This window comes from Talpa occidentalis, unplaced genomic scaffold (assembly GCF_014898055.3).
Source record: "Talpa occidentalis isolate TD23 unplaced genomic scaffold, MPIMG_talOcc4v2.1 talOcc4.14, whole genome shotgun sequence".
Lineage (NCBI taxonomy): Eukaryota > Metazoa > Chordata > Mammalia > Eulipotyphla > Talpidae > Talpa > Talpa occidentalis.
In genome coordinates, this window is record NW_023601433.1 from 80281556 (window position 1) to 80525348 (window position 243793).

At 39.2% G+C, this 243793-nt stretch overlaps 3 protein-coding genes across 6 annotated transcripts; 1 reads left to right on the forward strand and 2 right to left on the reverse strand.

Moving 5' to 3' along the window:
• Positions 1 to 31621: 31621 nt before the first annotated feature.
• SUDS3 (SDS3 homolog, SIN3A corepressor complex component) lies at positions 31622 to 59437 on the reverse strand. Its single transcript, XM_037511081.2, has 13 exons — positions 59296 to 59437; positions 57443 to 57512; positions 54937 to 54992; positions 53077 to 53148; positions 50791 to 50810; positions 49475 to 49631; positions 45238 to 45333; positions 44188 to 44249; positions 44001 to 44022; positions 43142 to 43247; positions 37292 to 37376; positions 34511 to 34596; positions 31622 to 34421 (listed from the first exon to the last, which is right to left on the reverse strand). Exons 1-13 carry the CDS (start codon positions 59435 to 59437, stop codon positions 34406 to 34408), a joined length of 990 nt encoding a protein of 329 aa, XP_037366978.1. The 3' UTR covers positions 31622 to 34405.
• A 4206-nt stretch (positions 59438 to 63643) lies between these two features.
• Positions 63644 to 222563, forward strand: TAOK3 (TAO kinase 3). Of its 4 annotated transcripts, none has more exons than XM_037511084.2 (21): positions 63644 to 63703; positions 141820 to 141920; positions 144455 to 144663; positions 151002 to 151073; positions 151510 to 151611; positions 155175 to 155220; positions 156109 to 156205; positions 158594 to 158707; positions 159810 to 159901; positions 167476 to 167569; positions 168589 to 168670; positions 176848 to 177015; positions 179763 to 179969; positions 190281 to 190415; positions 198495 to 198731; positions 200648 to 200776; positions 205011 to 205214; positions 213238 to 213477; positions 214947 to 215159; positions 221153 to 221335; positions 222370 to 222563. In XM_037511084.2, exons 3-21 carry the CDS (start codon positions 144544 to 144546, stop codon positions 222529 to 222531), a joined length of 2697 nt encoding a protein of 898 aa, XP_037366981.1. In that variant the 5' UTR covers positions 63644 to 63703; positions 141820 to 141920; positions 144455 to 144543; the 3' UTR covers positions 222532 to 222563. The 4 variants fall into 4 exon arrangements, with proteins under 4 accessions (XP_037366981.1, XP_037366982.1, XP_054551280.1 ...); XM_037511085.2 differs by lacking the exon at positions 63644 to 63703 and adding an exon at positions 64606 to 64929; XM_054695305.1 differs by lacking the exon at positions 63644 to 63703 and adding an exon at positions 71325 to 73262.
• A 9024-nt stretch (positions 222564 to 231587) lies between these two features.
• On the reverse strand, positions 231588 to 237843 carry PEBP1 (phosphatidylethanolamine binding protein 1). Its single transcript, XM_037511086.2, has 4 exons — positions 237641 to 237843; positions 236412 to 236521; positions 235625 to 235725; positions 231588 to 232577 (listed from the first exon to the last, which is right to left on the reverse strand). Exons 1-4 carry the CDS (start codon positions 237773 to 237775, stop codon positions 232360 to 232362), a joined length of 564 nt encoding a protein of 187 aa, XP_037366983.1. The 5' UTR covers positions 237776 to 237843; the 3' UTR covers positions 231588 to 232359.
• Between the last annotated feature and the right edge of the window lie 5950 nt (positions 237844 to 243793).

Below are 243793 nucleotides of genomic sequence, written 5' to 3' on the forward strand. Positions count from 1 at the left end.
CTGCTGAGGGGAGCAGCACGCCAGACAGGAGAGGTCTGCTGTGCCACGTGAGTCACCCCACTGGCAGGGGATCGAACTCAGGCTGTAGCAGCGATAGCGCTGAGACTTAACCCCTAGGCCACCAGGGAGGCCCTTTAATGTCTTAACAACCTGTCAGGCATTCCTAAAGGCATGTGCTGACATCTGCACAGAAAAAGTCAGGAAAGTATTTTGAAAGAATAACTGATGTTCTTTTCTCATACCTGAATGGCTGTCATTGGATGCCCCTTCTGTACTTGAGTGGTCAGACCATGAAAGCAGAAAAAGGGGCAAGTTTTAAAAGCCTGAACCTTGAGGAGGCAGAGGAGAATAAACACAGACATAGTCAAGCAGGGTTTCTTGCCTTGATGAAGAAAAAGGAAGAGGAGAAGGCTTGGGAGTACCTGGCCCCACCCCAGTAGGGGCATCATCACCTGAAACCCCACCTGGCGTCTGAGCACTGGGGATCTTGTTCTCAGGGGCTCACCCAAGAAACCAGCAAAAACCCACGAGTGGAAAGAGTAAGTATCTGACGTGTGACAGTCTGTCACACGTCCTTCCACAAAGGGCTCTGTGCCTCCTCTGCCGCCACCCCAACCCCTCCCCAATACACTGATTTTATGGAAACCCCTAGAACTTACAAGAATCAGGCTTTTAGCACCAACAATAAGAGATGTTCTTAGGACAATTTGGGAATTTTGAATATGGACTAGACTTTGGATAATATTATGAAATTATAGTTAATTTCCTTTAATTGTGGTAATGGCATAGAGATTATGTAGGAGAAAGTGCTCACAGATAGGAAAATACACACTTAACAACGAGGAAGTAAAATACCATAATTTCTACAACTTATTTTCAAATAATTCAGCAGGGAAAACATAGAAGCACACTGAGAGAGAGAGAGGAAAGCAAATCCAACAAAATGTTAACAATTGATCTCAAGGGAGGTATACGGGTGTTCACTGTGCTACTGTTTCAACTCTTCCATAGGTTTTAATTTTCCTAAAAATGTGCAAACTTTTAAAATCAAAATGTTCTAATAAAATCTATCAGTGTAGTTATAAATGCCCGAATTCACAAGGGAAAATGTTGATCTAGTGATATTAATTGTAATTTTTTAAGCAGCATAAGGAATGGCTTGCACTACGCATATTCACAAATGTACAAAAAACTTACCAATGAAAAAAATGAAGAAGATGCAAATAATATCATTGCATTAGAACGGTAGGATTATCTGTGACATTTTCTTCTACTTCTCATCCTTCCATGTTTTTATGTTAAAATTTTTCTTTAACGGTAAAAAAAGAAGTGGGGAGAAGAGATCGTAATTGACTGATACCAAGTATCTACCACACACTTGATATATGGTGGAGTTCAGATAAAAATTAAACTGAATTGTGGAAAAATAAGAAAATCACTTTACTCTTATTCCTGGGTTAGCGGCGCAAGAATGCGCACAATTTAGATTTCCTAGTTGCAAGCAACAGAAACCAACACTGTCCCCTTTAAGCATGCTGGGGCTGGCGGGAGACTCACAGAATCACCAGGAAATCTTGAGAGCCAGGCCTGGCAAGTGGGCAGGCACCCAGGCCGACCAGCAGCCAGAACATGGGAAATGATGGCCAGAGCAGTTCTGAGGGGACAGGACTGCAGCCTCACTGAGCCAGGGGTACTTACTACAGCTCAGACGTCAGCCCTGTGGGCCCTGAGCACTGAGTGGTGCCCCTGGCATGTCATTGCCTCTACAAAGCAGACCCACTGCTGCTCCTGCCACCTCCAGAATAGATCCTCTAGTGCCCCACCTCCACTTTGCACCACTGCCATTTTCACATCTCAAATGTGTGCATCTGATTGTCCAAACCCAGGTTACATGCTCAAACCTGGGCTGCAAAGAACACTGGGAAGACAATTACTTCCTCTTTGAAGTGCCTCTGGTGGAAGGAGGGTCCCCCTTTTTAAGTCTCATAAAAGGGGAAATTTTCCAAAGATAGGTTGGAGAGTCTAACACAGAGCCCCCAAAATGACACCTATCACTGCCCAGTTGTTCCTGCCACCACAATTGGACCAGGTCCCATGTAAGAAAAAGCTAGGTCAAGATTTGGCCTTTTCCTGCCAGAAGCTACTTTGAGAATACATATTAAATCTGACTCTTTTTGGTTACTTCCACATGTTTATTCTTGGCAGAGCATAAACACTCAATAAATGTTTGCTAAGTAAATAAAATAAATGAACAATCTGCCCTGGACAAATCAAATGATCTTTTTACAGACAGGGAACTGGACAAAAGAACTCTCCAGAACCTTTCAGCCAGAGAACTCTTGTGATTTATGATGTCCTCTGAGAATGGCTGAGACTCATATTGATCTTCCAGAGAATTTCTATGAACTGGGAGCTAGAAAACAATTAAACTGATACACTAAACCTTAATAAAACCCAAATATTAAGTTTTGAAAATAGATCCACATAGAAAAGCATCTCAAATCAAACCTGAACATCAATCCTAACATCTAAAACAACTGTGGCCTCCCTGGTGGTGCAAGAGTCAGCACTACGAAGGTATCCACAGCCAATGCAACATGAGTTCGATCCCCGGCCTGCCAGGGAGATACCCACATGGCAAAGCAGACCTCCCCTGTCTCGCCTGCTGCTCCCCTCAGCAGTGTATTTCGGTCCTTCTGCCTGTTCTGCTCCCTGCTCTATCTCTGGTGAAACTTCTCACCCTCTGCACATCTGGCCTGTATCCCAGTTCTTGTATGCATAAATAAATATTTTTAAAAACATAAAAAAAAACAACTGAACAAGAATGAAATTTGTTCTGAGTCCCTGCTTAAGGACGGATTTTCTTATCTTGTAAGCAAAAAGCCCAACATCATTCGTTTTGATCCTACACTGGCCCATGGTGCCATGCTGGGCTATGTCACAGCACACATCAGCAATAATTTTATAAATATGTTCTCCCCACCTGCCTACCCCTGAGCTTCAATCGATTTCCGGTCACAGTTTGCACATTTCATGCCAAAAGGCTGCTGCAGGGGCCCTGAGCGTTAGTGTGAAATCACTTGTTCAGCAGATCTTTAGACATAGGTAAGTATCATCTCTCCTCTCAATGGTTTTGGCCTCAGTATCGCCAGATGCAAAGCAGCTACATTCTGTGCAGTCCCTGCACATTTCATCAATTCATTCATTCAACAAATTTATACAGCCTGCTTACTATGGGCCAGGAATTATGCAAGATAGATATATACTGGGGCTATAGCAGTGACCAGAAAAGATATCATCCTTGAGTTCCGGCATTTAAATTCTATCTGGAGACCCACAAATGAAAATGCAATTGCCAAATGGGACTGGTATTCAAAGTGATGGGGGGTAGGGGAGACTGTGTCTATATGAGCATGATGGGAAATCTAATTTAGGTAGAGTAAGAGAATGCCTTCCTGAGGAGGTGACATTTAAGCTACATTCTAACCAATGAGAAGTTCTAATGGGCTGAATTGTGTCTCCCTGTGCTCACCCTCAATTCATAAGTTCAACACTAACCCCCAGTAATTCAGAATGTGACTGTATTTTGGAGGTAGTATCTTTAAAGAGGTAGTTCAGTTAAAATGAGGTCATTGGGTAGGTCCTAAGCCAATATGACAGCGTCCTTATAAAAAGAGGAAACTCACACACACACACACACACACACACACACACACACACCACACACAGATGGCCATGTGAAGACACACAGGGAAACAATGGCCGTCTACCAGCCATGGAGCGAGGCTGCAGAAGAAACCTCCAGAATTGTGAAAAAACAAATGTCTGTTGTTCAAGCCCCCAGCCTGTGGCACTTTGTTAGGACCATCCTAGAAGACTCATACAAGGATTAACCAGGCAAAGGATGGGTGTAGGGGAGAGCATGGTCCAGACAGAGGGAAGGGCAAGAAAGAGCAGAGACCCAGAATTAGAAAGCGCTTTGTCCCCATCAAAGAACTGAAAACACAGAAAACTTACAGGGTGGAAACTGAGTAAAGAAGAGGGAGGCTGGGAAAAAGCAACATGAGAGAGAGAGAGAGGCTGAAGCCAGAACATACAGGACCTGATAGGTGATTTAAGGATCTTGATAGTTTCTACGAAATTATAGAAGGAACTCATGGAATAATTTCGGACAAGGGGAGAAAGTGGGGTTTGATCTGCTTTGTTGAATCTCCTGTTGTCTGGCAGCAGAGAGGGCTTGAATCCAAGGGATATGGTAGGAGATGTCAGTGCTTGGGCCAGGGTGGGAGCAGTACTGATAGAGATTGTAGCAGACACTGATTTGGAAGGAAGAACTGGCATGCTCCAAGCCGAGGGGGCTTCAGGAGAGGCAGTGACAACGGTGGTACCTTGACTTCCAGCTCAAGCATCTGGGAGCTCTTCATAAAATACGTCTTCATGACCTGGAGGGTTGACCTTCCAACCCTGCCATCTTCTGACTCAGCACCAGGTAAGAGTTCAGCCTCTTCAGGCAAAGATGAAGGAAAAGAACAGCAGCCAGCCAAGAAGGTTTCATCTTGCCTTCTCGCACTGCCTCTTCCATCAACCACCCCCACCCATTCCATGCTCTAGACACCAACGTCCTCATCTTTCCCAATACTGCTCCCTTCCCTAAGTGCCTATTCATGCTCCTCCTTGTAGAGCATCCACAGTCCACCTTCCTGGGAACCCTGGCCCATCCTTCCATATGCTGTTCACATGTCACAGCCACCCCTGGCTGCCCTGTGCGCCCACATTGACTCCACCTCTCTCCAGCAGTTATTGTCTATGGCTCCCCACTCTCTCCAGCTTCTTGAAAATGGCAGCTACGCTCTCTGTTGTCAAGACCCTTCTTATTCCACTGCAGTCTCCACTAAAACTAAAACGACATGCAACCCTGATATCTCCTCCCATAACACGGCATCCTATTCTTGTTTTTTTTCCAATCCCCATTCCAATCCATAATTATAGATTCAACTATGGATTTCCTTCAAGAATCTAAGTGCCATGACTTCAAGGCAATAGATCTTGCTATATCCAGTCCATGTTGCTAAATACGATGAACATTTTTGGCTTTTCTCTTTCTTGACCTTGCTGCAGAATTTGACAGTGTACACCACTCCTTTCTTTTTTTTTTTTTTTAACACATTTTACTTTAAATTTTTTCAAACCTGTAGAAAAGTTGTAGGAAGAATACAGTGAATACTCACATGTCCTTCACCCAGATTCAGCACTTAGCATTTTGCTTCGTTTACCTTATGTATTTTTATTTAGCCTTTTTTTCCCCCTGGACCATGGAACATAAGTTGCAGAAATCACAACTCTTCACTCCTAAATACTTCACCACAGGGCCTCCCTGAGGGCACAGGTGTTAAGTCTCAGCTATCTCCAGCCACTGCAGCATGAGTTCAATCCCCAGCCAGGAAGCTGACCCACAAGGCACAGATTTCTCCTGTCTCATTCACTGCTCCTCTCAGCAGTGTATTTCAGTAGATCTGCCTTTTCTGCTCCCCACTCTGTCTCTGGTGAATCCTCTCACCAGCCCCCTCTCCCCTGGCCTATACCACAGTTCTTGTATGCATAAATAAATAAAATAAATCTTAAAAAAAAAAACTTCACCACAGGTTCCCAAGAATGAGGATTTTCTATTACATAGTCACAGCACAATTATTAAATTCATTGACAATTTTCAAATAACATTGATGCAATACCATTGTCTTAGTCTGTTTGGCTGTGATCACAGAATACCAAGATAGCAAGATTTATTGCCTTGCTGTCAAAAGGGTCCATTGTATTTAGCAAATTGAACTGGATTTAGCAAGATTTATTGCCTTGAATTCATGGCACTTAGATTCTCAAAGGAAATCCTAATTGAATCTATAATTATGGATTGGAATAGGGATTGGGAAAAAAAGAGGCATGGTTTATGAACAACAGGAAGGTATGGCCTCACAGTTCTGGAGGCTGGAAAGCCCAAGGTCAAGGTGCCAGCTGATTCGGTGTCTGGTGAGAACACACTTCTTGGTTGAAAGACAGCTGTCGGGCCTCCCTGGTGGCGCACAGGGTTAAAACGCAACCTATAAGGCTGTCCACAGTCTCTGCAGCATGAGTTCAATCCCTGGCCAGGGAGCTACCCACATGGCACAGCAGATCTCTCCTGACGTGCCCACTGTTCCCCTCAGCAGTGTATTTCAGTCAGTCTGCCTGTTCTGTTCCCCGCTCTGTCTCTATGAATCCTCTCACCCGCCGTACCTCTGGCCTGTACCCCAACTCTTGTATGCATAAATAAATAAATCTTAAAAAAAAAAAAAAAGAAAGAAAGACGGCTGTCTCCTCACCATGCCCTCACATTACAGAATGGGGTTCCTTTTATAAATGTGCTTATCCCATTCATGAGGGCTCCACCTTCATTATCTGATCACTTCCAAAAGAAACACAAACACACAGTCCACAGTGAGTCTTATCTAACAGACAACCCTTTTAAAATTTTGTAAACAGTCCCTATAATTCTTTTATATTATTTTTTTTCTGATCTAAGATCAAATCTGGAACCACACGTTGCATTTAGTAGTCATATCTCTTTGGTTTCCTCTTATCTGAACCAGTACTTTAGTCTTTCTTCGTCCTTCAAATATTTTTGAAAAGTAAAGCTCAGTTGTCCCTCAATGGGGTTTGTCTGATGTTCTCATGATTAGATTCTGAACATGTATTTTTTTGGCAGGAATATCACAGACAAGATGTGTCTGCCTCTGCGCAAGGCATCAAATGTCGTGTGACTCTGGCGTAGACCATTGTCAGTGATAAACCTCCCTCCTTGGAGCGCCCTCCTCCTTTGGCTTCTGTGGCTTTCCCCTACCTCCTTGGGGGATGCTACTTGGTCTTTTCTTAGACCCCTCTTCCTCTGGTACCCCATAATGACTGACCACACAGAAACCTATTCTAGGCTCTTCATTCTTTGGACTCCGAGGCAGCTACATGCTCTTTTGTATTCTAAATCGAATCCTCCCTAACTTCAATTATGACCTTTGCACTAACAGTTCTCAGACTCTCTGCTCTCCTCACCTATGATTTCTCTCCTAAACTCCAGACGCAGACCTGTCTGGCAGACACCACACTGTCACTACACCATCCAAGGCCAAATATATCATCTTCCCCCGCGCTTAGCCTTTTTCTCTTCTTCCTATGATGAATGGCAATACCCAGAGCCCCAGCTACTCGTCGGCTTCATAAACATTCATTGGAGCATTTGTACCTTTTCAAATTAAATTATTCAGACTTCCTTCCCAGTTGTCAATTGCTTAAAATCAGAACTATAGCTGTTTTATTGCTATTATTATGTCCCTAGAAATGACTGACACTTGAAAACGGTAGCTATTTCTAATCAGACTCTCAGTTTCCCTATCTCTAAGGTAGAAATAACAATAGGTCTCAAGCTCCACTCCAGGCTGGACCCACCTGCTAAATCAAAAGCTGCATTTTTTTTTTTAAGATTTATTTATTTATTTATTTATTTATACAAGAACCGGGGTATAGGCCAGATGTGCAGGAGGGTGAGAGGACTCACCAGAGACAGAGCGGGGAGCAGAACAGGCAGACTGACAAAATACACTGCTGAGGGGAGCAGCAGGTGCAACAGGAGAGGTCTGCCCTGCCATGTGGGACCCTCGCCAGCTGGGCAGGATCGAACCAGTGCTGCAGAGGCTGTGGACAGCTTCACAGCGCGGTGCTCAACCGCCTGCGCCACCAGGGGAGGCCCAGAGGCCCCAAAAGCTGCATTTTAATAAGATTCCCACGTGATTTGTATATAGGTAGTATTTGAGAAGGACTGCTCAAGCCCAAGCGCAATCCAAATATATATATGTACTGGGCCTCTCTGGTGGCACAGGTTGTTGAGCGCCACACTGTGAAGCTGTCCACAGCCTCTGCAGCCTCTGCAGCACAGGCTCCATCCCAGCCGGCAAGAATCCCACATGGCACAACAGACATCTCCTGTCTCACCCACTGCTCCCCTCAGCAGTGTATTTCATCAGTCTGCCTGTTCTGTTCCCCGCTCTGTCTCTGGTGAGTCCTTTCACCCTCCCGTGCATCTGACCTGTACCCCAGTTCTTGCATTAATAAATCTTTAAAAAAAAAAAAGGTGTGATATATCACACATTTTGTTAACACTTTGTTCATGGTCCTCCTCACATGGGAAGTCTTTCCAAGGAAATGAGAGCATGCCCCATGAATGGCGCAGCACTGTGGAAACAGCTTTCAAATCCTGATTCTCAAAACTTGCTATCTAGTTGACCCTGGGCAAATTGCTTCCACCTTTTTTTTTAAAGATTTATTTATTTATGCATACAAGAGCTGGGGTGTAGGCCTGAGGTGCAGGAGGGTAGGAGGATTCACCAGAGACAGAGTGGGGAGCAGAACAGGCCAATCTACTGAAATATGCTGCTGAGGGGAGCAGAGAGTGAGACAGGAGAGGTCTGCTGTGCCATGTGGGTAGCTCCCTGGCTGGGGATTGAACTCATGCTGCAGTGGCTGGTGATAGATTCATAGTGCTGAGACTTAACCTCTTGTGCCACCAGGGAGTCCCCGCTTCTACTTTTTAAAACTCCACTTCTTCATCTTTACAGTGGGTTTGAGAGTATCCTGGTCATGGATAGCTGTGATGAGTAGGTCACGTACATTAAGGATGACAGACAGAGGATGGCATGTGGCAAACTCAGCAAATTATGCTTGTTTGTTTTTTAAGTAAAGAAACTCTCATGCAGATGGCTTACCATTTGCTATGAATATGTAATGTCTGAGCTTGCGTATGGGCTCTGCTTAGGTTATTAGAGAAGAAAGGGAATCACCCTCCTGTTCTATGTCTGGAACAAATTACCATTTCACAGAGATCTGAATGGGATGCTTTTTTAAAACCACCATTTATCAGATTCCTACTATGTGCCAGACATACGTTGAATGAAATGGAAGTGTCTGGTCTTTACACTCCCATGTTGCTTCCAGGCCTGGAGCACAGAAGGTGAGCGAGCGGAACAGAAGGAGAGGAAGGAACAGGAAATAGAAGAAGAGGGTTGAAGGAGCAGACTGGGTGCTAAGGTTCATTTTACCAAAGTTTTTTTAACCTGCTTGAATATTTTCAAGCTTCAAACCTAAAAAGCTTGAAATAACAACAATTTTCATGGCTGTTCTCTGCGCTCACTCCCTTACCTAAATAAAAGGTGCTTCTTAAATATCAAGGACCTCTCATACTCAAGATGATTGTGGATATTCAAAGGGTAAGACCCACCGGGTAGCAGGCTTCACAAATTACAGACTGACATTCTCTAAAACCTCTTTGAAATTCTGATAAACACTGTACCATGCACCCTCCAGAAAAATAACCACAGATGCAAAGTTTTGCACACAATTTCAGGGGAGAGGGATTGAAATCCCCCAAAAGAGTCTCATGACCTTTCCATTTAAAAATGCCTAGATTGGGGCCTACCTGGTGGCACAAGGGGTTAAGTCACAGCATTATGAAGCTATCCGCAGCCACTGCAGCACAAGTTTGATCCCCAGCCAAGGAACTAAACCACATGGAGCAACAGACCTCTCCTGCCTCCCCCCACTGCTCCCCTCAGCAGTATATTTCAGTAGATCTGTCTTTTCTGCTCCCCACTCTGTCTCTGGTGAATTCTTTCACCCCCAGAACCTCTGGCCTGTACCCCCGTTCTTATATGCATAAATAAATAAATCTTTAAAATAAAAAAATAAAATCCCTAGATTTAAGTCCTATTTACTACCTCATGCACCGACACACACATGATGTGCACATGAACACACACACACACACACACACACACACACTCTGCATCGCCAATCACTTCATTTACCTCTCTAGATCCAGAAGCAGAATAAATTAACATTCTCCTGGCAGCCAAGTGCAGACATGTTTTGTCTAGAGATTACACAGATTAAATCATCAAGTGCATAATCCACCCCCAGTAAGGCAGAAAGATAGACAAGAAAATTTGGATATAAACATCTAAGCCCCAGCAGGAAACTGCCAATTCACATCGAGGGAGCACCCTGGGCCCACTGAAACCCTTCAGCCTTCCTCCTGGGAAAAGCACTCCTCTGATCTAAATGACATTATTCAGGGGGAAACACATCTTCTGCAGAATGTGATTTTTAAAAGTAAATAACTGTAGAGTTTGAAAGATCAGAGTGGCTTGAGAACCACTAACCACCTCATACCTCCTTTATTATCATTCAAGTGAAATACTCAAAAAGGGTTTTTTAATCCAAAGTGTCAAGCTTTTTGGCTCCAAATGTCAGCAGAACAAGAAAAAAAAAAAAATGTGATGGTTTAAAGTTTGGGACGTATCCGGAATCTGCCCATCTGGGTTTGTCTGGCTGCTGGCTCTTCCTCTTCCTCCGAGTCTTGGTTTATTCACATATATTGTGGAGCAATAGGAGCACCTACTTTGCAGGATTCTTGTGAGAGTTGAGAGGTGACCTGTGGGAAGCTCTTAGCACCTGGCTCACATGAGTGCTCCATAGACCCTATCACGACAACACAATGGCTCAGAACTCAGACGTCTCAACTACTGATGGCCGGAACACACCCACCCCTTCACCTCGAATTGTCTGTCATAGCACCCTGGTAATGTACTGCACCAAACACTATTCTGTCCCATTGGCAAAACTTTGTGATTTCAACTCATTTGGGTGACAAAGATAATTTTTTCTATTGTGGTAAAAAAGGTAAGATTTGCTATTGCCAAAATTTCTCATCATCCCAAAATAAGTAATAACTCCCTATTTTCCACTCTCCTCTGCTCCTGGTTACCCTGCTTTACTGTCTGTCTCCAAGAATTTCCTATACTAGATATTTTGTGTAAGTGGAAGTTTATAATACTTGATTTTTTTTGTTGCTGGCTCACTTCACTTAGCACAATGTTTTTTAGGTTCACCATATTGTATGTAGCAAGTATCAGAATTTCATTCTTTTTTATGGGTGAATAATATTCCATTATATATAGAGACTACATTTTGCTTATCCATTTATCTGCAGTAGACATTTGGGTAGCTTCCACCTTTGGTTATTGTGAATAATGCTATGAATATTAATGTTCAAATATCTGTTTGATTTCCTGCCTTCAATTCTTGGAGTAGACACCTAGGAATGGAATTGCTAGATTATGTGGTAATTCTGTTTAACTTTTTAAAGAGATATCAGAAGGCTTTCCACAGAGGCTGCACCATTACATGTTCCCACCAGCAATGTACAAGAGTTCCAGTTTCTCCACATCCTCTTCATCTTATTATTTTCTATAACTCACTAATTTGCTTTAAAGATTTATTTTTGTGTATTTATATATAGAAGAACTGGGGTATACGCCAAAGATGTGGGGGTGACAGGATTCATCAGAGACAGAGTAGGGAGCAAAACAGGCTGATCTATGGAAATACACTGCTGAGGGGAGCATTAGGGAGACAGGAGAGGTCTTCTGTGCCATGTGGGTCAGCTCCCCACCCAGGGATTGAACTCATGCTACAGTGGTTAGCAATAGCTTGATATTGCTGAGACCTTAACCCCTGCACCACCAGCAAGGCCCAACTCACTTATTTTTTAATGGCATCTCAAGACTGTCCCAACAATAGCAAATATATTGTTCTAAAATAGTTGATAACTATCACTAATTCTAGCTTAGTGGTTCTCCACCATGGACCATCTTGCCTGCCTAAGGAGCATTTGGTAATGGCTGAAAGCATTTATAGTTGTTAGGACTGGGGACAGGGTGCTGTTGGCATCTAGAGGACAAAGTAGGGATGCTGCTCATCATCCTACATGCACAAAGAATTATGAAAGTAGCCCCACAAAGAATTATGGGGGTCACAAAGAATTATGATCCAAAGAATTAAGATCCAAGGTTGAGAGATCTTGTTTTAGTTGAAAAGTTAACTTATAGATCTGTTTTCAAACTAGGTTCTATAGTCACAGGTCTCTTGAAGGAACTTGGGACCAGCATAGGAAAAATGTTGGGGTCCAAGTAGGCAAAGTTTCAGCACCCCATCCCTACTTCACTAAGGCATCTCTTCATTTTACATATTAATCTCCCCTGTAAGAATTCATTCAAACTTTTTTCTACTCAAAAAATACATTTTGAGGGGCCTCCCCGGTGGCGCAGCGGTTGAGCGCTGGGTTGCGAAGCTGCCCGCGGCCTCTGCGGCGTTGGTTCAATCCCCGGCTGCTCCCCGGCCACCAGAGGAGGGTCCCACATGGCGCGCAGACCTATCCTGCCGCCCGCTGCTCCCCTCAGCAGTGTACTTCGGTCCTTCTGCCTGCTCTGCTCCCCACTCTGGCTCTGGTGAATTCTCTCACCCTCCCGCGCTTCTGACTGTACCCAGTGCATGTATAAACAAAACAAACAAACAAACAAACAAATAAATAAATAAAATAAAATAAAAAAAAAAATACATTTTGAGGGGCCTCCTTTGTGGCGTAAGGGGTTAAGTCTCAGCACCATGAAGCTATCACCAGCTACTGCAGCACAAGTTCGGTCCCCAGACAGGGAGCTACCCACATGGCACAGCAGACCTCTCCTGTCTAACTTGCTGCTCCCCTCAACAGTGTATTTCAGTAGATCTGCCTGTTCTGCTCCCCACTCTGTCTCTAGTGAATCCTCTCACTGCCCATACCTCGGGCCTGCACCCTAGCTCTTGTTTGCATAAATAAATAAATCGTTAAAAAAATACATTTTGAAAATAATTATTTAAATTGACATTTTTTTTTTTAAAGATCTATTTATTTATTTATTTATTTATTTATTTATTTATTTATTTATTTATTTATTTATACAAGCACTGGGTACAGTCAGAAGCGCGGGAGGGTGAGAGAATTCACCAGAGCCAGAGCGGGGAGCAGGACAGACAGAAGGACCGAAGTACACTGCTGAGGGGAGCAGCGGGCGGCAGGAGAGGTCTGTGCGCGGGACCCTCCTCCGGTGGCCGGGGAGCAGCCGGGGAACGAACCGGTGCCGCAGAGGCTGCGGGCAGCTTCGCAACCCAGTGCTCAACCGCTGCGCCACCAGGGAGGCCCGACATTTTTTTTTTTTGGTTACAAGAAACAGAATGCCAATTGGAAAGCAGCTTAAAAATAATGATATCTCACATTTTTAAGACTTGAAATGGGGAAGTTTAGTGGTTCAGTGGTACCTTCAAGGACACAGGCTTTTCCGTCTCTCTGCTTCAGCACCCATCACATGCAGACTCCTGTTCTCAGACTGTGTCTTCATGGCCTCAAAGTGGTTGCTGCAGATCCTCGCAGCCCATCCTCACACCACCATGTACAAAGGCAGTTTACCTCTTTGTACGCAAGAGGAAAACCTATTCTAGAATCCAGGCAGCAAACGTCCCTCTGGGTCTCAATCACATGCTCATACCTATACTAACCACTGGCAAAGACAATAAAATTGCTAGGTCAAGTTTAGGCTGCTCAAAGTTTACCTCTAAGGCTAGCGAGGAACCATTCTGCCTGAGTTCAGGAGAGGGTGAACATTCAAACAAGAGGGAAGGTTGAAGGCACTAATTTGTAGGTTGTTTCACTAGGACTTCAAAGCTAGTTTACTTGCTATTTGATTCTGATAGAAATGACAATAACCTAACTGGCTTTTAAAAAATGGGATGATCATCTCACATAACTGAAAAATGTTGGGATATACAGAGGCTTCAAACACATTCAAATATTGGTGGTCAAGTGCCATCACCAAAACTTGGCCAGGCTCTCTCCAGCTGTCTGCAATGCCTTCAGTCCCAGTGGCGATAGCACAGCCCCAAATCCCACAAGGAGTTCTCATGATTGGTCTGGCTTGGATCACCTGTCAGTCATTGAACAAATCACTGTGCTTCGGGAAATGGAGTGCTCTGATTGATCAGACCTAGATCACATGGCTCCAACAGTGTGGGAGGGGATATACTATACTATATAGGAACTACATAGGTACTACATAGGAACATGAAAAAAAATTGGGGGCTTCTTTAATCAGGATATAATTTAAAATGCATTGATTTACTCCATAAACATTTGTTGAATGCTACTCATGAGCCAGACATGATGCATTGGGGAGGTAAAGAAGATATAATCTTTCCCACACAGGAAGCTAATCCTCTCCACTAACCCACTGTGTGACCCTGAATGAGCTCCCTAACCTTTCCAATTCCCCATCTCATCATCTGTAACAGGAAGTGGCTAGAATGCTTGGTTTCTAAGTTGCTTTCAAACTCTGTATCCAATTAATTCCATAACTTTCTTCTTGCAAAATGCTTTGAATTTTTTTTTTCTAGGTGTTACCAACCAGACCAATTTGATACTACTCGCAAGGCTTGTTGTCCACAGAGGAACAGATTAAGAGTGAAATCAACTCTGAGGTGAGGCAGCTCAGTTGGGAAATGGATTCTGGCCAAGGGGAGCTAGGAAGTTGTAGGGTAAGGAAAAAAGTATCAGGCTTTTCTGCCCTCCCACCATCAGGATAGATGACGGAATCCTGCAGTCCCGAATGCATGCCTGACAGCGGGCACCTGGAGTAGGGTGTGGGCCTATGTAGATTGGATTCGCCTGGGCTAAGACTGGGCTTTTAGGGGCGGTGGCACGGGGAAGCCAGCAGAAGCCGAGAGAGCAGAAAAGCAAGGCCATGAGAAAACACTGGAGAACCCAGATAGAGTGAAGACTTGTTGGGGGCTGGGAGGCCTGCCAGCCTCCCGGCCCCCCAGCGCCCCTGCCTGCCATGTACCCAGTAATCCCAATAAAAGCTGCAAAAGCCACCAAGGGCTCCAGGACTAGGACTCTTCCTTTATCCGGTCTGCTGGATCAGGATACCTGCTCAGTGTCCTTCCTACCTGTAGGGTAAGGTAAAAGATATCAGGCTTTTCTGCCCTTCCGCCGTTAGGATAGATGAGGGAACCCTGTGATCCTGAATGCATGCCTGATGGCGGGCACCTGAAGTGGGTACACCTGGGCTGAGAGACTGGACTTTTAAGGGCGGCGGCACTGGGATGCCAGCAGCAGCAGAAGCCGAGAGAGAGAGAGAACGCTGGAGAGCCCAGATAGAGTGAAGACTTGCTGGGGGCTGGGAGGCTGGCAGGCCTGCCTGCCATGTGCCTGGTAATCTAAATAAAAACCTGAAAAGCCACTGAGGACTCTGACTCCTCCTTTACCCGGTCTGGTCTGCTGGATCAGAAAACCTGCTCTGTGGTCTTCCTAACCTTACACCGCCCCTACAGAAGTCTACCACTGGGGAGGAAGGTCTGGGCCCAGACAATGCTCTTTCCCTGCTCCCACCCCAACCTGGGTGGGCCATTTCCGGGCCATGTCTGTCAGGGTGCTTAACAAAAGGACTCATTGGTACCTTCTACAGACTGTGAACTAAAATTAGCAGTGGCTGAGAAGCTGACTCCTTGAGTGATTGCAGGGCCCGGGAGGTGCTGGTGTCTGCTGATTACTCATGATGCTGGCTTGCCAGGAAACAGCGTCAGGTGCTGGAAATGCTTAGTGACCCTTAAAAGACAGAATTCTGTAGCTAAGCCTAAGTGAATATGTCTGCTCAAACAACACTTTTCTCTTTCTCTAAGGTGATGAGCACAGGAATGATCAAGAGGGAAGAAGCTGATAGCCCTTGCACGAGAGGTTGTGCAGGTTGAACACTACACAACTTCAGGGTGCCAGGTCTAGTGCAGTCTGTGGAAGCCTAGGCAAGTGGAGGCCCCCAGAGTGATGCAGTGCTCAACCTGTACAACCACAGTAGTCCTTCATGCTGAGGCCAAAACAAGGTGAAAGGCTGCCATGACAGGAATCCAGATGCTTTCAACCAGCACGAGTTTTTTTTTAAAAAGATTTATTTATTCATACAAGAGCTGGGGTGCAGGCCAGAGATGCAGGGGGTAAGAGGATTCACCAGAGACAGAGTAGGGAACAGAACAGATGGATCTACTGAAATACACTGCTAAGAGGAGCAGTGGGTGAGGCAGGAGACGTCTGCTGCACCATGTGAGTCAGCTCCCTGGCTGGGGATCGAACTCGTGCTGCAGTGGCTGTGGATAGCTTCATGGTGCTACGTCTTAACTCCTTGTGTCACCAGGGAATCCCAACACATGAGTTTTATATTGATCTATACTGAAGTGCTATCTTAACATATTGGGTCAAATGAACTTTGTTATTACCGTTCATTTCACCTGTTTCTCTATTTTTTTAATGTGGCTACTGGACAGTTTTTAATGCCATTTGTGGCTTGTATTTGTAGTTTGCATTATATCGTAGTGCTATTTTTTTTTAAAGATTTAATTTATTTATGCAAGCACTGGGCACAGTCAGAAGCATGGGAGGGTGACAGAATTCACCAGAGCCAGAGCGGGGAGCAGAGCAGGCAGAAGGACCGAAGTACACTGCTGAGGGGACCAGCGGGCTGCAGGAGAGGTCTGCGCGCCATGTGGGACCCTCCTCCAGTGGCCGGGGAGCAGCCAGGGATCAAATCGGCACTGCAGAGGCTGCAGGCAGCTTCGCAACCCAGTGCTCAAGCGCTGTGCCACCAGGGAGGCCCCGTAGTGCTATATTAGAAGGTCCCCAGCAAGACTGCCCATGGCCACTCTCTTTCACACCCTTTTCTGTAGATCTTCCTTTGCCTATTTCATTTTCCTGCCCCCTCACCACGTTACTTGGGAATCAGCTCCCAAATAGATTAACTGGACCCAAATCTTGACTCAGGCATGCTTTTGGGGTAACCAAACTAAGAAAGAGAATTAGTCAGTACAGGGAACCATGCTAATATCAACCTTCCTATAAACTCATTTGCATAAGATCCAGTAGAGAGGTAAATCTGGTGAGGAAAGGTGAAACACCAGATTTCGATAACAGAACAAGAGATGTGCATGATTACCTGCCAAGTGAATAGGACAGAGAACAAATGCTAAGAGCTTGAAGGAGAAATATTCACAAAGAGTGATATGGTCAGGGAAGGAAACTTCTGCTTGGCCCTATGAAATCTAACTGCTGTCCAGCTTGCTGCTAGAGAATGCATTGTGAAACGTGATGTCTGAGCAAGGGCCTGATTCAAGGAATGACTTCAGTGCTGATGACATGTGATAGGTGTTTTGTGGGGAGTACACTTTGGTTTTTGTCTTTTAAAAAAAAAAAAGATTTATTTATTTATACAAGAACCAGGGTACAGGCCAGATGTGCAGGAGGGTGAGAGGACCCACCGGAGACAGAGCGGGGAACAGAACAGGCAGACTGATGAAATACACTGCTGAGGGGAGCAGCAGGCAAGACAGGAGAGGTCTGCCAGGCCAGGGAGTACACTTTGGATTGCTTTGTGCATGCGTGTATGGGGTGGGAGGAAATGCTAAATCTGAATGTCCTATTTCACACATTCCCCTTATGAACAAAGCTGGCAAGGGAAGGTAATACAGCTTATTTCAGAAAATCCAAACAAAATACATTTTCCAGAAAGGGATCACACTCTACCCCATTCCCATTAGTACCGTGCTTTTTGTGACTGAGGTAAGCAATTGTAAATGTCACCATTGGAGGGGCAGGCATTCATTCTATGAGCATTACAGACCACTCACTATGTACTAAGCTCTATTGATAGAGCAGTGTGGAAAGCAAAGAGCAAATGATTTGTAGCTTTCAGGAAAAAGAAATAACCCCCTGCCATCATTCAGTCCTTAAAAATAAGCAGTAAACAAGCCCAAAAAGTACATAAAGGAAATAATTAAAATGTCCTCGGGAACAGACATTTTGGCATTACCTACTCTTTTATTTACGGTTCCCCTTCATAGGAATGGCATCCATTATAACAGTAAAGTGTCCAGAGTTACCTGTGCTAAATAATGGCATTTCCCCCATAGAAGTCCAACCAAACTCATGCTAAAGAATTGGTTGGGGGGCGGGGGGGAGTAAAGGGGGAAAGAAAGTGCTGTCCAAGGTACCACCAGGCTTTTCAGTGAAAAGCCTTGCTAGGATTTGAATATGATGATTCTCTCATAACTTCATGGAGGCATCACTTGCCTTCCATAAGTAGGTAGGTGTCACAGTCTATACCTACATGTTTGTGCTTGAAATATTTTTCTTTCATTTATTTTTATTTAAAATGCCCTGTTTTTATTTAAAGAGAACTTCCTTTAAATACAGATGATCAGGGAGTTAAGTGTTTCTTTTGTTGTTGTTGATGTTATTTTCTAGGGAGTTAAGGTTTTCTGTCAGTTCACATTTACAAATGATTGTAAAACACATTTCCTCTCATAGAGGATGTTCTTGTACAGCCAGCTGAAAGCTCTTCTGGTTGGTATGAAAGTTACAAATTCAATTGTCTACAAAAATTAGTGAGCAAAATAAGTGACTAAACTGGGACTTTTTTTTAAATAAATTTTATTTTTATATTCCCCATACAATTGCAACCCCCCCATTTTGACCCCAATCCCTCCCCTCCTTGCCCCTCACCCCCCATAGAGTTTCTCTGGTTCATAGTTGTTCGTTGATTTTGATTTTCACTTTCTTATAGTTATTCTTTTTCCTGATCCCTTATTTAAGTATTCTAGATTCCTGCTATGAGTGAGACCATCCAGTATTTTTCTTTTTCTTTCTGGCTTATTTCGCTGAGCATGATCCCTTCCAGCGCCATCCATGTTGCTGCAAATTGCATGTGTTTATCTTTTTTGAATGCTGAGTAATATTCCATGGTGTATATGGACCACATCTTCTTGATCCAGTCATCTATTTTTGGGCATTTGGGCTGTTTCCAAAGCTTAGCTATTGTAAACAGTGCTGCTATAAACATAGGGGTGCAGTTGCTCTTTGGAATTGATGTTTCTGTGTCCTTTGGGTAAATACCTAGGAGTGGAATTGTTATAGAGCAACCCCGATATTAAACGGGTTCCTGGCTGTGGGTCCTCACTCGCGCGCTTTAAAGGGACTTATGAATACTCTACTACAGACACATGCAAAAGGGTTAATAAAAGGTTTATTTACAAGAGAAAAGGAAATAAGGAAAATGTACAACTCAGGGAGAAAATAGGGAAATAAAGTCTTTAATGCGTCCTACCCGATCCGACGACCTGGAAACCCCAAAGTCACTCTCAGAGCTGACCGGACGCTGCTGCTGGCCAAGAGCCCAAAAATGGAGAGACCCCCAAAGCCCACGTGTCTGCCTTTTGTATCCACCTGGCTGCTTAACCCCACCCTCAGGTCCCAGCCACCTTCCCTTTGGTGGTGATGGGATTTGGAGTTCCCAGTGTCTTTGGCTTTGACCTGGGGTGGGGGTGGAGTCCACAAAGCCTATATGGAATTTGCTTTGGGACATCCTTTTCCCCCTAACAGAATTGCTGGATCCTATGGAAGCTCTATGTTTAGTAGGTCCAGAAATCTCCACACAGCTCTCCATAGTGGTTGGACCAGTTTGCACTCCCACTAGCAGTGCAGGAGAGTTCCTTTTTCTCCACATCCTCGCCAACATTTGTTGTTGCTAGTTTTTTTAGTATGTGCCATTCTCACTGGTGTAAGATGGTATCTCATGGTAGTTTTGATTTGCACTAAAATGGGACATTTTAAGTAGCAATTGACATGGTTTCAGTGCTGGGGAGACAACAGGCCTGGGGGGGACTAATTACTTGGAGAGCGTGTGTGTGGCTATGTTCCTTCTAAATGGAGAAGTTTCTGCTCAGTCCCAGCCATTGTTTCCATGTAGGACAACAAACTCTGTCCATCAGTTACCTAATTACTCAGGAGAAGCTCAAAAATCTCTCAATTAAAATTTTTTTCTGTTAATTTGACTTCTTCACTGTGAAAACCAAAGAGAATCTCTGTGGGTTGGTAGTTCTACCCTCAGACTTCAACTTTGCAGCCTCTGCTTGATGCAAATCCTCTTGTTTGAAATCTCATAAGCTTAGAAAATTGGAAGAGAGAAACACAGGTATTTTCTTTCCCATTTCACAGATGGGAAGACTGGTATAAGACATCTTAGATTTCAAGTTCATTGTAAGAACTGAGAATGCAACCCCAAATGTCTATTACCAGGTACGCTCAATGGAAAGCAAAAATTAGATAACTGAACATTCTGTGGGTACTTGGGAACAAAATGCTCACTGTAAGATAAATCTATCAATGGATCGAGCACAGTGCCTGGTATAGAGTGGGTGCTCTATAAATGTGTATTCCAGTATCTTCTGGGTAAATGTCAACCACATATTATGGCCGTTTCTCATAGCAGTGTGATATAAAGTATTCTGGATTATATCACCTTTGCATTGTACCAATGTTTACTATCTATATGGCATTCTCTGGGCCTCAGTTTCTTCATCTGTAAATGGAAACAATACTTGACCTGTGTGTTTGTTAAGAGGATCTGAGATAACATACTACACCACACACATAAACATATATGTCATTCTATGTATTATATGTTTAACACATTTGACATATTACTCTACTAGTAAGTTAGAAAGATATAGTAGAAACAGACAACAAGCTTTAATGGAAAAGTCACAAGTTTTGGTGTCTGTCTAAATTAAGTTGGAATATAGTTCTGCCACTTACCAGTTAGGCTATCCTAAGTAAGTTCCTTAAACTCTTTAATATTTACTTCTATATATGGCTGTTGGCAACAATTAAAAATAATAATTGAGTACTTAACCTGTGCCAGGCATGATGCCAAGCAATGTGCTTACTTTTATTCACCCAATTTATGCAGTGTGCTAGTACTGCTTTGACTGTGTAAGTGCTCCACAAATAGTAGCAAGTGTTATTATCAGCCTCTCCGAAAGGCAATAGGACACTTAACATTGCTCGGAGGGCCTTGTGAATATAATGGAGAAATGTGCCTTGTAGAAATATAATTAAGTGGGTTAGTAAAAGTGCTGAATATACATGGAGAAAATATTGGATAATAACTGAAAATCCAAAGAAGCTTCAATGATAATTTGGAACCAGGTCAGGAAAATTTTCTGCAAAGGGTAAGATAATAAATATTTTTGGTTTTGTGGTTCAGTCTTTGTTGTAACTACTCAACTCTGCCCTTTCATGCACCAAAGCAGTTAGAGACAATACACAACTTTATGGATGTGGCTGTGTGCCATTAAAACTTTACTTATAAAAACACAAGGCCAACTGTATTTGGCCCGTGGGTCTTGGTTTGCTGATCCTTAAGATGGGTGATAGAATTAAGTGTGCTATTCCATTCAAAAAACCAACTGCACAAACATTTAAGGCCTTAGAAATTAAATTAAAGCTCAGGACAATCACAAAGCCAAAGCTAAAAATTCTACGATAGTCTGTTCTGGATGGACCATGGATAGATTGGTTTAGGTAAAATAATGTGAACTGGCCCATGCTCAACAGAGATCAGTGGTAAAGACCTAAAGAAATGGCTTATGTTTCATCTGGGGTGCCTGCCACCCCACCACACCCCTACACACAGCCCAATCAATCAGTCACTAGTCACTGTAAGGAGCACCATATGGAAAAGGATAGTGAGACCTCACATGTAATTCTAGAGAGAATAAGGCCTCGTTGATTAGTAATGTCTGTCACTGGTACAGGAAGGAAAATAGGAATGACTGTCACATTATTACTATCTCTAAAACTGTATCATATGGAGAAGGATAAGTATTAAATAAAAAGAATTTGTTACACAATAGTTGTTTAACCCCAAATATCATTATCCTCAAGCTGACAAAATACTCCTACATTTTCTAAATATTAATCTGATCTTGGTAATAACGGACATGATGTATCTAAAATTATTTTTATTAAAGTGGGCAGCAGTGAATCGGATAGGTCACTTCCAAATATTCTTCCTACTCCTGCATGAGACTGATTTTTCAAGATGCCTCATTGTACTGTCACAGCTGTGTTCCAGGTGGCTTAGTCTTCCCAACAGTTTTGCTTTGAAGGCATCATGAATATTTAAACATACTCCAGGCTAAACATTTTTCATGTTTCTCAATTCACCCACAGTCCAAAGGTGTGTTTTGTTTGGCAAGAAGGCTCATTTTTGAGATGTGTGTATATGTGCATATACATGCCTATAAACCCACAGGCACTGTGTTATACACACCCCGCCCCGGCCCCCCTCCACCTTTAAGGTGTGTGTATAAAATCTCTCCTCTTAAATCCTGACACTCACCTCTGCAGTCAGAATCTGCAGCTAAAGGCCAATGGCATGTCTTCCCGCACAAACCAGCAGCTCTGTAATATGTATGTACTGACTATTTGGAAATAACCTACTAACGTTCCCACAGCAATTACTCATAGACTGTGACCTCAGGGGCACTGTGACCGTGAGACAGCCGATTTCCCTCGCTGCCCTGATGAACAAGAAGCTGAAGGAGTCTAGGAAGATCCTGAAGAGGTGGGGGTGGGGCAGGCAAGGCATGATGGGGTGAGGTTAAAAGAGTTGGTTAAATACACTTACCTGTTTTACTCTTTTCCATGAATTCCCACCAATACAACTATAAAAGTTGTTTGTTTTTCAGGGCTCAAATCCACGAGAATGGAGAGAAGAGGGGGGAGTGAGGAACAAATTGTAGAAGATAAACAGATGAAAAACACAACTGAATCTTAAGCTAATCAGTTCTCCAAATCTGCTTCCCCATTTCATGCAGCAAGATGGACCACATCCCAACCTGGCAGAAGCCTAGAGACTTCTCTAGAGAGAGTAAAACAAAGTGTGTCTGAAGTAAAGGACTCCAGAACCAGGTATTACTTTTTAAAAAGAGAGGATAAAAAAAATCAAAAAACAGGGCCTCCCTGGTGGCGCAAGGGCTTAAGTCTCAGCACCATAAAGCTATTGCAGCTCTATTAGACCCCCAGCCAGGGAGCTGACCCACATGGCGCAGCAGGCCTCTCCTGTCTTGCCCACTGCTCCCCTCAGCAGTGTATTTCAGTAGATCTGCCTGTTCTGCTCCCCACTCTGTCTCTGGTGAATCCTCTCCCCCCCACACTTCTGGCCTGTACCCGAGTTCTTGTATGCATAAATAAAATAAATCCTTTTTTAAAAATCAAAAAACAGGGCCTCCCCGGTGGCGCAGCGGTTGAGCGCTGGGTTGCGAAGCTGCCCGCAGCCTCTGCAGCGCCGGTTCGATCCCCGGCTGCTCCCCGGCCACCGGAGGAGGGTCCCACAAGGCGCGCAGACCTCTCCTGCCGCCCGCTGCTCCCCTCAGCAGTGTACTTCGATCCTTCTGCCTGCTCTGCTCCCTGCTCTGGCTCTGGTGAATTCTCTCACCCTCCCGCGCTTCTGACTGTACCCAGTGCATGTATAAACAAACAAACAAACAAACAAATAAATAAATAAATAAACATGCCTCTATAAAAATAAATAAATAAATAAATAAATCAAAAAACAAAAAAGCTTTTTTTGTAAATGAAAAAGTAAAACCCAAATAGAAAGGTTGAAGGAGAAAAGTTAAGGAAATCTCTCAGAACAGAGTAAAAAGACAAATTGAAAATGGGAAAGAAAAAAAAAATTTGAAGATTGTTATAAGAAGTCTACAATCTAAGGAAAAATGGAAGGGAAGAGATCATCATTATATTAGTCATCTGTTAGTGCAAAATCAATTACCCCCAGGGTCTCCCTTGGTGGCGCAGTGGTTGAGCACTGGGTTGCGAGGCTGCCCGCAGCCTCTGCAGCGCCGGTTCGATTCCCAGCGACCAGTGAGGGTCCCACCAAAAAAAAAAAAAAATCAATTACCCCAATTAGTCTAGCTTATGACAATGAACTCTTACTCTCTTATCCAGTTTCTGAAGGTCAGGAATCTAGGAGAAGCTTAATTGGGTGGTTAGGGCTCAGGGTCTCCCACAGGTTAAATCAAGCTGTCAGTGGGGGCAGTTTCATTTGAAGGCTGAAGAGGGACTGAAGGGTTTGCTTCCAAAGTCTCAGTTCCTTGCCACCTGGGCCTCTGGGTGTGTAACAGACAGTACAGTGACTAAGGTTAACAATACTGCACTGTGTACCTGAAAGATGCTGTGAGACAGCCATACATACATACACACACACACACACACACACACACACTAACTATTGAGGTGATAGATGTCAACTAACCTTATGTGGTAATTACTTAACAATATATACCTATATCAAATCATACTGTGCACCATAAACTTACACAATGTTGTATGGTGAATTATATTTCAATAAAACTGGGGGAGGATGAATCAAACAAGGAATCAATAATCAGAATAGCTTCAGATTTCAACACTGGAAGCTAGAAAGCAAAACACAAAGCCTTCAAAATTCAAAAAGAAAATGACTTCCAAAATAGAATTAAACCCACCAGAAGCAAAACAGGGGAGAGGGGCTTCCCCGGTGGCGCAGCGGGTTGAGTGCTGTGCTGTGAAGCTGCCCACAGCCTCTGTAGTGCAGGTTCGATTCCCAGCCAGCCAGGGAGCTACCCACATGGCGCAGCAGACCTCTCCTGTCTTGCTCGCTGCTCCCCTCAGCAGTGTATTTCGGTCGTTCTGCTCCCTACTCTGTCTCTGGTGAATCCTCTCACCCCCTGCACCTATGGCCTGTACCCCAGTTCTTGTATAAATAAATAAATCTTTAAAAAAATAAAAACGGGAGAGACGAGCACAAGGGACTATGGTGAAGAGTCACTGGTGAACTGGTGCTGGGAATTTTATGGGGAATACAATGATGTAAAAGATATAAATTTTAAAAAATTAAATAAATAAACCCACCAGAATAGAAAGCATTAAAGACGAAGCAATCGAATTTTAGAAGCTGGAAAGTATATTAAACAACAACAAAAACCTGAAATTTAAAACTGACAGTGAAGAAACCTGAAAATGAGTCAGCAGCATTTCTCTAGAAATGGAGTGCTAGAAGGTGGCGGGGGGTGGTCTGCTAGTTGAAATACTGTTAGCTTAAGTGCTAAGCATTTAGTGGGTCTTTTCAAATCTGGAAATGTATGGGTCTAAACTCTAGGAATTAAAAATGTAACTATACCTGTCAAACCATCAATGAATAAGAAGTCAATCAAGCTGGGAAAGTTACTGCAAGATGTCTCGTATCAAAATGGAGGAGCAGAGAAACAGGAAGATGAGAGAAATGAGCGATTCAGACCCAAAGAGGACAAAGGGCAGCTCCTGTTTGGGAGGAAAAGGAGACCACAGAGGGACAGTTGTGACCCAGGACAGGAGAGAGGAGGCACCCAACCAGAGTGGAACAGGCCAGAGACCCCCAGGCAAGAGGTTTTTGAGTGGCACTGATGGAATGCCAGGTACATCTGAATGTCTTAGAGGGAATTTAGACACTTGGTGAAGGTTCTGAGGTCAAATTTGTAATGAGTACACAGGGAAACCAAGCCAACAACAGAATGAGAGAAAATACAAGACAATTATTAACTCCTGGGGGGAACACTGTCAAGGAAAGAAAAAGCAATCATGGTTTAAAACCTGGCTCAGCTGTGACTAGCATTTACACAGTCGTAATAACGTAAACACTGAATATTGACCTAATCAAAATCACAAAATAACTATACAAGGGGAGCGGAAGATGACTTCCACAGGGGGGATTTAATAGAGAACGACAAACTGAAATATCTAGACTTAGTAAAAAGAAGAGACAGAATTACCAAAATAATCAGCTGAAAGAAGTGAAGTGGTTGATTCTAAGAAGGAAAATAGGGAACTACTAGATTTTGTGGCCAACTTTGTAGAATCCTTTAACTTTCTATATGGCACATGTAACTACTTTGATCTTAGAAAGAGACAGACAGGCTACAATGAGAAACGTTGAGGCAAGAGCCAAGCAGTCACTCATTCAGTAAGCATTTAATGTGTGCCTGTGGAATACAGTCCCTGATGATGTGGGGGGGTGGGGGAAAGAGCCAGTTCCTGTCTGCCCCGACTCATGGATTTCTCCACATCATCAGGGGATAGAAAGTCAGACACTTCTCTAGTGAAGTGCTAATTAAAGCTTAAAGCTAAGAAGCCTGGACATTCACTCTTCTTGAATTTCAAAGTCTGCAAGTAGTGGCTTGTTGGCTTGCCCTGGACCAGGCTGCCTTTGAAAGGCTGCTATGGACTAAGCCTTGTGATATGAAGGGAACTGCATGTTTGAAGGGGGCAGAAGTTGGGGTAGATGACCTGAAATAACAGTGGTACTTAACATTGTTGGCAGTGTGGAATACATTTTCTGAAGCACTGGTGTGACCTAGTTGAAGCACGCTGTTCATTGTCCAGCTGCTCTGCCTGTATAACCTCATTTTATTTTCTGGGGTGGCTATTTATTATAATAATCCCCACTTTCAAAATGACAAAATGAGTCCAGAGAGGTTATGTGATTTGCCTAATGTCACACAGCTAGTAAGCAGCAGAGCTGAAATTCAAACCCAAATCTTAAGTCCGTGAACCTCCATCTCAGGACTAATTTTTCTCCATCATTAGACTGAGAGCTGCAAGATCTAGATCCTAGTTCCTAACCCATCAAGAACCAGCCGTGTGATCTTAGGCAAGTCCCTCCCCTTCTCTGTGTCTGTTTCTGGATCTCAAAAACTGGAAGGGCTGGGGCCTCTCTGGTGGCCTAGAGATTAAGCCTCAGCACTATCACTGCTATGGCTTGAGTTTGATCCCCAGCCAGGGAGGTGACCCACATGGCGCAGCAGACCTCTCCTGTCTCACCCGCTGCTCCCCTCAGCAGTGTATTTCAGTCATTCTGCCTATTCTGCTCCCCACTCTGTCTCTGGTGAACCTGCTCACCCCCTCTGCACCTCTGGCCTATACCCCACTTCTGTGCAAAAAAAAAAATCTGAAAGGGCTGACTCAAATGACAACTAAACTGATCACTTTGGCAGTCACCATATTAGGATGGGAGAAGCCAATGGGAAAAGGAAACGTGTGACTGTGGCATAGAGGTGAACATTTCCTCCTCCGAACCTCAGTTTCTTCATCTGTAAAGAGGGAGCCGTGGAGGCAGACATCATCACACGTTTGCTGAGTGAATTCAATAAGATAACATGGAAAGTACCAGCCCTCGCCCAGGCACACGGCAGGTGCTCAGTTAACATGACCCCTCATTCACTCTTCCGCTTACCTGCTTGGATTCCTGGAAGCTTCCACTTCTGCTAAGCTCAGAGCACCGTGTTTGCAGGAAAAGAGTGATCCAAGTAAGAGAAAGCGTGCCCGACAGCAACTGTCCAACAGGAGTGTGTGCTGTTGCCCTTGGTTGGTTTTACATACCAGTTGGTTTACGAATACTTTCAGGGGCATGTAAGTGTGAAATTGGAAAGCCGCACTGCGGGACTGCCACGAGCCACCGCACTGGCCACAAAAAAGGGGGAGGAGGAGCAAAGGGGTGGGCCAGGGGAAGGGAAAGAGGGAGGCAGATAGGAAAGAAAAAGAAAGGTGAGACCAAGGTGGGGGAAGGACAAAAAGATACCAGGCTGGGAGCAAACTGACTTTCAGGTTCAAAGCTGGTTCATCCAGATTCACTGCTGAAAACACACTCTTGTTTGACTTCTCTCCACCCCCACCTCAGAGGTTTCTCTCCAGCCAGCTGCAGCATGGAATTCCTACTCCGAGCCATGCCACAGCTCAAGGCCTGCTCGCTTTTAGGCAATTTTCTTTTCTTTTGGAAGAAATTGTAAAGCATTCAAGGTTAGTAAGAATATAAGTTCCGGCTCAGCAAGACCAGCTTTGGCATCAAGTTGGGTGAACTTGAAGCAAGTTTCTTGACCTCTCTAAACCTCAGTTTCCCAATCCATACAAGGCAGGTAACCACCTCATAGGGTTACGATAAATAATAAATACAGGAATGCAAGACAAATGCTAAACCCCCCGCTCCATGTCAGCTCATACCTTCTCTCCCCACATTCCTGCCCCAGTGTAGCTCCTATGTTGAATGTGGTTAACAAGTCTGTCTGTCCCCTCTGTCCCAGAGGGAAGGAGCGCTTTTACTTCTGTCTGAAAAGGGTCTAGAACTCTGCCTCCGACACAATAGATGCTCAGTGTCACCTAGATTGAAAGTGATGACTATCGCATTCCTCAAGCCCATGATTATTTCAATTAGAAGGAAAAACATCCCAAACACTTGGCTCCATGGCAAGATTTTCTGCTGATTCCTCCCTCATAGGTTCTGATAAGGACTCCCTATGTCCCTATGTGTAGCATGCTTAGCACAGAGGACGCGCTATCTATGCCAATTCGTTAAGATGCCCCAAACCATAGGGGAGGAAACTTTAAGTTCAGAGATTTAGTTGTCCAAGGTCACGCAGCTTAAACAGCAAAGGTAGATACAAGTATTGTATTGATTCCAAAGCCTCTGCTTTGCCACACTGCATCTCAATAAATACACATTAAAAGAATTGAGGGTGAAATTCAAGTGATTCTTGATTTTCTGTAGGAACGTGCCAACCCGTCACCGTGGGACTCCTTCCTGCCTTAGCTACCTGCTTGTTTCCCACCAGCACCGCTTTCCTTGCCGCCCCTGGAGTATCTCATACAGGCCCCACCCCCACCTCCTCTACCAGCAGAGAGGTGAGGCCCACAGATCTGAGCACCCGCCTGCAGAAAGCCAGAACACAGTCTCGAGCTTCTGAGAGGCAGGGGAGAAATTCTTTTAAGATTCTGAGTCTTGGTCTTCCCATATCAGTAAAGGGAATTTTGTTATTTAAATCTGTCGTTTAGGGAATTGAGCAGACAGATTAGAGAAAATAGGTGAAGGGATTAAGTATCTAGGCACCTATGCTGTGTCTTATCTACCTCACTCCCCCAGGGATCATCCTAAACATATATATCTTTTTGTCTTAATACACAGTTCTTCACAGAAATAGCTACTGGTTCACACCAAATTTCCTAAAACTAATACATTTCTCACCATGCCATGATGTCTAAAGAGAGGGAGCTGGTGCCCACATTTCTGGTGCCTTCCATTTAAGGCCTCTCTTTTTAAAGGGGGAAAAGATGGGGTGTGGAGATTCCCTAATTTTAGCAAAAGAGACAAGAAATTGGTTTTACTCCTGTCTCTGCCCATAGACTGCACCCCCAGGTTTGGCTGTTATCCAGGTCGCTGGCTGGGCTGAGCAAGCCCCTGAAACAAGTGACAGAACTGGTGTGTTCTTCCACTCAGTGACTCCAAATTAGGACACAACATGAAAAGGTTCACTGACATTCAGAGAGCAGCAGGATGGACGATGTTCAGCTCCCTGCCTGTTTTTAGAAATCGGGACAATGTCCCTGCACCCCAGTTTCCCTCCCCTCACCCCCCACACTCCAAGCTGACGAGGAAGAGACAGAAAGAATATGATAGGTATCTGGAAAAATACACACCTTTTCCTCCCAAGGTTCCCACATTGCTTGTTAGGTAAAGTAGACTTTATCACAGCTCTTTACATCCTAAACAGCTCCTCCCCCTCCAGAACTCCTAGGCCCATGGCAGGGTGACTTATTTCAAAGGAAAGCAATCTGTTGGCTGATAACTGACTCTCTCAACTCTATTGCAAGGGAGAAACACAGAGCCCTCCAGCAGGGGAAGGAGTTCTAGCAAATGCTCGTGTTTTCACCTCTAAAATTTGTTCTGTGATGTGTGTCTAAGAGGTGAAAGCAAATAAACACAAACTCCCAGAGACGTGTTCAGGGGAAGGTGGAAATGCTAAACGCCATCGCAGCTGTGTAGCCAGGCAAGGACAGCAAACGAGTCGAGCGGCGGTAGAGACCTGCCTTGGACCTGGAGGGTCTGGACTCCGCCACTGACTGTGTGGCCTTGGAGAAGCTGTGGGACCATCTCCTGCCTGTTTCTGTCTCTGAAAACCAGTGCCCCCTAGGAGGCGGTTAGGAGGGGCCCCCTTCCATGGAGCTATTACAAAGCCTTCGCACATCATTTTACACTAATAAGATTCAGCCACTAACACTTACAGAGCACTGACTAGGACTAGACACAGTGCTGTGGCCTGGGCTTCAGGAGAATTAAGTCTTGGATAGCTTATATTAAGAAGTCAGCCTCAAGTATGAGAGTTGTAGTCGTCTTTTGGATTGCTGCAAAGATAAAACAAGAAAATGCAAGTCCCTTGAAGGACTGGGTGCCGACTACAACGTGAAGGACTCTGGAAAAGACAAATGGCCACATCCTCACTTAGCCACACCCTCTGCTGCCAGCTTTCACATCCATGGTCACCCCTGGCCCACGCCAGGCACCTGGGCCCTTGAGAACTATGGAAGGAACCACAGCAAAGAGCTTGAAGGTTAGGGTGGCTGCAGAGAAAACTAGCTGGATGAGCAGTTACCCTAGTGAAGAGAAGTAACTGCAAGGAAGCCCGAGGACCTGCAGGTGCTGGTAATGCTCTTTTTTTAACCTAGATGCTGGTTACATGGATACGTTCACCTTGAAAAAAATTAACTTCTACAAGACTTGTGCACTTTTATGTATGAACATTGTGTTACAATAAAAAGTGTTTAAATAGGAACCACCCCTTCCCCATGATCCAAAGCATAAAGCAGCCCTTCCCACTGGGTGTGCCAGGACTACACATGCCAGGTCAGCCACCTGAGCAGAAGCAGACTCGGATGGCCCCTCTCCCCTGGAGCTGTACAAATGCTACCGGCCTGGGTAAGACTGCGAAGTAGGCCCTAGAACACCCTCCTCCTCAACCATACATGTTGTTGTCTCAGGTCGATTTATTTAAATTTTTTTTTACATACCTTAATGAATTTATTTTATTCAATTCTTTTTTTATAATAAATTTTATTTTTATATTCCCCATAAAATTGCAACCCCCTTATTTTGACCCCAATCCCTCCCCTCCCGCTCCCTACCCTCCATAGAGTGTCTCTGGTTCATAGTTTTTTGTTGATTTTGATTTTCACTTTCTTATAGTTATTCTTTTTCCTGGTCCCTTATTTAAGTTTTCTAGATTCCTGCTATGAGTGAGACCATTCGGTATTTTTCTTTTTCTTTCTGGCTTATTTCGCTGTTTAATTTTTAATTCGATTTCTTTATCATATCCAACAGGGAAGAAAGGACACTACATGTAAGGTTTAACCCCACCCCGCAGACTGAGCTTTACAAAACTGAGTCAGCTTTTGACATCATTCCAGAGATGACTCTTATACATGAGCAAAGGTCTAGCAAGCATATCCCTCCCTCTGCCCCAACTTCCTTCCTCCAAAACTGCTGGAGGGTTTGGCAACCTAAAATAAATTTTATTCATTTATCAAGTTGATGGATGCAACACAGACTCCATGCTGGCTTTCTCTTCGAAAGTTTATTGTTATTTTAAAAAAACCAAACCAAACCTATACATTTCACATTTATCTCTTACAATATTTAATGGTACCAGTACTGATGTTATAGAAAAAGCTCACCAGCTGCTTGAAATGGCTGCAAATTTTTTATCATGTTTTGGTATGAAAGTGGTTTGAACTCTTTGGAAAAAATTGGTGTAACATTAAGTACCAAGATTTCAAATTCTGAGGTTAGAAACAAAATTTTTCAATTGGGAAGCAATTCAGTATAAATTCAAGGCTAAAGGGAAATGTGAATAGAAAAAACAAAAACAAAAATATTGTAAAAAATAGGATATTCCCCCCCCCCAAAAAAAAATAGGATATCCCCCACCCACCCCCGCCCTGATAGGTAAAAAATGCAACCAGCCCCACCAACCCACACACCACCTTATTTCTCTTAGAAAAGTCACCCTCAGGCCCGAACACAGGGTCTCATTCACAAACAAGTAGCTTCATTTGTAGGTCAGCCTCTGGGGTCTTACGCTGGCCCCAGTTAGAAGTCTTGAAAAAAAACTTAAATTAGATAGTTAAACATCTATAAATACTGGCATCCAAATGAGTGGAAACATCCTGGCTTTGGTATGGCTACAGAAGTCTGGAAGTTTTTCAAAAGCGCACTGGCTTAGGGAGACAAGGAAGCGGGGCTGAAGAAGGGCACATGAACCTCCCAAACAGAGGTAAAATAAATACTGGGACACAGCCACAGAAAACACTGTCTAAGAGCTGAGGTGGCTGCCTCAAATGCAGCACATGTAGAGGGTGTTGATCAGAATAAAACACACAGGTTCTGGATCAGAACAACGCGGACAGGCTCAACCACAGATGAAAACACGTACAGGCTCTAGATCAGAATTGTCCACCCCAACCGCTTCCTAAGTATCAGCTGAAAGAAAGAGTTTGAATTTGAGGATTCATCTGTGCCCTGGGGTTAGGAGGGGCCCACTTCCACAGAGCCTAGTGACAGCTTCTGAACAAAGATTGAGTAACCAGGGCTAAGAGCCAGTCCCCTTATTCGAGGAATCTGGAAGCTGCCTCTGTCCCTCACGAAAGCACCTTTGGCTTCCAACCACAGGGCTCTTCCATACCAGTTACCACAGGGCCTGTCACAGTGGTTCGACTGGGATTTTTTTTATCTCTGAGGTGATGAAATGAAAAATTAAATCTTCTGGGATTAGGTAATTTACACTGTTGTGTCTCAAGTCTGCTTCCCATCTTCCCCAGATCCTGGTAAAGGCCTATGAGGACACTGAGAAGGCAGTGATGGGGCCGTGCCCGTGCCCCAAGGGTGACCTCAAAAACCCTGAAAGTGACAGAAGCCGAAGAGGCCCAAGTGCCCAAACCCCAGTCTTTGTATCAATGAAAGCACAAAAGTGTCACTGGATGAGGAAAAAAAGCCACTTGCTGCTACTCTGACACTGAACCCCGGGTGCTATTTACCCAGTCCTGTCCCCTCTAAACAAACTTGGATGTACCGTTTAGGAGGACGACTAAGATTCGTTAACAAGCCTATCGATGGCAACACACACTAAACATATCTAAAGACATTTCCATCACAGGGCACTAGCTCAAGACCAACCGCTCCCTCACACGACAGGCTGTGACCCAGGCCCGGGACAATTCAAGCAGGAGAAGGCGGCCTCACAGCAAAGGCCATCAAAAAGAAATCTACTGCGCGGTGATTCACCACAGTAACATAATAATGGGGGTATGAGGGGACAGAGGAGAAACACAAGATGCCCCAGCAACTTCTGATAAACAGCATCATTTATCCTGTTTTCTAAATAAGATTTCAACATCAGAAAAAAAAAAAAAGATATAAAAGAATGGGTTGTAAATTAAAACACAAATACATCCATGGATGTCTTGACTAAGTACGGGTTGGTAACTGTTGAAACCAGGATTTTAGAGAAGGGATATACTTATCACCACAGCCCCCCAAGTTGCTCTGGGGTATGCACACCCAGAGACAACATGGGAGCAGTCACTTGAGATCAAAGCAATTGCTTACGAAGATTTCCTAGGCGGTGTAAAGTCTGGGCTTGCCTACAGAGATGCTGACGATGTGCTCTAATCCCAAATTCTTGAAACATCTCAAGAGATGGCAACAGAACAACCCGCTGAAGCCTTCCTCCAATGATGAGAAGGAGGGAGAGGGATCAGGGAAGGCATTCGGTAGAAGTTTAGTGTAAGTTAATGTAAGTTTAGTGACAGCTACGACAGAGTCTGCTTTGTCTTCTGCCTGGGTGAGGTCTCCCGGGAGGCTGGGAAAGCCAACAAGGTTCCAGGGCTGTGCCATGGCCAGTGTGCAATAAAGGCACTGGCAACAAAAGTGCAATTTGAATTGTGGGAGTCTACAGATCACGGATTATTGCACTAGCAATCTGGCCTCCCCACCTACAACAGACAACCCAGATAATGAGCTCGAGCCACCGCTTCACCTACGTGGGAGCAGCAGAGAGGAATGAGGTACCAATGAAAACTTCTGAAATGACCACTTCCTGCTCCAGCTAGAGCTTGAGCTAGAACAAGTGTGTCTGAATAAACCACTCGCATGAAATGATATTTAAAATATGGTACCTTTAGCACATTATGAAAACGAAGTGCCCCTCCCCACACCCTGTTTACTTCAACACACATAAGTCTCCCAGGCACATCTTTCTGTGTTCAGCCAGTGGAATGGATGGCATATGCCAGATGTTACACAGGCATTTATTTCTCCGAGAAGGCCGAGAGCCAGGAGAATTAATCTCCTTCTGCTAGGACCTCTGCCCCAAGCTTCTGGGGAAATGGTGAATTGGACTCAACAAGCAGCTACGTGATCCACCAATCAGATTAAAAACATGAAAATGCTCTGCACAGTGTATCCCTTCCTGCTCTTCTTTATGGGAAAAAGACCTAAAGAGATGTCCTTCCAAATTCAAAGGGAGTTAAAAAACAAAAACAAAAACAAAGTATGAGCAAAAACCAATGAAGTAAGTAGATCCAACTGCCAACACTCCCGGTAATAGTCTCGTGGTGACAGATGGCTGACGGGGTCGAGGCAGCGAAGGAGGACACAAAGATGGAAGTGGCTGGCCACAAACGTTCCGTGCAGAATCCACAACAGTGTTCTCCATTTTCCAAGGCCAATGAGCCAGCTCAAGTTAAAAATTTTCTATTAAGAAGAAAACAAAATAAAACAAAACCAAAACCACTCCAGAAAAGGGTCAAGGGAAGAACCCTGTAGAAAGTCAGGCCGCTGACCTCCGGCGGATCACAAAGAGCCCGCGCTGAAGCTGGCCCAAGTAAATCCTCATCTTGGTGCTGTCACTGGTCTTCCTCACCCAGATCTGCCAGGGAGAAGGAGAGGGAAGCAGATGAGAGGCTGACACTGAGGAGCCACGCCTCCAGAGCATCAAAATGTCTGTGTGAATGGGGGTGGGCACAAGGCCGGCCACCTCTTCCTCAAAGGACCCCTCAACTGGCCACGCCTTAGTCAGCACCTCCTGGGCCTGTGGTCTCCAGTGCAGAGAGCAGGCGTTAGCCCTTGACCTCATTTCACTCAGCCTCCTATCTTACACCTTTGTTAAGAAAATGGAAAGCACAGTGACGTTGGGTTCTGTCTTGGCTTTGGTCTTAAGCACTTTTGCAAATCTGTTTTGATTAGAGTGTTATCAACATTCTAGACACATATTCATGAACATAAACTTCAAGCAAATTTGGAAATACTTTCCTTGCTCCAAGGGAATTCCATATTAAAGCTTTCAGTTCTCTGGTTTCCTGCCAATTAAGGCTAATGGCTGTGACAGGAAAAGCAGGAAAAAATAACAAAAAAAGATGCCCAGGAGTGAGCAAAGGCCCAATTAGGATCACGAGAAGGTGGAATGAGCTCCTCACTAGATCTCTCTCAGAGATGCTATCAGATGTTCTGCATTTTACAGGGTAGATGCATTCTTCCAGAGAACTGAGAATGAACTCCTGCAGCAGGGGGACGCCTGGACTGACGCTAAGAGCTGGCGTCCCCACAGCAGGCTGGAAGGACATCGGCTCCTCCATCCCTCCGGCCTGCCCAACCCAAGCAAGAGGCTCCTGTGCCCTCAGTGTGCCGGACACTGAGCTGAGGCTTTTGTCGCTCAGAACCACCCTACAAAGTAAGTATTCTGGTCACCCCCGTTTTCAGAAAAATAAGGCCCAAAGCACTTGTCCCATTGTGAATCCTGGCACCTCTCAACATCCCTACTCTTCCTGCAACGTGCATCCCTAAGGATCCTTCCCATCAGCTCAATTAACATGCAATTAAATGGAGCCATAGCCTAACTCTTTAAAAACCAGCGACTCACCCATATATGCAACTTTACGATAGATCTCCTCACTCCTCCACTCCGTTTCCAGATTTGAGACAAATTTATTCTCCACTTCACCTCAATTTCTTTAACATGAGTAATGAGAGGCTTCTCAGTCAAATGACTAGTTTAAAATAAAGGTAACGACCTCACATGAAGCTTCTGATGGACCTCGCAGAACCATTTTTAAATAAGTCACGCCAAGGAGAGCCAAACTGATTCACCATCATGTTCAGACCCACCCACCAAATGTGCCTCAAGTCAAGTTATGCACGAGCCAGGTGGCTCTGGCGTCACATAGGATTTGACCTGAAAAATAAGCTGGAATGTTTCCAAGAAGTGAAAAGGTTTTCTATTCCCAGAGTGGTCTGCCCCCAACGCACCGAGGCACCTCCACTCCAGGAGGCATGTCTCAGTGTGAGTTTCCTCGTCAGACCTCCTTGACACTCTATTATGTCAAGAATGACAATCTTCAACAGAGAGCGCGTAAAAATAATCCAACTTGTATTTCTATTTCCCTGAGAAGTCGGAGGTGTCACAGAGAATGCTGCACTGGCTCGGCAGGTAGGCTGGGGTACCAGGAGCCACTAGCACTCTGGACAGCAGCCAGGCACACATGCTCTGCTTGGAAATCCCAAAGCCTCCTGCCTGTGGGACAGCAGGTCTGTCTGTCAGAGGCCCTGCCCTGCTCCTGACATGACTGGAGTGACACACAAACTCTGGGTCCAGAGGAGAATGACAGTCATTTATCTGGAAGGCTCTCCCTAACTTATAAGTAAACAATCATTTTGCAAACTGGTCACATTTAAGGGCATTTTCAATTCAGGAAGCTGGGAGAATAGAAGAGGCTTAAGTTATTTTGTAATCCAGTTTCATTAGATTTACTGTGCACTGGATGAATGAGTTACAGTGGGCAGACACATAAAAATCAATTCCTTTGTGGAGAGTTGTGGGCTGACAGAAGATCAAGCCAGTCCAGCTACTGAAGTTTTAAACTTCCGAGAACTACTAACAATACTGGATACATGCTGCTGACGGCCTCCTAGTGAAGGACCAATTGGAGGACTCGGGCCTGCTGAGTCACCCTTGAGTATCCAAAGCAGTCCCCGCTGCACAGGGTGACTGAGGAGACCAACTCCAAAGGGCGCGAGCCTGGCAGCTAGTTGTTCATCAGGCAACAGGACGTCAGATTAGAGAGAGCAAGCAAGGGGTAGTGTGGCCTATACCCGCTTATTGAGCACTGACTGTGTGCCAGAACCTTGCCAGGTGCCTTATTAAGTCCTCACAGCACAAAACAAATCTATTACTGCATAAGAAGAGTTCTAGAGAAATAATACAACAATGGATTATGCTCCACAGGCCAGCTCCACGCTCAGCAGAGGTAACCTTAAAAAGCAGCAGGACTGCCTGCAGGGGTATCACACGGACTTGTCTTTTGTAGCCTAGTTCAGTAGTTCCCAACGGAGTTACTGTGCCGTGAGGGGCCAAAAATCACGAGGACAGCTAAAGCCCCGTATGTCCTAGGCACGCCGTATAAGGGATTTCTGAGGGTGATCCTGACTGTGTGCAAGTTCTGTCTGCAAGTGCTGGCTTGAGAACCTAACCTCACACAAGACAAGACCTCACGCCCTTTCTGGGAGGCACTGGCAGCTCAGGTTTATCACACTGTGCTTTACCCAAGGATGAGGGGTTCCGTCCCTACCTCGTTGGCTCCAACGGAGCTGATCACACAGCTCAGTTTCTGGTTGTCCTTCGACTCCAAGTAGATGGCTTGGCTCTTGTGGTACCTGCGCAAAACAGTACATGTTCATTTCTTTAACCACTTTATTATGAAATGAGTGACAACTAAATCAATTCAATGAGTCTGGGAATAGGCAAACACCTGTGACACCAAAACTACAGACCTGCCCACCCAGTCCCACAGTTTCCTCCTACCCTTTTAGTGTAGTAACTGTTTTAGTGGGTTCTGGTTTTGTTTTGTTTTGTTCTGGTAAAGAAACTTAATAAAAGATCTTCACTCAAAAATTTTTAAGTATATAATACTGTATCACTAAAGACACAAATTTAAAAAGGAGGAGAAGGAGAAGGAATGATGGATGAAATAAAAAAAAAATTAGAATCTTCATTTATATTTGAAGAAGAGTCTGGATTCCTTGGATTACATTAAAATTACCTTCTAAATCTTCTATATTTAAAACTTTATTCTATGGTCCTCCGCAAAGAGCCAAGAAAAGCATTGGAAAACTATGTATCTAACTTTTTTTTTAAAGATTTGTTTATTTATGCATCCAAGAACTGGGGTACAGGCCAGAGGTGCGGGGGGTGAGAGGATTCACCAGAGACAGAGTGGGGAACAGAACAGGCAGACTGACTGAAATACACTGTTGAGGGGAGCAGCAGGCGAGTCAGGAGAGGTCTGCTGCTCCATGTGGGTAGCTTCCGGGCCAGGGAACAAACTCCTGCTGCAGTGGCTGCGAATAGCTTCAGAGGTTGCGTCTTAACCCCTTGTGCCACCAGGGAGGCCCAAGTATCTTTTTATTTTGACCGTATCCCAGCTCAAAAAGTAAATTAAGATTTTTTTTTTCCAAGTAAAACCTGTTCCCACTTTCAGACGCTACCCTCAAAACACTGAAGAACTAAGAAATGGGCTTGAATTCGTGTTCTGTTATTTCTAAATAATTTGTCCAAGTAAGTTCTCAACAAGGCAGCAGGCCATATTCTGCCCTCTATCACTCCCTGTGTGGCAGTGACCAGTCCGGAGGCTGGAGGGCCCTGCTGTCAGAGCCCCAACGCATTGGCAGTGAAGAACATGAAAGAATCATGCCTGGCAGGAGCTAACCAGGCGAATTCTCAGCGTCGCGACATGAGAACCAAAGGTTATCTGATTCAGCTGATGAGTCAGGAAAGCCACCTGTAATGGAGCAGAGAAGACAGGCGCCCTACCCACACCTTTCAGCCTCTGTATTTCTATTCTCTTAGCCTGTCGTGAAGGACCAACTCCAACCTCTATAAGTTTAAGGATAAGGCCAGAGATGAAAGTTGAAGAAAACCCAGAGGCAAAGCCCACAGAGACAACAGCAACCACAGAATGAAGCAGCAGCTGCTGGATTACAAGAGCTGGACACATCAGCTGAGCTGCTGCCGGCAGCCCTGGCTGGGCCAGGCTGGATCAGTCGAGAACATTCTCCAATGAACTAAAGGTTCATTTGACTGCAAAGATCTGGCAAAACCAGACTTCTAACTCATGTAAACTCCATCAAAACAAATCTCACAGCAAAGCCCAGCATCTTATAATTTGTGTGGGGGAAGAAAGAAGACTGTTTAGCTGATATAATGACATAATCTACTGCCAAGACACCACAGTGAAAGATGGTCTCACTCCCACACAATCTTTTCCAATCTAGGTTCTAGGCGATCTTTAATCTGCTACTTCAGAGCTGAAAACTCAGGTTTCCAAGTCAATTTACTTCCTGAAAACACTGTTACAAGAAATCGAATCATAAATGCAATTAGAACAGCGAGATTGGTTTAGACCCAAGCTTTGAGGTTTCTTTTGGCCAGAGATTAGCTGGTAAACTGGGTCAGGGGAGCTTCGCTATGCTAAATAGGTAATATCTCAAGGTATGAATGGTATATTGCATAAGGAAAGGCTGAACTAGTCCTCAGCAAAACTCAAGTTTCCTGCACATCTAAACCAGCTATCCAATATAAACAGCAACATCTTGAGTAATGGTTAGAATATACAGAAAACAACATTCAGTTATTCTATGAGGGGTGCGAGTTATTAGAGATGAAAACACAAAACAATATGTAACTAGCATTAAGTCATTCTCATACCACTTTCTAAATATTTTAACAAAGAAAGGTCTTGGGTGTGGTGTGGAAGTGCATTATTCATGTGGGAAATGCTCAATATATTGCTAAGTAGAGGGGAAAACTACATCCATTGTGTTTCTGTGTTTATGTTGCATGTGTATCGTACACAAACACCAACTGGGTAAATCTGTTAAAATGTGCACTGGATATGTATTAAAATTTTATAAAACCATAAAATGTAAGACTATTTCTTTACCGAATAGCTTACTTTCCCCCCGGATATTACTTGTATAAAAGAAAACCAAACTTCCTTATAAGTCATGATATTGGAAAACACTTAAATTACAAGCTCAATATCACAGATGACAGTTAGTGCTGGGAGACCTGGAGCAAGTGTCATAAGATGTTTCATTTTCCTTCAGATGTGTTCAGATCCCAAGCCCTGCCTGCCTTCCCTGTGCACAATGGGAGTAAACAATGCAATCTGGTCTACGGCCCTGAGAAGCAATCTGGGACCTGAGCATCTGGCTATCTCCCAAGTCTGTCTGCTCTGGAGTCACCAAACAGTTTGGCTTAAATGTCCACCATAGAGTCCCCATTTGATCCCCAGCAGAGCTGAACATTGTGCTTCCCAATACAGCCCACCTGCAAGCCAGGAGTCCCGGGTACCAGGACTGGGGCTCTCAGGTACTGCACATGGTACTAGGAATCAATATTCCTGGAGAGCAGATCTATTAAATTACCTGAATTCTTCTCTGAAAAAAATAAGAAGGGAATTTCAAGATGAAACCAAAATGTCTAGATTACCTTAACAACATAAAATTTGCTTTTCAATTTCTAAAAACTGATGAAAGAGGGGGAAAGACTTCATAAAAAATGCTCAAAAGCAACATCAACAGAACTTAGTAAATATGTACATTATCACTTTTTTGCCAATTAACCTGCTTTATAAGCTGCAACTCATCTCTGCTGAAAAACTGCTTTAAACAGCTTCAGAGAACAAGGCCCTGAAGTCAAGCTGACTTTATTACATTATTACTAATGGAAATTCTGACCTGGGAATCCCTACAATTAAGCTCTTAAAGCTGTGCCTCCACTATTAAACCCAATGAACTAGAATCACCACTACTATTACGGAAGAAAGCAATTTCTTCAGAAGGTGGGTCAAAAAGTGGGGCAAGGAGAAGGTAGAATTAATTTAATTTGATAACCTACTGGCAATCCTGATATTAATGCCTCCTTTCAAAACATCAAACAAAACAAATGCCATGTTACAGAAATGCAAGGAATTACTTATCAAGTTGCAAATATTCACTGTTTTGCAGCAAGTCCTTTGCGTCAGCCGAAGACTGGAGGGTTAAACCCACTTAAGTAAGGAGGTGACTTCATTTCTGATTCACATTAACAGCCCCAGATTTAAATGAGGAGAGAAAAACAGTCCACCAGCACTATCAGTTAGTTATTTTAAACTATCAGCTACTTTCACAGTAGTTTCTAAGAAGGGTCATTAGTCCAAATCAAAATGTGAGGGAAACTTACAGCAGGGCATAAAATGCCTTAAGAGCTGTAGAAGATCAAGGCCAAGGAAAGATGCTTATCTTTCAAAATGAAATGTAGCTTGATAAGTGTTCATGCCAGAATGGGAAGCCTGAATCACACTCATTTCGCTGAAGTCATTTAAAACTCAATGAAACATGTTTAGCCAGAAATACTGTTTCACCAGCAGACTCCACACCACTGGAAAGAGCATAAAACAATTCAGTTGACCTCTCCTCCACAGACAGGGACTGCTGAAAAAGAAGGAAAAATGAAAACCTCTGAACTGATGGGGAAACAAAAGCCAGACATCGAGGGCCTGAGGAGACATGAGAGGCACATTCTGTGTCGGTGAGAGCAGCAGCCTGGACTCCCACCAACACCTTCCAGTTAGCAGCAGGGAAGGGAGGGAGTCACCTTGCAATGAATGTGTCATGAATGCTGACTCCTAGGGCCAAAGAAGAGAATCACAGAGAACAAGACACCATTCTCAACATTGAACAACAAAACAAGCAAGTTTAAATCCACTGAAAAAGCAGAATGCTCGCAGAGACCTTATTTTCAGAGTTTATGCTGCCGTTGTAGGGAAGATGGGGCAATTCCTTCAAAATCCTTAGGAGATCTAACACCTCAACCAGACCTGTCTGTTCACGTGATGAAACACCGGTCACCGTGGAGCTTTTCTTTAGAAAAACAAGATTTGTATTTTATGCATCTTCACCCCCAAGACACGTCTCATAAAGTCTAAGGATTAAGCCTGAGAAAGAAGATCTGAAGCAACACAATTACAAAATGAACATCATTTGAAATATCACATGGCCTGAAGACTCACGGATCCGTAAAAATGTTAGTGATAAATCTCATCATTTTTGAAGATGGTTCTTATGTGTGGGCTTGATCTTTAAAGGTTATTTGGTTTTCATTATTAGAAACATTTTTCATCTTACTTTACCCAGCGTGTTGCGCTGTGAGGGCCTGCCACCTAGTGGTGATGAGTCCCGAGCAGCAACATTAACACACAGTATATGGGCCTTTCCAAAATACCGAACTGTCAAATGAGAAGGGCAGAAGAGGAGGCTAACACACAAGCCCTCATCATCCACTGGGTGAGACATTCACTGAAACCAAAGGGGTGGAACAGCTTTATTTCAGGCACGACTAGATCTCTAAGCCTTTTTGCCCACTTCAGAAGTACACGGTTATAAAGGTAACCAACTAATACAACGCTGGCTTTTCTAAAGAAAGCTGAGAAAATTCAAAATAACCATTATTCCAATTTTGAAACTTTCAGTTAAATATGTTGAAACTCAAAAGATCACCAGAGAGCCATTATCAAGGACAGCTACAGAACGTGGACAGTAGCCCAGAACAACATTCTCAACAGAACCCATTCTCAAGGCAGAACACAAGCACGTGTCTGCCACGACCGACACTGAGTGAGCGTGTCCAGGCAGAGGGACAAAGCAGAAAGGAAATCCAGCAGAATGAGCACTGTGGAAAGGGGGCTAGCACCCAGCAGAATGCCTAACCCATGGCAGACAGGAAATGAGAGCAAAAATAAGAGCCTACTAAGTGCTCTTATATTGTTTTGCCATTTCTTTCCCAATGAACATGTGGACAGGCTGGGAATTTTCATCTTCCATCTAGAGTAGCGATGTTTTAGGACACCGTTCCCCAAGTATGTTTCATTCGATGCTCGCACAGCAGGATAAGGAAGATAGAATATCAGTAACACCTAACAGCATCTCAAAATCCACAGTGACAATCCAGAGCATATCAGAGGCCCTGAGGAGAGCTACATTTAACTTAACATGACCATCCCACAAGCTTATCTGAACACAAAATCCCTTTTTTTCCAAAGTACCTCTTCACGATGGCACACAGGGGCATAAGAGAAGACGGCACAGGGGGATGGAGACCCGGGCCCGTCTCCAGGGCCACAAAGATGGAGCCTGCCAACTCTAGTATGGTACAGCAGCAGGCCACTTTCAGAAGAACACACTTTGGGGAAATGCTACTTGAGACCCAACAAACAGTATGGATCCAATGCCTACTGATGCACTTTAAAATGGCTTTCTACTCTCCGTACGACATCAGCTGAGCAGCAGCTATGTTTTTAAATAACTATAAATAGAGAGTCCTCTCTTCCAACAGGCTCTTTGAGACTCTCGCAAGCTACCCGTATGTTGGCGTTACCTACCATCTTTTGTCGTAGTACAGTTTGCCATCTTCTATCCGAGCTTCAAATCTCTGGGCTGGAGATTCTGCAGGTGTAGCAGGTAAATGTTCAGGAGAAGATGGAGATGCTGAAGGAACCAAAGAGACATGTCAACACTAAGCAGGAAGCTGCAGGTGAGTCTACCAGCTAACGCTTAACTGAAATGCTTGCAAAGTAGCAACAGTCACAGTCATTAAGCCCTCCCAGTTGTAATAAACAGGAATTCAATGAAATTCTGGGCTTAGGAGGCAATTTCGAGAAAAGCGACTCCCGTTTTCTTCCATAAGATTTGGCGAGTAGAGGGATGTGTGAGTAACCATGGTGCTTAACACAAAACAGTCTTACCCGTTCAGAATTCTATTCTGCAACCTAGCACGGATTCACGAGTGCTGCTCTGGGAGGAACCTTGAACACCGGGCCAGCCTCCTTTCTGGGGCGCCTCAGAGCTGCCCGCTTGTCCCTTCCCAGAGCCAGGTCACACACAGCCACCGGAAAGCCAGCGATACTGCAACATCCCTCTGGTTTCCTTTTCAGAAATGGATGTGTACTTAAACCTTAAGCCTGATGCCTACACTGAAGGAATCCTCTACCAACCAATCAATCAAATGTATCTTTTACTGTAAATTCTAAGGAAAAGACAAATATAACTTTAACACAGCAGGGTTATAAAAAAAATCAGGGGAAGGTGCACGTAAGGTTCCCTTCAGTTTTCATAACTACTCTCAGGCAAATGATGAACATTTTCTTGTGAAAATTGCAACAATTCCCAGCCAGAGAGTCACATACTTTTCCAACATTGATAAAACGATTGCACAAAATGCCAGTTACATCACAGACTTACCTGGTCTCTTGGGTGACTTAAGCTGTAGGAAGAACAACAACAAAAAATCTTAGCGAAAAATCATTTCAGGTACAACTTAAGGTATCAAAGGTATCAAAATGATTTAACAAGTAACAAATGAACAAAGTAAAGCAGACGACCATACCAAGCCTAAACTTTCAAATAAATCAAAAAAATCAAACTGTACCTTATTTAATGTCCTCAGATCCTCCATGATCTGTTCATCGGTTAGCAAATAGTTTAGCTGGGGTGCTGAGAGTTAAAGCAATGTGTTGGCAAAGCATGATTTCCAAATAAATAGAAATCGACAAAATGGTACTTTTTTTTTTTTTTTTTTACAATTTACAACGTGTAACTACGTCATGTGATGGGCTTACAATAATAGCTTGCCTCTTGGAAGCTGACGGTTCTCCCACCAAATGCTGCAGTGCCTAGGAATATAAAAGAATTCATTCATGCCCCACTTCTTACAGGCTTCTTCCGTGTGATGGGGGAATGAGATTAATTAGGAAACTACAATAGCAAAAGCACAGGACAAGGTAAAAGAAGAATTTCATCCTGAATTCATGAAGTGCTATTGTTCCAAAGAGCTGAAGAGATAGACACACAGACGTGCACGCAGAGTTAATCTTCGCTGGCAACTTAAATCTTGAAGTTGTGCCCTTTCTGGTAGCAGAAACATAACAGAGTCTTTTTGGACTCTGAGCAAATGGCTAATTATCTCAAGAAGCTACAGAAACGATGTTCCCATGTCCGCCTCCCATTCCCATTTTTATGATTAAAAGGGCTGCTTGATGTCTGGCTGAAATCTCATTTGCCTTCAGTTAACAACAACTTGCAAGTCACTGTTTTAGGGACACATAACTGAAGTACAAAAGACAAGAAACTACTATCCTAGTTTTTACAGGTGGAAAAATTAATTCACATGGAATTCTGTTACCCTTGTATCCTTAAGTGAGTGTCCCAAGCAGGGTTACCGTACAATGCAAAGTACCTGTCCAAATGACCGCTCTCTAGAAATCCCTCCCCCTAAAAGTAGCCATGGAGGACTCCCACAAAACCAAAAAAAAGGGGGGGGTGACACAGTGACACTCTCTCACAGTGAACTTGGTACATATGCTTTCCAGTCACACATGACTATGGGACAATGGCCATATACAGTCTATCAACTGGAGAGGCAAAGGACTGAACAGGCTTAATTAAGGAAAAGTGATGAAGGCTTGATGCAAACGGATATCAGGCGCCGGCTTCCTCCTCTTGTCCGGGATGGGGACGGGGTCATTCGGTCGCCTCCGCAGCTTCCTGGTCATGATGGGCTTCACTTCCATGGAATCTGCAGCAAAACGGAGTGGGTGACTATCTCCCCCCACATAAAATCATTAAGACTTTCTATAGTGTAAGAGTACCTGACCCTGTCAGAACAGCAGCGATTCCCGCCGCTGGCCTCCCACACATGCCTCTCAGAAACACAGTGCAGCCAGGCCGCTCAGCCCGCAGGCGTCTCCCCGGCACCCTAAAAGCTAGTCTTGGGAGCGTCCTCTCTCCACCCAACATAAGGGGTGTGGGATTGAAGAAGCCTCTGGCTGATGCCAGCTGACTGACTGCTGCTGTTCCCACAGAGGCGGGGGGACTGAGGCCCACTGGTATAAAAGACTCTTTCAGAGACCACTGGCCTCAGTGCCAACGTTTTTATACGAGGTCTTCGTTTACAAACTCTGACTCTTTTCTGACCTTTTGTAGCTACTTGACTATCAAGAATGACATAATGAAGACTTGTAACAAAGGCCCCTTTTCAGTCTTCTTGACTTCTCTCCACAGACCGACCCTGCTGCTGGCTCCTCGCACCTCAAAAGCCTCCCCAGCCGTTGCCACACAAATCTCTCCTTCGCCCCTAACTGGCTTCCTGGGGTTCCGTTTTGCTGGCCTGGTCCGTATAAACTGGTGAGCTCTGGGGTCATTTCATTTCCGCCCGCACCCCAGTGCCTCTCCAATCGCCAACTCCAGCTGCCCTTCAATGGCAACCTCTGCACCCTGCAGCCCCAGCTCTCCAGGCTGAGAGCTCCTCTCCTCACTTCACTTTGCAAGGCTGCCTCCTCTCGCCTCAAGGCAAGAGACATCTCTGACTTGTGTTCCTTCTTGCAGGCACCAGATAATGCAGTTCTGCCTTTTGACCTGCCACACTGACCTCCAAGTCTCTCCCACACCTAGCTGCCCATCCCGCCCTCCGGGGATTCTTCTGGAGACAGGATCCAGGTCATCTGGCACAATACTCTTCCCACCGCACAGTCCAGTGGATCCCCACTCCACGGGACAAAGGCAAAGCTGCAGCTGGACCTCCCTTCCTCCTTCACATGAACCCCCACAGAATACTTCTCATGCCTTTAAGCCTCTACATAGTGCTCCTCTCTGCCTCACCTCCTCCTTCCTGCCCAGTCACTGGAGGCAGCTCAACACTAACCCTCCCAGGAGGCTGCCGGAGACAGGTGCACCATCTCCCAAGAAATTCCGGCATTTCAACAAACCTCACTGCCCATGCCACCCTCTTATGGGATGTCTCCCCAAGTCAGGTACAGGAACCCCACCCCAGCATGCAATCTGCCCACACCTGGCACCACTTCTGGCACATGCCCAGCCAGCCGCTCCTCGAAGCACCTTCAGGCACCATCTCATCTGACCTTTACACCAACACTCCTAGCGGGTTCTATCAGCCCCTTGCCAAACAGGGGAGACCGACCACAGAACTATGCCCTCGAAGGGGCCAGGACTCATCCACATCTGTCAGCCCACGGAGGCAGTTCTCATATTTCTGTGCAATTCAAATATACTCAATATAAGAGCTCGGGAGACAGAGCTTCTATTTTGATATGATAATTATACCTGACTCTGGCTATGAATCCAGTATGTTCTAAAGAAAACTTGTAGGTTTTACTGAGAAGCTTCAACAGGGGCCAAAGGGTTGGAAGATGCCCCTAGTGAGGCAAGAACTTACAAAAGATAATGAAATGGTAGTCAGCGGGCTGCTGGAAGAAAGAAGAGGCAGTGATCACACAGACAGGAAGAGGACACCAATTAAAAAGGACAAAGCCCCCCCCCCACCCCAAGTTTTAAAGCTCATTATATTCTCATTGACTATTTGGGTTATTTATAAACTTGGCCTCAACTTCAGAGAAAACTAACACTCAAGGTAATGAGTGTTAACCTTGCCACTCAAAGTGTGTTCCCTCGGCAGCGGCAGCCGTACCTTGGCAGGTGGTTAGAATGCAGGCCCTTGGGCTCCACTCCAGACCCCCAGGCCAGAATCTGCATTTTATCAAGACAGCCAGGTGAATCTCACACTTCAACTTGGGGGAATGCTGACCGCAACCACCTGTAACCCACCTGAGACCATTCAGCAACACTGCATCTTCCCGCCTGCCCCACCCAGCTGTCCTAATGATCTCCACACCGCCCCGAGCACCCCCAGAGGCCGGTGACCAGATGCCACTGTCTCCAACAGGTTAACTGGACTAAGCATCTCATTAGCCTCTTATTCCACTTGGTTTTTCAAGAGATCTTCAGGTTGAACCAGAAAAGGAGACTTTAGGAAACCACTTTCCCAGGCAGGGCCAGGCAACATGGATACTGGGCATCAATCCACAAAGGTGAAATAAGTCATTCAATTAGACAACTGAAATCAAGGCCTTTAATCCACCACCATAGCAGCGCCATCTGTGGAAATGCTAATTATCCTTCTAGCTCCAGTGCCTTTTCTTCTAACACTCTCTCATTACCTTGGCAGTGCTTTCCCTACCAAGGGTACCAAATGGCTTGAGGAAGGACACTGGTGCCTTTAATGCCCATGGATAGCTTTAAACACTTTTATAATCTATTTTACTGCATTACAAATAATTTCCCTGCCTTTATTTGTCTTTTCTACCCTGGCAAGTTCGGTCTCAAGTCACTGAGGGGGCCGCCTGTTCCAGTTAAGATTCTGGCTGTAAAACTGCCTGGCCAAACAATGTCTATAGCTTGTCAATAATTAGGATGCCAAATCACAGGTAAGGTGATGATATCCTTCCATGCAGATGGAAAGGGAGCAGCTATAAACTGACAATATTTCCCACCAGCCTAATGAAGGCTCACGAACATCTGGTGGCTCTAGCAGAGAGTGCTGAAGCATCAGTGCCAGCCAGAGCCAGGTTCAGAGAAAATGGTGAGCAGGCCAGGAAGCAGGCAGGCAGACTAGTACAGGACAAGGTACCATAGGGTCAGCAGTCTAATTAAAGAAGCATTTCTACGAGAAGAGGACAGTGCTGTCTGACGATACAATATTGGCATCCATCCTCACCAAAAAAGAGAGAAAAAAACAAAAACAAAAAATTTCTGAGTCAAGTCTTTCAATGAAGAACCAACAGAAGATTTTTTCCAGTCAGTCCCCCACTTAAGACACAACCACATGCTCCTAGGTGTACTGTGAGAACAGAGCTAGTTTCATGTCAAGGGCCACCTTGGTTCACAGTGCCAGAACCAAAGGGGGATACATAGCTTTTAAACATACTCTTAGTTCCAAAGTCAGCCTCCAAGACTTACATGGAAACAATGCAATTCTTATGGACCCCTCCTAATGTCACACACCCCAGAGCACCCCACTTCATGAAAATGATCATCAAAGTTAAATTTTGGAGTGTGCAGAAGGCCTTATAATATTTGATGGCAGAAATTTTGCCAAGTTTCAAAGTAGCTACAGTTCAAGCCAATTCCTGGCTACATATGGCAAAAGAGTCGGCCCACATTGCTTCTCCTTTAAGCTTGCCTGCAACCTGCTGGGTCCCCATATGCAGATTACTAAATCCTAGAAAGTCAGGGAGAGCTTGGCTGGGAGTCTAATGTGACCTGACCACCTTTACAGGAAAATATTCAGTGTAGTTACCCCTGCTAAAATCCTAACAACTCTGAGATGTTCCCAGTAAGGTCAGGGGGAGGGCCCTAAAAACAGAGATGAGACAGCCAAAAGCTTTTGTTCTCACATCTAGGTCAAAGGAAGACAATGCCTTTTCTGTAATTAAGGCAGACTGAAAAGAAAACAAAGCAGAGGGATTCCCATCACCACAGAGGGACCTGGGTAAGTAATTCAGGAGCCTAACCAAGGCAGGAATGGCAGCTGACCCAGAAACTAAATAAAGCATAACCGAGAGGCCGCATGGACTATGCAGAGCCTACCGTTACTGAATGCCTTTTATGTGTAGGGCGCATACTGGACACGCCTATGTGTGTTCACAGTCTGGCAAGGTTGGTTGTGATCTGCCCCATTTTATGATCGGGGGAGGCTCAGGGAGGCTAAGCGGCTTGCCGAAAGTCACAGAGTCCACACAGTACAGGATGGCACTAGGTGTCTGACCTGCCCTTGGCTGGCTCCACTCTGCAGAGGCACGGAGACAGTAACAGGGAAGTCTCTGCAGGGCCCTAACGGGGCTCCCAGGACCATGCTTTCCTACCTCCAGTCAGTTCCATCGTCAGTTTTTCATTTTCAATCATTTTCTTCTTTTCTTCTAGCTCAGCAATCAGGTTCTCCTTGAGCTCAACCTTCTTGTCTTCAAATTCTTTCACCGCTGCCTTCTTCTCTTTAATGTAATTTCTCTCGACTTGTTCAGTCTGAGCAAAAGAGAAACACAGGCATGGGGAACGTGGCTCTGGTAGCCAGAGCTCCGACTCCAAGCCCAGCACTGCACACAAGAGCGAAGGAAGTCCCCTCGCTGGGAGGATGAGAGATGTCTGACATGCGCATCTGCAGGACAGGGTATGTGTCCAAGGAACGGATAAAAACCACACCACGTCCGTCCACTCCCCTCTGTGAGCACACCTCACTTGCTACTCAGGTATGTCCTCTCATCCACACCTCTCACTTTATGGCTAGCAAGTTAAAACAGAACATACGTTCCTCAGAAATAGTAAATAAAGCTTTTTCAAGACACCTGTCAAAGAAAAACAGCATGTTCCAGATGAAATATCTACATTTAAAATTAATCACAAGTTACTGAGTCAGGATGGCCTCAGTTACTATATTTTTTGATACTTACAGTAAGATACAGTGCAGCTAGAGCAGATCATTTATTATGTACCTGAAGTACTGAAACGATGAAATTATCATCAAATAAAATTTGCCTTAGCATCCATGTTTTAAATCTCACCACGGACTGCAGTAAGCAGGGAACAGGGCTTAGGGTGGGCTGTGGCCGGGGCTCGCGAGCTGCACTGACCCAGGAGTCCAATGGCTTCAATAGTGTGGCTCTGAAAAACCAGGCCCTCCCACACCCCCATGTCTGTCACTCAGCCCTGCACCTCCTGCAGAACCAGCACGCAGAACCAGCACTCAGGCGTCTGCTGCGTGAAAGGAAAAAATTTTCAATGTGTCTTTTCTACTGACCCCGAGAGTTTCAATAGTAAAACTCAACTGTGGAGGCAATTCAGCGACAAGGCTGCTTTGGGAGCAAGATAACAAACTATTAGGCCATTGTTAAGTCAGGCCCACTCCCAAATGGCATTAATCTGAGAGAAAAGTCAACGAGAGAGCAGTGTGGGGGGGGGGGTGCCCCTTAAGCCCCTGTGATAAGCAGAGGCTGCACCACCAAGTGAAGAGATGGGGTTTCAGAACCGAGACCACTCGTCCTTCAGGCAGACAGAGCAGGGCTAAGGATTCCAGCTGGGGCTTCCCAACAACATGGTGACTGAGGAAAGGTCGCCGACTCGGGAGAGCAAGAATCCAGTCTTGGAAAGAGCCTGCAGACCACCCCAGAAGATCCTCAGTACTTACCTCCAGCTGGAGGAAGAGTTCTGAAAGAGATTAAAAAGTGCAATTAGAATCGCTAGGCAGTGGCGCCCTTCTAGACAGTGATGTTAGGATTCATTTAGAAGCAGTAATTGCTTTCTGAAAGCACGGTTACACAGAGCAAATGTTTTTCATCAGTAAAGTGTTGATATACATGAAGGGAAGGATGCAAGAAGCACTCGTGTCTTGTTAAAATCTGGCCCTCAACAGAATCAGCTCTGGCAGTTCTGCCCAAGGGCAAAACAAGCATCAGGAAGCAAACTACCCTGGCGAAATAAGTCATCCCTTCTTCCACTCAGCACACCTGCCAGCCCGTGTACCCCCAACACACAAACCTTCCAACATCCACCTAATGCTGTGTCGGGCGAGCAGCAACTGATTACCCACCACCAGATCATAATACACTAACCCAGAAAGTGGGAATAAAACAGATCCATGGCTTGGACTCTTTTTCTGGGCGACAGTGTGGTGCCGCAAATGTTCCACAAAATTCATTGGTGACCACCAACTCCAGGAGTGCTGCTCACATTTTATCAGTTTCCTTCGCATACCCCCTAAATCCTACAGATCCATGGCCCAAAAAGTACACGTGCACATTCACACACTTCCGGGGTTCTGAGTTCCAAGGACTCCACGTTAACAGCCCAGATGTCAACGAACAGTTACTGAATGAGGAAATGGCTGAGGAAAAAGACAAGCCAGTGCTTATTTCCTAAGCCCCCAGGATCCCTGATGCTTTGGCACTGCGACTCACTGGGCACAGGAGCCCAACACGATTGCTCCTATGTTCGTTTCAGACGTGAACCACACACACCCGGGCCAGGCAGCTGAGGTCTTGCGCCGTTTCGAGAACTCACACCTGCCCCAACAAGCCAAACTGACAATTAGCATCTATAGTTGATGGTGGCTGTAAAGCAGCCAGACACCAGACACAACTAAAGCAGGTGGATTATCTCTGCACGGAATGTGCTTTTGAAAGCTCTTCTGCATTTGAAGCTAGGGGAAGAAATATTCCTAAAAGAACACACGAGGACAATATTTTTCTTACTGAGAGCACGCAATACTCAGCCTGCAGTTTTCGTTTCAGAAAAACAGCTTACATCAATGTTCTTTCCTTAAACCAATAATTCCCTGAGCTATTCTCCTCCTCTGCAGATGGGGAAACTGAGGCTCCCAGAGAAAATCTGTTTACAGGCACAGACCTCTAAGCACGGATGGGAGAAGACCTCACCCTCCACAGAGCCGCCTGCTACAGGGGACCCAGGAGGAGGGCTTAGGATTTTCAAGAAGTCCCAAGGAGGATCCTCAGGAACTTGAAGTGGAGTAGGCAGGCCTGAGACGGGTGGGCAGGAGGCTAATAGCGACATCATCATTCTACTGGTACCCCATACCCTTCAGCTCCTTTTTGATCTATTGGGGTACACTGGACATCCATTCACTAGGGGAACCAAAAGAAGGGGTGCTAATTTTTGGCACAAAGGTGAAGTCACTGGACCAGAAGCTGAGAGGACAGCAGCCTGAGGAAAGGCCCCCAGGCCTCATTTTCACCCCCAACAGTACTTGGGCCACAGTTGGAACCAGCTCCACGCTGGCGTTCAAAATGCTGGCTGATGAGGACTTTTAAAATCAACACTTAGAGATCTGTCAGCACAGGCAGCTGGGTTTACACACTCTTAACCTGTCATCAACCCTTGGATGTTGTTTGTCAATAAACCAGCGAGTTTCCTAACATCAAGGCCAATGTGTCACAAGATTCTTTATTTCTCAGTGCTCAGATGGAGCAGATGCTCAATAAATGAATGCACTGACTGAGTAAAACACACCAAAGCACATTCTTCTTCTCTAAATGCTTACACTTCAATACCAGAGGGAAACAAACAAGGGGTTGCCCTTCCCTCCCAGAGCATAGAACAGAGATAGAAACAAACTTCAAACAGGAACTAAACAACCTCGCATCCTTTTCTCGAGTCAGCCCCTCTGACTGTCCATGAAGCCAGGCATGCAAGGTAAGAATGTGCAAGACAGTCCTTGGGCCGGGAACATCACCTGACCACCACGAGCCACCCTCCCAGCCTCAACTTCACGATCTCTTCAGCAATGGGGGCAAAGGTGAGCCACTGTACACAACAGTAGCTTGGGAGTCTTTTCTCCCCAAATCTCCTCTCACTGTGGGATGTCTGGGATACATTGTGGAAAAGTTCTTATGGCCAAACCAAAGAGGTGATGAGCAAAAGGAGGGAAATCAGAAGATGATTTATTTCCCAGCCTTACCTGCATTTCGTATCCTCTCTTTGTACTGCTGATCGAGCTTTTTCATCCTCTTCTGATACTCCTGTAATGTACCTGATTTTAAGCATTCACAAAACAAAAAGTTACTTCACAGATGAAATTGCTCCAAACTGTTGCCTGAAACTACTTTCTAGTAGCAAAAGTGATTATTTTAGTAATCTCAAGGTAAAACACAAACCAAGGAAAGCCACACCCAACAGAGCTAACTAGACTCCGGATCTCAAACAAGGCACACAGCAGAAACCACCTGCCCCAGTGGGTGAAGACCCTCTAGGGGTAGCAGAGAGCTGTGGCCAACCTAAGGTCACCCTGATTGCTTCCGGCTATGGGTTGAGGCAAAGGGTGACTTTTTTTCCGGAAAAAGTCATTTTCCTTTAGTAAAGTCTAGAGAGAACTTTCTGGTAGCAGCTAATCACACACAGCTTTTGGGCATTTGCACTGTGATGAGTGCAAATGAGAAACTGAAGTGTTGAACCATCAACTTTGCTTCATTAAAGGTAAACAGCCACATGTGGCTAGTGCCAGTACAGGACAGCTGGGGTAGCAACTCTTCCCAAATCTCTACTCATTTCTTTTTTTTTTTAAAGATTTATTTATTTATGCATACAAGAGCTGGGGCACAGGCCAGAGGTGCGGGAGGTTGAGAAGATTCACCAGAAATAGAGCAGGGAACAGAACAGGCAGATATACCGAAGTAAACTGCTGAGGGGAGCAGCAGGCGAGCCAGGAGAGGTCTGCTGCACCATGTGGGCTGCTCCCTGGCAGGCCAGGGATCAAACCCGCGCTGCAGAGGCCACGGACCACCCCACAGTGTGGTGCCCAACCCCTTGCGCCACCAGGGAGGCCCCACCAAATCTCTACTTATTTCATTGCTCTTTTCCAAAGCAGCAAATTATGAGGGCCCCAACTATTTTAGTAACCTCAGGAACTGTTTCCTGAACATAGGGCTTTAGCAGTAAATGCTAAGGGCATCTTTTTCAAAACATCCTACTCAACCACAGCAGTCAGGCTTACAGATCTGCCAGAGTGGCTTGTATTTCTTTCTCAATAGTTCCATTATCATGGAAAGAAAAAAAATAAAGATATGTGAGTGCAACTCAGGGGAACATTTTTTACTAGTAAGAAGTCAGCCTAAGACGTGCTGACTGGTCCCCGCATCAGAAGTAACCAGTGGAGAAGCAGTTTCCTGCCAAGGAACACCACAAAACGAAGCCCAAGAGTTACTTAGGAGCAGCAGCTGCCCATCACCAAGTGCACGTGAGCACCACGGTGCCAGTCACCCCTCATGGACCATGCAGCTCATCTACTTTAGCTCAAAGACTAAAGAACAAATTAAGCAAGACAAAGTAATGTGTTAAGAGTCAAGTTTCCAGAATGCAGAGAAGATGGGATTCCAACCTGTGACGGCACCCCAGAGCCTGCGCTCTTCACCCCATACAGAGCTGCCTTTGAGAGCAAACAGCGCAGGACCAGACACAATTCACATCTAATTCAGCAGGCCAAAAGACAGCGCTGAGGACGACTTATGGCTACTGAGCATTCAGTTTAGAAAGACAGCTCCCATTTTATTCCTCAGTAACAATCTCCTAAAAATGTCTAGCTTCAGCCACAGTGGTTTTCACAGCATGTTCACACAATGTTCTAAGTGAGATTTTGAAATAATAGTTCAAAAATCATCATTTTACTGACAGCAAAAGAGCAAAATGCATACTGCGTAGCCCAAATCAGCCAGATTGGATCTGGAGTCTCTCCAAAGAGCAGTGAAATAACAGATTTCAGATTTGAAAGGCCGGTAATATCAGGAACTATATTCAGAAGGGAAGGACTAAGTCACACACCAACCTTCCTGCAGCTGTTGCAACTGTCTCTTGAGAGAAGCCAGTTTGTCCTGATACATTCTGTTAAAAAAAAAAAAGAGAGAGAGAGCCACACTGAGAGACAAAAACATTCAATACTCAATTTCACAATAATCTATGAACAGAAATTACCTGGTCATTTTGGGAATGCCAGTAATGTTCTTTGAGGGAGAGAGAAAATTAGTCTGCCGACTGATTTTAAGTGCACCTGCAGTTACGGGAATCAGAAAGGGACAAGGATCCTATGTTCTTGCACCGAACCCCAAATCTGTTGATTCTCCAGTGTTATACCCCAACTTTAGAGAATCAGTCTGAAGTTTACAAATATGACCTGCAGATTTTAATGAGTGGCAATGATAAGCAGAGCTAGGCAAGCACAAAGAAAATCAGAAAATGTTGTGCTCTTCCCCTCTGAATCTCGAAGAAGTAACACACATGAAATTGTAGAAGTGGAATGAAAACACAGCTCTTCTACCGACCCTCCACAATTTGATTACATGTTCCAAAGCAGTAAGATTATGCCTTCAGCACCTTTCCCTACTTAGCACAGCTGTGTAAGCACAAAGTAAATAAACCTGCATGTCAATCTAAAAGCAGGCTCTTTTAGGATCAGAGAAAAAGGAGTAATTCAGTAACAAAAGTTGAAATGCAGGTCTTATTTGCAGCCCCAGCTAGGTAAGAACACGCAACACATGAAACAACAGAATCCAGCACATCACTTTCTTCCCTGACATCCCCTGGGTTAGCAGCTGGGAGACATGCCGGCCATTGTGTTTGAACAGAGATTCCACATGTAGATCACACTGCGGCCATATTTTTGCTGCTACCTGATAAACACCCCCAACTTCACAGTAACAAAAACATTTGCCATCTGAATGAAGAATACTGCCCGACAAACAGGCTTTTGATTGTTCAAGAGCTGCAAATACACCCAACTAGCCACAGGCAAAGGAAAGAATAAAGTGGAATCTGAGATTACACAGGAGGCCTGATGCTTCTGGGAGGATTCTGATGGACCCTTGAGTCACATGAGGCAGTTCATTTTAATCAAAACGATTTTCTCTATAAAACACTGAGGGTCATAGCCAATAAAAAGACCATCGCAAAAGAATGTTTAAACACATCAAGTACAGGGCCTCCCCTGGTGGCACAGGTGGTTGAGCGCCGCGCTGTGAAGCTGTCCGCAGACTCTGCAGCGCCAGTTCGACCCAAGACTCTGCAGCGCCAGTTCGACCCCGGCCAGCCGGCGAGGGTCCCACATGGCGAGTAGACCTCTCCTGTCTCGCCCGCTGTTCCCCTCAGCAGTGAATTTCATCAGTCTGCCTGTTCTGTTCCCCACTCTGTCTCTGGTGAATCCTCTTATCCTCCAGCACATCTGGCCTGTACCCTGGTTCTTGTATAAATAAATAAATAAATCTTTAAAAATAATAGACATATCAAGTACAAGAAGGGATGGATGTGTAAACTGCTTGCAAGAAGTCAATGTTTGGAACACAGTGTATTAAATTTTCTACCACCTAAATTTGCTAGACAATTTGCCTTTGACTTTTAAGTGTCTTTGCAAGGAAATAATAACAGAATGAAGAGGTAAACAGAATAAAAATCAGATTCACTGAGATTTGGGGGAAGAGCAGGTATGTGAAGTTGTATCTCGAATGGCCAAAGGTAAATCAGTAAAAAGCCTGAAGAGGGTAAAATTGAAACAAAAAGCAAGCAGTTTCAGGGATGAAGTGAGAAAAATCTTTTTTCCGCACTGATCAGAATTAGGTCACAATTTTCTGCACTTAGCTGAATTAACCCTTTGGGTACCAAAGCTTGAGAAGGATGACAGAACGCACAGGATGGTCACAAAACATTTGCAAACGGGATCTAGTAGGAAAGGAAGGTACACTGTCCAATTTAAAGATAAAGAAGTTTAAAAGTCAAATCAAGAACATCAAAACAGATGCAATAAATACTTTGTGGATATAGTCTATACTGCCTTGCATCTGTGTTAAAAGTAAGTTGTTTCTTCAGTTTCCCTGGATACATCTAGTGATGGCTCTGCCTGAAGACCAGGGAAGGCCAGGGCAGGAGTCAGGAGCCCTGTTCTCCTGCACCGCGTTCATTGCACTGCCAGCACCCTGTCCAGCTACAGGCAGTGCTGCCTGGGTCTCGCCATCCAAGAGACCAGCAGCCTCAAGCAACATTTATGCTCTCTGAGCAATGGTTTTCACATGTTTGGGGAAAAAAAAAATTAAGGGAGGCACAGTTCTCTCCTGTAATATGGTCTTATTCCCAGGGATCATTTCCCTCAAGGTTCTTTCACGTCTACCCACAAAAGACTCTTCTAACAGGAAGACTGATTAAATGTGGCCAATTTAAAGTGGGGAAATTGTGCACACACATATATGGTCTTTGGAAGCCTGGGGTCAAAACCACATACAAAAGGTCACTGTAAATATTTCTTTGCCAATTCTATATTCCAAAAAAGAAATAAAAATCCTACTCACTGTTCCTTCATTTCAACATAGTCTTCTTCATCATGCTTTGCCAGGTCAGTTTCACTAGCATCTTCTGTGTCTAAGTAAAATTGGGGAAGAAGGGTTTGTTAACATCATGATGCACAGAACTGGTATCACCTGACACAGTGACAATCAACTGTCTCTACTCATTGCAGGCCTACATGTAGTCATCAATGTAAAGTATTATAGTTAATCCAGAAAAGAAAATACCATTGCCAGCTCACACCATTTTTATTATGCAGAGAGCCTGCTTTATCTGACGTGCAGTCAGTGAAAGGGATGAGTCAGAAATAGGCACTCATGGTCAAGGCTGCTACTTCTGCAGAACCCGACAGTTTAGGAAAGGCAACGTGGGTGTGAGAGTGCGAAGCTCCAGGCAGCCAAGCCTTGATCACTATTTCAGACCAACCCAACATGTATATTCTCTTCTGGCATTTGCCTTTAATAGAGACCACTTGCGCTATTCAAAAGAGAACCAAAACAACCAGGTAAACTATTAACTGAAATATTTTCAAAGTTACAACTAAAGGGAGAGGGGAAAAAACACCAGATGCTCGAAGGGACACTTTTTCAGAACATTTTTAACACTGTTCTTAAAATAAGCAAATGGTGGCGAGTCTACAGAATTTCAACAGCCCTTACTTGAGGGGGATAAACCAAATTTAGCTTCACTGCTCCCCCTCGTGGCCACTCAAAGCAGTGCCAGCGAGTCACAGGAAAACACTATCTTAAGCCTGTCTTCAAATGTAGCTTAACCCAACCCACAGTTCTTGCAACTTGATGCTTGCAATTCTCTTTCTAAAGGCTGCTGCAGATCCCGTTCTCCACAAACCTTTCTCCCCTCCTTCAGGCAAGGAGATCCTGACAGATGCCAGCCACTGCACCTGGCACTCGGGGCACAGGGATGAATAATATACCTCATTGCAGGCAGCTGGTCTAGCCTTTGCTCCACAACTTTTCATGTATTGGGGTGTCTCTTCATCCCCTTTTTTTGGTGCCTTGTCCTTGGATGTTTCTTCACCTCTCTCCTCCTCCAGCCAGCTCCTTCCTCAATCCCTCAAAAAAAGCGTTCCTTGCCAAACTACAAAGCCCAGTGTGAAAAGCCAGGCTCCCAAAGGCAGTAACGACATGTAAAGCACATGGTACCTTCCACACAATACCTGGGCATCAGTCAACAAATTCCTCTCTCCCCCCAGGGGTGAAAACAGTAACTGAATATTCAGCAGATACCAGGCAGGCCAAGCACTTTACCCCTATGTCTCATTTACTCCTCACACCTACACAGGAAGCAGGGACTACTCACAGCCAGCTCACACTTGGGGGCACTGAGACGTAGAGGCTCAAGCAAGCTGACTAAGGCCGCAAGGCTGGGTTGAGTGAGCCAAATCCGATCCGCCTGATTCCAGGTCCCGCTCCCTTCCCCCACCCAATCATCCATCTCCCCCCTGCACTGCACTACCCAGAGGAGGGCTGCTTTAAGCATATCCCGGGGGTGCAGGGCAGCTTGGGGACCAGCAAGCCAAACCGGGTTTGCTCTGGTCCTCTCTGAATCTAAAAAGGAAGGGGTGCTCGTTGCACCCCAAGGATGGCACAGACGGTTGAGAAGCGGGGCAGAACCCTAAAGGGAACTCCAGCTCGCAACAGCTCCCAAGGGCCGGTCCCCATCTGGGGGGCACAAGGAGCCAGGGCCTCCCCCCGCTCAGCCGCGCGGAGGCAACTCCAGGGGACCCCCCCGCGGCCCCCAAACCCGGGAGGTGGCCCCGCCCCTCTCCCAGGCGGCCCCACCCCCTCCGGCAGCGGTGCCGCCCCCGCCCCGCGGCCCGGCGAGCGGCCGAGCGCACCTTCGTCGGACTCGCGGCCCCGGCAGCTGCGCTCGTCGTCCTCGGCGCTCTCCAGGTCGTCGTCGTCCTCGGGGTAGTACTCCACGGCCGGCTGCACCCCCGCCGGGGCCGGGGCCGGGGCCAGCAGCCCCGCGGCGCTCATGTCGCCTCTGCCCGCCGCCGCGCTCGCCGCCGGGGGACCAGGCCCGCCCGCCCTGCGGACGGCGCCTCCGCCTGGCAGCGCCCGGGGCGGCCGCGACCTCGAGCAGCGGGAGCCCGGGCAGCCCGGCCGACCCCTTCCCCGTCTCCGCAAGGCTCCGCCCCTCGCGCCCGCGCTCGGCAACGGGGGCCTCGCGCCGGCGGCGGCTTCCGGGTCGCGAGCTGCCCGAGGACCGCCTGACTGCGCCATCCTCGAGGGGGTGGCGCGGCCTCCCGGTGCCCCTCCGCGTTGACCCCGGCCCCTCCATCGCCGTTTTAAAATCCTCGGAGCGGGGGTGGGGGGGTGGGGTGGGGCGGAAACGGGATCTCTTGAGTCAGGCACGTGCTGGGGCAGGCCCGGCCGCGGTCAGGACCCCGCAGCGCAGAGGGGATTTCCGGAAATGACCGCCAGGCGGCGTCTGGAGCCGGAACTCCAGGGAGCTTCCTTGGCGACCCCGGGAGAGGCTTTTGAAGGGTTCTTGGCAGGTGCGGGGTGGGGGGGGGTCTTCTTAAAGGGAGGCGCAGGAGCCCCTCCCCTGCCCCCCTCAGCTTCCATAGCTGCGGTTTGCTTGATCATCCCGAAGAAAAGCAGCCTGGCTCTGACCCCAAAGAATGGATGTTTTATTAAGAAATAATAAAGATGCTGGTATATTCCGTCCTGGAGGTCAGCAAAATGGAATTTTCCCGGTCCGTGGGAGTCCTTTCTGCTTGATTTACTGAATTATGTGTCCTCCCTATTTTACAGCTGAGAATGGAGTGGTCACTTGCCTAAATAAATAAATAAATATGGAGCCTTGCCTTAAAAAAGTATTGAGACTTTCAGACCGAAATCCTCTAATAGGTAAGCTGCCCCATATTTCTTAGAAAGTTAATGTTTCACAACCCAAATGCCCAAAAATAAATGAATGGATCAAGGAGATGAGGTATATATACACAATGGAATATTAGTCAGCAATCAAAAAAGATAAACTTATGCCATTCGCAGCAACGTGGATGAAGCTAGAAGGAATTATGCTCAGTGAAACAAGCCAGAAGGAAAAAAGAAAAATATTGGATGGTCTCACTTATGGCAGGAATATAGGGGAACCAAATAAGACATCAGTGTAAAAAAATAGTAACAGTACAAAACACAACAAAGCAAAAACAATTATAAATCAGAGATATCCTGCAGGAAAGGAGGAGGGAGAGGGATCAGAGAGCAGAGGGGACTGAGGTGATGGTGCATGGGTGCCTTGGGGAAGGAAACTCTATGGGGACTACACTTGAGGGGGGGGGAGGGAAGCAAATATTGTTTAAAAATGAACAATGATGTAAAAAATTTCATTAAAAATTAAAAAAAAGAAAAATGTTTCAAAGGTAGTTTTGTCCAATCCAGTAACTTGATAATCAACTCTGAACTGAGCAAGGGGAGCATTTGCCTACAGGAAGTTAAATAGGCAAACATCAGGAAGGTTCTGTGTGGAAACTTAGAAAACAAGAAAGCTGAATATCTGCATGAATTAATTTATGGGATTCCCCCAGGTAGAAGTGCACAGTGTAAGAAGCTTTGTTTAATGAACAGTTTCAGACAGTCCCTTTTCTAGTTCTGTGTAGCGAGAAAAGGGATAATGCAAAGAACCCAGAGATGTTTAATGATTACTCCTGCAGTTGCATCCAAATCTCCATCTAAAAGGTAACTTACAAGTAGTTGCGTCCAACACATGTAAAAATCTTGAATGGGGCCTACTACACTTATTCTCAGATATTTTATGACCAAATTTATCTCCAAATGATAGCTATTTGAAAGTAAAAAAATCCCATTCTGTGTATTTTAACATTTCTTATTTTCTACTTTGTTTGAATTAAAATCTTTGCTGATTTTTTGAAGCTCCTTCTAAGCTCCTTCTTTGCTGTTTTTTGAAGCTCCTTTGAAGAGTCCTTCTCAGAACTCAGAGTAGGTTCACCATCTATATTTATACAAGGACTTCAGAACTATCTTGTCCAAAGGATGAAGTCATTTTCCTTTTTTATGCTGTTAGATCATGTCTAAATTATTTGCAATCAACTTGTGAATCAGGCAACTTGAGTTCCTGTCGGTAGCAATAATCATACAACAGAAAATTTGAAATGAGAACTCATTGATACAAATGAATTTAAATTTACTTTATTGCTAATTTGTTTTCTTTCAAGATGTTGGGATTTTTATCTTGCTAATGTTTTATTTCTCTCTTGATCACAATTAACATCTGTTATTTTATACATGAATATTTACAACTAAACACTTGGGTGGTGAAATTCCACCCATTTCTTCTATCCATATTGTTAATTCTAAAACTGGTAGGATAAGCTCTTAACTAATAACTACTCATTACAGGGAGACCTAGTCAAGAAAACAAAACAAACAAAAAAAAAAAAAACCACCCCTCTCCTGACAGTTGTTTGATACAATGGTTTTGGATAGTCTGTCCAGGTCTGTAAAAATCAAGTTCCCCAAAAGCCAAGTTCTCTGCATCTTTTTCCAAAATGATTCTCAGACACACTGCTCAGAAAAAATCTACTTCAGAACTCCTCTAAAACAATTCTCCTCTCACCACCTCCCTTTCTGGAGGTGCTCTCTGCATACCTTAACACTCAAACTTTAAAGGGGAGCATCAGAGCTGGAATGAGGTGGGATTTTTTTCAAGCCCAAGAGAAATCATGTTTAAACACACATTTTGTCAGCAGAGGGTTGAAAGTGTCGGAGGATTTACTGAGAACTCTTGTACACATCAGACAAGTTTTAGGATCCAAATGTGTCCCTGAATTTAAACAATTTCTACATAAAATGCAACATTGTGAAAGCCCATAAACTCTGCAGTTTAAGCTTGAGGGTGGCAGTTTTCAGTTTCCGGTATTGATTTGATCAACACACCCAGTTTCACGAAAATATAAGTGGCTCTGAGTAACAAGATGCACTTTCACCCTTGGCAGGCACTTTCAGGCCTGCTCGAGATAGGTCTCTGGTTATTACAGCTTGCATTTGCGTCAAAGTTCATTATACTTTATGGCTAGTTCAGAATCATTAAAACAGGTGGCCCTGAAAAATGTCGAGTGGGCTTATTTAAACTTTGTTAATGCTAACAAGGGTCCCCCTACTGTCATAATAATCAAAACACACACACTGAATACTTGCAAAGCTTTGTCTTCATACTTATAAAACATGTCCTCGTCGGTCGGTGTCCAACCCTTCTTTCTGCAGTTTCTTTATGCCTCTGGTGTTTAGATATTTTCTCCAATAGCATTAAACTGACATCTCTTAACTGCAACGCAAGGACAGGGAACAGGTAACTCCCCAGCTACAGATAGGAGTTTAAATCCAGGAAATACTTACAAGTCCCGCGTGCATAAACACTGTATTCATTATATTTACAAGTCCTGCGTGCATAAACACTGTATTCATTATATTTACAAGTCCTGCGTGCATAAATACTGTATTCATTATATTTACAAGTCCTGCGTGCATAAATACTGTATTCATTTATGGCACAATTATTTCGAAAGCTGTGCAAGGTCCAGAAGAGTGGGATCTCCTCCAAGGCCCTAACACGATGATCCCCGGCAGCCCCAGAGGGCTTTGGCCTCCAGAAGTCTACCTGGAAAAGTAAAAGCACAAGCAGGAAGACCATGAACTTTGACCCTTGCACCGCACAAACAACGCTGACCGCACCCCGGGCAGGCCCGGGGGCAACTGAAGTCGCAAAGTCTTCCGCAATGAGCAAACTCCGCCCCCTCCGTCCCGCCCACCGTCATCTCCGCCAATCCTCAGGCGCTATCGACCGCTCGGTTTCTCAGGCGCCTCCAATCAAGTACCTATATCCGGCCCCAGGCCGGGGACCCGCGATCAGGGAAGGTGAGTGGATGGCCTATCGGAGCCGGGCCGGGGGCGTGGTCCGGGCCAAGGGGCGGGCGGGCCGAGGCGGCGGGGCGGAGCGCGCTCGGCGCAGTCGGGTGCGATTGGCCACCCCTGGCAGCAGCCGCACCTCGGACAGCAGCAGCGGCGGCCGCGGGCGGGTCGGCGAGGCGCGCGGCGCGCGGGTCCTGCGTGACAGAGTGGGACGCGGCGGAGCCCGCGGGCGGCGGCGGCGCGCGGCCGGCCCCGGCACTCGGCGGCCCGCCCCGGGGACCCTCCGGGGACGGGGCAGGAGAGCGACCCGCGAGCAAGTGCGTGAGAGGAAGCGGCGCGCGCGGGCCCCGCGGCGTCCGCGGGTCCGAGGTGAGCGCCCCGGGGCGCGGGCCGGTGACAGCGGGCGCCCGGGCGGGGGGACCCCGGGCGGGGGGGGCGGGGGGCGCGCGAGTGAGGGGCGCCCCGGGAGCGAGTTTGACAGTCCGGCCCGCGGAGGGGAGCCCGGAGAGGAGCCGGCGCCGCGGGCTCGAGGGGACCCGGGAGGACTTGGCTCGTGAGGGGAGCCGGGACGGCGCGCCCGAGAGGGGGTCCCCGAAACGGACGGCGGCGGGACGTCTGCGGAGCGGGGACCTCGAGGGGCGCCGGGCGGCGGATCCCGAGGGGTCGGGGCGGCGAGTCCGAGGGGACCCCCGAGGGGTCGGGCCGGCGGGGCTGGGGCGAGAGCGCGGCCGGGACCGCGGGTCCGAGGCAGAGACCCCAAGAGGGGCCGGGCCCGCGGGTGCGGAGGGCGAGGTCCCCAGAGCGGCCGGGGCGCGGCGGACCCCGAGAGGCTGCGGGGCGAGCGGGGCCCGCGGGCGCGTCCGGGTCGGGGTCCGCGCTCGGGCGCGCGGGGCGGGGGCGGCCCCGGGCTGTGCCCCGCAGGTCGAGCTTCCTAAGGGTGGGGGGCACGCGGGGGACGCGGGGGACGGCGGGCCCCGCGACTCTGGGGGTGACTCCGGGACGAGGTTATGTAATGAAGCCGCTCCCGAGCAGAACGCGGGCTGGAGGGTCCGGCCCGAGCGGGACCGCGCGCGGAGAGGGGAGGCCCCCCGCGCGCCCCTCCGGCTCCCCATTTGTTTCCCAGCATGTGGCGCCCAGGCCCTGAGAGTGAGGGGCTTCCCGACCTCAGTCGCTTCATTAGAAAGTGAAAAATTGGAGAGGGCTTCTTCACCCCATTATGAGCAAGCGGGGAGCGAGAGGGGGCCCCCCGGGAGACCCGTGGTGTGGTCGAGCTGGAAGGTGCATCGTGAGAGACCCGGCGCCTTTTCATTTCAGCTCAGCAAGGACCTAAGAAACTTTTCGGGAGTTGGCAGCCCGTCAGTGTCAGTGTTTACGGCGCAGAGGTCCAGGAACCGTGTGCTGAGCTGGGCTGTTGAACTCTGAATGTGGGAGACGGTCGGAAGGGCGGGAGGCTGCGTTTTGCAAAGAGGTCTCCGAGTCGCAACACCAACTGCATTTTCCAGCGAGATTTCTCCTTCCGAAGGCGCAGGGCTGAGCTGCAGGCACAGTTCCAGGACGAGCTGAGGAAAGAGATAAGCCCAGTTAGACCAGACTCCGTGCGTCCTGGGGGAGGCCAGTGTGTGTCTACTAAAATGCTGAAGCAAATAGTGGAAAGCAATTGGGGGGAGGGGATTATGGAGAGGGGGGTCGGGGGGGGGGGGCAGCCTCCTGCTTCGACGAAAGTAAAAACTAAAATAATGACCCGGCTGGTCGTTCCCTGCACTTAGGCAATGTGCGCGCTGCCCTGACCACCTTTCAGACGTTCCCTGGAATGCGCAGGCTCGTACCCAGCAGTTTGCCTTTGAATTTTTTAATCTCTTTTTCTCTGCATTATGCTTCTCCTTTCAGCCCCCTTTCTTTTTCACTGGTTTCCTTGTTAGAGAAGCAGACGTAGGGAAGAACGGTTTGGGGGGAAAGAATGGGGAATGTAATGACTCTATCACTTACCAGTTATTGTCTCAGGTTGAGAAAGTGGCTTCGTAGGAGCCTTTGCGCAGGTTTAGTAATGGGCAGCGCCAACAGAAAGCGAGAAAGGAATGCTACGTTATTTCCCAAAGACATAATGTAGGAGGCTGCCTGTTTAAATCCAAGAAAAAAAAATACTTGAAGTCATTTTATCAGGCTGATAAGTACAGGACATATGCCACATGGGGATTCAATTTGATATTACCTGATAGGAGACAGTTCTTATGACTTACGTGCGTGAACTTGATGTATTTGTGAGAAGCCCACCAACTTTAACTCCACCCCTAAAGCACAGCACTTACCACGATGAGAGCAACAATAGCAAAAGCAGATTTAAAATACGAGAAACATTCGAATTTACTTAAGAGGTGTTGAGAATAATTTATGTTAAATTGTTTTTTCCAGAACCCTAGGTAGAATTCAAGTAAAAATAAGGTCAGTTAATAGTGGTTATTTACATGATGTAGTGCATGTAACATATGATAAGGTTGGTAGAAGGATTGGGAATCTCTGTAGCAGGAATTCAACAAAGTAATAGAAATGTTTGAGCAGGTAAAGATCTTGCTTTATCATACTTGTTAGGTCATTTCTTTCTGGTGCAAATGATGGTTTCTTTTTTTTTTTTAAGATTTATTTATTTTTATACAAGAGCTGGGGTACAGGCCAGAGGCGCGGGAGGATGAGAGGATTCACCAGAGACAGAGTGGGGAGCAGAACAGGTGGATCTAATGAAATACACTGCTGAGGGGAGCAGCAGGTGAGACAGGAGAGGTCTGCTGCGCCATGTGGGATTCTCGCCAGCTGGCGGGGATTGAACCGGCACTGCAGAGGCTGCAGACAGCTTCACTGGGTGGCGCTCAACCCACTGCGCCACTGGGGAGGCCCGCAAATGATAGTTTCTTAAGACAAAATATTAAATTCCTTGTCAGAAAAGAAAGTATGCTGAGGGCCACCCTGGTGGCGCAAGAGGTTAAGCATCAGCACTATGAAGCTACCTGCAGCCACTGCAGCAGAGTCGGATCCCCGGCCAGGGAGATACCCACAAGGCGCAGCAGACCTCTCCTGTCCTGCCGGCTGCTCCCCTCAGCAGTGTATTTCAATCTGCCTGTTCTGCTCCCCATTCTGTCTCTGGTGAATCCTCTCACCCCTCCTGCCCCCCCCCCCGCACCTCTAGCCTGCATCCCAGCTCTTGTATGCATAAATAAAATAAAATCTTTAAGAAAAATTATAAAAAAAGAAAATATGCTGATATTTCCCTGAGTGCTTGCTGAAGCAGTCATTTGCACATAATTCACATTACCTGATGGTATTGATCCAGAGACAATGAAGAGAGATTCATTATAATAGAATTTTTATCTCTAGGAAGGACCTATAATTTTATTCCTGGGGAAAAAGGGAGAAGAGAGTAGGGTAGGAATTCTGTGGGAATTTAGTTCAACAATTTCATTTACTAAAACTACACTACAAGAAACTGTAAGTATATGAAGTCATTACATAATGCTCATTGAAACTGTTTCTTTTCAATTAAAAACTATAATCAAAAGAAGAGATTAGGAAGGAGGCTAACAATTTCATGTGAATGGTTTTAGCAACCACAGAATACAAGTTCTTTTGGTTTGGAGTTTTAAAGTATTCTGGGTCTTCATGAGCAGGATGCAGGTGCTGCCCAGTAAATACAATAACCCATTTTACACTTTCTTTACCACTTGAGTCATATACACTCAAACTATTGTAATCTCAGATTCTGCCTCGATACCTAATTTGGTTTAATGTTTTAAGTCAGCCTGATTAAAAGTTTTCATCGCTTGCCAGTGTTGATATGCATTGGTGTCAGTAGTATAAGAGAATAAATGAAAATTTTTTTTTTTTTTTAATAGAGGCATGTTTTATTTATTTATTTTATTTATTTGTTTGTTTATACATGCACTGGGTACAGTCAGAAGCGCGGGAGGGTGAGAGAATTCACCAGAGCCAGAGTGGGGAGCAGAGCAGGCAGAAGGACCGAAGTACACTGCTGAGGGGAGCAGCGGGCGGCAGGAGAGGTCTGCGCACCATGTGGGACCTGCCTCCGGTGGCCGGGGAGCAGCCGGGGATCGAACCGGTGCCGCAGAGGCCGAGGGCAGCCTCGCAACCCAGCGCTCAACCGCTGCGCCACCGGGGAGGCCCCTAAATGAAAATTCTTGATACATTTTCCTTTATACGCTTTTCCTCCAGTTTTGTTTCTTCCATCCCTCCAGAAAGAAAGCAAGCTTCTATGTAATAGTGTTCTGTGACTTACCTAAGAGACTTCTTTTCAGTCTACAATGAGAGATCCCTCTCAATCAGAAAGGATATTTTTGAATGAGTAGTTTTGACTTATGGGATATTACACAATTGCATTTCAGCACAGGGAGTTTAGTTTGTGATTACTTGGCATTATATCTACTGAATTTCTTTTTATTATTTGTGTGAGGATATATTGAAAGCTTGTTACTATTTCTGAAACTCACATTCAGCTCAGTAAAAAAAAAAGTTACTTATGCATAACTAATCTTAATTATAGATTAGATATGGTAATTTATTGGTCAAAATATAGTCTCACTCATTTCTGAATTATGAGCATCAAATTAAAAATAGCTATTTAGAATATTTATGATAAACAGTAGGAATTAAATTGATAAATTTTATCATTCTAGCTATCTGTAATTAAATATTCTTTTACCGGAACACTTTATAAATCAAACTAATGCACTTTTTCTTTCTGACCTGAGATTTGTTAGAGACATTGGAGTATATTCAAAGTCATTCTAAATTATTTCTATTTTACAACAGAATGACTTAAGGATCAATTTCTTGATTTGTTAGCACAGGTGGGTCTCCTAATCATTGTCAGCTATCTCACAAATTCATATTTTTTTATCCCTAAATTGAGTTAGAAAAGGAAGATGCCTTGGAATAAACATTTTATACCTACCGAAACCTGCTCCCATTAAACAAAGAACTATGACCAGTGTGGCTTTAACTCCAAACCTGGAAAGTTACATGGTGGAGTCCAGTGTTTTAGTCCCTTCCACTTCACCTCTGACCTCAGTAAAATAACAGCAAAATCAACTTCACATTGTACATTTTGTTGTGCTTCATATTTTAGTCAGTTGTCAAATTACTCCTTGAAAGAGTTCCAATTTAGTTCCATTATTTTTGAATAACTAGATAACCTTTTATTTACACTTCAAACCAGGACTGTTGGCTATTTATTTATTTTTATGTTTTGCTTTCTGTCTATTGACAGGCTCATATCCGTAGCAATCAGCTTATGACAGTTCAAATAGATTTTTTTTAACCCATAGCAATAAAGGGCACCAATCCAGGCAGAAGGCTTACTTAAATAAACTAGTAACCTGGTCTTGGCAGTAGATACACAAAACAGAACTGCAGGTCATGGCCAACTTTCCATTCTGAAGTGAACATTAGCCTTTACTTTTTGAAAGGTGTGTGTGTAAATACACAAATATTTCCAAAAATCACATGAACATAGTTTTTAAATGGTCAAGGTTTATTAGCAGAGATCTAAAATACAACATTATACATCTTATGCCTTTATGCTTCCATTGTTGTGCAAAATTCTATTATTGTATAGTAGTTCCTTATTTACATTTGTTTGTATTTTACTAATTGGGAGCACAGTGAGGGCAGAGATGAGTCTTATTCATCTTTGCATCCCCCATGACCTGTGTAGTACCAGGCATACGGTGTAAAGGATGCTCAATAAATGTGAATGAATTAATGATCAGCACTTATTTGACTTTGTCACTGTGCCAGCTGGCTGACCCTGAGTAAGTTACTTAAGTCTTCTAGTTCTCAATTTTCTCATCTGTAAAGTAAGAATACATTCCTCATAGGAATCTTTTAAGGAGTAAATGAAGCAATATATGTAAAGTGCCAAGCACAGTGGCAAATGCATAGGAAGTGTTTGATAAATGGTAGCTGCTTAATCACTTGAAATAATTTATTATTGCTGTTTTTGCTCTATTCCCAGTATCTAATCATCTGCTGAGTCCCATGGCTCCTAACTCCAAAATAGAATAATTAATAGATTCACACATAGGGAAATTGAAACACAGTGAGGGTGGCTTCCCAAAGTCATACAGCCAAACAGACAGTGGCAAACTTGACTATGACCTGGATCTGGTGTTTCAACTCAGTCGGTACACTTTCCACTTTCTACCTTCAGTGGTCCAAGATGAGCTAATGGGGGCCTACGTGAGGTGCTCGGGAAGGACTTCCTAGACAGTTTTCCAGTCTCTGTCTCTTTTTCATCCTTCCAATATGTGTGGGTACTCCATGACCTACTGACTCAGTACAGATTTAGCAACCTAATTTTAGGTTGCTATCATCTATCTATCTGTTTGTCTGTCTGTCTATCTATCTATCTGTCTGTCTTTCCTTGTGCCCAATCATATCAGCTTGCTCAACGGCAATACTTACTTATTTACTACCTTCATGTCTTTGTTCCTGCCATTTCTGTTCCCTAGATGCCTTCCATCCCTATTTTTCAGACTTACTTCTAATGTTGTTTTTCATGAGGCCTTCTCTGATCATCTTCCTTGCTGTTTTCTCCTTAGAATTCCCTAAGTGTTTGCTTTGTACATTTTTATTTTACACTAATATTCTCCCTGATATTACATCAGAGGACTTGTCTTATCCTTCCTAGAGATCCATCTTCTTGACTTTATTATTTTATTGAGATAAAAATTGACATGGATTAGTTTCAGGTATTAGACAATGATTTGGTATGTGTATACACTGCAAAATGATCACCATGACAAGTCTAGTTGACATCTATCAGCATGTGTAATTGCATTTTTTTTCTTGTGATGGGAACATTTAAGATTTACTTTCTTAGTAACTTTCAAATATACCATACAACATTAACTGTATTTACCATGTTGCATATTACATCCCCAGGACTTGGATATTTTGTAACTGGAAGTTTGTATCTTTTGACTCCCTTCACCCATTATGCCCATCCCTCTGCCCTCATCCACCCCCCAGCGCCAACTCTGACCTCTGGCAACCACCATCTGTTCTTTGTATCTATGTATTCATTTTGTCTTGTTTTGTTCTAGATTCCACATATAAGTGAAGTCATACAGTATTTGTCTCTGTCTTATTTCACTTCGCATAATGTACTCAAAGTCCATCCATGTCACGAATGGCAAATTTTTCTTTATTTTTAATGGGTGAATAATATTTCACCATGCGCTCATGCCTCTGTGTGTGTATTATATTTTCTTTATTCATTCTTCCATCAGTAGACACTTTGTTTGTTTCCATATCTTAGTGAATAATGCTGCAGTGAACATGGAGTGCAGATCTTTTCAAATTAGTGTTTTTATTTTTGTCTGATAAATACCCAGAAGTGTAATTGCTAGATCATATGGTAGTTTATCTTTAGTTTTTTTTTTTGTTTGTTTGTTTGTTTTTTAGGAACCACCCTACAATAAGGGCTGCACCTATTGCCATTCCTATCATCAGTGCACAGTCTCTTTTCTCCACATTCTCACCAACACTTGTTTTGTCACTCTTAGAGGTGTGAGGCGATATCTCATTGTGGTTTTGATTTGTATGCCCCCATGATTACTGGTATTGAGTGTATCGTCTTTGGAAAAATGCCTATTCAGATCTTTTTGCTGATTTTTAAATCAGATTGTTTCATTTTTTGTGCTGTTGGAGTTATATGATTTCTTTATATACTTTGGATAGTAACCCCTTATCAGACATATGATTTGCAAGTGTTTTCTCTTATTCAGTAGGTTGCCCTTCATTCTGTTCATTTCCTTTGCTGTATAGAACCATCTTCTTGATTTTAAAAGAAGTGTATTACACCTATAATCAAATGTCTAGCAACTAGTGTTTGCTCAATAAATAATGTTGAATTGTATTAAATTTAAATACTTATGTTCAAAGATAATATTTAGATGTCATTATTTCTCAGCAAAAAAAAAAAGCAGGAATAATTCTTAAGTAGACAATTTGCTTCTGACCCCAACAGCTGATAAATTCAATGCCACTGGTGATAAGTGTATGGAAATCTGTTTATTCACATTTAATATTCCCTAAAGTGACAGTTGAGTGTTTGGGTTTTGTTGTTTTGTTTCCTTACATGATGTTTTTATTGGGTAAGGATTGGGTTCTAACTTTCCAGCCTTGGAAATTTGTTTTTCTTTCTTTGGATATTAGGAACAATGAAATAAGATTCTGTCATTTGCAATTGAAGGTGGTTACTTACCTGAGTTAGAAGTAGAATTTGTCTAACACTCTGGTCTTCCAAATTAAAGTTCTGTATCTTGTGGTATAAGCAATTTGTTATAAGTGAATAAATAAAACTCTTTGTTATCCCTACCGCTTACTATCTTCTGACATACCAAATACTTATTTGTTTATCTTATATCCCTACAGTAGAATTTAGATTCTATGAAAGCAGAGATTCATTGCTAAAGTATTCCCCAATTCACAGAACAGTGCCTACCATGTAGTAAGTGCTCAATAAATATTTTTTAACAACTAAATGGACAGATTTGGCTTAGAAAGCCCAACAATTTATTGACTAGAAAGGTTTTGTTATTTGAAACATAAGTAAAATCCTAAGAAGTGAAGTATAGCTTAGGTTAGAGAGCACACATTTTAGTCTCTGTATTTTATATTTTTCTTTGAGCAACCTTGAGTTTTTGTTTTACTGAATACAAATACAAGCCATTCCTATCACCACCATTCCATACATCCAAGATATTCTCTCAGTCTTGCTGAAATTTAAGAAAACTGTTCATTGTAACAGAATCTAGTGGAGGCTTGCTGACATGGCCCTTAGGCATTAAAGATTAATAAAACCAAAATTATAATAAGATTCAGGGCAGAGCCATTATCCCATTAAAAGCACTTGTTTTTCTTAGATGCTGATATTAACCCTGAACATTGGTCAAATCAAGCTCCTGATGTTAATTTGGGGTTATCAGTTTTCTGCATGTACAAGTAATTGAGTTTGAAATGTGTTTAAGCCTGAATTAAAGAACTTAGTCATTGGTGACTCATGGTGAGAAGTTTTTCCTTTTCCCTGCTGGAACATATGCCATTGCCTCCAACATGGCCTTTCTGAAAGACTGAAAACAAAAGAATCCTACTTTTAAATACTATAGTTCTGAAAAAGTTCTTGTAAGTTTAAGGTGGTGACCTCCATTGTAATGCTTTTTAGTAGCGAGCACTACAATTGACTTTACAAATTTCTATACAAATTTTTTTCATCTCTGGTATTATGGAAGTTCTCCCATATATGAAGTAGTTAAAAGTCTGCTAGAAGAGTGTATAAATGACCCCAGGGACTTTCTTTGTTTTATTCATTACTGTATTCTTAGTAACTAAAACTGTTTTTGCATGGAGAAAACCATTAATACCTATTCATTAAGTGAAGCCATATGCATTCATAGTAACAGCTCATTTTAGGGAAAGAATGAAAGCCAGTTGAAGTAAATTTCTCGGGTTCCTTTTAATTAGGTAATCATCAATTCACAGTCAACCTACTTTGGGAGGTTCTTGCTATTCACCCAAGGTAGCTCTGCCCTAATAGTTCTTAGGATTGCTTGTCCAAACCTTAAATCCCTTCAGTGGTTCACTTACAAAAAAAAAGGCAAATCGGCAACACCCATAAGCACTTGCACCTGTGGGAACCAATAGGCGTCGTAACAGAGAATACTTCAGCTGGTGGTGCTGATAGTAAAGTGCAGCACTCAAGTCACGCTGTTTTTATCGGCAGTTCCTTTTTAGGATCATGCAAGGTTTCTTAAAGGGTTTGTTTTTTTTTTAATATATTAGTTTAAAAGGAGAATTCACTTTAAATTTGGAAATGAAAGTGTGAGTGGTTATTCGCCTTTTCTTCATCATCAAGGAATCGGTGAGTTGTCCTTTAAATTCTTTTTTTCCCTTCTAATGTGCTCTGTGAAACCTAACTCTAACACACGGGGCAGGAGGATTTGAGGGCTCCATGAATGTGAAATAATTAAATCTAAAGTTGATGTTATTATCAATAATATTTATACAATACTTGATATTGCATGATACCGTGACAGTAGCATTGATAGAACTTCATAGATTTGTTTTTTTAATGTAAGATTTATTTAGGTTGAGTAAGTTTTTCTCTTTTGGAGGGCCTGGGGGGAAATTTCAGGTAAAATTTTTTTGAAAGCTCATTGCAAAATGCCGAAATATAAAGCTATATAAAATGCTGTTGACGATATTGTCGGACCAGGAAGTGCTCTCTAAAGTCTCACTTATAAAGCTGTCTGTTAACAACTTCCTTTCTCGGGATGAAGGTGCTGATAGCATTATGTTCTTACAAAGTACGTTTAGTTTCACCATTCCTAGGCGACTTAGAGGCAGTTTTTAAAAGAACGCCATCTCTGAGGCAAGCTTACTGATTGCTGTAGTCAAAGAAAGAATTTTTAAAGTCTGTAGCATGTTGAATTGGAATGTAGGACATGCATTTGAGAAGATCCACTGTGAGTTTAAGCTTGGTGTTTTACATTTAATGTTTTATTATAAATATGGTTTGTGTTACACATTCTAGTAAACTCTTGAATTTCATGTGACTATAACCTTAATTCAAAGTCCAGAGAAGAGTAATTAACCTCAAAAGCCACTCAATTCATATGCTTTATTTTAATTTACAGTTTGATGTTCAACAAATACATATTAGTGGGATTTTTTTTAATTAACTTTTTCCTTTTCTTGGATAAGTAAGGTAGTTACTGAGCTGCAAATAAGATATCAAAAACTTGCCATGAGTATTTTAAATAAAAATTTTAAATATACCGAAACATCTTTATTAAATGGATAGTTTATGTTAATGAATGACATTATTACTTTAAAGCAACATTTCCAAATTAAGCTAAAATGACCCACTGTTTTAGATGAGAGATCTCAAACAGGCCCACTTCCTATTTTCTTCTTTTAAATAAAGAGAAAATAGGATAGAAAGCACACCAATAGCTTGACTGTAATACGAAATTTAGAGGCAGAAAAGTCAGAAAATTTACTTTGTTTTGTAAATACTTTTGTGTTAATACATAAGATTACTTACTAAAATATTAAAACTATGTGACTACTCTAGTTCATAAAACGAAATTAGATAAGTAGGAAAGTAGATCATTTTTATTTAACATCTCGTAGTATGTATGTTAAAAAGTTAATGCAAAATAGTATAAACCAAGAAAGCTACCTTAATAATTTTTGGTTTTTTACCAAGTTCACCAGGCTCTCAGAACAAGGTTTAAATGAAATATATATAACCCAGACTTCCAAACTCCTAACACTTTACCTGTTAGATGTGTAAATTAAAAACCTACAGTTATACATAGGATGTATTTTTCCTTCAAGGAGTCTTGAAATGGGTATTACTGATTTGGGGACTCTATTTTTCATAGATAAAAAGAAAAAAAATTCTTTTAAATGTGATGTGCTTTTTTCATAAAATTTATGATTGTAAAGATTTAAAAGTAAAAACGGTGTAAATTTCAGTTTTCGTGGACAGAGCACTCCTTTATGATAGTCTGAATGCTATTATTAGCACTCCAGAAGTATTCCAATCATAATTTAGATGGGGGTGGGGAAGAGGAAGTGGGTGGTGCTTCATTATGGTGACAGATTATGGCAGATTATATGGCTACTTGCCAAAGTTCCGTTAGTTGGAGGGAAAAATGGAAGCTACTAACTGCATCCTATTAATTTGTCCGTTATTTAACCATGCGATGCAGCTTGCTGATTTCATACATATATGTCAAGTTTTAAACTTTAAATTACTTGATATGTGCTTAATCTTCTGTAGTTTACTGCAGTCATATTCCTTATCTATAGTCTGCAAAGATCACGCTGACCCTGTTGTGGGAGACCACATGTTAGCGGAAAAAAGGCGAGTAGGACAGACAAAACTTTAAACTATAAAAACTGCTTTTACTTTCTAGTTTAAAGTATTGCAAGGTTAAAATGTAAGACACCCCATCATATTTAGACAATGTATATAAAATACTAATAAAAGTAACCATCTCTTGTGAAGGAGTTTATAGTTCTTGTTCTGGTTCAGCTTAAAATTGAGATTCTTTCTGTTGCAACATAAAAGGAAGCTTTGTGGAGGAAATATGACATCTCCTCCCAGATGCATAAGGAGGGAGTTACAGTGGAGAGTTATTTTTAGAAGTATCTTCTTATGAATACATCTTATGTACTGAGAAGTATCTTGAAAAGGTTAGTTTCCATTTCGGCTGTCACTGGGAAGAGTTGCTCAGGTCACTGGGTGTTCAAAGAAAATACTTTTTAAAGCATTTTGATGTTACCACCCTGCCTGGTTAGTCCTGAGCTAGATGATCTTAGTAGTAGCATTTTTAAAATGTGAACACATTGAAAAGATATTGAGATCTTACGGCTTGATGGTAGTAGTGGAAATGTCCTGCTAATAGAGGGATGGTGAAACTCCCAGTTCATAGCAGGAGTAGAGTGCAGTGTTTCCGGAATAAGGAAAGGTTAGAAGTGAGTCAAAGAATCTGTCCGTTTGTATCACTAGCATAGTTCTTAGAACTGATGCCCCTCCCGAATTCTTTCACAGAGTGAGTAGCAAGTCTGGGTTCCTTATCTCTTTTGGGGGTGGCTGTATAATATAATGATTGAGAGCATGTCAGACGAACGTGGCTGCCACTTAGTAGCTTCTAATTTTGTGCACAAACCCCTTAATTCCCTGAAGCCTCAGCCTCTTCAACTGTAAAGTGGGCATAATCATAGTCCTTACCTCACAGGACTGTTGTGAGGATTAAAATGAGATAATGTTCTGAAAAGTGTAAGTTTGACCACATGTTATAAATGAAGAGCTTAGTGAATGACAGTAGATATGGTTATCTTTGCTTTTTGGCAATCTTTAATCAAAACTCTACCAGAAAATGATCATGGGAAGAGATAGAAAATGGCGCCTGTAATTGTGTATAGATAACAGAATCAGTTTACAATAATAGAAATATTCTGAAAGTACCTTGGGAGCCCATGAGTGAAATCTATAGATCTTATTTACATGCTATTCCTCCTAGCATGCTATGTATATAGTACACATTCTAAGAGGAGAGAGGAAGCAGAGGAAGAGTTAAATCTGAGTAATTATTAGCCAAAAAATTAGATAAGCTGCTGAATTTAGCCTTAGTAACATTTTAGTCCTTGTTTTTCACTTTAGAGATTTTCTTCCAATTTGCTAGCCAACTCAGAAAAGCAACATGTTGATTTCTTAGTTCATTTTCTCAGTACAGCTTGTTTGTATTGACTCTTCGTTAGCCTGTCTCATCCTTGTTTCTGGTAGTTTTACAGTCACAAGGCCCATCACATCTGCTGCTGAAGTACACTGCAGCTCTGTGTACCTAGCCGCTCAAACCCTTGTCGCCTCATTCCTGCGTTATCTCCGATGCCTTTGTTAGTTTTCTTCTGAGTGGATCACTCTCAGATAAAGTTAAAACTAGTTCTCAAGATTTAATATCAACTTTAAAAAAAGGTTGAGTTTTTGAAAGTGTGCATTCTGTTTGTTTTGCTTTCTGAGTCCTTGGGAATTGCTATCCTATATGGGTCAGTTAACTTTGTTGACACATTGAAAAACATAAAAACTAATTTTGATGTAAGCAGATTTTCATGAGCCTGTGTTAGCAAAGTAGGTGTGAAATCCAGGAGCACCTGCAGAAAATTTACTAAACAAAACAAACTACTTACAAGGTACTTGAAAACATCTCGGCTTTGTGAATATAGCTCTAGTGTTTGAAATTTCCACGTCTTAGTACTTCTCCACCTAGTAGCCAACTTCAGTATAGGTCTATGTCTCATCCTTGTTTCTGGTAATTTTACAGTCAAGGCCCATCACATTTGCTGCTAAAATACATTGTATCTCTGTGCACTTCTCCTCAGGCCCTGAACGCCTTGTTCCTAGATTACAGTGGCCTTCCTTCATTTTCATCTGTTTTTCTCCAACTCATCCTGATTAGCCTTCTTTAAATGCTACTTCCAGCATGTCACTCCCCTTTTCAGAAAGCTTCATTGGTACCCTGTTGTCCACCACATTAAATCAAACCTCTTCTGCCTGGTTTTCAATGCCCTTTCGATTCTGTTTCTACACTCCCTATTCATTTCCCATGTTCTTTAACCCATCCTTCCTGCTCTGTACAGCCTGTCTCTCAAACACACCATCCTCATTCAAATCTGCAACTCTGACGCTGTTAATTAATATTTCACTCAAAAAACCTGCCTTCTCTCTTCCCACTCAGATTTTACCATTTCTTTACAAGGCCCTGATAAAGTTTACTTCTCATGTGAGGCTTTTTCCTGACTCTTTTAGCTTATTTTTGCTGCAGATGGGAGTCCCAGGTAATTTTTAAATAAGCAAATCAGTGAACAAAAATGTGCATAGTCTGTCACCTCACTTACAGAAAAACATGAAGCAAATGAAGGTAATTTTGTAACTGGTTATACTCAATAGATTGATTTGTTTGCTTTTCTTATGAAACTGTGTGTGTATATACACATATATTTGTGTGTGTGTGTGTATTCTTCATTCTTAAAATGATATAGCCAGCTATACTTAGAGAAGTTTTGTTTGATATTAACAACTTTCCATCCTATTACTATAGATTAAAGATGATCAATGCATTTTATAAAACTTAAATGTATTCTTACCAAGTATATTTATAACTTAAGTATAAATTCGTGCCCACCATCTGTGAAGGGGTGTTGAAACTAATTATGATTCCTATCCTCAAAAAACTATTGGGGAGTTCCATCAGAGATGACAAAATATATACCCAACCTTAAACATGAACACAATTTTTTTTTACTTCACATGAATGTATATTGTTTCAGTTCTTATTCAGTCATCTGTCTTTTGAAAGAATACCTACCTTTGTATTGATGCCAAAAGCATGTAGGGTGCCCAAATGAAAATTTTCAGAATGCAAAATGTTTTATATGTGTAAGAGTTTGGATATTTCAAAATGTCTGATTAATGCTTTGGATTTTGTGTTGATGCCTGGTTGTGGATGTAACCAGGAGCACCATACCATTTACTTATTTATTCATTCATTCAATAAATATTTACTGAGAATCTACTATTGTCAAACCTGATACTAGTACTGAATAGGACTATGTCTTTTTCTTCATTTATAAGCCAAAAATTAAACTGTATGGCTAATGCAATGCTGTAGAGACACATGGTATGCTAGAAAATAAAAAGGAAGGGCCCTGAATCAATTGCTGTTCTAATTACTTAGAAACTACTCTATAAAATACCTATTCTCTATTCCTGGTTATGTTTCAGATTTTTTCTTGTAAGCTCGCGCCAGTCATTTACACTTATTACTGCACAAGACAGATAATAATGACAATTGCTGGTTATTGAGTGCTTGCTATTTGTGCTTACACATACAATATGTGCTTTAATTAACAAATGTCTCAATGAAGCTTTGTAACTTCTATTGTTATGTAGGTGACACACAGATGCACACATTTTTACAGGGAAATACATCGATACTCAGAGAGGTTAGGTGTCTGCCCATAATCAGTAGAACGTAGACTTAAATCAATTGCATACCTATTTTATGACCACCATGCCATCCTACCTCCTATTGTGAAAGGAAGAATTAACTCTATAAAGTACTGTACTGTCAGTGCCCACAATGCCAAAGCCATAGCAATGCAAGATGCCCTTCATATATGACAATAAAAAATCATTAATTAATGTGCCAGTAATAAAAAGTTGGAGTTACGGACCCATTAATACAGTTTAGGATTTTTAAAAATCATTTAAGTATATAGAATAACAATATGGTTTTTCATTCATAAAAGGCTTTATGGTTTTATAATGATATCACATTATTTCATGACGCTGCTGTCCTCCCTTTGTAGATGAAGCTTTTGCAGCTTAGAGAAATAAAGCAGCGTCCGAAAGGTCAGATAGCTGGTTAGTAGCACAACTGATGTAAGTCTAGGTTTGTTGATTCAAAGGTCAGACCTCTTTTCCATTATATCACAAATCCAAATTGAGTTATTTTGGGGACTAGTCTCTTCACTTTTTTTTTCTATTTGAGGTAAAATTCTCCATTTTAATTTGTGCAGTTGAAGTTTTTAGTATATTCACAATGTCTTCCAACTATTACCACCAATTCCAAATCATTTCCCTTCACCCCAAAAAAGAAACCCTGAACCTGTTTGTAGCCACTGTCAATTACCTCCATCCCCTGGCAACCACCAACTTATTTCTGTCTGGATTTGTCTGTTATAGACATAGTATATAAATGGAATCAAACAATACGTGACCTTTTGTGTCTGACTTCTCCAATTACCATAAATTACCATAGTGCTTTTAGATTCATCCATGTTGCAGAATATAGTGGTTCCTTCTTTATGACTGAATAATAATATTCCATGTATGGATCACATTTATCCATTCATCAGTTTGGACTTTTGAACTGTTTCAACTTTTTGGAGTTGAATACTGTTGCTATGAGCATTTATGTACAAATTTTTGTGTGAACATGTCTTCAGTTCTCTTGGGTGTATCCTGAGGTAGAATTGTTCATAATTTAAATGAAAGTTCTTTGAAACACACATACAGATATTGTTTATTTAGCTGATTTGTTTCCTGCATCTTTTCTTCAGAAGTAAGACAGAAACACATTTTAGCTCAGATCCTAGAGAAGTCATCTCTAATTTTTTGTAATGTGTTTTAAAGTAGTTTCTAATTCAAAATAAATGATGAGTTCAACACTGCCTACAACATTCAAGGGACTATAGAAGACAAATAAGTAAATAGTATTCCTACCAATAGTCATATTCAATTAATGGAATTAAGAAATATCTGTATCCTTAAAAGCAAGACAGATGGCATGAATGCCACACAAAGTTAATGCAGTAGGAAGAGATTGCTTCTGTACCAGGGAGACAGGATAAGTTAAAGATAGAATTTAAGCTGAGTCTTGAATACTGGGTAGCTTTTCAGCAAGTGTGGTGGAATATAATGTATTTTTCAGACTAGTTCAGACATTGTAAACAAGAGTGTGGGATACTTAGGGACAGTGGCAAGTCAAAGATCCTCAAATCACGTAATAAGAAGTTTTGAACTTTGAACCATAGATGGTGGAGAACCATTTAAAGTATTTGAATAGAGGTGACTGATGCAATCAGAGCCTTTGAAAGATTATTTCATCAATAGTTCGTAGAATGACTTAAATGAAGAAAGATATTACAAATGAGAACTTGGACTGCTACTAAGTTTCTGAAACTGGGACAGTCTCAATGGAAAGAAGAAAAGCAGCTTATGAGAGATTTATTGAGGATATTAGCAGCTTGGGAGTGAGAGCTAAAAGCATAAAAATGAATTAGATAAATAGGAGAAAGTATGCAGAAAAGAAAAGAGGCCCAGCACAGATCCTTATGATAAGAGGTAAATAAAGTAGGACAAACCAGGGGGAAAGGTGGTTTGGAAGATGACAGTGCCAAGGACAAATCCAGAAACAACAGCCTTTTAAGGAGATGCTACGTAGAGGTGATGGAAGGATAGGGCCTAAGAAGAATCTTCCTGGGTTGGGAGATTAGGAGTTAGTTTAGTAGTCCCAGGGCATCTTCCTGTCAGGAGTGATCCCTCAATAAATGATACTTTGAGCATATCGTAAGTCAAAAAGAGTTCATGGAAAACAATGGAAGATATAAGAAAAGTGAGAGGGATGAGAAAATGAAATGAGGGGTAATGAAATGAGAAGATATGAGGATACAGAATTGAGACTGTTGTGTTTTTGGTTTGATTTGGTTTGATTTGGTGGTATTGGGGAGAAGTGGTTAACCTGGGAGAAAGATGGAGGGGAACGAGTAAAGAAGACAATTGAGTACAGCAATTCCTCAGTTAATGTTGTCAGTAGGTTCCTGGAAACTTTAAATCAAATTATGCGTAATGAAACAAACTTTACCACAGACTAACTGAGGTAAAGCTTAACTTAACTCTTAATGGGCCTCCCTGGTGGCGCAGCAGTTGAGCGCTGGGTTGCGAAGCTGCCCGCAGCCTCTGCAGCACCGGTTCGATCCCCGGCTGCTCCCCGGCCACCGGAGGAGGGTCCCACATGGCGCGCAGACCTCTCCTGCAGCCCGCTGCTCCCCTCAGCAGTGTACTTCGGTCCTTCTGTCTGCTCTGCTCCCCGCTCTGGCTCTGGTGAATTCTCTCACCCTCCTGCGCTTCTGACTGTACCCAGTGCTTGTATAAATAAATAAATCTTTAAAAAAAAAAAAAAAAAAACTCTTAAGCAAGAGTTATGTTTCTATAGCATATTTCAAACATTTCCAAACTTTCTATATGAAGACTCTGGACACTTCCACCATTAAAAAATAACACTTGTATTCATTCATTCCAACCTTCTTATTGCAGTTTAGGTTTAATGGGTGACCAGAGCACAGTAGGCCCCTCACTACACAACAGGGGGACCCAAGCCTGGACAGGACACCCCTCCCTTGCAGGGCACGTCACACACAGCCACACTCACGCAGAGTGAGAAAATTTCGCCATGACCGTGAGCCTCAACATGCACATCTTTGGGATGAGGGGGGAAACTGGAGAACCAGGAGAAAATACACGCAGACACCATGAGAACATGTAAACCCCACACAGATGGTGGTCCCAAACACTAATTGATTTTTTTTTCTCATCAACATTATAACACAACAATATTGAACAACACAGTGTTGTTTGAAGAGCTGCTGTGGACAGAGAAATTTTAAAGTGGAATGGAGAAAAGTTAATGCAGCATATATTGAATGGCCTCAATGTAGTTGATAGTATTATTACTTAGTCGTAATATGGATTAACTAGTTAGAATTAGATAATACTTTGCATTAACCTCAAGTTTATGAAAAAAGCTCACATTCTACCTTTGCATCTTAAATAGTTGTTTATTCTTTTAGCAGTGTATTGAACATAGCTTTTCTTGTGCTTTTAAATGCATTTCCTTTCCCCAAAGCATAGCTATATGATGTGATATACAGACTACCATTTGGGCCGGTTGAGTCCATTTTTCTTCTAATTATTCAAGCTGTGTATCTTGAGTGCTAATAATAGTGGGAATGAACTCAGATACAGTATTTTGTTTAAAAATTAGTTCATCGGGCCTCCCCTGGTGGCGCAGTGGTTGAGCACTGGGCTGCGAAGCTGCCCGCAGCCTCTGCAGCACCAGTTCGATCCCTGGCCACCTGCGAGGGTCCCACATGGCGCGCAGACCTCTCCTGCCACCTGCTGCTCCCCTCAGCAGTGCATTTTGGTCCTTCTGCCTGTTCTGTCCCCTGCTCTGGCTCTGGTGAATTCTCTCACCCTCCCGCGCTTCTGACTGTACCCAGTGCTTGTATAAATGAATAAATAAAATCTTAAAAAATAAATAAATAAATAAATAAATAAAAATTAGTTCATAATCCTCAGTCTGAATTTTTTCATACTAATGATTTATTCTCTAAAAGATGCCTAAAACAAATATTATTGTATTTCTATAGAGTAGAGATTTGTTAGTGGTCTAGTCAATAGTACAATAAGCGCGGTGGAAAAAGTTTAATCTGTACAATTATTTGGTTAAAAATAATGATGAATATATATCACTTTGAAATTATTAATACCCTGTTATAAGATATTGCAAAATAATTTATTTATTAGTCCTGAAGTTGAGAGAATTCCCAGCAAGACTTTTGGTAAATAAGGTGTAGATCCTCCCTCATTTCTTAAAACATTTTCTTCTCTCTTTTTTTTTTTTAATTAAAGATTTATTTATTTATTTAAACAAGCACTGGGTACAGTCAGAAACGCGGGAGGGTGAGAGAATTCACCAGAGCCAGAGCGGGGAACAGAACAGGCAGACTGATGATACACTGCTGAAGGGAGCAGTGGGCTGCAGGAGAGGTCTGCGCGCAATGTGGGACCCTCGCCCGGCAGCCAGGGATTGAACCAGCGCTGCAGAGCTGCAGGCAGCTTCGCAACCCAGCGTTCAACTGCTCTGCCACCGGGGAGGCCCAAACATTTTCTTCTCTTCCCTACAAAACAGTGGAAGTCCTTGTCCCAGGATAGCTCTTCTTGTATAATTTTTAACAATTATTTAAGTAACGCATTCCATTTTCATAAATAGAAAATACAAATGAGCAATTAGAAGAAAATAAGTTATTTTCTGTCTTCAAATATATCTTGACATATAACTCCCCAAATTTTTTTTCAGATTCTTAAAAAACAGTAATTAGGGAGGTATGTTTTATATATTGTTTTATAAGCCACTTTTTTTTTTTTTTTTTTTTTTTTTAAAGAGGCATGTATTTTTATTTATTTATTTGTTTGTTTGTTTGTACATGCACTGGGTACAGTCAGAAGCGCGGGAGGGTGAGAGAATTCACCAGAGCCAGAGCGGGGAGCAGAGCAGGCAGAAGGACCGAAGTACACTGCTGAGGGGAGCAGCGGGCGGCCGGAGAGGTCTGCGCACCATGTGGGACCCTCCTCCGGATGGCCGGGGAGCAGCCGGGGATCGAACCAGCGCCGCAGAGGCCGCGGGCAGTTTCGCAACCCAGCGCTCAACCGCTGCGCCACCGGGGAGGCCCTTATAAGCCACTTTTTAAAAACTTTAACAGTATATCATTATACCATATCAATAAATAGTCATTTTATAGCTAAATATGCTTCTTCCACATCATTTTCAAGCAAGCATTATTATATGGATATTCAAAGTGGGTTTTGTTCTTTAGTTTTTATTCTAATAAACTTCCAGACAATTTCTTAGTTAATCTATCTCAACTACAACAGGCTTATTTCTAGTCATGGGAGGTCCTATAGAAGACAGAGCATTAGGACTTGGTTTCCAAGAATATGGTTTAATTTTTTTCCCCAAGAAGGGTGAATGAATAGCATTATTATATTGTATGTCCCAACAAAGTTTCAAACATAGGCTCCTTCTCTTCCCCATCCACCAGAAACCCAAGCTATTCATTTCAGTCTATTCTGCCAACCAAAAACAGAGTTTAAAAAGATGCATACTTATCTCCCTAAACACATGGCTTTTTCCTTGGCCTTCATCAGTTCTGGAGGATCGCTAACTCCTCTTCTTCCCTTAGACTATCTCCAGCCTTCCTTCCTCTTATATTCCTGCCTATTCAGGATTTTTTTAGTTTTATGTTCAAACCTCTTGGCTTTGAGGCCTTCGAGATCGTTGTTAAGAGGGGAGAAACTTTGGATTTGTCCAAAGTAGCCAATTACTACAGTCATTTGATTAATGCATATTTTGTCCATTACCGTAAGGCCATAATTCAGCTTCTTTAATTTATTCCTTTATTGTTTAAAAATTTTTGTACTGATCTAACCCTAAAAACTAGATATTTTAATCTCATCTTGCTAAAAATTTGACTTCAGATTATATCACTATAGTAAATATGAGTACAAGTTTTAAAGCTGCATCCAAAAAAATAGACATGGTTTAGTAGCCTTGGTTTTATACATTTTATTTAATGAGTAAGTGATTGAGTAGACTAAGCTTATAAAATTTGCTAAATGATCCTTAACTGGCTAGCACTTTGGAGCATTTAGAGCAAATTAAAGTTCTGGTTTGTTTTTTTTTTTTTTTGGATAAGTTGAAGGGGTGCTTGGTTATTAAGAAGAAGACATTGGCTAGAGAATATATACTGAGTGATTGAATGAAGGTATAAAAAAATAAAGTATAAGTATGACAAGGGACTCCAGACTGAAAATTCATGACAGAAAGAGAATGTTAAGTATGGGAAAGTAAACCTATTACTATCATTTTAAAGCTATACTCTTATTAAAAGTAATAGTAGCAGCATCAACAGTAGTAATAGAAGTATTAGTATTCATTGATCATGATTTATTTTGCAGTTAAGGAGTCTTATTCATTTACTTTTGGCTAAATTATTTCCCTAATTTTTTTGAAAGGTTTTGTTTTTTGTTTTTTGTTTTTTTTTAAAGATTTATTTATTTATTTATACAAGCACTGGGTACAGTCAGAAGCTCCGGAGGGTGAGAGAATTCACCAGGGCCAGAGCGGGGAACAGAACAGACAGACTGACGAAATACACTGCTGAGGGGAGCAGTGGGCGTGGCCGAAAAGGTCTGCATGCCGGGGATCGAACCCACGCTACAGAGGCTGTGGGCAGCTTCACAGCCCAGCACTCAACCACTGCACCACCAGGGGAGGCCCATTATTTCCCTAATTTTTAATATGCATTGAGAGGAGCAAATGAAAGAGAGAGGCATGCAAGTGATAAAAAGCAGAAGTGTGAGATCAGAAAATTCTAATTGCCACATCTTTCATGTTATTAAACACATTGTAAACTGATATGCTGATACATTTCATAGGTGGAATTTCCATTATTGTCACAGTGTGAATAGGTATTGTTAATGTGAACACTGCTTCTCCCTTGCGAGCCAGGTAAGATGGATGGCTGTGTTAGAATGTAGAATGTGGCATTTCATTTGTTCTGTGTGTTAACAGATTTACACTTCACTTTCATATAAAAAAATCAAATTATAATTGCCTTACCTGAATCTACTGGATTGTACTTACTAAGACACCTGCTTTCACTTTGTTTTGAAAGAACAAAGAACCTGAATTTTTGTGAAATCAGGATTAGTTACCATTCCATTGTCAGTGTTCTAAATTTATAAATTCGCACAGGGCTTCTCATATTATGAAACTTGGAACAGTTAGGTTCTAGGCAGTTTTCACAGGACATTCTGAGTTGAAGAGAAAACATTACATCTCAAAAAGTCCTATTTTAAATTTACCATCTTTCATCTACTGCCTTTAAACTAAATCCTTGAATGATTTAATTTGGTATCGTTCTGACTGTTCTATATATGGTTTGCTCATGCATCTTATGCACTTCCCCGCACCTATCAAACACTCAATAGGTATTTTAAATTATTTTACTGAGCAAAATAAGTCCCATGTTTTCTATGCAATGTCACATATTTGGAGTTTACTGAGACTCCTGGATCTCCATAACAAACTTTTGCTTTTGGTTAATGAATTTACTCCATGGTGACATACTATCTAGAATTTTCCAATGAATGTGCAAGGGAACACTATCTAATTTTTTAGATATAAGAAATACTATTATAACTTGATATGCAAATCTCAGAAGACCTAATAAATTCTAATGGGGAGTTATGTCTTACAACAGTGTGTCATCAGATAATTCTATATTGCACAGTTTATTAATTGATAGCATAGAAGTTTATAACTTTGTAATAATATCTAAGTAAAATCTAGCATTTACTATGTCTATTTCTGCAAGCTTCTGTGTAAAAGTTTTTAACCTTTATTTCAAATCTTGAACTAAATGTGTTTCTTTCTTTCTTGTATAACAAGATCTTTTCTACATGTTGAAATATTAATTTTACCAAGCTTTATAAAAAGAAAAATTAAAAGTTATTTCATGTTGTGATAATAAAACTTTGCTGAACATAATTACATAGTAGTGTCTATAAACAACTTAGATCTGTCTGAAACTGTCGGCAGATTGAATCTTCACAGCACCAATATTAAAATACTATCGTAGCTGCCTAGTCTTTGAGATGAGGAAGCCATATGATCCCTCCCAACTTTAAAATCCTGTGATTTCAAGCTAATTTCAAATGAAGGAGGAAGTACTTGGCCAAAGTACAACAGTGACAGTGTTAAAACACACAAGTAAGATTGCAAAAGACTTTAGTGGACTTCCTTGATCAAAATCTTTTTTTTCCCTTTCATTATATTACATTTGCAAAAATCCTACTAAAACTATTCTTATGGGCAGTTTTGTAGTTATAACTGTGAGCAAAGAAGGCAGTGTTTTGAAACAGGCAAAAAATGAAATCAATCTTTTCCCTCTGCTTTTTTTCTAAGATTGCTTAGTTTGCCATGTGCTCATATATTTGTAGCACATATGTCAACACTGCTCTGACAGGGTGACTTAGTGTGCCTATTCACTCCTTTCCTATTAAATATAATTATTTAAATTCATTAAAACTGGTACACTTAATTTTTAAAACACATTGAATGATTGCCATCAAAATAAAATTTGGATAGATCACCTAACTACAATAGTTGGCACTTATTTGGATTCAAATAGAAGACAATAGAATTTAAAAAAAAAATATGAGGCAGTCTGGGAAATTTGAAATTTAACCTTATATTTGATGACATTAAAGTTTTATTGTTGAAGTTTAGATATACTAAATGTATGCTATTACTTGCTTAAAAATAGTTCTTTTACATAGTCTGAAATGTTTTTGAATAGAATAGTATATCTAGGATTTTTTGAAAATAATGGCAGGTGTACCATGAGTCACAATTTGAAGCTGGGCCTGAGGTGGTTCATTAAACTGTTCTATCAACTTTCTTTATGTTTGACATTTTCCATAGTAAAAACAAGTTTAAAAAATAACATTTAGTACCTCTTTGTTAGGTTTTATATGCAAAACTATTTAAATGCCTTTATTCCTTATAAACTGAAAGAAAATACTTTTAGTAAATTCCACACCTTACCATTCTTTCCTCATAGTCCATTTCCTAATCTTTGTCGTTGAAATTGTCACATGGTAGAAAAAGCCACTTCACTATACCCAGGAGGCATTACATTTAACTCCTTTGCTCTTCTTCCCTTTCCAGTTGAATGGAGAGTTTTCTCTTTTGTGAAAGTCTAGGGGGAGATGAGGATGCTGCCAACTTGTCATTACATTAGGGAGATATCATTTGTATCTATATTTTTATCACAAACAAATATATGTATATATGTACAGAAATGTATAGACAGTACATGCAGTTATAATTCAGATTTATTTTCCCCAAAGGTCAATAATTTTAGTCACTGAAGCACTAACTTGTTGGTAAGATAGTCATTTTGTCTTTTTAGAGAAACAGGTATAATTCCTTAATAGCGTGATTGGTTTTGATGGTCAAAATATTAATAAATTGACTGCCAATATACAGGAGTTTGTGAAGTATAAAGAATAGTTTATTATTTTTAAAAAATTTAAATTAGGGAAGAAGGGTCAAATTAGCATTAGCCCCCAAATAGATGAATGGATGAAAAAGTTGTGGTATATTTATAGACAGTGGAACAGTACTCAGCAAACTAAAAAGACAAACTCATGCAATTTGCAGCAACATGGATGGAGCTGGAAGGGATTATGCTAGCCAAAATTAGTCAGTAGGAAAAAGACAAATACCAAATGTTCTCACTTATATGTGGAATATAAAGAAATCAAACAAAAGGTCAAGAAAAAGTCAAAACTACCAGGCTGACCATAGAACTGAAGCATGGGGGGCTGGTTTACAAAACCGGGGAGGGATGAACACAAGGGAATATAGTGATGTTCACAGGTGATATGGTGGTGGGAGAAATACAGGGACTACAATGATATAAGAAAAAAAATAATTAAAAATAATAAAATTGGGAAGGAGGAGTTTCAAATTAAAAACTAATTTTAAATGACTGCTTGTATTGGAAGAATCTGCAGAAATGAGCCACTAAAATGCTCAGTACATGTCTTCACAACCCTATGATGTCATTCATTACACAGATTTAAAGATAAGTCATTCAATGAGTACTTATGAAGACATCCACAGATAGAGTACTCTTGGGAATTAAGTTTTCTGGTAAATTGAATATTGTGAACTGAGAATTTTCATTCACTTGGAGTCCTTGTGCTTGGCTTCTCACCTTTTCTCTTTTCCCTGCTGTGCATCCTCGCCACCACTAGAGCTAACTTTCTAAAAGACAAACCTGATCATCACTCACTGGCTTCAGAAAACTCCAGTATCACAACATTGTTCATATGAAAGCCCAAATTGCATTAGTGTAGAATACACAATCTAACTTCTAGCTTCATCCTTTGCCTTTCCCAGTAGAGAACTATAAATTCAAGTAAACAAGCTCTTTGCTGATCCCAGGGAATTGTGCTTTTCTGATATGATTGTGCTTTGGAATGCTCTATGCCTTTGCTTGAAATGGTTTTTCTCCTATTCCGCCATTTGATCTGTAAGACCCAGCTGATAGATCACCTCTTTGAAGCTTTCCCCCCATTCCTTAAACAGTGGGAGTTTCTCCTCTGTTTTCATGAATGTTTTTCAAGTTGAGGTAGTTCTCTATTTCTAACTTGCTGAGAGTTTCTAATCATAATGAGTGTGGGATTATGTCAGATGCTTTTTCTGCATCACATGATATGATCATATTTTCTCCTTTGGCTTGTTCATAAGGTGGATTACAGTCAAATGTTGAATCATACTTGCATATCTTAAATAAATCCTTCATGGTCATAATACATAATTCTTTTTATACATTGCTAGACTCAATTTGCTAATACTTTGTCGGGGATTTTTATGTATAAGTTCCTGAAAGATACTGGTTCATAGTTGTCTTTTTTGTACTGCCTTTGTTGGTTTTGGTAATGTGGTGGTAATAAGTTGGGAAGTAGATCCTCCTCTTCTATTTTCTGAAAGCGCTGTTGTAAAGTTTGTGTTAATTTTTTTTTAAAGATTTATTTATTTGTTTATTTATATACGCAGTGGGTACAGTCAGAAGCGCAGGAGGGTGAGAGAATTCACCAGAGCGGGGAACAGAACAGGCAGACTGACAAAGGACACTGCTGAGGGAAGAAGCAGGCGTCAGGAGAGGTCTGCGTGCCATGTGGAACTCTCACCGGCAGCCGGGGATCGAACTGGCTCTACTGAGGCTGTGGGCAGCTTCGCAGCCCAGCGCTCAACCGCTGCACCACAGGGGAGGCCTTGGTGTTAATTCTTTTTTAAAGAAGAATTTTCCACTGGCTCTGGTGAATTTTCTCACCCTCCCGCGCTTCTGACTGTACCCAGTGCTTGTAAAAAAAAATAAATAAATCTTTAAAAAAAAAAAAGAATTTTCCAGTGAAACCATCTGAGCCTGTGGGTTTTTTTTCCTTTACAAATTCTTTTTTTCCCCATGGTTATTGAACTATTCAAATTATTTAATTTTGGTGGTACATTATTTTAAGTTGTCAAATTTGTGAACATAAAGTCATAGTATTCCCTTACTACCCTTTCAAGGGCTACATATATATAATGTTATATAATGTTTCAGGTCTAACATTATATAATAATGTCTCATGTCTAACATTAATAATTTATTTCCTCCTTCTTATTTTCTTTGTTGTTCTTGTGAGAGGGTTGTGAATCTTTATGATTTCTCACAAAGAGCCAGCTTTAAATTTCATTCTTTTTGCATATTTTCACTTTTCAATTACATAGACTTCTGCTCATTTTATTATTTCCTGGTTTTACTGATTTTTTCCTAGGTTCTTAAAAGATGTTGATTATTAATTTGAGACTTAGCCTCTTTCCTAATGTAAGCATCTCAAACTATAAATTTCCTTCTCTGCTTTAGCTGTACCCCACAAATTTTGATATCTGTATTTTCTTTTACTTTTGTTGTTTTTTTCTTTTTCTTTGTTATTGTTAGTTTTTTTGTTTATATTTTCATTTAGATCTATTTTTTATTTCCTTTGATTTCCAAATGTTTGAAGATTTGCATGTTCGCGTGATAGTGTTCATTTCTAGTTTGATTTCATTATGGTCAGAAAACATACACATAATATTCTTAGTTCTTTCAGATTTATTGAAATTTGTTTTCAGTCCTAGGATATGGCCACTTCACAAAAATGTATGGTCTGCTGTCCTTGAGTATTCCATAAGTGTCCAATTAGATCTTGTTGTTTGATGATATTTTTCAATTTTTTTGTCTTTGCTACTTTCCCTTTAGTAGTCCTATTAGTTGCTGAGAATAGCATATTAAAGCCCCTGACTTTTTTTTAAAGGAACTTTTAAAGATTTATTTGTTTATGCATACAAGAACTGGGGTATAGGCCAGAGGCATGGAGGTAGGGGGTGAGAGGATTCACCAGAGACAGAGTGAGGAACAGAACAGGCAGATTGACCAAAGTACACTGCTGAGGGGAGCAGTGGGCGAGTCAGAAGAGGTCTGCTGTGCTATGTGGGTTGCTCCCTGGCTGACCGGGAATCAAACTCGTGCTGCAGTGGCTGCGGATAGCTTCGTAGATTGAATCTTTACCCTTGTGCCATGTCGGTTTGTCTGTTTCTCCTTTTTGCACTATCAGTTTTTGTTTTGTGTATTTTAAAGCTATTATTTGGTACATGCACATTTAGGATTGCACTGTCTTCTTGATAGACTGGTCCTTTTATCACTGCATCAACATTAAATCTCAAACATGAAATTATATATATAAATATCCCCAGTAATTTTTTGAAGTCTGTTTTATCTGATATTAATTTAACTACTCCTACTTTAAAAAAGAAGTCAAGTTTGCACAATATATTTTTTCCCATGCTTTTACTTTCATCCTACCTATGATGTTGTATCTGAATTGAGTTTCTTGTAATCATGATATTGTTGGGTGATATGTTTTTAGCCACTCTATCAATCTGTCTTTTATGGTGGTTGCTTTAAAATATTTGCTAATAATTCCAACTTCTGCTTCATCTTAGTGTTAGCGTGAGTTGATTGTCTTTTTTCATCCAAGTTGTGGTGGTTTTCCTGGTTCTTGAAATAAGTAACTTTTTTATAGTAAGTGGAACATGGTAGATATTATCTTTGGAACTAGTGATCCTATTAATGTCTTATTTTATCAGGCAGTTGCCCTGTTTAGGTTTAGCATGTACATTCTGTCTACTTTTGTGGGTGGTAGCTTCAGTGATAAATTAGCTGTTGAATTGTCTTTTCAGTGCTATTTTGGTTTACTTTATTCTTTTGGCACTGCTTGAATTCCCCACTGGATCCCTGCTGATGCCACCTATGGGGCTGGATAACACTTCCCTAGAACTCTCTGGGCTTCCCAGTATTATTAAGCAGGGACTATAAGATGTTGGATTCACAGGATAGAGATCACTTACCCTAATATTTCTATGGTGCTCCTGGGAGAAGGAAGTACCTACCTGGGCCACCTGCTGCTGGTGGTGGAGGGCCACCAAAGTATCTGGGTGGCACTCTGCTGCTGAGCAAAGGGGAGGACACTCTGGACCTGTTCACCTTCTGCTATTGGGAAAAGGGCCAAGAGATGCCCTGCCTGGAATGCCTTCAGCCATTAAGTAGCTGGCCAGAAGCAACCAGATTGGGGTGACTTTCAGCCATTGGCTAGAAGGCTGTAGACATCAAGTCTCCTAGGGTCACTAGGGTGGGGGACATCTGCTACCACTTGTTATTTTTGCTATTAACCACCTCTGTGGCAGGTTGGTCCCACATTTCCACTTTGTGTAAGTCTTCCTGTCAAGTCCCTGATGTGCTTTGCCTTTCCTATCCACTGACTGGAGAATACAGGATTTGTTTTCTGGTTTTGTATGCCTATTGGTGGTTCAGGGCTGCAGTCCTTTCCCATGCCTGGTCTGGGATAGAAGGGAGTAAAACAAAACCTGGGGAACTTAGGGCATCTGCCTTTCTTCTTAAAAGCTTAGAGTCCTTTGTGGTTTTCTATTCAATTATTTGTAGGATATATATAGTTGTATTTAGAGGGGGAAAACAGGGAGAAATGAGCCATCTTGTCCAGTAAACAGAAAATATATGGATTTTTCAGGAAGAGAAATATTATACAACTAAACTAACGCAATACTGAACATAACTAAATTTGTGATGATACATATTGTTGCTTCAGGATTTTGTGTGATTCTGAATCATTATTATGAAAATCTTTTAACCAAAAGAACTTTATTAAAACAAACCCATACAAAGAAAAATTTATAGATTTTTTTTTTTGCAAACAGAAATTGGTGAGTTTATCAAACTTATTTTTCTTATCCCAAGATAACAATGAGTTCTCATCTTTTGTTAATAACAAACCTCTCATTTCTTGGTCTTTAAGCCAAGGTGGAGCAACAGGCTGGCCTGGGGATGTCTCGGGAGGTTGACTTGCTCCAGATCCTCTGCAATCATGAACCCCATGGAAACTCATTTTTAATATGTAGTATAGAGTAGGAGCTTAGTTAAATTCGCGATTGTTAAGTGACATAACCTGCTAGTCTGTAGTATATTTAGCATTTGTCTCAATTTTATAAGAGTAGGTTATATTTTTTTTGAATCTTATTTTGGATTTCCTGGTTATGTGGTTTAGGACAAATGAGAATTTCTTCTACTTTTACATAATTTCAAATATTTAATTTAAATAAACTGATTGCATGATCTAATTCTACCACCTACCCACATGATTGTATGAGATTATGCATGCAGTTCTCTTTATGGAAAATTATCATCAAGCAGAGGGGAATGACTAATTGACTTAATGACAGGACAACAACGTAGTTTCTGTGTATCCTCAAGAAGAAATGCAGAAAAAAGAAATGCTTAATGAAGATACTTTATTCTGATATAACTGTAACCTTATACTGAAAAAGAAGTGCAAAATATGTAAGTGCCACTGAGTTGTCAATTGGCCAACAATTAGAGGAAAAAAATGTATGTAATGGTACTTTTAAAAAGTGATTAATAAAAAACAATAAGGAAAAATGAATCCTACAGGACAGATTGATTAATGGAAAAAAAGTGGAACAAGAGTAGAGTATCTTAGAAAAGAGAGCTGTGTTTCTTCCCAAAGTATGAGAAAATAAAGGCATAATATAAACCAAAGCCTGGATAGTAGTGGAGGGTAGATAATGAAGAAAAATATGAAAAGGTAAACTGTCTTTTGTTCTTAAAAAGTAAACAATTGGGGCCTCCCCGGTGGCGCAGCGGTTGAGCGCTGGGTTGCGAAGCTGCCCGTGGCCTCTGCAGCACCGTTTTATCCCCAGCTGCTCCCCGGCCACCGGAGGAGGGTCCCACATGGCATGCAGACCTCTCCTGCCGCTCCCGCTGCTCCCCTCAGCAGTGTATTTCGTCAGTCTGCCTGTTCTGCTCCCCGCTCTGGCTCTGGTGAATTCTCTCACCCTCCCGCTCTTCTGACTGTACCCAGTGCTTGTATAAATAAATAAATAAATCTTTTAAAAAAATAAAATAAACAATTAGTGTAAACACTGGAAATGCTTTCTAATTTTCTTACTATGAAAAGGTATCATAAATGTTAAAAATATATGCATTTGTTTGTGATGTGATAATAATCACACTTTATCTTTTAGGTTACAAAATGCTTTTACTTACTAACATGCATTACATTTTATAGCAGTTTATAAAGCGTCTTTGCTTACAATATTTTAGATCCTTGAGACTATCATAAGGTCAGCTATTAGTACCCTCATTTTAGAGTAAACTGGCCCAGCATCATAGGACTAGCAAATGGTGCAGCAGAGGTAAAACCTAGCTTTTTACTTCCTGATTTAGCATGGTAGATCATTTCTGTGACCCCATGCTGCCTACCTCTTACATTTATTCCCTCTCTATGCTCACACCCTCTCTATACCAATACAGTAATCAAAGGTTAAAGCATTATTGACTTCCTTCTAAAGGAAATGAAATTGAATTCCAAGTTAATTTAGATTCTCTAGTAATCACTCCCTCTTAAAAAAATGCTAATTATCTATGTGTATGTTTCAAGAAATTCCCTTCCTAACAATAAATGAAACTACAGAGCTGTGTGTATCATTTCTAGAGATTTGTACTGCTTGCTTGTCTTTTGACTGTTTTCAGTAGGTGGCAGTTAGGCATAGTTGAGAGACAGATTCCATATTCTTGTTCTTCACACCAAAGGAAACAGATGTCTCACACTTTCACAAGGTTTATGGCAGTTCCAGGCTCATGAACCCCATAAAGATAAATGAGTAGCGTCAAGCCAACAGATCATCATTCTTCAAGATTGCCTTCTGCGCTCTTCTACCCACTTCTGGTGCTTTCTTCTCCTTTAGTCTTCTCCCTTTCTTTTTTCTTTTTTTCTTGTTCTTCTTCCCTTCCCTCTTTCCCTCTTGCCCTTTTTGGGTTCTTTTTACTTTATTATCAACCAACACATTTAAAGTTTAATTAGCAACAGTTTCTTTTGTAATCCAAAGGAGCTATAGTATACTTCCTCTTTGTGATCATTTCCTGTCTGTTCTGTTATCAACTGGGACCAGATACACAGAGTATCATAACTATCTGGAGAGGGCTTTGTGCCTGAGTTATGCTAACAGAATTTGAGTCCAGAGCCTGAACTTAAAAGTACACAAAGATGGGCCTCCCCGGTGGCGCAGTGGTTGAGCGCTGGGTTGCGAAGCTGCCCGTGGCCTCTGCGGTGCCGGTTCGATCCCCGGCTGCTCCCTGGCCACTGGAGGAGGGTCCCACATGGCGCGCAGACCTCTTCTGCCGCCCGCTGCTCCCCTCAGCAGTGTACTTCGGTCCTTCTGCCTGCTCTGCTCCCCGCTCTGGCTCTGGTGAATTCTCTCACCCTCCCGCGCTTCTGACTGTACCCAGTGCATGTATAAATAAATAAATAAATAAAATAAATCTTTAAAAAAAAAAAAGTACACAAAGATGCTTTGGCTTTTATATATATATATTTGTCAAATATAATATATGCCAAATATATATGTATATATTTATCACCAATGGGTAGATTTTTTTTGCCTATATAAAAATGCATGTAGTTATTCTTGAAAGAACTGTAGTATTCTACTGATACTATAACTTGAGCAAACCACTTTGAAACAATTTCATTCATAGACTTGAATATAATTTTTACATTTATTTTTCAATTTTCATTTTAAAAACCTTTTCTAGTGAGGTTTGTTTTTTCATTTTGTTTCCCATCCTAAAAGTTCTAGATAGAAATAATTGGCAGTGGGTGTGAGGAGGGGGTGAAAGCAGGAAGTGAGAGTTCAGATTTTATTTTCGCACTTTTGTCATTATTTTCTAAAAGCACTTACCATTGAACGCCTAATGTATTTCCCCCTAAACATTGAAAATATCCAGAAAATAATATTTTTCTGCGATGTGGTATTGATAGAGAGCCCTAACTTAATTGTAAAGACTGAAAGTATATTGTCATTTTCTGTCATTATTTATGTGAAATAAAAGGCAAATAACCTATTGCTTTGTTTTATATTTCTGGTCAGCCACATACTAGAGTTCCAATTATTTTTTCTCTTTTGTGTCTGATTCTGTTTCTTGTTTAAAAATTTATGTTGAGATAACATTGGTTTACATTTTTGTTCAGATTTGGAAAGTGTAAGATTACCCTCCCTCCTCTGATGCTGTTACCATTGTGCCCCCTCCCCACTTCATGCTTACCCTTCCTCCTCTGAATCTCTCAGTTCTACAGTCTGTTTTCAAGGACAAGTTTTGGGATTTGACTTTGTCTGACCCTTTGTCTGGTTCCTCTGTGTTCCACATACAAGTGATACCATGAGGTATTTGTCTTTCCCCTTCTAACTTAGTTTGCTTAATTAGCAAATCCATCCATGTCACTGCAAATGGCATGGGTTCATCCTTTTTTATCACTGAGTAGTAAGTATTCCATTGTGTGTATATGCTATATATTGTGTGTATATGCTACATTTTCTTGATTCACTCGTCTATTTGAGGGCACTTCGGTTTTTCTGTAGTTTGGCTATTGTTTAAAAAATGCTACAATGAATATGAGTACAAATTTCACTTCAAAGTAGTATATCAGTGTTCTTCAGAAAGATATCTAGAAGTGGAACTGCTGGGTCATATGATAGATCTATTTTTAATCTGAGAAACCTCCGTACTGCTTTCCATTGGGGCTGGGCCAGTTTATATTTCCATCAACCATGTAAAAGCGTTCCTTTTTCTCCACATCCTCACCAGCACTTACTGCTTTTGGTTAAAGTTCCATTTTTAAGTCTTGAAGAAGTGACTTTATATAATCACTTTATGCAAATCCCAATCACGTTTCTACCAGTATCATGTCAGAGACGTCATCTCACATCCACATTTGAAATACCAGAATTGAGGTGATATATGTCTTTCCACATCCTTTGGTGTTTATTTAGCTCTCCAAAAGATAATTCTCCCATTTAAAAAGGACAAAGAGAATATCTTTCTTTTCTTTCTTTCCTTTTATTCATTATATGCTGAAATGAAGGATAGAATTTTTTTTTATTCTGGTTTTTAAAAGGTTGAGTCTCAATTTGCATTGCATTGGAATTCAAGTCTTTTTGGTACACAGAATCCTATTGTGTTCCATGTTAATTCTGGAAAAAAATAATTCAAATTTTAAGAAACCAAATCTCTATTTTTAGTAAGAAGGGCTACCATAACATTTTTTTAAAGATTTATATATTTAGGGCCTCCCCTGGTGGCCCAGCGGTTGAGTGCTGGGCTGCAAGGCTGCCCACAGCCTCTGCAGCGCTGGTTCAATCCCCGGCTACTGGGTGAGGGTCCCACATGGCGCTACAAACCTCTCCTGCCACGACCGCTGCTCCGCTCAGCGGTGTATTTCATCACTCTGCCTGTTCTGTTCCCCGCTCTGTCTCTGGTGAATTCTCTTACCCTCCCGCACCTCTGACTGTACCCAGTGTTTGTATAAATAAATAAATAAATCTTAAAAAAAATTTATATATACAAGCAGTGGGGTACAGGTCAGAGGCATGGGAGGGTGAGAGAATTCACCAGAGACAGAGCGGGGAGCAGAACAGGCAGACAGACCAAAGACACTGCTGAGGGGAGCAGTGGGCGAGGCAGGAGGAGAGGTCTGCCACACCATGTGGGTATCTCCCTGGCTGGCTGGGCATCAAACCCGCACTGCAGAGGCTGCAGACGGCTTCACAGGGCGGCGCTCAACCTGCTGCGCCACCAGGGAGGCCCCATAACATTTCTTTCGGAAACATCACACAGTGTTTTAAGCAAATTTCAAGGCCCAAACATCAGTATTCGATTTTCCAAGTCTGTTGATTGTGTTTATTAGATATGAACCCATTTCTCTTGCCTCCAGGCCTTCATGTTCACTACCTCTTGCCTCAGATCTTCTGGTTTCTCTGGAACTCACTCCCTTTCCTTAAAAGGCTGGGTTAGATAGCCTTTATGTGTCTACACTGTTCTGTTATTGCCTGTGCTTCCAGCTTTTTTTCTCACTGAATACAATCTCATCCAGGACAGAGATCTTAACATTTTCATGATTATGTTTTTACTACCAGGAAAGAATAGTTAATTGTTGAGTTGTCTTGATTAACACATAGTTCTTTATACAAGTGGAAAGTTTCAATTTGGTTACATTGTAAATTTGGAACTGGCCAAATGGATTGTTTAGTAATAGATCTCCAGTTTCCCTTGCAGAAAAAAAAAAAAAAGTAACTCATCTACCCAGAGGAAATAATAAATATAAAATGCTACCATTAGGGGCCTCCCTGGTGGAGCAAAGGGTTAAGCACCTCCCTGTGAAGCAATCTGCAGCCTCTGCAGCACAAGTTTGATCCCCGGCCAGCCAGGGAGCAACCCACATGGCACAGCAGACCTTTCCTATCTCACCCACAGCAGTGTATTTCAGTCAGCCTGCTGGTTCTGTTCCCCACTCTGTCTCTGGTGAGTCCTCTCACATTCCCCCCTCCGCATCTCTGGCCTGTACCAAGCTCTTGTATGCATCAAATAAATAAAAATTTTAAAAAATAAATAATAAATAAAATGCTACCATTAATAGAAATTTCTGAAATAGTTGGGTTGCTTGGTTTTATTTTTAATAGTAAGCTATTAAGTACAGTTTGCTGTACTCTGTTGTAGAGCTTTGAGTTTGAATGGGGAATAATAGTAGAGCATAAATTAAGTAAATGTTTCTTCCATAGACTCTGCAAGCTCCCTGAAGGCAGGGTTTGTGTCTGTCATATTTCCGTCTGGATCTGGCACAAACTGATAATTTTAAAAATTCAATAAGTATTTAAAAAATTCATAAAAGAGGGGATGTTGCAGTGGAGATAATAGTTCTGTGTGTGAAGTCTATGTGGTAGTACACACAGGTAGCCAATTTATAAGGTAGAACTTGAGTCTAAGTATCATATGCTTTCTGAAAGTAAGGGAAATGGTCCTAGTAGCATTAGGAAAATCACAATTTGGGGTGTATTATAGAATATTGTAACTCTTTCAGGCAAACTGGGTCTAAAATTAATCCATAGGAACAAATGAACTTTTCATATTTTACCTAGCAATACAAATTGAGAAGGATAGTGTTTGTGGCCTCTAAATATATCTTATTCAGGACAACATAAAATAGAAACTCTAAATGTCAATAATACTGAGGCTTATTTGTGAACATTATATTCTAGGATTTTTATAAAAGCACTTCTTCTGCCAGAAAGGAAATTTGAGTTTGAGAACCAGTCTCCAAGGATTTGAAATTGAATGAACTTATTACCTTCTTGGTCTAATACTGATTGATTTCATTATTTTTGGCACAAGATCAAAGTAGCTTAGACATAGCATTTGTATGGATGTTTGGATAATTGTCCTTCACATTATTATTTCTCTACATATATAAGTGCTTCCTTTCAAAGTGATATTTGCTTGCATTATAGAAACAAGTTGTTCAAACTTGTTTATACTTTAGCTTTAATGCTGTTAGAAAGTTAACAAAATGAACTTTGGCTATCCCTGGTTCTTAACCTTTTCAGAATCTATTTCCTCATCTGTAGAATTGGAAAAGTGCCTCTCTCATAAGAGTCTTATAAGAATTAGTTGATATACTAAAACCTCTAGCACAAAGTAAGCATGTCATAAGTAGATGATGATAGGGTGAAGTCAATAATTGTTTCTATAATTAAAGCCAAATGCAGGCATTGAGTTAGATGTTTTGCTTGATTATCTGTTTTTGATAATTGTGGACCCAAATTAACCCAAATGTGTGTGTTTTTTTAAAAGATTATTTATTTATACAAGCACTGGGTACAGTCAGAAGCGCAGGAGGGTGAGAGAATTCACCAGAGCGGGGAGCAGAACAGGCAGACTGACGAAGTACATTGCTGAGGGGAGCAGTAGGTGTGGCAGGAAAGGTCTGCTCGCCATGTGGGACCTTCGCCGGTGGCCGGGGATTGAACCGGCGCTGCAGAGGTTGCAGGCAGCTTCACAGCCCAGTGCCCAACCACTGCACCACCGGGGAGGCCCAAATGTGTCTTTTAAATAAGAAATACCATTGAGAAATATTTTGTAGTAAATAATCTATTTAGATTGCTATGTGAAGATGTGTGTTAGCAAGTTGCAGATAGGTATTATAGTATGATTCCATTCCGTAATTAAAAAGATGATCACTATATATGATCATAGAAGAATTTTGAAGAATACGCAGTCGTTTCCTAGGAGTAGTTACCTTTGAGTATTGAAAATGGGGAGACCAAGTGGAGAGGGAAACCACTTCTTTTTCTGCATCCCTCTGTACAGCTGGAATGTTGTTGAACACATACTACTTTTATAATGAAACATAAAAATGAAAGATCAGTGAATGTTTTGGCAACAATTGGTGGAATGAAGGTTGTGAGTAAAACTAATAAACTGCCTAATGTTCCAGTGAAATCTAAAAACACTTTTTTTAACATTACTTCTGTAAAAATATATCCGTCATTATAAAATTGTAAAATATAAAAATTTATAAAGATGTAGTTATTATAAAAATGAAAATATAGGGGCCTCCCTAGTGGCACAGGGGTTAAGCCTCAGCACTATCAAGCTATCATCAGCCACTGAGCCCTAAGTTTGATCCCCGGCGAGGGAGTGACCCACATGGCACAGCAGACCTCTCCTGTCTCACCTGCTGCACTCTTCAGCAGTGTATTTCAGTAGCTCCACCTGTTCTGCTCCCCACTCTGTCTCGGTCTACACCCTGGTTCTTATATGCATAAGTAAATAGAAATAAATCTTAAAAAATAAAAATATAAAAATGAATGATATATGTAGGTTGCCATTAAAATTATAATTGAATAATCCAAAATACCTGACACAGTTGCTACATACCTTAAAGATATGTTTTGACAGTTTTTAATTCAAAGTATTGTTGACCCTTGGACAACACTGGTTTGAACTGTGCAGTTCTGCTTACAGGCAGATTTTTTTATGATCGCTCATGTGGGTTGTTTGACTCTGAATAAAAAAAACATGTATACAGATGGTTGGCTATAAGTTACATATGAGCTTTTTTTTTTTTAGATGACTTTTTTTTTTTTTTTTAAAGATTTATTTATTTATTTATTTATTTATACAGGCACTGGGTACAGTCAGAAGCGCGGGAGGGTGAGAGAATTCACCAGAGCCAGAGCAGGGAGCAGAGCAGGCAGACTGAAATACACTGCTGAGGGGAGCAGCGGGCAGCAGGAGAGGTCTGCGCGCCATGCAGGACCCTCCACCAGTGGCCGGGGAGCAGCCAGGGATCGAACCTGCACTGCAGAGGCTGCGGGCAGCTTCGCAACCCAGCGCTCAACTGCTGCGCCACCGGGGGAGGCCCACATATGAGCTTTTAACTGCATCACAGGTTGGCACCCTTAGCTTCTATGTTGTTCAAGAGTCAAGTGTAATTTTACTGTAAATAGCATAAAAAAGTTGTAGTGAAATGCCTATATAGTCACACCATCACTGAAATTTATTTATTGATTTGGTGATTTGGTGTATAAGTAGGAATTTTTCCTATGGGCATAGACAGATCCACACACAATAATATGCATATATTTGTAAAAAAATAAAAATGGGTTTTTATTATATGCACTGTGCTGCACCGTGCCTTTTCCACCTAATATTATTACATGTTAATATAACAATGTCAATAACAATATATAACATAATTTTCACAATATAATATATAATTATATGACAAATATGATAACCAGTAATATGTAATAGTTAATAATATATATAGCATAATATATAATTAATGTATTTATACATGTAAAGTTAGTACATATACTCTTATCTTATTCTTTATAACCGCTCATCAGTGTTACTGATGTTGAAGTTGTTTCCATCACCTTGCTACACTGAACATTCCTATTTGACTTGTATATTTTGGTAGAACTAACGTCTAGAAATAGAATTGCTGGATGACAAGTTATGTCATTTTAAAATTTGATAGTGCTGGGCCTCCCCTGGTGGTGCAATGGTTGAGCGTTGAGATGCGAAGCTGCCCGCAGCCTCTGCAGCGCCGGTTTGGCTACCGGCAAGGGTCCCACATGGCACGACAGACCTCTCCTGCCGCGCCCGCTGCTCCCACCAGCAGTGTATTTCGTCTGTCTATCTGTTCTGTTCCCCGCTCTGGCTCTGGTGAATTCTCTCACCCTCCCGCGCTTCTGACTATACCCAGTGCTTGTATAAATAAATAAATAAATCTTTAAAAAAAAAAAAAGATACATTTAAAAAATAAAATAAAATAAAGTAAAATAAAATTTGATAGTGCCAGATTGCCAACCAATGAAGTTCTGTGACTGCACTGATTTGAGTGGCAATGCATGTGTATCTGATCTGTATGATTCTATGGTGATTATTGCCCTAAGGTTTTCCTTCACCATCATCCTAGAGGTTTACTTTTTTTTTAAATGCTTTTTGTTTGCATTTTTATTTAACAAAGTTAATGTGTTTCATTTTGTGTCGTAATTAAAATATGAGATTATAAAATTATAATTTTAGTGGTTTAGTGGTTTTATTTTTTCTGTATAAATCAGATAATGTTGGTGTGAGGTAGACATTTACTTTTTTGTATTTTGAATAACTTGTCACTTGTCCTTATATCATTTTATTGAATAAGTAATTCATCTTCCCACGCTGTTTAAAAAATGCCATCTAAATCATATACTAACCATCTATATGTATTTGATTCTGTTGAGACTACTATGTATCTTTCTGTCAAATTTCAGGGCTAGATCTCAATATTTAATTTGCTATCATTTTACCATTTGTTTTGATACCTGATAGAACAAGTCTCCCTTCATTACTGTTTTTTTCCCTGAATATTCATTAAATGTTTATTCTAGAATAGCCTGCAGACCAAATCTTTCCACTGCTGTTTCTGAATGATCTGCAAACTAAGAGTAGTTTTTAAATTTTTTATTGGTTGGGGGAAAAGAATGAAAAGAAAACTATTTTTTGATATCTGAAAATTACATGATATTTAAATCACAGTATCCCTAAATAAAATTTTATTGGAACACACACAGTTATTATGTGTCATCTCTGGCTACTTTCACACTATGAGACAGAATTGAGAGGTTACATCGGAAAACATATGACCCACAAAGTCTAATGTAATACCAGTTCTTTATAGAAAAAGTTTAATGACTTTGTTCTACATTAAACTTTAAACAGTTTGAAAGGGAAATCTATTGTAATTTCATGTAATGTATGAATTAGTTTGTAGGGGAAATAACATCTTTTCAATGTTGAACTTATCAAGGAAAAGATGTATCTTTTATTTGTTTAGATTTCCCATTATATTTCCTGTTAGAATTTCATAATTATTTTCCACCCATTACTTCTATTAAATTTATTCCTGAATTCTTTGGGTTGTTGTTGTAAATACGGTTGTTAATGGGATCTTTCCTTCCCCCTGTTTTATATATATGTATGTGGATGTATATATATTTTTCATTATAAATATATGGTCATTATAAAAATAATGAAGATATAAGATTCTCACTGATTAAAAGCAAGATTGTCATCTCATCACTTAGGTAAATAAAACAACAAAGATAGAAATTACTTACTTAGTGAAAATATAGGTAATAGTAGAAAAATTATTTTCCTAAACTATGGTGACCACACCTGAGGTGTATTGTGAAAAAACAAATGAGGATATAAAATAATAGTATGTCATTGAAAACAAATTGTTTTCCTAGAAATTTATTTTATCACTTGTTTTGAAATTTCTTCTAATCTGACTTAGTTGCTGTAGCAGATACATTTTATGTCCAAAGCAAAATCACTAATTCTCTTTTTTAAAATTGTTTTAGGTTAAAAGCTTTCTGACTTGTATTTTAAACAGTACGGTAATATACACTATAGAAAGTAGATGGCCCCAATCAAATAAAAGTTGCCTCCATCAGATACAGTCACTGTGAATACTTTTAGTTTTTCCTTTATCTTTTCAAATATTTGTTCATATATTAAAGTTATTTTTAATTGTAATTATATTACATGTATTTCTATTTACTTTTGTAGGGTATCTTTTCTGTAGATGTGCTTCTGGTTGTGTTTAGTTATCCAGTTGATTTTGTGTAATTTTACCAGTTCTTTTTTGATGGACATTTGTTGTTTCTAAATGTTTTCTGTTACAAACCATGCTGAAATTATCATTATAAATAGCAGTATGACTAACTTTTAGTTCATCTACTCTGACTCTGACTCTAAATACTCCAGTTTAGGGAGCCCCTTTTTTTAATGCAGTCCCAGCACCATAAGGGTCCCTTTATTTTATTTTATTTTTTTTTTTTTTTTATAGAGGCATGTTTATTTATTTATTTATTTGTTTGTTTGTTTTTGTTTATACAAGCACTGGGTACAGTCAGAAGCGCGGGAGGGTGAGAGAATTCACCAGAGCCAGAGCGGGGAGCAGAGCAGGCAGAAGGACCGAAGGACACTGCTGAGGGGAGCAGCGGGCGGCAGGAGAGGTCTGCGCGCCATGTGGGACCCTCCTCCGGTGGCTGGGGAGCAGCCGGGGATCGAACCGGCGCCGCAGAGGCCGCGGGCAGCTTCGCAACCCAGCGCTCAACCGCTGCGCCACCGGGGAGGCCCAGGGTCCCTTTATTTTAAAGTAGTGTGCTAACCAAAAGTTCTTTCTGGAGTTGTTTGGTATTGATTTCTTAATAATAAAACAATCCTTGTATCAATGTACTTACAGTCCAGTATGGTTGGCCAACATCTATCCAATCAATCATAATTATTACTAATTATATCATTTGCAAAATGTTAGTCATGACTATGAGATGAATTGATAACTTTATTTGCCTTGAGCTTCCAAGATAGTAGGGAGATGGATTGATAATCAAATACTTGATACTTAATAATTATGTGAAATAAGGTGTATATGAAATGGTAGCAAAATGCTGTTTATCAGTGGGCTTGTGCCAAATCAGGAGATCTCTAATCTCCCAGGCAAAAATACATATTTAACAAGAGGGTGGTGGGAGTATTATATTCCTTGGGTATCCTGGCATTCTGAATATGCTATTTTGTTTCATTATTCATATGTTATTGGTATCAGCTTCAAGAAATGGTTGAAATAATTTATGTTAATTGATTTTTCAAAACATAAATAATAAAATTTTAGAAGATTGCTGGGTTTCACTAGACCCGTGCTCCTGTATTTTTCTACATGTGTGATTAAAAGAGATTACACATAGTTCATAATTAAGTAGAAAAAAGTTAAGCATTATTAATGATGTAAATTAATGTTAAATAAAATTATCACATATCTTTTGACACATCAGTTCCACTTGTAGAAATTTATCCTAAGAAAATAATTATGATATATCATCACTACTGAACATAGGTTCAGTAGGTAAGTTCTTTTGATTGACATAATTCACATTTCCCCAAATGTATTTTCCTGCAGTCTTTCTATACTCTCATTATGATTTTGTTGTGCTAAATCATGATACTACAAGCCTCTGGTTAAAATCTGTGTTACTCAGTTGCCAAAAATAATTTAAGAGTGCAAGGTTGTGACAAAAGCTGTTAGAAGAGATAAAGAACTCAAAGAAGTGATACTCTTCTTTTTCTGTTGATTCAATATCCAAGTTTGGGCAATTAATTTCCGTTACCTTTGCTTTCATCTCTTCATTTGTTAAATGAAGCTAACATAAACTATCTTATGGATTTTGTGAATAATTAAACTGTAAAACTTTAGGGATGATGCTATCGAATTGGATATTAGTAGGAAACCTTCAATAAGTAATTTCTAGTCACTAGTCCCGCTCTACTATATACTTCCTTATCCCAACAAAAATATTTTATTGTAATTGTCCTACACATGACTTAGTTGTAGATTATAAAAACTTGGGTTTTTAACTATTATAATCCAAAATTATGGCATTGTTGTTTATTTTAGAAATCACAATTGCTTATTTAATTTAACCATATTTCTTCTATGGAATTTTAACTAGTCTTAATGTTAAATTATAAATTAAGATACTAGATTTTCTTGAAACTATCAATCCTTAATACTAAAGAATCACTCAGATCTTGACAGTTTTATTTAACGCATCTGTTTTAATTTTCTATAGCTATAATTTTTGTCCGATGTTTCTTGCATGAAATGAGTAGTACACATGAAAAACTATTTTGATGACGAATATTAATTTTTAATCCAGTAATTCAAATAAAATAATATTGAAATTGTGGTAGTATTCACATTGCAAGTATTTTCAGACTTGTTCTTGAGCTTTTCTTGCCCAAATGCCTAAGGTTGTTTTTGTTTTTTTTCTTTTTGTCTTTGGAATTGAATTAGGACGTATTTCAGTGTTTAATTATTCAATGACCATTTTCCCCAGGATACTACGTGCCCTTTCAATCTGTGGCTTAAGTCCTTATTTATTCCTAGAAAGTTTTTTTAATTACACTAATTTTTAAATTGTAATTCTGTTCCTCAAGGATACTAATTATTAATATCTCTTATACTTATGATTTTCTCTAATTTTGTTTTGCTTGTCTGGGCCCTTTTGTTATTCTTCTCAATTCTACCCTCTATATCCCTTACCATGTTTTTGTCAAAATTACAAACTCTTCTTTGTGCTACTTAAGTGCATGTTTCATTTCAGTAGTGGTTTTCTAGTTTCCCATATCTATCAACTTCTGCCAACTCATGTCGCTTTCTCTTTTTTGCTCACGCTGTCTTCCATTAACTTTTTTTTTTTTTTTAATAAATTTTATTGTTATATTCCCCATACAATTGCAGCCCCCCATTCTGACCCCAATCCCTCCCCTCCCACCCCCGCCCCCCTAAAAGTGTCTCTGGTTCATAGTTTTTTGTTGATTTTGATTTTCACTTTCTTATAGTTATTCATTTTCCTGGTCCCTTATTTAAGTTTTCTAGATTCCTGCTATGAGTGAGACCATCCGGTATTTTTCTTTTTCTTTTTGGCTTATTTCGCTGAGCATGATCCTTCCAGCGCCATCCATGTTGCTGCAAATTGCATGTGTTTATCTTTTTTGAATGCTGAGTAATATTCCATGGTATATATGTACCACATCTTCTTGATCCAGTCATCTATTTTTGGGCATTTGGGTTGTTTCCAAAGCTTAGCTATTGTAAACAGTGCTGCTATAAACATAGGGGTGCAGGTGTTCTTTGGAATTGATGTTTCTGTGTCCTTTGGGTAAATACCTAGGAGTGGAATTGCTGGATCATATGGAAGCTCTATGTTTAGTAGGTCCAGAAATCTCCATACAGCTTTCCACAGTGGTTGGACCAGTTTGCACTCCCACCAACAGTGCAGAAGAGTTCCTTTTTCTCCACACCCTCGCCAACATTTGTTGTTGCTAGTTTTTTTAATATGTGCCATTCTCACTGGTGTGAGATGGTATCTCATGGTAGTTTTGATTTGCATTTCCCTGATGACAAGTGATGTTGAACATTTTTTCATATGCCTGTTGGCCATTTGCATTTCCTCTTCAGAGAAGTTTCTTTTAAGCTCTTCTGCCCATTTTTTGACTGGATTATTTTCTTTGTTGTTGTTGAGTCTCATCAGCTCTTTGCAGATTTTTGTGATCAGTCCTTTATCATTAGTGTTGGGTGCAAAAATGTTCTCCCAGTTGGTGGGGTTTCTCTTTGTTTTTGTTATTGTCTCTTTTGCTGTGCAGAAGCTCTTTAATTTGATGTAGTCCCAGCTGTTTATCTTTGCCTTCACTATCACTGCTTTGGGTGATGTGTCTGTAAAGATGTCTTTGGTGTGCAAATCACGTAGTGTTTCGCCTATATTTCCTTCTATATATTTTATGGTTTCAGGTCTTATGTCTAGTTCTTTAATCCATTTTGAGTTGATTTTTGTGTATGGTGTGAGGTGGTGGTCAAGCTTCATTCTTTTGCATGTAGCGACCCAGTTTTCCCAGCACCATTTATTGAACAAACTTTCTTTGCTCCAATGCATATTCTTTGCTCCTTTGTCAAAGATTAGTTGACCATAAATCTGTGGGTTTATTTCTGGATTTTCTATTCGATTCCATTGGTCTGTATGTCTGTTCTTGTTCCAATACCATGCAGTTTTGATGATTATGGCTTTGTAGTATAGTTTGAAGTCTGGGAGTCTGATGCCTCCATTCCCTTCTTTTTTTTTCAGGAGAGCTTTGGCTATTCGGGTTTTTGGTGATTCCATATGAATTTCATCAATAATTGTTCTATTTCTTTGAAGAATGACATTGAAATTTTGATTGGAATAGCATTGAATCTGTATATTGCCTTTGGTAGGATGGCCATTTTAATAATGTTTATTCTTCCAATCCATGAGCAGGGGATGTCTCTCCATTTCTTTGTGTCTTCTTCTATTTCTTTTAACAGTGTTTTATAGTTTTCTTTGTATAGGTCCTTTACCTCTTTTGTTAGATTTATTCCCAAATATTTGATTTTTTTTGTTTCAATAACAAAAGGGATGGTCTTTTTGATTTCTTCTTCTTCAGATTTATTGTTTGTGTATAGGAAGGCTACTGACTTTTGCGTGTTGATTTTGTATCCTGCCACTTTACTGAACTGATTGATGAGTTGAATTAGCTTTTCTGTGGAGTTTTTGGGTTCTCTATGTATAATATCATATCGTCTGCAAATAGTGATAGTTTGACTTCTTCTTTTCCTATTTGGATTCCTTGGATGTCTTTCTCTTGTCTTATTGCCCTGGCTAGGACTTCCAGTATTATATTGAAAAGCAATGGTGAGAGTGGACATCCTTGTCTTGTTCCAGATCTTAATGGAATTGCTTTCAGCTTTTCACCATTGAGAATGATACTGGCTGTTGGCTTGTCATAGATGGCCTTTATGATGTTGAGGTATGTTCCTTGTATCCCCAGAATTTCAAGGGCTTTTATCATGAATGGGTGTTGCACTTTGTCGAAAGCTTTCTCAGCATCTATTGATATTATCATATGGTTTTTATATTTCTTTTTGTTGATGTGTTGGATAACGTTGATTGATTTTCGGATGTTAAACCATCCTTGTGCCCCTGGAATGAATCCAACTTGGTCGTGGTGAATTATCTTATGGATACATTGTTGGATTCTGATAGCTAAAATTTTATTGAGGATTTTTGCATCAGTGTTCATTAGGGAGATTGGCCTGTAGTTTTCCTTTTTTGTGTTGTCCTTGTTCGGTTTTGGTATTAGTGTAATGTTGGCTTCATAAAACGTGTTTGGTATTGTCCCTTCCTTCTCAATTTTTTGGAAGAGTTTGTGAAGGATAGGAACTAATTCGTCTCTGAATGTTTGGTAGAATTCATTTGTAAATCCATCAGGTCCTGGGCTTTTGTTTTTGGGGAGGTTTTTGATTACCATTTCAATTTCGCTAATTGTAATTGGTCTGTTTAGGTGTTCTATTTCTTCTTTATCTAGCTTTGGGTGATTGTAGAGTTGTAGGAATTTGTCCATCTCCTCTAGATTGTTAAACTTGTTTCCATATAACTGTTCATAGTAGTTACTGATTATTCTTTTGATTTCTGCTGTGTCCGTTGTGATTTCTCCTCTTTCATTGATGATCCTGTTTATTTGTGCTTTCTCCCTTTTTTCCTTTGTGAGCCTGGCTAGGGGTTTGTCTATTTTATTGATTTTTTCAAAAAACCAGCTCTTGGTTTCATTGATCTTTTGGATTGTTTTTTTAGTTTCAATTTCATTTATTTCTGCTTTGGTTTTTATTATTTCTTTTCTTCTACTGGTTTTGGGGTTTTTTTGTTGTTCTTTTTCTAGATCTTTGAGCTTCGAGATGAGGTTGTTTCTTTGCGTTCTTTCTTGTTTCTTGATGTGAGCTTCTATTGCTATATATTTTCCTCTTATTACTGCTTTTGCTGCATCCCATACATTTAGGATATTAGTGTCCTCCTTGTCGTTCAATTCAAAAAATTTTTTAATTTCTTCTTTGATCTCCTCATTAGTCCAATGGTCTTCCAGTAGTGTGGTTTTTAATCTCCATGAGGTAGGAAAGTTCCTTGCCTTCTTTTTATGGTTTATTTCTAGTTTGATGCCTTCATGGTCAGAAAAGATGGTTGATATGATTTCAATCTTGGTGTATCTGTTGATGTTTGTCTTGTGCCCCAGTATGTGATCGATCCTGGAGAATGATCCGTGTGCGCTTGAGAAAAATGTGTACTCCGTTTTTTTGGGGTTTAGTGTTCTATAGATGTCTGTTAAGCCTAATTGCTCTAGGTCCTTATTTAGAGCTTTGGTTTCTTTACTTATTTTTTGTCTTGTTGATCTATCCATTGTTGATAGTGGTGTGTTGAAGTCTCCCACTACATATGTGTTTTCTCTGATGTCTGTTTTCAGAGAGGACAACAGTTGTCTGATATATTTTGGTGCTCCTTCGTTTGGTGAGTATATGTTAATGAGTGTTATTTCTTCTTGAAGTATTGTCCCCTTGATCATAATGTAGTGACCATTGGGGTCTCTTTTTATCTTTTTGAGTTTGAAATCTGTTTTATCTGATATAAGTATAGCTGTTCCTGCTTTCTTTTTTGGTCCATTTGCTTGTAGGATTGTTTTCCATCCTTTAACTTTGAGCCTATTTTTATCTTTTGTAGCTAAATGTGTTTCCTGGAGACAGCAAAAGGTTGGGTTTTGTTTCTTAATCCAGGCTGCCACTCTGTGTCTTTTTATTGAAGAGTTTAGTCCATTTACATTTAGAGTTAATATTGATATGTTAACATCTGTATTTGCCATTGTGTTTGTCTTTCCTTTGATTTTATTTATTTATTCTTTAATAACTTTTTTTTTTTTGGCCTTCTTTCATTGTTATTCGTCCCTCTGAGGTTCTGGCTTTAGGACTCCTTGTAGTATTTTTTGGAGTGGGGGTTTAGTTGCAATGAAATTCCGGAGTTTCTGTTTGTCTGGGAAGGTCCATATTCTTTCTTCAAAGAGGAAGGAGAGCTTTGCGGGATAGAGTATTCTTGGTTGGCATTTGTTTTCTTGGAGTCTGTTGACTATGTCCCTCCACTCTCTCCTTGCCCGTAGTGTTTCTTCGGAGAAGTCTGATGTCAGCCTGATTGGTTTTCCTTTGAATGTTATCTGTTTCTTCCCTCTTGCCAGCTTCATTATTTTTTCCTTGTCCTGGATTCTTGGGAGCTTTACTATTATGTGTCTTGCTGTATTTTTCCTTTCGTCGTGGAAGTTTGGTGTTCTTCTTGCTTCTTGTATATCAATTTTCAGCTCCTTCTTCACATTTGGGAAGTTCTTTTCAATTATCTCTTTGAATATTTTCTCTGTTCCTACATCTCTCTCCTCTCCTTCTGGTATTCCTATAACTCTTATATTTCCTTTCCTCATGGAGTCAGATAGTTCCCGAAGTCTTTCTTCGTTCTTTTTCCTTCGTACTTCTCTTTCCTTTTCTGTTTTGGTTCTTTTTATTTCTGTGTCTTCAAGATTACTTATTCGTTCTTCCATTTCATCTATTCTGCTTTCATTGCTTTTCCCAGAATTCTTTAGTTCTTCCATTAATTCTTTGATCTCCTGCATTTCTTTTACTTCCCTCTTTAGGGACTCAATTTCTTTCTTCTGACCATTGTTTTCCCTCTCTAGGGACTCAATTGCATTCTTCTGATCGTTGATTATTTTTCCCTTATCATTGTTTTCCTTTATGACTTCTGTCAGTTTTTTAATCACGGCAATTTTAAATTCTCTTTCTGGAAGGCTCAGAAATTCTTCCAAGTTATTGTCTTTGCAATCTGGGGGCTGGCTTTCTTTTTGTGGTGTGCTTTTTCTCTGGAGAGTTGCTAGGTTGCGTGTGGTTCTTCTCCTCCCTACTGTCTGTTTTCTAATTTGCCGTATGCGTTGGGACACTGTGTTGTTGGGACTGGCCGGCATCTTGGGTGGGCTTCTCTGTTCCCCTCTGGTTCTTCCAGGAGTCATCTGTCAGTTTCAAGCAGCCGGGCGGCCGGGGCTGTGTGCTGGGGCTGGTCTCCTCCTGGGCGGGGCTCTCTTCAATGGTGCCTGGAGCTCACCTCCGCGGTGGATCCTGCAGGGTTCGCCTCAGCTCCCGTTCACGGGGTGTGGTGGCTGCAATAGTTCCTTTCCACGCACAGTCCCGCTTGCTGCGTCCGTTTTTCTTGTTGGCCGTTTTGGTTTGTTGTTTCCTCCTCTCTGCCGGTCGGAGAGTGCCGCCTCTGTCTGTCTTCCATTAACTTTTATTCCCTGTTCTAAGCTTCTGTTTTATATAGCAATTTACTTCATTCATTTTTTTTAATTCATTGGCAGTATATTCTGACACAGATTTCATTTGATGTTTGACATTTTTTTTCTGAAGGATATTCTTTAACTGTCATCTATTTTTCCTATTTGTCTTTTTTAAAATAATATCTTTATATAGATCTGATGCTGTTACCTTTTTATAGTAATTCATTTCTAGATGAGATGAGTTCTCTTTGGTCTTGCGGAACTCCTGTAGGGAAAGATTCAAGGCCATGCTTTAGCCTAGCAAGAGGTTTCCCTACTAAATAGTGAGTATCCTTAGAACAAAATTATTTGTGAATTCTTTTAACCTTTACTTTTCTGAGACAATGGATTTACAGTTTCAGTGCCTTAATTTTGAGGAAAGGCCAATACAGACCTCTTCTAGACACAGTTCATTAATTGTGCTAAGAAAGTTCGTGCACACAAATACCCATAAACATCATAAGAAAAGGTGGAGGGCCTCCCCTGGTGGCACAGGCAGTTGACCCTGTGCTGCGAAGCTCTCCGCAGCCTCTGCAGCGCCGGTTCTATCCTGGCCTGGCAAGCAGACCTCTCCTGTCTAGCCTGCTGCTCCCCTCAGCATTATATTTCTTCAGTCTGCCTGTTCTGTTCCCCGCTCTGTCTCCAGTGAATCCTCTCACCCTCCCGCAAATCTAGCCTGTATCCCAGTTCTTGTATAAATAAATAAATCTTAAAAAAAAAAAAAAGGTGGAACCATAGACACTGCAAATATCTATGCAGATTTTGTGAGCATAACCAGTAATTATTATTTATCGATGGACTATAAATGTAGTTGTAAAATATCTTGTGAATGTGATTTGTTTTCCCACCACATTAAAAACTCTAAATTCAGAACATATTAAGATCTACACATTCTTGATTCCTTTCTTTCCTGTACTTTAAATCCCTCCTCCATGCTTCCTCTTATAACAGGAGAAAAGGGCTACCAATATCAACAAGCAAATATAGGAAACCTATTTATATTACTAGTAATAGTAAAATAGAAGGATGATTAGAAGCATGTAACAGATTATATCAAATATATATTATTATATAGTAAATAGACCAATTACAGAAATCTGCCACATCAGATGTTTGGATTTAAATAACTTTTGTATTTCCATTTTAAAAAAATATACAAAGAAGGGAAAGAAAAAGTTTCAGGGGCTAAATTTGAGAATGTCATTAAGAGCATCCAAGTATCAAATAGAGGTAGGTTATAGACTTTTTCTAGTGTCCAGTTTTTCCCAGAGTCATTTTTGGTAACACTCTTGCCAAGTGTAAGTGTTAGTATGCTGGAAAATATGAGAAACTGGGAGTCAGATACTACTCACAAGAAAATCATTATAATAATATTTTCCTACTTTAATAGGAGGTTAAAAAAATTAACTGTGATTAGGCATGTGAAAGCCCTTTATATAAATATAAACCATTGATGTTGTTATTTGTTAAAATGTAAAAGAAGATCGAATTTGATTCCAGCAACCTCTCTTGAGCAGCTTTTGAGAGCAAGTGCCAGCATCTATCTTGTAGGTACCACGCCTTTTTTACTATGACCAGTGAAGATATTAGAAAGTCTTAAAACTATTCATTGGAACAAAACATTTTTAGTGTTTGAATAATAAGATACATAATCCTTGGGTAGAGAGTTCAGTATTTAGAAATCTCCTAAGTGAGGAACTCACTGAACTTCATTGACAATTCAGGACGGAAACAGTTACCTCTGACTAGTGATGGAATCTACTATCAAGTGCTTGGAAATTTGTCTAACAGCAGGAAGGGGTAGCTATTGTTCTTCTATACCCTTATAAAACACACATATAATACATACTCTCATCCTTCCACTACTATGTGCTAAGTGGATGCAGCAGTTTCTCTTTCTTATTGTGGCTCTCTTTATTCCTATTTAAAACAAAAACAGCTAGTCAAGGGACTAATTAAATGACACTAGTCTGAGAAGGTGAGCGAGAGCAAGACAGTGTCCATGAAGGTGTGCATGCAGCATAGGTGGCAATACCTTCACTCCTCAGAGGTTAGGCCAACAAGGACAATTGAACTCCCATAGCAACCTAACATCAGAGTTAGATTATTGTTAGATGTTAGCTTTCTGTTTTAGAAATGATTTCAAAAAGAGAGCAAAGGCCACTTAATAGGGTGAGGGAGGCTGGTGTAAGGTTGATTCATAAAGCGGTAAACAATGCTGAAACCTCAAAACTTCTTGCATGATTAGTCAAGACGTGTCAGCAGTTCCTGAGGCAATGATACAACTTTTGTAGTTCAGTTATGAGAATCATTATTATTCACGAGCAATACAATTACTGGTGTGTTTTGAGCTATCAATAGCTGTGTTGCCCAACAGGATAGCTGCTAGCCATGAAGCTATTTCAATTAAAATGTGACAGAATTGGAAATTTAATTCCTCAGTCACACTAGCCGCATTTCAAGAGTTCCATCGCTACCTGTGGTTAGTAGCTACCATGTTGGACAGTGCTAAAATAGCATATTTTCATCGTGAGGAAACTTTTTATATGAAAGTGCTGATATAGAACTAACTCTGAGACCAAAAGTTCAAAGTTAAGTATATTTAGTTTATGATTGAGTAGAGTCCAAAGTACATTATATAAAATAATTACATTTTATTTATTTTTTTTAAATATCCATTTTTTTTGAATATTTATTTATACGAGAACCAGGGTACAGCCCAAATGCACAGGAGGTGAGAGGATTCACCAGAGACAGAGCGGGGAACAGAACAGGCAGACTGATTAAATACACTGTTGAGGGAATCAGCAGATGGGACAGGAGAGGTCTGCCACTCCGTGCGGGAATCTCCCTGGCTGGCCGGGAATCGAACCTGCACTGCAGAGGCTGTGGACAGCTTCCCACCTCTGCACTCAACCCACTGAGCCACCAGAGAGGCCCTAAACATGTCTTTTTAATTCAAGGTGTCTTACTTCTAATTTGCGACATGTCTCTCATATCATATGGCATATTTAAAAATACGTGGAAATGGCTCTAATTTTATAATATTTAATGGGAATTCTGGAATCCCTAAAAGCACTTCTCCTAAATTTATTATCAAGATTGGAGAACACTGAACAAATTGCTAAAATGCCACAATTAAAACTAATTGAAATGCAGATTGTACTGATAGGATTTTTTTTAAAATTAAAAGCCTTAAAGCAAGGGATAGGATATTTATTTATCACTGGTTTATTTTAACATTGTCTTAATTCCAGTTATATTTGTTTTTAGAGAACTTTGCAACAATGTAAACATGTTAAAGAATATTTAGGGAGTTCCTTAAAATAAATATGTTATGGTAATTCTCCTCAACTGGGTTATGAAGAAATGATCAAATATCATACCAAAAAGTCTAGGTTGAGGTAATTAATAATTCAACACCAAGAAGTAAAGGCCTCTTTTGGGTTAATATATTTTGTAATTAGCCTAGTCCAAATAGTCCATGTCTATTACTTTACTTCTTAGTGTTCAAGTGCACAGCATGAAAAATATTACCAAGTATGAAATTTTGGAAGAGTAAAAATAAAAAAGAAGTAAGTTCTCTTTACTAGAAGTTCCCTCTGAGTGAATGAAATGTAATTCAACCCATTGAATCATTGAACTGTTTTATTGCACTGGAACTCATAGAATTTCATTTGAAAAACACTCCTTTGCCATTTCAACAATTTAAAACCATTGTCTTTTCAATCACCTCATAACAAAGTGGTATGGAGAATGACTTTGCTGAGCCTATGCCAGATTCTCTTCAGAAAAATGGGGCTGAGTTAAGGCAGCAAAAGGGAAGGACAGAACCAGAAAGAAAAGGAAGAGTTAATTATATTAGTTAGCATTTAAAATACGAGAGTAATAAGGCAATAATTAAGAAATAATTTGTAGAACCGACTTCCAGAAAGTTACTGTCTAATTAACACAAGCCAATTCATGTGAAATAACATGAGATTTGTAAAGCAGCATTAACAGGAAAAATGGACATAGATAAGTCAGTGCAAAAGTGAGTTTTCGTTGAAAGTGATGATGTATACAGTCTTTTATCAAATATTTTTGTACAAATACTGTCATTATTTTAGGCATTCAGAGATGCAATAGTGAACAAAAAACCTGCTCTTGTAGACTTTATCAAAAAAATATGACAGAAAATATAGAAATTAAATACATAGTATGTTAGAAAGTGATAAATGCTATGGAGTAAAGAAAAAACAAAGATGAACAGGAAATGGAGAGGGAGAGATTGCAGTTTTAAGAAGGGTGCTTGGGTATACAATACATCTTGTATTAAAATCCTACCAAACTACAGGAGCCGAAGTTTCTTCAGGCCGAACTCTTTTCTCTACTGATGGGAAGAAGTGAAAAGAACTCAATAAAGTAATAAGAATGGTGTCAGATATATTTGTTTTCCTAATCCTGGATGTGTTCTTTTATTTATTTGAGTGTTTTAGAAGTACTTTTAGTTTTTTGGTAGGGTCAGTTCCAATAAAATGGGAGATGGAGGTACTGAAGATACTATCACTTAAAGTATTGATAAGTTCCAGTCCATGTCTTAAGGAATAGACATGGACTATTTGGACTAGGCTAATTACAAAATATATTAACCCAATAGAGGCCTTCACTTCTTGGTGTTGAATTATTAATTACCTCAACCTAATTTTTGGTATGATAGTTGATCATTTCTTCATAACCCAGTTGAGCACCAAGTGTATGCAGTTATGAGGACTACTTTTATGGAAGGGTGTTTGTAATAATGGGATTTTCACTTGTAGAAAATTTTTTGCTCTATCCTCTTAAAATCTTGAGAAGTCATCAAGTTAAGAAAAAAAAAATCTGTCTCCATTCCCGTATAAGCCAGGTCTACAAAGGTATTGGCATTGAATAGTTGTTCAGCGACAGGTGACTAGTATGTGCGGAGAATGTTCTCTTTTTCAAGTTTGTGAAAATATTTCTTGCTTTGCCACAGTTTTTAAGAATGACTAAGTATTAGCTGTCATGGTCTTTTCCTTTCCACTGACCTCTTCCTTCTTTCCTTCAGGCAAGTACAGAGCTCTACTTATCTACAAAAACCTGTGCTTAACCTTGCTATTCTCCTTTATTTTACGCATGTGTGCCTGTAAAGCTTTTTCCCTGTCTTCATTTCCTTCCTTTTTTTTTTTACTCCCACCAACCTAGTCTAACTCCATTCCAGCTAACTGAATCTTCTCAAAGAGCACTAGTAATTTCCGTTTCGCTGACTTTGATAATCTTTTCTAAATCTTTATTTTAACTTGTTCACTTGAAATTTTTGGAAAATCTCCCACCCTGCTGTACATCCCGACATAAGAGAATTGAAAGCATGTTGTAATGCCTGACACAGAAAGGACTTAGACAAATGTTGATTGAATCTGAACTGAATATGACATTATATTCTCTTGGTTCCATTTCAGCCCAGTGTTTTATACGTTGTAGATACTCAGTGAAATTTGATTTGTTTTGTGAGTAAATTAATGCACGAGCCAATCACTTCTCTCTCCCTTAGTGGTTTTCTCTCTTTTTGGCTTCAAACATATGTTCAGGACTTACATGTTTAAGAACCAAAAGCTTTTTATTATATCATTTCTCACTTCTTGACATGCTAGTTATGTTTTACAGATGAGGAAAATGAAACTTAGAACTCTCTCATAACTTGTCAGAAGCCACCTGTTAAATTAATTGATAGTGTCCCAGAGAACTCAGATATTATAATAGCTATCGCCCTTTCTTTACACCCTTCTCTCCTTTATAAAGTCCATTATTTTCCTCATTTCACTTGGTAGTTGTATGCTAGTGACATTGAAATGGACATCTTTAATAATTAACATTTTATCCTATTTCTTCAACTGCCTGCACTGGGTGATCTTACTATTGTATTAAATTCAACCTGTTTAAAACAGTTCTCATCAGTATTACCTCAAATTGTACTCCCTGATACTAATTTAGTCAGCGACAGTCTTATCCTAATCACTCATACTTAATGCCATCTTTTACTTCTTTCTCTTTTCCACTTTCTGTCCTAACTCAAGTCACCTGTAGAGTTTTATTCCCAAGGGATATACAAATACATGACTAATGCTTACATGTATCTACCACAGGTAGAAAAGTCAATCAGAAAAGTGTCTGTTACTTGCATTTAATTAATAATTTATGTATTTGTCCCCTGTCATTTTAAAAACATGCTGTGAAAAAACTGAGAACTAACTAAAATTTTGCAGTTATTGGAAGCCATTTGACTTACCAATTCTTCCTGCAGGTGAGGAAGATTTTGGTTTTGCTGAGAACTTATTCAGAAGCCTCCAGCAGGTATCCCCTTCCCCTTAAGTTCCGTTGGGCAGAACTGGGTCACACACTAACCCCTAGATGAAGTATTCACAATAGCAATTAAAATATTACCATAACTACCTTATGCCTGTAAAGGCTCAGCAGAAAATTGCTCTGTCAGTAGAATAATGGGAGGAAATGGCTGTTAGGTAGGAAACGAACAGCAGGGTCTACTGCAGCCTTTTGTCTTCATTTTGCAATTATCCAGTGTGAAGCATCCACAGCTTGGCAAGTAAGTCATCTTGTAAAGGAAATATTGTGATTATCTTCTTTTGGAATGGACTACAACATATGGAATATTTAATATAAGAGATACTTCCAAGCATTAGAAAGGTATCAATCTGGCTCTTTAAGAACATTCCATTTATAGGTGTGTCAATATGCATAGGAAACAGGAACACTATTTATTTGTATTAGCAATAATAGCTAACACATTTATTAAATGTGAGTTGATGTGTGACACTCAGCCTTTTCCTTGAAATATCTTGTGTAATCCTCATAACAACTTACAAGGTATGGGTATTTTTACCATCCCTGTTTACCCTTGAAAAAATTGAGGCTTAGAGAGATTCAGTTACTTGACCAATTCTGTGAGTCAGAGGTAGATGCACCATTCAAACAGGTAATCTTGCATCAGTTAATGTTTTTATCTAGCATGCTAAACTGCCTTCAGTGGTTGACAACAGTGATGAGACAGTGCCAAAAGCATCCAGTGCCAAAAGCTTGCCCTGTCATTCATTCTGAGACCTGGGGCTCTTGACCTACTTTTGCTGACACTTTTACCCTGCCTATTGTGGCCTTAGAGTGTGGATATGGTCAGCATTTTGAGAATATCACAGGTCGCTCTTAATTTCCTTCCTTGATCTGTGCAGAAACTCATGCTTTGTTTTATTTTCCTCATTTAGAGATGAATGAATAGGGGGAAAGAATGACAACACCTACTAGGAAAATATCTAAAAGAATATACATACTCTAAAAGAGATAATTTGAATTTAAATTTTGTTCATATGTAATGCAATTCTGTGAGAGTAAGGACCAGATAGTCTGAAAAGACAAAACATGATCATAATACAACTGTCTCTAGCCTTTGTGACTTGCGATGCTCTCATTCTTGTCATGCTTTGAACTTGACATATTCTGACCACAGATTCAGGCTTTAATGACAACAAATTCAAATGGAAAAAAAAGTCTTTGCTGAATCACCACTTACGAATTTTCCTAGCTTTGGGGAGGAGTCTAACTATAAATAAAGCACAAGGTTGCTTGTCCTTAAATTTTCAACAAAACACTTAGGCAGACGCATTACCCAGTTGCACCATCAGGCCAAGGGCTGGGTTTTTATTCACTCATTTGTTTTAGCTTCCATCAGCTATTTTGCTTTTATGTGTCCACCACTCTCCACTTTAATCAAGTCATTCTGTGGTGACATTTGCTGCAGCTACTTGTGGCATTATGCCGGACAACATTTATCATGCACCACAGAAACCCCGGGCAGATGTGAGTAGCCATGCAGAGAACTGACTAAAACATTACTATTGGAGGGGAACTGGATTTGGTCATTTCTGCCTACAAGAGGGGTGAAAAAGCGGAAGGGAGGGTCCTAAGAAAGGCAAAAAAATGAGCAGAAAATGAGGAAATAATTATAACAACGGCCCAAATCATTGTTGAGGAATAGAGTGGCAGAATTAAAGAAGAAAAGAGTACTTTACAAAATATCATCAGTCTACTTAGATTTCTGTTTGTTATTTTAATTTGGTGAGAAATTTGCAAAACTTACTTTGAGTTCAGTTTACTTAGGATGAGTTTTGTGAGCTTTCTCACCTCATTGTTGCTCATCGTTCTCCCCCTATGCTCAGATTTATCTCTTTCATCACTTGATATCCAGCTCACATTTACTTCCTCCGACTTTTGGAAGTTATCACTCAGACAGATGCAAATTCAGTATTCTGCCTGCCAAAATGCTGAGCAGAAAAGAGGCTTTCTTTTACACCTTCTATCTTCTCAGCTTTTGGTCCTGCTCTTTCAATCTTTGCTAAATAGTAAATGGGGAGATTGTTGTTCAGATGAACACAAGGACATTTGCATTACTGAGCTAGCTGTTTCTAGTTCTGAAGAGATTCTTTACAACTTTATCAGCAAAGGAATTGCCTAGATTTCCTTTGATGACATTTCCCAACTGATATTCTAGAACTAGCACAGAAGCAATTCATACCCTGGTGAAATCGCTCTTGCCCAGTAATCCTGTTGGCTTTGTATGTGTTTGTCTTTAATTACAGACAGGGTTAAGGGGATGAATGGAGAAAAAGCAAAAATACCCACTGCCCCCAAGTTGAGCTCTATCAACTCAACCTTCCTTGCTCTCTCAGCACACTTGCAGGAATACATTTTCATCCACAAAGAATAAGCACTTTAAAAAAATAATAACCTTCAATAATTTACACTGAATGCAAATGAACTTTTGTTAATAATAGTTTACAAAATTGTAAAATCTTAAGTACTTTAGGCCTATAAAAATAGATTTTGTGCCTTTTTTGATTTGCATTACAAGCTAAATTTTTTAAAAAGATTTATCTATTTATGCATACAAGAACTGGGGTACAGGCCAGAGGTCCAGAGGGACGAGGGTGAGAGGATTCACCAGAGACAGAGTGGGGAACAGAACAGGCAGGCAGACTGAAATACACTGCTAAGAGGAGCAGCGGGCAAGTCAGGAGATGTCTGCTGCACCATGTGGGTAGCTCCCTGGCAAGGGATCGAACTCGTGCTGCAGTGGCTGTGGATAGCTTCATTGTGCTGAGACTTAGCCCCTTGTGCCACCAGGGAGGCCCAAAACTACATAAATTTTACCACCAAAATTAGTGCCCCCTTTTCAACTTCAGCATTTCCAAGTGTACTGATTTAAATGAAATTATTTGGGGCATTAGGAGGTAGAGAATGATGGAGTTTTAAATAAATGTGATTTTCCTTTACCTAATTAAGAATAAAGAGTTGATTCTGGGGCCTCTCCGGTGGCGCAGCGGTTGAGTGCTGGGTTGCGAAGCTGCCCGCAGCCACTGCAGCGCCGGTTCGATCCCCGGCTGCTCCCCAGCCACCGGATGAGGGTCCCACATGGCGCACAGATTTCTCCTGCCGCCCACTACTCCCCTCAGCAGTGTACTTCAGTCCTTCTGCCTGCTCTGCTCCCCACTCTGGCTCGGTGAATTCTCTCACCCTCCCGCACTTCTGACTGTACCCAGTGCTTGCATAAATAAATAAATAAATCTTTAAAAAAAAAAAAAAAAGAAGAGTTGATTCTGATTAAAGACAATGCCTTGAGAAAAATCTGGTTTTATAGAAGAGGACTTGAATGTATGGGAGGTGAGGGTAAATTACTAGTCATAGCTTTATGAAAAGGTCCCATTCCTTTTGCAGCTTTCTACCATGCTCTTTTCTTTTCCTATGAATGTAAATACACATTTTCAAATCATAAAATTATAATGACATTTATCTGTAAGAAAAGATGAAATATTACCAAATATTCCAGCAAAATAGAAGGAATTTGAGGGAATTATGTGTAGCAAAGCAAGTCAGGATGACAAAAACAAATACTGGACATTATATAGAGGATGATTCAACAAAATAAAGCACTTAATGAAAACCAGCATACACCAACAAATGCAGTGAGATTTCTGAGGTCAAGAAGGGGAGACAAGGGAGAAAGAGTCAAGGAATAGTGATAGGGAAAAAAATTCCCTTTTAAAATTCTTCGTTAAATCTTACATTGGACTTTCAGGATACTATGCTCTTCCCTTTCCTTTCATCTTACTGACTATATCTTTTGTTGGCTCCCCCTCTTCTCCCTGATCTCCTGAGGTTGGGGTATCCCAGGGCACTGGGACTCTCCCTAGTCCAACTGCCCAGGTCTTCTCTTTTATATTCACCTGAAGTCCATAATTTCATCCAGTAACATGACTTGAATACCATGAAGAAAATACTGATCATTCCCAGTTTGACTCTCCGCACCATGTCACTTCTGAACTCCAGATTTATACCCAGCATGAACTCAGCTTCTCCACGTGGTTAATCGGTATATCAAAAGCCTCATTCCTGATTCTCTTGCCCTAGGCTTTCCCTTCTGACCATTCTCCTTATCAGGTGATACCAGCTCCTTTTTTTTTTTCCCATTTGCTGTAACCAAAACTTTGGAATCATCCTAAATTACTGTCTTTCTCTTATGTTCTCGATCCAGTCCATCAGCAAATCTACTACTTGTCATACAACAACATAGATCTGAAGACCATAACAATGAGTGACAAAAAAAAAAAAAAACAGTTACAAAACAGTACATACAGCATATACTATATTATTCATTTATATAACATTCTGGAAACTAACAAACTAACAAAACTCATCAGATTGTACAGTTTAGTATGTAAGTTGCACCTCAATAAAATGCGTACACATATGGATACAGATAAAATCAATTCTCATCACGTCACTGCTCGCTCTCTGAGGTTCGACCCGCCATCATATTTCACCTGGATGATTAGTATAACCTGCTAACTGAACTCCCTCAGTTTACTCTCAACATAGCAGAATTATCCTTTAAATTATAAGTCAGATTGTGATTCTTCGCTCCTCAAAACGCTGCAAGACTCCCTATCATAGAGTATAAACTGAAATCTTTACAATGTCTGCATGGCCCTCTATGACCTGCCTTTTTCCTTTTACCACTCTGGTCTTTATCTCCCACTGCTCACCCTTTCCTCAAGATGCTCCAGGCAAGTCATCCTCCCTCACACTCCTTCCTTAGGATCTCTTCACTAGCCCTTCCCTTTGCCTGGAAAACTCTTTTTTTTTTTTTTTTTTTAATTGAGGCATGTTTTTTTTTTAATTAATTAATTAATTTGTTTGTTTGTTTGTTTTGTTTATACATGCACTGGGTACAGTCAGAAGCGCGGGAGGGTGAGAGAATTCACCAGAGCCAGAGCAGGGAGCAGAGCAGGCAGAAGGATCGAAGTACACTGCTGAGGGGAGCAGCGGGCGGCAGGAGAGGTCTGCGCGCCATATGGGACCCTCCTCCGGTGGCCGGGGAGCAGCCGATCCGAACCGGCGCAGCAGAGGCCGCGGGCAGCTTCGCAACCCAGCGCTCAATCGCTGCGCCACCGGGGAGGCCCTTGCCTGGAAAACTCTTGCCCCAGTTATTAGTACCCTCACCTGCTTTGAAATGAGAATGGTCAAATATCACCTTTTCGGTGAAGTCTAACCTGATCACCCTGTTTATAATTGCAGCTTGAACCCAAAGCCCTGGCATTCCTGAACCCCTGCCTGCTCTATTTTTTCCTTTTTATGCTTTTCAATCTGTTAGCATACTAATGTACTTTATAATGTTTATTGTTAGTTGTCTATTTCTCTTTACTAAAATTTAGGCTTCACAGGATAGGGACCTTTGTTTTGTTTCTCCGAGTGCCTAGGATTTTTTGTTTCCCTAAGTGCTTAGACACATAGTAGATGCCACATAAATATTCTGTTAAATGAGATATGGATTAACTTGATACTTCAACTCAGGTCAGCCTATCTAAACCCAAACATTTAAAATTCGTACTTTGCAAAATGGAAGGACATCCCCTGCTCATAGATTGGAAGAATAAACATTATTAAAATGGCCATCCTACCAAAAGCAATGTACAGATTCAATGCTATTCCAATAAAATTTTCAATGTCATTCTTCAAAGAAATAGAACAATTATTGATGAAATTCATATGGAATCACCAACAACCCCGAATAGCCAAAGCTCTCCTGAAAAAAAAAGAAGGGAATGGAGGCATCACACTCCCAGACTTCAAACTCTACTACAAAGCCATAATCATCAAAACTGCATGGTATTGGAACCAGAACAGACACACAGACCAATGGAATCGAATAGAAAATCCAGAAATAAACCCACAGATTTATGGTCAACTAATCTTTGACAAAGGAGCAAAGAATATGCATTGGAGCAAAGAAAGTTTGTTCAATAAATGGTGCTGGGAAAACTGGGTCGCTACATGCAAAAGAATGAAACTTGACCACTACCTCACACGATACACAAAAATCAACTCAAAATGGATTAAAGAACTAGACATAAGACCTGAAACCATAAAATACATAGAAGGAAATATAGGCGAAACACTACGTGATATGCACATCAAAGACATCTTTACAGACACATCACCCGAAGCAGTGATAGTGAAGGCAAAGATAAACAGCTCGGACTACATCAAATTAAAGAGCTTCTGCACAGCAAAAGAGACAATAGCCAAAACAAAGAGAAACCCCACTGACTGGGAGAACATTTTTGCACATAACACTAATGATAAAGGACTGATCACAAAAATCTGCAAAGAGCTGATGAGACTCAACAACAACAAAGAAATAATCCTGTCAAAAAATGGGCAGAAGAGCTAAAAAGAAACTTCTCTGAAGAGGAAATGCAAATGGCCAACAGGCATATGAAAAAATGTTCAACATCACTTGTCATCAGGGAAATGCAAATCAAAACTACCATGAGATACTATCTTACACCAGTGAGAATGGCACATATTAAAAAAAACTAGCAACAACAAATGTTGGCGAGGATGTGGAGAAAAAGGAACTCTCCTGCACTGTTGGTGGGAGTGCAAACTGGTCCAACCACTATGGAGAGCTGTGTGGAGATTTCTGGTCCTACTAAACATAGAGCTTCCATATGATCCAGCAATTCCACTCTTAGGTATTTACCCAAAGGACACAGAAACATCAATTCCAAAGAGCAACTGCACCCCTATGTTTGTAGCAGCACTGTTTACAATAGCTAAGCTTTGGAAACAATCCAAATGCCCAAAAATAGATGACTGGATCAAGAAGATGTGGTACATATATACCATGGAATATTACTCAGCATTCAAAAAAGATAAACACATGCAATTTGCAGCAACATGGATGGTGCTGGAAGGGATCATGCTCAGTGAAATAAGCCAGAAAGAAAAAGAAAAATACCGGATGGTCTCACTCATAGCAGGAATCTAGAAAACTTAAATAAGGGACCAGGAAAAAGAATAACTATAAGAAAGTAAAAATCAAAATCAGCTAACAACTATGAGCCAGAGACACTCTATGGGGGGTGGGGGTGGGGAGGGGAGGGATTGGGTGAAAATAAGGGGGTTGCAATTGTATGGGGAATATAAAAATAAAATTTATTTTAAAATAAAATAAAATAAAATTTGTACTTTGCTGCTTGCTGCTGAAGTACAAAACAAGGGCCACTTCCATATGGAGGAAAAGATCAAGGAACTTACTTTCCAGTTGAGGAAGTAAATGTTCATAGTAACTGCTAATATAATACTAGGTATAGGTAATAAGAATATAAATAAAGTGCCACAAATTTAATTTTATTTAAGTTGCTCCTTACCAAAATTGAGGTAAGGAAAAGAGAGAGAATTTAACTGGTTCTTAAAGAGTTTTGACTTATAAATAAGTGAAAAACTATTCCAAGCTAAGTAAAGGGTACAAGCAATGCCAGTTGATGCCAGAGCCCTGGGTTTAAAAACTAAGAACTTCAAACTGTATAACACTACCCAAGTTATGCGACAACTTTTAACCTATGTTTTCTGACCAAGAAAGTAGGAATAATGATAATATCCTACAATATCTCTGACAGTGAGAAAATGTATATATTCTGCTTAGCGCTTACCATTTCATTCAATAAGTAATAATTCCCCTCGCTCCTTTTTATAAGCTAATATGTCTGGGTTTGTGTATCTGATGTTGGGGTTTTACAAAGACTAAAACAGAATCTTTTAAGGCCTTTCATTGTAGTCAGTAATAATAAAGCATTTATACTCATGTTTTAAGAAAAGGATTTAGGAGGTGATTGAATTTACTGTAGGTATCATTATATGCTTATGTGACTCATCTCTCCTCCTACGTTTTAAGTACCTTGAGATAAAACTACTATGTATTGAAGGCATTCTTTAGGACAGTAATTGAATTCAGTTTCTTTCACACATTGCTCCTCCCCACAAATTTAATTTAAGAACTTAAAGATATCCCAAGTCACTTGTTCTAGGATTGTTTACTTTTTTAAAGTAGTTTAATATTGATTTTATGTATTTACTTGTATATTAGGTAGAGCACATAGGGATTCATATACTTTTTTTTAAAAAAAGATAGTTCCTATGAGAGAATTGCTGAAACACTGTAAGACAACTTTCATCTGGAATAAACTGCACTGACATGTATTCTGTTGGCATACATGGATGCTTGCCCTGTCTGCCAGTGGCAAAGCAAAATTAAAAGTGACTAAGAATGCTGAGTTATCCTTTCAACATTGGAAATTAGGCAAGAGTTTCAAGTTTTAAATGCTAACTTTCTGGGGGATAAAGTCATCTCTGAAAGTCCCAGGACAAGATTGCTTAGGAAAATTTACAAGTTCTTAGACCTCCCTTGTTTTAAATTGCCACACTGCTCTACAATGAACAGAAATTCTCAATGGTGACGTTGCGTTTTTTTGTTTTTTCTAAACATCAAAAGGAAAAAAAAAAGTTTTGAATGGAGGGGCTTGACTATAAAGTAAATCCAAATAACTAGCAGTAAATATTTAGGAATATTGTAGGCTAGATGTAGGAATGCTGTAGGAATATTATCAAGTCATTACTTTCTGAAGACTTTCATATAATGATTTAACTGAAAACAATACCATGATGGTTAAGAGACTGGGCTTGATTGAAGTTAGACTGCCCAAATGTGAAATCCAGCTCTTTAATTGCTCTGTAAAGTTGGGCCTCAGATACTTATCTGTAAAGAAGATGAGTAATAGTCCCTCTTTCATCGTGTGGTGGGAAGGGTTAAATGAGGTAATAATGTACAGTGCCTGGCACATGGTGAACACTGAAAAATGTTAGTGTGGTGATGATGGTGTTGGTTATATTTAATTAGGTCTGGGTAATAAAAGTAACTCTTTTCTTTTTTAGTGCTCATAATAATCTAAAAGAAATGTATGTTGATTTTTTCCTATTATATTTGTTCTAAGATTAATCATCTATCACAGGCAAGAATGAATGAATATTCCAAAAAAACTTTGTGAAAGACTGAATGAAGTCTGTATACCAATATAAGGGATAATGTAGCCTTGCTGACTGATGGCACACCTAAGTAATGGATTCTAAACTATTTAATGCAAGGATACCATGCATTATGACTGTCCATGCAGGAAAAAATTTGTGTAGTTGCTTAAATTTTCATTTAACATGTTATATAGATTTTATTTCACTTTTTTAAAAATGAGTAGACTTAGACTTCAAAGGGGTTTCTTGATGATGATATTAAATGCCATCATAGGTTATTGAACAAGTAAGTTGAGAGTGCTGATAATTCTGAAATTACTAACATTTGGGGCCCAATAGTCATTAAATAGTAAGTTTTCAAAATAAGAGTAAAGTTTATTCTAGTAAAGCAACTTGTGGAAACAGCAGTTCAAAGAACACATGAAGGATGATGGATACTTGCTTAACAAAAATATTTACCATAATATACCTTAAAATCATATATGTCTTAATATGTTTGATACATTAATTAAAATAACTCAAGAGTAATTGTTTGCCACATGGAGTGTACCAACCACCATGCTAGATGCTGATGATAAAAACATGACCCCTGCCTCCTACTGCTTATGGTCCTAATATGGAGACATGTACCTAAGATAACCTGAATCTTGTGTTTATACTAAGTATATAAAAAATGTCTGTAGCCCCCTTCTGCAAAAACATAAAGGGAAAACCCATCCCAGCTTCAGGGAGAGTCAGGACATTTTCCCTGAAATGGTGCTATATAAGCAGACTCTTGAGCAAATTCTATTTATCTTGGATAACTAGATATCCCACGTAAGTCATTTGAGATAGTGGGGTATCCAGTGTGAGGCCCCGGAGTTACCAAGGACAAGGTTCAAGAGCAAACAAGAGGGCCTCCCCGGTGGCGCAGCGGTTGAGCGCTGGGTTGCGAAGCTGCCCGCAGCCTCTGCAGCGCGTTCAATCCCCGGCTGCTCCCCGGTCACCGGAGGAGGGTCCCGTATGGCGCACAGACCTCTCCTGCCGCCCGCTGCTCCCCTCAGCAGTGTACTTCGGTCCTTCTGCCTGCTCTGCTCCCCGCTCTGGCTCTGGTGAATCCTCTCACCCTCCCGCGCTTCTGACTGTACCCAGTGCATGTATAAACAAAGCAAACAAACAAATAAATAAATAAAACATGCCTCTATAAAAAAAAATCTTAAAAAAAGAGAAAAAAGAGCAAACAAGAAATACATCACAGAGGATTTCATTTTCTAGCTACAAGGAGCTTGGATTTTATATCCAGTACCTCATGGGATTAAAGGGTTTTAAGTTGGACAATGGCATGGTCAGATTTTACTTTCAGACTGAAAATGCTGGCAGTAGCATAGTGGATGGATCCCATTCATAAACAATTTTAAAGAGTTTCTAATATCAGACGGTAGCTGTAGCTAAAGATTTAATAAGTTTCATTCAGTTTCTAAATTTCAAGTAAATCACGCAAAGATGGAGAAATTGCTTTAAACACTTGAGCAAGAAAAATACTTGTAATCACTTCTGTGTTCCAGAATTTATACAATTTAGGTTCATATTCAGAGGCAGTATTGTTGAAAGACCAAATAAATGTAGAGTTTAGAAACATGTTAGGTCAAGGTTTTACACTTAATCATATATTTTTATGCTATACCTTACCTGTGCATTATTTTATAAGTCATTGAGTGAAGACTTAATGAAATAATTATAAATTTGTTGTTCTTGTTCAGAGAATCCTATATCTATCCAATTCTTTGAACTATTAATATATTTGAAAGGCAAAGGATAATCAAAAGATTGCATTTTTTTCCTAGCTACATGAAAACAAATACATTTTGACTGCTAATTTAGTAACCATTTGAAAATTGTCTAAATCTTAGTCCAAAAATTCTTAAAGAGGCTGTCTTAGTCTACTGGCACTGCTATAACAAAATACCACTGAGTGGGTGGCTTAAACAGTGAAGTTTATTTTCTGACATTTCTGCAGGTTGGGAAGTCCAAGGTCAAGTTGCCAACCAATTACATTTATGGTGTGGGTTCTCTTCCTGGTTTGCAGACTGTGACTGCCTTCCCAAGTGTGCTTATTAGGCCTTTTTTTTTTTTTGACTGGGGTAGGGGGTGGGAGGGAGGGACTGGGACAGTGCTTTCTCTCTCCCTCTTCTTATAACATTACTAATCTTACTGAATTAGGATCACACCTTTATGTCTCATTTAACCTTAGTTACCTCCTACAGGACCTATCACCAAATACAGTCACACTTGGGGGTTGGAATTTCAAAATATGAATGGGGTGGAGGGTGGGGAAAATACAATCTAGGCAATAGCAGTAGCCAAGCAGATCATTTTCCAATGAAGTACATTCAAATTTAAATATATACAATTTAATTTTGAAGTTTTGGGACCTGTAAATCTGATTGTGCTTAAGGGAAATTTTTATTTTCAGGGCAGCCAAATGGAGACAGGAGAAAAACAGTCCAGGAAAAAAAAAAAAAAGAACTTGCTAATAGCTGTGACATTTTAGAAAAATTGCATGCCAGATAATCCTTCATTAGCTGTAAGAAGGTTTATTTTCAAAGCCCTTATTTCGGCATGTTGTATTATCTCCAGTGCCTGGCATTGTAGTCCTGTAGCAGGGAGTCAAAAGTTATAAATACAGGGTTCTCACAGGGCCTTCATTTATTTGGTGATCAGTGGCAGGTAAAATTTGTGGAGGCTAAAGGTGTTTATATCTTAGGATTTTCTTTTATTTGACTTTAGAACATTTAGAGTAAAGATTGCTGGGAATTTTAGTTATAGGGCATTTTTTTGTGTGTTTGTATCTGATAAAAGATTTTAAAACTAAGCAACTTGCCAAATGGTAGACTTTTAGAGTTGAAATGGAACTTGGAAATTGTCTCAACAAACCCTAACACCATTAAACTGAGGCTTAAAGAAATTAATCTCTTCCTTGCCATAAAGGAGCTTAAAGAACAATATGAGGCTAGGAACCAAAGCTTGTCTTCCAGTTTAGGGTTCTTTCCTTAAACCCTGATGCTACCCAACTGGCAAGTACCTTTACATCAGGAATTCAATCTAGGATTTAAAGACACAAGTACTGAGTGAGTAATTGCTATTAATTACTCAGAAGCAAGTTAACTTCGTGAACCCTTCTTAGATCTACTCTAAATTTAAAATTCTAATTCTAAAGAAAATATTTTTAAATAAAATATATAGATTAACAATTTAAAGTTCACTTGTTTCATTTTAATGTTATACTGCACATTTTTTAAAATTACATTTTCAAAGAGAAATACAGTGGACTGTGTATGTGTATACACAGACACATACACACATCTGACTTGAAACAAAGTCAGAGTCGAGTCATAGAAAGATCTAAATTTTATTTCTGATAGTATTATTTTGATTATTCACCTCAATTTAATAGCCTTAGGGAAGTCATTTTAACCCTTCGAACATATATATATATATATATATATATATGACTAATTATATATATAATATATATAATTATATATATATTATATATATAATTATATATATTATTGTATTTAACACTAAGAATTCAACTTTGGAATATTTATTCAATATCTTATTCTGTCTTCAGCATTCTTTTCCTGAGTTACCATGGTTCCTACTTGAGTATCTTACCTATTTTATACAAATAATACCAGATATACATCTCTGTCTCCATCAGTTTTCCTGAATTCCAACCTTCATTTCTTTGTACTTGTTGTATAGCTCTACCTGGATGCCAATCTAGCACTTCAAAGTCAGTCTGGCTAGACAACAGTTGTCCTCTTTCTCTCTTTAAATTGTTCCTTCTGCTAACTTCCTACTTTTGTTTATAGAATAAGTATCTTTCCTGTCACTTGTTCTTAGAGTCTCATAGCTAATTTTGACTTCCATATCTTTTTCCAGGTGATATAGCCAGTCAAAATCTGACTCTAAACCATGTTATTAACATGTGGTTGTTGTTGTTATTTTATGTATCAGAGTGGAGAAATATCCTTGATTTGGGGGCAGAATTTTCTTGTCCATAGCTTTCTCATCAGCCTTGTGCTGTTCCATAATCTTATATTCCTCTTCCTCCTTATATTCCTCTTATATTCCTCTTCCTCCTTATATTCCTCTTCCATCCACAGCTGCTACTTCTTGAAGTCAGTTCGGTGAGACGTTTAGAGATGTTTACACCACTGATAGCAATTTTGATGAAGATGTGATGATGACAAATTTCTGGTGTGTTCTACACAGAGAAACATGATTGAGAGACAGATGTCCAGTCATAAAGAGCAGGGCAGTGCTCGGCTGCTTTGGAAAATTTCCCCTTGGCCTCTGTGGCACCCAGTGCGGATGATCAGAATGGCCTAGGAGTTCTCTCTTGTGCTGACTGAAGGGTTTTTCCCTTTGGTTCAACAGCTTTCAAAGCCCTTCTTCGGTGGACATATCTGAACATTTTGCAGTTTGACCACTTGGATACTGCCTCCTTATCACTACCAACTGGTTTTGCGACAGTAGCAAGAGCATTCTCCTTTCTTTTCAATTCTGAATTTAGCTGCTGAATGCTGTTTCTTGTACATGGCCTTTCTGGAGTACATAGTAGATAGGGATTATCTGCCCAGTCCTCTGACTAGGACGGGGTTTCAACTGCAGTGGGGCATCCCCTTCTTAAGTGTTGACCTTGGAGTTACCATCTTAACCTTGCCACCAGTGTCAACCTTCTCGGCTTCAGGTTTCTTCTCTATAATAGCCAGCTTCTTTCATCATCTTACCATCTTGCAAGATAGAAAAGACTATTATTATGTTATTTTTTCATCCGGATTCATGAAACCATGGCATGATATTTGCCTTCTGCTTTCAATTTTATTGCCAACATTCTTAGAATAAGACTATTCATTGATCTTTCTTCATTGTAGCCCTAACCTGCCCTCCCGGTTCTAGACTCCTATTCAAATTCAACCCTTTGAAAACATTTTAACTTTTTTTATTACAATGTGATATATATTCCAAGCAGAAAATAGAGAAAGATAAAAAGAAAGCAGAAGATACTTGTATCCTCAATACCCAAGGTTTACCAGTACTAACATTTTGATCTATTCTTCCAATTTTTTCTTGATTAAAAGTGGGCAAATTTTTAAGAGTTTCAGTCCAGCCTGTATATTACTGCTAGACAACTAAAGTATTCTTGAAGCTTGATTCTAATTTAAAATAGTTTTCATCATTTGCAGAAAGAAGCTTAGAATCCTTTGTATAGTGTTCAAACTCCTTGACAATCTAGACCCAATTGACCCTTTCATTCTTCCAAAGGATTTTGTACCAACACTTAGAGTAATCACTTAAGTTATTTGCTATTTCCTGACATGCCACAACCTCCAGTAGTTTGCTCTAACCATACCTCTTATTAAAGTCATTAAACAAATAAGTCTAGAACAAACTTAAACAATAAAAATTTACTCAGATTAGAAGAAATTGATTGAGGACACAGAATTAGAAACTGGAATGTTCCAAATCCAAGTTCATCTGCTATCCTCTGAGCTATGATGCCTCTTGATCATTGAAAAATAGGTATTTATAGTATGGGTAGCCCATCACCTGAACATTTTCCTGGTTTTTGTGGGGTATTTGTTTGTTTGTTTGCCTTTCACTATGGAGACAGAACAAGTGCAGGTACACTCCTTTCTTAGTTGCCTTGCAAGCTAGCATGTGGGCATGTGACTCTGGTCAGTCAGATGTTCCCACCCAGTATTTGAGAGCTCCAGGCACAATGAGAGGTGACGCATGGCAGTTGTGGAGGTTCTAGGGATCCAGTCGAGCAGAATCATGTGGCAATGGTACGTACCCGCTGACAGTTCTGTTTACCAGCTTATTATAAAGGATTAGAGATGAATAGCCGGATGAAGAGATACATAGGGCTAGATCCAAAATGTCCCAAGCACGAGAACTTCTGTCCCTGTGGAACTGAACTATCCCCTTGTGAAAGCCAGGTGATGTCCCAGGAATGTAGTCAGAGAGAAGTGATAGAAGAATTAAGCCATTGCTGGCAAATAAGCTTGCCATACTAAAGACCTGAAACAAATATATTTGTTTGGGTAGCTGTTGTCTCAATAAAATAATAATTATCACATTAAATCAGTGTTGTTAGCTTTCATTTAGTGGGATGTTGTTTTTTTTTTAAGATTTATTTATTTATACAAGCACTGGGCACAGTCAGAAGCGCAGGAGGGTGAGAGGATTCACCAGAGACAGAGCGGGGAGCAGAACAGGCAGACTGACGAAATACACTGCTGAGGGGAGCAGCGGGCACGGCAGGAAAGGTCTGCGCGCCATGTGGGACCCTCCCTGGTGGCCGGGGATCGAACCTGCGCTGCAGAGGCTGCGGGCAGCTTCGCAGCCCAGCGCTCAACCGCTGCGCCACCAGGGGAGGCCCTAATGGGGTGTTTTTTATGAGTAGTGTAAAAGCTGTAAGAAATTGATTACAGTTTTGTAAATGGGCACTTCCGTCTTTCTGCTGCTGAGGCTTTCAAGTGACCTTTGACTCCTCTCTTATCCTTCTGTCAAAGTAGTGGTGCCCATGACTGTTCCTCAGTTATTCAGCCCCCTCTTATTGCTGCCACCACCTGGTACCATCATTTCCTGTCTGGACTTTTGCCACGGCTTTTTCCAGGTCTATCTCCCTGTTTTCAACCTTCCTTCCATACAATCTGTTTTTCCAGAGTAGTCAGACCGAGCCTTTTAAATATGTCACTTCTGTCCCAAAAAGCTTCAGTGGTTCCCCAGCTTACTAATAATAAAATCCAAAGTCTTAATCATGTCTGTAAGGCCTTTATCTCCTCTTCTATCACTTTTCTCATTTTCTCACTCTGTTCTAGTCACACTGGCCTGGTTTTTCCTGGAATCCACCAAGGAATCTTGCCTCTGCCTGTACCTCTTTACTGGTTCTATCTTCAGTGCTTCTTCACTTCCTTTAGCCTTTAGGTCTCTGCTCAACTGCCAATTATCAGAAAGGTCTGTCCTGACCACTGACCCTACTGAATGAAATAATAGGAATTTACATAGGCTAATTTACTGGAAGCTTATGTTTCTTTTTTTCTGAATAATGTTTATTACTAGTACCTAGACACATAAACATTAATATTTACGTGTCCCTCTGCACTAGAAGTTCTATAAGAGTAGGGGACAACCTAAAGCCTCTCATTGCCGGATATATACTAGGCATTTATAAGTATTTGATGAATGAATAGTTGAATGAAAAAAATGACTGAAAATTATTTAAGAGAGTGTTAGGGATCTATATGAATTTTTTTTTTTTAAGATTTATTTATGCATACAAAGAGCTGGGATGCAGGCCAGAGGTGCAGGGAGTGAGAGGATTTACCACAGATAGAATGGGGAGCAGAACAGGCATATTGACTGAAATACACTGCTGAGGGGAGCAGCAGGCAAGACAGGAGAGGTCTGCTGCACCATCTGGGTCAGCTCCCTGGTGGGGGATCGAACTCATGCTGCAGTAGCTTCAGATTGCTTCATTGTGCTAAGACTTAACCCCTTGCGCCACCAGGGAGGCCTTGTGTGAATTTTTTATAAGGATTTTGAATATTAGTCACGTTTGAGAAACTTAAAGAGTAAGTTATTATATATTTATTTGAGATTTTTGTACCATACATATAATTACTTTATAGTACAAAATGAATACTTCAAAATTCTGGTGAATTCTATTACAATTGCTTGGAATTTATGTAGACATATTAGCATCACTTTTGAACTGGTCTTAATGTTAAGACACATAAAATTCCATTTTTCCTGAAATGGATGGCTATTTAATTTCAGGCTGCTAGCCTCATATTCAAAGTAGCAGACAGAACAAACTTTTCAGTGGTCATTTTAAGAAATCCAAATTTCCTTTCCCATTCATCACTCAACCTAAACATCTTTTCTTTAATGGAGGGAGAAAATAATAATCTTTAAGAAACCAAAATAATTGATATTTTTACTTTTTAGTACACATAGTTAAAGTCTTAAAGGGCAACTAGTAGAGTCTGCATATAATTTAATGTAAGTTGACTCAGGAGTAGTCTCAAGATGGTCATTATTATGATAGTCAATAAAACCCAAGCCACTTCTGCATTATTTGCTAAGTAGAAATGAGATGATCATTAGGGTACCTTTCCTAGTCTCAAATGCTATGACAGATAATCATAATGGGCTAGACAATCATAGTGGCATTCAAAGCAACTGTCTTCTGGTTTCATTTTCACCATGAAAGTTTCATAGTAGTGGTTTCTTACCTCAGAATAACAGTAAAATATTATTGGCAGACAATAGCAACAACTAACTAAAGCAGTTTTCTTATTTTTAAAAACAATTCTGTTCATGTCTATATGGAAAGTTGTTTTATAGGAATGGTGAAGGAATAAAACTGTACTAGTCCTGACTTTGAAAAATGTAATTCATTTTTCGTTGCTATAAAATAAAGATTTTAGGGCCTCCCCGGTGGCGCAGCAGTTGAGCGCTGGGTTGCGAAGCTGCCCGCGGCCTCTGCGGCGCCGGTTCGATCCCCAGCTGCTCCCCGGCCACCGGAGGAGGGTCCCACATGGCGCGCAGACCTCTCCTGCCGCCCGCTGCTCCCCTCAGCAGTGTACTTCGGTCCTTCTGCCTGCTCTGCTCCCGGCTCTGGCTCTGGTGAATTCTCTCACCCTCCCGCGCTTCTGACTGTACCCAGTGCATGTATAAACAAAACAAATAAACAAACAAATAAATAAATAAAACATGCCTCTATAAAAAAAAAAAAAAAATTAAAAAAAAAAAATTAAAAAAAAAAAAAAAAATAAAGATTTTACCTACCTCTGTCTACCCTCTGCAGCAAGAAAATGAATGAAATAATAGAAATTTACTTAGGCTAATTTGCTGGAAGCTTATGTTTCCGAGCACCGTATTTGTACCAGCCCCCTCTAAAGCCCTATAACTATTTTCCTGTGGGAACTTTGCAATTTTTTTCTTAAAGAGAGCCCCAAATTGGGCCTCCCTGGTAGCGCAGGCAGTTGAGCGCCGCACTGTGAAGCTGTCCCCAGCCTCTGCAGCGTGGGTTCTATCCCGGCCGGCCAAGAATCCCACATGGTGCAGCAGACCTCTCCTGTCTCGCCCACTGCTTCCCTCAGCAGTGTATTTCGTCAGTCTGCCTGTTCTGTTCCCCACTCGTCTCTGGTGAATCCTCTCACCCTTCCGTGGATCTGGCCTGTAACCCCATTCTTGTATAAATAAATAAATCTTTAAAAAAAAGAGAACCCCAAATTTGTTTACACTTCAGTCATCATAAGAACCTGGATCCACCACTGTATGTGTGTTATGAGATCCTTTAGAGAAAAAAAAAAAATGACACAAAAGTCCAATCTTATGTTAAGGTTTTGATTACCCTCCAAATATAGAAAAATAGGAGGACATTTTTATGCTTTGGAATTTGAGTTAGGGAGGTTGATTCAGAAAAACATTTTCTGGTGTGAGAAATCAGAAAACCTTGATTTTAATTTAGAGTAATGCTATTACATGGATATGATTTGACTGTTTTTTAAGATTCATTTTAAAAGAAAGAGTTGAAAATATCTGATCTTTAAAAATTTTTCCAATACGAAACATTCTGATTCTTACTCTCTTTCTTAATGCTGAAATATTATGAGCTTTCAAACTAGTTGGCTCCAGGTATATTGTTGAAGAAGTGTGATGACAACATTGAAAGGCAACTAAAAATCTTCAATGAATCATCATTCTCAAAAGTTTCTGGGAAGAGAGAAAGTTAAAAAAAAAAAAATATATATATATATCTCTATCAAGTGTTCTTTCCTCATTAAGTGAGAATGTTTGTGAAAAATAATTTACTTAATTATTATTGTTGGAAGATTTCCATTTCCTAGGATCAACAGTGAAGAAAATTATTTCAGTTATACATCTCTGATGAAATCTACTCTAAGCAAGCTGGATTGTTTAGTTGGCCCAAGGGCCTAAGACCTGAAATACTACATTCTTGGCTCAATTCTAAGTTCTCATAATAAATGTAACACCTGAGGTTGTAGAAGGTCAAAAAAGAGGGAAAAAATAATTTCATGCATATCATTTCATCTTCAGTTAATGCTTAAAGTGCTGTCCTCTTAGAAGGAAAAATATTCTTGTTCATATTTTGAGGAAATGGTGCATTTAAAAACCATTTTTTTGGTACAAGATTGTAATGAAAAAGGGAAGGAGATTTCATAAGATTTTTATTGAGTATCTGCTATATAAAGATACCACAGGGCTCAGCAGTTCCACTCCTAAGTGTATAATCAAGAGAAATGAAAATGTCTGCACAAAACCTTATACACAAGTGATTATAACAATCTTATTCATAATAGCTAAAAATCAGAAACCTCTCCAAAGTTCATCACCTCATAAATGGATAAACAGGGTGTGGTATATCTATACAGTAGAATATTATTCAGCAATAAAAAGAAATGCTAATTTATGCTACAACATGGATGAACTTGAAACATGCTAAGGGAAGAAAGCTGTCACAAAAGACCACATATTGTAGGATTCTGACTATATAAACTATCCAGAGCAGGGAAATCCACAGTCAAAAAATTAAGATTAGTGGTTGCACAGGGATGAAGGGATGGGTTAGTGGGTGGTAGCTAAGGGATATGAGATTTCTTTTTGTGGAAATGTTTTTAGAACATTTGTGGAAATGTTCTAAAATTGACTGGTGATGGCTACACATATCTGTAAATATACTAAAAAACCTGAATTGTATGTTTTCAATGGGTGAATTATGTAGTATGTGAAGTATATCTCAAACATTTTTAAAGATGCCACGAGAATACAATGATTAATAAAAACATGCATTTGGACGTGTATCCTACTCTGAAGAAGCACTTGTCACCCCATCAGAGTTCTGTTCTGTTAGAATGGAAACAAAAGGGGAGAAATGGTAGATTTATACAAGAAGTGATGGTTAGCTCCACTATGAGTAATTGGGATTTAAATATTCTAGCAGAGGTTGCCAACATAAGCAAAGACAAAGACATGAAAACATAATTGTATAGTAAATCACTTTTTCCTGATTGTAGAATTTAAGAATTTGGGTTCCCAAAGGTTGGGGAACAGGGGTGGGTGGGTGAAAGGGTGAAGGAAGTCAAAAGTAACAAACCTTCAGTCATGAAATAACTAAGTCCTGGGGAACATAATATACAGCATGGTGACTATAGCTAATAATACTGTATTGCATATTTGAAAGTTGCTGGGAGTAGGTCTTAAAAATCTTCAACACAAGAAAAGAAATTGTAACTATGCAGGGGGATGGATATTAATATGTTAATATGTTAGACATATTGTGGTGATCATTTTATAAAATATGCAAATGTAAAATCTTTATGTTGTACACTTGAAACTAATGGAATGTTATATGTCAGCCTCAATAAAAATAAATACATTTTTTTAAAGAAGAATTTTGGCTAGATAGCACTTTAAGAGCAGATGTGAATGCTAGTGAGGTAAAGTTTAGACTGTAGGCAGTAGGAAAATATTGAAGGATTTTGAGCAGAAATCTAGTATTTTCTGAACTGTGCTTCAGGATGACGATTATGGTAATAGTGTTTTTAAGATAAATTCCAGAAAATATAGACCAGAGGCTGAAAGAACAAAAGCTGAGAAAAGAGATAATGACTGCTAAGAGAAATGGAAAGTGAAAAATAGATAAAAAGAAGTACTTTGAAGCAGAATTGTGAATTAATTGATGTTAGGGATTAGGAAAAGAGAAAAGTGAGACTTAATGTGAAGCGCATGTGAGCCATTTAAGGGAGAAATCAAACAGATATTTGAGAATATGGGAGTAGGGCTTAGAATTAAGGCTAGTACTATGTGCTCGTAGTGTTACTTAACACCATTAAATGGACAGAAATTAAGATAGCAGCTTGCAGTAACGCAGAAGACTTCAGGCTTCAGATCAGAGAAGAGAGGAACTGCTGGAGAAATAATTTGGAAAAACAGAAAATACTTTCAGGGAATCTAACAGTCATTTATTTATAAATAAAGAAGGGAGGTGGTGAAATGGAAGAAAAACTCTTGAAGCTTATTCTCGGTTCTCGGCCTGAATAACATGTGCAGTGTTTTAGCAGGAAAAAAAAAATAGTAAGCAAAGAAAATTTAATTCCTAGAAATATTAAAAGTTTATTTTAGAGCATTTATACAGCCATGCCACTGCAAACAGTACATATTCTAAGAAAAATTACATAAAAATGAGTTAAGTACTTAGAGAAAAAAATACTAACCATGCATGTCTATAGCATAAGAAACTATCTTCTAGTAGTGAATGTCTCCATTTGAAATTTATCAGGGTATGAAAAAGCTAGTAAATGCCCTATTTAAAACTACTTTCTTAGAAATATCACAACTAGTCTTCTTTTAATATCAGTAATATTTTAATTCACTGATGCTATGGTCAGATTAATTTAGCAGGGTAGACATAGAGATATTGAAATTATTGATTGATTGATGGTTAAATAAAATGTGATGCCAAATTCAGGCAAGTTTTAGCAACGGCTCAATCTAAAGCATTCCATAGCCATAGTATCAGAGGGAGTAACAAAATAATAGGGGGGAAAGATTAGAAATATAGGGAGATTACAGAGAGGAGATTAGGATATTCTCAATACCAAAAAAAAAAATGTGAAAATGGAGGTTGATACCTTTTGTCTAGTTCCCCCTCCCTTTGTAAGACCTTCCCCTCCAAAGCTAGTCAAGCATTTTGAAGATTATTTCAACATGCATATTGTATATTTTACATTGTTTCATTTTTTTGACCCAGTAATTCTACTTCTAGAAATCTATTCCAAATAAAGCCCTGAAACTTACATGGATAATGTGTACAAAGATCTTCGAAACACCTTAATTTTTAATAGTTCAACAGAGGGTTGACTACAGCAGGTCTTCAAATTGTGGTGAAACAATTGTGAATGAATGTGACTCTTCCATAACATATACATTGAGCATTTCGATGAATGAGCTTTATGATAGTGTTTGATAACATGACTAAAATACTCATAGAGATAAATGAAAGAGGTGGACTATGGAGTTTTACATACCTATATATGTATAATCTCAGCTGTATAATAAAATATATATGAGCATGAAGAAATAATATACATGGAGAAAAGTATGTCACATTATTAATGGGGTTTGTCCTGACCAGGATTATGGATTTTTTTGGTAATAGTATATATTTCCCAGCTTCCTTCATTGGGCATATACTGCTGTAGTAGATAGTAAAGAATAATCGTTGCCCTAAAATGTGGGAGATTGGTTATAGGCATGCCTAGAAAAGGAAAGACAGATGAGTCAGTGTAAATCATCATCCCTATTGGAAAAGCAATTCAAAATATAAGCCTTAGTGACAGGCAATCAGTAGCATCACCATGTGCTGTCAGATCAGTCCTTTATACTGGTAGCTTCTATTGAGTTTCCTTGGACTCAGACAAACCAGTGGAAGCCTCACTATAGATTCTGAAATCTGTTGACACATTTGTTCCCTTGGTATTGCTTGTGAAAGAGTAGTCTGTGTCTTTATTGTGAGAACACTTTCCTTTTACATTGTCACCCATAAGCAGATGAAGATAAAATTTAACGTGATAATATTACATTTATAAATACTTTTAAATGCCACATTACCAATTATTGTTTAATTTTGCCTCTATAATTATATATTTTATTCTTCTTTTCTATAGGTGCACCATAAATACAAAAGACTGATATTATAAGAGGAAAACAAGATTGCTGCTAAAATGAATTTAAGCAATACAGTGTATTTCGTGCCATACACAAAAAGGTATTGTACACAGATCCATGACTTAGCTGTCTCCTATAAAGTGGGAACAAATTCTATTTTCTGGTCTTGCTGTAATGAATTTTTATTATCTTTGTAAGAAAAATAAAGGGGAAAGTAAAAATATTAATAAAATTGGCATAAAATACTCTTATAAAAAGTTTAGTTTCAGATAACTTCCTTATAAATTTTCATTGTTTTCAGTTATATCATATTATGTGGGGAATTATTCGGTTCAAAGGAATGAGCTTATTAAAGTTTCTTTTTCCCTTTTAATTTATTTATGCATACAAAAGGGTGTGTAGGCCACAGGTATAGGTCCGGGGTGTGGGGGTGAGAGAATTCACCATAGACAGTGGGGAGCAGAACAGGAGGATCTACTGAAATACACTGCTGGTGGGGGAGCAGCATGCGAGACAAGAGAGCTCTGCTGCACCATGTGGGTCAGCTTCCTGGCCAGGAATTGAACTCATGCCTCAGTGGCTGGTGGTAGCTTGATAGCGCTGAGACTCTAATCCCTGTGCTACCAGGGCTTCAAGTTTCTTGATTCCTATTTATCAAATTATTGTCTGGAAAATATTACCAATTTTGTGTTGTATTGAAATAACAAATTTTTATAACACTCTGCCACTAATTATAACAGTAATGGGCTTTGCTGAAAATTTAGAAAGTATAGATAAGCAAAAAGAAGGAAATAAAAATTACCTGAATTCCTAGCATGTATATCAAATAAAACACAAAAAAATCCAAACTTGCAAGTGAAAGAAGCCATGTTTCCCAGCTTCACTATTTTATCCCTTCTTGCTTGCATCCTATCCCTTTTGCCCGAAAAGAAGTTGTCTTGTGTAAATTCCTAGAGGGTATTTCTGGTTCAAACTGTGCCCACTGTATCCTTTCAGGAATATATAAAAATGACTGTCCTGAGACCCTCACTAAGAGTTTACTTTATTAATTTGGTGATTGAAATGAGGTGTCTTATTACTTTAACTTTTCTTTCATGACAAGTGAAATTATATGTTTCATTTGATTAATGGCCTCTATTTCTTTTTTAAATAGCTATTTATGTCCTTTGAGCATGGGAATGGGTGTGTATGCATCTGTATGTGTTCATCTCTTTGACATTAAGAATGACTTCTTAAATTTTTGTTGAGGAGAATTGATTTATAACATTACATAGGTAAGATTCATGTTTAACTGGCACATATTTTGCAAGAGCCATCCCCACTTTATTTGCCTATAATTTTGTTTTCTTATTGCTTTTAAAAACAATCTTATTCACTTATAAATGACCTATAATAATTCTACCATATTATGTTTTAACATACATATATGTGAATTCAACATCATGATGAAAATAGTAAACACTCCCCAAAACTTCCTCATATCCCGTTTTAATTCCTCCTCCCACTTTTTATCACCTGCTCCTATCCCTAGTTAAACACTGATATAGTTTCTGTCACTTTAGACTCTTCTGCATTTTTCCAGAGTGTTATATAAATGAAATCATAAAGTATATAGGGTACTTTTTGTCTGACTTTTTTCACTCAGCATAACTATTTTGAGATTCATCCACGTTGTAGTTTTTATTGCTGAGTTGCATTCCGTTGTCTATATGTACTACAGATTGTTTATCCACTCATCTATTGACGTTCTCTATGAATAAAAGCTTCAAGAATATTTTGTATAGTAAAAAATAACTTTTTTAAGTCATCATTTACCATAGCCTCCAAATAATAGCATTTTATTGTAATGGTTTATAAAGAGTATCCAGTTACCTCTATACACATATTAATTGAGCATGTACTTTGCAGTTAGATCCGGATTTGAGTCCCAGTTCTGACTAATATGGCTTCCTGGCCAGGGGAAGTCGTTTTGCTTCTCAGTTGTAGTTTGTTTTGTAAAGTTAAAATAATAATGTCCTACATTATGAAGCTGTTGTGGGGATTAAAGAAAAGAATATATATAAGGTAATTTAGTGTTTCCTGATACGTAATATAGTAATGTAAACTCTTGTTATTTCAATATGTATATAATCTGTATAGCATGTAATTCATCCACTTCAAAGTATATAGTTTGATGGTATTTGGTATATTAATAGGTGTGTGACCATAACCACAATCACTTTTAGAATATTTCCATCAACTTTAAGAGAAAGCCTATACCTTTTAAAACTATCACCTTGAATTACCCCTTCCTCTTAGCCCTAAACAACCACTAATTATTTTCTCTCTATGTAGATTTGTTTGTTCTGGATGTATATAATTGGAATCATGCAATATGTAGTCTTTTGTATTTGACTTCTTTCACTGAGTGGTTTCAGTTTTTATTTCTCTAGTGACTAATAATACAGCGCATCTTTTTATGTGTTAATGGTCACTTATATAAGGAGAAATGTTTATTCAGATCCTTTCTTCATTTTTCTTCTTCTTTTTTTTAATAGTGGAATTGCAAGGCCAGGATGCTTGTTAATATTAATGTTTGTTGCTACGAAACAAAATAAGTTAGAATAGCTGATGTCAAACATTATTTTTCTACAGGTATTAAAAACTGATTCCAAAAAATTTGTCAATGAAAGATAAAACTAACTGGGATATCGAAAGTAAAAGGCTTACAAATTCTGGTCATCATGCGTAAAGGGGTGCCAAAAGACCCAGAGATTGCTGATCTGTTCTACAAAGATGATCCTGAAGAACTTTTTATTGGCTTGCATGAAATTGGACATGGAAGTTTTGGAGCAGTTTATTTTGTAAGTAATTAAAAAGGATCATTTGTATTCAGGTTTTAAAAATTTAAAAATAAACAAAAATTTTAAATTCCTCATATTCTAACTATTGCTTGTAAAAATCCATTTGGTTGTATTGTTTATTCTACAAATTAAATGATGTCAACAATGAAACAAATAGCCATGGCTGAAAAGCCAGTTCCAGAATTCTAGGCATTATTCAAGTCAGTGGCATCTATATCAATTGACTCTGCTATCCAATTAGTACAAAAAATTTAAAAGCCCAGTTGAGCCCTGTGCATTTTCCCTACATGTCAGACTCTTTCCTTCTTCAGCACCTCTCTACCCACTTCAGCGCTACTCCTCCCACCTAGAAAATGCTGCAAATTGCATCCCCATACCTGTCTCTTATTTATGCTGCAGATTTTAACTCGTGTTACTTCTATAAGATAATCTTTCCTACAGCACTTAAGACTTTGATCTCCTAACACCCTGTACTTGTATGTAATTTTATCACAGTTGCAGTTCAATGTGTATAATTTTTTAAAATTCGTATCTGTCCCTCTTTCTAAAGAGTAAGTCCATAAGGTCAAGGGTTGTGCCCATCTTCATTGCTGTATCCTCATTAACTAGTATAATATCTGACAAATGATAGGAGTTCAGGATAAGTGGAGCGATAGATAAGTGGAGATGCATGGATAAGTGAAGAGATAGATGAATGGATGGACAGACAAATGGACAGTTACTCAGATGGACTGGCAAAGACTTTTTATTACAATCATGTCAACCAGTATTTCAGGTTACGTGTACAAGTCTTAGTTCCCTGGAGTTAATATGACTTCCAAGAATGTGATTGTATTTTGATGAGAAGAATGAGAAAAATATGAAATATTAACATAGCTCATTCAAGTGAAATTCTTGGCATAAAATATAGTTCTTTAATTTATGTAGTTAACCTTCCAAGTTTGCTTCATCAAAGTAACAAATACTTCCTTAATAGTATTATTCTATTAAAGTAAGTAATATTTAAGTACTAATTATTACCTATTTCTCTTCCAAAATTGGTATCAATTATTTTTTTTTCTTAATTGAAAGATATTTGATTTTTTTCTGTTATGTGGTCTTTTATGCTCTGCCATCAGGTAGGACTTACCTATAGCTGTGCTTCCAAATGAGATTTTATTAATTTAATCTTTAACTTATCTATTTGTTTCTAACCAAATCTTTTTTTTTTAAGATTTATTTTTTATATTCCCCTTATTTTAACCCCAATCTCTCCTCTACCTCCCCCCCCATAGTGTGTCTCTGGTTTATAGTTGCATGTTGATTTTGATTTTTTCTTTATTGTAGTTATTCTTTTTCCTGGTCCCTTATTTAGGTTTTCTAGATTCCTGCTATGAGTGAGACCATCCAGTATTTTTCTTTTTCTTTCTGGCTTACTTTGCTGAGCATGATCCCTTCCAGCTCCATCCATGTTGCTGCAAATTGCATGTGTTTATCTTTTTTGATTGCTGAGTAATATTCCATTGTGTATATGTACCACATCTTCTTGATCCAGTCATCTACTTTTGGGCATTTGGGTTGTTTCTAAAGCTTAGCTATTTTAAATAGTGCTGCTATAAACATACGGGTGCAGATGCCCTTTGGAATTGATGTTTCTGTGTCATTGCTGGAGTGGAATTGCTGGATCATATGGAAGCTCTATCTTTAGTAGGTTGAGGACTCTCCATACAGCTTTCCATAGTGGTTGGACCAGTTTGCACTCCTTCCAGCAGTGCAGGAAAGTTCCTTTCTCCACAACCTCGCCAACATTTGTTGTTGATAGTTTTTTATTTTTTAATTTTTTTTTTAAATGAGAAGGTACTTTTTTTTTAAAGATTTATTTTTATTTATTTACTTATTTATACAAGCACTGAGTACAGTCAGAAGCGCGGGAGGGTAAGAGAATTCACCAGAGTCAGAGCGGGGAACAGAACAGGCAGATGGACGAAGTACACTGCTGAGGGGAGCAGCGGGCAGCAGGAGAGGTCTGCGCGCCATGTGGGACCCTCCTCTGGTGGCCCGGGAACAGCCGGGGATCAAACCGGCGCTGCAGAGGCTGCGGACAGCTTCGCAACCCAACGCTCAACCGCTGTGCCACCGGGGAGGCCCTGATAGTTTTTTAAATATGTGCCATTCTCACTGGTGTAAGATAGTATCTCATTATAGTTTTGATTTGCATTTCTCTGATTACAAGTGATGTTGAACATTTTTTTACATATGCCTGTTGGCCATTTGCATTTCCTCTTTGGAGAAGTTCCTTTTTGTTCTTCTGCCCATTTTTTGACTGGATTATTTTCTGTTTTTGTTGAGTCTCATCAGCTCTTTGTAGATTTTTGTGATCAATCCTTTGTCATTAGTATTGTGTGCAAAAATTTTCTCCCAGTTGGTGGGGTTTCTCTTTGTTTTGGTTAACCAAATCTTAGACCTAGATTTTCTCTGAATTTTTTCTCATCCTTTGGTGTCTGTACCCAGTACTACCACAACTTCTCTCTCACCCCCTCTAATACTTGTCTCCCACTCAATCCAGCTTATCATTAAGTGACCTTCTGCTGCTAAAGAGGTTGCTTATTTTCTAATTTGTTAGTTTCTGGGGTTAGTACTTAAAAGTCCAGTTGAACTCCTGTCTTCCTCATTCACCAAAATTCTTTTTAAAATTTTTTTTAAATTATAAATAAGCCATACATATTAGAAGTGTGCATAATACATATACACGTATATTTTAAGATATAATTTAAACAGTTACAAGGTAAATCCCTTTATAATCACCACCCAGGCCAAGAAATAGAATATTGGCAGGATTTCAGAAACCCTTCATGTTAGAATCAGCTACAATCCTGAATTCCATGGTAATTATTCTCACAGTTTTCTTTATATGGAGCCCGCTTTCTTCTGCAGCCCTAAAAAATCCAGTTTTGTTTAGTTTTGAACTTTTTAAAAATGGAAGCATTTTGTATATGTGGGTGATCTGTTTGTTCTGCTCAAAGATACATTATTCAATCATCTTATTTTTTTTCTATTACTTTATAACTTAATTCATCTTCTCAGAGTCTTTTGACCTGAGAGAGGACAGTTGTACTAAATCTCTGTTCGATTCTCCTATCTTAAAAGGCAGCCAAACCCCTCTCAAAGTTCTCTTTTAGAATGAATACAATAAATCGAACATGCTTGTATGCTAGGGTGTAAAAGACAAACGTTGTAGGGGACTGCAGAGTACCTCATTTTTATGCTTTTTGGGAAAATACTATCAATTTAGCTAGAGTGTATGCCTTTTGAAAGTAAGGACTTCCTAATACTCTTCTACAACTCTAAGCACCGCACAATGCCATTTACAATAGGTACTAAATAGATATTTGTTGAAAGTGATAGAATAAGAAAAGCATAAAGGCTTAGATCTTGAAATGTAATCATTAACTATACATTGCCTGTATGCAAAACTGAGTAATATAAACCCAGAAAACACTAAAAAAAAATTAAAGGTAAATTAACCAACACTTTAAAAACTTTTACCCTTTTATTTATAGTGGCCACATAGGTGTTACTCTAAAACATGATTTTCTCACTGACCACAGTAATATTTATGTGCTGCTTCTTCCTCTTGTTACTTTTACCATTATCTCTTATGTAGATAATTGCAATAACCTCCCAACTGGTTTCTCAGCATTCACTCTGCTCTTTATACTGTCTACACTGTAGTGAGCTTGGAAAAAAATAAAAATAAAAACAAATTTGAGAACGTCACCTGTGCTCCTTGTCCTGTAAAGCCTGTAGGTGCTCTCCTCTGTTCTTAAGCTAAGATCAAAATCCTTACTGTAACCAGCCTATAAGGACTTTCATGATTTGGTCCCTATTTATAGCTAAGCTATATTCCCTCTCATACTCATTGCTCTAGTTATAATTGCTTTCTTTCATCTCTATCATGGGATCTTTGTATAGTTCTCTCTGGAATGTTTCCCCCTTTCACCTTCACCTTCTTAATGCCTGCTCATCCTTTAGCTCTCAGCTGAAGCCTCATTTCTTCAAGGAAGATTTTTAACTGATCTTCCTAAGTCATATCTTTCCCCTCACCCCCCACCATTTTTGGTTCTCAAAGTCACACATACCCTGCTTTATAGTACATGTCACAGTGGCAATTTTACATCAGTTCAAAAATTTTTTTTTGTTACTGTCTGTCTGCCATAATAGAGGAGAGATAGATACTAGGCAAATTTACTCATTCAATCCTTAATACTTAGGCCAATATCAACAAATTTGGAACACTTAATAAGTGAATATTTGTTGAAGAAATGAAGAACTCAGAGAACATGGTACTGCTAGTTTGTACTTTTCATGAGTCATAGTAATGCTAGCGAGTCATAAAGACAGAGTTAGCAACCAACATTTTTATATCTAAACACCATAATTCTGTTAGACTCTTTATAGTTTATAGCTTTTATACAGAATTATGCCAGGAATATTTGTTTAAAGTGAATTGTAAGTTTGCATAGCTCTTAGAAAATCAATCAACTGAGAGTACATTCAGAAAAAGCAAGCTGAAATTATTAACTTAATAAAATATCTGTTTGGATTTATATAAGTAATTCAGAAATTGGAAGCATTAACAAATGGCATAATAGGAAACTATATTAAAGGGTGGAAATTCATTCACTTTTGAATTTACTTCCAGTTTCTAGGTATCTTGTACTGCCTTGTTAACTGAATATATTATTTATAATTCACCTAAGCAAATAATTTAGTTCTGTTCTTCCGGATATAATTGCCTTTTTAGCTTTAGATGAGACTCAATAACTGAAGCAAAAAGAAAAGCATTTGTTTAATTTTATATTTCTCTAAAATCTAACAAAAAGTTAACAGTAATATAAATGTAGTTAGAAAATAAGAAAATATTAGTAATATTTTTCAGTAAATAATTTTTGAGCCAGTGAGCATGCTAAAAGTTTCTAAGACATTAAGACTATTAGAAATATTAACTATGAATTTGAGTTTCAAGAATAAAACTTGAAGTATTTAGAGAGTTTAACCATTCATAATACAGTACTAGAAAGCTGAAACTCTGTAATAGTTTCCCTGCTCTCTACTAAAACATTAGTTTCTTTTTAAGTTTTGGTTCTGTATTAACATGTAAAATTACATTTGAAATACACATCTGTAGAAAAATAAGATGAAAATATTTCTCAAACTTCAGTTCTCTGCCCTAGGAGATAGTTTCCATGAGCAAGTACACTTACCAGGTTCTAATTAATGATTATTCTGTAAGTATAAAGATATATATATTAATTTTAGGGTGATTCTTTTTTATAACTAGTTCAAGTAAGCATTAATTATAAATAACCTTACTAAGCAATTAGATAACATTATTTGATTCAATTTGTGTATGCTTTGCTTTTTAGAGTTAAGGATTTTTTTAAGTAATAAAAATTAAATTATTGATTAAATTTTAAAATTTTAATTAAAATAGTTAATTAAAATTCCTCAATAGTTGAGCATTTCCCAAATTTTTCCCACATTCCTTAAGCTACACAGTATGTAGATATTTACACAGAATTTCCACTTTTCAGATAAAGTCCTAACCTTTATTATAATACTGAAAATATATATTTTTTGTTGTCATGTAAGAACAGTTTTAGTGTTAAATTTTTTAACTTTAAAATGCTTAATTCTCCACAGAATGTGAGAAATTTTCATTTTTAACAAAAGTCAACCTGTCTTCTAAATTAATAAACTGTCAAAAAATGCCTTTGTATTAGATTCTGGTATAACTTCCTCCATAATTTTTCTACACATATATTCACATTTTGCAATTTAAGATTTGCAAAAATAAGATCATAATCTATTTTGCAAAAAATAAGATCATAATATAAAGTTCTGTTTTTGTCTTTTTTATATCTGTTTGTGTGTATATATATATATATATATATATATATATATAGTTTACTACATTCTTTTAATGGCTTATTCATTATATGACTGCAAATGTTTACCATGTTGCTTCATAACTGATTTCCCCATTAATGGTCATTCTACATGGTGATGCTAGTATGAATGTTGTTGTTTGATTGGTTATATTTTATCAAACCCTAATCCTTGATTGCAAATCCAAAGATAGTAAAGTACAACCTTTGCATGTATATACTGAAAGGGATGAAGAGAAGCTATTTATAAAGTGGGGTGGAATTGTCTCTCTAGCCTATCAGAAGTTCAGTCATCTTTATGCTGTGATAAAAAAAAAAAATAAGAGAATGTTATTTAAAGTCTTTGGTGAAATATTTAAGTTAAACTGGCTGAAACCTTCTTTTTCATTTTTTTTCCTACTCTCACAACAGGCCACAAATGCTCGTACCAATGAGGTGGTGGCCATTAAGAAAATGTCGTACAGTGGGAAGCAGACACATGAGGTAAGCCAAACAGTTGTATACCTGAACAGACATAAGCTTGTTAATATGAAATTGACAAGAGAAGCAAAGTTCTTTAAACATTTCTTGATCACAGTTTTTTTGAAAATTGACAAGAGAAACAAAGTTCTTTAACATTTCTTGATAACAATGTTTTTCCCCTTCTTGTAGAGCATACAATAAATGATCTTAATACTCTAGCTCTATCAATGATTATATGGAATAAACATGGGTTACTATAATGGATTTATTATAATCTATTTAATGATAAATTGATGTCTACATGTACTCAAAGGAATAACATTTAAATGGACAAACTAAGTGTTTAATAAATGAAATATTTGTCCATTTAAAACAATAAAAACAGTATTAGATACTTGATAATAAATTTGCTGCTTTCACTTTAAAGATTAAAATATTTTCTTTCTGAATTCAATAGAAATGGCAAGATATTCTTAAGGAAGTCAAATTTTTACGACAGTTGAAGCATCCTAATACCATTGAGTACAAAGGTTGTTACTTGAAAGAGCATACTGCTTGGGTAAGTCGTAGGCTCGCTCTCTGTTGTCTTGGTTTTTTCCTATTAATTTTTCTAATTTTTTTCTTTTTCCATTTTTTCTATTATATCTTTGATCAGTCTCCCATTCTGTCCCATTTGACTTTTGTTACTGACATTTAACATTTATTTGTTAATATGTCAGCGTGAGCCATTTGTTATACATTCCATAAGATCAAATATGCTCTCTGGCCTATGGGAAATTTCTGTAAGCACTCAACAAAGAGATAGTGAAATGTGGCATCAGTTTATAAAGATTTACTTGTAAAAAAACAGGGCCTTTTATTCTCACCCTAGAATTTTTGTCTTTGAAACATTCCTCATCCCTCACTCTCCCAATATTTGGAATTGTGCTTGGTATTATCATCAGCATCTAATTTTTACCAAACGGAGCCTACCATATGATTAAAATGGCCTTTTGTTGTACTCTGTTTTCTTTGTATATTTTTATGTAACTGTATTTTTGTTTGTAGGTAGACATATTAGGAGCTATTTAGAACATGAAATTGTTATATTTTAATCAACCTGCACATGCCAACTTAAAGTCCAGTTTAACTCGTTTATTGAGTACTTACCATGTAACATCCTTTCCTATACATGATCTCCAATCAGGGTATAGAATTAAGTTCATGGATAGACTATTAAACAGGATACATAAACATTTCTGTTCAAGCATCTCTTAAGATATCTAGAGCCATTACTTCTCTGTTATGACCAGAAGAAATCAGAGGAGTATTACATTGTCTGGAAATCAGTTCTCGGGCAAGAGAGTTAATAAAGGGATTTCTTGATAGAGTCAAAGGAATTTCCAGTAGGTAGAATAAATGTGACAAAATCAAGTGCTAAATCTCATGTGTTTCAAGTCTTCAGAAAATCTTCTAAGCTCTTACTTGAAGCCTGTTTACTCTTAGATTACACTGAATGCTAATAAGTTTGGTTACTGGTCTCTGTCTACAATGGACTTGATAGCCTAAGTGTAAGGAACTCACAAGAAGTGAGTTGCTAGAGACATGCATCCAAACAGCCACAAGACTCGTTGACCATGAGGAAGAAGCTGGGGAAGGTAAAGAGCAGACCTAATAATTAATTGAAAAGCAGAGCAACTAGTACTGTTTAATGTCAAGAGCAAACAACTGGCCACAGATCAGATGCCTTTGTGAAATGGTATAGTTGGGAAAAGAATATTTGCGACAAAGATGTGAAGTTATTTAATACGTGATTTTTAAAATATCAGCTATAAACATTCACTCCATTTGAATTTAAAGTTCTGTGTTCATATTCACTAAGGAGGTTAAACTGAATATATACATATTCATATTCAATTACTCAGTTTAAGAAGCTAGAAAAGCATGTGATGCAATTTGAGAAATGTCTTTATCAAAATTTATCAAAGTGTTTTTATCAAAAGAAAAAAATGTCAGTTATAGTTCATAAAGCTGAAAAAAGAATATGCATAAAAGGTTCATATTCATTATGACAGCATGTGGAATCATTGATTTCCCAATAACACATAAAATTTATATAAATCTGCTTACTTTTATTTATCAAGCAGAAAGCTATAATAAAAGGTCTGAACTTTAAGCTTCAAGGCTTCCTATATTGTCAGTTATTCTAGTAGTACATTAATTTGAACATATTATATATTTATATAAGTTTACATAAATATATAATAAATTTAATAATTCATATATAAATATAAAATTCAACTGCTAATATTTTATATATAATATATATGATGCATAAGCTATACCTTATATCACTAGACTTGTTCAAAGAATATGAAATGTATAAATATATATTATGTAATATATAACAATGATGCATTGTATAATATTATTATATGTGCTGCTGAAGTGAGCACTGTATAATAATATTATGTATAATTCCTATCCTAAATCACTCGAGCAATGCAAAGTATGTAATAAATAATGTCTTCACATGAATTTTTTTGATGAAAGTAATCAATATGTAAATATCAGTTATGTTCAGGTGAAATTTCAATTTCAGTTATGATCAATAGGAAATTTGTATTTCAAAAGGGTATGTGATATCTTTTAGAATAGCAAAATAATAACTGTAAGAGAAGATATTGAGGGGTATGTATATGCATAGATTGGCCACTGAGTTTTCATAATTCTGATGTTGGCTACAAATCAGTCTAGAATACCTAAAATTTTTTTTTTTTTTTTAAATAATAAATTTTATTTTTATATTCCCCATACAATTGCAACCCCCCCCATTCTGACCCCAATCCCTCCCCTCCCCCCCCCACCCCCAAAAGTATCTCTGGTTCATAGTTTTTTGTTGATTTTTGATTTTCACTTTCTTATAGTTATTCATTTTCCTGGTCCCTTATTTAAGTTTTCTAGATTCCTGCTATGAGTGAGACCATCCGGTATTTTTCTTTTTGGCTTATTTCACTGAGCATGATCCCTTCCAGCGCCATCCATGTTGCTGCAAATTGCATGTGTTTATCTTTTTTGAATGCTGAGTAATACTCCATGGTATATATGTACCACATCTTCTTGATCCAGTCATCTATTTTTGGGCATTTGGGCTGTTTCCAAAGCTTAGCTATTGTAAATAGTGCTGCTTTGAATACCTAAAATTTCTAAGAGGAGAGTAAAGAAAATTTTCTCATTTTTGCTTTTAAAATGACACCCATGATTGCACACCCAATAAATATCAATTTTTTAATATTCTAAATATATTTTAAAATATAAAATGTTTCCTGTATCTCTCAGGGAGTCAAACTAATGGTACATATAAGGCTATATCTTAGGCTGAGTTCTAAACAGTATTTTCTTGTTTAGAACTTTTTTTTTTAAAGATTTATTTATTCTTATACAAGAACCAGGGTACAGGCCAGATGCGCGGGAGGGTGAGAAGATTCACCGGAGACAGAGTGGGGAACAGAACAAGCAGACTGACTGACATACACTGCTGAGGGGAGCAGCAGGCGAGACAGGAGAGGTCTGCTGCGCCATATGGGTAGCTCCCTGGCTGGCCAGGGATTGAACTCATGCTGCAGAGGCTGCAGATTGCTTCGTAGTGCCGTGCTTAACCCCTTGCGCCACCAGGGAGGCCCATTTAGAACTTTTCAAATGTGGAAAGGAATAAGGAATTTCCTAATTATTGGTTTAAGTAGTATTTTCCTCTCTGTATAGATTTTTGCTGGCTCATGTATTTGGTTAATTGTTTCTTATTTCCAAATTGCAAAATTTAATTTATATTGCAGCCTAGTCACCTTTAATCTTTTGAAACAAGGTGGTATGAAAATTTTTAAATAAATAACCATCTCAGCATGACATTCACATGAATATTTCCATATTTGGTTCCCTTATTGTCTCATGCCAATTCCAAGTAGGAGATAACAAAACACTTGATTATAATTATAAAAATCAGTTAGTGCTAGATGACCAAATTTAATCCAGATTCAGATAAGTCAAAAAAATTTTTCTTTTAGTAGTCTTAGTTCCTTGGTTTTCTGGTTTTAGCAGTTTTTTATTAACCTTCATTATTCTGGTTTTTATTTTAATCTGTTACAGTTGGTGATGGAATATTGCTTAGGCTCAGCCTCTGATTTGTTAGAAGGTAAGGATAAAAATATTATTCCCTCCTTTTCTGTTTTACTTAGAAAAAATGTTATATCTTATATTAAAGGGCAGTTTGGGCAAACTAAATGGATGATGACTTGTATTTAAGAGCTGTATGAACAAGCTATGCAGACTTTATCTCTTCAGTGTCACTGAGTGTATCTCAGTAATGATTAACAACCCTCTTGCAGTTTTAGTTCACATCCCACCCAGGACAGGTACTACTAAAATGTTTGAGTAATATGATTGTATTTAGTCAAAACCATCAAATTGTTGTGTATATATGAAAAAGAGGTCTATGGTAGCAAATTTTATTGATATTTAACCCTTTCTAATACCTTGGCTGACCCAGTTCTCCATTGTAGTTGCTATTACATAACCAGAAACTGTTAAAAATTTACATTAAAAAAAAGTCATCCTTGATCTTTGAATAGAAATTGCTTATTAGCTGCTTTCACAAATAATGAAAACCTGTAGTTAGAAGGGGTAATTACAGATGGCTTTGTGGCAGAGGAGAATAATGCAACCTAAAACACTCTAGGCATTTAAAATGCCATAAGGGACTGGTAAATTTGGGCCTGGCCATTTGGAATGGGTGTGGCTTTGACTTGCAACTGACAAGTAAATTAGCAATTCATAACAATGAATATCAGGCTTTGCTTTATTTTGAGGGACTTGTTTGTATTTATACTTGGATTTCCTATTAACTGATTATATATAACTCTTCTATAGAAAACATATATCCCATGTATCTGGGTGAATGTGTTTCCAAACTGTCATTTGAGAAAGTATGTAAATTCAGTCTGGTATAGCTGTGTAAGATAAAAAGAGGAATGAAACTGATCATATACTCATCTACTGCTGACCTTTTTTTTTCCTTTCACAGTTCACAAGAAACCACTTCAGGAAGTAGAGATTGCTGCCATTACTCATGGTGCCTTGCAGGGGCTAGCCTATTTGCATTCTCATGCCTTGATTCATAGGTAAGATTAGAGACCAGTTACATATTCATTTCATTTACAGACTGTCTCTTCAAGAAACCTTGAAAATTCGTGTGTTCTCCAGTTGTTAGGAGAATTTATGGGAATCAAATAGATTGCTGCTGCTTCAGGAAGCAAGGAGTAAAGTTGCTAGAATTCAGTTCCTGACTCTCAGTCTTTCCCAGATATCCACAAAAACTCACATCATTTCTGTTCTATAGGTAACTATTCTCCAGACAGGGTAATTTGAAAAGGGGCCCAGCAATTTTTTGATACCCTCTCAAGAAGAAAAGAAAATTGTCCTTCCTTGCATATTTGTATTTCCTAACTGAGTTTCTTCTTCCTTTTCTATTGTAAATAACAAGTCAATCATATATAAGTATATGTTGGCTTATAACTTTAAAATACTTTGCATTTCTATAGTCCATATAGAGATCTCTGAAGGTGTTATTTGTTGTCTTTACTTTGGCAGAGGAAGAAACTGAGACTTGGAAAGATCCAAATAACTTGTCCATAATTTCACAGCATTTATATAATAAAGATTAACATGCAAATTTTCTAACTCCCAATCCAAGGCTGCCTTCTACCTTATATTTTCCTTACCACAATACCACATTCCTCCCTCCAACCTACTTCTCTCCACAAACTTCTCCTAAACAAAGATGTCTTTAGCAATCTTTCCTACTCTCAGTGAAGAACTTCTAATACATTTATTTTAATGAATGGTAGCAGAAGTATTGGAATGTAAGGTAGGTATAAAGAATCTGAGATGACTCAAAAACAAAAGAAAGCCCTCACATTTACTGGGAAGAAATGAAAGTATTAGGTCATAGGTTCCCCTTTTGCTTCAGTTTAATCACCCTTGCTAGAATGGCCTTTACCAGTTACTGGCACAACAAAAGCAGAACTTCCTCAAAATTCCTCTCTTAAATTTGACTTTTAAGGATGAAGAGTGAACTTAGTCATAGCTAATAAATATTGATGAAATAAAATGAACCATAACATCTATAGATTTGACAATAAAAAAGATTTATTTGGTATCAAGATGTCATAATTGAATGTCAACTTGTTTATGATAATTTTGCCTGCGCCTCATGAAAGCCACAGTTCAATTTTTTGTGTCTTTGTTAACTTAATTTGCACACTCATACTTTATTCTGTATTGTAGTTTGTCTTTCATAACCCTTTCACATTTAACCCTTTCAAATATATTGTATTTTTCAGTACCTTGTAAAAAGAAGTTAAAAAGAAAAAAAAAAGACCTTTAAAGAATGCTTTTCACTTAAAAAATAAATACCATTTCTTAGAATTTTGTTGTTTTAAGAAGCAAGTCAGTGTTCTAACTGAAGAAAGAAAAACAAATTTTTCTGTTTTAAGAAAAGTAAATGCTGTTTTAGTTCTCTCTGCCAATGACTAATGTCATCATAAGGACAGAAACGGAATTATTAAGATTTTTGGAAAAGTTGTTTTAGAAACATTTGAACCTTATCATTTTCAACTTTAGCTAAGTTTTCCTCATTCTCTTTGCTTTATCTTTCTACTGCCCATCAACCAATAATTCCTGGTTTCTAGTACTCATTACATCTCATGCCTTTTCAAAAGAAAATAAGGAGTATATCCACATCTTCTCATTCTAAATTATCATACTGAAGAGTGAACTTTTTAAATCCTATTTTAAAAACTTTTTGCTGCATAAAACATCTAATAGCTTTAGTAGTAACCACTTGCAGTCTTTGTAGTAGTACAATAGAAATGCAATTTCCTTTCTAACCCCTAATCCTTGTTTGTTTTGATCTTTCAGGGTCTTCTTTTTACTGTACAGTGTTATTTTTAAAATAACACCTTCTATATAACATGTACCCTCAAATGCCTTAGAGTTGCAGTTACAATTAAAGGCAGAGAGAAAGGGTCGCAGGCAAGAAAAGGTATGTGTGTAGCTGAGGCTTATTGGTAGGTAGTAAATACAGAGTCATCGAAGGTTTCTTTAAACTCCAAAAATGTCATGTAATTTGGAAAAGAAAAAAAAAGCACTTACAATTGGCACCAATTTTCCCAGCACACGGAATACTGGCGGTAACTGGATTTCGCATCCAAGAAAATACTTTCGTAAGTGCAGAAACTGAATAGGTTTCCTTGTCTGCCATGTCTGCCTCTCACTGCATTCCTTGCCTCTGAAGAAAATTCTACCTTTTAGTAATTACTGTGACGAACCTGTAAGTATACCCAGGAATCTGGGCCCTCTTACAACATGCAGTAATAACTAAATCCCCAGAAGACTATCTAAGCAAGGTTTTTTAAAATAAAGTTTTTGTCTTATTAATGGCATGCTCTGACCTATTCCATAATCAAAATTGAAAAGTAATTTTCTAATCCTCTTATTTTTTCCTTTAGGGATATTAAAGCAGGAAATATTCTTCTAACAGAGCCAGGTCAGGTGAAACTAGCTGACTTTGGATCTGCCTCAATGGCTTCTCCTGCCAACTCCTTTGTGGGCACACCTTACTGGTATGTAGAATTAGAAAACATAACATGACTTTAAAAAATGTGTGCATGAACAAAATGAACTTATAGCATTGGTCTTGTTTTGTTATGGTTTTTGACAAGGTATCACCATAAGTCTCAAAATAAGATTTCAATAGAGAACAGAAAACTCACTAGCAAAAAAAGAAGCACTCTGTTTTAGTATAACATTTCCAGTGCCTTCAAATTGCTCAAATAAGATTGATGTCATTGTGTGTAAACTGAGCAGGATTATCAACCCACTGACCAAGCTTAGGTTTTAGATTTCAGTTAAGGTTTCTTTTGAACTTGAGGCAGAGTTTCTAAGCTAGGACAATGTAACTTCTTTAACCTTCTGAACCAGTGAGCACAAATATTTACTTCAAATGAAGGAAATCCAGATTTTTGTCTTTGCTGCATTCTCTGATACTTTACATAGTTTGTCATTTTGACTTAAAGTTTTCCCACATTCCATTCAAGATTTCTTTTCTTCCTTTCATAGATATATTGAAAGTTTACTGTGCCTTGGAATATGACTTAAATCCTTGGAAAATTATTTCCTACTAAAAAAACAATGGCTAATATTTGAATTTTTTCCCATCATCATCAAATAGCATTTACTAAGCAACTACTTAACACACACTAAGAAAGAGCAAAGCTTGTTAAAGATATATGGCCACTGCCTCCCCTAATGAAAATTCCTGACAAAGTAGCATCCATTACCATAACTTCTTTATTTAGTTTCATAAAATATTTTTCATGTTTTTTTATCTACATGTTTCATATACATTCATCCTTTACCAAATCTCTCTGGAGTAGCTACTAGAATTATCTCCATTTTACAAATGAAAAGATTCAAATGCATAAAGTTTAATAACCCAAGATCAACGGATGATAATAGTGGAACCAGGATTTATTAAAATTCATTGTTTTATGTAAATTACCAACTATAGAGAATATATTTTGGAAATTTTTTCCAAATTGTATAGAAAGTAATATATTTATCAGATAAAATTTTAGACTCAAAAGCAGCTCTTTCATTAATTACTATATTAGGTGAATTTTGTTTTCAATTTTCAACTTGAGTTTTGCACATTATGTTTGGCAGGATGGCTCCAGAGGTGATCTTAGCTATGGATGAAGGACAGTATGATGGGAAAGTTGATATTTGGTCACTTGGGATCACCTGTATTGAATTGGGTGAGTAAAACATCATTTTCACTATACTTTTAAGAATCACTTGTTATTATGATTATTTATTTTTTCACCCAACTAGTATTTAATGAAAGACTGCTATTTGTGTGCCTGGCAATGTAAATTTATTAAATTTTCTCCTAGAATTTTGATTAAGATTTAAAGATTACTTTCTCTTCGCTACATTTTCATACTACTAGTTTAAATAAAAGAATCTGAGCATATCTGAAAATTACAAATGTGGGAACACACAATAGTAAGTATTAATATTTGAAAAATATCTATTCTCCATAACATACTCAAAAATAAATTGTAGATTGGTTCAATACCCAAAAGTAAAACAAAAGCTTTTAGGAGAAGCCCTCTTAAGCCTCAGTTTTGTCATCTATGAAATAGAGATAGTACTAGCACTTGTTTTATAGAATTGTTATGAAGATTAATGAACACACATACATAAACACACACATACCTACTTAATATTGATACTTAATACTAAAGACATTGCCTGGCATACATAAGCATTATACAAGTGTAGTTGTTATCATTATTACTCTGGGAGCATTTCTGCACAGGTATAGAAAAGAATTTTTCTAAATAGTATTTTTTTAATGATAGGTATGTACTATAACCTTTACTACTTGATAATATAAAGCTATGTAAAACACAAATTTAAAAACAAGCCATAGACAAGTAGAAAGTAGTTGAAACGTATCTAACCAACAGAGTATTGGTCCAGAATTTATAAAGAACTCTTTTAATTTCTTTATCAAATTTCCCTATCATGTGGTCTCCCTGGTGGCACAGGGGTTAAAGTCTCATTGCTATCAAGGTATCTATCTGCAGCTACTGTGACATGAGTTCAATCCCCAACCACCCACATGACGCAGCAGACCTCTCTTGTCCCGCCCACTGCTCCCCCTTCAGCAGTGTATTTAAGTGGATCCGCCTGTTCTGCTCCCCAACTGTCTCTGGTGAATCCTTTCACCCCCCGCAGCTCTGGCCTACACCCTAGTTCTTGTATGCATAAATAAATATTTTTTAAAAAACTAAAAATAAAATGATTTACTGAATTAAAGAGCTAATGAGCTTCTCCCAAGTTGTTCTTACCCTCCACAGTAGTTATTACTTCAAATTGATAAATGATAAATGATAGTATCAAATAATACTTAAGAGTAGAGATTATGTAGTCAAATAAACTTGAGTTCTAATTCCAGCTCTGTCATTTCTTAGTTGTATGACATTGATCACATTCTTTTAACTTTATGAATCCCTATTTTATATGGATTGTCTGTCTTAAAATAGAAATTTTATTTTAAAATGCATATTACTATATCTTGCACATAGTATGTGCACAATAAATGTTAGCTGCTATTAGCACAAATCCTATATATCATATCCAGATTTTTAATTTACATTTTAACTTCTCTTTAAAACTGGGAGATATTTTGCAAGCAGCTGCATCTTCTAATTGACAGCATTTTTTCTAAGTTATGATCTTAAATAATGCTGCATCTTTTTTTAACATTTATCATTTTTCACATTTTTTTTAGACAATATTTGCTTTCTCCCACCCCTGCAGATTGAGTCCCCATAGAATTTCCTTCCCTAAGACACCCATGCACCATCACCACAGTCCCCTGTGCTCCTCCCTCCCTCCCTTCCTTTCACCCCTCTCCCTCCTCCTCCCCTGCAGTATGTCTCTGGTTTATAATTGTCTGTTTTTGCTTTGTTGTGTTTTGTACTGTTATTATTTTTTTTTTTTACACTGATGTCTTATTTGGTTCCCCTATATTCCTGTTATAAGTGAAACCATCCAATATTTTTCTTTTTCCTTCTGGCTTATTTCACTGAGCAGAATTCCTTCTAGCTCCATCCACGTTGGTGCAAATGGCATGAGTTTATCTTTTTTGATTGCTGAATAATATTCCATTGTGTATATATACCACATCTTCTTGATCCAGTCATCTATTTTTGGGCATTTGGGTTGTTTCCAGGTTTTACCTATTGTAAATAGTGCTGCAATAAACATAGGCATACAGGTGCTCTTTTGAATCACTTTTTTTGTGTCCTTTGGGTAGATCCCTAGTAGTAGAATTGCTGGATCGTATGGTAGCTCCATTTTTAGTAGACTGAGGAACCTCCAGCTTTCCACAATGGTTGGACCAGATTGCACTCCCACCAGCAATGTAGGAGAGTTTCTTTTTCACCACATCCTTGCCAACATTTGTTGTTTTTTTTATATGTGCCATTCTTACTGGTATAAAATGGTATCTCAGTGTGGTTTTGATTTGCATTTCCCTGACAATAAGGGATGTTGAACATTTTTTCATATGCCTGTTAGCCATTTGCATTTCCTCTTTAGAGAAATGTCTTTTGAGTTCTTCTGCCCATTTCTTGACTGGATTGTTTATTTTGTTTTTGTTGAGCCGTGTGAGTTCTTTGTATATCATTGTGATCAGTCCCTTATCAGTTGGATGGAATTAATGCTGCATCTTACAGTTAATATTATCTTAGATTCAGAGAAAATTTTTAGTACATGCTCAGTTAATATTCATAAAATAAAATTGTTACCTTGGACATTCAACTTCTCCACAATTATCCAAACTTATTATATTGGCAATATATTAAACCATAAAATGGCAATATAATAAACCAAGTATCTTCTTGACAGTTTTAACTTACATTTTTATTTCCTGAACATTAATCTTGTTAGTAGATATATAAAAGTATCCAATAATTTTTCTAAGTATTCATTGTGATGTTTAGTGAAATTCCAAGTACAGTGTTGTGCCTTTGAATTGTGCCTTTAATGTTGTAGATAGTGCCTGAATAGTGTGTTGTGGCCTTTCCTAATGACACCTGTTCTATAAAAGTATGTATTTTTAAAAAGCACCCTAATTTGATAGTTGAGTTGCTAAAGTAAGATCACAAAGAGGAAGATGTTAATGTTAATAGTACTGACCCTCTTTTCTGGATCAAGCTCTATAGTTTCTAAGTGTTTAATTTTGAATTTTCTAAAACATCTTGGACATTGAAATTGTCCACGCACCAGATTTTTTTTTAATCAAGATGATTTTAAGAGAAGTTTATTTTATACTCTTCTGCTTAAACTACAGACTCTTATTTCACCAGCAAAGATCATGGTAGAAGCTGGAAAATAACATGTCAGCAATATTAGAGAATTGACTGTATTCAGAAATGAATTACCCAGGGGAAAAAAATGAAAATATAAATGTTATGCAGTTTTTCCGCCCAGAATTTTCTTCTTCCACAATAGTCACTATTTGTCTTTTAATACACAGATATTGTCATGGATATTGGGGAGAGGAGTATATTTACTCTTCTAAAGCTAGTTTTTAAAAAATACTATCGTAAAATGCACAGGGTTGTTGAACAGGCACTGAGACCTCATGAAAAGGACATAAGTATCACATTAGGGGACTGGGTTGAAATCCCAATTTAGCCACTTACCATCAGTATATACAACTTGGTTTCATTATTTAGAGTGGTTGAACCTCAGGTTTCTTCAACTGAGAAATTGGAATACTAATGCTTATCTTGCCAAACTATTCTAAGAATTATGAATAACATATGTAACATACCTAAAGCAGTGAGTGCCCAACATGTAATAGGAACTCAACAAATAGTAGTAATTAATATCACTATTTGTTATATATAGTTTTCAAGTCATTTGTTAATAAGAAATCTGTTGCCTTTCATGAAGTATTTAAAGACGGGGCACTCTTGGATCTTCCTTAGTAAAACAAAGCTCAGTCTAGTTGCTCTAATTTAGTATAATCCTTGCCAAATAGTGTTCATAAGTTTCGCTGAACTGGCCTTCCTGGACCTTGATTTTTGTATAATACATATGATCATCCACAGAAACTTCATTATCTTTAAATAGAAATCACTATTTTTTTCTTTAAATTTAGCCAATTCAACTCTGTCATATGTCTACTGTTTTTCTTTCTTTGAGGAAATGTGGATTACATATCACAAAGGGGCTTCCAAAGCACTGCAGTACCTATTCCACTGCTTGTGTAGAAGCTTCTATGTGGACTATTTTATTATACAGTAAGAATTAACAAACTTTCTATAAAGGACCAGATAATTAGTGTTTTAGGCTTTACCAGCCATACAGTCTCTGGCATACTACTCAACTCTGCTGATTTAGCATGAAAGCAGCCATAGACTTTAATACTTAAATTAAGAAGCATGGCTATGTTCCAATAAAACTTTACAGAAACAGGCTGCTAGTTAAATTTTACCCATAGGCCATAGTTTGCCAATCCTTGTCTATAATATTTTAGCTTAGTAATAAGCCCTGTCACCTGACTTAGAGGATTTATGTTGTACATCTAGCAAAGAACTTGAACGTAGGTAAGACTATCTGAAACTAGTATTAAATGAAATGCTTCTCAGATCTTAAGAGTTGTATGCTATATAAAGATATTGAAATGTCTTTAAAATGTGCTTCTTGACTAGAGTTGATATATTGTGTGGCCAGCTCTCTATTCACAACAGAATGCTTGCTAGTTATAGACCTCACCGTTCCTGCTTTGAATCTAAGCTACGGGTTTTTTTGTTTTTGTTCCTTCATCCTCTTCTTTCTGAATTTCTATTTTCTTCTTCCTTTAGTCCCACTTCCTTATGCAATGCAGTGTCCTAAGCAACTTAGATTATACCTTTAGCCAGTAAGCAAGAGAAGATTCCTGTCTTTTTGATAGTAAATGAAACCAACATGAGCCCTAAGACATAATGAATTTTCATTTTTGTGACTTCTTGCAACGCAAAAATTGTTGTTTTGGCCAAGTTCTTCTTTGCTTTAACTTGCCTTAACTTCATTTATTTATTTTGTAGTATTTTGGGGTCACCAAAAATAAATACCAAGGGCTATGCTCAGCAATGGGAATACAAAAATGACTTAATAGACATTACCCCTCCCCTCATGAAATTTAGCAAAAAGATATACATTAAATAGAAAATTATATAAATAATCGCAGTTGTAAGAGGGGGTAAAAAGGAAAAATATGATTTGTAATGATAAAATCTATTGGAAAACCTAATCTGAGAGGTCAGGGAAGACTTCCTTGGTGAGGTGATTCTAATCATATAATAAGCCTTGAACAGATATATATTAAGTTAATTCAGAAATGAAATTAAGATGAAACAATGAGGCAAAAATTAACCAGATAAAGTTTAAGGGACAAAAGCGAGAGGGGTGTCCAGACAGAGAAAGCAGCCTGTGTCTGATCATTACAGTGAAGCAAAAGATGGCATGGGAAGGGCAGAGAGAGAAATGCTTCTCAGAATTAGATGCTAGAGATGGCCAGGATCATGTTAATAGGCTGTTCAAGGATATGGACCTTGGTCTAAGAATGATGGGAAGCCATTGATAGTTGCTTGATGCACTCCTAGTTCTACATGACTTAAATACTTGAACTGGTCAGAAGGCCAAGCTCTAGAATCTACTCCTGATGAATGAAATAAAATAAACCAGAAGTAGTTTTTCCTCTTCTACATTTGAAAAAGACATAAATCTATTTATCCACACTGCAACTTTCAAATGTTTACTTGTTAACAATGTTTCAGATGTTTACTTGTGCTATTTGTATATATTTGGTACATGTAAAATATATTGTTGATAGGTTAATAAATATATATTGTTGATAGGTTAATAAAAAAATAAAAAATTAATAAAAAATTAATAAAAAAATTCTAGAAATGTAAACTGTCACATTTCCAAAGTATCAGAAATCATTTAATCAAGTTTATAAGAGGACTCTCGTAGGTATCACAGATGATTGAATGTAGTTGCCTTCTGCTTGAGCTCTGCCGATGACAAAGTCAGCTGCTCTCAACTTTGTACATTCTAGGTTTTAGGGAGATTTCCATTTTGTACTGTTTTGTTTACCATTCTGGCTTCTCATAGGTTCTTCCTTCTCTGAGTAAAAATGTCTTCCATATTACTTTTGACCTTAGGTTTTCTTTTCTTTCTTGAATTGCATAGAACAAGCTAACCTCACCATTTTGAAAGTGATTACTAGAAAAATATTTACTTAAAAACCAAAACACTCTGATGAAGCAAGAGATCAGATTGTGAATTGCAAAAAAGGGGCCATATAAAAAAATCTATTAGGATGCAAATAAGGGATCAGGAAAAAAACGTAATTATAATAAAGTAAAGATCAAAATTAACAGGCAACTATAAACCAGAGACATTCTGCAGGGGGAGAGAAGGGAGTAGGTTCAAAAAGGGGTGGGAAGAGTGCAAAGGACTACGGTGATGTTACATGGGTGAATGGTGGTGGGAATTTTACGGGAACTATAACCAAGATGAAAAAGCATGCATTGTACACAAATGAAGAATGATGTAAAAGTAATTAATTAATTTAAAAAATAAAATTAAAAAATCTAGTAGGATAAGCATGGTAGAATGAGACAGTGATTTTCTTCTATGACATAATTGATAAATAATATAAGATTAATAGTGCTCAAAACTAGAACCTTTTTTCTCTCCTTTGGTCAACAAATATAGAACCTAGTGTGTAAATAGCATCTCTTTACATCTCAGAGAGTAAATAAACAAATAGAGTATTAGGATTATAAGAGCTTGCTCTTAGAGCTACCATTTCTTTTGAGAGAAAAGATTTGTATAGTTACATAAATGCAATAGATGAGCACATATCAAATGAGTAGTGTGTTAAGGAAAGCAATCGGAATTCCGAAAAAGAAATCATGGTGAGCTGGGCATGCACTTAGTCTTCCATTAAGAAATACCTGATTCACTGAGTTTTTTAGTGTGGTTCCAACAAGTCTTATTTATTATTTACCTTCTTTCTCTCTCCCATTTTCCTACCTGAACTTTTTCTTTGAACCAAACTCTTCAGTGTTTATTGAATTGAATTATTTTATTTCCTACACTATGTTAATGATGTTTAAGATGTTCCATCCCATAATAATCTTGGCCCCTTTTTTTCATTCTACTGCATCTTTGGGCTTTCTGGATTTTTTTAAAGGATTTTTTTTTTTAATTAAAACACACAAAAATGTTCGTGTCTACTGTGGGAAGATAGACAAACACCAGCCTTTTGAAGATATGTGATAAAAAATCTGTTTCAGGCCTCCCCTGGTGGCGCAGCGGTTGAGCGCTGTGCTGCGAGGCTGCCCGCAGCCTCTGCAGCGCCTGTTTGTTCCCCCGTCACCGGCGAGGGTCCCACAAAATAAATAATTAATTTAAAAAATAAATAAAACTTGGGTCACACCTTTAAAAAAAAAACTTTTTCTTTCACTCTTTTGAAATGGGTTATGGTTTTTTATTTTGTTTTGCTTCCTCACCCCCTACCCCCCTAAAATGGGTTTTGTTAGAAGCTTTGCCAATGTACAGTGAGATGACCAGTAGTACATTCTTCTGAAAGACTATGCTGGGCTGACCTTAGAGATTAAAATAAGTGGATTATGTGGCAAGACAACAGTAACGAGCTGTTGATTTAGCAGCAAAGGCTTTGCTCATAATTCTTTATTTCTCTATTTGCCTGATTTCTTTTAAGAACTGCTTTATCCTGTTTCTTTTCTTTCAGCGGAACGGAAGCCCCCCCTTTTCAACATGAATGCAATGAGTGCCTTATATCACATTGCCCAGAATGATTCACCGACATTACAGTCCAGTGAATGGTAAGACTGCTATCATTTTAGATGTCTAAGAAAATCACCATCTATATAATATATATAGTATATATATAATTATATATATTTGGGATTTCCATAAATTTACATTTTAAATATATCTGACATAGAAAGCATTTCAGTTCTTAATTGTGTGTTGTAATAGGTGACATTGATGCTTTATAGCATGAACTGTGCACATACATTTTTACTTTCTATGGCTGTGTTATGCTCTTAATTTTGTGTAGTCACTAAAATTCTTCAGGGGACATGCCCTGCTACCTTCCTAACAAGTCTAGTCTATTAAGTCATAACTGTCTGATATTGATCATCTCAACTCTTACAATTTCTCAGCAGTAATAAAATACTCTCGATGTCATTACTTTTTCAATTGTCATTTTATTTACCTTGTATGTATTTAAATGTATTGACACACAAAAAAAAAATACTGTCTGTTCAGAAGTAATATTGTCCCTATGATATTTTGATAGCTATTTGGGTCACAAGAGTTATTTTTAAAAGGGGGTAATTTAAAGAAGATTAGACAAAATGGAATTTTCAAGACAGAAAGTATTTTCATCCAGAAAGCATCTTCTAGGCTCTCTGTCCCTTACGCTTTAAGGGACTAACTGGGTATAGGCTATAGGTGATGGAAGAGTTACCAACTAGTAATAAAGAATATAGGCTTGATCCTTAAATAAGAATTATTTTTTGGAGACAAAAGTGTTTGTAAAACAAATACATATAAATACAGTATTTTTATTTTTATGATAAATATTATGATTGATCTTTTTTCTATATTAAGGTATGTTTGTGTGTTAACTGACTTGAAATTGTCCACATTCATAATCCAAAAGAAGTAAATTTAGATACCATAAACTTGGAAATGGTCCAGTTATCTTGATAGTCCAAAATATTTTATTAAAAGTCTCCTAAAATATAAAATAATTGAATGAAAATTATTTTAAATAATTAGTGTTTTCTACAGACCTTGGTTTTATTTCCTTTCAATGTGTTTGCACACACAGGACAGACTCCTTTAGGCGATTTGTTGATTACTGCTTGCAGAAAATACCTCAGGAAAGGCCAACGTCAGCAGAACTATTACGGGTAATTTTTCAAATTTATATTTGAGGAAGGGGATTTAGAGTCATGTTGTAGTGGAATATAGTAAATCATTCTGATGGCAGCTCATCATGACAAACTGGATTAGAACATGCTGCCTTGTCATTTATCCAGAGATAGTAGCTAAGCATAGAAACAGCAAGATTATTGCAATGTATGTGCTATATATTCCCTGTGGATAGTTTTTTTTCCCCTACTTTTTCCTTCCCCCATCCCCTTTCTACCACATAACAAAGAATATTTCTCCTTGCTCTGGTCATCATTTTGATGTCCCAGTGACTAATATCTACAAGAACTTTACATGAATAGAATCTGCAGTGTTTCAAATGCTAACTCTAGGATTTTCAGTCAGTGTATTGCCAAATCATCAAGAGTGAAGATATATCATAAATATATAGCAGATATTTACATGACTTTACATCATGCATGTTGGTGACAAGAGTATCATGTCAATTTCACTCTTGATTTCACTATCATACACCTCTTTTCATGTGACATTTTATTACAGACTTTATATGTAGGCAATGTGTTCTATCAATATCAGTGAATTATATAGAAATCTCGTACAATATAAATAGTTTTTATTCAATCCAAGTTTCTTTAACCTTTTTCTCTATGCATATTTTCCAACTCTGTTGGAAAATAGAGAAAAACTTTAAGAAAAACTCATAAAGATTGTATTGCCTAAATTCGTGACTCTTAAAAATATTAGCTGTCCTTATAATTGAAGAGCATCTTGGCTAGGTCACAAATTCCTGGTTTACATTTTCTTTATCATAGACCTCTATAAACATTATTTTCTGGATTTGAATGTTCCTGAAAAATAGGTCTGAAACTGACTAATTCACTACCCAAATCTTAAGTGTTTTCTACTTGTGAGTAATGGACCACAGATACATGGTGGCCAAAGCAGCAAGGCAGAGGACTCCTTTGGCATGGAGCATTCACATGTTCTGGACTTCCCTGCTCTGTGTGCTCTGAAACAGGTCCACATTTCCAAAAAGAAAAGTGACAATCTGAACAACACACCAGAAGTGGGCAAATATTTTTTAAAAAATCAAAAAGCACTGCTATAAAAGGAAAAAATGATAACTTTGGACTTTAGTAAAATTAATGAGCTCAAAGAAAATGATACTATAAGGATTCAAAGCTGAAATGTTACAGCAACAGACAACAAGTGGTTAAATAACAAGTGGGCAAAGAAAAAGAGAGAAATGAAAGAGAAAAATTAAAATGGATTAATATATTATAAGCAACAAACTAATAAACCAACAAAGCTGGGTGTTTCTACTAGTGGATACTCTTAGGAAAATAAAACGAAATTAAATGCCAAAGGAAAATTCTAAAGATGCTTACAAGCAGAGATGGCACACATGGAAGACAAAGGAGATCTAATATAGGCCAACCTATTATTTCTGAAGAAGAAAACAAACACATGAAGCAGAAGATATCAAAAGATATACTTAGAAATAAGTGTTTGAATCTTGATTTTATTTGATTCAGTCTTTATTTGATGGACCAAATCAAAATAGCCCACCATATATTCAACAAACATTTACTGATTGTCTACTGTGTATCACACACTGTTCTAAGCACAGAAAATAAATAATACGGTGGCGCACAAGGGAAAGGTAGTGCCTACCCTCATGGAACTTACATTCTAATGAAGGAATAGGAAAATGAGTAAATAAATATCTGATACAATGTCAGGTATTGATAAAGTTTTGCAGAAAAAGAAAGCAAGGACAGGGTTAAAGAGTGACAGGAGCCATTGTTTTAGATAAAGAAGTAGGAAAGGCCTTTCTTGGGAGGTGACATTTAAGTGGAGCCCTGAAGAGAAAGACCATGAAACTGAACTTCAGTGATAAACAAATCATATTCTGATAAAGTTCCTGAACTCTAAGAATAAAGAACAAGTCATACTACAGACTGAAAAACTTATTTTTAGTTTTAATTTTGAGATAACCACTTAGCTTTACATCTACCTCTTCAGTAACACTCAAAACCAGAATATAATAGAATAATGTATATAAAGTTCTAAGGAAACAAAAATGGAAATCAAGGATTTGTAACCCAGCTAATGTGCTCTTCAGTTATAAATGCAGCTGAAATTTTCAGACCTCACAGATTTTGGCAATTTCCTTTCCTTAAAAGCTTTTTCTGGAGAAAAATTGCTCAGTGGCTAAATCTAGCCAATCTAGAGATTTAAAAAAAAAAAAAAAAAGGAGAAAGACAAAGGGAGGGAGAGAAGAAAGAATGGGTAAAGAACTACAGAATGGGCCTCCCTGGTGGCGTAGGTGGTTAAGCACAGCGCTGTGAAGCTGTCCGCAGCCTCTGCAGCGTGGGTTCAATCCCGGCTGGCTGGGGAGCTACCCATATGGCGCAGCAGACCTCTCCTGTCTCACCCGCTGCTCCCCTCAGCAGTGTATTTCATTCCGTCTGCCTGGTCTCTTCCCCGCTCTGTCTCTGGTGAATACTCTCACCCTCCCGTACATCTGGCCTGTACTCCAGTTCTTATATGCATGAATAGATAAATCTTAAAAAGAAAAAAAACTACAGAAACCTGGTACAAGAACTGGTAAACACCTCATTTGAATATGAAAAACATCATTTATTTTGCCTGGGAAAAGAGACTGTTTTGAAATAGGTAACACTACAACTTTTGGAAAGTAAAAATACAGTAGAATGTAGAATGGGAAGAATAAATCTTCCCATTCCAGATCTTTCTCTAGATTTAGCAACTGTTGTCTCCAATTTTGTTATATATCCTGAAGATTTTTTTTTACAAATGGAAAGAGATTGTTTTTGCACCAGTGGTAGCAAACTGGAAATCTGATTCTACCTTGATTTTTTTCACTTTATAGTGTTTTGAGTATTGCTCCACACTGCTACATGCAGGGCTACCTCATGACTCTTAATATTCTCAGATGAACTGTAATTTTTTTAAACAACCTGTATGTGTTGGTTGCAATCTTTTTTTGTTCTGTTGCAGGGAATAGACGTGTATGTTTTGTAAATGTCATTTTGTAAATGTATATATGTGTGTGTGTGTGTGTGTGTGTGTGTGTGTGTATATATATATATATATATATATATATATATCTCCAAAGAATAAATTCCTAGAAGTGGAATTGCTAATCAAGAGAAATGTGGATTTTTTTTTATCTGCTGTTTTTTATTTATTTTTTTTAAATAATAAATTTTATTTTTATATTCCCCATACAATTGCAACCCCCCCCATTCTGACCCCAATCCCTCCCCTCCCGCCCCTCACCCCCAAAAAGTGTCTCTGGTTCATAGTTTTTTGTTGATTTTGATTTTCGCTTTCTTATAGTTATTCATTTTCCTGGTCCCTTATTTAAGTTCTCTAGATTCCTGCTATGAGTGAGACCATCCGGTATTTTTCTTTTTCTTTTTGGCTTATTTCGCTGAGCATGATCCCTTCCAGCGCCATCCATGTTGCTGCAAATTGCATGTGTTTATCTTTTTTGAATGCTGAGTAATATTCCATGGTATATATGTACCACATCTTCTTGATCCAGTCATCTATTTTTGGGCATTTGGGCTGTTTCCAAAGCTTAGCTATTGTAAATAGTGCTGCTATAAACATAGGGGTGCAGATGTTCTTTGGAATGGATGTTTCTGTGTCCTTTGGGTAAATACCTAGGAGTGGAATTGCTGGATCCTATGGAAGCTCTATGTTTAGTAGGTCCAGAAATCTCCACACAGCTCTCCATAGTGGTTGGACCAGTTTGCACTCCCACCAACAGTGCAGAAGAGTTCCTTTTTCTCCACACCCTCGCCAACATTTGTTGTTGCTAGTTTTTTTAATATGTGCCATTAAGAGAAATGTGGATTTTAAATTTAAATAGATTTGCCAAATTGTCCTCCAAAGAGGTTGCACCAATGTATAGTCATGAACACATTATGAATACCAAAACTTTTTTAATTTTGTTAGCACTCTGAAGCTATTGGCAGCCACTGCAGCACAAGTAATCCTGGCCAGGGAGCTGACCCACATGGTGCAGCAGACCTTTCCTGTCTTATCTGCTGCTCCTCTCAGCACTGTATTTCACTAGATCTTCCTGTTTTGCTCCCCACTCTGTCCCTGCCCCACTCTGTCCCTGGTGAATCCTCTCACCCCCTGCGCCTCTGGCCTACATCCCAGCTCTTGTATACATAAATAAGTAAACCTTTAAATTTAAAAAAAAAAAAAAAACTTTGCTACTCAGATCAGTGAATTACTTTTCTTACTGTTGTTTTAATTTGTATTTCTTTTGAGTTAGGTAGAGCACCTTTCATATGTTGAAAAGACATTTCTATTTCCTTTTCTGTGAACTCTCTATAATATCTGCCATTTCTCTGTTGGGCTATTGAGTTTTTTCCCTCTTAATTTGTAGTAGATGTTGAAAATACTTGTTTTCCTATTTCCTTTGGCCTTTTTAATTCTGGACTTTGGGATAGGAAGGTCATACAGAAATTCATTTATGAAGAACTTAATATTTTTTCTCCAATTGGCTATCTAGTTGTTCCCAAATGCTTTTAAATAACTCATCTTTTTCTCACATTTTCTTCCTGATGTTAAAATGTCATATTCATTTAAATTTTGAAGTAAGGTAAAGTCATTGGTATAGTTAAAGTACAAAATATAAATATCAAATATATAATTTAAACATGAACATTGACACTGTAAAAATACCAATGTAACTAGGAAAAACTACAAGTAGGAAAGAAATGTGAGTATACTTATTTTTCTACTTTTCTACTGACTATTATTCAAATAGTCAATAATATATAATAAATAAAATATGGGTGTATATATGAAATAAAACTCCAATCTCTTAAAGTTTTTATGATTTTTTTGAGATTTTATTTGTACTATATTTGATTTTATTTTTTGATGGTGGAGAGAGGAGTTTTATTCCCAGGTCCACAATTTCTTTAGGTTCCCTTTCCCTAACAACCCTCTTAAGAATTCCAGGGGTAGATTCTCAACTCTCCTGAAAGGGTTTTCCATCTTCACACTCTCAGCTGCTTCTCCAGTCAGCTTCCAGAAAGTCCTGAACACCAGCTTCCAAGTAGGCAATTTTCTCTTCCAGTCTATAGTTGGTTGGCATAGCGTGGGCCAGCTGAGGGGTGACCAGGTCCTGTAGCTCAAAGGCATATAATCTTTTTTTTTTTAACTTTAAGAAATCTTTTAGGAACTAGTAACTCTTGGTAAAGAAATTATAACTAAATTAAACAAATCAAATATATCTTAATTTAATAGATTATTCTTAAAATTAGCATGTAAAATAGTCTTCCCATGGAAAATTATTTCTAAATATCCATCATTGTAAGAGAAAGAATGTGTAAAATGATATTCCATAATTTAGCAATATTTCTTTATGGATGGTGATGTATCAGGTGATTTTCTTTTATACATCTTTCTGTATTACTTAAATGTAATATAGTTCCAAGAACAATGGAATCAATCTTTTAAAAAAACCTTTCCATTGTAGGAGTTTGGAGAACAATGAGGAGATGGGATTTCAGGCAGAGAGAGCACAAGCAAAGCCCAGTATGAGAAATACCTGACGTAGGGCAAGAATTATCTAGAATATACTATGTGTTGGTTGGGGGCGGGAGAAGTAGGAGTGACTAGATTTGAGCCTAGAAATTCAAACAGGGTCCTGGCTGTAAAAAGCCAGACTTTAGGATGGAGGCAATAAGATTTTTAAGACACTGCGTGTCACTTTTAAAAGGCAGGTAAGGATTCAGCTATTTCATGCAATAAGAAGTCCAGCACTTTGGGAGAGACAAGGTGTTATAAGCAGTCCAGAGCTGGAAACAGTGCAACAATGTCATCATTGATCTAAGCAACTCTGTCCTCCTACTTTACCATCCTTAGCATGTGGCTTTTATCTTCTGGGTCACCAAATGGCTCCTGCATCTCCAGGGTTCCATTCTTTATTCTATGCAGGAGAAAGAAGGAAGGGTGCAGGGCAAACTCCCTTCTCCTCATGTGCCCTGCCTTTTTATTTTTAGTCTAGAAAATCAAGCCTTCCTCAGGGACTTCTGCCTATATTACATTGGCCAGAACTTAGTCACACTGTTATCTCTAACTACAAAGACGGATAGAATTGGACTCTTACTTTTTAGTACTTACACTAAGGGAAAACAAGCAAAAGAGGTTGGAATGGGGACAAGTGGGACACTGCATCTGTCACCATGAATGACATGATAAAATCAGTGTTTTAGAGAGAAAGAAGCTGTAATAGATCACCAGAAATGAACCCCCAAATCAAGAAAGCTGAGTTGTATCCTTACTTTGTCCACTATTTAGCTGTGTAAATCACCAAAACTCTCTGAGCCTAAATTTCCTTAACTTGAAAATAAAAGAATTCCTAGGAGCTATTCCTGCTCTAAAATCCAATGATCCTAAGGTACAGCCTGAAGTTTACTAAAACCTGATTTGCTCTTGTATAATTGCAAGTATTAGAGTAGCAAAATAATTTACATTCTCCCTTTCATTCTTATCCTTGAAATGTTCAGGCTATACTTGGTTCCAGGGGTTGTGTTTCATTTTCCAAAAGGGCTTTTTGCAGAAGAGAGCTTTTGTAAAAGCAGGAGCAAAATCCACAATTCCCCTGACAGCAAATTCATACAGATTATTTTTTTCCCAATGCTCCTGGGCCATCTTTCATGTCTGTTTAACATATAAAGAAATTAAATCCATTCCATCATCTAAGGCTACCACATTATATCTCATTTTCCTAATATCTTCAAATTATAATTTCCCATAAGTGAATTTTCCACATAACTGAACCTTTTCCTTTAAAGAACAAAACTTCCTTCTCCCACTTTTGATCATTTGCTGTGGAATTTTATCAAAATACATGATATGCTTCTCTGCTTTCTTAAAGCATAATGAATATAATTTCACTTCTTGATGACTTTGAAATGCTAGTGTTTCCTGAACTCTTGGAATATAAAAGGTCTATCTAAGGTGCAATTGCCCCTTGCAAAATACCTACAAACCTGTGTTCATTTGTGTAGTTGGTAGGTTAGTCATGGAATCACACGTTCTTCCTCTCTCTCCTGTCAGAGAACTTTCAAAGGTCAATTCTTTTTTATAACAATCCTATCGTTAACATTTCTTTTTTTTTTTTTTTTAAAGATTTATTTATACAAGCACTGGGTACAGTCAGAAGCGCGGGAGGGTGAGAGAATTCACCAGAGCCAGAGCGGGGAGCAGAGCAGGCAGAAGGACCGAAGTACACTGCTGAGGGGAGCAGCGGGCGGCAGGAGAGGTCTGCGCGCCATGTGGGACCCTCCTCCGGTGGCGGGGGAGCAGCTGGGGATCGAACCGGTGCTGCAGAGGCTGCAGGCAGCTTCGCAACCCAGCGCTCAACCGCTGCGCCACTGGGGAGGCTCGTTAACATTTCTTAACTCTTTATTTTCCCACTTCTTATTCCTTCTTTCTAGCCTGTTATAGACTGAAAAGCCAGGAAACCAGAATATGAATTAAAGATTTTTGTTAATATTGAAAACAAAGGCTGCTTATACCAAGAAAACAATGGACTTTGGGGGCCGTGATCTTCACTTTTCAGAAACCCTTTTCCCTTATTTCTGGTTGTACATCTCTAGAATGGGAAGATGAGGTTTCAAGAGTTCTGACCTCTAAAGTGAACAGCTGCCATATTTTGAAGTACACGCTCATGTGGCCACAGAAATAGAAGACAATAATACATGAGTGTGTTTTTGAAAGGGTGGTAGTGTAGGGTGAAAAGGAAGACTGAGAAAGATTGTAACAATAATATTCTATAATCTGTGTTGCTTTTGTTTATTCTAGTTCACATTTGAAAGTTATAAACCTTTCAGTACTTAAAGTTCTAGTCTTTGTAATTACTTGTATGGCGAAGTAAACGTTAAGAACTCTCATGTAAACTCTAGGACAGAGTCCATAAAATGGGGCTTGAGAGGGAAGAGAAAAGTACAGGTTAATCTTTTTATGAGTTTTATAAGATATGATAGACTACAGGAAATGAAAATCATATTTTGTTACTTCTCTAAAATCCATAGAACTATTTTGTGTCTATTTACTTTTATAGCTACATCTTACACCTAAAATTTTTTCCTCATCAGTTTCTGGAGTTTTTTTTCTCTCTTCCCTCAATCAGCATGACTTTGTTCGGCGAGACCAGCCTCTGCGTACCCTAATTGACCTCATACAGAGGACAAAGGATGCCGTCCGTGAGCTGGATAACCTGCAGTACCGAAAAATGAAAAAAATCCTTTTCCAAGAGACACGAAATGGACCCATGAATGAGTCACAGGAGGATGAAGAAGTAGGTTAATTTATTTTACCAGGCACTTATAGAGTACCTACTATGTGACAATTTTCTGGATTGGTCGCTATTGAAAACATTTTCAGGAATAAAAAATGCAATTGTTACTCTCTGCCTTAAGAGAAATGCATGGTTTCAGAAGAGAGGGTCATAAAATAACTTTTATATAAGGCAAAATATGAAAAATGCTATAGAGATCTATCCAGCAAGATTCCACAGTAGAGAGAAAATAAGTTTGCTGGTGGGGTTCGTGAAGGTTGCATGGAGGTTGTGTGGTTTGTTTTGTTTTGTTTTTAAAGATTTGTTTATTTATTTATACAAGCACTGGGTACAGTCAGAAGCGCGGGAGGATGAGACAATTCACCAGAGCGGGGAACAGAACAGGCAGACTGATGAAGTACACTGCTGAGGGGAGCAGCGGGCGGCAGGAGAGGTCTGCGCTCCATGTGGGACCCTTGCCTGTGGCCGGGGATTGAACCGGCGCTGCAGAGGCTGCGGGCAGCTTCACAGCCAGTGCTCAACTGCTGCGCCACCAGGGGAGGCCTGAAGGTTGTGTGTTTTTTGATAGACAGACATGGGACATTTTAGACTCAGAAAAGAGCTGTACTTTGGAAAGATTATCCTGGCAACAGAGTATAAAATAGATTTGAATGGGCCACATTATTGGGAAGAGTACATGCAAGAAGAAGAAGGGTAGTGTCAACAGAAATGAAGAAGAAAGGAACACTTCCTCAAAACATTATAGAGGTAGATTTTCTAATACAACACTCTGACTGAAAGTGACAGTGACATAAGAGGAGTTGTTTACGGTGACTCTGAACCTTTGAGCCTGGGTGACTAAAGTATGTCGACACCAAGAATGGGGCCGGGGCAGGGGAGGAGAAAAAATAGGTTTGAGATGATTTCACTTGGGTACATATTGAATTTAAGTTCTTGGCATTACATATTACTGACATAGTATAAAAGTGGAGTTTTCAAAGGAGAAATGACTTTCTAGTTTCTCAATCAAATAACTCAGGAAGGATTTGTTGAAGGCAAGAGTAAGAACAATTGGGATACCTGAATGTGACACCTAGTCACTGGTTGGCATATATAAACCCAGAATACAGGAAAGAGGGCTACATAAAATGTAGTTGGTTATGGGTCAAGAGCATTAAAATGATAATGAATCAAGGCATTAAATGTAGAATGAAAAAATGCCCTGTATCAGGTAAGAAAAGGGAGCCTTCAGAAATAAAGGTTTTCATGGCAGTTAAGAGAATGAACAACTTCAAGGTAGGAGGGGCCAGTACCACCAGATGCCACGGAACAGTCATGTTAGACAAGGACCCAGGAAAAGATAATGTGTTTTACAAGGGGGGCATTCTTGGCCATCTTAGTAAAAGCAGTTTCACAGGAATCGCTCAGATGAACAGTAGATTGCTGTGGATTAGAGAATAAATGGGAAATGAGAAAGTGGAGACAACAAAAGTAGGTTATTTTAAGAGTCATCCATTTGGCTAAGAAGGGAAAGTGAGAAAGGGCAATATGTAGAGAGGTTCATAAATATGGGCAAGCCTCTTCACATCTGTATGCAGAAGGGAAAGAACCAGGACTGAAGATATAGTGAAATAATTAGGATTTCAGAAAGTGCATAGGTTAGGAGCAGAGCATAGTGCAAGAGAAGTCTTAAATAGAAGAAAGGATTCCTCTTCCTCTAAACTAGATTTAAAGTGAAAAGGAATGCAGGATAGATTTTATTTTAGCTTTTTACTATGAAAGAAAATAAAAGTTATTTTATCAATAATTATAAACATGAAATTCTGAAAGCTGAATTGGACTATAAAATATCTTGATTGCATATATACAAATGGTCACCTTTAATTGGGAAAATAAATCTATCAAAAATATAATGTACTATCTGCCATTTTAAATCACCCCAATTACCTATGCCATGGCTAAGCAACAATTCATTAAAGTTATATATGTACAGCATGGTTCTTTGAAAATAGGTTTTATTTGAAGCTCAGTTGCTTTAATTCTGTTTAATCTTATATTAAAAGATATCCCACTGTGATGGATAAATTATATGTTCTGATTATTTTGCCACTTCTCAAATAGTAGTCTTTGGACTAGTTGTGATGAATACCAGTATTATTTAACAGATATATTTAATCAGATTACAGAGGTAAGCATGATGGAATTGCTTGAGGGAGGAAGAATTTAATTACCTGTCCAGGACAGTAGAATTAATATCCATGCTTAGATATGAAGATGCTCAATAATGACTTGCAAAGGAACATGTTGTCAAAACTCTGAAAACTCTTTTCATTCTATTTTAGTTTCAAGTGGCCACTGTTGTATTTATAAATAGCCTAGAGGTCACCAGTTCAGTAGCTTGTAGTCATTCTCTAGTCTACCAACTTAATTTCTCTGAAGGTCTCTTACAAACCTGGCCTCCTTCTGCTTACTGACTGGCCATACGATAATATGATAGTTGCATATGACAGGGAAAGCCCTGGGATTGCAGCTTTTGGAGCCTTATGACCCATGTCCAGAATGGTCCTTGGGGAAAGCAGAGAAGTGAATTTGAGATCTCTGAAAATGGTGGGGGGAGTAGTGGAGTCACTACATAAAAAGTTTATCTTTGCAAATTTGGCAGAAAAGCAACTTGGCACTGCAAAATTGTGTGTGCTTAATAGCTTAGGCAATGGATTGGCGCTTTATCTCCGGTCATTTTTTTTAACCCCAGTGCCCCATTTTTATAGGACAGCGAACATGGAACCAGCCTGAGCAGGGAAATGGACAGCCTGGGAAGCAACCATTCTATCCCAAGCATGTCTGTAAGCACAGGCAGCCAGAGCAGCAGTGTGAACAGTATGCAGGAGGTCATGGATGAGAGCAGCACTGAACTTGCCATGATGCAGGATGACGAAAGTACAGTCAATTCCAGTTCCTCTGTGGTACACAAGAAGGTAAGTTTCATGGTACCCTCCATAGCTATAGGTTTAAGCAATCATAATGAAACCCGCTCAGGACATTTAGCATCTGGATATTTTAATTACCTTTTTACATCTGAAATGTGGGATTATACTTAACACTTGACAGTTCTTTTACAGTGAACAGATAATGGACAACTATTAAAGCTATTGTCTTTGCCTATTTCATCTTTCTTTCTTGTTACTCTGATGTCTACCACCATCAATAAATAAATATAAATAAATCCATAAATTTCCAAGTCAAAGAAATCATTAAGTTCCTCTCTAAAACAATAACCTTAATACTGTAGACCTTAAAATTTTCCTACATAAAACATATTGGTTGTACCCTCTCAAAAATACCATGCTGATTCGGAACTATGTTTCTTAATGTATATTCCCAACAAACTATTTTTTAGAAACAGTTTCTAATGTTTTTTTGTTCTTTCTTGGATTTATTGCTAGTTTCTTCTAAGGTTCGCTCTCTGACAGCTTAACTATTCTGAGCAATTCTGTTTTTTATTTAGACTTTACTTTTCTAATTAAAGATCTTCATTTCATACAGTCCTATAATCATGGTTGGTTCGTAAATTGAAATATGGGGAAATATTTTTTATGCTTCAATGTCTATTAAAATGAGTATTTCACAGAATTATCAATAATAGTTTGGAGGAATTCCCAAAGTGTTTTAGTGACTTTAGGTAAGCATTCCATATGGAATTGTAGAAGAAAGATTCCATGTAATTTTTTCTTTAATAGGTATAGGTGAGGGATATAGAAAGGTATATTTCTTTATTAGGTGTATTTGTACTTAATAAATGATGGTGACACATTCTAATTCCAATGAGAAGGCATGACTAAGGATTTTTTTCACCTAGACTTCAATTGATTGTGTATTTTTCTTGGGAGTAAAAAGAAATTGAACAGTAAGGGTGAAAGTATACCCATGCCCCATCGTGAATAGTGGAGGAGAGGGATACACATTGTTTTCTAAACTAAACCTCTTCATTTTTTCAACAAATGTTGGTGGAGACCTCTACTATGTACCAGGAACTATGGTAGACCTTGAGAATGCAGAGGAAATAAAAGAGACATGGTGCATTGATGGAGCTATTATCTGTGAGGGAGATTAAGCAAATAATTACACAAATAACAATTATCATGAAATTATGAAGCTCACTCTAGATTAAGGAGGATTTAATCTGGCAGGGAGTACTGGAAAGCCTACCAAATTGAGTGATACTTAATCTAAAACTTCAGAGAAAATTAGGAGTTAGCCAACTTGGTATGAGAAATGGGCATGAGTTAGAAAACAAGCACAAATGCCCTGAGACAAAAAGAACATTGTATGTTTGAGAAGGAAAAAGATGTCGAAGAGGTTAGAACTTGATGAGCTATGTGGCCAGCGAATGACAGAGAGACAGCAAGGATCCAGATTATCAGAAAGCTGTGGAAGCATTTTGAGAAAAGGTGTGATATCAGACAGAGGTAGAAATCTGCTAAGAGATCAGCATTGCCAGCTGGCCTCAAGTCATCATGTGTTTGAAGGGTAGAAAACAAAGCATTGTTGAGCTGTCTTTATAGAAGGAGCTATCATGAATGCTGACAGATCTGACTCTTTGCTTTTTATTCCCTCTGGGGCATCATGGCTATAGGGGACAAAAGAAGAGACGTTCTGTTCCATATAGAGAATAAAAAAAGAGGAATTCTCGAGTAATTCTCTTACTCCAGGGCTTCTCAAATGAGCACCTAGAATTAGGGGGGAAAAATATACTACTGGTATTGTCAACAAGAACGAAGATCCTTAATTTGAACTCAAGGTTTTTAATTTTAATTTTGGCATGCTGATGTAGAGCTGTCATGTAGGAATATACATCTTTCAATACTTTTTTCTTCTTATAATCACTTAAGAAATAGATACTAATTTATATTTTGAAACAAAAAATGTCAGAAAGAATGTACATTACATATTATGAAATATATAGAGGAAATGGGATGGGATGGAATGGAAGAAAATTGAAAAGCACTTGCAAATATAACTTCCATTGTATTTGCTTTAAAATAAAGGCAGAAGACAATATCAACAGAGTAAAAAGTCAAATCACAGAATGGGAGAAACTATTTGCAAATCATTTATCTAACAAGGGATTATTATCAGAATATATAGAGAACTCAAAAGCTCAATAACAAATAGCCCAAATCAAAAATGAGCAAACCATTAAAATAGACATTTCTTCAAAGAAGATCTACAAATGTCAATAAGCATATGAATAGATGCAGAACATCACAATTTGTAAGGAAAATGCAAGTCAAAACTACAATGAGATACACCCATTAGAATGGCTACTATCAGAAAAAAAAATAGAAAACAAGCGTTGGGAAGTATATGGAGAAATGACAACCCTATGTGTAGGAATATAAAATGGTACAGTGCAAACAGCACAGTGATTCCTCAAAATTTTTAAAATAGAATTTCTATATGATCCAGTAATTCTACCTCAGGATATATACCCAAAAGAATTGAAAACAGAATCTCAAGAAGTTATTTGTACACCCATGTTCATAGTGGCATTACCCACAATAGCTAAAACAAGGAAACAGCCCAGATGTCCATCAACAGATGAATAGACAAGCAAAATGTGACGTATATATGCATACAATGAAAAATTATTCAGCCTTACAAAAGAAGTTTTGACATATGCTGCAACAAGGATGAACCATGAAGAATATGCTAAGTAAAATGTACTGGTCCCTAAACAACAAGTACTATCTGGTTTCACTTATATGAGCTACTCAGAGTAGTCAGAATCATGGAGACAGAAAGTAGAATGATGTTTGCCAGGGGCAGGGGAGAGAGGAGTGGAGAACTGTTTCATGAATATGGTGTTTTAGTTTTACAAATTGGAGAGTTGCAGGGATGAATGGTAGTGGTGGTTGCATAAATGATAAATGCATTTAGTAGTATTGAACAGTACACTTAAAAATGGTTTTGTTACAGGGCCGGGAGTGGGCTACCCCAGAATCCCCAAACTTGCCTGTTGTAAATAGGTTCTGCCATTCTGCCATTCATCGCATTAAGACAAAACATGTAGACCTTTAATGGAAAGGAACTTTAATACAATTAGTGTGCAATACAGAAAAGACAAAGAATATAATTTTTAAATTAAGCTCCCAAAGTTATTCATCCCCTTGTGAGTAAAAGTCAATCCAAATAAGATTGGCCCAAAGTAAGGCCCAAAGCCTGTCACAAGTCTAAAGCACCTTCTGGCAGGGAACCAGAAGGGTCAAAAACAGTCAGACAAGTCTGGGAAGAAAAGAGCAAAATCAAATTCAAGATAAAAGCTGCCATTGTTAACCTCCCCACAGATCTCTCCCCTACATCTGCTCAACCAGTCCAGGACCAAGAAACTAGCACAGTTTCTTTACATGTCCGCTCCACATGCCTTCTCCAGGTCTCCTTTTTCTCCATCCTGCTTCCTTCTTTAGTCTCTTCCCCACTTCTCCTCCCTGCTCAGTTCCACTCTCCTTTGGGTGAGGCAGGGAATCTGGAACCTCCCCTTTTCCTGGGGACTACCCTGTTACAATTCTGATGGTAAATATAAGTAAGAGGAAAATAAGCAGGCTAGAAAAATGAATACATTACATATGAAAATTTAATGTTATATAGGGTATCTCTGTGAAACCAATTTAGTCATATACCTGAGCTTAAAATTATATATCTTTAAATAAAATAGAAATTAAAAATTACTCAGAAAGTGTACGTGTATTAACTTACTCAGATTCCTAAGTTTTCCATTTGGGAACATAAATGAAGTAGGATCTTAAACTCTCAATAGAGAATTTTGTATAATGGACTATAAGAATGGGCAAACTAGTTCATAGTTCTGTCTGCCATTGTTAGCCAAGTTGCAAACCTGTCTGGAACTCAGTTTCTGTATCTGTAAAATTAAAAGTTATTCTGTAAGGCATCAAAGGTCTCTTCTAGCTACTGTGCTTCTATTTCTATTATCTTGAAAGAAGCAAATCTCGAATGTGACTATCAAGCTGTTTTGTAAAGCTTTCCTGAGGAGCAGGCCTCATCCACATCTCACCCAGGACAAGGTCTGCTTTTATCTCTTACATTATATATTTGGATTCCACTTATTCCATTTAATGGAATGAAAAGGGGCAGTTTTCTAAAGTTACTGCCCTGATCAGTCCCTTCAGATGGAATGGTAGCAACAATATATATTACACGTAGGTACAGGTAACATTTATGACACAAGTTGGATTCTCTAAGAAGCAGAACTAAGGCAGTTTAGCACAGCAGGAATTTTTTGTTTTGTTTTGGAAAGTTCTTTGGGGATCAGTACCTATGGAAGGGAGCAGCGCTGGGCAGAGGGCAAAACTGGGCAGAGATGCAGGCCTAATGGTAGATTCAGCTGGCCCCCAGGGAGCTCTGGAGCTAAAATGACCCTTCAGAGTTATCCAAACTGGGCCAAAATGGCTTGGCCTTGATATCCCCACCTAGACCAGCCATTGAATATGAGCTACTGAGAAGGGTGTGAACGGGGCAAAGTTGCTCTCTGTAGCCAAGGACAGTTGCTTGTAAGTCCTTTCTTAAAGGGGGATTAGGTGGTTCATTTCTAGGTCTATCATAATTTGTGACCACAAGATTATTTTAGAATAAAAAGCAATCAATATTGTTTTATAAGACATTTACCAATCTTGCATACGTTCATGTCCAGAATCTTAGAAAAGGTTGCATGTCACTAAATTATCATTTTAATGTGTTCTACCCAGTATCTGATTATACTATTTTATTTTTAATACTTGTCACTATCTAAAATAAATTATTATGTATTAATTCGTTGATTACTTCATGACTATAAGTAAATTCTATCAGGGAGATTATACCTGCCTTGTTCTACGCTACCTAGAACAATGCCTGAGATAGCATAGGCACTCAGTGAATAACTATGGAATGAATGAATGAACAATAACAAAACACAGGGAATGAATTAATTACTTAATACTAAAAATCTTGCTATTTTGGTTCATTGAAAATAATGGATTGAAGAGTTAAGTAATCTGTTATCTTTATGGTTTAAAAAAATTAAATGTATAATTTCTCTAGTAATAATGTTCTAGACTAATAAGAACATGCTTAATAAATACCAAAATATAAGAATAAAGGTGGGGAAATTTTCGCTCTCTGTGGTTATTGCAACCAAGTAGACATTACCCTAAATTATCCAGATCATAGATATGAAACAGATTTTATATAAGAACTAAACTCACATTTAAAAGCCACATGTAACTAGTAAGAAACGTGACTTAGAATTAACTGCTCCGCATTCAGAATAAAGATGCCCTGATTTTAGTATGACAATTCACAGATCAAGCCCCAAAATGTGAAGTGGGACAATGAGAATTTTCCTTTGATATCAAAATTTCAGGTTACTTCTTTCTCTCTAGTCTTTGCCTCTACTCTGGTCTTTCCCAGGCCCTGACGGGATCCTAACATAATCTTACTTTTGAGCAAGAATGACATAAAAATTTTTTCTGACAAAATAATCTGTATCTTTAGGCTGGTAGCACCTCAAGGATCTTTACTATCCACCTAGGACAGTGTCTGCCACATAGGAAGCACTCAGCAAATATTGTGTTCAACAAAGATAAACTTTTTATAGGACACAATTCTGTACCTCAATTCTTGATTATTCACGAGTGACTCCAGGGCAAACTTTAAATCAAACTAATTTTTGTTATTACTCTCACCTAGCCTGCTTCTGAGCCTATACCTACTATGGACGCCTTAAAGCATGGTGCAATAGTAGCAAACAGACTTTACTACCATCCTAAGCAGTGGAAGTCTTTTTTTATATTTGTCAATTAAATATTATATCTTTGTTTTATTACAATCTAAGATGAATTATCTTTGCCTAATGCTGCCTTTTATTAACAAAGACCATAATATTTTAATATAGTAAAAGTTTTTGGTTAAAATTTTGTTATTTTAAGGTATTAAGGTATGACACTAGTGAACTGTAGTCATCATGACCCCCTTTTGGAGATTATTTTTTAAAAGATCATTCTATCTTTTTTTTTTTTTTTTTTTTGCTCTTAAAGAACAGCTTTCACCATTTTCGTGGGGGTGAGGGAGAAGAAATGTCTGTGAAGGGGAATGGATGTTCTAGTTTAATTTTCACTTGCTTCAGTGGCCTTTTCTATTATTTTTGCTGAAGAGAGGGGGTTCGTTGACTCTTCAACCCACACTTGGCAAAGTAAAAGTAAATTAACATGTGAAGGTAATGTTTCTTAAACAGCAGTGACACAACCACTTCTTTATAGTAACATCTTTATCCTTAACATCCTACTAGTAATTTTTTTTCTCCCTGTCCTTCCAGGTTAAGATATCCTTTTCCATCTTCTTCCCTTTTCTAACCCCAGCATTTTATAGCTGCACTTGCTTAGGCAATGATTTAATAATTTTGAAGTGAACAAAGCAAAAGAGAAATGGTAGGTTTGCTGATCCTGTGAAAAGTGTGGGTGTCTCTAAAAAGATGTTTATCATTACCATTAAAGTCATTTTTTATTCCCACCCCCCCAACCACAAAATGTATACTTGTATGTATGTGTTTGTGTGTGTTACTATTTTACAACTTTCTTAGAGTACAGGGTGGCAGATTTTTAATGAAATACAAATTTGAATTCTGTTAAATAATATGACAGAAAATGTCATTTTCTCAAAAGGTCCTCCAACCTATGTTCTTGAGCTTATTTATTTAGGAAACATCTACTGAGTGCCTACCAAGTATAAAGTACTATGCTAGGTGCTAGAGAGATTGAGATTTTTTTCAAACCACATTTTGACCTGTTTTCAAGAAGTTCACCCTCTCATGCACAGAGAAGTAAATATGATGTGATAAAGGTATACTCAAAATTGTACAGAGTCCAAAAGACTCTGTTAAGAGTTCTTTCAAGCTAATCTCGAAACTCTAAACAAGTGACTGCACCATGAATTTTTCAGACACTTAGATAAAAACTTTTCTAAATAAAAATAAAGCCTCTTACCTAGGGTTTGATAGCTGCATGTATTTCACTACATTATGTAAAAGTTCTATTCTTTTTACTAAAGCTTTTGATCAAATTTTATAACAGCTTTTTTTTAAATCTGAAGTTTTATTTTTTATTATGAAAGCACACTGTACATTTGCTGAGCTAACATAGGTTTGTTTAAAACTGATCACCAATCATATTGATATTTCAAAGAGCTGTTTCGTTTGAATGATAGTATCTTAAAGATAAATTATAAACCAAGTCATATATATTGTATCTTGATAAAGTAGCATACGATATTTGTTCTTAATCATCCAAAATGATCATTCAACATCAAAGATGTTGGCCCTTTCATTATGCTTCAGAAATAAGATGTATCAGTACCTAACTGCATAAACTAGCAAATTGACCCTTTCCATTATTAATCTTAAAATGCGTTCAGTTTAGAAACTCTGGGAGCCAGATATAATGGTCATTTTCAAAGGGACAGCTACTTAAAAGATAATACAAGCAACATAAAAGATACCTAGGAAAGTTGGTAGTTTGTTTATATTTACTTCTCAAATCCATTCCCCTCATTTTAAAATTGCTTCATTTAAGTTGTCTTCAGGGTTTTGAATTTGTTTGATGCAATGGAATTAAATATTTTAAAATTTGTTTCCCTTTACTTGAAATGGATAGCCACTGTTAGATTAAAATTTTGCCCCACTTTGTGATCTTTTGAAGAATACTTGAAGACTCTTAGTATTGGTGATCTCTGTGATGAAGCTCAAATGGGAAACAGTTCTTTTATAAAAGGAAAAAAAATAGGGTGAAACACAATTATATTTAAAGTGATTAAAATTTGGGACCTATTTTTCAAACTAACTTTTTTTTTCCGTCAAACTTCTAAAATAGCATCATCTTTAAAATACACCTTAGTGGGTTATTTAACTACATGCCAACTAAAAATCACTATGATCTTGAATTTTAACTTTGCCAGTATATTCCAATATCCTTGAGTTTAAAAGCTTAGCAAATATAATGTTATTTTAAACTTCTTGATAAGCAAGGTCCTAACCTAAAAGTTCAAATTTTAATGAGAAAAACAAATTAATAAAATTAAAATAGACATATTTTGGTATGATTTGTTTTATTCTATTAGGTGAACAGTATGAAAAGTCACTGGTTATCTTTGTAAATCAAATTACAATTTGAAGCTTAGCTCCTACCACATCATCTTAGATCTGCCTCTTAAGTCAGTGCCTTTAATATTAGCTAAGTAACACACCCAAACTGTGACTTGTTAAGTCCTCCTGTAAATACACATACCTCTAGATAGTCTTTCCTTTTGATTGCTGGCATTTAAAAATTTTCTCTCTTGGACTGAAGTAAGTAGGGTCAGTTTTGGAGGTAAATGTAATTTGTTAATGAATATCCAGCAATATACATGATAGTAGATCCCAGTCCATTTCTCTTTAGAACCTTAAACCTACTGTATGAATCACATTCCCACACCCAATTTCCCTTTCCACTATGAAGTAAGAGTCCAGATTTCCCAAGAAACGATGCAGAAACTTAATTGCTCTATCAAATACTTTCTAAGTTTCAAAAATATGGGTTGAGATACAACACTGTCTATAGAACTCTGCAATGATGGAAACGATCTCTATCTGGATAGCTCAATATGGTAGTCCTAGTTAGTGGCTAGCTTGAAACTGTTGGTATGACACAAAAACTGAAGTTTACATTTTATTTAAATTAAATATCTAAGAGATTTGTGGCTACCTTATTAATGGGCAGCACAGCAGTAAACATTATATGACCTATGTTCTCAGAGGCACTAAGTGTCCCTTCATTTTTTAAAAACAAAAATAGACCACTATGCAGTAAACTGAAAAAAATGTCTATAGATGTACAATAATAGTAGATACCTTCCCAACAGTCAGAAGCATTCTAAATTTATAAAAGGAAAATTAGCCCAATGATAAATTTAATTTTGGGTCTTGGCTTTTTTCCTGGATATAAGATCTAATTTTCCTTGAGAAATATGTATGTTTGGATTTTTCAAAATTTCAGACTATCTGATAAAATTTTATACCTACTAATCCTCTTTAATTTTGTTTTCTGATGTAAGAAAGAGCAATTATCAAAAATTTCAAATGGTCATGGACAAAATACAAAACTGACTTCTCTCAAATGGTTTCTCCTAAAACCCTAGGGCAATAAGAGAATTAATTTCTCTTTCCCTGTCCTGAACATGTACTATTTAAAAATCCCCCATGGTTGTACATGTTTTTGAACTATTAATTATTATAGTATCTGTTTTCCTGAAGGGCTAGAGCTACTTACTGACTGACCACTCCATCTTTTTAGAGAGAAGCATTGCCCTTTGAAAGCATTTTCCCCTTTAAAAGTCATTTCAGTTGCATTTAAGAAACATCCATTATTATCCTTTCAGGGAATGTTATTTTTCACTGGGTGTTATAATAAGATTAATCATCTTTGCCTATCAAGAAACACAGACTTGATTAAATCAGTCAAGGACATTAAATTCAGCCTTTACACACTCTGGTGACCATACCCAGAGTGAGTTGAGAAAGAATTTGTGAAACTATCATTTGGTTAAAATTGTATGCCTATCTCTTTAAATCTAAAAAAAAATCCTTTCAGAAGCTGTAGAGAGAAGGTGCTAGAACTGTGTACGATCATGACTGGAAAGCAGGATCCCTCAGTGACTGCCGAATCTTCCCAGCACAAGATAGAGAGGCAGTTCAGCACAAGCCTACACTGGTTCTAGGCAGAACGATGATTCTACCGAACAGATCTCAAATAAAATTAAATTGAGAAAGCAGATCTTTCAAGGGAATGAGGCGGAGGCTCGCTTTTATGTTAAAAGCAACCAGCATCCTCCTTGCTAGACATGGACATGACATTTTTAAAGGAATTATTTGGTTACAGCGTTTTAAGCAAACTGTTCTAAGGAGTCTGTACATTGCATTGTTTTTTCTATTCTTTTTTTCTTTTGCATATATGTAATTCTGGAGGTAAAGAAAAAGCCTGCCAGGGATTCAGAAGGCATCCCACTAGCGATCAGCTGACATTCCTAACTGAAGGCTGCAATGTGTTGCTTATTCATTTTGTACCGTGGGAGCTGCGGGGACTAGCAGAGAGCTAAACTATGCATTTCAAACAGCAGTGCTTGTGCAGAAAGAGGGGTGAGAGAGAGGCAGCCGGCGAGGAAAGAGCACAGCTGGACTTTCTCCTTGTTTTTATCCATTTCTGCAGGATCATGTATTCATAAGGGATGAGGCGGGCCACGGCGATCCCAGGCCTGAGCCGCGGCCTACCCAGTCAGTTCAGAGCCAGGCCCTCCACTACCGGAACAGAGAGCGCTTTGCCACGATCAAATCAGCATCTTTGGTAAGCAAACACCCCTCTACCCACCTTCTCTTGCTTCCCCTCCTCCCCATCTGGCAGCCTCTCGCCCTCCCTGAGCCTCTCTCGGCTTCATGGATGGGAGGAAAGGAGTCAAGAATGTTTTCTCCCTCCTAATAATTTTATTCATTTTAGAAAAAAATCTGTTGGCATAGCAACCTGATCTCAGATATTTTAGTATTGTCTACGGCATGGGAAAAAAACCTTTGTGTGTGTGTGTGTGTGTGTGTGTGTATGTTTATATATGCTATATGTGCAAAATAAAAGGCCTTGAGATGAAGTTGTTAACCTATACAATTTTTAAAAGCTTTTTGTCTTTTCATTGAAATAATAATGCTTAAAAATATTGTAAAGGTATTGATGTATGTGTATGCAGGGTACTGTGCTTTTTGTATAGATGTCTGTATGTCTATAATGTATACACATAGCTCAAAGATAAAATAGAATTTTTTTTAAATGTATGGTTGCTGGCTAATGCATGTAATTGTAGAAAATAAGATACTTGCTTCCCAGGGATGGATTGCTGGTTCGTTCTGGTTCATTCATTTATTTATTGCAACAATGGTAGTGGCTGCACTTCCCCATTTAACCCCTGAAGAATTTCCTAGCACCAATAAAGCAAGAAGGGCTTTGTAGGAGAGGGTAGGAATGGTTGTGGAAGAAAAGATACTGTAGGATCCTTCAGCATTTTTACTATTGCAAATGTGATTGCTGGATGCCCTTGTAGTAGCAAAAGGGGTGTGTGCTGGAAGAGTTAGTTTTCATGCCTCCTCCCCTTGGCCCCCCACGCGTGCGCGTGCGCGCTCACACACTCACACACACTCACATCGTTTCATCCCTGACACTCTAAACTCTCTTTAATCTTTTGCTTTAGAACCTCACTTCTCAGCCAAAAAATGATTGAAATATTAGTTGTTTTGCCCAAATTGATGTTAGAGGTCACATGGGCAGGAAGAGTTAGTGTATACTGCCTAGCTATTACATTTAGAACCTATGATGACATCATCCGAGGCCGACCCAGAAATGATTATTTTTCTTGTCCTATTTTTTAAACCCGATTTCCACTTTTATTTCTCAAATCTTTCAAAAGCTTCAGTTATCTTTGGAATTGATATTGCATTAAAATCTTTAAAAATCCAAATAGAAGGAAAATGGAAGTTAAAGCACCTACATATTGCTGTGCTTACTGCTGTATAAAAGCAAGCAATTTAATTTAGACTGCTTATAAATAAACCTGCCTTTAAGTTTCTCTGGATAGAAGTTTCTTGTAACCTCTTTGGTGGACAATTTTTCATTTTAAATGAATGCTGTAGTACATAATGGAGATCTTAAAATGTCCACTATGTATTTGCTAATGATTGTTCAGCATCCAAAAAAAAAAAAATTGCTTCTGAGCCTAAGTAAATCATCAGGAAGTTATTAAATAATAAATATCTGTATGCCTGGTATCTGACAAAAGAAGAAATTTATAGCATATTACTACTTACCACCAACTCTTGTCATACTTGTACCTTTACCAGATCTGTTCATGCTGAAATGAGGAGAAAAATAATGGGCAACCTCTAGGAATTAGAGCACCATAAGCAGGTTTTGAATGTGAAGTAGATATTATACCAAGTGAATTTCCCCCCTCTGGGGCTGGTGTTCTTATCATTTGCCACGCCCTCTTTCCCACATCGTATATTCATGATCTCTCTAGCTGCCAGTGAGATATTACTATTGCCATGCCAGAATGACCTCATGCTCACATTTGTGAACTCACCCAGGACTACTCTGTGCATATCAGCCAACACAGTCTTCCTCTTTGTGGGTCATGAAAGCTGCTTCCCTACTAGGCCTCTGCACAGATATGGGCCAGGTACTCAGCAACCCCTCTGAATCCTACAGGCTTCATAGTGCCCATCCACAGAACAACAGGGATTAGTCTCTTGTATGAACTTTGGATTTGATAAAAGGTGCCTGCCCCTATATTAAATTAAAAACAGAGTAACTGATAGTCTGTTGTCATATCCACAAAATAAGTTGTTTGACATGGCTAACCTTCTCCAAATGTAGTATGTTAGGAGTCATGGTGGGATTGATGGAAGTTTCTCAGAGTTCAGTGGTATTTGTACCCAGTGGCTTTTAGGGAGAAAAAAAATTAAAGGGAAAAGTGGTGTGGCTTCAGGTCTCATTTAGGCAATCTAACTATCAATAGGGGTATTTTAATGCATATTACCAAGTACTGCAGTTCTACTACCCACAGTATAATTTTTAAAGCTAATTCCATAGGAATATATAAATCAGGACACTAGAATATCATAAAGAAATATCTGATTTTAAAGACATGTTTTTTTGTTTTCCATGGAGCCTAACACAAACAAAAAGAACTAAAATTACTTAAGTGACATGAAAGTAGGAAAATGAAGATCCAGTATAATGAATAATCAAATTATGGTTGAAACCTCTCTTTACTTCTCACAGTTGGTAATGATACTATATTGATTTATTTATTTTGGCTTTATTCTTTCCTTACAATCTTCTAGCATAAGCGCTAACAACCCACAGAGCAATCCAAAAGTGAACAGTAAAAAGAGAAAGAGGAATTCAGAAGTTAGTTTTTCAATTACTGGTAAATAAATAATGGGCATATATTTTAAATAGACTTGCAAACTGAAAAAAAAAATTACACTTCCTCAAATTTGTTTGATCAGTCTGACTCTTCTGCACAAATCTTAAGGGAAATCTAGCTCTGTAATGTTTTTCCCCTTGACTTTTTTTTCTACACTGTGCTTTTAAGTGGGGTTACTGACAGGTGTGTGATGCCCATGGGCTAAAGATTTTTACTACCAGATATTTTTATCATTTTTTACTATTTTAGCACCTTGAAATTGAGATTTTTGTTGTTGTTATACACTGCTGCACAATTGCCTTTGTAACAAAGGAAAAACAAGGACAGTGACCCTTGGTACCAGAAGAAATCCTTGAGAAGCTTCAGAATTATAATTATTTTATTGTAAACATTTTTAAGGGCAGAGTTTTTTTTACCTTGTTTTGGAAAATTAGTGAAAGAGACAATTTCACGGATTCATTTTTATTTTAATCTTTTTTTTTTTTTTCTTGTAAAAAAGTTGGACTGACTCATTACCTAGAGAAAGGAGTTACTTCTTCAGAATTACTCATCTGATTTCTTGGGCATTTGAGATGTGCCTCCCTTGAGTTTTTATTGTTGGTAGAGATTTTAATATTTTAATTAAATTAGCAACCCAAGAAGTGTCTTCAGCTGTTATTACATTTGATATCATTTCTTTTTTTTTTTTTTTTTTTTTTTTTTTAATAGAGGCATGTTTTATTTATTTATTTGTTTGTTTGTTTATACAAGCACTGGGTACAGTCAGAAGCGCGGGAGGGTGAGAGAATTCACCAGAGCCAGAGCAGGGAGCAGAGCAGGCAGAAGGACCAAAGTACACTGCTGAGGGGAGCAGCGGGCGGCAGGAGAGGTCTGCGCGCCATGTGGGACCCTCCTCCGGTGGCCGGGGAGCAGCCGGGGATCGAACCGGCGTCCCAGAGGCTGCCGGCAGCTTCGCAACCCAGCGCTCAACCGCTGCGCCACCGGGGAGGCCCTGATGTCATTTCTTTTTAAAGTGTCATTATGTCCTATGTACCCACAGTAGATATTAATACAGAGCCAATATCTATCAGAAAATGGAGTTTTCGGCCTCATGAAGGAATTCTCACTGGAATGCAGTGGTGTTACTGCACAGGTGAATTCATGTTAGAATTCACATTAGGGAGAGGGACATAAAACTCTTAGTTTCTAATCTCCAAGAAAGCACATAGGAGAAATTGATTGTTGACTTATCCATGAAAAATATAGATATTTTACTTTGGTTTTACCAGATATAGTATAAAATCTCATTTAAAAATGGAGTCTGTATTTCAACTTTTAAAAATGCAAGCTAATTATTCAACTAAATGGTAAACTGGGTACCTAAATGCATTTAATAGACAAGAATAAAAATACTAGAGTCTCAGCAGTAAATGCTACAGTTTCACCTCTCATGAGCCCTGCTGTTCTGTTTCTAAATGCTTGAAAATATGTTCACTTCCTGAATAGTGTACCAGAGAACATTTATCAAAATATTGCGTATCTTCTTCTTTTTGTGTGTCTTCTTAATCTCATTGATACCATTACTGATGCTGTTTCTCACTTTTGCTTCCCAATTTATAAGGCCTAGCCTGCATGGCCAAAATCTTTTAATAAACATATGTTGAATGAATGAATGAATGAATGAACTAAAAGTCTCTTGTAGCCCTACTACCACATGAAAATTTGGATTTGTAAGTGTTCATTTCAAAGTTATTCATATCAATTTTTCTGTATAATGTGGAACTGCCTACTATCCATCATTACTTTTAGTAAGAAATTAGAATATTTTTTTCCTTAGGTGTTCTAAAGAGCAGAGTGTCAATTTTCTAATGCCAAAATGTGACTCACTATATTCTTTTTAAGAACTTGCTATAAATTTCATTTGTTCTAAGTGCTGAGGTGGCTAATTTCATCACATGCATTATTTTTGTTATTACACATAATTAATCTTATAAATTGCCTTTTATCACTGAAGAGGTTAACATTATCAGCCACATGTTCCCATTTTATATTCAGTAAGTTGCTTAGTAGCCTTCTAGTCTAGTGTTTTGCACTTGATAGGCATTTAGTACACACTTTGAATGAAGTGGTTGTTACAGGGTCCATTTTTTCTGGAATTAAATAGTGGGGAAATGGAATAGTTGTAAAAACTTACTGAAAAAGTTTAGTCATCCTTAATGGTTCTTAACTTTTTATATATTATGGCAAATATATGTAATGATTAATAATTCAAATTCAGAAATTTTACATACTTGTAATCTACAACCTAGATGCAAGTACTGTTCTGATGTTAAACATCACTTTTCTGTTGGTTTCACAGCTTCCAATATATGTGCCCATCCCCAGAAGGGAAGGGAAAAAGAGATGTGTTACTCAGAGCCTGACAGGAGGAGGAAGGAAATCGACATATATTGAACATTTCCTCTGTGTCAGACAACTTGCTAGGCACAAATGTTATCTCATCTAGTCTTGAGGAAGATCCGGTGGTTCCTCTTTATATATGCACAGAGAACTGAGAGAGTACACAAGGTTAAGTAACTTGCATAAGGTCAGTTATAGAATATGGGGTGGAATGAGGTTTGTCTCCAAACAACATAGTGGATGTGACAAGGTAATACTGCCCTCAACTTTAGTTCATCACATTTTTTAAACTACCATTATGAAAACTACAATCACTATCATGTCTATAACTCACTTATTTTTAGAGTTAGTCATTTTGTAACTTAACCTTACCACTCTCTCCAGTTTGACTCTGTAGGTAGTTGATTTCCTCCATTATTCATAACAGAAAATATTAACTCTTTTCTATCTTGGTGATGTGGATTTTCTCAGGTAATTCAAGAGCCATCGGATCTTAATTCAAACCTCAGGCTTAATAGAAATTAAAGATAAATTACATTTGAAAACATATTGTAAACCATAAGGCATGATAAAAATATGAGCTTTTTTTAATTCCGTTGTCAAATAGTATATTTATAAGGTATGCAATGTAAACTTAAAACACACAGGTATACATAACTGTAGATAACTTATTTTTTATATATTTCACATTTTAGGCTTTATAAATGAAACATCTGGATATACTCTTATTTAGATTCATCTATCTAGTTTAAGCATAGGATTATGAAACTCAGTTTCTTTATATGTATGTACCTAAAAAGACTATTCTTGAAAAGTTTACTTGTAACAAATGGAAGATGATATTAAGAGTTTAAGAAGGTGATTATCCAAATTATGGGAAGCATTCAAAAAGCAAAATGTCTTCTTGGCATTCAATGATGTACAATGATAGCATAGTGAAATTTGTGTTTTTCTGCTATAAATTTGTATGATCTAGTATGCAGTAGATCCACCCCTTCACAGAGACTAGCCCAGCAATTAGGATAGAAAATGTTTTTGACACAGCTCATTTACATTTTATAGTCTATCTGGTATAGGGAATTGGTCATCTTAGAAATATTTTATGGACCACAAGCCAATCAGACATTCTGTTGGCAAGTTTTAAATGTGTCATGGTGACTTTAGAGTGTGCCATGCCTCAGCTCTGGGGATCTGATTAAAGAAGGAATACTAAAATTAGAAAAAAAACATATGAATAAAACATATATTAAATTCATTATCCTAAAAGAGACACTTTACTATCATATTTGTCTGAAAAACAAGTGAATCCAGAAGAACTAAGTGGTATCCTTTCTACTGATTGAAATTGTTTTTTTTTTTTCACCATAGTTGAACTTTAGGGTGGCAGACATGAGCAAGTAAAATACACATATATATTTCAAACCACTTCTTTCCTTCCTTTTATTATGAGCTAAGTTCATTTTTAAAAATGAACTTTTTTTAATTTTGTATAACAAAATAAACTTTGTTCTTTAGAGTGTTATATGCCTTCTTGGTGATGCCATATATATATATATATATATATATATATATATATATATATAGTCTTGCAATATCTTCTGCTTTTATTCCTCATACCTTATAGAGGATTGTCATTTTGAAAAGAGAAATGAATATGTGAGACCCAGTGTTAGTTTCAGCTGGAAAGTTTTCAAAGTTCGGCTAATGTTTAATGGTGTACTTTGATAATACTATCCAGTTACAGAACACTCTTGATAGTAAGAACTTGGTCTAGTAGCAGAGACACCTTCCAAAAAGAACAGAGAAACAAACTGTTCTTTGTACAAGATGCACTTTGCCCCATAAACTGAAATTAGTAGAGAGAATTAATAGCAGCATGAGAATTTCCAGTAAAACTCGTTTGAGGGTTAGGTTGAAAAGTTGCGTGTAATAGATAAGAGTAACTAAATTACTTCATGAAAAAAAAACCCTAAACTCACCATTTTGTAATTAAAATTTTTATTCTAAAATAGGAAGATGAGAGGAAATGACCTAATAGGAAATTAAAGAGGGATAATAACTTGAAAGATGAAAAAGGACAGGAAAACCAGAAAAGGTTTAATAGAAAAAAGGAAGAGATGCCAAAATTTGCATTTGCAATTTCAATTTGTTGTATTCACTTGAGTATAGGTTAAGGAAAAAATTACTATGTAGCCATTCAAACAGTATAGATGTGCTTTCTCTTCTTTAGGAGAATAAATAATTAGATGGTAATTTGTTAACAGCTCTTTTGCAGGAGGGGGAAAAAGATGATTTCAAAAGAAAGTTTCTCACTCTCTCACCTTGCTCTCTCAATTCAATTTAATAGGAAATAAATCTTGTCCAAACTATTTTAAAAGGATATTCAAAATTCCTGTGTCTGTTAGAGACACGATCCTTAAACACAAACAGTATAATATCGTGCACCCAGAGAAATTTTGCCACCAGGGTACATTTGGCAATGCTGCAGACATCTTTGATTATCTTGACTTAGAAGGTACTACTGGCATCTACTGAGTAGGTCAGGTATGCTACTAAGCACCCTACAAATCACAGGAAAGTCCCTCAAAACAGAATTATGTGACCATTGTCACTAGTGCCAATGCTGAGAAATCCTGGCATAAGGGAATACATGGCTCTGGAATCAAACAGAAATGGATCTGAATCTCAGCTCTACTCCTTATAAGCTCTGTGACCTTGAGCATGTGTGTGTGTGTATAAAATATGTACGTATATATATATATATATATCATATGTGTGTATATATAAAAAATGGTATCACCAATATATTATTGAGACAAAAGTCTCAGCTTCTTCATCTGTAAAATGGGGATGATGAATGAATAAAAAGAATAAATGAATGAGATGGTTTTCGGATTAAGAATAAAGTATATAAAGAACACCCAACACAGCGCCCAGCACAGGTGAATGTTCAGGAAATGGTAAGTAGGTTAATGACATTGATAAATAAAATTATGCCAGAGGATTCTTGTACTTTGCCTGAAAGTTTGTCTTCCATGCATCTAGTTACCTTTCTGTTCCCCCACCCAAATCAGGTTACACGGCAGATCCATGAGCATGAGCAGGAGAACGAGTTGCGGGAACAGATGTCAGGTTATAAGCGGATGCGGCGCCAGCACCAGAAGCAGCTGATCGCCCTGGAGAACAAGCTGAAGGCTGAGATGGACGAGCACCGCCTCAAGCTACAGAAAGAGGTGGAGACGCATGCCAACAACTCGTCCATCGAGCTGGAGAAGCTGGCCAAGAAGCAAGTGGCTATCATAGAAAAGGAGGTCAGTATGTACACGATGCCCTTGTGCCACAACCCAGCCCAGCCCAGCCTGTTGCAGTCAGTAGCGCCATGTGGGCAGGAGGTACTGCTTTGGTGATGGGGATAGTTTCCAGATTTTACTTAAAATCATCATTGAAAGCATAAAATAGTAATTCTAAGTGTGTACTACATCTTTTCTTTTCAGACGTATTCTGAGCATCAGTCCCTTAATGGGGGCCTGGGTACATATAAAATGAAGCAAGATCCTTCTGTCTTATGTGAACTTGCAAAATTCAGGTCTTTTGGAGTGTCCACCATACTCACTGTACTCTTCAAAAGAAAACCGTTCCATAAAATACTCCCTTTTAGTGGTGATGAATCCTACCCACAACTGATTAGACTAACAATGGGCTCCTTACCATTGGCAGCAAGTAATTAATCCAGTTATTGCTTGGGTATTCTAAGGACCTCCTCTCTTCTCCATCCAGGTTCTAAACTGATTTAAAAAAAAAAAAAAAAAAAACAGAATAAGAGGGTAAGGCAGATAGAATCAAATTATTATCACCTTTATTATTGATAAATGTTAGCTGGAAGAAGTGATTTATGTTTAAAGGAAACTGACCCTAATATTACTTAACAAAATTAAGACGTGCCTACCCTGACTGGAGCATTGCTAAATCATTTGTCTTCCCTACTGCTAAGACTTACATAATGTGCAAAGCAGGGGTGAACAGGTGCTCCCCGGGGATAGAGTGACTAGGACAAGGTGCCAAAGATGTTTCAATAATTAAGCCTCTCTCTCTCCACATGGAGGACAACATCAGAATTCTAAAAGAAACATTCCCCAGTAGTCTATCATTCCATGAGGCAGCCTGACATGAAAACATCTTCCAAGTAGAGTTGACATTGACTAACTAAACCACATTCTTTCCTGGAAATTTGACTTGGGAAATAAAGAGAGAAAATTGTTCATAATGGAAGACTTGTTGATAATAGAGATAAAGGTGAAAAGTATGAGTGAACTTATCTAGTGTTTGTCCTAGAAACCAGTATTTTTTGGGTTATCTTATATTTGGTCTGTGTTCTATCTGTTTAGGAGCTTCAGAAATGTCCTGGTGTCCCACTGTTGTAGGTGTCTCAGAAAGCAAAATGTCCTTCTCTTTATGTATATACTAAAGTTGACCCCACTAGGAAATCTGATAGTTGAAATAACAAATCAGAGTTTGGTTCTTAGAATAAAACTGTCCAGCTATGTGTTTTTTGTCCATTTTTATAATCAGACTCTTGGGCTACCATCAACAGGATAAAAATATATTATTATAATACTTAATTCACTTTTTTTATAATTTTTTTAAAGATTTATTTATTTATACAAGCACTGGGTACAGTCAGAAGCATGGGAGGGTGACAGAATTCACCACAGCCAGAGCGGGGAGTAGAGCAGGCAGAAGGACAGAAGTACACTGCTGAGGGGAGCAGCGGGCGGCAGGAGAGGTCTGTTGCGCCATGTGGGACCCTCCTCTGGTGGCCGGGGAGCAGCCAGGGATCGAACCAGCCCTGCAGAGGCTGCGGGCAGCTTCACAACCCAGTGCTCAACCACTGTGCCACCAGGGAGGCCCCATATAGTACTTAATTCACTTTTCATTTCATGTGTTTGGTGGGGTTTTTTTGTATTCAACAAAACATGTTTATGGTTTACTTTCATATTTTTCCATAATAGGAAATATTTTTCAATGGTAAAAATTTCATTTTTTTTAAGATACAAGAGAATCAGAAGGCATCTCTTTATTTCTATTTTATTAGTGATTTGTTAAAATTATTCAACACCTAAAATTATTCAGCACTTATGAGTTATTTTAATGCATTAGAGAATACTTCAGACAACTGAATACTGTGTGAAGAATAATTCATCTTAAATGGTATATGTTATTTTATCAGGCAAAGGTAGCTGCAGCAGATGAGAAGAAGTTCCAGCAACAGATCTTGGCCCAGCAGAAAAAAGATTTGACAACTTTCTTAGAAAGTCAGAAGAAGCAGTATAAGATTTGTAAGGAAAAAATAAAAGAGGTAAGGGTATCAATATTTATAGTCACCAAATTGTCAGTAGAATGGTTGGAACTTAAAGTTGATTTTTCTCACAGTGACCAATGATCTAATCCAGAGATTCTCAGACTTTATTTTAGAATCATTTGAAGTATGTATTTTACAATTTGTTTTACATATTGCTAACCCACCCCTAGATTTTCTAATTCAGTGGGTCCATGGTAGAGTTTGAAAATGTGTACTTCTAACACATTCCCAAGAGATGTTGATATCACTGGTCCAGGCACCAACTTCAGGAACCATTAATCTACCCCTAAACTGTTCTTGCCAATTTTCCACACTTCATCTAGTGATCTTTTCAAACTATAAGTCTTGTTACATCACTTCATGGTTTTAACACCCATTGTCTTCCCTTTGCTCTTGGGCTAGATGAGAATACTGCAAGTCCCTGCGTGATGTGCTGCTGCCAGCATCCCATCCAGTCTCATCTGATACCAGTGTCTCCCAGCCTGCTTATCCCACCCCAGTTCTTCTCTGCTCCAGCCACATGCTCACCTTTTCACTCTTAAATAAATGTATCAAGTTACGCCCTTCTCCAAGGTCTTTTGAAACCTCATTTCTTCCTGTCCCTTCCTTCCCTGAGTCCCTCCGTCCCTTCTTTCCTCCCTTCCTTTCTTTTCCTTCCATTAGGAAACGCTTTCAACTCTCTCCACCCAGTCTTTCCCCAAGGACAATTCGGTTGTTAATTCCACATCTTCCTCATAAAATGTAGTTTTGTTTATTAGTGCCTTAACTTAAATACCACTTCCTCAGGAAAGCTTTTCTTGACAGCCTCAACCAAGACTGGTTTCATAACACTTACTTTTCAATTACACATTTTTTTTTTTTTTACTGATTCCATGTTCTTTATTTTTTTTTTAATAATAATTTTTATTTTTATATTCCCCATACAATTGCAGCCCCCCCATTCTGACCCCAATCCCTCCCCTCCCACCCCCGCCCCCCTAAAAGTGTCTCTGGTTCGTAGTTTTTTGTTGATTTTGATTTTCACTTTCTTATAGTTATTCATTTTCCTGGTCCCTTATTTAAGTTTTCTAGATTCCTGCTATGAGTGAGACCATCCGGTATTTTTCTTTTTCTTTTTGGCTTATTTCGCTGAGCATGATCCCTTCCAGCGCCATCCATGTTGCTGCAAATTGCATGTGTTTATCTTTTTTGAATGCTGAGTAATATTCCATGGTATATATGTACCACATCTTCTTGATCCAGTCATCTATTTTTGGGCATTTGGGCTGTTTCCAAAGCTTAGCTATTGTAAACAGTGCTGCTATAAACATAGGGGTGCAGGTGCTCTTTGGAATTGATGTTTCTGTGTCCTTTGGGTAAATACCTAGGAGTGGAATTGCTGGATCATATGGAAGCTCTATGTTTAGTAGGTCCAGAAATCTCCACACAGGGATGTAGTCATGAACCAAAACAAAACAAAACAAACAAACAAACAAACAAAAAAGACACAATCTTTACTCTTATCACTCACCAGTTAGTAGGGTAAGTAGGAATTAGTTCACAAAATCACTTAAAAAAAAAAAAAAATTACACATGACTACATCCCTGTAGCTTGGCGTGTGTGAATATGTGATGAATGAATGAATGATTCTTGAGTGTTTTGTTGAAGACCGCTAGTGGACTTAGAAAGTCCTCCTGAGAAACTGCATTTTGATCTGAAAGCTCAGATTTCTTCAGTTCTTTTTTTACCAGTACTTGCAGGTGAATTGCCTACGATTCCATAGACTTTCCTTCTCAAAGACTTAGGATTTCTTATTTGTAGACTACCAGCGTATTACAGCTTAATAAAATCCAGTTTGGAACATTGTTTTAGTATATAAAATTATTCACTTGAGCTCACATTTTAATTTACAAGTCAACATTATGGGTCTTAGCAAGATTCCTCTCTAATTTTCGTAAGGAAGTGAAAGCAAGTGGGGTGGGGTGTGCCTCAGGATATTTTGCCCTGCCCAGAGGAGCCTCTGCTAATTGTTGGCCCCCAGAAAATTGTACTGGATCCACATTTCCTGAATGGAAAGAATCTCTGACTCTCTTAAGTCTGGAAAACCAACCTGTAGAGAGAAATAGCCCAACTGAGAAGGTTCATGTTCTCCTGTTTTCTTTTTTATTGTTGCTTGAGCCTAATTATTATATCAGAATAGAAAGATGTCACTGGTTTACAAAAATGACCTTGATTTTTCAATAACAACTTTTGAATTTTTCTCACCTGCAAATATGTTCTTATTTTCAGCTCTTTTGTTCTCTCATGCTCTGGACGCCATACTTTTTGACTATTGCCACCATTTTGAGCTTTTGTAACATCAAGGAATTTAGAAATTACATGAACTCTACCTTTAGAAAATTCTATAGAATGGCATTGGAGAGTTCCCACTCAGTCCTCAAGCAATACGCTATTTTTGGTTCACCATACTCAGATTTATCAGCGCAAGAGACAATAGGCCTAAACTTTTAAGTCTTTCAACATACTCATGAGATAAAGAAGCCTAAACCAATTTGAGATGGCCTTTCTGTGGAGAGCTAATATTTAAAATAGCATTCATATTTAGATATTAATATACTTAAAAGTATTGTGTTGGAGTGACAAAATGATATAGTTATCACCGTTGCTGCTAGACAATAAAGATGTGAGCAATACAGAATGATGAATGATTCAGAAATAATTTATTCTTGGCTTGGGGGTAAAATTTTATGACCATATTTAAATTTTGTGTGCAATTTGTGTGGTTAGTGCCAAGCCTAGTAGTAAAGCCATGGCATTAGTGGTGGACCACCATCCTGTTATTTCACAGCTTCCTACAGGCTGGAAACAGCCCTTGCTTTTGATTCTAATATTTCACTTAAAACTCCAGTAGAACAGGAAATCTTAAAATTGATTTCCAAGCACTTGTTGACTAAGTGTAAAAATAGCAAATAGTGATGTCTGCATCCCAAAGCACTGAGGAGAGCAAATGGTAGCAATTAAAGGAAATTTTAACTGAGTGAGTAGTTAGCAAAGGTCAAGCTTGTCAGTATGAAAAAGAGCGTACTTTACTGTCTGTACAAGTGGTCTTATTTCCCTCCATAGATTAACATCTTCTTAATAGTCCTAATTAACTGCTTCGTCCCTTCACCCATATTATCAGAATAATTATGCTCAAATAATTCAAAATAATGAATTTTGTCCTTTTGAAAATATAGGTGGTTTATTTTGGGGCAAATTCCTGCTTTTTCCTGAATTTCAAACTGCTGACATTTGCAAAGCTAATCTCCTGTCTGTGAAATCTGTCCTCTTCTCTTGGCCTAGTCGCCACCTCCTTTGTACAAACTACTATCATCTCTCACCTAGACCTTTGCAGTAGCCTCCCAGCTATCTCTATGTATACACTTTTGCCTTCTTCATTCTCTTCTCCAAATAGCAGAGTCGTCTTTTGTAATGCCTCTCTTCATGACACCCCTGTCATATATAAAGTCATTTTCTCTTATACTCATGAAAACTTAACTTTTTGTTGGCCTTAACTTGTAAGGCCTCTGAACTCTGAAGTTCCTGCCTACCTGTAGCTTCACCTCATGTCACACTGCACCAGCCACTCTGGCCTTCTTTCAGTTCCTTGATCATCATATTTCAGTTAACCCACCCTCAGGCTCTTGCACATGCTATTTCCTCTGCCCAGAGTATTCTTCCTTCTCCTTTTCACTGGTTAGAAGCTAGAAAAATTTTCAAATATCAACTTAGTTGTTACCACAGTCAAATATTTTCTATTAAATATCCTTGTAAAGCCAAATACTTCATCTCCACAGCAGTTATCACGATAATTTCAGTTCATTTTGGTGTCCTTTGATTCTAGACTGTAAAGTCCCACGACGACAGTTATCATGTTCTTTTGCTCATCATTGTATCCTTGTGTCTTTACTGTGCCTGTCACATGACAGAAACTTACTGTGTGTTGATTGAATGAATGAACAAATAATTTCTGAGAATGAGAAGTCAGAGTCATGGAAACTAACAAGTCTCCCTCTCACTTAATACTCAGTCGATAAAAAAAAAATTGTTGGCAGGAGAAAAAAATGGAAGCGGGGGGTACAGATGTGCAACACCAAGTCTTTCCATCCTTACATTCTCATTTGCTTCCTACCGTTAAAATAAACTATTATTGTTTCTTTTTCTTGATATGACCAACATTTTTGTTTTTCTTTTTCTTTTTCTTTTGTGAAGGAGATGAACGAGGACCATAGCACACCCAAGAAAGAAAAGCAAGAGCGGATATCCAAGCATAAAGAGAACTTGCAGCACACACAGGCTGAAGAGGAAGCCCACCTTCTCACTCAGCAGAGACTGTACTATGACAAAAACTGCCGTTTCTTCAAGCGGAAAATAATGATCAAGCGGCATGAGGTGGAGCAGCAGAACATTCGGGAGGTATTTACTATGTTCATAGTTATTCTCATTCACTTGTGAGACAAAAGCTTTGTGGGGATAATGACCATCTCTGTTTTGCCCACTCCTGTATCATTAACCTTCATAATCTTTAGCTCAATGCCCAACATAAAGTAGGTATATAAAATAAGTCAGAGAATGAATTTCCCACTGAAATGAGGGGGGGAGAAGCCCATTAACAAATGAAGGAATCAACTTTTTCTGAATAAATACAATAGAATTTTATTGAACACCTGTTATAAGACATATCATGTAGTCAGGAAGCAAAAGATGTAGAATGGATTTTGTTTTCATCCTGCTTATCAAAGCCTTGTATTTTTGTGACTCTCCTTGAAGCATTTACATAACAGTATGATGCTCTGTGATTGAGTTAATTCACTCAGCCACCCAGCACTTGCAGTGCCTCCTTTGTGCCAGGCACTGTGCAAGAGATGCCAGTGCTGCCAGGTAACTACTCCCTTCCTGCCTTCAGTTAAGTTAGCCTTAAGTCTAAGAGGAGAAGCAGATGTGCATAACAGACTAATTAAAATATATTAGATGGAGCAAACTAGTTACAATATAATAAAATATGGGCCTGTAATCATGAAAGGGCTTGGGGGTTTCAGTGATTGATGAGGAGTTAAGTGTGACTAGAGTTCTGGGTGTGTGGAGTGGGGGGCCAGCTAAAGAGTCACTGAAAGCAGAACACCGAGGGTCTCATTTGTTAAGACTTTAAGATTTTAACCTGAAGGCAGTTGCATGGCCAGCAGAGGTTTTTAAGCAGGGGGTGAGCGACCTGAGAGTTTTCTTTGTTTTGAAAAATTCAAGTGTCATTGTGAGGATAGGCTGGAATAGTGACAGCAACGTACAGGTGGTCAGCCAGGATATTCTTTCTCTAATCCCACCTGGAAGAGGCAATGAAGATAGAGAGAAATCTTTTCTGAAACAGAACTAACAATAAATTGGACCACAGGATGTAAGAATTTCAGGAGAAGGAGGAGTCAAAGAATGACTTCAAAGTTTCTAATTTGAAAAATTGGTTGAATAGGATGTTACTCACTGAGAGAAAGAATATATAGAATCTGAATCAGTAGCAGAATCAAAGTTCAATAGGAAATCATTGTGACCTGGAGTAATCAGAGAAATCCTCATGAATAAGCTGGCACGTTGGCAAAAATATTTGCTTGATCAAAACCTTGTGCTAGCCTGCTTAAGGGAAATAAGCACTTCAAATATATTTAATGGGAATGTGGATTGGTATATGCTTTTTGCAGAGGAGTATTCAAATAGGAAGAAAAAATGGTCAGAGCAAATTAAAATTTATTGAACACATAGTTATGGACAAATTCAGATTCTTTAAGTTATCTCACCTTCCTGGAAGAGGGAGAAACTGCTGAACATTTTTCAGCCAGGCAGTGAGGGATATGACAATTTTTTTTTTACTTTAGAAAGATTAACCCAATTTGATGACGATACACAGACTGATTAAAGCAGATGTTCTTAGTGGAAGCAATATTGCCCCAAGGGGTGAAATGGGTCCTTGTGGGTGAAGGGGTCTTAGATATTACAAGTTTGTGGCCCCCTGAAAGACAGTTCATAGACAGATATATAGTATATCTATGACTAATAGATAGATATTGCAGGGGCAGGAGCAGTGGGGGTGGGGGGAGTCTAAAAAGACACCCCATGGGGACAGTAATGGAAGAGAAGAGCTTGAGAACTGAACTTGTGGGGAAAAAAAACTAGAATCAAAGAGATCACATGGCCAGAATAAAGGATAGACAAGGATGGTAGTGGTAGCTGTTGAAAGAGAGATGGATTTTAAACATTTTGAAGTATAAAATAAACAGGACTTGGCTTACAATAGGATATAAGAAAAGCTGGGGGGTAGAATCAAAATTATTTCAAGGTTTTAAGACTTGGGGAAATGTACATTTGGGCAGGAACAGAAGCTCAGAGAGAGGTGTTGGTAAAAAGTTGATTAATTCAGTACTAGACATGCTGAGTTTGTTAAAAGGCAAAAATTCCAAATGAAATTCCAGTAGCTGGTTGGAAGTAAACTTTTGTCAAATTCAAGTTATATATATAAGCTATAAGCATGTAGACATATGCACAGGAAGAAATCTGGAAGTATATCTCAAGTTAGAGATTGATGAGATGGGAAGTTAGGTATCTTGGATTCTTTTCATTCAGTAATTGCTATGCTTATAGCACAGACTTGGAGAAAGTCTGAGGACAAAGAGACAATTAGTTCTAGTAAAAGCTATAGAAGACAGATATTTCTCAAAAATGTTAGAAATTATATTCATGACTTCCACAGCATCAGATTCTAACCAAGTGAACAAAGAATCACTCTTTAAGCGTACTTTTCTTAAGATTCTAGATTGCCTTTGTTTAGCCTTATTCCAGAATCTTTGTCCTGAAAATGTGGCTGGTTCTTCTATTTATAAATGAAAGAACAGTGAAAAAAAGACAAATACAGAAAAATACAAAGTTGAATAATGAAAGCTCTTCTTAATCCCATCCCACCTGATCTCTACCCTTACACAGTCACCATTAATTTGGCAGATAGAGTTCTGGATTTCTTCCATGCTTATAGTTTATGTAGTGTATATAACTTGAATTTTACAAAACTAAAATTATGTTAATATCAGTGGGTTTATTTGATTTGCAAACAATAGGAAAAAATCTCTGGCTGATTTAGCCTGGAAAGAATTTATTGGAAGAATATGGGGTAGGTATGGAGTAATCAGAGAAGGTTATCAGGTAGGTATCAGGACTGAAGAACCAAACCAGAAAAAGATTAAGAATCAAGCTGGAACAGCAACATCAGTGAACTAAGAGCAAGATCTAATGGGCTTTCATCAAGGCCTTGCCATTTGGAGGTATAGCCTCCAACCATGTTTTAATCTTTGTAACATTTCTGCTTAAAAGTCAAATTCCTAGGAGGGATGCAACTTGATTGAGTATTGTGCTTACTCCCTTACTCTCTCTGATTCCAGGCAGGGTGGAATAATTTCTCATGCAAAAAGAGGAGCCTGTGAACTAAGAAGGGAAAATGGGTACTGAACCCGCAAAAATGTCCACTAGGCTGTTTTGTAACTTTTCTTTCCTCATTTACTATCTGGGACATACAGCTCTGCCTTATTCTTTTTAAACTACTAATAGTACTTTTTGCTTTGGCATAAAAAAATCATTTATTTAATGCGATACTTCTCAGTGACTATTTTGTGAATATTTTATATTACTTACAGTGCTACAGAGAACACCTTTGAGTACATGTCTTTTTTAATAGATGTAACCAAATTGTATCTGCTAAGTGTTTATTCTCCCACCAGCAAAGAGGACGTGTTTTCCAGTGTCTTTGCCAAAACTGAGAGTTAGTAATCCTTTTAATTAATGAAAACATTTAAAGGAGTCGCCACCAACTGGATGGAAACTCTTTCCCTATCATCACTAAACACATATGCTCACTATTTTCTAACCCAATATGAAACAGAACTGAAACTAAGAAAGCATTAAATGTCATAGGCTAACAACATTTCCATTTGAAAGTTTGAATTCTAATTCTTACTCAACCTCAGTGGGCATGAGAATAAAAACTTTGACAAGAAAGATCAGTTGTTGTATAAAGTCATAGCAGTTCCATTGAAACTTGATGGAATGCTTGGAACAGGGGTAGAGACAAGGCATTAGGGAGCATACCCTGGGTCCACTTCTTTCACAGGAGGTAGATTCACATAAAGTATGGTTGTGCTTAGAGGCCATAGTGTATGAAAAGCACATATACTTCAGCACTAAGCTCTACACTCAGCTTGGCGAGATGCCCACAGTGTGTGACGGAGACCATGGTTAAGGGACTGTGGGTTCCCACCTTACCCTCCCTCCAGCGCACATGCACATTGAGTGTGCTGGTGGACAGAATCGCCATTAAATCTGATTTTGTAATTTTTTTCAGCTTCATCTCTTGAATTTTTATAAGTTAAGGGTACACGTGACATGGCTCATTTTGTTTGTAAAAATAAAACCACCATTGCATGGTATCTGGCTAGTGCAGAGGAATTCTTTGGAATATTGCATCACAGACTAAAAAAGTATGAAACATAAGCCATTCATTGGGACATCTTTTAACAGAAAATGTTAATATAAAAGCCTGAGTTTTAGCCTCAGTTCTGTTTTGTAGAAGTTGTATGATCTTACATTAGTCTCTCAATTCCCTGAGGCCTTACTGTCATATATAAAATAGGTAAACCCTTGCAGTCTTAACCACCTCCTGTGTTTGCAGGAAGATTAATGAAATCACTTTTAAGGGGCCTCCCCGGTGGCGTAGCAGGTTGAGCACAGCTCTGTGAAGCTGTCCACAGCCTCTGCAGTGCAGGTTCGATTCCTGGCTGGCCAGGGAGATTCCCACATGGCGACACAGACCTCTCCTGTCTCACCCGCTGCTCCCCTCAGCAGTGTATTTCAGTCAGTCTACCTGTTCTGTTCCCCGCTCTGTCTCTGGTGAATTCTCTTATCCTCCCACCCCTCTGTCCTGTACCCCAGTGCTTGTATAAATAAATAAATCTTTTTAAAAAATCACTTTTAAAAATTGAAAGCACATTACACATTGTTGTGTAGCAGTGAGCTCACAATAAGCAGGATGTTTTTTCTCATGGTATAAAATGTTATAGGCAGTTTACCAGCTTACATGGCAGCAACTCACATGTATGAATTAAAGGCAAAGGAGCAACCTACAATTGTAACAAAAAACCTTTTCATGTCATGTTTCTCTCACCTTTTCAATAGTTTATAAGTTTAAGATATTACGTGCCAGATATTCACTTCTAAATACAGAGAAATGATAATGGTATGTTTATATATTCTAAAGCATGTTTTTATGGTCTTTCACTTCATCTTCACAGAATAGTAGCTCGTGTATCCTCTTTTTACACCTGAGAAAACTACAATGTAGATTCAGAGACGTGTGCAGTATTATACATGATGAATCTATGGGAAAGTTAAATTGACTCACACATTGAATATTTTTCCAGTACTACTCAAACTTGAGTATATGGCAGTTAGCTGGGTGACTTGTTATAACCACTAATCACATGTGCCCTGGGTAATTCTGATGCTAGTTTTCTGGAGAGAGTATCCTGAAGCACACCTTTAAATAGAGATGCAACTGGTTTCTTCTGACTCAAGTCTTGTTTACATTGTGTCTTTTTTTTTTTTTTTTAACTCAAACTCAACTGAAACCTCTCAGTTTAGGAAATGGGATGTTTCAGTGTCTGTTATTGGGAGTCCTGGTACTCACAGGTAAAAAGTGGTGCAATGGCCCAAGAACAGGACCTTACCCATTTAAAGGGCTTTCCTCTTGGCCATTGGCCTGGAATAGCTGTCACCTCTGGAAAGGCCTCACTGTTCTTTGGTGCCACCTAGGGGCTCCTTTTAAAAGAAGCAATTGATCCAGGTAAAGAGGTAAAATAAAACAAGAAAAAGAATTATAGGGGCCTCCCCGGTGGCGCAGCGGTAGAGCGCTGGGTTGCGAAGCTGCCCACGGCCTCTGCGGTGCCGGTTCAATCCCCGGCTGCTCCCCGGCCACCGGAGGAGGGTCCCACATGGCGCGCAGACCTCTCCTGCCGCCCGCTGCTCCCCTCAGCAGTGTACTTCGGTCCTTCTGCCTGCTCTGCTCCCCGCTCTGGCTCTGGTGAATTCTCTCACCCTCCCACGCTTCTGACTGTACCCAGTGCATGTATAAACAAAACAAACAAACAAGCAAACAAATAAATAAAGAAAAACATGCCTCTATTAAAAAAAAAAAAAAAAAAAGGCTCTGGTGAATTCTCTCACCCTCCCACGCTTCTGACTGTACCCAGTGCATGTATAAACAAAACAAACAAACAAGCAAACAAATAAATAAAGAAAAACATGCCTCTATTAAAAAAAAAAAAAAAAAAAAGTATGTGTACTATAAAAAAAAAAAAGAAAAAGAATTATAGGATGGGGTTGGGGAAGATGTTCTAGGAGATCATCTTTTATTCCTTAAAACAAAAATAAATTGCATTTGTAATTCAGATACTCCCCACTAGAAATTATCTATGAGGAAATTTCCTTATTCACGCTTTATCCCTAGTGTTGCAACAATACCAGACTCATAGTAAGTGCTCAACAAATATTTGTTGAATAAATAAATGAATGATTAGTGACTTTGCTCCCAGTAGATACTGGGCTGTTTAAAGGACTTCTCTTCAAGTATGCAAGATGTTCTCCATCACATTAATATACAATTATTTTTGATAATTCTATGAAAATATCTTTTCTCCCATAGTGGATGCTACCAGAGAAGAGAGGTGACCCATTGTTCTAATTTAAAGTCCATCTCAAAAGCTTTCTCCTTGCGTGATCTTTTTCTAGTAGTAATACCACCTTTTTCAGAAATCTTACAGCATACAATTTCCAAGATTTACCTCTTTTGTAGCACCTATTATTTCCAACATTGTTCTCTCTCTTTTTAATTTATACATAAAACATTTCCCAGTGTTTAGGTTCTTTTGTTTTCATATTACTGAAATTACTTGAGCTAACTTAAACCAAAACCTGGGGGGTTTACTACAGAAATATGGTAATTTTCATAAAACCCATAGCAAAAATACCATTGGACCTACAGGAGTACTTAGAACCAGCTAAAAACTTGGGCATTGATATATTCCCTGAATTTCTTCCTGCCTTCTTTTTCATTTCTCTGAAGTCCAGGCTGGACTAAAGTCCAATCTCTAATCCTCAGCCCTCCTAGTATCTGGCTACCACATACATAGTCCCTAAATTCCATCCATATATAAAGATTAACTGTCTCTGAATCCTCATTCCAGATTCCCAAGAAAGAAAATCCAAATCAGTTATGAGCTAAGCATATACTTCAATAACTGTCTATTACAGTTTCCTGCTAGAATGGTAGCTAGTTGAGGGCAGTCCTAGCTTAATAACATTTTTATGTACCCAGAGCACATGGTTCAGATATTTGATAAAGTACTATTTAGGAAATATTCTTGAATTGGAGAATGAAAATACTTCTACTCCCCTTTTATTTTGGTTTCCTTTCTTTCCCCTCTCCTTCAACAACAACAACAAAAAAAAAAAGTGAAAAAGACATGAGTAGAACTGGAAAGAACTGCAGATCTAGAAATGATCAAATAGATTATAATGGAAAAAGATGAAAAGGGAGAGATCTTATCTGCATTTTCTAAGATTTAAAAAAAAAAAATAGGTAGGGCCTCCCTGGTGGCAGAGGGGTTAAAGTCTCAGCTTTATCAAGCTATCTAGCCAGTATGGCATGAGTTCGGTCCGCAGCCAGGGAGCTGACCTACATAGCAGACCTCTCCTGTCTCACCCTCTGCTCCCCTCAGCAGTGTATTTCAGTTCTGTACCCCACTCTGTCTCTGGTGAATCCTCTCACCACCACCCCCCAACACACACACACCTCTGATATGTGCAAATACACAGGATATTTCCCAGAAAAGTAAAAACACTGAAGACATTATCAGTTTAATTCAGTCATTCTCACCTCTTGCCTGAGTATCAGAATCACCTGGAGAACTCTTAAAACTATTGATGATTTGGTCCCATCACAGACAATTATCAGAATTCAAAGCTGTGGATTTAAGCATCTTGTAATTTTAATAGACAGCCAGGGTTGAGAACCACTGACTTAATTAAGGAAAATTTAGACCCATGCATATCACCTAATTAAAGGTCACAGCTCTGTGAGGTAAAAAGGGGTAAGGTACAGCTAATCCCATTTTACAGATACTGTAGTTGTGATGGCTATGAAGTTGCCCAGCCTATAAAAGGTGGACCCACAAAAGGAACCCAAATCTCCAGATATTGTTAATCTAACCTCATTAAATCATGCTGCCAAACACTAATGGGTTTAATTACAAGGTAGTTAATAGTCCCATTCCTTACCACCCCTCACTTAGTTGTGCATTCTGAACAATTCATCTCCATTCATCTCTCTCCATTTATCTTTTGTTCCTGAATGCAGGAACTAAATAAAAAGAGGACCCAGAAGGAAATGGAGCATGCCATGCTAATTCGGCACGATGAGTCCACCCGAGAGTTAGAGTACAGGCAGCTGCACACGTTACAGAAGCTACGCATGGATCTGATCCGGCTACAGCACCAGACTGAACTGGAAAACCAGCTGGAGTATAATAAGAGGCGAGAAAGGGAACTGCACAGAAAGCATGTCATGGAACTTCGGCAACAGCCAAAAAACTTAAAGGTAAGAGGAAATGGAAGAATTTTCCTCTTTGTGCTCCAGGATGGAATTGAATTGCATTGGTGGTTCCTGCATTTTGGTGATTGTCAGAGTCTTCTGGACAACTCTTCAAAACTACAAATTTCTGGGCCCCACCCCTACTGAATCAGACCCTCAAGGTGTGAAGCACATGAATCTGTGTGTAACAGACTCCTGAAGAGCTGCCGCTGGACAAGGTGGTTTGGAAACCATTGTACTGGAGGATCTTTCCATGGAATTTTTTTTTTTTTTGTAACCATTATGCAATTTCTCTGACCCCTTCATGACTTGCCCTCTTTAAAATTGTAATGTGTGGACTAACAGCAGCCCATGTTTCTAATCCCAGTTAATGAGAGAGTTACCTGGCCAGTATGTGGCAGATCAATTTCCTCAGGCATGCCAGAGCATTAGTTGTAGCCCTCACTACCTTGAGTGTTGCTATATTGAAAAAGACTTTAAACCCACATCACATCCAAGGATGGTAAGAAAAGGGTATATGACTTACTAGTAGCATCTGTCACAGGCATAATCAGGACTGAATCTAGTCTACCAGACTCTTACTGTCCCTGTACTTGAGATGTGTAACTCTTTGGGCCCTCACTGCCTCCAGTGACATTTTTGGCCTGACTGCTAATTAACAAACTATATGGACTAAACCATTGCTGTTAAGAGGGACATTGTTAATGTTGACACAGATGTGGGGTCACTCTGGATTATCCTAGTCATGGTCCTCTCTGGCTAAATCTTAACAATGTCTGTTATCACAACTCCTCCAAGTGTTCATGAAATGCATGCGTGACTGAGTCAACCTGACGGCTGCCTTCTAGACATATAACAATACATCCCACCTAATCCTTGCCAAAACGCACACATATTTGTACTGCTGTATGCAAGCATAACCTCTTAGTGAAGGGAAGCCAAAATCTCTTTTCCCTTCCACTTAGGCTAAAATCCAGTGGAAATGGGTTATGATAGGAAGTATCATCTAAATGTTCTCCTTTATTGATTTCTCAAAGACACGCAGATCATTGGGAACTGGCTTATACATTGCCCCTTTCTCACTTGGAAACAAGGAGGTAAAAGGGCGCCCAAATGGGGGAAAAACAGCAACTGATAGAAAACACTAAAGATTTTTGAACAGAAATCATTACAATAATGAACAAAGTTTTTAACTAAGCCTCTTATTCTACAATCTGCTAGAGTTTGATTCCCTTATAACAATTCATTTTTAAAAACCATTCAAATTTGAAATTTTCTATTCATTTAATATAAAACTAAAAAAAGGTAGTTACTCTGAATCTGTGTCATATTATTTTAATTATTATTGACTAGTAATATGGGCCACTGCACTAAAGACAGAGGGTCCCAGCACCTATAGTGTATCATCAGGATGGAAGAGTTTTTTGTATTTACTAATGTGTATTTGTTTTCCTTTTGTCACTTTTTCTACACAGGCCATGGAAATGCAAATTAAAAAACAGTTTCAGGACACTTGCAAAGTACAGACCAAACAGTATAAAGCACTCAAGAATCACCAGTTGGAAGTTACTCCAAAGAATGAGCACAAAACAATCTTAAAGACACTGAAAGATGAGCAGACGAGAAAACTTGCCATTTTGGCAGAGCAGTATGAACAGAGTATAAATGAAATGATGGCCTCTCAAGCGGTAAGTGGTTAGGTTCGGTGCCACGGCTTCAGGAGCTTTGGGAATCAAGAAAATACAAGATCCAGCCTTTTGTTCCCAAGATGATTCTTGCACAAATTTAGGATATTGGTGCTTTTCTGCCCAAAGAACTGAGGAAATGACGACGCTGAATAAAGTCAAGCCAATGCGGATACTTGCTGGAATGTGTCTTATAAGGTGGAACTCAAGGAGTACCGTGCTAAAGCAGCCCTTGGCACATAAGGGCTTTGAGGGCAAGATGTGGTAGATGCCACATATGATATCATGTTTTCGTTCATCAGGAATTGCCCTACTAATGTCTGATACAAATGAATAAGACACACAGATACATTCATTCAAAAAACTTTTACTAAGCATCTGTGTTCAGCACTTTGCTGGACTCAGAGATAGAGTGATGAGCTAGAGAGACAACAGTTGGTCCCTGTCCTCACATTTTTGTCATTCAAGCAGGGAGGCCGGATGATTAAGCAAATAAGCATAATAGGTGCTTTGAAGTGGGAGGTGTTGGGGGCTATGGGAAGATAAGTAGGAACAGTTAATCTGTTCTAGGAAATGCTTCCCAGCAAAAGCCAAAAGGTTTGAAGGAATTCATAGAAATAAACTATGGAAAGGGGCCCTATGTGGGCAAAGGTCCAAAAGATGGAAAATGTGTGTTTGGGAACTAAAAGAACTTTGGTCTGAACCCAAAGTTCAAGGAGGAGGATTGTGGGTACCCAAAATGGAGAGGTCATAAAGGTCTTGGTAAGCCAGTGATGGGAGCCTGTCTGGTAATTCAGTGAAAATCTCACAGGGAGATGAGTCTTAGAGAGTAACAATTCACCAAACAGAAAAGGAAAAATTATTCCTCACAGAAAATATAGGGCATGCAAAGACTCGAAGGCGTATAAGAGGATGGCACATTTGAGAAAGGCTAGTAGTTGATGTGACAGGAGTAGAAAGGGAAGTAAGTGGATAGTCATAGATCAGGTCCTCAGAAGTCAGGAGTTTGGGTATTATTCTGGAAGCACTGAAGCGCTATTGAAGTCAGGTTTGTGTTATTGAAAGATATCAGCAGTCAAGTAGCAAATAAAGGTAAAGAGACCTGATAAGAAGTTGTTATAATAGTCCAGGGGAGAAAGTGATGAAGGCTTGGATATGCTAATGGAGATAGTCAGGATGGAGAAGGATTTGAGAAATATTTGGGAAGTAGAATAGCTAGAACTTAGCAGCCAGTTTTAGAGTTAGGTTTGACAACACTAAAATGGGTCATCATCTTACCAAGAGAGAAAAATAGGAGGACGGGGAGCTTGGATGCTTGAAAGATCATTGCTCAATTGTGAACATCTTATCTGAGCAATGTCCAAGTAGAGAGCTACAGAGATAGAAATCTAGTTTAGTAGGAATGTCAGGGCAGAAGACAAAAAGGTACTGCGTAGATGAGATCATCTGGGGACAGGAGATGGTTCTGGAGATGAAGAGAATTAAGGACAGAGTTGTGGACATCAACATTTGAGGACTAAGTAGAAGTAGACCAAAGAAGATTAATCTATGACATGGGAGGGGGCCAGAGAGAATATGTCACAGAAGACACAACAGAAGGATATAATTGGTTTAATATACTGCAGAGAGACAGGTTGTAGCTTGCGGTCGATTTGTCCATTGACGGTCGCAGACAATCAGTGAAATGGTGAGAATGGAAATATAAAGTGACATAGAAACTGCACATGAGATGGGTCTTCCCAGATCCTCTTCTGTGAAGGAGAAAGCAAGCCATAGCCAGAGGAAGCAGCAGTTACAGAAGGAGTTACAGAAGTCTGTTAACTGAGAAAGGCTTAAATATGTTGTAAACTGAAGATAGGAACCAGTGTATTCCTTCTTCCAACACATAGTTATTGAATGCCTACCTCGCACCTTAGGCATCCTAGGATAGTGTAGTGAATAAAACAGCCAGCAGTCGTGTCTTCATAGAACTTACAGAAGAGGAGAGGTAGCCAATGTTGAAAAAGTCTGCTCAGTGTAATGGCAGAACAAGTGCCGGGTGCCAAGAGAGTGTAAACCAGGAGAGCTAGCCAGGTCTAGAGTGTCAGAAAAGGCCTCTAAAACACGATAATTTAAGCTGAAGGATAGGAAGCCCATTCCACGCAAAAAGAACTGCAGGTGTAAAGATGGAAAAAACAATGGCATTTTTTTTCAAGATTTATTTATTTATACAAGCTCTGGGGTACAGGCTAGAGGCATAGGAGGGTGAGGGAATTCACCAGAGACAGAGCGGGGAGCAGAACAGGCAGAAAGACTAAAGTACACTGCTGAGGGGAGCAGTGGGCGAGACAGGAGAGGTCTGCCTCGCCATGTGGGAATCTCCCTGGCCGGCCAGGAATTGAACCCGCGCTGCAGAGCCTGCGGACAGCTTCACAACCTGCTGTGCCACCGGGGAGGCCCAACAGTGGCATTTTTGAAGAACTCAAGTTCATTATGTTTGGGTAATAGAGAATGAAGAAGATACTATAATGAGAATAAGATGAGGGATAAACATGTGGAAGCTTGCAGGCTTTCTTAAGATTTTTGATCTTTATTCTGAAAGCAATGGAAAGCCACAGAAGAGTATTGAAGAGGGGACTGGCATCAAATTTGCATTTGCATGTCACTCTGGTGATGTGTGGAGATGGCCTGGGAGAAGGCAGGAAGCAGATAGGAGATAATTTATGAAATTGCATTTTTTTACCTGGGCACAAGGAAGTGGTAGCTAGACTAGAGAAGGGGCAGTTAGAATGAAGGAGGAAGTGGTTGACTTTGAGAGAAAGGAAAGGGAATTGAAAGCATTTGGTAACAGATTAAATGTGAAAAGAAGTATGAAGGGTAACTCCCAGTCTCTGGTTTGAACAAAATGGTACATGATAGTGTCACTTACCTATATGATAAACCAGGCAGAGCAGATTGGAAAGTAGGAAGGGAAAGATGATGAGTTAACAACATTAGTCATGTTGAGCCTGAAGAAGTATCAGGGAAACATCCAGTTGAAGATGTCTTTATTAGACTGGATAAGGCGGCCTGGAGCTCAGAAGAGCAGTCTGAAATAAGAGTTAGAGATATGGAGGAGTCTCTTGCAGGTAGTGGTAATTGACGCTTTTAGGATAGGTGAGATTTCTAAAGAAGAGAGGTAGGAGGAAGAAAAGGGTCCACAAATAAGTCCTGAGGAACATCCCATCTAATGGCCACCTCAGCAACTGGAAAAGGACAAGAGGGAGGGGAAAACCGAGAGACTATCCATCTCTCAGAAGAGGAGAAAGGTTCCACGAAGGCAGGGGCAATCTCTATTATCAAATGCTGTTGGGAGCAGGTAAGATACAGACTCCTTCAAGGTGGACATCAGTGACCTTAATGTGAGTAACCTAGGTGGCGGGTAGGATCAGAATGAGGCTTGTTGAAGAAGTTAAAGGAGAGGAGAAGAGCAAATAGTGGACAGTGACGTAAAGGCTGATACCGATAGGGTTTTGTCTGGTTCATCTTTGTATTCTCAGCATCTATAGCAGCTGCTCCAGAATGTTTGTTATGTAAGGTGAGAGAGAATGGGATCAGGAGTGCAGGTTCAGAACACCGCCCTTGAATAAAAGGGAGAGCAATATCGTTCCTTCTGAGTCAGGGGTGGGGGCGTGGGGGGCGGTGCGCTGGGAGTGTGAAAATGGTGATTGCGGCTATCTATTTACTGACTGCTTATCCTGTGTTAACTATATTGTGTTACTCATGTCATTTTTGTCAGACTCCTTTGAAATACTTAATATTTTAACCCTAATTTACCTGTGGGGAAACAGGTTTGTCAAAGTAAAGCTACTTGCTTAGGGCAGGAGTTAGCTAACCCTGCAAAAGGGCAAATCGTATGTATTTTAGGCTTTGTGGAACACAGGGTCTCTGTCACAACTACTCAACTCTGCTATTATAGTGTAAAAGCAGCCAGGGACAATACAAAAAGGAATGAGCAGGTCTGTGTTCCAATAAAATTTTATTTACAAAAATAGACAGCAAGCCAGGACTTGGCTCTTGGGCCAGAGTGTGCCAAGACTATCTAACCCCTGACTGAGGGGGTTAGATAGCAAATTATTGCAGAGCTAGGGTTTGGACCTATTTTCGGGGGAGCCTGTAAGCTTGGCTACTACTACATTATGCTGCTTTTAGCACATCCTTATCTTCATTTTAACCCTCTTTAGAAACAAACTTGGTATTTACCTACACTTTCATAAAACTTTTTAATGGACTTGGTATGTAAAATGTTTGAATGAACAATATGAACTTCTGGAATACCCTCTGATTTCTAGACAGGCACGTTTGTGGAGTCAGCTAATACAGAATAACATGATTACTGGCGTTAATAACAATGCAGAAATAAGAGATGGTGGAAATGTTTCAGTGGCCTAAACTGTCCATAAGATGAGCCTTTCACCCCTTTGGCTGGGGCTCATAGTCATTAATGCAGACAAGTAGCAAAGAACAGATTTTTATTACCTTTATTGGTAAGGGATCACCTATAACAAGAGGGAGTTGATAAGCCTTTGACATTTATCTGTAAGGCTGTTCCTGCTGCAGATTGTTCATTGTATCTAGTATCTCTTCTCCATTTCTTATTGGGAGAATTAGGAGAGGTATTCTCTTAAGAGGATTTCCATTAAAGCTGATTAGGGTTTTAGGATCAATGATTAGAAAGTACCTTGGAAATGTGATTGCATTATTTTTTGTGTATTTGGATGACAGGGAATCGCTCTCTAAAAGTACTCAAAGACACTGTTAGAAATAACTTTCTAAAACTATTCTAATAACATTTAAAAAGGTCATCTCACATTCCAGATATTGATAATTGTCACAAATTGTGCAGAATAGGGAAGGAAGCATAAGTTAAAGAATAAGTTTCATGGCAAAATAGTCTGTATGAAAACATGAAGATATAACTCAGAATAGACAGAGCTGACTAATTCAGGGGTTCTAGTCTCAGTTGACAGCTGAACCAAGGACCTGTGACAGGAAGGTCATCCTAACTAAACATACTCCTGCTAATTGAAAAGTTGGCATTTCTGCCAGCTAGCTTGGCCTATTTCACCCACCCAGTATTGCTATCTTGGTGTTTAATGCAAAGTTCACAGAGCAAAGCAGACTTTTTCCAGGTTGCCTTATAATCTGACTTCACTGCTTCAAGCCAGAATATGGTTGGAAGATTATCAAACCTGCCTTCCATGGGCAAGAGATTTTGAAGCACTTGAGTTTTAGTTTGACAGCCAGACTGGATAAATATGTACAGCCAGCAGTAAAGGCCAGCATTACTTGCTAGAAACATAACGTACTATGGTATATTCTCCAAGTTTTGTGGAAATTAGATCGAGGTTTTTTTAGAGCTAAGTATATCTAGCTGTATGAAGGTTTTGAGGTTAAAAATATCTAAATAGGAAATGGTTAGTAAAACCAAAATAATAACAGCTACTATTTATTGAACAGTTGGTATGCATCAAGAACTATGCCTCGGGGGAAAAAAAAAACAACTATGCCTCAGATTTTATATGAATTCTTTCATTTAATCCTCACACCAGTGTTAAATAGTAGGAACTATAATTATTTTCTTGAGATGAAAAAAAAAAATATGAGACTTGTAGAGATTAAATAACTTGCCAAGGTAACACACCTAAGTGAATGGTGGTTCTGGAGTTCAAGCTCAAGGGTTAACCTGGAAAGCCCACAGGCCTACTCACTGAACTGTGTAGCCTTCCTGACTCCTGCTAGTATGGTTTTCAGAAAACCAAGGCTTTCTTAAGGATATAATGTTTTAAGAAAAGAATGTATGTTTTAGAACTTTGTAGACCATGGGAAGATTATGCTATTGTTTCCTAATTCTGAATGTACCCAGAGCATGTTTTTCTGAGGGGACCTATTTCAATCCAAACAAAGAAACCTCTTCTAGTAGTCACCAGTGCAGTTAAGCTGGGATGAATTACAATGTGTGTCTTCTGTGCCCGCAGTTACGGCTAGACGAGGCTCAAGAAGCAGAATGCCAGGCTTTGAGACTACAGCTCCAGCAGGAAATGGAGCTGCTCAATGCCTACCAGAGCAAAATCAAGATGCAAACAGAGGCACAACATGAACGTGAGCTCCAGAAGCTAGAGCAGAGGGTGTCTCTGCGTAGAGCACATCTTGAGCAGAAGGTATGACATGTTACTACAGGTCCTGCACAGCTGGATGGAAGAAGGGGCACTGCCCAGGGAACTGCTGAGCCCTTCCTATGTCCTGGGGATTAAGTTGGGTACTGTTCACTTAGTACCAGCTGTAGTACTCCTAGTAGCCCTGAGAAGTGAGAGTACTCTCCATTCTATAGGCAGGGTACTAAGGCTCAAAACAGTTGTATTATTTACATAAATCTGATCCCACGGCCTAAGCTTTCTATTACTCTGCTAGGAAACTGTCCATCTTCCCAACCAGAGGAATGACTTAAGTTACGGGTAGTTGATATGACATATGAAAGGTGCTGTGAGCTGATAGCATGACTGCTAAATGGCACAAGGAAGCCGAATGTAGATTTGAGTCTTATTTTCAGTTATTTCTAAACCAAGAGAAATCACTAACAGGGCTCTTTTAAAAAATTTAAATGAAGAGGGGTTGATATTGCCATGCATAATAAATGTTATCAGAGTTGAAATATTCATTGCTTTAGATATTGCTCAGAAATATGAAGTAGAAAAGATTTCATAAAGCATCTCAAAGCTGCTAAGCACTTATTTGCTTAACCAGTTATGTGTGCTTGCTTCTGGTAGCTCCCTGAGACCAGCCTAAGAGACTGTTTTCCTAGCTCCTGTTCTAGAACTAAATTGCTGATGACCCAAGGGGCACTTGGCTCTCCATGGGAAAGCAGCGCAATCTAATTGTGCTTGAGTGTCTTTTAGCTTCTCCTGAGCCATCTCCTGCTGTGACAGGACACTGACCTAGATCAGCCCTGCTGCTTGCCTTGCTAGAATGGTAGTGCTAGCCCCAGGTGGGCCCCTAACATTTTTATTCTTGTGAGCAAGTTTTAAATATAATGGGTTACAGACAAGATGTTTATCCCAGGGTTCTCCCAGCCTTCCCTAGTCTGGTTTACTTTTATTTCCTATGAATTCGTGTATCATATGTGTGCACATATACCTATGTGGGTGCCTGTTGGGAGATCTTTTCCATTAACAGCTGGTTGTTGTGCTTATTTCAGATTGAAGAGGAGCTGGCTGCCCTTCAGAAGGAACGCAGCGAGAGAATAAAGTACCTATTGGAAAGGCAAGAGCGAGAGATTGAAACTTTTGACATGGAGAGCCTCAGAATGGGATTTGGGAATTTGGTTACATTAGATTTTCCTAAGGAGGACTATAGATGAGATTAAATTTTTTTGCCATTTACAAAAAAAAAGAAAACAGAAAAAAATTCAGACCCTGCAAAACCACATTCCCCATTTTAACGGGCGTTGCTCTCACTCTCTCTCTCTCTTACTCTTACTGACATCGTGTCGGACTAGTGCCTGTTTATTCTTACTCCATCAGGGGCCCCCTTCCTCCCCCCGTGTCAACTTTCAGTGCTGGCCAAAACCTGGCCGTCTCTTCTATTCATAGTACACGTCACAGTATCGATGTGATTCAAAATGTTTCAGTGAAAACTTTGGAGACAGTTTTAACAAAACCAATAAACAACAAAAAAGTGGATGTATATTGCTTTAAGCAATCACTCATTACCACCAATCTGCGAAAGTAAAGCAAAAAAAATAATAATAAATGCCAAGGGGGAGAGAGACACAATATCCGCAGCCTTACACCTTAACTAGCTGCTGCATTATTTTATTTTATTTTATTTTTTGGTATTTATTCATCAGGAATTAAAAAAAAACAAAGTTTTATTAAAGATTGAAAATTTGATACATTTTACAGAAACTAATTGTGATGTACATATCAGTGGTGACATATTATTACTTTTTTGGGGATGGGGGGGTGGGTGGGGTGAAGAGATCTTGTGATTTTTAAGAACCTGCTGGCAAGAGTTTAACTTGTCTTCAGCATATTCTGATTGTATCATAATCATTTTCTGCTGTTGCAGAGGATGTGAATACACTTAAGGAGCTCACAGAATCCCAGTAGCACAAATTGGGCTTTGGCAAATCGTGTATTTTGTGTATAGAAGGAATTTAAGGAGAGGTATTACTTATTTTCATATTGTATTTTAACTGTTTCTCTGATCAAATTTTTTTACTTCCTCCTCCTATTCCTCCCACCTCCCTCCTTTTCCAATTCAGTATTTGAAGTTCAACACTGTCTCTCAATCAGATCATCTTGATCTTTTTCTTTATTTCCCTTCCCTGCCCTAAGTCCCATATCTTGGTCATAAATATTGCATTATTCACACTTTCAAACTGTGTATTTTCTTACAATAAAAAATGATGAAAAAAAAAAGGCTTTACTTCTTTTGCATGCACTTTAAAAAAAACATTTTTCAGGTTCCAAGGAAGAGCATGATAACTGTCAGAGCTTTTAATTATATTTGTAAATAAAAGTGTTCATCACATCGCCTTGCTGTGTTATTGTAGCAAGAAGTTTCCCTTCTAGGTTCACCAGTTTGTAATTCAGAGGGACAGCTATCTGCCTGGAACCGTTCTCCCTGACCTTGTTTACTACAAGAAGAACCATTCAAGATTTTAAGGTAAAGCTGTGTCTTCCAAATTCTTTTACAGGGCTGAAGCTAGTATTGCACAGTCTGAAGTGGCCAACCGTACCTTTCTGCCCTTAAGAATAGAAAGAGATATGGACATGTGGGTGTGTGCACCAAAAGTATCAGTTGTTCATAGGAGCACGTATCAGTGAGGAAAGAAGTTGGGTGCCATTAAAGAAAAGCAGACTAAGGAGATGTTATTACAGGATATTTGAAATGACGCCACTGTAACTAGTAGATACCCAGCCCCCTCATATTCTGCTTTTATTAGGATAATTTTTATGTGTTTAACAATGAAGTAGTGAAATATATAGGATTTGGTTTTGTGGTCAAGGCAATCTCAGTAAGATCTTACATTAGGGTTCTGAGTCCTGAACATTGAAAACTGCTCCTCACAATGATGACCCAAAGAATCAAAGATCTTGTATCTCTAAGCTATGCTGCCATCACAGACAAATGTGACTGATCATGCTCACTATGACAGACAAAAGCAAAGGTATACTGAAAAAAATTACAAAATAGTTTTTCCCATGGATTAAGCCCAATCATAAAGTCTGTAATAATTATCACCCAGTATCCTAAGTAGCTTAGGAAGTTTCTATATCAGGTATCTGAAATTAATATTGGAAAGGGCTGGAACTTAAGTCATAATTATCCAAGAAAAACAGATACTGCATTTTACGTGCTTTTACTTACCATGTAATGGGATACTAAGCATTTTAGATGAGGAAACAAGCTCAGATCAGCATAAGTGGTGGCAGGGGATCAAGACCAGTGTGATTTCAGAACCCACACTGCTACTCAGAACCTTAAGTAAAGCAGAAAAAATTCTGTAGTTTGTTTCATCTATTTTTCCCTATAGTGAAAAATGTCTAGCTAGTTTGTGAAAAGGCCTTATGTCTGTGAGATTATGTCTCTGCTAATCTATAGTTTCCTCTCTACAAGTTGTCAGTGACGTATTCAAAGGTAGAGTTACCAGAAAGAAGAAATGTGGGTCCCCACTGCTAACAACTGGTACAGACTGAGTCTTCCAGCTCCTAGCACCTGCATGAAGAGGCAGGAGAATAGACAGGGACCAGAATGGCAGCAAGAGAACAGGTATGAAAGAGGGCCTGGGACCACAGCAGAGCCAGTGTCCTGTACTCTTTAAGCATATACTGAACTCCCTGGGTTGAAAAGTTTATAAGTCTGTCATACATATTAGTAAAGTATATTACCTTTGATTTATAACCAATCAATGATTATTTACTACCATACATACATGCATACCAGTTGCCATGACAGATGCTTAATCAATGTATCTCAAAGAAGTAAAGGTCCTTGCTCTAATGGAACATTACGGGTAAGAGGAAAATGAGAAGACAAATAAATGATCTTTAATGGGTAATAATTGCTACTGAGAAAAAAGAGAGTAAGGGGATGAGAGGGCTGAGGTCAGCATGCCTTAAATAATACGGAAGGGGTAACTGCTGTCAGAGCTCATGGTTTAAATCTTCACCAAAACAAGACACTAGGTTAATCAAAGGTAGAGTAAAGCAATGCAAATGCTGGGTAATATGAGACTTCAAAGGGACTGAAACAATTAGTCATGATTGATTGTCCCTTTGGAGAAAATCTGAACTAGACAAAGATTTCTTAGAAAAAGTAGGAACCCTAAGAGAAAAAAAAAATTGAGTTTCATCAAAATTTAAAATTTTATTCTTCAAAAGATACCATCAAGTCAAAAAGACAAGCTACAGGTTGACCAAGAAGATATTCAGATAGGAACTATCAGAAAATACTTAACCAGTGATGTTAAGTTGGTCACCATTGAGTAAAGAATTTATTTCCTGAAGTCAGAAAGTGAAAAATGGTGGTGGTTTCACTTGTTTACAGAATATTTATAGCCAAAAAAACAAAGTGACAAAACAAAAGTAATTCTTAGACTGAAAAATATATTGATTATTATTAAATATATTGATTATTAGAGGAGATGGGGGAGGGGAGGCCCAGAGTACTGGCACTGGAGCTTTGATGCAGGGCAGGTGAGGTGTGTGCATATGTGGCAGTGTGAAGTTGTACTCCCAAAATTACATAGTTATAAATAACTGGCAAATCAATATAATTTAAAGGAAAAACCTGTTTCTTGAATTTAGTGCCACCTGTAATTATTTGCTTGTATGTTTACTGAAAAAGTATTCTTGGATAACTGGAAACATGTCCCTATCAGAATTCCCTATTTCCCCCTCTGATTTTAATTTAGAAATATATAATGCCATAGAAATGATCATATATTAAAAAAATATGTTTTTATTGTTTCAGTTTGGCATAGAAGTGTAAGTTTTTCACACTGATCACAACTAAAAACTAGAGAAAATGAAAAAGCAGCTGAGGACACTAAAAATAAAAGCAGGTGGATTATGGAGAAGCAATCCAGACAGGAATGAAGGTGATGTAAAACCACTCTCAGATAAGAAAAAATTAAAAGAATGTATTGCCAGCAGACTACTAGAAATTTAAAGAAGTTCCTCATACTGAATGGAAATGATACTAGAATGTAATCTAAATTTCTGATAATGGAGGAAAAGAAAAAAGTAGTAAATATCTAGATAAATGTAAAAGATTTTTTCCTTATATTCTGCTTAATTATATATACACTATATATATAAGCAAATTTATTATATGGGGGGTTGGTTTCAATGTTTATAAGCAGAATCCACAGGACAACTATCACAAAGGTTGGTGGTAAGGACCCATATGGTCACGATGCTTACACATTTTACATCAAGTGATACAATCTTTAAGCATACTGAAAAATTTGTTATGTATATTGTAATGCCTAGAGCAACCACCAAAACAAAAAGAAAAGCCAAATTAGTAATAGACAGTAGTAATATTGTAATATCAATAGTAATAATAATATTTTATTGGGATAAAATATGCAAATCATCCCTTCCCTTAAAAGCAGAAATAAAGATATTAAAAAAAGGGACAAAAAAATTAAATGTAGACATAAATCCCACCATATCAATAACTACATTAACTATTAAGGGTCTCTAAATGGTCCAGTTAAAAGGCAGAAATTAACAGAGTGGATTTTTAAGAAAGCAATATAGGCTGCCTATTAGAGAAAGAATATAACGACAGATCAGTTGAAAGTACATGGAAGAGGGGATAAAATGTGTCATACAAATAACAAAGCATAAAAAGGAACTGGAGCAGCTATTAAAGCAAGTAAAATGACCTCAACACGAAAGCATCATCAAAGAGAAAAAGACATTCATAATGAGAAAAGGAATAATTTATCAAGAAGACATAATCTTAAATACATATACCTAATAACTACCTCATAATACATTAGTCAAAAATTGATAGTTAAAGGAGAAATAGATTTGACATTTATGGAACTCAAACTTGAGAATAAACATTCTTTTAGGGGGTAGAGTAGGATGGTAACATGTCTGAGAAGGTGTGACCTATTCCCCTAAGTTATACAGTGTTGTAAGCCAATGTTACCTCAGTAAAGAAAAGTAATAAAAAAAAAATATGCACATGATGTATTCACCAAGCTAGTCCATATGCTGAGCCATAAAACAAGACTTAGTGGGGTTTTTTTTTTTAACTGAAAAACATGCATACACCAAAGAATTTTTTAAAAGTTAATTACAATAAAATAGGAATAAAATATCTGGAAACTAAGCAACACACTTCAAAGTAAGATATAAGTCAAAATAAACTCACATGAAAAAATATTTTAAACTTTGAACTGAATGACAGAAACAGCATATTTAATTTGTGAGATACATATAAAGTCATCCTTAGAAAGAAACCTTAAGCCTTAAATGTTTTTAAATGATTATATTAGAAATCAGTAGTCAACTAGAGCAAGGGATAGGAGGGAGGAATTATAAAAGAAGGAAATTTGTGGGTCTCCCCAGTGGTGCAGCAGTTGAGCGCTGGGTTGCGAAGCTGCCCGCAGCTTCTGCAGCGCCGGTTCGATCCCCGATTGCTCCCTGGTCACCAGAGGAGGGTCCCACATGGCACACAGGCCTCTGCTGCCGCCCGCTGCTCCCCTCAGCAGTGTACTTTTCGGTCCTTCTGCCTATTCTGCTCCCCGCTCTGGCTCTGAGGAATTCTCTCACCCTCCCGCGCTTCTGACTGTACCCAGTGCTTGCATAAATAAATAAATTTTTAAAAAAAAAAAAAAAAGGAAATTTGTAAGTGGTGGAATTGTTTACCTTGATTGTAGACCTAGTTTTGTAGTGTATAAAAATGATAAATTGAATGATATGCCAAAATATGTGCATCATAGTACACTTCAATTATACTTCAATAAGTTTGAAAAAATATTCTACTTAACAGGTTTCAATGGGGAGTTTGTCAAGGTAGAATCCTAGAGATGGCCCTAAAATTTCCAGAAATATCCCTTAAGACTACTGGAAATTTTGGGCTTCCTCAAGGACTAAGTACAGTTACATCAAGCACAGGATAAAAAATATTAAGATAAGAAATAAATGGAGATCTGTATTCTGGTGGTCGTGATCATCTGAAGTAGGGTACTGCTGAATGGGCTGGAGAGAGAGCTCTGGTAACTCAGTTGTGTAAATTTCTGTAAAAGTATACATTTACACAGAAAGAAAAAACTTTACCAGTATGGCATGTCCATGCTTCCTAAACTTAAGAACCCCTCAACAGCTATTCATTCGGCTAATGTCATTGAGATGTTAGTATGTACTAAACATATGTCAGATGCTGGCAAAATTGAGCAAGGCTTTTGTTGTCCTTGTCCCCATGAAGGGTCTAATCTAATAGAGATAAGCATCGAATTTTTTAAAATTACACAAACAAGCATATTTTAAAATTACAATTGTAATGTTGCAATAAGAGAATCTAGTCAGGGAAGGATTCCCTGAAGGTCAGCAAAGGGATACTTTAGGGGCAAATGGAATGTTGTCAAAGAAAGTGGGAAGCAGAAGATTCCAGGCAGCATTTGGGAAGAATTATATCTGGAAGAGCCCACCATGTTCCAGGAACTGGGAGGCAGCCAGTAGCTTTGAAGTTTAATGAGACGACATATGGCAAGAAGGTAGAAGCAAATGGGGGTAAGATCATTTAGGGTCTGATAGGCCATGTTTGTCTACATCCCAGAGCAACCGCAAAGGCTTTAAGTAGACACCAAAGCTGTTAAATTTTGCTCCTGACCCAAAAGAGGATATAACTTACTATCATGTTTAAGCATTAGAGGGATACCAACCCCATCTTCTGAGATCTGGTCTCGTCTGTTAATCAGGATTTGATCTTATGCTTCCAGAGCAGTGGCCATGTTCGTTTGATGTATGTTCTGCCATGAGATCAGAATAATGAGCAGTTCCAAGGTTCCAGGGCTGTTAGAAATAAATACTGGGCTCCCACGGGGCTACTGAAGCTGCAGTGTGATGAGTAGAAACTCGTGTTTCTTCACCCTAAACATTTAGAGGTGCACTTGTAGAAGTGTAGCCAGGAAACAGCCTGGAAGGAATCAGGCTGTTTGTAGACATTGTTCCTATATAATGAGGTCAAGTTAATCATTTACACATGTTAATTCACCTGATCAACAAAAGATCATTTTGCTCTTTGTTGTGAGGTAAGAGAGATTGATGGTCCAACACACACACACACACAACCAGTTCCATGGAATTAGTGTGCAAGTGAGCACGGTGGTAATGACCTGAGCTCGGAGGCCAGCGAGCTGGGTCAGAACCAGGATCATCCATGTCTTACCTGGGCAGGTTCGTGTCGTCCTTCCAGTTTAACAGGTGAAACAAGGCGTCCCCTTATTTCTAAAATTACGAATCACTCTTTTCTTATGCATTCCTTCACCTCTTTGGGTTGGGCTGTTGACCTTTTTCTGAATTATCTGAGTTTATACTCATTTTAGGCAAGGAAACTAATAATTCTTCATTAATCTTCAGACTGTAACTAAAAAAGTAGTGGCTAACAAGGTAAAAATCTCAAGAAAAACAAATTTATAGAAAGAGTAAATTATTTTGAATACATAAACAACAAATTGTCAGTATGTTTAAAGCATGAGAATACTTATAAGGAGAAGGAAAAAGACGATTTTTTTTCATTTCTTGATTTTTTTTTGTAAACAGGAAATTTTATATCATTGACAAGAATATCAGTGTAAAGTTTCTGGGAAGGTGACTTGTCAGTATCAGAATAGAAAATGTGTTGCCCAATAAAAAAATGATACAATAAATATTGTATATGATATATATATATAAAATATATATACATATACATAATATATAAAACTAGGAATCCAGACAAACAACTTTTGTTTTAAAAAATTGAAAATGTATTGAAAATTGATTATTTCAATGCTAGGAATTTAGCCATTTAAATTACTTGCAAAAGCATTTTATACATAGGGAAAAATGTTGGCTGAAGCAGTTCAATAATAGCAAATAACCAGAAATAATCTAATCACAGCTGGGGACTAGACGTGTTATTTGTGGAACATCCATAAAATTGAGTATTTGTTCAAAATAACTTGATTTATGGTGAACTTTTAACTGCAGATTTATTGCATGTAGATGCATCCGCTGGGAAAAAAGAGTAGACAACATATACCAGCATATATAAAAAGACTGTAATTTTTAAATAAATATATAGATATATGCTGATTTGGATGTTTACATTTTCCCCAAAAAAAAAAAACTCAAGAAAATTGACATCTGCTAAAGAGCCAGGAAGGTGAAAGGATTTTCTTCCTATTCTGGTTAACTTGTCTAACCAAGCATGTGTGTCACTTCACATTATTTTTTTAAGGCCAAAGGGTAAATGTTTTCTTCATAGCTTTCATTTTACAAAATATTATTTTTAAATGAATTTCAAAGTTAAAAAAAAAATTTACTCTTGGGCCTCCCGGGTGGCGCAGCGGTTGAGCGCTGGGTTGTGAAGCTGCCCGCAGCCTCTGCAGCACCGGTTCGATCCCTGACTGCTCCCCGGCCACTGGAGGAGGGTCCCACATGGCGCGCAGACCTCTCCTACCGCCCGCTGCTCCCCTCAGCAGTGTACTTCGGTCCTTCTGCCTGCTCTGCTCCCCGCTCTGGCTCTGGTGAATTCTCTCACCCTCCCGCGCTTCTGACTGTACCCAGTGCTTGTATGTATGTATGTATGCATGCATGCATGCATGCATGTATGTATGTATACATGCATGCATGTATAAATAAATAAATCTTAAAAAAAAAAAATTACTCTTTACCTTAACCGCCCCTAGAGATTACACGTAGCAACATGTCAGAGAAGAAAGTATTGCTGCAAAAAGTGGGGAGAGGCCAGCCTGGTTTAGCATGCACAGGCCTAATTCAGCATTTCTTCTTCAGTGCAGACCAGGTGAGTGATTCTGAACCTTCAGAACCCTCTTCCCCTTTCTTCTGGTACATCAGCATGAGAGTGACTCCCCTCTTTTTATACCGGTTCATATGAATAGGACAAAGAAAGGCCGAGAGGCCTGAGCTACTTCTTAGCCATTGTTGTAGTATCTTTGCACAACTATACCATGAGGAAGGTGTTCAACCAGCTCTATTCTCAGGTGAAAAAGGACCACTTACCAAAAAAAGCAATAGTGTTTTGGGGCAAGGGTCTGAATGGTTGCCCCTGCTGTAGTTTAATGACATATGTATAAGCATGGACCTTTTGTGGGGCTCCTGATTCAATCCCAATCTTTACTGCCAGTGATGACTTCCCACCATGATGAAACCCTATGCCCAAATTAGCAAAGTTTCTAGAGGCCTGTTTCATCCACATATTTTTATTTTTATTCAACTATAAGCAAATAGCAGAATTAACACAACATCCAGCAACCCCCGACTGGCTTTTTAGACCAATAAACAGTGATCAGTTTAACAGGCATGGACTGAGGGACTTCTGATAACGTCTCACCCAGCCCCACAGCTCATCTAGCCAATGTCAAAGCCACTCTCCCCATTGCTTTTCCAGTACTGCTCCTTTAAGAAGCACACGGGGATGCTGACACCTAGTAACCAACCTGAGATGTAGCATGCTGACTGTTAGCAGACATGGCGGCTGCTGGTTGTCTTCAGGAGAGAGAGGGCCATGAAAACACGTCTGTGTCATCACACACCGTCCTGGACTTGGACTCGCAAGGGCAGAGGCAAGGAATCTTTTTGTTTTTCTAACCTCCTTTAGAGAATTATTTGATGTTTTGCTCCATTATTACTCTAGCGCTGCTGAATTTTCTTTACATTCGGGTTGCTATTCTTACGGTAACAATTTAATGACCCCCATCAGTTACGAAATAGTCCCCAAAATGGAGTTTAAGTTTGATCAAAACATAAATCTGGTGAATGATGCTCTAGAATTATAAAAGGTAAGCAAAAGGTAGTCACTCTAAACCACTATCTGATTGCTCAGGTCTGCCTGTTATGTAGAATGGGGACAGGGAAGAGGAGAAATCTACATGCATCACTGAACTCGAGAACACTGGGGCTTCAGGGGCTGTTTCCATTCTCCTAACATCCTCCTACTTCCCAGACAGCTGCTCATAGAGTTTGGGGACATAGTCATCCCATTCAGCTTGGTAACATGTACCGGCTATCGGGGACCCCAGCTTGTACTTCTTGCGGAAAGATGCCACCTTAAAATTGCCACGATGGTCTCCAGATCTATTGCTGAGAATTGGCTCGTCACACTTCAGCGGCCCATCCTGGGCATAAACCAGCCAGACGTATCTGTGAAGGCCTGAAGGGAGAAGCAAGAGGCAAGGTGTACACATGGCTAGGCATCTGAAATGGACACATCACCCGTTTTCATAGAAGGTGACCTTGCAGGGACCAGACCACCCCTTTTACAAGAGGCACCCTGGGGATGACCAAGACAGGAAGAATGAGTCAGTTCCCTCACAGCTTGGAAACCATCCACTGGCTCTCCACTGCGATTAGCATGAAGTCCACACCGTGCAAAGGGCATCTTGGAAGCCAGAGGGCCTGCCCTGCCCACCCCTCCTGTGGATCACTGCTAATGCTTCCCACTCCAGAATTTCAGTCCAACTTCAATAGGACCCTGTTGCCATTTTCCATCACTCCTGTCAGAATGCCCATTTACTCTGTCACAGTAAAACTATTACCTAAAATTCTAACATTTTAATCTCCTCGCTAGAAATCTCAGTAGAATTCCACAAAGCTGTGTGGCGCTTGTCCTGTGGACCACTTTTACCCCAGAACCTACCCAAGCACCTGGAGCGTAAGTGACAAAAATATATGAGAAATGGGTAAAGACAAAGCAAATCACTAACTAGGGGCTCATCATACCACAATCAAGCTTAACAGACTAAATGACAACATTATTTTTTTTATCTCCAAAGCCTCCTTCCTTAAGAAGACAAGCTTTCAAAGAAATGACTCAAACTCTCTTTAACCAACTAAGTAGCAAAGAATATTTTCCAACCAGCCAGCAAGTGCCCTATCAACTGCAGATTTTTACAAACACCAGTTAAGTACTGGACACAAAAAGATGCCATGAACTTTTTTTTAAGCTATTTTTCCATCATATTTTATTTTTTTGTGCATACATATTTATTGTGGCATTATTCACAATAGCCAAGAGGTGAAGAGAGGAATGGAAAAACAATGTAGTATATACACCAATGGAATATCATTCAGCCTTAAAAAAGGAAATCTTGCGACATGCTACAATAATGATGAGTCATGGTATGGGTCTACATGGATCTTATATGGCTCTACTTTGATAAATGGCTGATTGGAGTATAAAGATTTTTAACCATGGGGCCTCCCCGGTGGTGCAACGGGTTAAGACGCAACCTATGAGCTGTCTGCAGTCTCTGCAGCATGAGTTCGATCCCCGGCCAGGAAGCAACCCATATGGCGCAGCAGACCTCTCCTGACTGGCCTGCTGTTCCCCTCAGCAGTGCACTTTTCGTCAGTCTGCCTGTTCTATTCCCCTCTCTGTCTCTGGTGAATCCTCTCACCCCCACACCTCTGGCCTGTACCCCAGCTCTTATATGTATAAATAGATAAATCTTTAAAAAAAATTTTTTTTAACCTTGTTGGAGAACTCTTAGGCAATTTCTATGACCCAACAATTCTACTCCTAGGTATTTATCCAAGAGAAATGGAAACACATGCCCACAAAATGACACAAATGAATCTAACAGTTCTATTTATAATACTCATACATTGGGAACAACCCAAATGTCTAGGAGAATGGCTCTCCACATTGCGGTATATTCTCAAAATGGAATAACACTCAGCAATGAAAAAGGAATGAACTGCTGATACAAACAGCAGTTCAGTGACAAAGAGTCACCAAAAGCAAATGCATACTGCATGGTGCCATGTAGATAAATACAAGAAGAGCAAAAGCAATCTATGGAAAAAGGAGTCAGAAAATGATTAGCTCAAAGGTCTCATGAGAACTTTGGGAAAAATGAAAACAAGAAAAAGTACATGTGAAACAAAAAGCAAAAGGGAGAAAAAGAGAGTCACAGAAGCTTTTTTGTTAATGAGCACACACAGTTACTAGAGAGATCTGCTTTATTCTCAGGTGTGCACTTCCCATAATTAAATTGCCTAATTTTATGACTGCCCCAGAGTACTGATTAGATCCCTGGGAAAGATGTACCTTTATTTTCCTCTTATGAGTGCATCAGAGGCCTTGACTTCAGCTGAAGCTTCTGGGCCTACAGATAAAACATGGGCCCATGGCCAACTTTCCATTCAGGGAACTTCTTGTCCCTTTTTATTTTTTTTTAACTTCTTTTTTTTAAAGATTTATTTATTTATACATGAACTGGGGTACAGATCAGAGGTGCGGGAGGGTGAGAGGATTCACCAGAGAGGGGAACAGAACAGGCAGACTGACAGAAGTGCACTGCTGAGGGGAGCAGCGGGCGAGATAGGAGAGGTCTGCTGCACCATGTGGGACTCTCCCTGGCCAGCTGGGAACTGAACTGGTGCTGCAGAGGCTGCGGACAGCTTCACAGCTCTGTGCTCAACCCGCTGTGCCACCAGGGAGGCCCTCTTGTCCCTTTTCAGAGTGACTCATGGCTGGACAATGTCTACAAAAGCTACCATCCTGCCATGCTCCATTCAACATAACTTCTGCGTTCCAGCACCTCATCTCCCACCATTCACTTACACAGCATTTATCCAACGTGGAGCATTTCAGTGTAATATTCTCTCTCTCTCTTTATAATAGAACATTACCATAATACAATGTGTATGCATAAATCTTCAAATAGTTTTGAAGTCTTCCAAATCTTTTCAAGATACCACACTAGATTTTCGAGAGAAAGAGGTTGGAACTATAAAGAAGCCTATTTTTAATTTTTAATAATTCATTTGGAAACTATGATCATTTGTGAGATTCTACATCAGAACTAGAAACTCAAAGATGACACATGGCAAAGACTGACTGTCGAACTTGTTCAGCCCACAGGCAGCAACCCTAGAAAGCTGTTCCCCAAACATTCTGCAATGTTGCCTCCTTGGTATCGTCTTACCAACTTCCTGCTCACAAAGACCTAGAAGCTGATGGGCAATTCTAATAGGGCCCATCTCACCAGAACCCAAGGTGCTGGCATCTGACTGGCAGACAACTTGCTTAGAGGTGAACTGAGCTGCCTGAACTCTGCACTTGGATAAGGACACTCATCAGTATAAAAGACTAAAGCTCTAGGAAAACAGACTAAAATGTGCAGTGCTTTAGACCAATCCTAAATATGCATCCAGGTGCCCATTCCACCTTCCCCAAAAGCAGCCTCTACTGACCTGTGCCCTTGGGAGGCCCGGAGCCCACATAGTCAGAGAGAACTGTGCCACTGCTGATATCATTGCCTTTCATGTTGACCACCAGGAAATGGTGCCATTCCCTGCATGGAGGAACAAGGACCATCAGTACCACAGCAAAATAGCAGCCCCCACTGCACAGCCAGCAAGTGTGCATGGAGCACATGCTCCATTCCAGGACACAGTGATGGACAAGATGAGAAGTCCAGCCTTCGTGGCCAGCACAAACCTCTATCTGCAGAATAGAGAACCCGGCCCCTCTCTCCCTCTGAGAGCTTAGCGGGAGGAGTCAGCAAACTTTGTCTGTAAAGGGCCAGCGAGTAAATGTTCTGGGTTTTGCAGGTCCTACTGTCTCAAATACTCAACTCTGCTGCTATAGCAAGAAAACAGCCACAGATGAGACATTTTATCATGGCTATGTTCCAATAAAACTTTATTTTTATGGACACTAAAATATGAATTCCATGTAATTTTTACATGTCACAAAATATTTTTTAAATTTCCCCCCAATCATTTAAGAATAGTAAAAAAAAAAAACCTATTCTTAGCTCTTGGGACACTAATAAACCGGGGGCAGATCTGGCTCTGAGTACTGCTTCTAGACTCCTGATCTAGGCTGCAGGGGCCACAGAGCACATTCTGGCTTCAGCATGGCTGTGAACACTCTGAACCAGATCGGCTCCTAGCACAGCATGTCCAGTCAGGTGCTTACAAGAGGCATCAGGTCATATTTGGACAACCTGCACTTCCCCATCTCCCCCCAACTGACCTGTATTTAGGGTCCTTCCTGCTAGGAGCATCCGGGTCTGTCATGGCCAAGGTGTAGAGTTTACCTGGATCAGCGCCATCCCAAGCAATGCTGGTGGGCCGGTTCTTAACCTGTAGGAAGAAACCAACCTGGAGTTAAAATGTCAAAAATACCGAGAAAACCAACTGTCTTTTCTTTGATCTCAGATTCCTCAAAGGTAAAACAAGAGCAGATTATTAACAACAGTGTATTATTAATAAAGCATATGGACTTAACTAGGAGCCAGGAGCTGATGTTTAATATTTAATATACTTTATTTATTTTAGCCCTAGCAACACCATAGGGCTAGCATCCTAGCAAGTTATTAACAGTAACAGCTGTAGGTCAGGATTTCAAGCCTGGTGCTACCTCATCTCAATTCTAAGCTTACAATGTCCAGAATGACGAGGTCTCTAGATCTGGTGACGAAGAAATGGCCTGGAACGTGCTAAGGTGAAATCTGAATTAACGGGGACATTTAAAACTGCACAGAAAATGAGAAAGCCAAGGTGGTCAGTGGACCCCAGGAAAACAAGCTTGGAAGACGGGCGCTTTATATTCAAACATCCAAAACAATGAATATCACAGCAATTTATGCACAACGTTGCCTCACCGCCCACTTGCAATGGCGTCATCGGGCTCCCCAGGAGTTTCGCTTTAGGCACCGAGGAGCCAGGCCCGGCGGAGCCACAGGCCTCGGGGGCCAAACGGTAAAAGAAGGCGGTTGCCAGCAAGACTTCTGCCGCCGAACGCCCGTCATTACCCTTGCGGGCTTCCCGCTCTCCACCTCTACGACAAAGGAGAAATTCTGGGCACCGCCGAGCACCAGTTACATAATATGTCATATGCCCTCGGCAGAGCTTTTGATCCCCAAAGTGACGCCTAAAATCCTGAGTCCGGGAGGGCGGCTCTGGGCACGCGGGGTGGCCACGGCCTACTCCTTCCCAGGCTGGCCCTATCCCCGGCCCGGCCCCAGGGGACCGGCAGTTTCCCGGCCCAGGCCCTGCGTGCGCCCTGAGGTCCGGGGAAGTGGATCCGCTTCTGGGGTAGACCGAGGCCCGCCCTCCACGTGCCGGGGTCGGGAGTCTGCAGGCCGGCGGCGCCGAGGGCGCACGACCCCTCGCCCTGGGGGACCGGCCGGAGCGCGCAGGGACGGCGGCCCCACGGCCTGCAGGCCTCCCGCCTCGGGCCTCTGCACCCGCCTCGGCTACCTGGGTGGGCGTCAGCACCGTGCCCAGCTCGCTGATCTCCGCGCCGGCGTATTTGACCTGCAGCGAATGCTGCGGCCGCTCGTCCACCTCCTGCAGGCACAGGGGCCCGGTCCACTTGCTGAGGTCCACCGGCATCGCGGGGCGCGCGGGGCGGGGCGGGCGGCTGGAGGACTCGGCGCAGGCCCGACTCTGGCTCCGGGACTCGGGTCTTATAACCGGTCGGAGGCGGCACTGGCACGGCGGTCGCGACGCGCACGCGCCCCAGCCTCGCCAGGCGCCCGCCCCCCAGCCTCGCCGTGCGCCCCGCCCCGCCCCGCGCGCCCCAGCCTCGCCAGGCACCCGCCCCCAGCCTCGCCATGCGCCCCGCCCCGCCCCCGGTCACTGGCGGGCCGCGCTCCGCGCTACTCCCCGATTGGTCGAACGTGCTGTAGCGCGGGGCATCCTGCACTCCAGGGTCAAAGCATTAATCTTTGTGTTTTGTTTTTTGTTGTTTTTTTTTTTTGCGCTCGCCTTGGCTGTGGAGTTACTGGCATGATGTGCAGGAACTGGCATGATGTGCAGGGCCATCATTTCAAGAAATGCAATTGAGCCGCCCTTGATATTTTTTTTCCTTTTTGCATGATTCTTTGCCCCACTTTTAAATTCAGATGTGGCAAGGCCTTGCCTTTCTATTGCACTTCTTACAGTAAGCCGCTGCCCGCATTTCCTCATATTTTGGTGCGTGCTTTTTGGGAACTGCGGGTTAGAAGGCCTGATCGAACTTTTGAACATTTTTCTCAACTGGTAAATATATTTGCACATCTGCCTGCCTCCTTCCCTCTACTTGGTCCCCACAGGATTTCTGGGAAATGACTTTTTTTTAACCATAATTATTATTCCTATTTTGCTGACAAGTGGGGCCCCTCTAGCAAAACTGCTCTCACTGTGGTCACCAAATGCTTTTTTCTTTTGCTAAATAGAGTAAGCATTATTTAATAGCCCTTATCTTAACCTTTTAACCCCATTGTGGACCCAGCCTCACATCCCCTGGGGGGAAGTGGGGGGGCAACTTCTCTACTGTTTTTATTTCTTATTAGGAATTAATACAAGTGCATTATAAAAAGTTCAGAAAAAAATAACTCAAAGAAGTAAAATAGGATTTTTTTTTCTATTTCACTATGGATGTAAACATCAGTAACAATTTGGGGTATATCTTTCCAATGTTAAAACTATGAGTATAGATAATTTTGTTCTGTCTATTCACAAAAGGAAAAGTAAGGGAAAAATTAAACTACCACTATAAAATATCCATATCAAAAATAGATCTTCACTGTTCTAATGGCTTGTTCTACTTTAGCTCTACCACAATTATTCCAACAAACCTCTTGATGTTGGACATTTAGGCTATTTTGTTGTTTTTTCCTTTCACAAATATCACCGAAATGAACATCCTTATATATTTAAATACTTGGTAGAAAGTTCCAGGAAAGTTTTATTAGGCAAGGACTTGTTAGGCCAAAGAATATGTACTTCCTGTCTTGTTAGGTCCAGATTGGAAGCAAAGCCTTCAATCCCCAAGATCTGATAAGGTTGTTGGTTCTTTTCTTCATTTGTTCTCAAACTGCATTTGGAGAAACTTATAGCAAAAGCAGACACATTCCCTGCCCCCAAAGAGCTTACCGTTTAGCAGCAGAGACAGTAATAAAATGACAAATTTTAAATTCCAAGCAGTGATAAATGTCAGGCCCAGGTTGCCCTCGAGCAGCAGAGGGCAACCTGAATGGGTTCTACAGCTAACTCCCTGCATGACCTCAGGAAAAACAACCTGCAGCCTGGGGCAGGTATGATGCAGTAAGGAGACAGGTGGCGGGTACAAAGCCTATTGGGAAAGGTAGAAAGAAATTCCAGGTATCTCTGCTCCTGGCTACCATTCTTGCCTTTTCCCTACCCTAACAAGTAAACAATCCCCAGACCTATAAATTGTATCTCCTTAATGCCCCTCCAACAGGCACTTCTCTGTCCACCCTGACAGTAATGACTCTGGTATTACTCTCCTTGACCACCACCTCCAGTTTTCTCTTCTTCGAGCCTATGTTCCTGTCCATGTTCATGACTTAGATGAATGGGACAAAACACAGATGCTCAATGGAAGTTTAGGAGGTGGGGGTGACTTCACGGAGTGCTTATTGGGTGCAAGTGCTTACTTTGCTTTAGCTCCTGGGAAGGTGGTGTTATTCTCCATATTTTATGGATCAGGTAGTGGAGGCTCATGGAATAACCTGGATCTGCCCCTTTTCTCTGTCCCTATCACCCTGGGCTTCTCTCTCCACCAAGAAGAGAGAACTAGAACCACTTCCACTGAAACAATGATTGGAATTCACCAAACTATATTTACTGGGTGCCTACTGTACAGGTCAGTATGCTCCAGTAATGACCACTGTGATTAGTGAATTAGTAAATGAGTGCATGCCATATGCAGGCAGCACATTCCAATTGATACCGGAATTGTCAGGTCTAGTCTCCCAGCCAGGAACGGATCCCAGGCTGCAGGGCAGCGCTGAGTCCCAGCCACTAGACCCCCCAGGGTTGGTGTCTCACGAAGCCGCAGCAGGAACTTCGCAGACGCTCAGGCAAGCAAGCGAGAAGAGGCAGTTTGTTTAGAAAAAGAAAAAGTTTATTGAGGAGAAAAAGAACAGAAATAAAGTGGGACTCCCAGGCCAGGGAACCAGGCCTGGGAGGGGCAAGGAAGCCAAAGGGGAATTGTGTTTCAGGGAATATATACCTTTTTTCCCTCATTATTCTAAAGCTGCCCCAGTCTCTTTGTGATTGGTCAGTTTTCGGCTGTCTCACTTAATTTGCTACTGAGTGGGGATCTTCACATTCCTTATTTAGTAGGTCTGTCTTTCCCCATTTGTTGTATCTTTATTTTTATGGCCCAGTCTTCTGGATGGGCATCCCTGCATTGAAGTTAAACAGCTGCCCTTCTAATGTGACCATAAATTAAACCACTCTCCATTTCTCCAATCTCCGCCTCCCTTTACCACCTGAAGGAAACCAGGACCAGCATTAACAGTGTTGTCCTTGGTCCTGGCATGTTTGTTTTTCCTAATGGAATTGGTTATATTTCTTTGGTTGTCCTTATCTCTGAAGCCTCCCTAAATTCTTCAGAGGTCCCCTCCTGCACTGTCCCTAAAACTGCCTAATAACCCTAGCTTGCCCTGTCTCACAATGATGACCATACCATTTACCAAGTACCTACTATATGTGTGCTCCAATGACAACCATAGCCATTTATTGAGCACCTACTATGTGCATGTCAGCATGCTACAATGATGAGGCCCCTGGCTTACTGACCTTCAACTACTGCCACTTGCTAGACCCTGAGCAAAGGTCTTGACACTAGCTGTCTCATTTCATCCTTACCCCAACCCCACAAGGGAGCTACTGCCATTATCCTCCTTTAGTAGATAGATAAACTGAGGCTTATGTCAAGGCAGGATGGCCAGATGCATGTGCATCTAACACACTCTAACCAGGAGTACTGTGACGAGGGGGGGACAGGCATGGTCTCTACCCTTTAAAGAGCTTTCCCCTAACTAAGGTGTTACACAGTGTCCCCACAAGAATGAGCCTCTCAGACCTCTAATAGTGAGTAGTAAAATTGACCAGGGTCCCAGCTGCTGTTAGGCCAAGGCCATAACTTGGCAAGCTGTCCACAGCCACAGATGCTCTGCAGGGATATTAAGGCAGACCAGGTCCTGGGAGGCTCAGAGTCCCTCTGTAGTCAGGGTGGGCTGGCCTGCTTCCTTCAACTACATCAAGACTAAGGTGCTTCCTTCCCTCTCTCCTGCACTTGGGGTCAGATAGCATTCACTACCTCTGTCCCCATTCCTTCCCTCCCATTTTCTGTCACATCATTTTCCCTAATAAATTCCTTGAACAATTTTTTCCATCTTGTAATCAGTTTCTCAGAGTGATGATCCCATCAAGAATGGCACTCCCAAGATTAGAGACACTATCAGGACACAAGCTTGGGGCTTTAGGGTACTGTGGGTCAGTGACTAGACCAGTTTTGCTAGAATGGGACAGATGGATGACATAGCAATAAGGCTGAATAAGGCCAAAGAACAGGAAAGGAATTTTGTTTTTTAACATATAAGAGATTTTTAAATGTTTTCAGTACACAAAAGATCATCCACATAGCATGGTATAAGAGCTTGGATATGAGAGTCAGAATGAGTTCAAATATATCCAGATCTATCACCTACTACCTATGAAACCTAGGGTGAGGGTTGTAGGCAGAAGAATCACCTCTCAAAGATATCCACACCCTAGTCTCCAGAATCTGTGAACATATTACATTAACTGGCAAAGGCAAATTAAGGTTATAGGTGGAGTTAAGATTGCTAAGCAATTGATCTTAAAAATCAAGAAATTATCCTGGATTATTTGGATGGGTCCAATGTAATCAATGGTTCTGAAGGCATAACTGTCAGAACCAGAGTGAAACAATGTAAGAAGCACCTTACCAGCCACTGCTAACTGATGATAAAGCAAAGGGCAATAGCCCAAGGAATGCAAGCAACCTCTAAAAACTGGAAAAAGCCAAGTCACAGATTCTCCAGGGTCTCCAGAATGAACACAGCCCTACTGACATCTTGAATTGAGCCCAGTGAAACCCACTTCAAACTTATGGCTTCCAGAACATTAAGATAATAAATCTGTGTGGTTGTAAGCCAATAAATATGTGATAATTTTGTCACAACTGCAAAGGAAACTCATAAAGGATATGACTTATCCTGAGCCTCAGTTTCCCCATCTTTAAAATGGGTTTACCAACACCCCATCATGATCATTGTAAGGATTAAATGAAATACATATGATTTGCTTCATGTACCTTCATGTAGGCAGCTATTGCTAGCATTACATATTCATTATATAAAAACTCAGAAATATAAATAATCAAACATAAAATTCATTAATCAAAGACCTTTAGTAATCCTGCTAACCATAAGTAATGAACATCTGGCTGTATTCCTTCTAGACTTCCTTCTATGTATATAAATGTGACTATGTATACATGAAAAGTGTGTATTCAAGATGAATTGACTCAAGTTATATATTGATGCTGTGGGATAATTTGCCTTCACTTTCTCCTCTCATGTCTATAAATAATTGACACAGCAAGATTCCTAATGACTGCACAGGAGTTTGTTGTGTGGGTTGTTGCTTGTTTACAAACACACACCCCCATTTGGGAGCTTTTAAAGTGTTCTCACTTTATGCTCTAGAAACCCCTCTGCATGTGTATTCTTTGATACATACCCATATGTGTTTTCTTGGTTGGTGACTTGTTTTCAACCTTAAGATAAAATCCTAGGAGGGAGTTACTGGGTCAAAGAACATTCAGGGTTCAAATTCCAAACTGGGTGTGGCCTCCTTGATTGATGGATTTTTTTTAAAATAGTTATTTATTTATGCATACAAGAACTGGGGTGTAAGCCAGAGGTATAGGTGGTGAGAGGATTCACCAGAAAGAGTGGGGAGCAGAACAGGCAGATCAACTGAAATACACTACTGAGGGGAGCAGCGGGCAAGGCAGGAGAGGTCTGCAGCATGATGTAGGTTGCTCCCTGGCCAGCCAGGGATCAAACTCTTGCTGCAGTGGCTGGCATAGCTTGATAGTGCTGTGTCTTTAACCCCTGCACCACCAGGATGACCTGGCTGATGGATTTTTAAGCCAAGAGAGAACCTAATGATCAACCAGGTATACACCTCCTCATTTGCTTTTAATGTTTCTATCCACAAAGTTTATTTTAATCTCTCTAACGTGATGTGTAGACTACGTGATCCACATAAGACATACTATAGGGCCTCCCCGGTGGTGCAGCGGTTGAGCGCTGGGTTGCGAAGCTGTCCGCAGCCTCTGCAGCGCCGGTTCAATGTCTGCTCCCCGGTCACCGGAGGAGGGTCCCACATAGCGCGCAGACCTCTCCAGCCGCCCGCTGCTCCCCTCAGCAGTGTACTTCGGTCCCTCTGCCTGCTCTGCTCCCCGCTCTGACTCTGGTGAATTCTCTCACCCTCCCGCGCTTCTGACTATACCCAATGCATGTATAAACAAAAAACCAAACAAACAAACAAACAAACAAATAAATAAAACATGCCTCTATAAAA

Coding starts and splice junctions, on each gene's coding strand:
- SUDS3 (XM_037511081.2), bottom strand. CDS start 59,437: ATGAGCGCCGCGGGGCTGCTGGCCCCGGCCCCGGCCCCGGCGGGGGTG. Junction 45,334..49,474: donor GACGATGGAACTGACTGGAG/GTAGGAAAGCAT, acceptor GTTTTGCTGCAG/ATTCCATGGAAGTGAAGCCC. Junction 44,023..44,187: donor ATCTGAGGACATTAAATAAG/GTACAGTTTGAT, acceptor TTCTTCCTACAG/CTTAAGTCACCCAAGAGACC.
- TAOK3 (XM_037511084.2), top strand. CDS start 144,544: ATGCGTAAAGGGGTGCCAAAAGACCCAGAGATTGCTGATCTGTTCTAC. Junction 155,221..156,108: donor AGCCTCTGATTTGTTAGAAG/GTAAGGATAAAA, acceptor TTCCTTTCACAG/TTCACAAGAAACCACTTCAG. Junction 179,970..190,280: donor CCTCTGTGGTACACAAGAAG/GTAAGTTTCATG, acceptor CCATTTCTGCAG/GATCATGTATTCATAAGGGA.
- PEBP1 (XM_037511086.2), bottom strand. CDS start 237,775: ATGCCGGTGGACCTCAGCAAGTGGACCGGGCCCCTGTGCCTGCAGGAG. Junction 235,726..236,411: donor AGGAAGGACCCTAAATACAG/GTCAGTTGGGGG, acceptor TCCTCCATGCAG/GGAATGGCACCATTTCCTGG. Junction 232,578..235,624: donor CGGGCCTCCCAAGGGCACAG/GTCAGTAGAGGC, acceptor TTCTCCCTTCAG/GCCTTCACAGATACGTCTGG.